Genomic DNA, 288358 nt, shown 5'->3' with positions numbered 1-288358 from the left:
TTCCTAAATAACGGGAATTAATTTTGTTAAATAACTTTAATCTGTTGATAGAATGCAGTTTGATAGAATATTTATCCTAAAATCAACTGAATCAAAATTTGAAATTGTAGATATTTTGGCGTTGGTAATAAAGACAAGGGAATCTATACGAGAAACTTAAAATGAAAAAGTGAAAAACTGTAATCTATATGAGACAAAATTTATCAAAAAAGGGAAATTTTAATGATACTTTGCTTTCAATTGTATACAATAATAATGGTAATAGGTAATAGTAACAACAATAGTAGATATGAAATTATGTATACGTGGTCTTAACAGTTTTCTATAACTAAATGAGCCCTGGACTTAAAGTAGCATTGGACAAGAATTTATTATATGGTTAAGAGATTTAATGATTGTTTGATTATTGTTTATTTCATATTATCTTCCTAAAAGAAAGAATTAGTCTGTTTTTCTATTTTGTAAAAAAACATTAAGGTGTATGAATACAATTAGTAAATTTCCTGAAAGTGTTTATTAATATATTATCATCATTTTTTCATTGTTCTTTCATTCTCTTAAATAAATTCATTATATATATATATATTTATATATTAAACTGCTATTATAACAAATAATTTATGTGGTAAAATTTTATAAAGTTCTCAGAAAAACAAGGAAACATAAAAAGAGAAATTATTTTATTGTTACAATAATTATGTATATATATTCTTCAATCCACTATTCGTATTATTTAATGTTGTTTTCTTTCTTAAAAAAATACAAGATTCAGTTCTCTTCTGTTACTATTTTTTCTCATTTTTAGTAAAAAAGTTTACTATTTATTGAAAACAAAGAAAATCTTCGTGGAAGACTGTTACGGGTAGTCGCACTATTTCTAATTGTATAAATAAATAATAATTAAATAGTTTTTACATTTACTCTTCTTTCATAATAATATTTTTACTACTTACTTTGGCAGAGATCCTTATTACTTCTAAAAGGATGATTTTAAGAACTAAAATCTTAAAATGAAAAAATTTATTTCATTTCAAATGAAATAATAAATATGTAAATAAACTTAATCTGTAAACCTGATATAATAAATTGTAAAATTTTAAAATTCTGATCATGTTTTTAATTAATTTATTATTAAATAATCTGTAATGAAATAAGAAACTCAACGGAGATTATAAAATGAGAGGTAATTAATAATAAACATAAAATTAATTATTAATAATAATAAATTATTAAATAATGTTTAGTTAATTCCTTTATTTATTTTAATTTTAATAAATATAAATTTATAAAACAAATGGTTTATAATAGTCGTATATGTGTATTTAGTACACTGTAAGAAATCAAAGAAAGCATTTAAATTAATAAAAAAAAACATTCTATCAACGTATATTAACATCTTTTTTGCTTTCTATTGTACTCGTATTTGACATTGATTTATTATTTGTTTTTCTCTCTCTTTCTCCCTCTGTATATATATATATATACCCTAAAATAATTTACCCTAAAATTTAAAAAAATGACCGTATGTTTCCAATTTCTTTGAATTGTTAACTTTTAAAATAATAAATGTACAAAAGATAGTAAAGCAAGCCCCCTATTAAAAAAAAATCTTTACATATAAAAATGTGAAACATTATCCCGTATAATCCAAAAAAAATTACAACTACACTTGATAAAAGAGACTTATTAAATAAACTTATTTAATTTTTTTTTTCATTAAACAAAATAGCAAAAAGTGATCCGCACGAGAGATTAAAATGGTTTCCACCTAAATAGAAATAAATTCTTAAAAGAACAAAGTTTACACCAGTAGTTAAAAAAAAATTAATTCCTCTATTTCAGTAACATTACCAATTTAAATTCCCAATCTTGTTTGAATTTGTCCATAACCGCATTTAATTAATCATAGCATGACACATGATAGTTACAGAGGAGGCAGATTAGAGTGTCATTAGAAAAAAACGATCTGATGTGGACAACACATGACTTACTTGTACGCCTATTAAATTTCATTTATACATTTTAAATTGAGTACATAAAATTTTATTTCATTAAAAACTTCTGCTATTTTTTTATTTATTATTTTTGTTGTCGTTATTATTGAATTATTATTCATCGTAAAACACTTTTACAATGAGAGGTTAATAATTATTAATAATTAAATATATCTAAATTTAAAAAAATGGAGATGAAGTCTGATTCTAAACGATTGCCTTCCTCTAAGATCCAAATATTTTATTAATTAATTTTTTTTTTTGGCTATAACTCTGGGCTGATGAAAATAAGTAGCACTTATGAATATCGTTGTAAAGCTCTGAATGAGGGCTTATTACTGCAGTTAAGAAAAAGTCCAAAATATTTTTGGGTTTTAGGCTTTTTTGAACACTTCTGGTTCAGTCGATTGCAATCAAAAGGTGAGGTGCACAACTAGATATCACAACAGTCCTAAATCCAAAATTTCAACATCCTACGGCTAATCGTTTTTGAGTTATGCGAGATAAATACGTAAGTACATACGTACATACATACATATGTACAGACGTCACCCCGAAACTAGTCGAAATGGATTCAGGGATGATCAAAATGGATATTTCGTCGAAATCTGGAAACCAAAATGATTTGCGATCACAATACTTCATTTACTTCGTACGAGGAAGTATGCTTTAGCGTAAAAATTCTAAAGTTAGAGAAAATTTCTATCTTTTCATGGTGATTAATTGGATATTCCGTCAAAGATTTTATTTTATTTTTTTTGGGTACAGTAAAGTGGCTAGCTTGGACACTCAAACTGGTTGCAGTCCTACACCTGTGCGCTTCACTACAGTCATAACTATCCGTATTTACAATGTATACAAAGCATTCACAATATAAATGTATAAAGAAAGACATAACAATTTCTGTTAAACTTCAAAAGTTGAAGTTTAAACTTCAAAGATCTTACTGAGTTCTTATTAAGCTTCCACTTAAAATTAAATGAAAATTATGTTATTGAATCTTTATATGGAAGGGCTATTTTTCAAAACCCAAAATGTAGATTATGCCAAAGATTTTTAAAATTTACTCCTAGTAAACTACTCCTGTAAAATTACTGCAGCATTGAAATAAACATTTTAAGTACCTCTATCCTCCGTTAAGGATCTTCATAAAGGTTTTTTTTGTTTTTTTTTTACGTCGGAAGTAGGAAACTTTGCTTAAACCAAACGCTCACTAGCCCGCGTACATACTGGGTGTGTGGGGTTCACCGCCTACCGTAATGGGACACACTAAAAAACCGGTCCCTCACGCAACGTGGTACTGGAACTGACGTAAAGGCTCAACCTCAGCACCGTGTGCGTCACAGTTACACCTCACATTCGTACAAATATTTACACATCTCATTCATACCATATTTACAACTCATTATATACATTACACACGTGGATTCTTCTTAACCCCGCACAGCTATGACGACCTCAGACGGCAGGAACGCGTCCCACGGAAGCCATTGGTGACGACAATGCTGAGACACCCCCACCACCCACCCCGGAAGGCTGGCGCCCTGCGCCGCCCTCAACCGACATCCTCGTTGTCCTCTTCATGTTCTTCCACCAGTAGCTTCTGGTGGAGCACTCTTCTAAACCACTGAGCTCACATGGTCCAACCCTCACCGAACGAGAGCATCAATTGCACGACTCTCTTCGGCAAGTCCAAACCGTCATATGGCAATTCCTCCTTTCATCTGGGACTCATGAAAAAGTTGTGCTTCACCGTGTCCATTTCTTCGCAATACTGACATTGAGCCGTACGCCTCCTTTCAATCCTGCAGTGATAGACCTCAAACGACCCGTGACCAGTTAGCCACTGAGTCTTCCAAACGTCCACCTGCCCATTTAATCTATTGACCCACACAGTTACCTTTGGGATCATAATATAGCTCCAATATCCTTCTTTTCCATTCCTCCACCTATCCTGCCATTCAGTAAACATGCGGCTCCACGCCTCCTCTTTGCCTTCTGTGGTTTTGTCTCTTCTTTCCTTGGCCACGAGGTCCAACGGTGGCATTTCCGCCACCACTAATGAAGCATCCAGGAAGACTGTCCTGTTTAGTTGGGGGCCACCCTGATTGCCAACTTCCTATATACGCTGTTCTGCCTTCGGGCATTTCTACCTATCCTGAAGGACTCCCGCTATACGGGCGACGCGTACAATTTTGCCGATACTACCGTAGACGCTAACATTCTGCGTTTAGATGCCCTAGGATCTCCGACATTGGCCATCAGCCTCATCAGTGTCGAGGACATTCCCTCCGCCTTCATAGCCACCTGCTGCACGTGGAAGAGGAAGCCCCTCGACCTGTGGTGCCACACTCCCAGGTATTTGATCCCATCCTTCGGGGGAATCCTCTTTCCATCTACTTTGATAGAAAATGGGGGTATAAACCGTCTCCCTGTCATCATTACGATTTCTGTCTTTTTGGCTGCCAGTTATAGTCCCTCATATAGGTTTTCTGGCTAAAATTGAATGATTAGTTCCGTTTCCTCATTAAATATAAATCTAAAATATCACACTGGCAACTACAATATCGTGTATTAAATATGTTGAATTTTTTCTTTTTTTTTTTAAAAAAAAGTAGTAAAATATAAGCCATACTATCTTTAAAATGTTATTTATAAGAAGACTATTGTTAAAACTATTATTTCTTACAGTTCGGGATTTACTCAATGCCTAAAATATTTCTTTATGAATACGCAGAAAAGGATGTTATATTTGTTATGTCGGTTACATACTATTCAAAGGCAATAGAAGTCATTAAATTACATTCCTTTAACTGAACAATAAATGTGGGGCACAACAATCGTTTGACTTCTTTCTCTTTATTATTGTCTAAAATTGAGAAAAATTCAAAACTATAGTTTTGAATTAACTCACGGTTAGCCAACTTAACCGAATCTCTACTATTAATCACCCTACTCACCATATATGTGCAGTGTTTTCACACATATAAAATCCTGCAATAGATTAGCCAATATTAATACGTTCTTTTCAGCTGAGAAATTTCACCTAATAAGTCAGTGTAATAAAATATCTAGTTGAGTTTAGTCCATAAAAATTTACAGACAATATTCTGCATATTAAATAAATCCTTAACTCACCAAGGATAGACATATTACACTGATATACAAAAAACATCATAAAACTTGTCAATTTGTTTAAAAAAGAAAATGTAACTGTATTACTTTCAATACTACAATTACAATATACAAGATCTTACAACAATAGACCAACTGGTAAACGCAGCATTTCAGGATCATACAAATAAAACTGTAGTGAGTACATTCGATATTACATAGGACAGACAGGATGCATATACAACTACAGGTATGAAGAATGGAATCAATGTTTGAAAGAACACCACGTGGAAACAGAAAATAAAAACAAAAAAATATTAATCTCACACCGGAGATTTTATACGTAATACTAAAAGCCATAGTCTCAGCATACTTGAATTTTATGAAATTACATAAGCAATAAATTCCACAGAAACATATTAAACAAAGAAATATAGTACAGATAAAAATGATATATAATTGTAACATATAGAATACTAATGAGCAGATTTCCTAGTTCACTTAAAGACGAGGGTCATTAATAATATTTTGCTACCTCAAGTCTGTTGAAAAAGAATCTGTTTTGTAGATTATAGTTCAGAAAAGAAACATCTTCTAGAAGAACAGTTTAATATATTTTGAAACCGACAAATTTTTTTTTTTATTAATCATGTATCTTCATACTAATCACTTAGTTAAAATAAAAATGTTTAAATCTGCAAAAATAATATTTAGTACGTGAAGTTACTATAACTATTAATATTTACAATAAATATTTATTTATTATAAGAATACATAACGTGTTTTGAAATAAAATATCGACATTAATTTTTAATTTTCATGGGACAAAATCACTTCTAAAAATGGCAAATTAATTCTCAAAAATAATACAGAAGAGTGAGTGCTAAGTAAAATACTTTCTCGTTATTATCTTTTATTTATTGAATCGAATATAAAATTGAATATCTGCTTACAGAGTACATTGAAATTTATGTCACTTTCAACCCTATAAGTGACACCTTGACTTCATTTGTTACGGAGACTGACTGTATAAGGGACCGTGAATTAAAGATTGAAAATGACAAAATAGTGCTGCTCATTGACAACTGTTTCGCTCACCCACACGTTGAAAATCTTTCGTATATAAAGTTAGTGTTCTTACCACCAAAAACAACAGCAGTCTTACAGCCCTTAGATCAAGGCCTGATCAATTCGGTAAAAGTTGACTACAAAAAACACCTAATTTTACAAATGTTACAGGATTTATATCAAAGAAAGGAAACACAAATAACTATTCTGGATGCTATAATTATGTTAGGAAGATAACGGAATGAGGTTTTTCCGCTGACTGTAAAAAATTGCTTTCGACATGCAGGATTTTTACCACAGACTGGTGAAGTTACTGTTGTTACATGCGAAGAAGAATCTTTAGCGGAATTGGGAAGTAGTCTGCAAAACCAATCGTTATCAAATGTATTGCTTGAAAGATTTAGAAACGCATGAAACTGTAACAAATGATGTACTGGCTTCAGTACTAGCAGAAATAGACGGGGACGTAGGTAGTAACAACGATGACATCAACCCGCCAAATCTTCCAGAAGTTTTAGCGGCAATGAAAACCGTTTGCCAGTTTCTCAGTTTTGCAGAAATTGTTAGTGAAGAAACGAAGAGTGTTTATTTTGATTTAGAAAAGAACTTCAAAAACTGTATACAACACGAAATTTTCGAAACAAAGCAAAATAACCGAATTTTTGCAGAAAAAGTAACTTTTACAATTTTTTTCGATCTTCTTTTACTCTACCGCATTTGTATTTATATTACTCATTTTTTTTTTTTAAATTTTGTTTCGGAAATAAATTATTATTATTTTACTGTATTACAATACCCGTGTAGATGGCTTATTATAGTAGTACCACTAAGGTAACTAAACATCGGTCTTTGTGACTATCGGTTATATGACCTAAAATCGTCGGTTCCTTGGAGGTCACTATAAACGATATTTTCTGTATTTCATTTTACATTCTCGCCTTAATTTTGACAAACTGGCGGATTTCAATAATTCTTTTTTCATTTGGTGGAGGAAGTACCTTCTGGTCCCCCAGTTGTAATTTTTTTCTAAATAATTTAAGTGAAGAAAGAAATTTTGTTATCATAATTTCTTGTGTTAAATTGTTATAATTTATTATTATACATTTTCTGATATTATTATAATTCTAAGCATTTAAGCAAAGAAATTCAAGAAAGAGTTTGTTGAAAAAACTTACGGTACGTTAGAATATATTACTGCATTCTGAAATGTCTAAGCCCACGCCCTGTAGTATTAACTTTGTTATTAATCTATATTATTTTAATATTTTTAAAGACACAGATTTCTCTCCTTTTCAGTTCTAGCAAACGGCTTGTTTTCGTACAGGAAAATTTCTTGTAGTCTTATGTACATTAAAAAAAATTAAAACGTATAAAATTAATAATGAAATAATTTTAAAATACATAAAGGTATATTCAAGTTGACCTTAAAAAACAAAAAAAAAGGATACATAATTTTTTTTAAATCTCGGTTTTATGTCATTTAATTTGGTGCTGACCTCTGAATCGATAATTAAAGAATAATCGAAAAAGTATTATTTTTTTCAATTTTAGGCCGTTTATCTTTTTTATTAAAAAAAATTATTAAATATTCTATGTATTTCTAATTTACAACCATTATATTTTATTTGGGTAAAGATCTGTATAATTAAAGAAAAAGATTTAGAAGTTGTTGGGTCACTTTATTACTATAAATAACATTACTTCAAGGACTAATGCTAATGTAAGATTATTAATTCATGGAACACTAACCCGCATCACAACGATGTGATTTCCTCTTGTTTTTATTGTTGTCTAGTTTTTTCAATACAAACACTTTTTTACTGGAACGTAGTATGTTTATTGTAACCGAGATTAAAATTTTAGTTACGTCTTCATTTAAAATGTTTAATTACAAATATAATATTTTTTTTTATTGTATTTATTTACTTAATATAAAGAACGTATTTGACCAGAAAAAAATCGCAGAAAAACAAAACAAAAATTATTAACTTTTTTCGAAAATATTTTATTTTAAAATTGAACTGGTGATTCGACATTATCGAGTAAACGGTTTTATAATTACTCATTCATTATCCATTTAGAGAAACAAGATATTCCAAAAAAATATTTTTTAGAAAACATTTTTCAAAATATAAGTGAAAAATATTTCTTAAATTTAATTTATAAGGAACTATTTACGTTTGCTCGCTTGTATAATATATAACATCAGAGCAAATGTAAAAAAATCAAACCTATCTGAATTTTTGAAGCGAAGCTTCTAAATGCAGGCTTCGAGATTGCGAGTCAACTGATAAAAAACGAGCGTCACGCGCTAGCTGATAACACAGTTCATTCAAGAATCGTGTTCAACGCACCGTCGTGTGCGTATTGCAGTGTGTCCACGCACCGACGCACTCGTTTTAAATAGTGCGAGGAAACACACTTTGTGTCCAAAAATCAATCGCTAATTTCGGTTTTCAGGTTCTATCGTAAAGTGCCTAACGCGGCCATGTGTACTATAGGTATTGTAAAGTTATGCCCCAAGTGATCTGAAGCTGCACTCACGTAACCATATTACGATGAAGAATAGCAGGTAGGTATAGTGCGTACCGGCCCCCGTGGGGCTAGTGGTATCGATTCAGCCTTTCATCCGGAGGTCCCGGGTTCGAATCCCAGTCAGGTATGGCATTTTCACACACGCTACAAATCATTCATCTCATCCTTTGAAGTAGTACCTAACGGTGGTCCCGGAAGTTAAAAGCAGAAAAAGAAAGAAAAGTATAGTGCGTACGATGAATATAAAAGCGTGCATGCACGAGGCAGACAGTCGCTGTGCAGGGCATTGTACTTCTCTTTTCTTGTAACATTAGGTTCATTCATAAACCGAGTATTCTGCTGCAATACATTGTGTTTAACTATTTTCATAAGTAGAAATATTTCTTTCCAAAATTAAAAGTTATTATCATTTTGTTTAATTTCAGACAACAATTTCTCTAAAAATATTTAGCGTACTTATAAATATTTATTACTGTGTAGTGTACAAATAATAGGATGTTTTTGATTGTGAAGGAAGAGATAGAATGTTTAATAAAAATTAACGATTGCAGAAAAGAAAATTCTTCGATTGTATATGGAAGAATCGTTTGCTTTAACCTCCCATTCGACAAAAAAATCGTGGTCGGATGATAGTGGTGCAGGAGTAAAAGTGCCGATTAATAAGGGTGACCCGTTAATCAGAATCAGCGCACAGGAGGAGAAATAGGGTTCATTCCAAACGCGATTTTAATCTAGAAAACGAGTTCAAAAGGCGATGACTGTGATAGTCATCGCCTTTTGAACTCTTCAACAAGAATTTCATGAAGGGGGCATCTGAAAAATTAATTTCTGGTCTTTCCCTGCAGTCATTGATTATTATCGATAAATGCTCCGTACCATCAGTCACTTTTAGAGAAGTAATTCAAAGGAGAGGAAATGTGGCAAGATTAATTGATTAAAAAAGTACACTATTATGTTTGTTTAATAAAGCAATTTTAAAACCACAATTATATGACATAATTAAAAAATAATTCGAAAATAAAGTACCAGTTGATGAATTATTAACAACCACATAGGTATCAGATTCTGTGACTTCCACTTTACCATCTCGATTTAAATCCGATCCAGATGGTATGGTTGGCTGTGAAAAGATATGTTGATAATAATAACAAAACATTTTTGTGCCGTATATTAAACAGTTAACTGAGGAAAAAATGAATGAAATGAATAAGAATGATTGGAAACCACATTGCGAACACGTAAACAAAGATGAAACTGAGTATAAGAAAATAGAACCGCTAATCGACGAAATGACAGACAAATTTATCATACATCTAGACAGTGGTAGTGAAAGTGACTATGAAGAAAGAAAAGATGGTGAACTTGCGCAAAAACTTGACATTTAATGCAAATTTAAATTAAGTGTTAATAATAATAATAATAATAAAACAATCAACAATGAAAACAGTACAAAAAAAATTTTTAATTCTAAATAACAAAAAATTGTAAATTTTGTACAAAAAAAATTATACAATTATAATTGTGTTTAATTTAGTGTACGGATACAATATAAATTCAAGCACTAGTTAACCTTTTTTTTTTAGTTTAAAATTACACCTAAAGTAAAATTTTTGTTTTTGCAATCATTATTTATTGAAATATTAATACTAATTACGTAATATTGGATTACAACTAATAAAATATGTAAACGGTAATAAATTAAAATTGTATAAATAAAAGTACAACGCTTTTAATATTGTTGTCCTATTAGATGTGTGTAAATGTTTTCAGGTTCGATAGTAATGCCGGCCTCCGTGGCGCGAGTGGTAGCGTCTTGGCCTTTCACCTTGAGGTCCTGGGTTCGAATCCCGATCAGGCATGGCATGTTTCACATACGCTACAAAACATTCATCTCATCCTCTGCGGAATGAATTGCTTGACTGCGGACCCGGAGGTAATCCAAAAAAAAGAAGTTTTCGATAGTAATGCAATCTCGACCTTCTATAACACAAGCTTTTATTTTCATTGTACGCACTATAGGTAGGTAGGAAGGTATGTAGCAGTTGGTAGGACTGTAAAACAGGGAATTATCGAAATATACCAAGAAAGGTGAGAACATGATTCTTGTTGGTAGACCGCTTGATATAATTCTGGGTTTTTAGTTGAGCTAACGATAATTTTTATATTTTTTGTTTTAATGTATATTTTTCACTTATAAATTCATTTTACTTGAGAGTACTTTTTTCGCATACTGTTTTGGACAGGGTTTTTAGTTAATGAATACACGTGTCATCCAAAGCACTAAAAAATAGTCATTATAATTATTATAGTAAAATATAACGACTATTATTATACGAGGGCTGTCCAGAAAATAAATTATGTTTTGAAAGAAAAAAAAGAAATTTTATTATATATATTTGAAAGCGACAATCTTAAACTATCTTTCTACATAGTCGCCATTTAAATTGAGGCTCTTATCATAACAATACACAGCTTTTCAATTCCTTTTCTGTAGAAATCTGCCGCCTTAGATTTTTGGCATCCATCTTGCACAAAACATTTGATAACCAAGCTTCTCCGATACAGTTTCATGCAGTTAACTTCGTGGAATTTGGGGAAAATGAAGCGAGAGTACCATAATCGTAATTTTCGATTTTCACGAATTTTATCGTTGATTTTCATTGTCAGTTCATCAGTCACAAGCTAGGTCGACCACTGCGGTACTCATCATGAACATTGGTGCGGCCATTTTTAAATTGAATGTACCACTGCCTCACTCAACCTTCGCTCATATTCCATCCGTACACCTTACAGTTTCCTATGAATTAAGATTTTTTGCCAGTAAAAACCTAATCAATGAACGCACCTCACAACTCGCAGGATTTTTTTTATTGAAGCGCACATTTCAATTATTCACAACGAACAAAGAAGAAAAATCACAGTCCACACGCTACGACAGGTTGATGTGTACTGAGTTTAGAAACGTTTTGACGCCAAGATGGCGGCTCTATCCCCACCCATCTCCATGCTAGGCGCAACCGTAAGTTACTTTCTGGACCGTCCTCGTATTATTATTTCTCTTTCTGCTAAGATATCGATCTAGATGTTTTGTCGAGATAAATGCGTTTCTGAATATAATTTCTCATATAATTTGTGTTACTGTTATAACGTGGTTCATGCCAACGACTAATTATAGTATTGGTAAGTTTTTCATCTGCAGTGAAAAACTTGTCAAGCGTGTTTGGCAAGTCTTGAAGTATAAGTTACTTCCTCTATAATTTGTTTCTTGTAGGATAAAAGTATCGATCGATTTCGAGATTAAAATGAATGCAATGAGTGTATGACGTCTATATATTGTAATATTAATAGTATTTATTTACTATTGTGTGTACGCATAAAGCTACTGAAATTGTAGTTGTGATATAAGATAGGTGAAGTAAAACTAACTAACATAAAGTAACTAGATAGGTAATAGTGAAAACTAAAAACGATCCAAGTTCAGCTAGGGCAGCTTCTATACATGAGCTTTATGAACCGATCATCTTAGATTTATTTAGATTTTCAGAGAAATAAATCTACACATATATACCTAACACTATATTTCATCAATGTATATAACTTTATTAATTTTCTAACGTTTAGAAATCGCTTCTTATATTCCACTTCATTATCACTAAAGCCTTGTCACTTACTGTCTGTTCATATCATGAGAATTTTATCGAGCTTAACATCTAGACTATTATATTCAGATTCATATTTTGAAATTATTTGCAACTACCATCTTCTTGTGTTCAGACTCGCTATTATTACTATTACAGTACACTAGTATTATTACTCCGAATGAAAAACCTTTCTAGACTGATATATTAAGATTGAAACAGATATCTAGTGGTGAACTCGTCAACGCAAATTAGCTGATTTCGATGTCCAGAGTTCTAATCCAGGTTCAAATCCTAGTAAAAGCATTTATTTTTATACGGATTTGAAACTAGGTCGTGGATACCGGTGTTCTTAGCTGGTTGGATTTCAATGAACCACACATCTCAGGAATGGTCTACCTGAGACTGTACAAGACTACACTTCACTTTCACTCATACACATCATCCTCATCCATCCTCTGAAGTTATTCTTCCGGAGGCTAAACAATAAAAGAGAGACTAATATACTGAAAACTATTCAATTTATATGTAGTTATTGTGCTTTTATATGTAAAAAGGCCTCAATTTAACTAAATACAGTCGTCTAATCTATATCTTAATTCCATTTTTTTATACATAAAATTGAAATCTATTATAACATATCTCTGGCCAACTTTAGTTAAAATATTTTAAACATAAAATACAAGACAACATAATAAATAACTAGCAACATTATAAAACGTAATAAAATTTCATACCTAAACTTTTCACAAAATTCTATAATTGTTGAAACAAATTTTCGTAATTATTTTAACGGTATATCATTTATAAACTTTTATTTTTAGAGAATTTAGATTATTTAAATATATGTAATACTGAAAAATATAGTGCAACATATTTCTTTTGTAAATTTCCTATCTTTCTTCATCCTTTTAAAATCCAACTTTCTGAATTAACGTATTTATGTTTCATTTACATTTTTTTTTACAAGGATTAGATTACATATTTATTATTAAAAGTTTACTTCATAGAGTTTTTAAAAATCTTATTTTTTATGCAATAAATAATTTTCCGAAGTTTATCATAACAATGATTTTATTATTTTAAGTATAATGGGGAAGTATATTTAATTACGTTTATCGTATTTTTATCTGTCTTATTAGTTCTTATTTATTTTAATAAACTAACACAAATATCTGAAATAATAAATTTATCAGCCTCCATCACTGATGCTTTAAAATTTTACACCTCATAACATTTATTTTATGATATTATCAAGTCTGTAGAAGAAAATTACGTTTTGATATAATGAGAGGCTGGAATATAATATTGGGAAAATAAGAAAAGGATAGTTGAAAAAGTTTAGGTTTGATTACAAAATAAAACAGAATTCAGAAATTTGCCCTAAGAATATAAACTTAGGCTCATTTTAGCATTATAGGGACTTACTCATAACCATTTTGGTGTTTATAAACATAGAAAATATTGTAACAAGAGCGGTATAGCAGGCCTGAGTAAGTGATTTCTACCAGTTATTATGAAAATAATAGAATGTATAATAATTGCAGGAATCAAATGGACAAAAAAGAGACCCTTTTTGTAAAGAATAGGTCCAATTTACAATTGTCTTTTGTTAAACTGCCTACTAACACACAATGAACACCTGTTGTGCGGTGAGAAGAGATCAGATTTAGAATTCATGGGAACAAAAGCCTCGGTCGAATGTTTTACTTCGATTTGGATCCGGTCCGGCAGGTAAAGAGGCTAGCAGTATAAATAGTCAGGGTAAGACCAGTTAAAAATGAGTTATTTTAGAACTAGTCTGCGGGATGCCACGGCGTCGATCCCGCAAGGGTAGTTTTGCGAGGAGTTCAGGGAGGAGAGGCTGCGAGTTGTGTGGGTTCGGTGGAGTTCTGTGATCCAGTCCAGCAAGGTGTTACGGCGTTGGTCCAGCGAGGAGAGTCACAGGTGTGAGTCTCGCTCACAGTGTGAGACGAAAGTGCGAGACGTTAGTTCAGTGAGGAGAGTCTTAAATCCAGTTCAACAGGAGTAAGATGATGCCACGAGTAATTCCAGTAAACAAGAAATACTATCGGTGAGTTACAGTAAAACTATAAGTGTATAAATGAAAGAAATAATGCAATAAACTTCATTCATAAAGTGTTATAGTAAATAGCAAAGGTATTTGCGAGTGAACACTATAAAATTGTTTGTTAATTAAGACTAGTGGTTAAAAAGTGTTAAGACTAGTTAGTGGTTTCTTTTGTTAGTGGGTCTGAATTCTAGTTTTATATTTATCTACCTTGAATAAATTCGAAAGATTATTTATTTTGAACTTTGTCTTGTGTGTAATCTGTATTTATTATTTATGATTGACATTTATCACTATTTGATGTGTAATATTAAGATTGTTATTCTTTGTTGATTACGTTATATATTATGCTCTGTTTTTACATCATGTTTACTGTTTTGATTATGTTATGTATTATGTTATTTATTAATTGTTTAATTTGTTATTGACATGTAATATTATTATCGTTTACTACTATTATCCTGATTATTGTTGTGGTTGTAATTACTATATTAATATTTGTGTTCATTAATTGTTTTATTATTTTCACTTATCATTATTGTATTTATCACCATTTTTATTATTATTAATTTGTCTGATTATAATTATGAACATTCTAACCAATAAACTATAATTATATAAACATCCTAAATTGTCAACCTCTCAATATCCAGATCGAGCCGCGAAACAAGCGACAATATTTATGAGGGAGACTAGCAGGTACAATTTGGTACAAGGTAGGTTTTAAAATGGTTAGGTAGGGATTTTATAACCAAATATTTGGAACCTTTTCCAGGAACATATTTTGATCACAATCTTGTTGTGATGAAATATAGGTTGGTATTTAAGAAACCAATAAAAAAATTGGGAACAAGAAGGTATGATAAAAGATATGAAGTTAACATAAAAACGCCATACAAAAGCAGGTAACTTGAGAATGAGTGGATAATTTAGAAAATCTAGTTTTATCTAACTAGATCAAGAGAAATAATTTTAATTTAAAAGCGACAATCTAAAAGATTTGTAAAAAAATTAAAATTAACGAAAATTAATTTTACAATTAATAAAATTAAAATTATTGAATGGATGAGTGTAGAAAGGAAAAAAAAGTGTAATGATGGTGACAGCAGAAAACAATTAAAGTTTTCTAAAAATAAAGTTTACAAAGTGCAAAACAGGAGGAAATTTGATTCTAGAATGGGCTTTAGATGATAAAAAAGCGCCAAATGGCAAAGAAGAACAATAAATAAAAGAGTAAGTATAATTTTATACCCGAAGATGTAAGCTGCAGGAGGTATGATGGTGAGGCTAAGAGATTGGTACACAATATTCAATATATACATATATATTGGTATTCAATATATTAATTGAATAATGATTATATAATTACAATTTATTAATTTAGGAACATAAATAAAACAAGACAATTCAATAATAAAAACAATAGTAATAATAATAATAATAATAATAACTTTAATAATAAATGTCAGTAATAAACAAATATTAATCGTAGTAATCACAATAAAAACTAAAATAATAATATAATAAATGTCAATAATATTAAACAGTGATTACATGCAAAACAGAATTTAAAAGTAATTGTCAGGATTTACTTACAGGTAGAAAAAAAGGAAAGTAGAATTCAGTCCTGTTGACAAAATAGCATAACCGCTACTCTTAACACTTTTAACCACTAGTCTTGTACGAGGGTTATTTTTTTTTCAAGGTCCTATCGGTCACGAAATTAAAACCACAGTGAAAATAAAACATTTTTTATTTGTAACAAGTACTTACATAGTTATGCTATTTCTCTACATAGTCGCCACTCCGATTTTGTTTTCGCCCAAACGGGCGAATTTATTTCGGATAACGCCCAAACGCTTGGGCGTTATCATAGCCCGGTAGTTATTATTAAAAGGGTAATATAACTTCAAAATAATAAGCTATACAAGGAGTAAACGTAATATTAATCACATAATAAAAATTTACTAAAACAAGCCAAGAAGGCAAAAAAAAACCCAAAACTAATATCACAGACAAAGTTGATAAAATATGAAAGATAAAATAATAGAATAAAGAAAGTATAAAAACTTACCTAACTCTGTGTTGTGCAAAAATTCCCACCCCAGATAGTAAAATTAAACACATAGAACTAAAAAATCAAATCGAAAATAAAGGTTAAAATTATTAAAAAAACTCTTCTTACAGAAAAACATATATAAGTATATTAAATCCTTTGCAGTAACCCAGTACTATGCAAAAAGAGAAACATTCGCTCCAAAACCCTGCCATCATTGCCCAAGACATCACGAATGCTGCTGGGTATATTAAACTGACGACGCAACGCCGCATAACATACGCAGTCCACGAAAATGTGGTGCACTCCGATTTAGACACTTGTCGTAGCGTGGTGCAAACTTTCCAATACCCTCGTCATAGAACGGAGCCGCCTGTGTTTTCAGCCATGTTTCTACGCTGGTCTGCAGCTCGATATCTGTGCCAAAATGTTGTTCTCCTAGCCAGCGTTTCATGTGAGCAAAGAGGTGAAACTCGGATGGAGCCAAGTCCGGGCTGTATGGTAGGTAAACACTTCCCAACGAAAACGCTGCAGGAGCTTCTTTATTACAGCTGCAGTGTACGGCCGAGCATTGTCATGGAGAAAGACAATGCTGATGACAACATTCTTCTCCGCTTATTCTGAATTGCCCTTCGTAGACATTGAAGAGTCACGCAGTATGAGGCTGCAGTGATGCTCGTGCCACGTTCCATGAATTCCACCAAGAGAACTCCATTCCGGTCCCAGAACACAGTAGCCATACACTTTCTGTTGGAGAAGGTTCACTTGAACTTCTTTGGTTTACTGGGAGAATGAGAATGCATCCACTGTTTGGATTGTTCTTTTTTTTCTTCAGTTTTGAAGTGGACCCATGTCTCGTCCCCTGTGACAATTTTGTTCAAAAAATCTTCTCCTTCATTGTGGTAGCGCTGGAGAAAAGTTAGGCTGGCGTCCATTCTCATTGTTTTGTGATGGTCGGACAGCATCTTGGGAACCCATCTCGCACACAGTTTGCGGTACTGATGTCTCTCACTCACAATGGTGTAGAGAGCTGACCTTGAAATTTCAGGAAACGAATCACTTAATACAGAAATTGTGAACCGACGATTTTCTCGAATTGCCTCATCCACTCGCTCAACGAGATCATCGGTTGACACTCGCTTCCTTCCCTGACCGCATCATGAACATCTGTACGTCCTGCTTTAAAGTTCCTGCACCTTTATCGCACTTTGCTGTCACTCATTGAAGTTTCACCGTACACATTACTTATTCGTCGATGAATTTCAGCTGCATTACACCCCTTAGCCTGAAGAAATCGAATTACCACAGGCACTTCACACTTAGCGGGAGATGCTATTGTTGTAGACATGTTTACGTGCTAGCTGCGTGTTCAGAATTAAACGAAGTGACGCGGCGTGATTGAAGGCCATACTAGAGACGCTGCGCAACACATATGCACAAAGATTCATCTGATTTTTGCGCGGGTTTTTATTTCGCGACCGATCGGACCTTGAAAAAAAATAACCCTCATATTAACAACAATAGTAAAATAGATAAGACAAGTATAAAGTTGTTTCACTGCAAATACCTTTGCTGCTCACAAATAAAACTACCATAAAAACTTATGAATGAAATTTAATACATTATCTCTTTCACATATGTAGTTTTACAATATGGTCTTACAGTAACTTACTGAACCATTTCTTGTTTTCGTGTACTGGAATTATTTGTAACGTCACTTTGACCGTGTCGAACTTAATTCACACTAAAAATTCCCTTCTTCACTGACTTCCTCGCAAAATACTCTCGCTGACTGCTATCAAAATGTCTCGCTTAGACTGATTCACAGAACTCATTACAAATGGTCTTCCCTGGAGTATTTATACTCCTATTTTCTTTACCTGCCGGACTAGATTCCAGGTGAGTGTGAGAACGATCGGCCAAGCCCTTTCGTTCCCATGCATTCCCAACCTGGGTCTGGTAACTCTTCTCACGGATGAACATTTGTTTAGGTGTGTCAGTGGACAGTATTACAAAAGACGATTATTAAACGGACCTTTACCTTTACTAAAAGGGTTCCTTTTAGCTCCTCTTCTGGACTCTTCCCATTATTATATTTTCTACTACTTTCTTCTTAATCGGTAGAAATCCGTTACTCAGGTCCATTATATCGATCTTGTTACAAAATGACAATAGGGAAGAACAGAAGAATGGAAATGCAAGGAATTAATGAAGAAGAAATAAATACCATTTTTGGAAAGGTCGGTAGATGGAACATGTAGAAAAATAAGAGAAACGTTTAAAGAAATAAACCCAAAATATGTTAGTATCATACGAATAGATGAAAAACCAGTGATATGTGTATAAGAAAGAGCTAAAATTTAGCACAGATATGTAGAGACTGAATAGAGAAAAAGTTATTAGATGAAGATTTGGAAGGAAATAGATGTTGATGTATTTAAAAAAATTTTATTTTGAGATCAAAGTCTGCCATATATCTGAATGACTTAAACGGCATTAGAGGCAGTAGAAGTAGATGACATACCATTAAAATTAATGTATCTTTTAGGAAAATCAGAACTATTCAGTCCTGGTTCAATTTATACGTAGATATTAGAGTTGAGGAAAGTATAACATATTTTAGAAAAAAGCAAAACGGTTATCGCATCAAAGAAAAGATAAAAAGATAGCCGTGAGGCCACTTCACTTGTTTTACAACCTCATACACCGGAAACACTTACTACAATCATTTAAATTTAAATGGCAGGAATTTAATGATGTAAAATGGAATTTTTTTTTTTTTTAATTTTACAGAAAGTTGGACTGAATTAAAGAAAAAGAACCAGGTAGTAATGGTAAGGATAAAAGTAAAGTTAACTATTTAGAAAAGAGTAAGACAAGGTCCAATAGTTTTCAACTTATTTGTAGAAGAAGCAATGCAGAGGTCGATGAAGAAGAAAAAATAAAAATTTTGTTTCGTCGACGAGATTGTTCCTTTAGTAGAATCCAAAATTGGATCAGAAAAAATTCTGAAGGGAACGGATATATTACGCAGAGAGGTTGCAATTTGAATATAGACAAGAGTACATTAAAAATATGCAAAATTGTATATTACCGAGTGAGAAAATCGTAATCCAAAATTTTCCAATTTGCCAAATATAGAATATTTAAATGTAAAATTTCAACAGATGGACAAAATAATATAGAGATCAAAAGAAAATTGGCACGAGAAATGAGGGCTTTCATACAAGAAAACCTGGCATTGTGAAGTATTTTCAAGGTAATAGAAGTAAAATATTATCTGGTATTTTCAAGTCTGATATTATCAAACGTAGTTCTGATGATTAAAAATGTATATAATTTTAAAACTATTTATGTGGAGTATGGCAAAATTGTTTTATTTTAAAACATGCACAAAAGAGAATTTTTAAATATTTATCTAAATAATTAATTTTTTCTGGGTTTAATGATCGGATAGATTTTTTTTTATCTTAAAAATGTCTTCTCTGTTTTTGAAATAGTCTCGAAATAAGTCTGTTACATTTTGAACAAGAAAAAAATACAGTTATAGTAATAAAAATTACGCGCATTTTTACTTCCTTGTACGAAGTAAAGAAAGTATTGTGATTGCGAAAAATTTCGGTTTTAAAATTTCATCGGGCCATTTTGTCCATTCCAGAATCCATTTTAACTAGTTTCAGAGTGACGTCTGTACGTACGTACGTACGAGTATGTATGTATGTACGTATAACTAAAAAATAACTCAAAAAATAACAACTCAAAAATGATTAGCAGTAGGATGTTGAAATTTTGGATTTAGGTCTGTTGCAACATCTAGTTGTATACCTCCCCTTTTGATTGCAATCTACTGAACCAAAAGTGTCCAGAAAACCCAAAATACAAAATAATTTGGATTTTGTACTGTTTCTTAAATTCACTAATAAGCTCTCATTGAGAGCTTTTCAGCGATATATCATAAGTGGTATTATTTTCATTGGTTCCAGAGTTATAGCTAAATTAAATTTTAATTAATGAAAAACTTGGACCTACAAGTGGAAGGCGCATTGATTCGAATCAGACTTCTTCTTTTCATTTTTTAAACTTTTTTTAAATTTATTTTTTTAACTTTTTTTTAAATTTTAATATATTGATTTAATATTTATTAACCCGTGATTGTAAAAAAAAATTACAATAAATAATAATAATAATAACAATAATAAAAGAAAAAAATCAGAAATTATTAGTGAAGTAAAATTTTATGTACTTTTAAAAATGTATATATGTAATTTACTAGGCATTATTACATATGTGTATATGTAATAGAGTTGGTGAAACATCTTATTATTTAATATTAATTGAAAATTATAATTTAGTCGTATTATTTTTGGATTTTCTAGTTTAATTTCAGTTTAATTTTATCTACATTAAATTTAACTACAGAGTGACTGAAAAATAGACCCTCATAAGAACATCTATATACACTGACACATACATGCCCGAACTTTAATAAATTGCAAAAAAATTAGTGTCTTTTGGTTTATTCGCTCTTGTTTGTTATAATTCTTCTGATGTTAATCTGTGTATACGTTCTCTAGTTTTCAAATTTTCTCTCTCTTTATGTTGATCATCCACTCTTTATCTTTCTATTCTTTCTTTGGTTATAATATTTTCTTCCTATTTATATTTTTCATCTCTTAATGTTTTATTCTTTCTTTGGTTTTAACATTGTCTTCCTCTTTATATATATCATCTCTTAATTTTTTTTACTCTTCCCTTGTTCTTAACATTTTCTTCCTCTTCATATTCATCTTCTTTTCGTTTTTTGAGATATATTTCTCCTTGTTATCTTTCTTTTTCCTGTATAATTGTTTCTTTTTCATTTTGATTATTCACCAAATAATCCAAAATTAAAAATTGAATATTTTACATCGTAAAATCAACATTTGTAACCAGTATACAGGAGTTTACTAAACGAAAAAGTTTAATTATTATTAATTTTTATTTATACGACACCAGAAATCTGAAACTTTTGTTAATCTGCAACTCACAAAGATACTAATAATACTGATCTAGTATGATCGAGTAATAAAGGGACTTTTACTCGATCCTAATATTTCATGTAAGATTGTTGAATTAATAATTGTATAAATATTTGATGTTAATAAAAACTAATATTTTAGCAATTGTGTAACTGTCCACTTTATTAAAGAATTGAGGGATCATATCTCACTTTCATATGAAATAACTTTAAATGAAGTGCAGAAAAAAATGTGTGTATGTAATTTAATAGGCGTACGAGGAAGTCATGTAATGTCCACATCATATTTTTAAAAAAAAAAAAGCAGTGTGGTTTGATTTCGTTACGAACGAAATCAATTTGATTGTTTTAGGATAATTAACAAAAAATAAGAAACCCAATCATCCATCAGTTAAGAGACACAGAAATTTTATACTACGCGCAAAATAAATTGTTTATTATTATTAATGAGAATGTAATTCGCAAGATTAGCCATCTGATACATGTACGTATCTTTTGGAAGTAGAATACATCAACTTTTCTCATAGTTGACCTTAGTTATAACAATCTAGTAATAATTAATAAATTTATTTGTGTGAACTACTAATCATGGTTTAATATTAACATTTATCTACTACTGAGGAAGTGTTTATAGTTAAAGATTTCATTTTATTATATATATATATATATATATATAGAGAGAGAGAGAGAGAGAGAGTGAGAGAGAGGGAGAGGTTCTTTTAATAATCTATGGAAATTAAATCTGATTAATGATTAAAAAGTAACATTCCGTCATTTAATTTATGTTTAAAAATACAGTTGTACTTATTTATTATTTTTTTTAAATTTTTTATAATATTATAATTACGAACAAGTTCAATTATTACAAGCTATTTATTAATGACCTATAATTTTTTATAGATGATAAATGATATCTTTTTAAAAACAAAACGACCGCCGAATAATCTTGGTTTAGTTTAGGTTTTTTTATTCATAAAAAATAACTTTTTTAAGTAGCATCTTGTTTATAAATTACAATAATTATTAAGAACATTTAATGATCACAAATACAGAGGTTACATAATTTAAATTGGCTATTTAAGCACTGGTTAACCTTATTAGGAATGTTGCTTTAAAATCTCTTTTTCATAAGTTTTACGTTTAAAGATTTCAACTTAACGTTGCGATAGGCTACTAAATATTATATATAGAATTTATTGATATGATTGTTGTATAGTATCATTATTTCCTTCCTCGTTGTATTATATTAAAATTCAAGATAATTGATTCGTTTGGGTTATTATATATGACGTTTAAAAAAATAGATTGAAAATTACAAACGGTGATTGTTAACTGATTCATTTTATAATTTATAACTATAACTAATAATTATTAACAAATTATTATCTTTAATGAAGAGGTAAAGGTAAAAATTAGGCGGTAAATTCCCTTTGACCAATCAAAATAATTAACATAATTACCACAATTTATTGATTTGATCGATAAAAAATATTATAATGAATAATAATAAAATATAGTAAAACTTACATTTTATCTATAATTTCGCGAGTAACATCTTTACAACAAAAAGGTCTTCTTTAAAGATATAATCTTTTCTAAAAGTTTAAAACATTATATAGTTCAATGAAAATTATTTATCTTGCTATATAACTTAATTATTATATTTTCTCAGCTGTTATTGTATAAGGATCAGTCAAAAGATATCACCAAAATTATTATTATTTATATATATATATACACATTTTTTTTTGTAAGTTGTTTTGATACATCCAGAGTTCAAAAGTAATAAAATCTGACTAGAACATTTGTTTAATTCAATTTTTATTTATTTATACAGCAATAAATATGTATAATTTATTTCTGTTACTATTAAAAGTAACTAAGTGATCGGAAATAAAATTTAAGAATAAATCCTAAAATATTTTTTTTTGCCTTTAATAGAAGTATATGTTTTTAATAATAAAAAAAAAAATAGTTTTAATTTTCTTATATAAATATACCGGGTGGCTGAAAAGTAACTTTCATCTCTCTATATGATTATGTCACTATATAATCATGTGATAGCTTATTATAAAGGTCTTGGCGAGAAAAGCAAAACAGTATGAAAAAAATTAAATTCTGAGTATTTACTCAAAAATGGCGACCACAGATGTCATTATGTTAATTAAAATTAGGAAAAATTAATTAATAAAATTTTTCAAATATTTCTTTTAATTAAACTTACTATCGTGAATTAAAAATAATAAAATTACTAAATTTTTAACAATAAAATTGTATTTTTTAAGAAACTTTTAATAGAGTAATTTTTATTTTGTAAGTTGGCTGTGTCAACGCTTATCAACAATTTTCTTTTTACTTTTTTTTTTGGTTCCGGAACCACCGTTAAGTATTTGCTTCAGGGGATGAGATGAACTGACAATTTTTTAGTGTATGAAAATGCCATGGCTGACCGGATTTCGAAACCTAGACCTCCTGATGATCAGCAATTAAACAAACGTAAGTGACACAAAACAAAGGAAAATTAAATTAAGATAAAGTAACATTAATGAAGGGTCATAAGTGTTATTTTTAAATTAAGTTTTGTGTTTTTTATTAGTAATCTTAAAAAAGTTTAAGTGAGAAAACTGACAAGAAAAAAGTCATCTCTCAAATGACCTCTCATTTTTTTTTCAAATAAATTATGAGCACGAGAAGCCATAAATACTTGATCCATGTTTTTTCATTATAAGCACAAGTTCATCTTGTGCTGATAAGGAAAAGAGATGGAGGAACCCCATTTACGGGCGCATAGGCAGTATTGGGCTCGCTACTAACAGTTTCCGCAAGGTGTTAGTAAGTGCGTATGTATACCTGCGCACTACCGACTAAACCTCCACCTGTGGCTCCCACCCTTCCTGGAATAACTTAAGGAAGCACACACACACACACACACACACACAGTTATACCAGTCATGTAGAGAACAAGGAAAACAAGAATCACACACATCACGCCACAAGCACACCACAACAGTTATAACAGACCAACAAACACGCATCATACACATCAAACACAAGTTTATCTAGGAGTTTGTAGAAAATTCCCAGTCGGTAGCACCGTCACTTCACCAGTTATATCGTGTTATCTCTTAGATCTTGGAGCGTATTATTAAGCGCTTTAAAACCATCTTTATGAGCCATTGTAATCTCATCTTATACGATTAGTTTACAGACTCGAAGAACTTGAGCTATATTAGTTAGTTTGAAATATAGCATAGCGCTGTTACAACACGTGTGAGATTGAAAGGCAGCTTGAACGCCACGTGAACTGTCTTACGTTCCTTTAATAATGTCTCAGCTACACCTGAGGATGCAGTGGTAATCACAACGATACCTTGATTACTTCTTTTTTATGCCAGAAGTAAATTGATCAGAAATTTTTTCCAGACCCCAGAAGCGTGCAGTTTTAGAATGAATACTCTTCAGGATCTTACGATAAATAGAGAGAGTTGTTTTTCGATTAAAGGTGCTTCATCTGTAGATGAAGCACCTATTGTTCACCTATTGTTCACCTAATCAACTGCTTGAGCACAGCTTTCTCGTTGCCTACTAAACTGACGGGTAATATCCTCAGATAAAATCTTTATTCTTTTGCCAGAGACTTGCTGCATCATCAGAATGACAAAAAACCGATATTACTGTGAAAAGATCATGAACTTGGTGTAAAGATATACTCAAGTCAGCTTTCTCCAAAGTAAAGTCCCACTGCTTATCATCCTCGAGTAAACCATATAAAATCAAATCAACAAAATAGTATGAAAAAGCACAAAACAGCCTTACATGCGGTTTTGAAAGTAGGATGCAGAAAGTATATTCAACTGCTTTTAAACCAGAAAAGGATTTGTTTCTCGAACACATGAAGAAGAAGCCAAACTATTTGGCAGAAGATATGCCGGTTTTCAAAGTGCAGGCGAAATGTACCACTTGATCCCGATCAAGTGGTACATTGTGTCCCAATATCTTCGTCATCTGAAAACAAATATTTTACTTTCGAGTACGATCTATAAAGTGTACGTGCTCAGAATGGTGACCCATGAATAAAACATAAAGAGGTTTCGGTAGCGGTTCAAGAAGTGGAAGTTGTACCTTGCATAATATTTACCAGGTGTCTCATCTTTTCATTTGAGTGCATTGCAGTACTGAAATTTGTCATCAACTTGTTGGTCCTTAATCTATATTAGAATTGCGAACCATTCCTGAGCGAGTTTTGTTCTTCTGCGGACGTAAGCGTTGTTCTGATCAAACTCCAAGGTGATTTTGTTTATGCTGAGTCTGATTTTCTGTGTAAATCTCGGGATTTGATTGCTGATATTTGGTTACAGCAATACAATGAGGATCAGGATTGTTTTACACAAATTTCTTTGATGGATTTTTGGGTTGCTTTCTTCTCGTTGAATCAGTATATCTTGTAGCGTTTTCTAGCTGGAGTGTTGATAAAGGAGGACAAGATGAATGTTTAGACTCAGATGATGGGGAGATTCATATTCGAACAAAAGATATTCTCACAGGCTAAATGTTATTATCGAAAGTAGTATAGAGTCTTTGCGATAGACCTCAAAATGGAAAAAATCGCCCAGCCGCATTTAGTTCACAAAATCTATTTTAAGTCGAATGTCGGTATATGGCAGCAAAGTACTCAACGGAGTTGGAATAATTGTTTTCCTTATGATTTTCTCCCATAACAAACTATTTCTCCTAATTAGCCATAACATATGACACAATCACTTCACGCAATTCGGTTGCTAACAGTTGAGTATAGTACACAAGATAAAAAAGTCATCGAAAATGAAATGCATCTATCATCTCCCACAATGGATACCATGATTTGAGGCATCTTTTTTCCATTAAAATTTAAATGCTGAAAAGGTTATTTTATATTACTGAAAAGGGAAAACAGAAAGGGAAGGAAATGGAAATGAGAAAAATAAAGACAAAATGTGGCTAAATGAAAGATGTATAGTTAAGTAATTACTAGGTATCGGTATGTCAGTATATGTGTACAATGTATATGCGTGTATGCGTGCGAATAGGTAGGCTTATAAAGTTATGTTAATATTACCGATAAAGTACGCGTGTATATGTGTATACACATATACGTATACGTGAAAACATGTTTTTGTATGTGTGGTATTAAAATTGACAGCCTCACTTAAGGAACTGATCGATAAACGTGCTATCAACTCGGAGGTATTTAATGAAATGATCAATAGAGAAAGACTGTATTGAAAAATCATGTGCGCCGAAGGATGGGGATGGATTTAGAGCAGTTCCCTAAACTATAATCACAATGTTACCAAATATCATAGGTTGATTTAATAGCGGAAGCATCAAATGACAAATATGTAAATACAAGTTATATTTTTATCCCTTAAAAAGACGAAAATGCAAAAAACCCGTGAATGATTTTAAAATATTTATCTTGTTATCACATATATGCCTAATTTAATATCGGCGGGCGATAACGGTAACAACGATGTGAGCAAGTGCACAGTATACGGACGCGCTCATAAAAGCATCACTCCTACCGCGCACTTCTCCTACCATAGTGGCTAGTGGCGCTGCAGCCCCACCACTCTCAGGCTCCTATAAAATAGCGTGCACGAGAGTGAATTGACAATTGATCGTGGACCACCACCTGGAGAAGACCAAGAAGAAGGAAGAAGACAGAAGTTCCCTGGCCGGCTCAACGTGGGACCTCCCGGCGGATGCCAACATCCCCGCCGGAGCAGCAGGCCTGGCCAGCCCGCCGAGGGAGACGCTGGAAGCGGACGCTACCTTCCCGCTCCAGAACTAGCTAGCTGGGCTTTAATCGTCCTGGCCGGCGGACTCAGCCGCAGAAGCCGGCCCAGCGTGGGTTCACTCGGGGAGAATCGTCTCGGCCGCACCGGCGAAGGACGACCGACGCCGACCCGACTCTATGGGGCTCTGGGGGCCACCACTGCCACGCTGTAGTGGGGACCCAACTATTGCTGAGGGAAAGCCCGGTCGGACTTCAATGGACGAGCTGCAACTCCTCGACCTCGCCGGAGACCAGCTTCCGGACCCAACAGCTCTTCTCAGAGCTAACGCAAAAAACGGCTCTTTTCAGGGTTTGTGGTAAGTGCTTTGTGCCGTTGAATCCATTCGGCGACAATCTGAAGAGCATTTTCAAGCCCAAATCCAGTTTATCTTGTTTAGTGCAGCCGGAAATATGGAAAATTTGCAATCATTGTTCGGTAATTTTTATCTTTCAAGGTCGAATTTAAAAAATATCTAGAAACTTGTTTTTAAATATTCATATGAAGATTACGCACACCAAAAATCAAGTTGTTTGTTACTGAAAAATTAAAATAAAATAGTAAAATTTAATATTACCTATTTTATTCTTTTAAACTTAGTGCTGTTTCACCGTAAGAGGAATGTGTATTCTAGAAAAAATGCGATTAACTTGCATCTTTATAAAACTATGAAAACGACTAGCTAAAAATTACTACAACTAAAAAATTTCAAATAGGACCAATGATCTCTTGATATATCATTTTAAAGTGCTCGATGAGACGAAACAAATTATACAATTAAAACTAAATTGTGATCTCATAAGCCCTTTTTTCTTACCATCAAGGCTCATGGAGAGCAATTCTTGAATGTTTTGTAAACAAATCTGATGGAATTCTTGGAAGATATTCCACTTGCAGACAGAGTGCAGATGTCGGTTTTCAATGATGGCGAATCTTCTCACTGCTGTTGTGATTTGATGATATTTAAATCACATATTTAGTAAGCAATGAATTGGACGAAAGGGACCAGTAAAATAGCCACCTCGATCTCCCGATCTCACGCCAGCATACTTTTTCCTTTGAGGTTTGATGAAGTCGCCACTCGTATTGGCACACAAGAAAAATTGAAACATCGTAAAATAGAAGCTGTAGCTACTATTAGGAATAATAATGATGTTAGATGTGCAACAGCAGTAGAGCTGAACTATGCATTGAAAAGAATGGCGGTCACATTGAGCAACTGCTTTGAAGAAATGTTTGCAGCTTTATCAAATAACCATTTTGATAATTAATAACTGTTTGGAAAAAAACGAAAAAGTATGTGATCTTATTTTTTTTAAATTTATATTTTATTCATTTTTTTTTTTTTGTTATTGATAACTTTTCTATTTGTTTTCATTTACATTATGTTGTTCAAAAATTGATGAAAGTTGTTCTGTTTTAAATCGTATTACTTTTCTGATCCAGTTTATGTTTTATTTCTAATTAAACTTCTCAGATTTTTGTTTAATTTTAATAATCGTTATTTACATAAATTTTCTCAGAACTATATTCTCTAAAAAGTTACTGAGAAATTTTTATTTGTTTATGGTCAGATTAACAAAGTTATTTATGCAAAACCTAAAAAAGTATATTTTCCGACAAAACTTTTTTTGTGTTTTACCCATCTTTTCTTAAAATATAAGTAAGATAGAGGTCTGGTACCACTTTTATTCAATTTCTTAGATCAAAAGCCATAAGAAAAATTTATTTTTCAATTTGTACCCCAAGAATTTTAGTACAGTTTAATTTCACAGAGGGAGCAGCAGGGCTGAATGTTTCGCGAGCCGAAACCGTTTTATATGAATTGAATGTTTATATGAATAAATTTCTTATTTTTGGATATAGAATCATTTTCCGAGAGATTACCGTGCAATTTAGAATCACTCTGTACATAAGAATAGAAATTGAAGAAAGGGAAGCTCTGATATAGAAAGAATGGATGAAGTGTGTTGCATTTTAACATGTACTTATTCAAAGCATTACAGTAACTGTAGGAAAAGTAGTAATTAAATTAAGCGGAATAACTAACTATCCACGGATAAAAAAATGATGTAACTGATGACCTTTTTTGTCAGAAACCAAAAATGAATTAGAAAAATTCTGGATGTTATGTATATGTTGCTAGGAGAGGTATAGGAGAATAATGTCAAATTAAATAGTAAGAAAGAGCACAGTACAACAGAAATATAGCTTATTTTTTTTTATTTAATAAAATGAAAAAGGATGAACAAAAGTGGGCATACATTAAAAAATAGACTGATTCGTGAAAAAAGAGCTTTCTTAACAAAAAGAAGTCTGCTAAAATCCAATATACACCTAATTATTATAAAGAAATGCTTAAAAATATTAGCGTGAAACGCTCTAGAGTGAAATAGTAGAGTGTATGATGCTTTACGGTAAAACAAGAGAAATACTAAAAAAAAAATTAATACAGAAAATAATAAGTCTTTAAATACAAGTTTGAAAAGGTTAATTCATAATTAATAATGAAGAATCGATAAAATTTGAAATGAAGACATCCAAAGACGAATTAGTAGGAGAGGAGAGAAGTTTGCAAAATAATCTTATAAAGAAGCGGACTAAGTTGGTGGTCCACAAAGACAGGTTAAGTTGATTTGTTGATAGAAGAACTGTTGAAAGTAAAAGCTTGACAAACTTGTCACAGGAAGACTAAAATTGGAATATTTGAATTAGATAATTGTGGATGTTGATTATACTAAAAATGTTGAGGTTAAAAGATAGCGCAGACGAGAAATAAATGGAGAATAACATTAAACGAGAAAAGAGATTCTGTTAAATAATAATTCAAACAAAAAAAAAAAAATTCTGGGAAGGCTTACAGCTGAACTACTAGAGCGAGTTCCTATAGAAGTAAAAAAAAAACCGAATCATCTGAATTTTTATTTAGTGAAAAATTTGAATGTAAAAAGCCGGATCGAATTGAAATCAAGGTCCTATTTTGAAGTGTGTTAAAAATTGAAGAAATATTTTCGTTTCTTGAACAAAACTTATTTATTTATAAGAAATATAAGATTTTTCTACATTTTTTCGCGTTACAGGATTAAATATTTATTTTTGTTATCAACTACATGACTAAGTCATTACAAAAATGACCTTAATTCTTTAATAAAATATTATTTAATATGAAGAAGTTAATTTAAAATCATTTTTCCGCGTACTTTTATCTATAATTTAGCCGATCTATTTAAATGTACAATTTGTGAATTTTGTGCAAAAAAATTCTTATTCATCATGCTAATTACATTAACAGTTAAAAACACAAACGCAGTAGACGATTAACATAAATTATCTTACTTTTTTCTTTAAATTTTATCTGTCATTTTGTCTCTTTAAATCCACATGTCCACATGTTTATTAACTTGCCCTATATTTGTTTTCTGTCATTTAAGAGTTTTGAGCGAATTCCATGTTAAAATATGATTATTAAAATATTTGTTTATTTGTTCAATAACTTTATTTTTAATTAATTATCTTACCTTACCTGTTTTTTGTTTTATCTATTATCTTGTTGCAGGTAGCAAAGAATTATTTTGGAATCAGACCATAGATATAAATATTAAAGATTAAAAAAAAGAAAAACATGTCGGTTTATATTCAAATAAATTAGTTTTTTATTAGTATAGATTTTCTGTATATTTTGACATTAAATTTCTGGTTTTATGCATTTTATTTAAATACCTTAGTTTGTTAAATACTAACATGGAATGAAGTTCAAAGTTTTTGAAAGGGATCAGTGACCGAGTTTTTTCTACTTGTGCTTAAAAAAACCAATTAGATTGTTGCATACTTCAATAGCCCACTATCTATTGCTATTAAAAATCTACCTTTTTATCACAAATTAAAAATATTTTTTCCTTACCTTTTTATATTTTGAAGTAGAAAAAAAGAAGCATCAGGTAATTATTTTCTTAACTTTTTCAGGAATAGAAAAGAAATAAAATCAAACCTTTCTTAACTGATTATTCGAAGATTAATTTTACGATTATAAATGTTTTATAAGAAATATATATATTTTAAACTATTAAAATTTTTTAAATAAACAAAAAATTGGTACAAATTCGATCCTGACTCAAGACATTACCAAAATACATCAAACAACCAATATTTTAGGTAAATATTTTAAAAAAAAATTAAATTTTCCTCTTCACACACTGGCAGCTCTAGAAAAATTTAATAAAAATGTTTGAAGAGGGTTGAAGAGGACTGACAGATCTTTTTGTTTGTTGTGAAAAAAAAACCACTGAAAAGTAAAATATATACACTTACTCAGTTCTTTAAATTTATTTTTAAATTAAGCAATTCAATAAAAAAGTTTTATAACTTATAATTTAAGATTTTCAAAACTCTTAATTTGCATCTTAAGAATTAAGGTTACATCATAAGGTTTAAGAAGTTTACATCTTAAAAAGACAGAAATGTGTAATAATATTTTTTTAATATATCTTTTTACTACTTTTATAACTAGCTTTTTCAAAATAATTGAACTGAACTTAATGATTAATACTCTTTGTATATCAAAATGACGTCTGGTTATTTATATATCATTACATTTAAACCATCCAGTAATAAATAATGTAGAGAGTTACAAACTAAAAATAGCTTCTCAAATTAATTAAACATGAAATATTTTGTTTATCATTACAGTTACCTGGAAGAAACTTGCCATGACCATCAGGGAAAATTTCTGTGTATAAAAAGGCAGTTATCAATATCTATACGTTTGATTGTAAATAAGACTTGAAAATACTTTTAAAAAATCCTATTTTTTAAAATCGGTTAAAATATAAAGAATTCTTAGTGTTTAAGAAAAAATTCAATATTTCTATATAGTCTTAAGGATTGGAAACTGTTCCAACACTGGAAACAAAATTCAGGTTGGTAGATTGAAATTATCAAAGAAATCTAATGGGTAGCATATTTTAAGATTAGGAATGATTTTATAATTTGAGAAAAAATCGTTGTTTCGGATTTGAGCGTTATTTCCGACTATATATATTTTTTGATAAGCTAAAACCGATGCTGAAATAAAATTTGGGTTAATTCTCTCTCCTTTCATGATGTAGCTTCCAGTAAATGTCTCTACGCCCCCTCATTGGGTATTTCAAAACTTAATAAAATTCAATTCCTTACAAAACCTACCATAACAAATCTTATGATCGAAGGTAAACCGTTCCTAAAAAGAATATTAGGCTAGGCCTAACCCACCCACCGGGTTGAACGCGTCTTCTCAAATCAGCTGATTTGGAAGTCGAGAGTTCCAGCGTTCAAGTCCTAGTAAAGCCAGATATTTTTACACGAATTTGAATACTAGATCGTGGATACCGGTGTTCTTTGGTGGTTGGGTTTCAATTAACCACACATCTCAGGAATGGTCGAACTGAGAGTGTACAAGACTACACTTCATTTACACTCATACATATCATCCTCATTCATCCTCTGAAGAATTATCTTAACGGTAGTTATCGGAGGCTAAACAGGAAAAAAGAAAAAGGCTAGGCAACCCAACCTAATCTAATTTGGTAAAATATATATATTTCACAAATATATATAAATATATAATATAATGTATATAATAATAATTATATATATATATATTTATATTATATATAAATAAGTAATGGTAAAAATATATATTTCAGAAAACAATAAATAATTTAAATATTTAAACGTAAGTTCTAATGTTTGTTAAATTCAATAAACGTAATAGTTTAGGTGACAACATGAGTCACAAGTCTTCCGAAAATAGCATAGCTCTTTTGAAGAATAATAAACTTATAAAAAGATTATTATTAAACTTACTAAAAGTTTAGGCCAAACTTACAAAAAAACGGAAGTCCCGCTGCCTTAATCCTGAATTGAATATTTTATAATATATCATCATGTGAAACACACCAACATTGTGATATTCATTCTTACAATTTACTTATTCACACTGTTTTCTATAGAAACTGGCTGAACAGATAACATTACTAAACTCAGAGTAACTGTGATATCAGTTGTGTAAAAGATAATATGCATGAACTTGTAACAGAATGGGTTAATAGAAAAATAAAAATAATGATTTGCCTCTTATTGTTGGGAATAAGTGTTACGTAAACGATTTTAACTTAGCGTTAGCTAATTATCAATTAGCATTAATTATCAATTTTTTATAAAATAAAAATTTGTTTTATAGTAGTAGGCGGTAGTTGGTTCGGCCGTCAAATCCAAGATGGCGGATCCTCAGTGTTGCCAACGTTTGAAATATTTGTTAAGTATATTTTTACTTATTTATAATATAAATAAGTATGTAATATAATAAGTATATAAAAATAATGACCGAAGGTAAATCGTTCCTAAAACGAATATTAGGCTAAGCCTTTTTCTCTTTTTCCTGTTTAGACTCTGAGAATTACCGTTCAGGTATTACTTCAGAGGATGATATGTATGAGTGTAAATGAAGTGTAGTCTTGTACAGTCTCAGTTTGACCATTCCTGAGATGTGCTGTTAATTGAAACCCAACTACCAAAGAACACCGGTATCCACGATCTAGTATTCAAAACACCCAACGTAATTTAATTTGGTAAAATATTTATTTCAGAAAACGATAAATAACTTAAATATTTAAACCTAAGCTGTAATGTTTTTTTTAAATTCCATAACTGAAGAACAACGTTACTCTCAAATTGTTTAATGTTTATTAAATTCCTAATTTTTTTAAACATAATTAATGTGTAAACAATTTGGTTGGCACCACTGCGACGGAAAATGGTATCTCCCACAGTGCAATGGGAAATTTCAAGATGGCGGATATGGTGTACGCGGTAGTTGGTTCGACCGTCAGTGTAATATGTAGTGTATGGATATTGTTATCGTTCAGTGCAACCAACCGCCCTACGGTGAATTGATTTCCTCGTCGAAGTAAATTAACATTTCAGTTTGGCAGCAGCGTGAAAAATAAATAAACGAAATGGCAGCAGCGCGAAATATGAGTTAGTTAATAAACAAACAGTTGAATAAAGATAGGGGGGGGGTGAGAGGGAGAGAGAGAGAGTAATAGAGTGAATGAGAGAGGAATTTATATAAAAAAAGAAGTCACCCGTATTAAAATATTGCCAAATAAGCAGTGATATGGGGTTCTGCTTCTGAGAGGTGACATACTGATTCACTTGCTATAGTGATGCCATCGGTCGCTATAACTCTTCGAGTTGCATAATATTAGCTTAGTAGTGGATGTCATAGGCTTTCGCGTCGGTATCGGTCGTCAGACGGTAGAGGCTTGGTACAGGCTGCCAGGTTATCCGCCGTATAATAAAAGCAATACCGTTAACGCATTGGTAATACTAACAAGCAAGTAGTAGAACGTAAAAGTCAAACTTTTTATAACGATAGCGACTGCTAAAGATATCTGTCAGTTATTTAATGGTAAAACACAACAGTCTTATAGAACTGAACAAGCAATGTGGTATGTTGAACCTACGAAAAGTTAACACTAAATATGGGCCGGTGTTGGTAGCAACCTTATCGGATAATCAAAAGAAATTCGACTGCTTCTTGCCAAAACAATACGGTACTCTGTTTACCGACCCCAAGTTGGAAAAAATACAGGATTTAAAACTAAAACTGTTAAATAAAGGAATGCTAGTAGGAAGACATATAGTTGAATAGTTGGAGCAAATGAATTGAATGTACTCGTAATATATGTAATTTATTGTACTTGTATGAAAGTAAATAAATATTTATAACCAAAATAATTCATATCTTATTTATTTAAGTTTTTCTATTTCAAATTATTTAGAAATATTTCAGAGCTTTTGCCAGACATGCAGGAGAAGAACGGGTAGCCGTCATTGCGTTATGGTAAGTAAAAATTTGGTGCGGTCCTGATGTGAAGTTTGCAGAGGGAATAAAAATACCTATAAAAAAAGCCCTAAACTAATTCTTGAAATAGAAAACCAAATTAAAGTGATGTAGATAATTACGGATCAAATACGTGATAGATTATTCTTATATTTTTTATCTCATAATCGTCTATTTTAAAAATAAAAAAAAAAATATCAATAATACGGAGTGTGGTATTTTTGTGTTACGGTCAGCTCGTGTGATCAGTTAAACGTACCTTTGCCGATTAACATTGTTTCTAGCGTTTTAAAATGTACAATTCCTCATCGGTGAAGGCATTAATGTATTTAATTGGGAGGAATAAATCAAATTGCCCCTCGGCTTCACCTTCTACAATGGCTAACGGAGAACTTTTGTGTCGAGTATTAGCTACTTTCATTTGTAAGATTAAGTACGGCTTGTCAGCAATCATTTCATTCTGTTTTTTCATTTGGTAAACGTGTTTTTTTTCTTCTTTGACTTAGCGATATCACCAAAACCAACAGAAAAATCTCTCTTTAGATCGTCCATAATAACGTATACAATTTACGTTATATCGGGTGTAGCTGGTCGAAGAAAGCTTGCGGAGGGAGGTGAACTCCCTACAGGATGCTTGAGCTGTGGGGTCATCAACACAAGATGAAATTAACCCGAAAAAGACCACGATGATGCTCCTCAAAGGCTGTTTGGCAATGAGTCGGCGAATCCGTTTTTCGATGGCAGGCCTGCGATAAAGTATGTTGAGGTTCAAAATTACCTCAGGGTGTTTTTTGATGAAAACTGCAATTTAAGAAGTACCTTCAATATGTCGCGTAGAAGGCCTGCAATGCCTTCTTTGGTATTCGACGTGTAGTCAATCATGATTGGGATCTTAATTTTAAGACCATGAGCATTTTGTATAAAGGTGTGTGCGAGCTATTATGCTGTACTCGGTGCCTGTTTGGGCGGATAGGCTAAAATATAAAAAAAATATCGGGACATATTATTAAGGGCTCAAGAAGGTGGCGGAGGGTGTGTTCCCCTACATGGATCAGGATGTAGCATGGGAGACCACACTAGCGCGACAACTTACGTTACAGGGAGAATAGCGAGGGAAACCATACCAGTACGACATCTGATCCTATTTACCGTGATGCACCTTACCAGTCAATGGCGCGTACTTCACAACGGTTTCGTTGATCAATACTCAATACGCTGTAGTATTTGCAGGTATAGCACCATTAATTTCAGTAGTGATCTTTAAATCGATAGGACTCGTTTTTCACGATTCTTTCTAGTGAGAGTTGACTGCTCTCACTAGAAAGAAAGGATGTATCTTTATACGTAGTTGACTACTACGTATAAAGATACATCCTTTCTTAACTCTCCATTAGTGCACGCCGGGTCCCTTTCTTCTCGACCGTAATACAATTCGTGAAGATATGTAAACATTCCGTACATCTTACTGGTGTCACCTTTCAAGTCATCGTACGGGTAGTAAACTGAGTTGAGATAGACTTTCAGGTTGTTTAACTTTTCTAAGAGTCGGATTTCGACAAGTCAATTCGTTTTTCCTATCTGTTTGTAAAGTCAGTATTACGTATCTCAGTTTTTTCTCTTGTAAAGTGGTAAGCACTGTCTACACATTGGTATTGCTTTGTGTATCATCCGGCCGCTCGTGTGTATCCCAAGTGTGGAAACCGATTCATCAGTTTCTTGTTCAACTCCAGTAGCTTGTCCAAGGCGGCAGCTTCTCTTAGCCCTGACCCCAAGTAAGGATTTTCCATGTGACTTTTGTGATCGATAATGTGACTGCATGATTCGCTTCGGTACAAACTATCGCATTCGCATCGTTGTTGGCTCTTATCAGTACCAACTCCTGTTTCACTCTAGTTATGATTAGTTGAAATCCTCAGTGAAACCCATGAACATTTGCAGCGGTACATAGAGACTGAACTTTCCGTTTTCCTCTAGATATGTAATATCATTTTCGAATACCGATCCGGTGATTTTGATTGCTTTTCTGTGACAGTTTCTTAACGACAGCGTGTTCTTTATGATGCTGGTCATGCCTAAATTCTTAACCCTCGTAATTTCTATCCCGTTCAATTCGTAACGGAACTCGCTGAAGAGGAATGAGATCGTAAGGCTTACTTAGCTTTAGTGGCTTTCCTGTTGTCCGTGAGTATTCGTTAGTACCCCTTCAACATACAGATAACTTTCATCAGATAATGTGCATACATCGAACTTATTCATAAGGATTCTGATTTCATCACCATGATTGAAAGTAACAGAAGCGTACAGGGAATGGGTAGATACTGCAAAATTATCCATTGTTCAAAATATATAACTGAAACCTACTCGATTCCTACAATAGTCTATTCATGTTGCCTGCTATGGTTATTATTTTTCACCCTCTCCACGTTTATTACTTTAACACCAAACAATTGCAAGAATTAGATATTCTTCTCGCTTAATCGCCACCACTTAGCGTTAACGATACCATTTTTCTTCACGGTGTTACTATCAAAAATCAACATCTTCCTGGTATGGAAACGGAAATAAAATTTCTAATAGAGTATTAAAACAGTATCACGCACCCGCTATATATATGTGTATATATACATACTTGTTTAAATTTTTTTGTAATTTTAATTTTTTATTCATTACCAAAAATGTTCGATTTTATATATTATATTATATTTTATATATACTTGAATTTTAAACATATTCATTGAAGGTTTTGGAGCGATGCTTTTGCTTATTATGTTGCTATGTTGCTATGTTAAAAAGATGATGTCAGAATTAGATAATAGAACTCCTGTTCTTATCACTAATAATCATAATTCATCATCGCGTACGAAACGATTGTGTTTCGTACCTCCTGGCATCGTCTTCATCACTGAATAAGTGAAAAGCAAGTGCTCGAAACAGGCATGCACCATCTCCTTTGGTAGGTTTAACCGTTTGGGTTATTAACGTGTCGTTGACAGTTATCTTTTCAAATGACATGTTTATTCACTTTTTGAAACACTACACTAACCTGTTGACTCACAAAAATCATATCACTTCTTTTTTCTTAAATGTTTATAAACGATCGGTAGGAAGAAGCAATACTAACAAATAAGAGCCAGCAGAAATAAACAATAAACTGCAACATTAATAATAAATTTAAATTAAATTATTAATAAATTTTACTACCGTAATCCAATCATTCAATATCGATTGATCTTAAAACACAAATATTTTCGACACAAATAAATCGATACTGCAAATACTACCGATTATTCATTTGAACCCTTAAAATCAAAATTTCGCAAAATCCTTTCTTAGTGCACGTCCACTTAAAGGTACGAAGGTACCCTGAAAATTTCAAGTCTCTACCTATAGTAGATTTGGCTGTACGTTTATTATGAGTCAATCAGTAGGGACGTTCTCTTTTATATATAGATATATCTTTATATTTGAGATACATATATCTGTTGCTTTGATATATTTCACGTATGTATATACAAGTTGAGAACACCTGTTTAATCATGTAATATGTTCTTTTTTTCACCTACGTTCATGCTCTGACTTGCTTATCTTGCTTCAGGTTACCATAATTAAAAAAGATTATGTATTTTTTGGTTTTTTTAATTCAATTTTTAACAACCGTAAAGACAGGAATGGTGAACCCTTATTTTTCTATTGAAAAATAAAATATCTATCATTTTCATTTGCATATTTTTAAAATTTCCTTTTTTCAGCAAATCTTTGCATTTAGCAAGTAAAATAATTAGTAAAAATTATTAATTTATAGTTAGAATCGGTAAAATAAAAAATATCATTAGAAATCTATTTTTTAAACGCGTATTTCATTTTTTACCATTTTCAGTAATTATTAAAAAAATATACAGTATAATAATACAGGAACACTCAATAATTGAATTGTTGCCTCAGCCAAACTATTAGAGATAAATAGTAATATGTCCATTTCTATTGGTGGAGAAGCGGTGAGTGATGGATCTTCATCATTCAGCGGATGTTATTGACAGTAACGCGCTTACTCCGTTTTGGTCTATGCTAGACGGCTTTAAATTTTTATTCTATTGAATTTTATTATGGAATAGATAATACTTCTAAAGATGTAAGTGTAATATTCATTTTAGTTGTCAAAAAAAATTGTGAAAAATAATTTAATAATAAATATTATCATTGTGTTTATATTAAAATAATCTAAATATACAGTCATAATATGAGATTCCACCGTAATATGTTCCACTTAAGAGTAAACTGAGCGGTTTATAATTTAATTATTTTCAAATGTCTTGCAATTTGTGTATGGAAAAAAGGGGTTTCTTTCGGAAGCTAGAAACTGCTCTAGTGGTATTTTAGTTTACGGAGGAATATGTTGTTGCGTATATCAGACAAATTATTGCATCAATTAAATGAAAAACGTTAATGTTCTTTTCCTAACAGAACAGAACATATAGATCAGATGAATTCTCCCTTTGTCATTCTCCATTTGGTTTATTACTATCCTTTCGTACGGTTAGTATTAATCTCTATTTTCATTTATGTCCAGGTAAACTTTGAATTCCTTACAGCTCCCATTTCTGTTTGAATTATCTATAATTTTTGCTCTTTTCGGGTTTCTTCTTTGACAAAATGCTTTATGGTTAATGCTAGTTTTCTTTACTCCGTTTAACACTGTTTAATCTTTTGTTGAAGTAGTACCTAAGTACTGTACTGTTTTACTCGTTCAGTGCTTTTTTCTTTTATATTGGTATTCACTCACTTATTGTCTCCTACCTTAATTTATTGTTTTTTCTTCGTATAAAACATTTTATGTTCATTAAGTTTTAATTTTAAATCAATTTTCATGTTATGATTACTAAACTTTGTGTTGAAAACATGAAAATTTTTGTAAAAATATATTTAATAAAGAGAATACAATATTTAGCAGTACAACTGAATAAATGTAAGTAAACTTCCAATTTGTTTTTATACGGCCTTCATAAGATTTATCTTTTTACAAACGGAAGATTACTCACCAAACTTTTTACAGTAATTTCAGTATTCTATTCATACTAATTTTGAGAGTAGATACGTATAATTCCATTCCATAAAATTTTACTAAAATCTAAGCAAAGAATTGTTTAATCAAAGCAATTTTAAAGTGAAATTTAACCTAAATAAATCTCACTTTAGTACAGAATTACATTTTTGTTTATAAACTTGAAGCTATTTCCAAAAAAAATCCTCAGTACGTTTTTTCACGTTAGCTGATTACCTATAGTTATGCCTAAATTTAATGAAACGATATTAATTCCATTAAGTCTATTGTTTAAAGTTATTTTTACCCCAAGTTATGTCTACATCTAATGAAATGATGCTAATTCCATTAAGTCAATTGTTTAAAGTTATTTTAATGTTATTTAAATTAAAATGGATATATATTTTATTTACGTTAAATTTTATACCATTATTTCTGAAATAATTTACCAAATATTTAAGCGATTTAAGTTTAAGTTTAATTTAAGTTTTTGCTTTAAGTTTAATTTATTAATACTAAAAAAAATAAATCTAAAATAGATGGTCTTCTACATAACAGATAGTTTTCAATCTGTTTGACGTAAGTAGTATAGAGATGAGAGTTCTTGGACAATCTTGACCTTGGCCCCCGGGTCAAGGTCAGAGGTCAAAGATCAGGTCGAAGGTCAAAGGTCGGGTCAAAGGCCAAAGGTCGAGTCAAAGATAAAAGGTGGTCAGGTCAAAGGCCAAAGTTCAAAGGTCAGGACCAAAGTTCAAGGTAAAAGTTCAAGACCTGCAGTTTATTCGGCTGTGGTGGGGGAGCGCTGGATTGGTATATATAGAGCGCGTTTTCCTATCGATAGCATACTTCGACTACTACTAATACTACTACTACTACTACTACTACTACTACTACTATTACTACTACTACTACTACTATTACTACTACTACTACTACTACTACTACTACTACTACTACTACTACTATTACTACTACTACTATTACTACTACTACTACTACTACTACTACTACTACTACTACTACTACTACTACTACTACTACTACTGATAAGGTGAGTCGAATTTTTTAACATAGAGTGCGGATACCTAGCGGTGTTAACGAAGCACTTGTGTAGCTATTAATCAGAGTGCGGATACCTGGCGGTGTTAACGAAGCGCTCGTTTAGCTTTAAATCAGAGTGCTGATACCTGGCGGTGTTAACGAAGCACTCATACGTAAAAAGGTGGTGACGTTTTAATTTGTTAAATTCTGTCGAATAGGCATGTTGAGGGTAGTGCGGGAATGAAGTGATAATAAGGAGAATCTTCCACCTAATACGCAACTAGACAGCGCTAGTGATTTGCGAGATGTGGAGAGTATTCAGTCTGCTGAGACAGTGATTTACCCCCGCAGGAGACATATACAGACATGCACTCGCATACCAGTTAATGTGCGAGATAGAAGGATGTTACCTATTCGTATTTAGATAAAGTCTTATTTTATACCAAAATTGATAACGAAATTTTTTTATTTCTATTTTCATTCATTTTTTCTTTTTGCAGATGCAGGCAGAAACAGTAAAAATGGTATATGACCCACACATTATACCTCTAAGTAGTTTAAACGTTGGAAAAGAATATCATTTTCATAAAGTAACGGTGGATGTTTCGCAGTTTGGATGTAAACAGCTGGTTCTCTGCATAGACGATTGTAAAGAATACCTACCAAAGCGATATTATGATAGAGTGAATGATGAAATAATAAAAGACATGAATAATAGTGGTATAATGAACTACAAAGGAGCAGTAGACATTTCTGGGTGGAAGACGAAACATGTAGTTAAGTTTAAGTAAAAATGTAAAAAGAAATTGTTGAAATAATGAGTACTTCATACTAGTTTTTGTAAAATAATTTATGTAACACTTTAATTGTATCATTAAACAAATATTTTATCATTCTAATTTAAACTGTTAGTTTTATTATATTTTTTTCTGTTTGCAACCGAATGAATAAACGTCAATTGATAGCTTTTTAACCTTAATTATTTTATTTATCTGACTAAGCGGAAACTAGATTTATGTAAGTGAACAAATAAATTAGCGTCTTCTTAACCTCTATTATTTTATTTAATGATTATTTAAATTACATTTACGTCAATTGATGACTTTCAACCTTAATTATTTTACTTATTTGACTAAGCGAACAAACAAATTAGCGCCTTTGACTTTATGTAGCCAATTAATTTTATCAGAATTGAGAATACGTAGCGCCTTTTTAACCTCTATTGTTTTATTTATCATACTAGTTTACTAAAATAATATTTACATCATTCGATGGTCTCTGAACCTTTATTGTTCTTAATTAAAAGGACATGATTATTTTAACTGCATTTACGTCAGTTGATGACTTTTTAAGCTTAATTATGTTATTTATCTGACTAAGCGAACAAATAAAAGTCGCTGTGATAACGCAATTAATTAGTTTTATCGGAATTGAGAAAATACGTAGCGCCTTTTTAACCTCTATTGTTTTATTTATCATACTGGTTAACTAAAATAATATTTACACCATACGATAGCCTTTGAACCTCTATTGTTCTTAATTAAAAGGAAATGATTATTTTAACTGCATTTACGTCAATTGCTGACTTTTTAACCTTAATTATTTTTATTATCTGACTAAGCGGACAAATAAAAGTCGCTGTGATAACGCAATTAATTAGTTTTAGCGCCCTTTTTTAACCTCTATTGTTTTATTTATCATACTGGTTATCTAAAATAATATTTACATCATTCGATAGCCTTTGACCCTTTATTGTTCTTAATTAAAAGAACACGATATATTAACTGCATTTACGTCAAGTGTATTTCTCTGCTAAAATTATTCTATTGTTTTATTTATCATTCGTTTATAACTACCATATTTGGACTTATATATTAAGTTAATTGTTTTAAGTTTAACTGATAACTGTTTTCATATAAATAAGAGCAAAATCCTCATCAAATTCATAATACTTTCTACAACTGAAGAGGAATCATATTTACTACAATAGTTTGTTTATTTTCATCGAGCTACTTGCTTTGTTTAAATTGTAAGTAAATTTTTTATTTTTATAAATATTTTCCTTTAATTAATTATTAGTTAAATTTATTTCAGAAAAACTAATTTTTAATTCTATTTTTCCTTCTATAAATTCAAAATTTAAATATCTCTTCAATTTTTTATTTTATACATAAATAAAATACTCTGATTGAAGAAATATTTATTATTTACATGTCATCTACAGATCTATTCGATCAGTTTTATTTTACTTATAGAAAAATAGTTAGGATATGTACGTTGATAAAAAATAAAAAATCAATAGAGGAATATATATTTATTTATATAAAATCATTACAAATTTAACATAATCTTAATTTACATTTTCTATTTCTATTTTTCCTTATATAAATTCATATTTTAAGTCTAATGGAAGAAATATTTATTATTTACAAATCGTCTATAGATCTATTTGACATATTCTACTTATAGAAAAATAGTTTAGATTATATGTATGATAGTAAAATAAAAATTAGTAGAAAGATACATTATTGGTCTGATATTCTCAGCAGTACTAATACATTTAAAAAACACTTAACTAAACTATCATCAGATATGCTATTTGCTAGATATAAACATAGTCCAATGCAATTTGCTAAATATAAACAGTTCTATTCAAAACTATTATCTTATAGGTAGAGTATTTATACTATATTTGAAAGATGTTCTTTTTCTCATATCGATAACTAATTTTATTTTTTGTTTTTCAGAAAAAATGCAGAACAATAACAACTATGGCAATATTCGAGCGATGGAGGAGTGGCTGCTAATGGCTGAGATGGCCTTAGCTCAGTTGCGGCAGAGGCTGGATGAGGAGAAGAGAAGAAGGGCGGCGCCTCTGCCGTCAACATCAACATCATCGACCCCGCCATCTCATCCATTCGAAAGAGCAGCCAATAGGATGTCGCCACGACCAACCCCCAACAACATCTAGGGTAAGGACAACAAGGTCGCCGCGGCAGTCAACCCCAACAACATCTGGGGTAAGGACGATGGGAACGACGCCTTATTTATCATCAACGACGTCGTACTCATTGCTGCTGCAATAGCTAAAACAGCAACAGCTACAACAACAACTCCGGTAATCGTATTAAGTCCTACGACCGCCGCGCAGGTGCGAACGCAGGCGTCAGAAACAACAGCAACGGCGCCTGCGGCAACTGAACAAATAACTCCTGCGACATCCTCATCTTCAACCTCCTCCATCGCCCTAAAACATCTACAGACACGCAGACGCCTCCGCATTGGATTGAACCATTGATGAAGTGAGCGAGAAATTTAAAATAATTGAAAAAAATTTGCTAATCTCACTCGATATATGGGAAAGATTAGCAATCGACAAAAAATAATGGCAAAATGTTCTAGTTGCGCACATGCTTGTAACCTACTATCGGTCGAAAGAGTGGGTGAGCTCAACCCGGAGCCGACTGAGGGGAGGTCTCTACCAATGTTGGTAGACGCGGCACAGGATGCGGACGGCTCAACAGAGCCAGCATGTGCCGCGTTACCGCAGCCGACTGAGGCGAAGTCTCTACAAATGTTGGTAGACGCGGCACAGGATGTGGACGGCTCAACAGAGCCAGCATGTGCCGCGTTACCGCAGGTGGGGGTTAGCGTCGACCCCACCCAGCGAGACGAGCAGCAACTGCGGCGAGCTACCTCCAGTAGCAACTTCAGCTTCGAGGTAGTACCACCCCCCTCCCTCAGGCTTTCTGAGTCTACGCAGGAGGAGGAGGAGAATGATAATCCGCCTCTCTCCGCCAGGCTTTCTGAGCCTATGCCGGAGGAGAATGATAATCCGCCTCTCTCCGCCGGGCTTTCTGAGCTAATGCCGGAGGAGGACTTTGACGCTATTTTAAGACATATGTTATAAGCGGGGACGACTGCGTGTTTATATATCTATATATTTTTTTTTATTTTTATATATTTGGTTTTATTTTTATTTATATATTAATATATATTTTATGTTTAATTTAAATAAATTTTTTTATTTGAAAATTTTATTTTATTTTACTACAATCCTTTCACTTAACATTATTTTCTATATAAAAGTATCAGTACTATTGTATTTAATGAGATAGAAAATAAACAAATATGGTAAGAAAACAAAACACAGTGCTCTATTAATCTATATACTGGAATATAAGCTAATGAATTTAGTGCTTGAATACAATATCATTTTCTATATAAAATTAAGAGTACTATTAGAAAACATAGTGCTCTATTAATTAAATATACACTGGAATATAAGCTACTGAATTCAGTGCTTATCCTCTCAATTTTTTCATTTTAAAAGAAACGCAACACCGTGCTCTATTAAATAAATTTTAATAAAACAATACAAACTAACCTAGTAAATATGCATTGGAATATAAGCTGAAGAATTTTTATTACTATTCTTTCACTTAACTAAATTATTTTCTATATAAACAAATCTCTATAATCTAGTAAATATGCGTCGGAATATAAGCTGGTGAATTTAGCACCTGAATGCAGCATTCCTTTCATAATGTTCGATGTGTAATTTATGAGGCGATGAAAATGATCACAGACCATGAACTACATCTAATAGTATTATCCGATAATTTATTATCACAATTAAACCGCTAAGTATAATTTAATATTAGGAATATCATCAACGTACCTTAATGACAGAGTTGAAAATAAGCCGATAAACAAGAAGAGAGTTAATGTTTCATATCACGTCTTGCAGAAAAAGAAAAAATGGTATTAATGCACATAGTAATTTTGAATGAGAGTTCGAATTTACAGAATTAAACTTCCGATCATAAATAACATTATCGCAAACTATACTATTTACCGTTCTTGTTCTTTCCCGACTTCCCTAGACCCCGCATTTGTAATTTGTTTCAAAGATGGTCAGCTGGGATATTCCTAACGAAATCTAAATTTAACGATTATAATATTTCTTCTTCTTTCCTATTTTATTATTCTCATTTATTATACTCATCAATCATCGGCTTTTCATACGTTAGCTCGATTAAGATGTTGTATTTTATAGAACCATAGCATTCAACCGACTTAGACAGCAACGTGAACGATATCGAACAGGTCAAATTTTAAGGAAAGCAGAGCGGATATCTTAGTCTTTCTTGTTTATTATCCTCCAGGACCATTACATTAGGTATTGCTTCAGAGGACGATATGAATTGTCACACGTACGAAAGATACTGATAGTTTTTCTATGTAGTGAAAACAAATGTTAATGAGATATGTAAGAAAGATAAGAAATGTTCCTGAAATACTTCAACACATCTGACTACCTAACAACACACTACTTGGCATTTATCGAATAATAAAATAGGAAAGAAAAAAGAAGTATTGCATTCACAAATTCTGATTTCGGTGAGGATATCCCATTTTGATCATCTCTGAATCAAATTAAAAAATGTGAAGTCTAGGATTAAAGTCAGGAAAAAACAAGAACTGTAAAATAATGTAGTTATTTACAATAATCTTATTTATGATCAGAGGATTAATTCTGAAAATTCGAATTCACATCCAAAATTACTATGTACATTAATGGCCATTTTTACTTTTTCTTTATAGGGTGATATAAAAATTAACTCTCTTCATATTTATCGGTTGATTTTCAACCTCGTTAATGATCGTTAATTTTCAACCCCATTAAGGTATGTTAATGATGTTGCTAAAGTAGTGTCACAACAAAATTATCACGCTAAAACAATTAGCCCTGATAGTTCTTATCAGATGTATTTCGCGAGCTGCGTCTAATTTCTTCTTTGCCAACCGTAGTTCGTATGCTCACTCTTTTCTCACTAACTAGTCTGATCGAGGAATTCATCTAGCAAATTACGTAACGCAATCTGTTGATTGATCGTTGCATCTGTTGAAGTTACTATACCTACCAAAGGAATACTGATAATGTTAGATGTGTTCGAGGGAATTGAAACTGAAGAAGTAGTAACTGCAGTACTATTCCTCTCCTCCTGTCGAGTTGGAGCAGCGTTGTTTGTAGAAGTATTCGTAAGATTATCCATACTTCTCCTCTCCTCTATTCGAATGGGAGTAGTAGTAGTATTAATTACAGGTTAATACTTACGGTTGCTGTACTATTTTTCTATTAGTGTCTATATTATAGTATAGTACTATAGACACTATTAGTGTCTATATTACGTGTAGGATGCCTTCCATTATTAATTATATCTCTATATTGTGGGGGGGAAGTATCATTCTGAATATTAATGCTACTTCTATTTCCATCAACTTCGTAGTGAAAACGTGAAACTGATGCAGAGGCAGTGTTCGATATATCACAAATGGATGATGTATTTGAAACATTTACCCCTACATATTTTTCGCCAGCTGGAATCTCGCACCGTTTTCTTCACTTATTCTTCATCAATCTTAAGTATAAATCCGAAGATAAATCATCATCACTTTCAGCACTAATTAGATCTGTAGTCAGCACTCGCTTTTTTGAAACTGAAATCTGTTTGTTCTGTTTTATCACTTTATTCTTCTCCGTTATTAAGTATAAATCCGAAGATAAATTATCCTCATCACTTCCGCCGCTGGTTAAATCTATAGTTGTCACTGGCATTTCAGACCGTATATCTTTCCTCAATCCATCTAAAGCATCCTGCGCTTTATCGATCGCATGTGCGATTCTATTTAATTTCCCCAATATTGCCATTCTGGACAGCATCTTCATTCACTAAACTAATTATTTTCGAATAGTCTACTATGAAGTTTTTTAAAATTACTACATTCATCTTCAAAAATCGACTACATTCATATACTTCCTGCTGAAGAGATATTCAATATTTCCATTATTATTTCTATGGTTCTTTATATAAATCACACCATCTTATTTAACTGAATCAGTGCTTGGAGTAATAGACGATGAAATAGATTCATCCGTAATTTCAATTAATGGAGGGGTAGGTCCTGGAATAAATTCCACATCAGAATTTATACTTTCCCCACATTCGAATTCTAACTACTTTCTATAGTTACGTTCAAACTCTTCAATTAGTTTTTCACAATTCAACAGTTCTCTGCTTATCCACTCGCTATTTTCATATCCCACACCTTCCCACTTTATTAGGTAATACGTGATACCGTAATGAGTCTTTCTATCGAGAATTCCTTCAATCTCAACTTCATCAAAGCTTTCTGCCGTTAGAGTCAATTCTAGGAAGCTTTCACTCATTAAAAATAGTTGTAAAAACGTTCGCAATCTGTAACAAAAATAAAATATATTAAAATAATGAATTTATAATTTTACATAAGACAGACACCTCCCTCACCATTTTGCACCAATTGGTGACGGCCTTGGGAACCGTTACGTATTAATATGCAGTGGTTTAAGGTGTTTGAGTTTATGTAAGTGTGCGTGTAATATGTTTTTGTTAAATATGAATGTATGTGATAGATGTTGTGATTTAAGTGCGTATATGGTATGTTGTACATAATCATAATAACACAATAGTATGATAGAATATAGTATGGAAAATAGTTGTAGATGTCGGACATCATTCCCTACATCTATGGTCATCGATGGAGTATTTTAATTGCGAGAGTTTAGTATCTACTACCCTTATGCGGCAACAACAATTAACAGCGATGAAATATGTATACACTTCCATGCTTCGGAGAAAATATGCAGTCCATCACATCGTCATAATTTTCCAATCTATACCCTACCCACTAGTCAATTTATAATATTACATGTTCTCATACAGTCTTTTAAGCTCTAGCGGCATATCACAATTTCTATATGCCATTGTATTCCTTCGAGCCACTCTCTTATCGTCATAGTTGCATAGCGCTAGTTTATTGGTGATGATTGTATCAACAGTATGCTTATTTGAACGAAATAACACCTTATCCTTATACAGCAGTACATCAGGCTCTTCAAAACAACGCTTGTAATCATCGAAAGTAGCATTTTTCTTCACAATATTCTTTTTAACGCCTGTCGCTTTCTTCTTCACTACATCATCACCAGTTTTAAATGAGTACATTTTCGCCCGTAACCCTATAAACTCTTTTATTGGAACGCCATTACATTCATCTTTATATTTGCCAAGCACCTTTTTGTTAACTAGTGAAAAGCAGGGGTGATTGGTTGGATAATCGGAAGTATCAAACCAACATTTAATTTAGGGTCGTCTATTATGTCTTTATAAAAATCGGACGTTCTAATGTCAGAAAAAACTATCAGTATCCATATATAACAAACCTATATTATTACTATACTTACACCTCATTATGTCATAGTGAAAATTATACATTAAAGTTTAGCTTAACTCTAGAACTGCTAACCCGTTATATATAGCCTTATCTAACTTTAGATTTGTTTTCTGCATCTGAACCGCACACAAATTTTGAAATGTAGGTTTCGCGATAAGCTTAATCAACCTTTTTTCTGATGAAACCAATTCTAGATTAATACGTTTACGTACGTTCTCCATGGATTTTCGAAAGACAGCATTATTCATTAGCTTGAAGAAATCCTTCTCAAAATTGTTTTTCGCAGCCTATCTATTACCAGTATTTAGCTGAATGTACGACTTCCTCCAGGGCTTCTGAGAGAATTGGAGCACTCTATGAACCTTAGTTATAATTAAACCATGTTCAACTGCCTGTTTCAAGTTGATGTAATAACATACATATCTCTTCTTTGGCAGCAAATTAGTCAGAATTTTAAGCTGATTGGAACCTGGCGATTTTCCATTTTCGGCAAAAAATGGTATATCATTATGTTGTTCGTCAAGCTGATCTGGATACTCTATATCTACTTCTAAAATGTATCCCACATCAGAATCATCTGCCATATCCAGAATGAAATCGGTCGTTGTTGCCGACTTCTTTTCAGACATCCATTCGAAGTCTTTATACGGCAGATTTCTACTCATAGCCCAACCGTAGAGGTTATTTGCATCAATATAATCAGATAATTAATAATCGAGTTGGAATCGTAACCATCTACATACGGATTATTCGCTATGGCATGTTTTTTCACACAAGTTTTTATTCTGCCTCGTATAATCTTCTCTAGAAACATGTACATATCATAGTCAATAATAAGATCAAGCTCAACTTCAGTCTTCAATAACATGGCATCGAATGCGAATCCTGGAGCTGTATAGTAGTGAGCGTAATCTAATCCATACTCCCTAATACATAGACTTCTAAAACTTTCAAATACATCGGCTAACAGAAGCACATCACATCTTAGATAAAGATCGCTGTATTCGCCTAAATTCTTGATATTAAAGTGATCCCACATCTTTCTCGCTCTTTCATACTCATCATTAGATATGTGCTCTCCAGTCAATTTTCTGTAAAACTTTTCTTTAGATGGTAAAGCTGTTTCATCGAGAATATGCCATCCTGTAGTATATTCATAGGGATATATCCCCTTCTTCATCACAAAGAGAAGATTATCATCGCTGAAGAATTTGCGTACATGTTTAAATAAATCGGATGGTAGGTTCTTTACTAGGTTGTCCAAACTTTCAGCCATAAATCGAAATGAGTCCAAAAATCGTACAGATAAGTACTTCGTAACATATTTACTGAATGTGATATATTTTTCTGTAGTATTAGCTACTACATTTATTCTATTTTCATAATAGCCTAATTCCTTCACTATAAAATGGAAATAATAAATAGAACCATTATGAAGGAAAATTGGAATAGATTTCTGATTCGACCGCTTAACGTTACTTTTTCGATATAGAGCAGCTCGATACCTACCAGTTAAATGGCAGTGGTCTCTACCAGGACTATCCGAAAATGGTTCTAAACATAACTCACAGCATGATTTCGATTCAAAAGATTTTCTATTATCTTCATTAAATGACATTTTTATATTAGCTTGTAGCAGCTCGTCTATCGGTTGAAGGATGTATTTGAGAGTATTAATGAAATGTTTTGCAGCATCTTTACCTCTGTACGGCAGCGGTTCAGACGGAATACCTCTTCTAACTACTTCTGGTAAAGAGTCATGGGTTATGCAATATAGGCAATAACTCATTGGTATATGTTTTTCCAAAATCAATGTGAAAGGGGATGTCCCAATAGAGGATAGCAAACATTCAAAGTCGGCATAAGCTACCATCGGCACGGGCAATTTATGATGATGATTTTTAAATTACAATGTAGGCGTTCGGCCATCTTTTGTGGGATTAGGCAAAATTATGCTGCAGGGATTATTGTTTCTACACAACTCTAGATGCTCACTCAACTTTGATTAATCATTATAGAATGTGAAACATTTTCTACAGATGTTTATTTTCCCATTATGCTTTGTGAGCTGATATCTAATCAATCTTTCAAAGTTTTCTATATAGCAATAATGGAATTTTCCTTCAGAGTGAAGAAGAAGAAGGTCAAAATGTACCTTTTTCTCACTTTCGCAAACTATTAAAGGTTCTATTGTTCCTTTACTACTATGCTCGTACAGATTGATTGTTATATTATTCCCTCTAGCGAATCTTTTTATCTGATGTATGGTGGTGGGGAAATCTACCAGACTAGTCGAACTTATTAATAAGGTTGAAATAGTGCGCATTTACTCGTTCCCTATGCGGTCCATCGATATATCTACATAGAATAGCCTATTTGAAGCAGAAATCATCTTCATTTTTAGGATTTATTATCGCATGTTTAATGGAAATAGAGTGAGGTAGAGGGATGAATGATGAAGATCTTAGCGGAACATAGCGGTTTATTCTCACAAGCAAACCGTCTATGCTGTGTAGAGCTCATCCGCTACCTTTACTAACGAATGTTTCTTCTTCATATAAAATGTTTTTAATAGATAGATCAACGGAGTCCTCGCTCAAAATTCGTAAATTCTTCGTCTTAAATGTAATATCTCTATACTGAAATATTATCTCTTTATAATATGTGCACTCTAATAACAAATTGAATTTAATTGGACCTACACGATTGAAAGCCTCTAATAAAAGCTCATGCAGTTTAACTTTTTGCGCATTTAAGAAAGTTGGAATATCTACAGCCATATTATTTTTATAATAAAATGTTAATAGGTTGCAGGCGAATACGTACTCTATTTGCTATAAAACTGGCTTATAGCATCGATATATGACAGTCTCGCTTTTTTTGTATCAAATTCCATCTGAAATCAACAATGAAATTATTTTATATTAGATAAAATTTTCCGTTTTTAAAATCTTAATAATGCTTCACTTCTGAATCTGTAATAGATTTCCTCTTCGAATCTTATTAAGCCGATTTCATAATGATATGAAGAAGTGATAACATAGAGGTCATGTTAGCATGCTAACGTGCAGGCTTTCTAAAAAGCCTGTAAAAGAGCCTGAAAATGCCTGAAGAAGCGTGCAGGCTAACCTGTACGCTTTCAAAGGCGTGCTGGTTAGCGTGCACGCTTTTTTATTGGGCTTTTTTTGCATGTATTTGCAACAGCTTCTTTACCAATCATCCCAATCGCTTTCTTCATCCTCCTCTCCGGCAGGGATGCGTATAATACCACGTCGCAGCCCATCGAAATTGGTTGTGAGGAATGGAGCATGCGTCATCATCTCCATGATCTGCTCGTAATACCCCGCTTGCAGATAGGGACCAAGAGGCTCCTCAACATTAATTCCACCCGCTGCAAGCCCTATAACGCGCTCTACTATTATCGGTTCACCAAATCCGTCATTATCACACGGATGGAGCCCATGCGGTGACCGTAGTTCTTCATCAATTACAAAAACCGTATGGAAGCACTTATCCTCTAATCGAAGATTTCTGCTCGAGTTTCGAGAGCTTGCGCGCCCGATGAGAGTCTGTAAGGTGATATATTCGTTATTGCACAAATTCTTCGGAATGCATAACCCAGGCAACACGAGGAATGCGCGTACGAGATTTGGGCGGACCATTTGCATAGTATTATGCAGTTTTCACCATCCGCATGAGCGATTGGTTGACGAAGGTTTAGGAGGGGTGCTGGTTCGGGTGTGGGTGTGAACGAAAAGAGCAATGCAGCTCCTTCAGACGAGCTGGTAGAGGGGACCGCCTCGACGAGGACATGGTGCAACCCTAGCTACCGTTCGAACGATGTTCGGAGCGGAGTTTCCGGCTACACCCTGCGCCTGCCCTCTTCCCACTCTCGCATTAGCATCAATGTCAGTGGAGATTTGGGTTTCTTTACGCTTACATTCACATCTACCAATGTAGAAATTCTAATTTAGATGGAAGCGTCCGTAAGCAGGCTTTGAACTTTGCGGACTTGAGGGGGTTTGTTATCATCTTCATCAAAATTTATCATTATGCATCGTTTGCCTTTTTTTTACTGCCATTGCGGCCATCTGAAAAAACACATAGTCCATTTTAGATTTTATGATTTGCACTACATCAATACTTCATCTAAAAAACTAAGAGTTCGATTCATTAAAACCGCCAGACATCCGCGCATAGATTAAAAGCTACACGAGCGCTTCGTTAACACCGTTAGGTATCCGCACTCTGATTAAAAACTACATGAGCGCTTCGTTAACACAGCCGGGTATCCGCACTCTGATTAAAAGCTACACGAGCGCTTCGGTAACATCGCTAGGTATCCGCACTATATGTTAAAAAATTCGACTCACTTATCAGTAGTAGTAGTAGTAGTAATAGTGGCTGTTACCACTATTACTACTATTTGCTACTACCGTAGTAATAGCATATAGCAATAGCAGTTGTAGTAATAGCAATAGCAGTTTTGGCTCACTTTGTCGAAGTATGCTGTCGATAGGCAAAGGCGCTCTATATATACCAATCCAGCGCTCCCCCACCACAGCCGAATAAACTGCAGGTCTTGAACTTTGGTCCTGACCTGACCTTTGACCTTTGGCTTTTGACTTGTCATTTGACCGTTGACATGACCTTTTGCCTTTGACATGACCTTTGACTCGACTTTTGGCTTTTGGACTGACCTTTGACATGTCCTTTGACCTTGATCCTCGCCCTCGACCTTGACCCGGAGGTCCAAGGTCAAGGTTGTCCCAGAACTCTCATATCTATACTAATGACGGATTTATACAAGTACGATAAAAAGTTTGGCCGGTGTTGATTGGTGAGGAACTCATCTGTTTACTAATTGAATCTTTTCATTATCTTTGTTTCCTTTTACCTCAGTAGTACTCTACCTTTTTGGTGTGTGGTTCAGTATGGTTGGGAGTACAAAACACCTTAAATTTTCCGTTATAACTGAGTTTTCTAATACTAATTGAAAAGTAACAGGAGTAGTAAAAAAAAAAAAAACAGCGCCATCTGTTGGACGTACAAGCAACATACGATTCCATTTCAATGTTTCCGATATCTGTGTCCGCTATAGACTAAAAAACTATTGGACCGATTTACGCGCGGGGTAAAAGGGAGAAAGGGAAAAATTGTAAAAGGGAAATAGGGAAAAATTGTAAAAGGAAAACTCAAAAAAGTAAAAGGGAAGAAGGGGAAAATGGAAAAAAGAAAAACAACAGGAGAATGGGGGAAAGGAAAAAGGGAAAACGGAGAAAAGGAAATGAAAAAGGGAATGAGGAAGGGGAAAGGGAAAAATAAATGGGAAAGAAATGGAAGGGGAAGAGAGAAAAGGAATATGGTAAAAATTAAAATGCTGATAGGGGGAAAAGGAAAGGGGAAATGGTAAAAGGGAGAAAGGGAAAGGTTAAATTTTGTGAAGTTTCGTAATGTTCATTTTGTTAATGTTTTATCACTTTTTCAATTGTGTCCATTTAATATATATATATATATATATATATATATATATATATATATATTAGTATACAGATATTCTGAATTGCCAGATCTGCCAGTTTATTAAAAATTATTAACTTATCATTGTAAAGATATTTTCACGATGAATAATAATCCAATTCAACCAAAAAAAAAAAGTAATAATATCAGAAGTTTTTAATGAAATAGAATTTTATGTCCTTTTTGTTTAAAAAAAAAAAATATGTGAATGTAATTTAATAGGCGTACAAGGAAGTCATATGTTGTTTCACATCAGATTTTTGTAAATTTAATTTTTCATATTAAAGTAAGTTCATGCTATTCAGAAAAAAAAATTAGTAAGTTATTTTCAGCAAAAAAAAAACCAGTAACTTCAAAAAACTTTGAATCTTAACAATATAATTTCTCTTTTTCAGTATATTCTCGCTTTCGGTGATAATAATTTTATATTATTTGAAATCACTTACATCATAGATATAAAGCAAAACAACTAACAAACTCCTCCCAATTATGATACCTAACATCACGCGTCCTATGATGCGGGATTTATTAATTTAAGATACGTCTGACAGGGAACACTCTCATCCAGAAAATTTTTATTTCAAAATAATTTGTCTCTTTAATTTTTATAGAATAAAAATATGAAAATAAGAGTGATTATATTTTTTGTGTGTGTATTGTCTTCTTTACATAAATGAGTTTCCAGTTCTTATAGAGGGAAGATGGAGAATGATGTGGTTTACTGAATGATTAATACCATCATACTAATAATTACCATCATATGCTTATCCAAATTAATATTGTTCATCAATTCATTAACAAAAAATTTATCCAATTAACGTCAATTTCATGTATATTAAAAATTAAAGTGTTCTTCCACGTCATTTAAAATTAAAATGGTTTTATAAAATAAATTTTCTTAAAGAAAACTTATTTCTGAATTAAACATGATAATGAAATCGATGTTTGAGACTGCAGTGCCTTTATATAATACATAATTTAGACATCTAATTTATTAAATTATAATCAAGTTTGTTAAAATTAAAGTAAATTTGTATACGTAAGAAATTCAAGATGATATTTTAAATCATATTAAATCCTGTAATAAAAAAAAAAAAAAAATCAAAAACTACTGATAATGAATTTTTAGAGAATTTTGTTATAGAATATATAGTTTGTTTAAACAATCCAACAATTTGGAGGTGTGCAGGAGTTACAAAAAAAACAAAACAAAAATCACATTTTGAGTCGTCACAACATAAAAATATTCATTTATAGTAATATTCTGTATGATGCAAAAACAAATTACTTATTTATTTCAGTTAAAATTATGAAAAAAAAGTTTTATATGTTCATTTTTAATTTAAAAAAATAAAAATAATTTTTTGATCTCATATAATACAACTTTCATTCTTAAGGACTTTTTTTCCTGTTTAGCCTCCGGGAATCACCGTCAGGTATTACTTCAGAGGATGATATATAATATATGTAAATGAAGTGTAGTCTTTTACAGTCTCAGGTCGACCAATTTTGAGATGTGTGATTAATTGAAACCCTACCACCAAAGAGCGTCGGTATCCACGATCTAGTATTCAAATCCGTGTAAAAGTAACTTACTTTACTAATAGGCTTGGCATAACCATTAACTGTCGTATATGATAACAATAGTGAAATTTACAGTTAGTGATATTGGATAAATTCTTTTCATACCATTCGGCAATTAAAACTGTCGAATAAATATATTTATAACGTCAATAAGAATTTTATAAATATTAAAAAAATCATCAGAATGATTCTGTGGATTCGAGCTTCTTTTTAATTTACATTATATTATACAGAGTCTTGAGAGTTGAACATCTTTTCCAGTTCTTCAAGTTCTTTGTCAGAAACTACTGACACCACTTAACAGTAGAGACTTTTTTTAGCCCCAATACTATACGGTTTATTATTCTGAGAGATTTTTATATTTATTTCTTTTGATAACGGTAATATAAAAAATAAATGGTAATTAATAATTACTCAAACATAGTATATTTTTTAAAAGGTTTTTCTAACAGAGCAGTTACTCAGAAAAATAAAAGCATTTTTTTATTGTATAGTGGTGTATTAATTTTCTTTTGAATGCGTAATAAAATTTAAAAAAACCGTAGTTTTATAAGAAAAAAATTACGTTTAGAATAAAATTTTAAAAAAAATCACTAAAAATTTGTGTAATTATTTGTACTTAATACAAAGTATAAATTTGAAGATATTAGTTCTATATTGTAACCCATTTACCATTAGATTATGAACTTTGACGAATTTTATGGTTTCTTTCGAAAACAAGATTTTATGTAATTACACGTAAGAATATATACTTAATACCACTTTAATTCAGAAATTTTATATAATACCATTTTTTTCTTTATTTATAAAATTAAAGGAGTAGTGAAGTGCTTTATACTTGATGCTACCGTTTTATAAGTTAAATAATTTTACATAAAATTACATATTACCCTCTAATAATATTGTAATACCGATACAAAACGATATAATGATTATAGTAATTTAAAACTGGTATTTTAATCTTAAATGTGTGGAAAGAAAGATTTTTTTTCTTTATTGTAGATGAACTCTTTTAACAATTTTCATAACGATTCTTTAAAAATAAAATGAAGGATGAGAATTATCTCATGTAGGTATATTATATATACCTACACGACCCAGATACAAACACACACACACACACGCACGTACGCATACGCGCGCGCACACACACGCACCCACACACACACACGCATTCGTATATATATATATAAATATATCTCGGAGAAAAGTCACGTATCGGTATAATAAATCGTTTAATTTTACTTTAAAATGCATCAATATATCGATGTTAATATATATATTTCTCATACTCTGTATAAAAAAAGAAGAAACAAAAACAAAGAATTTGTCTGTAGTATGTTAAGATTAGATACAAATTTTTGTGCTTAGACATTATTGGACATTTTATGTGTATAACATTTATAATTTATCTTCTTTGAGAGATATAAAAGTCTTCTTTGTTTTCTGTTTAGCAACTCTTTAGTTTTCTCTTTTTTTTGCTGTTTCGCTATTACTTTTGTGGATAAATAAAGATGATAGGCAATGTATGAATGTAAATTCATACATGCCGATCTCCTTGGAGGAATGGTAGCGTCTCGGACTTTCATCCGGAGGTCCCGGGTTCGAATCCCGGTCAGTAATAGCATTTATCATACGCTACAAAATCCCATTTCCATATGTGTAGTCTTGTACAGTCTCTGGTCTACCACTCCTGAGAAGTGTGTTTAATTGAAACCCAACCATCAAAGAACACCGGTAACCACGATCTAGTATTCAAATCCGTATAAAAGTAACTGACTTTACTAATAAGTGTGATTAGGCTTGGCATATATACAAATTTCTACTTTTTTAATTTTTTTCGAGAAAAGTAGTTAAAAGAAGTTACGGTATTGGGCATTGGCTGTTAGATACCGAGAGGGAAAAATTTCTTAGAATGTTAACATCGTAGAGATTTTATAAGTTCCATGTGTGTCAGTACATTCTGTTCGGTGATTTAATAAGATATACAATGCAGCGAGAACTGTACCATATAAAAAGAATCCCTTTTGGCACGCCGGAAGACGGAGGTAGATTTCACCGGTGATAAGTAGGGAATTTCCACCATAAGTTAAGGAAAACTTCAATTTACTTAATGCGACAATGGTTACACGTGAAAAAAGTTTCACATGTTTAGCATACGGCAAGCCCCAGCTTCTTACAATTCCAGCGATGTTCGTCAACCCTTGTCGTGAAGGTTAGTCGCATCAAAAATTGTTTCAGACAAAAGTTTTTAGACAATGGTTAGAGGAGTAAAGACCACTAAAACCGATTCGATACTGTGCGTATTAAGGGAGGTATGAGTTTTCCCCTCTGAACCAATGGTTGGTGATGTCAAAAAACTTTACTTAGGTACGTTTTAGGCCCTTATCCAAAGAATAGTAATAACTTTAAACGAATTCGATATTTTATTAATGAGAAAGTTTTAACGTTATTTTATTTTTCGAAACCACACCCATTTCCACCGCATGGTCCGATTTTGGCCGTTAATGAACTCAACCGGGATTTTTGGACGAGTTATTTTTAAGGACAATTTGAAAGTGATTGCCGCAAAATTACGGCAGTTATCGTCCACAAGAAAGTGAAATATATATACAGAATGAGTCAAAGAAACGGGAAGTTTAAAAAATTAAATAACGTTAATGAAAAATTTTTTTTAGAAAATGAATTTTATTTTATGTAATTGTACAAATGTTGCCATTTTAGGATACATACATTTTAGTTTATTTTTTAAAGATGACATCTTGCAAGTGACCTCTTCTACGTAAACACTCACGAAGTCTCTTCGTTAAATTGTTCATAGTTTGACGTAACATCTCAACTGGAATTTCCCCAATTGCTTCTCGGATCTTTGCCTTCAGTTCTTCCGTTGTAGCAGGTCTACTGTGGAACACTTTGCTTTTAAGGTGACCCCACAAAAAGTAATCGCAACCTGAGAGATCAGGTGATCTGGGAGGCCATCTAATGTCACCATTTCGTGAAATGACACGTTGTCCAAACAATCGGCGTACAGCTGCCATCGATATTCGTGCAGTATGTGACGTTGCTCCGTCTTGTTGAAACCAGGCTGAGTTAAGAATCGGTGGAAATCTCTTTTGTTGTTCCACAACATAGGTTTCAAGCATGGCTACGTAACGAGCCGACGTCACTGTAATCGCAAGACTGTTGTCATTCTCAAAAAAATAAGGGCCTATAACACCGTAAGATGACATAGCACACCACACGGTCACTTTCTGGCTGTGCAACGGACGCTGGTGTAGCTGCGTAGGATTTTCTTGTGCCCAGTATCTCGAAATTTTGCTTGTTAACAAATCCACTGAGGTGGAAATGCGCTTCGTCTGACATCCACAGTTCGTGAACAAACTCTTCGTTATCATTTATCTTCTAAAGCATTACATTACAGAATTGTGCTCGCACAACTGCATCGTTCGGTTTCAGTTTCTGGACGATCTGCAACTTGTATGGATGGTATTGCAAGTCCTTCACTAACACTCTTCGAATACTTGAACTATGCAATTGTAAAGATGATGAGAGACGACGGATTGACCAATGTGGACGTCGTGTGAAAGGATCTTGTAAAGCTTGAACATTCTGTGGTGTACGGACGATTCGCTCACAGCCTGGAGGTTTCTTTTTTATTGCCGAACCAGTTTCCTCAAAATTAGATATCCATGCTTTAATTATATGTGCTGATGGAACACGGTCGTGTCGTCCCAGATTAAAATGACGGCGAAATTCTCTACGCGCTCCCTCCACACTGTCATTGTTTTTTTAAAACGCTTTGATAGCAAATGCACGTTGCGCACCACTCTAAGGATCCATGACAACTACATGGCAGGTTAGGTTAGAGAGGCTGGCGCCACTTATCAAGTGGTACCAATCGCCCACTGCTACCAACACGACTTTCAAAATTTTCCGTTTCTTTGAATCACTCTGTATATATAAATGTAGATATAAACTTTTGAGCTGACGGTGGTTTCGTGGTCGGGGGATGTGAAACGTAAAGATATGTCCAAATTTTCCGCAAGTTGAATCATGGAACCCATTCCAATAGGTAGGTTTCTTATGAAATCTATTTAATACAGATGTACATGTGAGTTATGGTCAATTTCTTTTTGTTAGGCGGTTTAAGCTGAAAACTGAAAAGGATGGTTCTCTATGTATTTGGATAAAAAATTCAACATCTTTATGAAAATTAGTCGTTCAGCTAATTTTTTGCAGCTATTAAGTGGATGGGAATTGGCAGATTAAAATCAGCAGTAATGGCCCAGATGTTAGTTACAGATACGGGTTTGTCAATAAGCAGTCTCTTATCAAGACGGCAGTATCATCAAGCTGTCGTTTGAAATAATTCTGTCAAAACACCACACGTTTCCTTTGGCGAAGCTGTTTCAGTATGGTAAATATTGTCATTAAATAAGCATTGTCGATGGCATATGATCAATGTGACCTTGAAGTCGAGTAAGGAGAATGTCCCACTGGTGATGAATACAGAACCTTGCGTCTGATCTTCGAAAGACTTTTTTAAAAAAATTACGAAATGATGAGATAGCTTTTTCAGTACTTGATGCAGGGGACTATTTGATATGGCCTAAGCAAACTAAAATTTAAAGCGTAATAAGTTTTGAATACTGCGCGGTGAAGATAATGGAGAAAGCTCTAAGTTTTTTAAAGAAATATATTGTTGGATCAATTAACGAACGTGGGTCGTGAAGAGATGCCTGTTCGAAGAGGCACCTTCAACCATAGAAATCATAGTAGTGGGTATTTATTGTGTCCGGAAGGCATTATTATGATTGGTTATATGTTTAGAGAAGAATATACGAATGTAAAATGATATTGCGAAACCATAAATGCTATGAAATATATAGTTATACGGTTCCGTTGACGTGACTCGCTTACTAAATGGGAGTGTATGTTCCAAGCTACACAGGTTCTCATGTTGCTCAAAATAAGGTGCAAAATTGAAAAGGTTACCATGGAAGGTATTTTACCATCCTCCATATATTCTCAATCTGCTGCCAACTACTTTTCATTTTCTGAAATTAAAGTAGTTTTGAGCATGCAAACCTTTCATAAAATCCACGAAACTATCACCGACTGGTTCACGAAAGGTACAAGGAGAATTCTTTAACGAGCTATCATCAAGCTAGTCTCCAGATCTCAAAAATCCTTGGGTTGCAACAGAAATTATATTGAAAAATAGTTCCAATCATCTTCTATTATTTATTTAAAGGAATTTATATTACAGTTAGCTGTAATCATTTTATGACAAAAAGATTTTTACTTATTCGATTACCATAGTATTATCATTTGAGGTTTCATAATATTTATCATTATAATATTTATCATTATATTTATATTATCAACGTTTCATAATACAGTATTTTAAATAAAAAACTTAACATAGATAGGATTAAATTTTATGGTTCTTTATTTTTTCTTTTGAAAGGAAATAAATATATATGATCTTAAGTTGGGTAACTATACGTAATTTTGAAGTTTATGCCGAGGGTGAACGAAATTAAATAAATGCTGGGAATGTTAAACAAATTTTTACCTGTGAATTTGTTTTTATTTCAGCAAAATTATGACGAATAAATCGTTATTTATTGTGTTAATTCTTATGAAAGATAAGCTCTGTGTTTAATTAAATTGTTTGATATCTTCTCAAGGTAGATTAAAAATAAATTTTTTTTGTACTCAATAATCTTATTATATTTATTTATCTCAAATTTTATGAATTGTTTAAAACCTTCCAACCAGTCTTTTATAGAACCTCGGCGTATGTACTTCTTAATACTGTTATAAACTCTAATGAAAATTAAAACAAAAAAATTTTTTATAATCATTCATGCGCGCTAAAATTATTTGCAAAATATTTTTATTTCCTTAAAATGTTTGCTTCCTCTATTTCATTTATTTTTTACTTCTAACATTTTATATGTCAACAAACTTGTCAAGAAGGTTAATCTTATAATCTCTTTCATTTAGTTTATTAGAAAAATATGATATCGATGTATTTAAAATATTTTATTGTAAATGTAAAATTACATTCCCTCTTTTTGACCACATGTTGGGTGTTAAAGGAAGAGAAGTAGCTGTAAAACAGAGATAAAATAAGATGTAACAAGTGATGTAGGCTATTATATTTTTTTAAATAAAAATTGTTTAAATGAATATTAAATAGTATTAGTTCATCGTGGACTGATTACTCGTATATACACCAGACCATCTTATTTTGTGGAATGACATATAGTGTTATAATAACTAAAAAAAGGGGCTTAAAATTCAGAAAAGTCGGTAATTATTAGATATAGCCAAATTCAAGACATTAGAATTTATCATGTAACGAACTTATCTCTCAATATATATTTAATTTTTTTATTTTATCTACTCGTATTTATTATTTTCACACACAATTACATATGTTATTTTTAATAATAATAATAATAATAATAATAATAATAATAATAATAATAATAATAATAATAATAATAATAATAATAATAACATTATTCACATCCACAGAATTCATATCCAGAGTCCGTATTCATAGAATTCTTTTCCTTCCCTTCTTTTTCACACAGCCTCGGGGCAACTGAAACCTCCGTTAAGCAGTACATCAGCTGCCCCATGATGCCGTGGCAGTACTCTCTATTTTTGTTAGCTTATGATCTTCAAAGGTCCAAAATCATATGTGTAACTACATATTTCAATGTAAAATTTTGTGCTCTTTTCATTGCTGGGGTCAAAAATAGGCCATTCCATTTGAAGAAATCGTGTTAACCTTGAAATAAGGTCAAGATCAAATCCAAAATCACCATGAGGTATCCCTCTCCAATCTGAGTAACTTTTGTTTAGTTAATTTTCTTGTATTGTGCGTAGTTATTGCGAGTAAAGGTAGGTAGTAAGTAGTACGAGAAAATTGCCACTCTTCATAGCAGATTCTTTTTTTATGTTTTATACTGTTCCAAAATGGCATCCTTTGAGGTGTTTTTTAAATTCGGGAAAATGAAAAAGTTTCTGGAACTCAAGTCAAGTGAATAAAGGGGTTGAGGAACTACAGGAATGTTTTTTTTTTTTTTGCCAAAAACTCATTAATTGAGAGTGCAGTGTGACAAGGTGCTTTGTCATGGTACAGGATCCAGTTGTCTTTGATGACTGGTCTCACGCGGGCAACTCTTTTTCGCAGTCGTTCAAGAATTTCTCGGTAAAAATATCGATTTGTCCTGTACGCAAAATCTCCTTATGAACAATACTACATTACTATCGAAGAAACAAATTAGCATGGTTTTGATTTGCTAATTTTTGCTTTTTTTGGGACGTGATGAGTTTAAAGTGTGCCAGTGCTTGCTCTGGCGTTTTGTTTCTTGGTCATACTCAAATATCAAAGATTCATCACCAGTAATAACATTTTTTAGAAAATCAGGATCAGTTTCAATTCGCTTTAGAATATCGCGGCCCACTCTGTTGTTTTTCTGTTCAACAATGAGGTTTTTTGGGACCAATTTAGCAAAATATTTTTTCATATCCAATTGGTTTGTCAAAATTTGATGGACTATGGTTCGGTTCAAATTCAATTGTTCTGCAATCATTATAACAATTAATCCGCCGATCGTACTGTATCAAGTCTCTGATTCGCTCAAAATTATCGTCAGTTTTTAACGTTAACGGTCTTTCAGAGCGTGGGTCGTTTGCAACTGATTCCCGGCTATCTGAAAATGCTTTAAATCACCTAAAAACTTGAGCTCGCAACAGAGCGTCATCTCCATACGCCCTTTTCAATTTTGCAAAAGGTTCAATAGCATTCTGACCGAGTTTAACACAAAACTTGATTGCAAAACTTTGCTCAAAATTAGTATCACTCATTTTTGAAACGCACAACAAAAACTCGTTTCACGAAAATTTGTTTATGTCTCACGTGGCAACAATAGACTAAAAATATTAATACTAATATAAATCAGCTGTTCATATAACCATATGTTTACTAGTAACTTTACAGTGTTGCCACTTTTGCTGCCATAAAAACTAGTCTCATTACTTTATTTACAGACCTCGTATATACGTATAAAATATACATATACATATTACGCGGTAGTGTATTATCTAGTGGATGTATTTTCTGCTAGTCTGTTATCAGTTTATTGGGTGTTTATTATTGTGTTTGATTTATTATCATTCGTTAAGGTAAAGTTTAAGGTAAATTGTGGTAAAGTTCAAGTTAAGGTAAATTGTATAAAAAACTTCAATAATAAAAATTTATTTTAGCTCTAAACAGCTCATATTAAGATTTATATATATATATATATATATATATCTTAAACATATAATCAAACAATAAAATATGTAAATATAAAATGGATTGTTTTGGTTTCGAATTTAAGCTAAATTTACTCATATTGTCAGACAGCTCTTCATTTGTAAACGTCTGTTTCAATAACTTGTTTCGAAATTAATTGCCCATTATTGTTGAAAACTACTTCATGGAATATGTCAATATCTTGATAATATTGATTTTGGTAGAAGTCGTTGATTTTTTGGTGACTAAAACACAAATTTGTAAGTGCAATAATCATTCAGAAACAAGATGAAGAAGTATGATCAACAGGAAGAAGAAAGGAGAATCTTCAGAAGAAGGAAAATAAAATATTTTTGATATCGCGTTTATGCTGAAAGAAGTGATTTGAGGTTGAAAGAGAGTGGAAAAAATCTTGGCAATCTTTAAAATTTGGAAATAATGTAATATCAAAAAATAAAGTAATAATATATGAAAATACAAAAATTCTTAGCCAGTTATCGGATAAAATTAAATAAATAATGGATGAAAACAATTTGCTCAAGCTTAAAATAAAATGTCTAAGAATAAATTTTATGATAATGGAATAATACAGAAGATCAAATTCTGTTGAAATTCATGGTACACTCCATAGTACAAATAATGACAATATTATCATTATCAGTAGGGTCGGGGAAGCAATTAGATTTTAAGATAGGCGATGAGGGATTGATGTTTGTTATAGATTGGCTCCCAAAGCTGTTTTTCAATTGAAACATCCTTATATATTTAGTCACAGAATACTGTAATTATTAAGTTTGTATGAAGTTTACAAAGAAGAAATTAAACACAAGCGGATGGAGAGTACATCAACGCAAGAGACACGGAATTTTCGCTTATCCAAATGTGAGCCTTACTGCTATGAGAAGAAGGTTATTTGTAAAAATTAAGAAAATTGTAAGAGAAAATGGCTACAAGTATCTGTGGGTATGAAAAGGAATAATATTAATAGGAAAGGATTGTGTTAATTACGATTAAGGGTGTAATTAAGATTAGAAATCAAAATGATTTGAATAAATTGTAATAAATTGATAAGAAAGTTTATAATTATTTAATTTTTTTGCCTTATTATTATTATTATTATTATTAATCTTAGTGTTTAATTTAATTTTTTTGTTACAATGTTGGATAAGCATAATGATATAATACAGTTCTTAGCAGTGATATATATACATATTTAATATATCAAAATATATTAGTTTACGGTCAAATTTTTATCAATTAAATTTTTTTTTTTAATTCACTGAACAAGTTTCCAAACATCATTATTTTACCAGAGATATGAATTTATCAAGAAGGAACGAGTTTTTATTCAATAGATAATTATGACTTCTTTTTTAGATGTAATAATGGAGGTAGAGCTGGTCGAATAGCAATTTATACTGATAAGAAGTATAATGCCCCATCATTTCATATTGGGTCAGAAAAATAGATATGTGTTATAACTTGTTTTTACCATTAATAGTAAAGTAATAATATCTATTTTAGCCATATATAGATTTAATTTTGTTTTTAAAGATAATTTTGTTGGTTAATTACAGTGTATTTTAGATAATTTGAGAGATTTGAAATTTAATTTTAGTCGGCGATATTAATTTATGTATGGGCCTACATTGAAGTAAATAGCAGTAAAATATTTAGAAATTTTATCTTTTAATATATTCAGACAATTAATAAAGTGAATAGAGATAATCTCAAAGACGTGTCGTCCTATCTTATACTCATCACGTTTTTTTTTTTTTTTAGAAACAAAGATAAAACTCAGTGGTCTACTGAATTTTTTGATAATATAACTGGTTACAGGTTAATAAGAGATTTCGAATTTCCACCATGTAATTTTTTTTTTCGCTTCAGTAACAACATAAATAATAATAATAATAATAATAATAATAATAATAATAATAATAATAATAATAATAATAATAATAATAATAATAATAATAATAATAATAATAATAATAATAATAATAATAATAATAATAATAATAATAATAATAATAATAATGATGATGATGATGATGATGATGATGATGATGATGATGATGATGATGATGATGATGATGATGATGACCGTGTTAATCTTAGAAGGAAGATTGATTTAAAAAAATTGCAGGAATTTTATAAAAAAGAACAGTGGAATTGAATTTATTTGGAACCTAATTTTTCACTTTTTTTATAAAATAGTTTAAACGAGTAATATATTAGATCATCGTCGGACAAATCTAACATATTTTTTAAATTGAGTAATGATTTCGGATGGATACTGCTGCTCAATGGAAAATTATTAATAATAGGTTAAAATTAAGAGTAACTTAAATTTCATTCAAAGTATTCTTCTGAAAATAATGATGCTTGTTGTCAGAACCTTTGGATATAGCTAATAAAATTAACGTAATTAATAATAAGTTTAAAACAAATTTTACTGCATTCAGACCTCGTGTGGATGGCTACGACAAATTTTTTCCGACTATAATCATTTACATTCTTTATTTTTTATCTCGCTAATGAATTCTGACGTAAGTCGTTATATTGATCTAACAAACATAAAAAAGTCATCTGGAGATGAAAAAATTAATACGAAAGTGTTACAAAATCAATGAAAAAACTATTATTGATAATTATCGTCAGATTTAATTTTTGATAGTTTTCTTAACAATTACTGAAAAATATATTAAATCAAGACTGAATATATTAAATCAGTAAATTTTTAACTGTTTTTTTTCTCAAAATCAATGTGGTTTTAGGAGGGTAAGGTGTATTATTAAAATTTACATTTGTCTGAAACATTCTTAATGAAAGAGGAATGGGAGTTATATTACTTATTAATGTAACTAAAACATTTGATAATGTTGAACACAAAATTTTATTGAATCTATTAAACAAGATGGGTAAAAGAGATATTCCTTATACATATGATGTTTTTAGTACACTGTTTTAGGATGTTAGTACAAAGTTTAACGCAGGGTTTACGATTCAGGGAAATGGGAAATTTTGAAAATTGAATATTCTTATCAAAAAGTTATATTAAATAAATCTATTTAAATAGAAATAACATATCATTTATGAACACATACACAAAATTTATTTTTTAAAGATCTCATCTTGTACGTGAGCTCTAAAGATGTGATCTTTAAAGAATTGTGTTCTCTACGTACACAATTCTGCAGTCTCGTAGTTAGACGCTGCATGGTTCGACGCAGGATTTTAACAGGAATCTCAGCAATTGATAATCGAATTTCGGTTTTTAGTTCTTCTGTTGTAGCAGATCGACTATTACACTCTTTCCTTACAGGATGACCTTACAAGAAGAAATCGCACACCAACAAATGAGAAGACCGGGGAAACCATGGAATGCCACCGTTTCGAAATTATACGATTTGCAAACAATTGGTGTATATTAGCCATCAATATTCGTACCGTGTGTGATGTTTATCCATCTTATTGAAACAAAGAATTGTCAATAATTTATGGAAGTATTTGTGGTTTTTTTCAACAAAGTTTTTCAACATGGTGACGTAACGATCTGATGTCACTCCAGTCGTGATATCATCCTCGTTTTCAAAAAAGTATGGGAATATTATACCATACGATGATTGCACATCACGTAACCTGTTGCTGAATAGCATGCGCTGATATAGCAGTGTAAAATTCTCTTGTGCCCAAAAACTAAAATTATGTTTATCAATAAATCCGTCAAGATGGAAATGGGCTTTTTCCGACATCCATAGTATGTTAACGAAGTCATTTTCCATGTTAATCCTTACTACCATTCGTTTCCAGAAATGATGGCACATTATGTGATCATTTGGTTGCAGTTCCTTGAAGATCTTCAACTTGTACGGATGGTAAAGTAAGTCTTGTAACAAATATTAAAATATTCAAAAGTTCAAATATTTGAACTTTTTTCTGTGTTTAGCCTGCTGGAATCACCGTCAGGTATTACTTCAGAGGATGAATGAGGATGATATGTATGAATGTAAGAGAAATAAGGTCTGTACAGTCTTAGGTCGACCATTTCTGAGATGTATGATTAATTGAAACCCAACCACCTAAGAACATCGGTATCCAATCTAGTATTCAAATCCGTATAAAAGTAACTGACTTTACTAGGATTTGAACGTTGGAACTCTCGACTTCCAAATCAGCTGATTTGGGAAGATGCACTCACCACTAGAACAACCCGATGGGTTCAAATACTTGAACTATATGACTATAAAGACACGCATGACTACGAACTGAACGGTTGGGTTCTTATGATAGCAGCTTGAACAATATCGATATTGTCTGGCGTACGAACGGTCTGCATCCCGGGAGGTTATTTTTAATTGCTGAACCTATTTCTCGAAATTACGACCCATGTGCTAATTTCATATGCTGACAGTACATGATCGTGGCGTCCTAAATTATAATGGCGGCGAAAGTCACTACGCGCAGACTGCATGCTGTAATGATTTTATAAAAATCTTTGATGGCAAAAGTACATTGCACACCACACCACTCTAAGTATCCATGATAAATAAATGGGAAGTTGAGTGAGCTGGCTTTTGTAAGATATTAAGCGCTGACACTCGCCTTGGAGACCAACACAAATTTTAAAATTTCCCTTTTCCCAGAATCACTATTTATAAGTGAGGTGAACAAACTTTCGAGTAGATTATATTATCAATGACGTAGATGTACTGACAATAGTATTGAATTTTGAAACAATTTTATATTGATAGAACTGTTAGAAAAAAAAAAAATTTGGGGTTGTTAAAATTAAAACCCAAACTGAGTAGACATTAATTATTTAAAACTAAATTGCTTAAGGGCTTAACAAAGTTATGTTTCTACATTTGTCTAGCTCTTCAAAAAGATCAGACATGCTCTTTTTGAAATAGAGCGCTATCTGTTGGAAGTAAAAGTAACACAAGCTATATTAAATATTTACGATTCCAGTTTAATGTTTCCGATATGTGTATCCGCTCTAGACTAAAAAAACTACTGGACCGATTTACGCGCGGGGTAACAGAGAGAAAGGGAAAAATCGAAAAAGGTAGAAGAGGGGAAAATAGAAAAAAGGGAAAACGGGAAAAGGGATTAGAAAGTGGAAAGGAAAATATAAAAAAGGAAATGGTGAAGGGGGAAGGGGAAGAGGGAAGGGAAATAAGTGAAAAAGAAATGGGGAAGAAAAGGAAAGGGGGATACGGCAAGAAGGGGGAAATAGGTGACAGGAAAAGGGGAAATTAGGGAAAGGATATATGATAAAAATTAAAACGGGGAGAAGGAAAATGGGAAAAGTAAAACGGGGAAAAGAGGAAAAAGGAAAGGGGGAAGGGTAAAAGAGTTAAAAGGGAAAGGTTAAATTTTGTGAAGTTTCGTAATGTTCATTTTGTTAATTGTTTTATCAAACTTTCAGTTGTGTTCATTTAATCTATACAGATATACTCAAATCTAGCAATACTGATGCTTTGACAGGTCTGTTAGAAATAAATAAATAAGTGATTTCTAATACATCTTTATCTTGTGATTATTACTTATAAATCAACATCCACTGGATGCATCTTCAATTTGTAGAGAATTATTCGCAATTTTTTCTGATGTTTTTTAATTAATTTTTTTAAAATGATAGTATTCTTAGCTATCGGTTTTTCCTTTCAGGTACTTAAAATTCCATAAATTTTAAATAGTTATACTGATTATTTAAATTTTTATGTAACACGTATATACATTTTTTGTTTATTCACTAGCATTAAATCTTTATTTTTCATTAACTTTTTATTATTTTAAACAATAGTAACTGTAAAGTAAAATTTTCTGTACATGTAACTCTATAAAATAAAAAAATAATTATATATAAACATGCCAAAGAAGCAGTTATGGTTTATCTTTGATAATAATTGAAAATTTTTTTTGACATTTATTTATTGCAATACTTTTTGAATAAAATTTTTATTAATTACAAAATATAAATTGATAATAAAATTTAATTTAAATCATGTTAGCAAAACTAAAAATAATTTGTCAAAATTAGGAAAAAAACTATTGGCCTGCTATATTACACCGTGTGTCATAACCAAAGAATTATTTATCCCTAAGGTGTACTTTGCAATCTGTTGAACTAGTGAACAATAAGCAACCCCCCCGCCCCTCAGCCTGTGAGATGGCATGATATGTATCACGTTAAATGAGATGTAATCATGTATAAACACAGGCCGACCATTTCTGTCCCATCCATTTCATCTGTATAAGAAATAACTATACAGATGTACCTACATTTCTTATTTCTTCATGTTTTTTTATTTAACATAATTCTTCCTCTGTTCGTCACATTTTCTCATTTCTCTACTCTGACATAACAATTTTCTAACATAACTTTACTTCAGTTGTCATGTTAGATAATGAATTTACAATAAAACCACAAAAGAAACTAAATGAAAAACCTATTAAGTTTTGGGGATTAAACATGAATTCGGTAATCCATTTCAGTTGTTTCAAATTATTATTTCGCTATTTATATGGTTTTTTTTTTTTTTTTTTTAGCTTCTAAGGCAATAAACTCAAATAGTTTGATATCATAAAGTATTAATTTTTATCTTGAATAGTAGTAATTATTTTCAGATGGCTATCCGAATTGCCTTTTATTGCTTAGGATAGATGTACGCCATTTTGATTTTATATTACAACGTGTATAAATCAGAGGCAGAAGTTCACAAAATTTTATTTACCATTCACCTTCAAATGATAAAATGGATCATCCTTATCAAAAGTAAACCTTATAATAGTCAAATATAAACTGTAATTCCTACGTTAAGTCGTTCAAAGATCACTCCACAAAACATAGCACCATAAATATAAAAACATATCTAATTTCACGAAAATTTACGCTGAAAATCCATTTATGTTGTAACATACGGTCGACGTTTTTCTTCTATTAAATAAAGATTTATAGATTTCCACAACAAAATTTTCAGTACCATTTTTTTCTCAGCACCGCGAATAACTATTTGGAAAACGACGACAGTTATCGTCAACTTCCGATATTTGAAATTCTCAAAATTTGTTATAATTTAACTGTTCCTCTAATCTATGGCCAGAAACGGTAAACGTTAATTATATGGCCTATTATTTTACCTTATACCTTTATGAATGGTACAAATACTTCAGCACCACAACATTTTTTATTTGAAAATCAGCAAAGTTTTTACGCATATATTATTTCAGTTTGGTACAGACTTTCAATGCAATTATTATTTATTTAATAACCCCGGCGGTTATTGACAGTGGTACTGTTGTGGTTAAGGCGGTTGGGCGCTCTTACACCGACTTGCTTAAGACAGTTAAGGAGACAGCGACGGAGGAAGTGGGTAATGTGCTGCCGCTGAAACAGGGGCCTGCTGAAGATTTGCGTATTTGAGTTGAGGGCGCTGATAAGGTGGTTGCGTTGAAGACAGTTCTTCAGGATAAGACCAAAGATTTACATGTCGACATGAAGACAAGGAGTGGTCGCAGGTCAGTGGTTCACCTGCGGGATATTGAATGTACCACGACTGAGGTGGAGATTGATGGAGCAATACGTAGGGTGGTTGGTGAGACAGCTGATTTTCTAGTGTCATCGGTTCATCCGGCTTATGGAGCGACACAGAATATCACTATTGTGACTACGTGTGGTATTGCGAGAAAGCTGATTGGACACCGGGTTAGGGTAGGCTGGTTGAATTGTCAGGAATCTAGGGATCATGATGATAGGCGTTACCGTTGTTGGGGCCGGAGCCATATGTCCGCGGCTTGTCGCGGGATTGATCACTTGGCGTTGTGTTACAATTGCGGACGTCCTGGTCATCAGCGGGCCAATTGTGGGAACCCGCGGGTATGCGTTATTTGTGGGAAAGTGGATCATCGGACAGATGAGTGCTGCTCGCGGGTGAGTTCGAGGATGTACTGCTTGAGGATCTGTGAGGCCAACTGCACTGGCGAAGGCTGGTGCATTTGGTTTGCGGAGGGCCTTACATGCTATTTAGGGCTAACGTTCCTGTTCATCAGGGACGCTTCCTGCACAGGCGGGTGGATTAGCCCAAGTTTTCTAACATTCTTGCGGCCAGGCTGCGAGTTTTTACACGCAGACTGGACGAGGTCCCATTAGATGACCTGGCAGAGAATTTCTCTTCTGCGGTAGTTGAAGCCGGTGAACACTCTATTCCTAGAAATAAGGGTCGAGAGAGAGTAGCTGGATGATGGACTGGGGAATTGACTGCGATGAAGGGGACTGTGGGCCTGCTCAGGAGAGCCGCACAGCGTGCGGATGGTCCTGATCGGCGTGCAGTCTTGATTGCGGATTATCGTCGGAAAAGGACCGAGTATTTTCATAAGATTAGGTCTTCTAAACGTAATTCCTGGCGGTTTTTGTGCAACAGCATGGGAATAAAAACCCGTGGGGTGTTTTTTATCGTGTAATTGGTCATAAGCGGAAAAAATACATTCTTCTGTTGGCTCTCTCAATCCAGGATGGTGTTGTCATAGATAAAGATCATGTCCTCACTCACCTGATGGACGCTCTACTTCGATACCTAGGTTGGTGAGACCTCCTATCGTCAACGTGTCTGAAGGGAAGTTGTAGGTTTTTGCTTTGAGATTATGTCTTCAGAAATTTCTAAGCTGGAAGTCCGTCAAGTAATTTGTAGCCTGGCTAGGAATAAAGCCCCCGGATATGATGGTACCACGGTGGAGCTCCTTGTTTGCACATTGCCTGTGATTGTTGGTCCTCTGACTAGCGTTTTCAATAAATTGCTATTTGCTGGGCACTTCCTAGCGTGTTGGAAACGTGGTGTGTTGAAATTGCTCTTCAAAGGTGGCGACAAGGATCCCACTGTAAGTTTCTCTTACCGTCCTCTGACGCTGTTACCTGTAGTAGGTAAGGTTTTTGAGAAGGTCTTGTACCTACGTATTAACCGTAGGTTAACTTCTAACCATATGCTGATTGATATGGTTTCCGCCCTGGCAAGAGCACAGAGAACGCGCTTCTTAGGGTCATGGATTTGGCTTCAGCCAGCTAGTGCAAGTATGTACTCGGTGTCTTTTTGGACATATGGGACTTTCAATAACTTGTGGTGACCCTCTGCCTTGTTTCAAATTGCACGCTAAATGAGATTGGAACTCTCTCGAGCTACTTCAGCGACAGGACTGTCGTCCTTCGTGACGGCAGTTCGGAGGTAGGAAAGACACTAAAGGTTGTCCACAGGGCAGTGTTCTAAGTCCACTCGTCTGGGTCGTTGACTTCGATTCTCTCATGCGATTGCGGATGCCCAGTGGCTGTCGCATCGTGGCTTACGCAGACGATGGGCTTCTGCTGGTTGAGGGCAACTCACGTGCCGAGATTAAGCTGAGAGCGACGCAGGCATGTAAGGTGTTAAGGTTGTAGAGTCTTCAATATAAGATGGTTTTCAGTGCGGAGAAAACCACTATGATGTTCTTGAAGGGTCGTCTAGCTGCAACCCGTCATCCGCGAGTTGTGATGGACGGCCTTCCGGTTAAGTATGTTACCGTTCAGAAGTATGTCAGTGTTATCCTTGATGGGAGGCTTTTCTTTAAGGAACACCTCCATTTTGTTGCGAAGAAGGCCATCGATGCTTTCTTCGGTGTCCGTAGAGTCATTCATCCCGATTGTGGGTTGAACTATCGTATCATGCGTATTCTTTACAAAGGTGTCTGTGAGGCCATAATGTTGTATGCTGCGCCCGTCTGGGCTCATCGTTTACAGTTTCAATGTTATAGAGATATTCTTTTACGAGCCAGGTGTCTTCTACTGTTAGCTGTTGTCGGTGGCTACAGAACTGTCTCGCGAGAGGCAGTCACTGTGATCGCTGGCATAAAACGCTTTGACTTCTCGGCTACAAAACGTAGCTAGCGGTATATTTCCAAAAAGGGAGGCCTTCTAACGTCAGGGCGTATGCGAGAAATTCAAGACCAAGGTTTTGACTCTTGGCAAGCTAGGTGGAACGATTCTTCTACAGGTCGATACATGCATGGTATATTTCCAAATGTTAGGGAGTTGTGAGCGATTAGCTGGGTTTCCCCCAATCGGCGTATTACTCGATTTCTTTCGGGACATGGTGCTTTCGGGGATAGTTTGGCTAGGTTTAGGTTAGTTGAGTCCGGCTTGTGTCCGGACTGTAGGGTCGATGACATGGTGGACCATGCCCTGTATTTCTATCCCCGGTACGAAGCTGAGTGTACCAGAGTTATTAGGGAACTTGAGAGAGTAAACTCCTTCTTTGATCTGCGGGTTAACTGGAGGACTCGCAGAGATTGGACAATTGTTGCTGGCTTCCTTGGATTCCTCGCCCTGCGCAGGACGGCTGAAGGGATCTAGTAGAGTAGGAACCCGGGTGACTAGGGTCTGCCTGGGCAGTTTGACTGGCCGAAGGTAGGCGCTTAGGCAGCGAGCCACGGTTAGTTAGAATTGAGGTGATTAAATAATAAGCTGCCGATTAAATAATATAGGCGATTGCACTGCCGATGGGCATGGATGCCAAGCAGCTGTGAGTTGTAGCGGCGTTTTAACGAGGGCAGATTAGAATGAGCCGACGACACTGTCGGCCGGATGGCAACTGCACTGCCGATGGGCATAGAACACCATGCAGTCGTGAGGTGTAGCGGCATCTAGACGATGGTTTAAGATGTGAATGTCACGTGGGACTCTGCGATGGAGCCGAGTGGGAGTAGAAGGTCTGTCCGCCTCTCCTTAGTGGACCAGACCGGTGTCCATAATTTAATTTTAACCTAAGTCTGTGGTTTGAACTAAGTTGAGTTCACTAAGGGAACTAAGACTAAATTTCGTTGTTGCCAACAAGATGTTTGGTGGTATATTTGTGTTTATTTTGCCTCGAATTACGAGATAGGCTCATAATAAGTAAAACTAGGTGCGGGGTTCGCGCTTCCGCGAGCTCGGTTAGCTAGTTCTGAGGAAAACAATGTAGGACATTCAAGATGTCCGGACGAGGCCTACAGCGAAGGCAATAAGCTGAGTTATTAAATCTTCGATGCAAATGTTTACCGAGGCATTTAAATCGGTGGCATCCCAACAAGGCCAGGCTTATTACTATGAGATGTAAAAGATTAGAGGGCTATAGACGACTCCCGTTAAAGCCCTACAGGGCAACGAATTGGGGGGGGGGGGCGTGGTGTGGCTATCGGAACGTCACTAGACGGATGTCTTCCCCTACGGGGTTGGGATGTTCTCATTGCATGCACTGGAAAATTGCATGTTCGGCGTCGTCGATCATTCCACAGTATGGACAGGTATCCGACTTAGCTCTCTTAAATCTTTTCAGATACGCCTTAAAACAGCCATTCTTGGTGATTGGGTAGTTGAATGTTATTAAGTGTAACAGATGGGGAGGTGTTTGTTCGGAAATTGAACGTAAAGTGTGTAATTTTGTTTTCATTAGGTTCTATACGCCACAACTGCTGTCATGATTCATTATTGTTCAACTATTCTTAAGGTGCTGTAACGTGGTGTCTGGTGTCACTACAATTATTTGTACTGCAATGTCAATAGCAAAAGCAGCTGTGTTGTTTGGAGAAACAGGTATATAGGAGGTTTATGTAGAGTAAACGGTAGGAAATATATCACTTCTTTCAGGAATGCTTGCATTTATGGAAAATAGTTGAGATGATTCAATCTGGAATTTTATCTTAAAATTTCTATATCTTAAGAAAGAACTGAAAGTGATAAAATACAGATGAGATAGTTTGATTTGAATGAATACCAAAGTGCTAAACGTTTTAAAAAGCTTGATTAATGTCAAGAAAAGCAGTGGAGAGAATTCCTTTTCTTTTAAAGCCGTTTGAAAATTAAAAACAACTTTACGAGTCTGTTCGATTGTAATATTACCTGCTTAAAAGCCAAAGTATAGTCGTTTCTCTAAAAAGATTTTTAATAATTTAAGCAGGAATTACTTGAATACTTTTGAAAATACACGTTGCAAGCAAATCGGTCAAAGAAATGCAACATCATTAAGTGGTTTACCTGGTTTGGGAATTACAATAAATTCTGTTATTTTCCATAGATCCGGTAAGTATTATATTCTGAGAATAGCGTCAAAATTCAAAGCAATTTGAATAAATGCTTTTGTAGTAATTATTCCAATATACTTTCAGTAATTAAGTCCCAACCCGGGCATTTTTTAAGATTTAAGCTTTTATTAATGGCTTCTGAAATTTCGTCAATAGAAAAAGGTTTTAACGGAGAAAGTATATGAAATGGAAACGAAAGAAACTCAAAGATCTCATCATCATTATATTTTATTATAAGGAAATGGAGAAAAAACATTTGAAAAGTGAAGTGAAAATCCTTCGGGTTTTTCTTTTTGACTTCTTGTCCAATTACCATTTGAAAGTCTGAAGGGTGGAATAGTGCGTCAAGTTCATTTCTTCCGTGTTAGAGGCCTCACAGATAAAGGTTAATGTTGTCATTTGAAGACAGTTATTCCAAATATTCTTGCAATGATTCATTGTTAAAACTTTTCAGCATTCTTTTTAGATTACTAGCAGCATTGTTTTAGTTTCTTTTATATCAGAGACTTCATGATATCTGACGTACTGTCTTTAGCCACTGTTTTGCAGTAATTGAAATTTTAATGTTCACTGGAATATACATTACTGTATTAGACAAAAATTTCTTGGGTGTTGAAAAGGGTATTGTTGCTGCATCTTGTATGGCCCTGATAGATAGTTTAAAAATTGTTGATATCAGTTTCATTTTTCAGTTGGTATTAAAAGTGATTTTATCATCTAAAATTTGGCTGAAGTAATGAAATGCTATTGAAAATCGAAGTAATTGATTAAATAAATGGTGAGTGGTCTGATGAAAGATCCTAACTGGATTTGATGTCGGTATATGCGTCTGAACCGCCTTTTTTAATAAGAAATCTAATACATCTGGGAGTTTTTCTTTTGTCAGTGGGCTAGTAGGCTGATTCATCCGAAGAAATATTGGAGAAATTCTGTTCGTCCACAAGTTTTAATAAATAGCATGTGTCCTCTTGGGTTACTTAGATGAGACTTTCCGCATTATTAATTAAACTTTTTATGTTAAAAATCAGCTCGTACATAAAACCTCCAAGTTAGTGAAGATATTTTTAAAATCACTCTGTTAGTCTGTATCTAGGAGGAAAGTAGGCCACCGATATTTGTGAAGGACCAAAACAGAACAACAAAAACAACTGTTGTTTCTTGGATATGATACACTGGAAATTGGTGATGAGAAATAGAATGGTTTTTTATTAGTGCTGAACCTCCTTCAGCTCGATAATTGGGAGAATTTTTCTAATACGTGGCTTATCTCACCATCATAACTTTTATATGTCTAAATTTTGTAACACAATAAATCTTGTAACTTCTTGGATATGCTGAGCCAGCCCGTTAGCATTCTACAAAGCTATTACTAGATTTCAAACCATAACCCTGATTTAGTTAACAGAGATAATGATTTATACATAAGTCTTCAGTTAGTTTTCCTTGGTTTTGTAACTGTTATAATATGAATCGTTAAAATTGCGGATATAATGATTATTAGAATTGTATCGGTTGATAATTTTCTTTATCATGGGGGGGGGGGGACTTTATAATGGGGAAGATGAACTCGAATTCTATTTTGAATTAGAAAAAAAAGAATCTCAAAACAATCTCAAAAAAAGAAAGTTATCTCAGAATTTGAGATAACTAATATATTTGCATATATTAGATATTATTTAAATGTCACGGGTTCCTTTGAGAAATATCGGATATTTTTGTAGAAACCTTGAACTGGTGTTGAATTTCATTATTCTGAGAAAAATTTGGTTTGGGTCTACTTTTAGGAAATTTCATTACATACAGATCTTCTTTGTAGTTGGCCTAGTGAGTCCCATTATCAGGCCAACATCTTGTGGAAGTGGCTCTCACTTCACAGGATGCATTTTGTTGGTCATATTCTTCTTTGGATAGTCGGTAGTCGATGGTTTCATCTCTCGCAGACGTAGCCGCGAAAAGACACTTAATGTTGGGAAAGGAGGTAAGTTACCTACTGACACAATATCAATGGACTTTCTTACTTCTTTTTTTTTTGTTATTGATGTTGTTGAGAAATACCATTACGTATCCTCCACGAGGTGGGGGAGTGTCGGAGTTACTTCATTGCTTACTGTCGGACTTACTTTTTTACTTCATTAGGATTTCAATCTCCTCATGGTGAGAACGGCGTTCAATGAACCTCATTGAACGCAAACATTCAATGAATAATATTGACCTTACCAGAAGCATTGCTTCTGGGTGCTAATAACCAGTCTTCGTTGTGTGACCCCCAGAAAGAAACTCAAAAAAAGGGACGCTTTCTCATCATTGTCTTCAATAATCAATAGCATGTTATCAAAGAAAGCCAGGCGCCGTAAAATGAAAATAATATGGCTGAGTTTGGTTACCTTAATTAATCGATAAAAGTTTTCAAAATGATAAAGTACAGAAAACATTATTATTATTAATTCTCGCATGACCCTGAAAAGTAGTTAATTAACATCGTAAGAATAAAATTATCACAAGGAACAAATTACATTAAATTTTTCATGTTAATATCAATCAGATCAATGACGGAAAGAAATTAGAATCGTGCTAAATATTTAAAAAAATTTCATAATTAATTGGCTGTTATGATAAAATTCTATTGATAATAAATAAAATAAATTTATTGTGTACGGTTAAAAATTACTTTATTTATAGAAATAAAATTTTCTTAAAAACTAAAACTTATCTGGTAATGTGGATGTAACTGCTCTACACAATATTCAAATATTAATTTGTGAAATTCAAAGATTAGTCATATTACTCCAACAGCTGAGACAGTACAAGCCGTTTACTGAATTCTCATGTTGTGTTACGTTCAGCTCCCTTGCCTTTGCGTGAGAGTTAAAATACAGTACACTAGCAGCAGCTGTTGGCAGCGGGGCGCGTGGCTAATAATAAAACTCTGCAAAGGGAGGGTTTTCTTCTCTCAGCTGTCCCCTACGCTATATCGTACGTAATTCTAGTTATAACCAGTGGTGAGCAATATCGGCTGTGTACAGCACTAGTTTCTATGTAGCTATTCTTATTACTTCACTAAAAATTTTAGTAGTCGATTCACACTCATTCAAAAAGGTAACATTTTTTTATTAAGAATTAAACTAAATTATTCTAATTAGAAAAATATGACCTTATGGTTAAACTACTGTTTTTCCGGTTAGAAATGTTATTACCGATCCATTTAATCACTATTATTATGCTGAATAACAAATCTTTTACTTTAAGATACATCTTTTTTCCTATTTTATAGTAGTAAAAATACACTACTTATTGTATTGATAGTGCCGATGTTTTCTAGGTGGGTGTCAGATTTAATTATAAAACGACTCAATACAGGATATTGTTCTCTTAAATATCTGTTTGGAGGTACTATACATCTCCATCAGTGAAGTAGCAGTTTAGAAATGATGTGGCTTCTTTTTGAAATTGTCGAAAGCTTTCAATGATTATTGATTGATTTATTTCGCCGTTCTATACTTTTTGTCATTAGTTTGTGTTCTTTTTATCTTTCACGTAACGTGTCATTTGTGTGTGCAGTTAACCTATAAGACATTCTATTGTAATAAATTCATTATTTTTGTTGACTGAATTGCATTCTACGTAGGAATTACAACAAAATTTATTTATACAGTATTTTTAATCAAATTATAATGACAATTATATACAGAAATAAAATAATAAATTTAATGTCAGTGAGTAGAAATTGAAAAGGAAAATTTTAGTTAAACATTTAATAATTCAGATACTCAGCTGATCTGATTAATATTTTTTTTTACCGGTGCAATTACTAAACTTGAACAGATTACGGCATAACTCTATTGTTATTATTATTGTTGTTGTTGGTTTTATTATTATTGAGAGAGCAATATGACTTAAACCGTCAACGAATTACAGTGTCCGATTTTATGTATTTATGAAGTAATATTTTGACTAACTCAAGTTCAGTTAGAGAAATCAATACATTCCCTACAAATTAAATTTAAATAAAAATGAATTTTAATTTGTATTTTATTAATCAAAATTGACTGATATTGTACAGAGATGTCAGTTGTTTCACAATTAATGTTAATAGAAAAGTGATGAAATTATTCTTACCGAATTTAATGTAATGTAAAATTCAACTAAAATATTGTTTTACTAGAAGATGTATTTTGTAACAATCACACTGCCGTAAAATATTATTATATTTAATAAAAACTATTTTTAAATTAATCTGATAAAAGTATTACCAAAAACTTGACAGCTTATCAATTCTATTCAATTAAACGACTTCCTTTCTCATATAACTTTGATAACAATACTATGTCAAATAAAATATGTATTTAATAAAATGTAAATGAGGACACACAATAATTTAATATATTTCCCCTTTTTCCTTACAGTTCTGAAGTAAATTTTCTAAAAACAAAAAGAATACATAAATTTTTTCCTAGAAAATATTTTAAATGGTTTAACAATGTATTTTAAATCAAGAGAATGTTAAATTTTACATTGAAATTTTTCGTGAAGTTATATTAAGTATCACCGAAAAGCAAGGTTTTATTGAAGATAGATGTAAAATTTCGCGAGTGAAATTTGAAAGATAGTGTGATTTCTTCTTTTGGATTTTTAATTCATAAAAATTGTCAGTACGTTCTGTTCGGTGATTTAATAAGATATACAATGCAGCGAGAACTGTACCATATAAAAAGAATCCCTTTTGGCACGCCGGAAGACGGAGGTAGATTTCACCGGTGATAAGTAGGGGATTTCCACCATAAGTTAAGGAAAACTTCAATTTACTCAAAACAACAATGGTTGCATGTGAAAAAAATTCACATGTTTAGCATACGACAAGCCCCATCTTCTTACAATTCCAGTAATATTTTGGTCATCCCTTGCCGTAAGGGTTGATCATATGAAAAATTGTTTCAGACAAAGGACTAACGATCATTTTAAACCGATTCGATACTGTTCCTATTAAGGAAGGTATGACTTTTTTTTTATCTTCGAAACCCTATTTTTTCCACCCCCAAGACGAAAGGTTGGTGACAACAAAAAACTTTACTCACTTAAGTTTTAGACTCTTATCCAAAGAATAATAGGAACTTTAAAAAAATTCGATATTTTACTTAATAAAAACGTTATAGCAATATTTTGTTTATTCGAAAAACCCTCCCCATTTCCACCTCATGGTCCGATTTGGCCCGTTAACGAATTCGACTGAGATTTTGAGTCGTTTTATTTTATTTATCAATTTGAAAGTGACTGGCGCATTAGGCAGTGTTCGTGTCGAAAGTGTAATGTAAATGTACCTAATTAATGTAAATATAATTTAACAGTACATTTATATTGTTTTAAAATTTCAAACGGCCATCGCTTCCTTAAACTTGCTAAATTGGTTGTAACCTATTCATTTGGCGTTCATTTTTTAAACTATTTTAGCGAAGGAAAATTTAAGTAAATAATTATTTTAGGAACTTCGATGAAATTGAACAATTTACCTTATATTTTTTTCCGTTTAGCTTCCGGAACCACCGTAAGGTATTACTTCAGAAGATGATATGTATGATTATAATTGAAGTGTGTAGTCTTGTACAGTTTCAGAACCACCGTTCCTGAAATGTGTGGTTAATCCAACCACCGAAGAACACCGGTATCCACGATCTAGTATTCAAATCCATATACAATTAACTGCCTTTATTAGGATTTGAATCTTGGAACTCTCGATTTCGAAACCAGCTGATTTGCGATGACGAGTTCACAACTAGACCTACTCAGTGGGTTAAACAAATTCAACCGTGTAATCTTATAATTGATCTAATAAAGCCATTGGCATTATTCTAAGAAATATTAATATTTTTTCCTATTTTTATTCACGGGATGTGGTTAACCATTAATTTTGAACCATGATACAGTGCAATCTCAATAATCCGGCCGTTCATTATTTTCTCATAATGTAACACTCCCACCCCACTATAAGCTATAAACATTTCCTATTACGTGTATGTAATCTTTACATTTGCTTTAGTGTCCTTGAGGAGGGTATCCTTAAGAGATACCTTGTTATTTAATAATTAAAACCGTTGTGGCTATCAAACCCATTTTTCAAAATTCATGATTTTACAGTTACGAATGCTGATTTTAAAGATTACAAATTTGATTTTGTTGGATAAGTTTCAAGGCCAATACGAAATTTGATAGAAAGTTTCATCTTGTCAGTAAGACCCTGCATATCAGTGTTTACTGCCGAAGAAATATGATCCTAACGAACGGAAGACGACAAAAAAAAAACACAATGTTTACAGATGACGAACTTGTTACTGATATGTAAAATTTTAAGATTTATGAAGAAACTAATATCGAACCAACGAAATGCCAATCATTCTAAGAGTTTAAGTCTCAGTGTTGTCAGTGTTCTGACAACACTGACTTGACTTTAGAATTTGTTAATCCTAAACATGTGTGTTGAATAAGCTTAAGAATCGAAAATAGAAACCGAAGAACATATACAGAAAAAAAAAGTGATATGAACACTACATGACATCCTTGTACGCCTATTAAATTACATAGACACAATTTTTTTAAAATGAAAAGTACATAAAATTTTATTTCATTAATAACTTCTGATACTTTTTTATTTTTTTGTTATTATTGAATAATTTATCGTGAAAATCTCTTTACAATCAGAGTTTAAAATTATTAATAAATCAATATACTTTAATTAAAAAAAAAAGTTAAGAAAAGAAGGAGATGAAGTTGAATTTGAACCGATGTGCCTTCCCCATGTAAGGTCAAAAGACCTTAAAAGGTGAAGGCACAACTATTTTGACCTTCCGTCTACTTAGGGGGAACTGCTTCAACCATCCTAATTTTTTTAAATTTCTATTTGACTATAACTCTGGAACCAATGAAAATAAGTACCACTTATGATATATTGTTGAAAAGCTCTCAATGAGGGCTTATTGTTGCAGTTAACAAAAAGTTCAAAATCCCGATTTTTCGGATTTTGGGCTGTTTTGGGCACTTTTGGTCCAGTCGATTGCAATTAAACGGGAGGTGCACAACTAGATTTTTAAAACAGTCCTAAATCCAAAATTTTAACATCCTATGGCTAATCGTTTTTGAGTTATGCAAGATAACTCATGTTATTACATTATTTCATGTTATTTTATTTTCTGTACGTCACGCCGAAACTAGAAAAAATGGATTCAGGAATAATAAAAATGAATATTTCCGTTAAAATCTGAAAATCGAAATATTTGGCGAACACAATACTTCCTTTACTTCGTTCAAGGAAGTAAAAACTGCAAGGAAAAGATTTTTCGGAAAATAATTGTAGAGAAATAAAATAACGTTATAAATTGTTTTATTCGGTTTTACATAGAAAGACTTTTCAGGTAAAAATATTTTGAACGAGTATTATTTTTGTTATAATATATAAAAACTTTTCTCAGCAAAAAATTATTTTTTCAAAAAGAAATTATTTTTGAAAACTTATTGAGCAGATTTCATTTAATAATTAATTTTCTTAATAAAATATCAATTAATCAAGAGCCCTAATTTTCCCCACCAATTAGGCATTAGCATATTAATGAAAAGTCGAGCAAAATGGCTAATTAAAATTTATTTAGATAATTTAGTATAGCTAGTCAGTAATTAATGTTATTTTAAATGAATGATATTTTGTTTTCAAGGCCAACTTAATTCGTATTAAAGTGGTAATAAAAAAAAAAAAAAATGTGGTTGTGATTCTATTACTTGTTTGTTTCTTTGTGGTCGCATTATTTTAACTGTACATTAGCCAGCTGTTAATAAATAAAAAAAATAGTAAACAATCTTAAATGTCTGTGTGCGAATTGTTTTAGTCATTTTTAATATATTATCTTTTAAAATTAATTTTATGTAATATGAACCTTATATTACAAATGTTCGGTTGAGTAAAAAAAAGTAACAAATGCTGTTTCAGGTTGTTTTTACTTTTAATTATAAGCACTTAATATTTGAAAAATCAACTGTGATCTTTAAATCCTTGGTAGCTCATATATTTTCTACCTTATTAATTTTTTTTTTAATGTAAATTTGTTAGGTACCGTAATCATAATCGTTGTAATAATGAGTCAAAGTCACTCCTAAAAATCGGTTAGTCATCCCGAAAAATAAAAAAAAATGCTTTTTTCAGAAAGTAAAATATGAAGCGATTTTCCTTCAGCGCATTTGTGAAGTTTCACGTGATAATTTAGCTGTGATATGTAATGTTCAAAGGAAACTTTCACTCTTTTCACCACACTGGTATTAGATGTGCCATAAACATCTTCACTTTCAGAAAACGCAACTGTGACTGCTGCTACTTATATCTCACATGATTTGTTTCGATCATAATAATAAAAAAGCATATATTGTAAAATAAAAAAATAAAAAAAATAATAAAAACATATATTGTAAAATAAAGAATTAATATATCCCTTTCTGTTGTTAAACAATAGATTTTATTCATTCCATCAGATAATTAGGGAGTTTTTCGTTTGTACCTTTATTTTTTATTGTAATGAGTTTTGCAAAAAATATCCCTTTTTCCGTATTTTCAAAACTTTTCATGATTTTTAACCGTTCATAATAACTAGTTATGTTAATACCAGTTATTTAATATTACTACTAACTACATTACCACTAGTTATTTAATATGGTATCTTATATATATATATATATATATATATATATATATATATATATATATATATGAGAAAAGTAATGAGACTGACTTTTTACTTACCAAAGTTCTAATTTTTTTCAAACAACAATATTATCCCCTTCAAAGTAGTACCCTTGGGCAGCTATACACCGTCGGAGTTGTTGTTCCCACTCCTGGTAGCAGCACTAGAAGGCTTCAACCGGTAGGGGTTTTAACAGGTCGGTCACAGCCTTTTGAATGTTCTCCAGAGTTCCAAAATCACGTCCTTTTAAGACATATTTCAATTTCGGCTAAAGGAAAAGTCACAAGGACTCAAATCAGGTGAATAGCGGGGTTGAGGAACTGTAGGAATGTGTTTTGAGGTCAAAAACTCAGTGATGGAAATGGCCGTGTGACAGGGGGCATTGTCATGATGAAGCATCCAAATGTATACAATGTCTCTCACGCGAATCACTCTTTTTCAAAGCCTTTCAAGGACACCTTTATAAAACAGTTGGTTGACAGTTTTTCCTGGAGGAACAAATTCTTTATGCACGATACCCCTACTGTCAAAAAAGCAAACCTGCATGGTTTTGATCTTTAATTTGCTAATACGACATGTTTTTGGTCAAGGAGATGACGGAGTGTGCTACTCTTTGCTTTGCTGCTTTGTTTCAGGATCGTACTCAAATATCCAGGATTCATCACTTGTGATCACACGATTGAAGAATTCTGGATCATTTTCAATCCTCTCAAGAAGATCAACGCAAACGTTTTTCTTCGATTTCCCTTCTGTTCTGTTGTGAGGTTTTTCGGCACCAATTTCGCACAAACCTTTCGCATGCCCAAATCGTCTGTCAAAATTTGATGTACGGTTACCGTGTTTAAATTTAACTGTTCATTCATCATCCTTATTGTTAAATGACGGTTTGATCTCACAAAACTCCTCATACGCTCAACGTTTTCGTCAGATTTAGAAGTTGAAGGTCTCTTTCAGCGAGGTTGATCTTCAACATGTTGTCGGCCTTCCAAAAATGATTTGTGCCAGCGGAAAACTTGTGCTCTTGATAAGCAATGATAAACAAATTTCAAAGATCACACTCGCGGATTTCCCAAGTTTAACACAAAACTTGATTGTACAACGTTGCTCTAAATTGCAATGCTCCATTTTCGTAACACACAACAATAACAGAACTTGCTTCATAGAGCTTCATACATATACATATAAATATATATATATATATATATATATATATGTATATATACTTTCTTTTGGACACGACAACAGCCGCAATTTTGCCCCAATCACTTTCAAATTGATATAAAAAAATATAACGACCTAAAATCTCGGACGAGTTCGTCAATGGGAAAAATCGGAGCATGGCGGTGTTGGTGGGGGGGGGGGGGCTTTTTCGGAAAAAATATATCGCTATAACTTTCTTAATAAGTAAAATATCGAATTCGTTTAATGTTTTTACTATTAAACGATTTTTGCTATTAAACGATAAGAGGCTAAAATTTATGTAAGTAAAGTTTTTTGATATCACCAACTATTGGCTCAGGGGTGGAAAAAATGAGGTTTCGAAGACAAAAAAAAATCATACCGCCCTTTATAGGGACAGCTCGAATCGGTTTAATGTGGTTGTTAGTCTTATAAACATTACCTAAAAATTTTGTCTGAAACAAGTTTTGGTATGACCAAACTTACGGAAAGGGATGACGAAAATGTTGCTGGAATTATAAGAAGATGGGGCTTGTCGTATGCTAAACATGTGAAACGTTTTTCACATGCAACTATTGTCGTTTGGGTAAATTTGAAGTTTTTCTTAACTTTAAGGTGGAAAAATGTTTTATTCCCTAGTTAGCACGGGTGAAATCTACCTCCGTCTCTCGGCGTGCCGAATTTTATTTTTTTGTAATAGAAAATCATTTAGTTTTATTTTACATAAATTGGATGAAAGTTCTGTAAAATGATGAGGTTTTATTATAAAAAAAATTAAAATCTTAATAAAAAATAATGTAATTAACTTAAAAACCAAAGCAACTCTAAATACTAAAAAAATAATATTTTTTCAATTCTTTAAATTTTTTATTTTTTTGATTATGTCCCTAATTGCATCGGTTTAACAGCCATACTACTAACTGTTAATTTGACGCCGACTTCAGAATCGAAATATAAAAAAATATTTAAAGTTTTTATTATTTTTTGAATCAATTTTATTCATTTAATTTTTACAAAGTTAATTTCCCAATGTTTACTACCTTGTCCGAAGTAAAGGAAGTATTGATCGCGAAAAAATTCGATTTTCAGATTTCAACCGAAATATCCATTTTGACCATCCCTGAATTTATTTTGACTTGTTTTGGCGTGACTTCTGTACGTACGTATGTATCTCGCATAACTCAAAACCGATTAGCCGTAGAATGATGAAATTTTTGATTTAGGACTGTTGTAACATCTAGTGGTGTACCTTCCGTTTTGATTGCAATCAACTGAACCAAAAGTGCCCCAAAAAAGAGCTTTTCAATGATATATCATAAGAGGCACTTATTTTCATTGGTTCCAGCGTTATAGCCAAATAAAATTTTAATTAAAGAAATATTTGGATCGTACAAGGGGAATGCACATCGGTGTGACTCCAGTTCATTTCCTTTCTTTCAACAATTTTTTTTTTTTTTAATTTAACTATATTGACTTATTAATAATTATTAATTATTAATCTCTGATTGTAAAAAAAAAACAAAAAAAAACATTGTAATACATAATAATTCAATAACAATAAAAAAAAGAAATGAAAAAAATCAGAAGTTATTAGTGGAATAAAATTTTATGTACTTTTAAAAGCGCGTGTATGTAATTTAATAGGTGTAAAAGGAAGTCATGTGGTGTCCGCATCAGATGTTTTATTCTATTTTACATTTTTATAGGCCTAAAAAAAATTCAGCCCATGTCAAAAATAAAACTATTTTGTATGAAAAGTGAATAATTTGCATTATTGTTATAATAATAATTGGCTTGTGCAGGGAAAGTTACATTCTGAGACGGAGGGGTTTATAGCAACGAGAAATTATAAGAGATTTATTCTTAAAGAAAATATCAACAACAAATGTAGGCTATGTATGCAACACAATGAAACAATCGACCATATAATCACTGGTTGTCCGATTCTAGCTCCGATGGAGTACACTAGGAGGCACAACAACGTGGCAAAAATTGTGCAATCTGTCAATAGTTCAATAGATACAAGTTAGAGTTTTAAAAAGGGTCCTACTGTACTTATGAGCCAGCCTTCTTTTTGGTGAACAACAACGCAAAAATTTTCTGGAACCAGGGAATTGTAACAGCAAAACCTATCGACTGTAATAAGCCAGATAAAGTAGTAGTTGATAAAATTGAAAAAGTAACTTACCTAATAGACGTAGCAATCCAATCAAGTGACAGCATATACACTAAACGCAATGAGAAGCTGCAGAAATATACAGATCTTGCTTTTGAAATTAAAGAAAAGTGGAATCAAAAAGAAGTTTATATAATCCCGATAATTGTATCTGCGGAGGGAATAATACCATCTATTTTGCGCAACTTGAAAAACTGAAGATTAGCGCGTGGAAGACCCACGCGCTAATGCAAAGGAGCGTGATAATTGACACCTGCCATGTTGCCCGGAAGGCAAGCCTAATCTCGTTGGTATAAATTACTCCGAGTTTAAGGAATGTCACGGGCAAAAGTAAAAGCTGTGAAAGTGTGGGATAATAATAATAAATAATGATGATAATATTAACAATAATAATAAAATAAGCAAAGACATGCAGAAAAAACACTATAAAAGTCTACCTAGTATCGAGCTTGAGCTAAGGTTCTTTGAAACTGGCATATGCAATAATTGTTTTTTAAAGTTTACCGACAAATTTTCTTGAATTTAGAATTTTCACTAGAAAACAGTCTGATTCTCAACATTAAATTAGTGTATTAAAATATGTATTGTCAGTAATTTTGACAAAAAAGTTATCTCCAAATAATCTGCATAGGCAATTTTTCTATTTAAATTATCTGGTAAAAACTTATTACAGGATCTCCAAATGAACTTCCTGTACAATCTAAAATAAGATTGTTCGAAATCGGTTCATTTGATGAATAAGTAAAAGAGAAAGATGTTTAAGTAGTAACTGAGCATGTCTTCTTTTAATTGAAATTGGCTAAAAACGTAGTGTAGTATGGTTAAAATATTTAAGTATAACATAAATTTTTACGGAAAGAGTATTGTCATTATTTTTTACCCGAAAATGTGATCAAGCAACGCAATTATTGTACTATATTGATATTTCAATTAAATATTTAATTTCCTTGAATTAATGAGGATTGTTGGAATATACAAAAAGATAAATTTTATAAAATTCGTATAGATACTTGGAAATAAGTACGCACCTGCATGTGGTATTACTCATAAATTTGTATATGAATGAATAAAACAAATGACTAATCTTATAGTTGGCGGATGATCGCCTGAAGTGAAAAACTGGATGGTAATAACAGTTCTGTTATTTACTTCCTTCAAGGTTGAATACATTTACATACAAAGACACTTGGTGATAGGGTGACTTCATAAAAAAGACAAAATAATCTTAAGTATTTACGTTCTTTAACAGGAAGTTAATCACTTTTGATTTTATTTCCTTTTTTTTATAACCCTCCTTTAAAATAATTCTGCGCTACATGTAATATATACGTAGTCAAAAATATATTGATTCGTATAAGATTTATAAAAAAATATCAATTCTTTACTCTTATTAATCATGCAGTATTTTAATATTCATTTGTTATTTAATTATATTATATACATGTGTGATTAAATAATATCAATTTAAATAACGCCTAACAACAATTATTATTAAAATGTTTAGCGTTAATATATTTATGTAATGATTTCATAAACTGTTCTATTACAAGTAATATTTCAATCACAAATATCTGCGGATTTTCTATACACCTTTACAACTTTTACAAAGCAATATAATCGGACTTAGGTATTCATATGAAGTAGTAAGTTATAAAATAATTATAATCTAACCAAAAAGAAAATAAGAAAAACGATTATGTTTATAAACGATTTCATAAGAAGAAAAAAATTCAAACCGATCCTTATGTTAAACAAAAAATCATTTCAAGGACCAATCTTCATATAATTTTAGTATTTGAAGTTAATATTAAAATTTATTGGGTATTAAAATAAATAAAAATTTGACGAGAAAAATCTCATTTCAATAGATATTAAAAAATTTTTTTTATTAAATTTGTAAAAAATATATATATTTTTACTAGTCATTGTTTTTTTTTTTTTATAGCAATTATTTTAGGAAATATCAGGGAAAACCATTTGCGCCATTTAGCGTAATCGAAGATCTAAAGAGTCCGAATAAATATAGCCAAATTTACCAAAGCTGGTAAATTCTGTTGATCTCTATAACAGATTAGTAAAGTATTCGTGTTTCACCGAGAAATAAAATTTTCATATGACATTTGTGTAACATGCGTCAAACTTATGTAGTGAACCAAATTAAAAATAAAATCATAACAAATCTGAGAGAGCAGCAGGTATATAATCATTATATTTTCTTTTAATCAGTATTTTTTTTCTACGGGCGTATAAAATAACTTCCTGATATTAACTTTCTACATGAAAAAAATGGTTATTTATTTGAAATGACAGTTTTCAAAAATGTTTTAATTTTGGTTATCTGAAAATGTTGGAGTTCCTAATTCGAGTGGTAACACGAGTAATCCTTTGGCAATAATTTTTTTTTTTGGCCAGATTCTCTGATATAAATATTAATAAAGATGATTAAATAAATGAAATAGTAGATGAAAAATGTCGGGCAGTTTCCGGAGTTAAAATCTGGGACCAGCTGATTAAGAAGTCAGCATGGTAAAAATTGTATCAAATGTAACCATTCGGTGTCTTATTTTGAAGTTTAAAAAAAAATCTGATGTGGACATCACATGACTTCCTTGTATGCCCATTAAACATTTTTTTTACAATCAGAGGTTAACAATTATTAATAAATCAATATATTTAAATTAAAAAAAAGCTTTGCCTTTCACTCGGAAGGTTCTGGGTTTTGTCTTTCTGTTATAAATTATTTTTTTACCTTATACAAGTCGTTAGAATTTATAGATATTTCCGTGTCATATTATTTTATGTTTTCTTTGTTTTCCGTAATTATTTTAATGCCATGGAAAGGAAAATTGTACAGTTTTTTAACAGTTTTTGAGAATGTGATTTTCAAATATCTATCAACTGAAAAAGGATGTAAATAAATATTTTAATTTTGTTGTGTTCAGTCATTTCTACTTATTCTTTGAGTCGACTTTTAACGTATTAGGTAGATTTCGTAAGAAAACTACCTATAATAATGGATACCATGATTCGACTTCCGGAAAATTTCGATATATCTTCAAGTTTCACATGCCCAGATCCTAAAACCACCGTCAATTAATAAAATTATACATATATATGTAATATAATATAAAATAATAAAGTTACACACATTATATATATATATATATATATATATATATATATATATATGTGTATTTCACTTTCTTGTGGACACGATAACTGCCATAATTTTGCGCCAATCACTTTCAAATTGATACATAAAATATAACGACCTAAAATCTCGGTCGAGTTCGTTAACGGGAAAAATCGGAGCATGGGGGTGAAAATGGGGGGGCATTTTCGAAAAAAAACAAAACGCTATAACTTTCTTGTCGTATGGGGGCTTGTCGTATGTTAAACTTGTGAAACTTTTTTCACATGCAACCATTGTCATATTGAGTAAATTTGAAGTTTTTCTTAACTTTAAGGTGGAAATCTTTTTATCCCCTACTTTCCTAATTTTTTCTTAAGGTACAGTAACGAAAATATGAGTACCATCTTTATTGTTGTACAGCTTAGTTTACTTTCATAAATTCATTTTTCCACTACTTCAATGATCTAATGGTCATTGAATAATTAAATGAGCACTTGCCTGATAATTCAGGTAAATGTTTTCTCCATTTTTAAACAAAAAGATAACATGTTTCATAATTATGATGTACGTGTTCATTACCGGAACGGAACGGAACGCAAAGGTGGCGGGAGTATTTCAAATTCTCCCTTCGAATCGCAGAGCCTGGACAGTGTCCCTTGCTGGTGTATGATTCTATAATCGGACGTGTTTCAAGGGTTTATTTTAATGTCGGTTATAAGTTTTAAGTTTTGTTTTATTTATGGACGGATTTGTGCCATATCCGTTTTGGACCAGCGTTCTCAAACCCATTACTGGGTCCGACCGCGGGAGGCTTTTAAAACCTGTGCTCCTTACATAATTCCCCTGTTCATTACCGTGTGTGTTTCTTATCCTATAATCTCTTTTAATGGTAGTATTGTATAGCGGTTAAACAAGCTGATAATTTATTGAAAATCTTTGAAGAAAAATTTTAATTATTTTTTTCTTATTCTTCAGTAAGAATTATGTTCAGTATCATTATGTGTTCACTAAGATAAATAAAATAGTTTAGGTTACAACTATGAAAGTTCTTTTATCTTGACGTATTTTGTACAGGAAGTTTACGATGATATGGGATTATTGTTCTTTCTCTTGTATATATAAAAAAAAGGATATCCGTTAGGCCTGCTTAGTAACGTGATAAATAAAATTTAATTATCATTTTGTTGTGGTAAGAAGTGTTCCTGTTAGTTTATTTTCCAAAATAAACAAGTCATATAAAATGTATATTATTTTTTATTTTATTTATTATTTATAAATTAAAGTTTACTGCATTTATTAGCTACGCATTTCGCACGCTCCACACATTCATCTTATATTTCGTGAGTAGAGATTTTTTATTTAACAGTTTTATTTTATTTTTTATTAGATTAAACAAAAATACAATACAACCAGTTATTTTGTTTATGTATAATTCTTATATTGTAAACATTTTCTTATTTCATGATGTAGTTAAGATAGGCTTAAAAAACGATTTTTTTTGTAACAAAAAATATAATAAAGTTATATTACGATGTTAAATAAACGGAGATGATGTTCTCTGCCATTAAAAATTAATGTTTCCTGAAATATTATAAGCATAAATTATAAAATTATTAGCCACATGTAATTAACAGTTAATCGTTTTTCGAAAGTGGAAAAATTCGAACGTAGTCAGAGCAAGATTTTATTTCTAATATGTTATTCAATAAAAACTGTTACACTAGAATAATCAGATATAATTTCTCCTTGAAAAAGAACTACGTATTTTTATGTTAGATTAACATACTTGTCTTTCGTGCAGAAAGTAAACAATTCGAGGCACAATGAATTACATTTTAATGGTAATGACTACATTAGAACCGTTTCTCGGCCAACATTTTATTGCTCAAATTTAATTACGAACATGTACTGGAATACTGGTAATTCTACTATTCCTAACGTAAGGAGCTGTTTCAGAAATTAAAAGATTCCCGAAATCATTATCATACTAATTGTTCAAATCAATTTTACTTAATTACAAATTTTATTGTAAGGACGTTTTGACGTTTTACAGTGAATCAACCGATTTTGTTAACACCATCAAAATGAAGTGATGAATATATATTATATGTATTATCTCTGATGTTACTTACAACATTATTGAAAAGTAAATTATAACTCGTAAATTTATACATAGTTTTTTTTTTTTTTAATTTTAAACAAGGCCTCCGATTATATTCCGTTTGATTTTTTAAGGGATATATATTTTACAAAAAAGTTTCAATTAACCCCAATTAACTACGAAAACAACATTTTTGTAGAAGATATTTTAAAATTTATGAATGACGTGCAGTTAGACTCCCCTGCTTTTTTATTTAAGCAAAAAAAAAAAATTTTTATTTTGATTTATTCTTTAAGGTTTCATTCTTTGAAAAAAGTTCTTGATAAAAATTAAAACGAAAAAATTTATTGAAAAATTGTTTGATATCTACACCGTGAGGGGATTAATTTCTTTGTGATGAAAAATATTTTGCTTTACTTTATATAAATTCATTTTACCAGAATTCGCATTGACTGTCCTTTTCGGATTAAATCTTGAAATCAATTTTTCATCTAAAATTCCCATTATCCAATTTATTTGAAATTTTAAAAATCAGGGGTAGTTCATTTCCGGTGACATATTGGTAATAATTTATTACTGGCATCAGTAATAAATATTAGAATAAATTTTAATATTGAATTCGCAGGAGAAATAAAATATATTTACTTTACTGTGCGTGTATGTTTATTATAACATAAGATATTAGGTGCTAAAATAATTGGTAAAATATATCAACTAAATTACCGGCTTCCGTGGCGCGAGAGTAGAGTCTCGGCCTTATATCCGGAGGTCCTGGGTTCGAATCCCGGTCAGGCATGGCATTTTTCTTAAGCTACATTTCCATATCTCACGCACAAGCTTCAAGCTTATGTGGCGATATAATCAAGAAAAAAAAAATTACTATAAATCGAATTTTTTTATAAACTGAAGTATGAAATAAAAATTTGTAAAAAAATTGTTCAATGAAGACACAGAATGAATCTGGTAAAACATGAAATGAAATATCTCCATAGGCATAGTTTCAAGTTCTTTGTCTTTCGTCTGCAGGACTTTAATTGTTTGGAGATTTGCCAAGGTTGCGCATGCTAACTTGCTAACTGTGATCAAATGCACAATTGAAATTAACTAACACTAAAGCAGGAAGAATAGGAATAGATTCAATAGGACGTCAAAATAATTTCAAATTGAGAACCTTACGTTCATAGAATTTCGTAATGATTCCGCGATGAATAAATATTGTTTATTAAAATAAGAAATTTATGATAACATTTTTTTAGCTGGAAGATCGATTATCACTTATGTTGTTGGGTTTGGGTTTGTATAACCTCAAAATTTTACTCGAAAGATTCTAGATTCGAATCTCGGTGAGAGTAGACATTTTTCACTAACTGCAAATTTCATGTATTTTATTTTATTTGTTTAGAATCCTTAAGAATTTTTATAGTGAATTGTAAATATATATATAATAACAATAAACTGAAATAAGTACTTACAGCTATTCAAAATATTATTATTTTTTTTAAATTAATATTTTGTTGTATTTAAAATTATTTTGACTAAAAAATCTTTTAACTAAGAACTTATTAGATATTTTAAATCTCGTTTATTAGGGTATATCTTGAAGATTTCTTAATCATTGCTCTGGTAAGTTGATCTTAGTTTTATATCAGTGATTCATAATGAGCGATTTGTTGAAATAACTATGCTTGGAAAAGAAATGATATTAGTTAGATATTTGGTAGCAGAACAATCATGAATCTTCGCTGAAGTAATAATAAAAAGTTTATATGAGATCCTTCAATCAATTTAGAAAAAAGTTTGTAACCGCTTTCTTTTGTATTTTAAACATGAAACTACTGTTAACTGAGCTACCTCAAAACTTTTCCAATATGTCAAATAAATAAAAAGCGTGATACGTTTTTATTCTAAGTCCTTACATATGAAACTTTGTGACAATCCTTACTAAAAATAAAGTCTTGAGGTAACATTTTTAGGAAAATTTAATGTTTTAATAAAAATAAGGTGTAACAGATTGATATACAAATATAATATATATATATATATATATTTTTTTTTTTTTTCAAATGGTATACATATATATAATAAAATCTTCTTTTTCAGCTCTTTCATCTGATAAGCTTTTCATGAGTTTATGTTGATATTAAGTCTAAAAGAATAACGTTTAGTGTTTGCCATTTTTGTTTTTCAAATTATTTCATCTGATATCAATTGAGAATAGACATTTAAAAATAAGTCATTGAATATCTATTTAAAAAAATCGGGTCAGCTGTTCTAAATTTAGATGCAACACAAGTGCGTATCCAACGTATAAACTTAATTTCCTTGCACGTTAGTTTACTTTTGCATTCAAGTTAAAGTCAATGAAAAAGTTTACGCTGAAGGTCACTGGTATAGTCCATAGTGAATATATTTATGTTTATTAGAAGGATAAATTCCGCCTAATTATTTTTCAATAATTCCTCTCACTCTTTCGTTCTCTATACCTCCTTATATACTCTTCACATAGCAACAGCAAATTTGTAGGAAACCTGATGAAAACTTTTTCATGTTTTTTGTTAATTTCCCCAAGTTTCATTAAATGTAAAAAAGATGTTTTCCTTCTTTTTGTGAACTCAAATGAAGTCGGATGTACAAATTGTTTATAAATATGCGATGAAAATATATAAATTACATTTTACTTGAACCTTGTAATGTACAATTGCATCATGCGTAATAAATTTCTTCAAATACACATTTAATTGTATTTAAATTCATTGACTAAATAACAAGCTGGTAATTTGGTAATATATTGGAAGATATCGAGAGAGTAAAAATCATAACATTTATCACAGAGAATAACAATTGGCAAGGTGTGTCAGTCGATCATGAATTTAATTTATGTATAGTACTAGGCTATACGTGTATGCAAATCAGTCAGCTGACGTTGTAGTTCACGACAGATGTCTCTTATTAATATAACTGTTGGAGTGGTGGAAGGCAACAGACTTCCGTCAGCTGTCGTTTGGTGACTCGACCCCCTCATCGATCGCTAACCCCTCCTTTACTACGCAGCGTCTCGCTTTTTGTTAACCAGCTGTACCGAGAGTTGTTTTTATATATATATATATATTTGTCTCACTCACGCACTCTCTCTCTCTCTCTCTCTCTCTCTCTCTCTCTCTCTCTCTCTGTGTGTGTGTGTGTGTGTGTGTGTGTGTGTGTGTGTGTGTGTGTGTGTGTGTGTGTGTGTGTGTGTCTGTGTGTAAGCGCGCGCGTGATTGCGTGATGAATGACTGAATATATATTTAATTCAAATTTGTGGCTTGATACGCAATACAAAAAAAAAAAAATGTGGTAGTCGCGGGACTGGCCAACAGAAGTGGAAACTTCAAACAATCATTACCGATCATTGGTTAATAATACTTTATTCTATTATTGATTTCAACGTATTTGATTATTTATTTTAAATGACATAATGGAGTACTTATTAAATATATTTATAATAAGCTGCACACGAATATTCTTCTGTGATAAATTGAAAATCGGTGTTTGATTTAACTACATTTAATAAAAAAGAATTGAATGGGTTGTGCCATTTTTCGCTTCGTTGACGCTTTAGAAATACTCTTGGTCGAATAATAGCTCTGATGATATTAACATATTCTTCATCTGTTTGTATACCATTTTTCATAAAAATTACTCATATCAATATAATCTAAATTCTCTAAATTGTTTAGAAATATTGTATATTTTTTCTTATAATGTGAAAATCCATCCTCAGTATTATTCATTGGTGTTAAAATCATTGTTTTTTAGACGGCATAAAAGGAGCATCAAATCTTCATTTTTGTTTTGTTTGTAATTTTTTTATAATACATGAAAGGACGTTTATGGGATTGCAATTTAATATTACCAGATGATTCTGATTCTGAAATGGATATTAAAGAATTTATAAGTTCTATAGCCTTGTTAGAGTCCTCATTAATTGCATCTTTAGGAGCGTTATCAAGCCATGCTAAAATGGGAGCATGAGGGATTCCTCTATGTTCGAATTCAATTCTTTTAAAATAGTGAATTACTAATGTACTGTAATGCATGTATTTAGAATTTTAGAATGTAGAATATACATAGTGCTGGTCTTGGTTAGTTCTCTTAAAATGCAACAGATGGCGTTGATTGATATGGAATTATTTGAATAGAGTTAAAAATTATTAAGCAGGTATTTATTTAATTAAAATAAGTTATTAATGCTAAAAATAAATATTTTATCAATTCAAATTAATTTTTAATTGTTAAAAATTATTTCATGTCTAAATTAGCTAAAACCAACAATTTAAAAAAAAAAACCTGTATTAAACTCTTTTAAAGTACGCGGTCACACATCAGCGCCATCTGCAGTATTTTGTGAGAACTAACCCATTTATAATTTATATATCTCTAACGTCTCGTGACGATTTTTGATTACGAGTCAGCTCTTTTTTACCCATGCAAAAGTCTATCCCAAAATCTCCGCACAACGCGCCTAAAGAAGTTTTCACTTCAAAAATGGTAAATATAGCCTTTATTTTATGTAAATAATATATCACCTACAAAATAAAACAATTTCCTTGCAGATTAAATTAGTGTAGTCTACATTTTATTAATAATAATAATAATAATAATAATAAAATACTTATGTATAGATATTAAAATTAACAAAACGGAAAAAGACTGCGGATAAACCAATGTCTACCTTATAACATTTGGGGAGGTAATAAGATATTTGATAGTTAAAATTATTACGTATTTTATATTAAGTGTTAGTACGTTGAGTTCAATATACTCTTCAATTATAATTCTAAAAAGGTTCATGGTAAATTAATTTAAAATATTTAATTTGTAAAACAAATCTATTTCAAGATATGTAAATTATCGTTTCTTTAATATCAAAATAAAATCATTACAATAATAATTTTGGTGTCTTTTCCATTACGGTTTGGTTTTATTGAGTCAGTGATTCATGAATAATACATGGCATCTAACAATTTAAAGACCTGTCTTTTGTGATTTTGATGGTTATGCTTTCTTCAATGAATTGCTTACATTGAATTGAAGATTACTATACTTTCACGGGTGATTCAGAAAGGACTCCACAACTTTAAAAGTATACAAAGATTTATTTATTTATTTAGATAACCTACAGATCCGGTTGCGGTCTCATTTCATACAAAAACAACATGAAGTTTGTCACGCAACATTCACTTTGACTGTATGTAGCTTCCATTTGTAATGCGGCTTATATCCCACCTGAAGTTGATTTCATTTCAGCCTGTAGCCAGCGATACTCTGCAGTTGTGGCAGAGTCGATGAAAAAATTCTAAGTTTTAGCTCAACAATATCAGCAGGCAAAGGTAGTACATAAATCCGATCATTATTGAAACCCACAAGAAAAGATCTATCGGAATGAAATCTGGGGAGCGAGGTGGTCATGTAATTGGACCTTCCACCAATCCACGACCAATCTGAGTTTCAAGAAAATCTCAGACTTTTAGGTGGTAGTGAGGTAGTGCCCCATCGTGCTGATGGTAATGGCGTCCGTCTTGATCATTATTTTTTAACTGATGAAGTAGAAAGTTTTGGAACATGTCCAGATAAATGATATAATTTACGATTACCTTTTGGAAGAAGAACGGGCTGTACAGTCTTTGTTTCCTTATGGAACAAAAAACATTGACCTTAGGACTATCACGAATGTGCTGCAAATTTTCATGAGGGTTTTCGCTACCCCATATTTGGCAGTTATCGGTGTTCACCTTATTACTTATGTGAAATATTCCATTGTCTAAAAACTGTCTTCATTTCTCTTTATTTGCAGCTAAAATTTTCATTTCCTGATAGCTTCTATTTTATCTTAGATCATTTATAAATTTTAGGGCGTAATCGTTTTTTTGTCTAATATCTTATAAATATAATATCACTATTAATTCGAGCTTATAGTTGGATAACTAACGCATGATGGTGGTTGGTGTTTGCATGATGGTGGATCTTGTTACATCTAGGAATCTTGTTACATAATTATAACTTGATATAAGCTAAGATTACAACTAGTGGGTCTATACATATATACATACACACAAGGGACATCTCTAAAGTAAAGACCGCTGGGAAATTTATCTCCTTAAGGTTGGCGAACCTGTGTCGTTCATGGCCACGCTAGTAATGTACACACTACATTGTTGTCTGTAAGTCGTCGCGTTGTAGTATCTTTGATTACATGTGAGTTATTGCGTAGTAGAAGGAGTAGGAAAATCGATGTTGTCGCCAACTGTGAAATACGTGGTGCCATACATTTTTTAAACCATCAGAACTTTACGCCGGCTGAAATTCATGATAATGTAATGAATTAAAGTAACTTCCGAAAATGGTGTGATAGGTTTAACAGAATTAATGTGCACGATGAAGAACTTCGGGGAGGCCCTCGATAATCTCCGAGGACTTGTTGAAACGCGTTGATGATGAAATCAGAAAAGATCGTCGCTCAACGATTTCCGATAGACCCTTCTTTTTCCTGATATCTCAAGAGCTGTTATCGGTCGCATCGTTCATGACCATTTAGGCTTTAGAAAAGTTTGTGCACGTCGGATGCTGCACATCTTAACGGAACGTCACAAAAAAATCCAAATGGGATCTCCTTTCGAATTTTTAAAGCGCTACACAGAAAAAGGTGATGAGTTCCTTAATTCGATTGTTACCGGCAATGAAATATGGATTTCATATACACGCCAGACAGTAAACGTCAGTTAAGTGAATGGCATCATCCTCAATCACCAACCAGACCAAAAAAGGTCGAGCCACAGCCATTTGGACGCAAACTGATGACCGCAGTCTTTTGGGATCGGTTTGGCATACTGGTGATTGATTTCATGCCACGTGGAACGATACAAATGCAGAAGCCTTCTGCCACACCTACGTAAGTTACGGCGCGCCATTCCAAATCGGTGATGTGGGCGGCTGACCGATGGCGTCGTCCTGTTGCACAATAATGCACGTCCACATGTTACGGGTCCCACACGTGATTTACTGAGAATATTTGGATTGGAAATTTATGATCTCCCACCATATAGTCCGGACTTAGCTGCCTCTGATTACCATTTGTTTGGGAAATTGAAAGACTTGTTGAGTAGTAAGCAATTCGCGGGTGACGATGAACTTAAAAATGCTGTTAATCAGTGGCTAAATGGACTGGCGGCAGAACAATACGACATGGGTTTATTGCTACGATAAATGTCTTATTTCATATGGCGAGTATATAGAGAATTAGTATAAGGTATTTAGTTTAAGTGATAATATTTATAAAGTTTTCAGAATAAATCTTTTTACAGTGAAACGGTCTTTATTTTAGAGATAACCTCTCGTATAATATTTGAAACTGATATATCTATATTTATATATATATTTTGTTTTAATTATTTAATACTTTCGAAACATAATAACTTAATCATATATTTTATTTTTATTTTCACCGAAGTAAACAAGTAACAGTAAAGTACAAAATTATTTTATAATTTGTTCGCCCATATGTGAGTTTGGAGGTACTACTTACTAAAATTACATAAAATTAAGTAAAGTGGATGTCCGACTACAACAACAGTCTTTAAACTGAATAATAACGTAATTTTATATTTTTGGATACTTTAGTATTTGAGTATATATCACTGAAGAGATAATAAATGCTAGTTGATTAAATAACTTTCATAATAAACTCTAAGCTTGTTAAGAAGGGAGATAAACTTGAATTTAAGTATAGTTTATTTCTTATCCGTTTTTTTTTTCAAACTTTCTACAGTAATTTATATGAAGAGCCATTACTAATATTGAACCATCATTTTTGAAAATATGCATTATAAAGTCCTTATATATTTCAATCCCAGATACGATACAGATCTAAGGTTTAAGTTATAAAAATAATTGGTGCACAGACATTTCTTCCAATACCCTTAAATACATTAAGTAAATGACATATTAACGTACTCTATTATACTCTATTAGATAAACACGTTTAGCGTATTTCATGTATCAGCTCTACGGGATTGATCTATAAAACTAAGCTTTTAACAATAATCTAAAAAATTTACAGATCACTCAAAATTTAAACCGAAAATCAATATTTGAAGCTACAGGAACTTTCCCGATTGCCCACAGATTTTATTTAATCACTGTTTCTTATTTACGAAAACTTTACACTGCAGTACTCTGATATACTAGTGAAAAACATAAACAAATTCCAGGTTCTCGTACAATTATTACTAAATATAACGCTTTGAACTCAAATGACCTAAAACAAGATGTTACGCTTTTACGAAGAGATACTTGGGATCAAAACTGTACAGTATAAGCCCATATATAATATAGGATATAGGACGGATACTGCTTTGCTGTATGAGATTGAGGTAGACCTTAAGAATAGGTTTGATGTACGTTTGCAGTATATCACGCTTGAGAAATTTCCGGATAGTACAAATACCATATCTAATCACTCTTTATTAAAAATAAAGACCAATAACATTGGCAAAACATTTTATTAATCATATAATAATAAAAATGCAAAGGAGCGTGATGATTGATACCTACCATGTTGCCTGGAAGGCAATAGTCAACAATAGCAAGCCTAATCTCGTTGGTATAAATTACTCCGAGTTTAAGCAATGTCACCGGCAAAAGTAAACGCTGTGGAAGTTTGAGGTAATAATAATAATAATAATAATAATAATAATAATAATAATAATAATAATAATAATAATAATAATAATAATAATAATAATAATGTCCTGAGGTAGATAATCCCCACGTCCGGAACACAACATCTATGTTCCACGTCCAGGGCGGCAACAGCTGTACCTTTGTACATCACATATAGCTGGCTAACGGGGTTCCGAGTAAATTCCTCGGTTATGCATTGTTAAGTTTGACCTGGTTCCAACTTCAGGTCACTAAACGGACTGGATTTTTGGCTACCTGCAGGAAATGAAATAACAAACGATTTTGGAAATGGATTCATACCATTCTTAGAGCTGGCGATGTGGCGGCCAGGGTCAATGTTATTGCAGGTGTAACGGAGACCCTTCCGTTGTCCACATGCCCCCTGCGATGGCAAGCATGTAGCAATGGTGCCCATGTATGTCGGTGCATGGGAGCTCTGAAAGCTTCGGTGAGTAGGAGCCTGGAGTCAGTGCAGAGATTGCGCATCCGCTCTCTGCCAGGACATATGCCGGTTCCACCGGAGTACCGGATAGGACCTCCAAGGTTAGTAGCCCTGGAGTGGGGGTGTACCCCGGCGGCTAGCCTTGCTACAGAAGGGATCCACTGTTCATGAACATTGAACATTCAAACGTGGCAGAGGGTGCACGTAAACACCCTCGTATAGAAACCTCCGATTCGCCGCAAGCGAAGAGGAAAAAAAGTAAAGAATCTGATAGGATAATGAAAGATGCTGATAGGATCAGTAAAGAATTAAAGAAAAGTCTATTTGGCTATAGCGCACCAAAGCCAAGATTTTTAATTATTACAAGGGAGAATGGAAACTTTCAAAAAGTTAGTCCATTCCTTATCGCAAGAGAAGTTACAAATTGTGCTGGTGGTCCTGTCCAGGATATTCGTAAAACTTTTAATGGATTGCATGTCGAAACCATCAACGACATGCAAAGCCAGAAAGTTTTGGCGTTGAAGAAGATCGGTGAATTTGCAGTCTCTGTCCAACCGCATAGCACACTGAACTCATCCAGAGGAGTTGTTGTTTGTCGCGATCTTCTTAATTGTACAGAAGAAGAAATTGTACAAGAAATGTCAAGTCAGGGAGTAACTCAATGTCGCAGACTTACTATGAGAAGAAATGGTGAGATTCTTCCTTCGGCCTCGCATGTTTTGACATTTAATAGGCCGAATCTTCCTGAAAAGGTACGAGCTGGCATCCATCGGCTTGATGTACGAGCCTTCATCCCGCAGCCGATGAGATGTTTTAAGTGTCAACGATTCGGACACACAGCAGCAAGATGTGAAGCGCAGGAAATATGTATATGTGGAGAGAAAACACATGAGGGTTACCCATGTAAAGACCCTCCAACCTGCGTTAACTGTAAAGGGCATCACAATTGTCGTTCAAGAAACTGCCCTACATATAAATTAGAAACAGCAATTCAGGAAGTTAAAACGCTTCAGAAGGTAAGCTATCCTGAAGCAAAGAAGATTGTTAATAAGCGTACACCACGACCATCGACTTCTTATGCAGAAGCAGCGGCTGCCCCTTCCACATCTAAAATTAACGTGGAGCAGTTGCTTAACACGATGGCACCAAGTCTTGCGACGATGATTGAAAGAATCATTGATTCAAAGATTGAGTCGACTCATCAGAGAAAACAAAGTAAAGATGAGAAGGCTCATTCCCGGACTGACGCCGTTGACATGAGAGACACACCAGCGCCGTTTAAAAAACCAGCTAAATCTGCGATTGTAAAATCACCAACTTGTGTAAGAATTAAAAATCTTGATTTATCTGACAAAGAGAAACAGATCGCTCCGTCGTGTAGTCACAAATCCCAAGAAATTGTGACAAGAAAACCTGAATCTGCGGAAACAGAGGTGCAAGTTATTATAGAAAAAGCACCAGGCGCAGATGAAATAAAACCTGTACCAATAGAGCCTCCCAAAGCGCAAAGACCAGCTTCGGTGAGAGCATCTATTTCAGCCGGACCCAGTACTGCAGTAGACATAGAGTCCGGCTCATCCGCCGCGGAGACATCATCGCACATTAATTTAGATTCTTTAGCAAAGATGCTAACAGTGCCGGCGAAAGTCTCATCAACTGACGTCAGCCGAAGAACGTCACTGGCATCCGAAATAGAGGAAGACGATGCCATGTCTGAGGCCTCAGAGACGCTGTCATCAGAGGTTGAGGCCGTCAGAAGAATGGAGAAACGTAAAAAAGGTTGGCCGAAAGGAAAGCCTAGAAAGTAATTTTATTGGATCAGAAGTTATAAGAAAAGTAAAATTTTGATCATTTTTTGACACATGAAAATGTGAAATTTTGAACCCTTTTTTTAATTTTTTTTTGAAGTGGGATGGGGCTAATGACCAAAGTAGTCGATGCCCCTAAAAACCTCAAAAAAAAAAAAAAAAAAAAAAAAAAAAAAAATAATAATAATAATAAACCTCAAAAACACCATGTACAAATCATAAAAAATATAACATTGTTGATGAGGGATAACATAACGCAGACTCCATCTTTCCGTACTACAAGTTTTTACTCTTTGAGGGAGGAGTAACATTTCAGAAACGAAAAAAAGAAGAAAAAAGTAATTTTAATTACTTTATAAATAATCATTATCTGAAGTTTATATTATTTAAATAAGTTTATTTTTAAGTTTTGAAATTGATTTTTGAAAGTATTTAAAGAAGAATTAAAAAATATTATTTTATTTTAAGCTGGTTTTATTTAATTAATGTAATATTTTCCTATTATTCAGTTCAGTCAAATTGTTTGTATTTACTCATATAAAAAAATGTTCTCCCGCTTCTTTCACTATTCATTCTCTTTACTGTACGGAATAAATGTATATCATATATGTGCGTGTTAAAATGTAATATATTATTTTTAGTATTTACGCATGTACACAGATCGGAGAGCAGACAAACAAAGACCATTTGTAAAAGGTGTTATTAATTCATTCAGACGTATTGGATAGATAGAAAATCTGGGCCAGGTAGAAGCCACAAACTATTGTTGCTACAGGCAATTTTTACAGAAACAAAGATCAGTGCAGTCTTGGAATCACGAATGCCCTTAAGGATTTTCATATCATATGGTAAATTAACATGTTACTAAACAAATAGACAGTGTGAGCACTCGTGTGCGCTTGTTTTTTTAATCTTAACTAGTTATGGATATGTATATATAAATACACACACACACACACACACACACACACACACACACACACACACACACACACACACACACACACACACACACACACACACACACACACACACACATACACAATGATTCCCATAATTCCCATATCTGGCGTCTTATTTTTTCCTTTAATTATAGAGTTACAGTTTAAAAGATTTTCAATCAGTGATATTTTTTTGTTTATATAATTCCTCTTTTCTTATTAGTAAATCAATATTTTTGTACAATATTGTTTTAATAATTAGTTTTTTATATTAACAGTGAATGAAATAGTTTTATCTATTTGTATAATTGTAAATAAATTTATGTCTGCTTTTGTAACTTGTTCGCTTAAAACAATGGAACTAATATTCCGATTTAAATTATATTTTAACACTGTATCTGTTAAAATTTCTGGATGGTTTTAGGATAAATTTAACAAGATAGCTTTATTATTAAGGCTTAAAAACAAATAGTGTGTCATATTTTACAGCATCATTTTCCATTCAGAAATATTTGAGTCGCTGACTAAATCATCTTCTCATAACATATAACAACTATATGGTCCACGCATGTTAAATAAGAAAGTAACTTCAATTCAATTTTGTATTGCATTTATAAAATGGTTTTTATAGTATCACAGATTTAATAGAAAATTTTATTGATTCTAATTTTTCATGGGCCGGTGAGTAACGTAATTTTTGTAGCTTGTTTATGTACTGTACATAATGGTTGAGTAAGTATTTGTAATATTAAAACTGTTTCAGATGAACACTTCAAACACTTAGGAGAATTTACGGGTCAGTTATCTTGCCTTTAGACAACAATGTCCCCTTCAGTGCAGCGAAGGGGGAATTTTAAGGGATAATACTTAAACTTTTTAAGTATTATCTCGCCCATCATATGGGAAATAATTTTAAGACACTCACCAACTAATACTTGAAAAACTGCTCAGAGCTATCCTAATTCAAAATGGTCCCGGGACAAATTTTAGATCTTCCAAGTATTCAAAACACGATTAAATGTTCATTCGTTTAAAGATATGATGGAGTCGGATGCTTTGGTTTTACTTTTCCTTAGGATTGAGAAAAAATTAACTGTAAGGCTACTTTTGGTTTTACTAAAACTAATTGGGACTTACTCCATGCCTCATTTGAATCTGTTGTGAAGATAAAACATACATTGGTTCAAATAGTTTTAAAGTTACCAATAAAAGGTAAACTTAATCATTTTTATTAAGTTCAAGTAAAAGATAAAAAAATAAATAAATAAAATTAGTTTTTGAAACAAAAAAAAAATAAATAGCAGTTAAAATAATTTTCAAAACAGTCAATTTTTAGCATATTTCAATTAAAAATCTTCTCGGGATTTAATGTTATATTGTTCAAATAATTCTCTTTTCATTATTTGACTAGTACCATCCAGCATAAAAGGAAGAAACTGAATTGTTCAGTCCTTCCAGTATTACACTGTGCACTGTTTCCCGTATTCTGTTTTGTAAATCAACTGTATCTTTAGATTTTTTGTAAAAATTATTGAAGTATTCATTGTCTTCTAAAACACTTATTGAATAATACTTTTTTGCCTCAAACTTACCTCAGGATGCAATTACCACAAAAGAAACAAAACAAATTATTAGATTAAATTAAAACCAGTCTTCCTTTGAAGAAAGTTAATTAAATTTATTAACCAGGGTAGTTTTATCAACAACAAAAAACAAACGAAAAAAGCATTTTTTAAAAAAATTCTCTTTGAAATTTTTGTTTTTAATTAAACGGGTATTCCTCACTTCGTTCCTAAAAACCGTATTTATAATAATTTAAGCTACATTCAGCTACAGTTATAGCTTCAGCAGATGACTTTAGTTAAACTGTTTAAGCGATTAAAATGAAATAAAATAGAGATCTAAATAACTTTGATAGCGAATTTTTTGAATTGTTGGGATCTTTTCCCATTCCAGCAAACGGTTTCTCATTTGCTCACTTCAGATTTACGAGTAATCTAGAAAACAGAAAAAAACAAAGAAAAAGGATTGTGCAAATGAAAATTGTAAGAAATTTCAAACAATCTTCAATGAAATATTTCTTTCAATTTTTGCTAAAGGTTCTGTTCTAAAAATCTTGTATATATTATATATATCATACATATATGTATGAGTATGTATTTGTATGATATATGTATACATATTTGTAAAGGTTTGTTCAAATTCGCTACAATTTTGCGAAAGAAGGATATTCAATTGCTTTAAAAATTGTAATCAAAATACCCCAAATTTATCGTCATACTAATAATAAAAAAATCCCTTTCGGCATGGCAGAAGGCGGAGGTAGATTTCACCGGTGCTAAGTAGGTGATAAAAAAATTTCCACCTTAAAGTTAAGAAAAGCTTCAAATATACTCAATACGACAATGATTGCATTTAAACAAAAGTTTAACTTATTTAGCGTACTACAAGTTCAATTTTCTTACAATTCCAGCAACATTTTGGTCATCCCTTGCCGTAAGGATTGGTCATATCGAAAATATTACGCCAAAAGTTTTTGGTAATATTTAGAGGACTAAAGACCAATTTAAACCGATTCGATACTGTTCCTATTAAGGGAGGTATGATTCTTTTTTGTCTTCGAAACCCCATTTTTCCACCCCCGCTGGGCATTGGCCCAGGGGGATGGAAAAAATTTTGATAACAACAACTATTGGGTTGTTGATATCAACATTTTTTATTTGTTGATATCAAAAAAGTTTACTTAGATAAGTTTTAGGTCCTTATCCAAAGAATAGTAGGAACTTTAAACGAATCAATATCTTACTTAATAAGAAAGTTATAGCAATATTTTTTTTTGAAAAAGCCCCCCATTTCCATTTTCATGGTCCGATTTTGGCCTTTAACGAACTCGACCGAGATTTTGGGACGAGTTATTTTTAAGGAATAATTTGAAAGTGACTGGCGCAAAATTACGGGAGTTATCGCGTCCACAAGAAATATATATATATATAAATGTATATATAAAATTTTGAACTGACGATGGTTTTAAGGTGTGGGGGATGTAAATGCGAAGATGTGAAACGCCTTCCGAAATTTTCCGGAAGTCGAAACAGGTACCCATTACAATAGGTAGCTTTCTTAAGAAATGTAGCTAAAAGAGCTTTCCGAAATAGTCGAATTTAGTGCAGGAACTGCAGTAAATTGAAAAAAAAACAGTCTGTTATTCGCTCTCAGATACAAAGAAACACTACTGCTAGCAAACCCTTTTGCTCTAATTTCTGTTTCAATCGTAAAATGAGGTTATAATGAAATTTTTGGAAAATATTACTGGTTATTTTGCTGGTTTGTTATATTTTTAGATCTCACATATTTTTAAAAATAGGTCATGTAACTGTACCTCCAACAGTTTCAGAGAAATATTTTTTTAAAAGAAATCTTTAGTCGAAGATCACACAGTTTTGGCGCAAAAAGAAAAGAGTAAATGAAAATGCTTTTAGAAATTAGTAAGGAATTTAAGTATGAAAAAAATTAAGTAAATTCAACTGAAACGAAAAATAAAATTGAAGAAATTTGCCTTTTATTTAAAATAAAACAAACCAAAACGTGGAAATCGATGCGAAATTAAGGGTTTATCGGTTGTCGGTAGAATAAATTATTTAATTCACCTTCAGTAAATTTATTTCAATTTATATTTCTTTTTTCGGGAAAGAAGATTTTTATCTTTAGTATAGAGTTTAATCTCTGTAAAAACGAAAAAAAAAAGCGAAACTTAATAACAAACTCAACCTTTCTTAACCTTAATAACCTTTCTTATGAGTGTAATTTCATATACGTCACTGAAATTTTACCTTTTATTTTATTTTTTATTATTATTCCCTATTTATTTTCTCAGTTAATTTAATTTAGAGCTATGTACTCTAACAAGACATTAGTAATCATTCGAAAAAAATGTATGTAATACATATATATATATATATATATATATATATATAAATAAATAAATTATATTATATTACCTGCATCCACATTAAATATTGTATACTTGTTTAGTTACTTATTTCTTTTCTTTCAAAAGTGTTTAATTTCAGGTACGGAAGATATTATACTTGCATATCAGCTTCAAGTTTCCATTTTAGTAAGATTTTTGATCAAATTGAACTGTTATTAAATATTATGGATTCACTTTATTAGGAAAATGCATTTAAGTTTTTATTTCTTATTTTAATCTTTTTTTTCTTTTTACATAAGGGTATCATTTAACGTATAATTTTCTTCTTTTTTTATTTTTTTGTTTTTAATAAGCAAAGTGGTTACCTGAAATTTTTATTATTTGATCGAAGGGAAATATCTACGATTTATACTTATAAGGTAAATTTTATGATTATAAATGATGTACATCACTTAGCTATATTTTATTTCTTCTCTTTCAACAACATAAATTACCTATCTGTAACACAACATTTTTTTTTGTTGTAATATTAAGTAACCAGAATTTAAGCGATCTAGGTACAATAAAAATAAATAAGTATACAAGAAACAGCATTATTTTTATTTAAATTTTTTTACGATTACATTATCACACTCAATTTTATACGTAAAAAATTTTTATTTTTATTTTTAATATTATTAGAGCCCTTCAAAAAAAAATTAAAAGAAAAATATTTTAATATTCTACTATAAACGTAGTTCAGCGTATTAAAAATAGTAGATTTTGTTAATTTACTACATAACCCTAAGATTAAAGGCGCATTTGACATAAGTCTATAGTTACTGTCGATTTCGGCATAGGCATTCAAACGTTAACATACATCCTGTGCCAGACTTAATAAGAAAAATGAGGAGTGAAGTATTTTCCAGTTGCTTTCACAATTTGAATTTGCTGTTTTATATTAACTGCCAGAAACAATCCGAAAAACCGGACGGTATTTCTAACGGTAGAAAATATACTGTAATACTAATGTACTCGTATTGTGTTGAGTTCAATATTCTCTTGAGATATTCTTTGGGAAGATTTTTCGGCAGATAAAGTTAAAAAAAAAAATAAAAAAAGAAACATTTAATTTAAAATACAATAATATTTTGATAATAAAATTATTCATAATAAACATTATATTTCCTTGAATACTAAAATAAAATTGTTGCAATAAATTAAGGAATCCTTGCCGGTATAATAGATGGTTCTTATTGTGTTCTCTTCTACGTACGATAAAGGTGGAACACTATGTTGAAGATGAAACTTAACATAAGTGTCTTTATCTTTACTAGATGATCAGTTTTTGATGTTGAAGAGTAAGAAGTAATCCGGGGTCCTTCCCGTGATGTACTGGTTTCACTCAATTAAAGCCAAGAAAAGCTGGAAGAGTACAGAAAATGTAAACATCAGTATCTAAGTGATTCTGTATATGAAACTGATCGCTTACAAAATTTACATATTTACATGTTTACTGCGAAGGCAGGGCTGTTATTTTGATTTACAATGTAATAACTCTTCATTAAAAAGTAATAATAATAATAGACTAACAACTTCTTTCAAGAAAATATAATTAAATTTTACTCATTAACTTCGACTATATTTCTTCTAAATAATCGCATATAAACATATTACCGATATCGACTCGTATTTTGTTAACTAATGTACAAGTAAATTATAATACTCACACTCCGGTAGACTTTCTGTAAAGAGAGGACTGTCGTTATAGAGAGTTACATCTTAATTCTAACAAATTACTACATCGAGAAGAATTATCCTTACTAGACTTTTGAAATTTCCCTATAGCTACGTATTTACGACCTTAATTTAATCCAGATACAACAATTAATTACTGTATTTTATTTTTTATTTAAACTCATACGTTTTATTTCATTTTTATTTAACAATGGCCATTTGAGTTTAACATTACTGCTTGTTAAAGTTATTCAAATAATGCATTACATTAAATTGACAAGGTACCCTCGTATAATGGCATATAATTTTTCAATACACTAACTTTTAATTAACGGATATATCTTTTACAAGCCATTTTTTATTGTTTCTATTATTATACTAACTATAATACAATATATTCCTGTTTTTATCTTTTTTTATAATTAACATTCATTTAATAATCAAGAAGTTCCTTAGAACTTCGCAAGTAAGAGTCCGCAGAACCGGACGGCACGGCGAAGTCAACGAAGTATGCTTACAATTCTAAACATGACCTAACATAAAAGTAAAATGAAAATGGCGAAAAAAATAAAAAAATATTTTTGTTAATAAATATATTATTATATATAATAATATTTAGTTATTAAATATTTTAGTTCAATTAGATTTGTAACAAAGAATACTTTCAAAAAATACCTGTAATTTTGTTGCATAACATTTCTTCCATTTGATGAACCGTGGGACTCGAATATGACACTTTTTCCTCAAAAAGATGGATTTACGAATCGCGCCGCTAGGTAGCAGTACTTAACCCGCCGGGTTGGTATAGTGGCGAACGTGTTTTCCCAAATCAGCTGATTTGGAAGTCAAGAGTTCCAGCGTTCAAGCCCTAATAAAGGCAATTACTTTTATTCCGATTTGAATACTAGATCGGGGATACCGGTGTTCTTTGGTGATTGGGTTTCAATTAACCACATATCTCAGAAATGGACGTACTGAAACTGTACAAGACTACACTGCATTTACACTCATACATATCATCCTCATCCATCCTCTGAAGTAATACCTGAACGATAATTCCCAGAGGCCAAATAGGAAAAAGAAAGAAAAGGTAACAGTACTTGATTATCACTAAGTAGCGTAAAAAAACTTGATAATGTACTTGAAATTGTAAAATTTAAAAGAAAATATACTACAGCTTGTTTTAATAGTAAATGCTTTTATGTAAGTGAAAGTACTGAAGATAAAACAATTTTTTTAGCTTTAGTATAACTTCCTTCGGTTAACTCTCCTTTTTTGATAAATAATAAATTTAAGAAAAATTTGTTACACAAAGCGTTTTAAAACATATAACTCACCGGTTTGGTCTAGTAGTAAATTCATCGTCTTAAATCATATGATTTCGAAGTCCAGAGTTCTCAAGTTCATATCCTATCTAATAGGTGCAGATTTTATTCAGATTTGTATACTAAATCGTAGATACCGGTATTCTTTGGTGGTTGGGTTTCAATTAACCACACCTCTCAGGAATGGTCGGTCTGAGTTTACACATTACCGGTACAATTACTTTACAAATCTTTAAGTCTTTAATTGTTGACGCGACTAAATATAAAAAAAATTATTTATATATATATATATATATATATATATATAATATATATATATATATATATATATATATATATATACACACACCTATATTTTAGGTTTTTTTTTTTTGAAAATTGATGGTACTTTTATACGGATGATAAGTTCTTTGTATTACTTAATTATCTGAAAATATTAAAGTTTATGATAATTTTCTAGCTCCTAGAGCATTACGTACTTATTTTAATTCTGTTTATCATAGAGATTAGCTCTTTAATCAACATTATTACTCAATACCAACATCAATACCTGTTGATATCTCCTTATAAATGAAAACAATGAAGTAATAGAATGTATTTACGCTGAATAAAAAGTAATATATATTACTAGATATTATATAAGTTTAATGTCTGTTCTTCTGTGTTCTTTTGCGAGGCCTATGCAATTTAATCTGCCCTCAAAGTTATCGAAACCCGTAGTGATCACAACTTCCTAGTAATTACCGACTCTATGAGTGTACTTGAGAGCTTGAGCTGCAGACGTTCTGAATCCATCGTCCAGATTATTCATGATATCCTTTCAAGGATAAATAAGACTATGGTACTGGTACGGGTCCCTGGCCATTGTATCATCCTCGGGAACGAACGGACCGATGAGGCTGCCAAGAGAGCTGCAATAAATGGCATCCGAGTACAATCGACATGAGACTTCATGAGATCAGTCCGAGTAAAACTGCGGGCTCAGTGGAATAGGTTTTGGCTGCTGAGTCCTCCCACGGCATTACATAACATCCAGGAGAATGTCGAGAAACATCTTTCCCCGAGCAACAGAAGAGACCAAGTAATCTTAACTCGGCTAAGGATTGGACACACTAAAATTTACCCACGCTCATCTATTTGGCTCTCCTCAGAAGATCTGTGAGGCTATCAAGGTCAAATGATCCGTGCACCATCTGCTTTTGATTGTCCAACCTTTGGAACCATCCGGAAAAATTTAGACCTGGCTTCTGTTATGAAATTTCTTTTAAACTGGAAAGAAGGAACATATGTTGCGGTTTCTCTCCTACAGTGGAATGAAGAATACGATTTAGTGATGATTTTTGTCTGATTTATGCATTTTAGTTTTTTATTGTTGTCTATGTTTATTCTTTATTGTTCCTGCTTTTCTATTGTTTTATGTATTACTATATAATAGTGTTACTTTAGTCGCTTAAAACTGTAATTGTTGATGCGACTTTAAAAAAATAAAAAAATAAATATATATATATATATAAATAATATATTAGTTGAAATTTAAATTAGTTGTTTGTAGATGAATTAATGAAAATATTTAAACAAATTAATATATTCCTATAAACTGAAGATTACAAGTTAATATTACTGTTCTACTACGCTATCCACTTTTACTATTAATAAAATAAGTGACTTTGATACATCGTTAATGATTAAAAATTAAACAAATAAAGGTATATTATTTTTTATTCTCTCTAAACTGTGTTTTATTTTAATAGATCCTATTGTAATCTAACTCTAAAATCATTTATAATATTACATGATGATCATTTCAATAAAGTACATTAGTGATGTTATATATATATATATATATATATTAAAGATGAAATCCTGTTTTATCTGTTCGGTTTGAACTTTTTATTTTCTACTAGTAAATAAAAAGTAAAATAAATATATTATAACGTTTTGAGTTTACTTGTATATTAGTATTATTATTTTTTTTAATTTAAGACTGGTTTTAATTTATAATATCTGACAACATAACGGGCTAAAAACTTATTTAACTACTTGTTATTCAAACTTGTGATTTTTATCACTATGTTTTTTCTATGTATTTGTGCATCCTGTCATTCTACTTGTGCTCGGTCACAATTAAGTTAAACAATGTTTCTACAAAAATATTGTTACTAATAAAAGAAAGCCTATTTTTATACTTATTTTAGAAACGAAAAATTCTCAAATCGATTCGTAATTTTTTTTTTTTGTATGTTCATACTTGTTTTATATTACTGCAACGATGAGATGCACAGCGGTATCGAGAAGGAAGTTAGTGAGTTCTTAAACAGCCCTATTTCTTTGTGTTTCTCTTTGAGGCCTTTCTCGAAGGTGGAGATAACACAAAAGATTAAGAGGATGGGATGCTTACGGAAGGTTCCAGGGTTTGACTACATTACGCATAAGATGATATCTTCACTACCGTTTGGGGTGTTTCTTACATACAGGACCTCTTTAATGTAATCCTTAGGACAACTCACTAACCTTCGGAATGGAAGGTGTCGCAAATAACGATTATCTTGAAACCTGGGAAGCCTTCGTATAGGCCTATAAGCCTGCTATCGTTTTTATCCAAGAAGTTGATACTTACTGCGCAAATTGAGAAGTTGTTCTGCGTAAATTGTGGCCAGTGTTGAAAGTAAAGGAGTGATACCCGATCATCAATTCGGCTTTAGGAATGGTCACGCGACTGTGGAATAAGCCAATAGAATTACTGGTGTTATCGTCAGGTGTCTTGAAGAGAAAGAGTATTGTTTGGCAGCCTTTTTTACATAGAGCAGGCATTTGACAACGTATGGATATCAAATTGAAATCGTGCCTACCACAACCGTACATTTTAGTTCTACGCAGCTATCTAGGTGATCGCTTCTCGTGCGTTAATTACAATCAAGAGATGTCAGCGTTTTTCGATAACAACTCGGGGGTTCCGCAGGGCTCAGTCCTCGGGCCGGTTCTGTTGCTGATCTACACTTCTGACCTGCCTATTCCAGCCAATGTCACGGTTGTGCCGTACGTGGATGACACGGCAATCTTGGTGGTCGACGATAACCCGACTACTCGGAGAAATTGCAATCTCCAATGGATGCCATCAGAGTTTGGTTGCTTACATAGAGGATAAAGGTTACTCTGGCGAAGTCCAGTCACGTGATCTTTACAATCAGGAAGGAAAATTGTCCTGCGGCTCAGTTAAACGGTGTCAGGATACCTCAAGTGCGATTCGGTACCTTTTCCGGTGGGATTTTACCTTGATCGCCGTTTGACGTGGAGGAATTATATTATGGAGAAGAGGAAATTGGTTGAAATTAAGCTTAAGAAGATGTACTGGGTGTTGGGTAAGAGATCACAACTTTCTTTTTCCAACAACGTTCTGCTCGACAAGGCTTTTTGAAACAGATATGGATGTACGGAATTGAACTCTGGGAAACGGCCAGTAACAACAACGTGGAGGTCATTCAACGGTTTCAGAACAAACTTCTACGGAACATAAACCCTGCGCCGTGGTTCGCTAGGAATGCTAAGATCCACGATTACATAGGCATTCCATACTTTTGAGAGGAAGTTAGATGTCTAGTTTTAAGGTATTTGTTCAGGTTGGATAAGCATATTAATCATCTCGCTTTGAATCTGCTAGACAAGAGCATGGACGTTAAGAGACTAGAAAGGCTCCATGTGCTTGATCTTCTTGATGGCCTACTTTGATGATCCGGTTTGGCGGCTTAGTGATCAGGTTTATTGCTTCTTGGCTGTTTAAAAGTTACTGCTTCATTTACTGTTCTATTTAAAGTCGTTATTTATTTTTTTGTTTTATTGTTAATGTTGACCGGACATTTGAATGGACATTAAAAGGCACTATCAAATGTTATTTATGTTATACTATTGTTTGTTACTTATGTTATGCTATAGGTTTTGTATCACTTGGGGATTATGATTGGTAGTCCTCTTTCACGTCATGGTCAGTCATACGACTTGCATATAGCTTCATTGTCAGAAAAAAAATGTATACTTAGACATACAAAGTCTTTGTTATTTAATAAAGTATACAAAGTATATTGGCTGATCTGCCAAATATCTTTTCACAGTCTTTTTCTAAAATTCACCCATACCGAATAAATCAGAAAAAACTGCCTTGGGATGATAAAGAGCAACCACTGTACGAAATTACAAAAGTTAAATTTACAATTATCTTTTTTAAAATTTCATTACTTGATTATTTTCTGCTAAAATGCATCCTCAGTATGTAAACCATAAAAATAGTTATGTCCATAAGATGGTGGAATTCCCGACCACACTTAAATTGAAAAATAAAAAAAATTCCAGGGAGGTTGATGCAAACTTTATGTTCTTCATTGAATTTTTTTATTAAAATGCTTATTGAGGCGTAGATATTAAAGATAGTTTTACCAAAACAGGAGGAAATTTTAAACTTGAAGGGTGAAAGTTTTTTCTTTCATCATTTTGTTCTCATCAACGAATGAAAGCAAAAGAAAATTACTTTTCATCAACAGGGGAGATCAGCTGTTACACATTTTAACTATGAAATAGGTAACATAGCTAAGATTTCAAATGCGTGACTTTTAAGAATTGTGATTAAAAGTTCATTCTGAAAATATAAAACAAATTATGTTTTCTAGTGAAATCCTGTACAACGCAGCAGGTTTTCTTTAGGAACTAAGGGCTAGAATAATTTATTTTAATTTACTAATTTCAGAGAAAATGTTTAAAAATATATAGAAATTAATTAAGCATATAAATGTAGTTTTAATCTGCAATAGAATTTGCAAAATGATAAATCATTACTGATAAATTACTCGTATTACAGATTATGTGACAATGATGTGTAATATAATTAGTAGTTTTAACAGTAGTTAAGCTTAAGTACGAACGGGGTTAAATAAAAGTATAATAAAAGTTTATTAGTTGTAAAATAATTGAGTGATTGGATTGTGTTTTGATAAGTTTTAAGATAGATAAGAACAAGATAGGCATATCCGAGGAGTCTTGGAAGATGTAGCCATTAATTTTGATGTAGATTAGGACCAGCGGGATTAAACACACGTCTTGTTCGTACGTTAGTTATCGAGTTTAAAGTCCAATTAATAGTTTTATTGTAGTTTATATACTGTTGTTTAAGCAATGTAGAAGAAATGAATAAGTATAATAAAATAAATGTTTTCAAAGTTCGGTGTTAGTTTTCTCTATGCATTAATAGTCTATTATGATGTGAAAATAACAGCCACCTAAAAAAACTTTAATTGCCTTCGCCGTTGACGTTCGACTACTGTAAGCCATTCTTAAGCTTAAATACTCCACCAATTATATGTTGATTGTTTTTTTTTTTCCTTCAGTCATTTGACTGGTTTGATGCAGCTCTCCAAGATTCCTATCTAGTGCTAGTCGTTTCATTTCAGTATACCCTCTACATCCTACATCCCCAACAATTTGTTTTACATACTCCAAACGTGGCCTGCCTACACAATTTTTCCCTTCTACCTGTCCTTCCAATATTAAAGCGACTATTCCAGGATGCCTTAGTATGTGGACTATAAGTCTGTCTCTTCTTTTAACTATATTTTTCCAAATGCTTCTTTCTTCATCTATTTGCCGCAATACCTCTTCATTTGTCACTTTATCCACCCATCTGATTTTTAACATTCTCCTATAGCACCACATTTCAAAAGCTTCTATTCTTTTCTTCTCAGATACTCCGATTGTCCAAGTTTCACTTCCATATAAAGCGACACTCCAAACATACACTTTCAAAAATCTTTTCCTGACATTTAAATTAATTTTTGATGTAAACAAATTATATTTCTTACTGAAGGCTCGTTTAGCTTGTATTCAGCATTTTATATCGCTCCTGCTTCGTCCATCTTTAGTAATTTTACTTCCCAAATAACAAAATTCTTCTACCTCCATAATCTTTTCTCCTCCTATTTTCACATTCAGCGGTCCATCTTTGTTATTTCTACTACATTTCATTACTTTTGTTTTGTTCTTGTTTATTTTTATGCGATAGTTCTTGCGTAGGACTTCATCTATGCCGTTCATTGTTTCTTCTAAATCCTTTTAACTCTCGGCTAGAATTACTATATCATCAGCAAATCGTAGAATCTTTATCTTTTCACCTTGTACTGTTACTCCGAATCTAAATTGTTCTTTAACATCATTAACTGCTAGTTCCATGTAAAGATTAAAAAGTAACGGAGATAGGGAACATCCTTGTCGGACTCCCTTTCTTATTAGGGCTTCTTTCTTATGTTCTTCAATTGTTATTGTTGCTGTTTGGTTCCTGTACATGTTAGCAATTGTTCTTCTATCTCTGTATTTGAACCCTAATTTTTTTAAAATGCTGAACATTTTACTCCAGTCTACGTTATCGAAAGCCTTTTCTAGGTCTATAAACGCCAAGTATGTTGGTTTGTTTTTCTTTAATCTTCCTTCTACTATTAATCTGAGGCCTAAAATTGCTTCCCTTGTCCCTATACTTTTCCTGAAACCAAATTGGTCTTCTCCTAACACTTCTTCCACTCTCCTCTCAATTCTTCTGTATAAAATTCTAGTTAAGATTTTTGATGCATGACTAGTTAAACTAATTGTTCTGTATTCTTCACATTTATCTGCCCCTGCTTTCTTTGGTATCATAACTATAACACTTTTTTTGAAGTCTGATGGAAATTCCCCATTTTCATAAATATTACACACCAGTTTGTATAATCTATCAATCGCTTACTCACCTGCACTGCGCAGTAATTCTACAGGTATTCCGTCTATTCCAGGAGCCTTTCTTCCATTTAAATCTTTTAATGCTCTCTTAAATTCAGCATAATGCTCTCTTGATTGTTATAATAATAAAATATAATAATCGTCTAATAATCTCGATCTTCAACATCTATAACCGATTACTGGGCAAAAGGTTATATAAGTTGTGTCCAACAGCAAAAAACTCACCATTCCAGAAAAAAAATAAAAAATAAATAAATATAATATTATTCATATCTTCTTCATGCCTTCTATCATTAATTAAACGTAACCACCTCATCCAAAAGAGAACAACAGAGTATCTAGAAAGAACAACCTTCAATTTGATGGCCACAACTGTGAATTGACTTCATCCAGAAGAGGATGACCCAATATATTTAATTTTAATTATTGGATTTAATTTTAATTACAATATTTACTGTGAATATTTTTAAATATATTAATTTGAAGAATTTAAATTTAATTAGAAATTCATACATCAGTAATAATAAGTTTTCCCTAAAATAATGGTCATTTGATGGATGACAATAAAATTTTATTGTAGAGTGTATAAAATGGCATACCTGAACGAAATTTCAATTTGGAACCTCCAGATGGAAGGCAGAGACTATATCAGGAGTCTTTAGAGTCTTTAGGATGACGACGTGTAAAATATATTTATAAATATATAGTATTTAAATATTGTATAGTATAGTATATTGTATAGTATTTATTTTATAATATTGTATAGTATTTTAATATTGTATAGTATTTAAATATTTATATTTATATAGTATAAAATAAAATATTCTTAAATTTTAAGTAATAAATCTTTAATATAATACCATAATCTTTTTCCAAAATCAATAGCTCATGAAACCAGTGAACGTAAAACTTTAACGTAGAATAAATATGAACAAAAATGTTTAATAAGACATTTAAAAAAAACTCTTCTATGTAATAAAAATATAAGTCTACGAACTAATCTAGCTGATTCGAAAAACCGTAGGAGTTTTCTCGAATATTATTATTGATCAGTAACAGGAAATTCTAATTGGTTATTACGATTCACTACTATAAATGATATGTAACCCTGTATGACAATATTATATATATTACATACACAATATATATATAATATGACTATAAAGTGTAACTTCCAGCCTCCGCGGCGCGAGTGGTAGCGTCTCGGCCTTTCATGTGGAGGTTCCAGATTCGAATCCCGGTCAGGCATGGTATTTTCACACGCTACAGAAAGTGTCATTCATCTCATCCTCTAAAGTAATACCTAACGGTGGTTCCGGAGGTTAAAAGTAGTGACATAATGTGTAAATAAAGTACAACAATATTAATTCAAGTTTTTATAATATAATAAAAAAATAAAAAAGTATGTATAAATATTTCTGCTGTAAATTAATTTGATATATATATATATAAATAAAACGCGCGCGCAAGTGTAAGTATGTAAATATTTATAAATAATTAAAACATTAGTATTTACTAATTTGAATTATTTCAATCTTTATATATACGTTCAATTCTTAAAAAAAAATACAATATTAATTTTGTAAAAGTTGAAATAAAATTCTTATCAAAAATGTTCATACATTATTTAAAAGAGTAGTGGTGATTTATATATATATATATATATATATATATATATATATATGCAAAAAGAAAATTCTTTATTATATTTACTTCATTTGTTTAACACAGAAATTTATTTCAAAATAACATTTTAAAACTGTATACGTACAATAAAATGAAGTTATTTTATACAAAATACTGTAATACGTATGTAAAATATTTATAAATTGCTTCTGATGTCTTGACATAAAAATAAATAAAATATACTTTATATCAAACCTAAAATTCCAACAAGTTAAACATTGTATAAGAAGATATTTTGTTTTATTAAATAATATAAAATATCAGAAAAAAAACTGATATTTAAAATCAAATCTCTGTTCTTAAGAAAAAAACAAGCACTACAAATTTAATTACTCATTTTATGAGTAAAAAGAAATATATACATATTTAAAAATATAAAAAATAAATAACTAATTAAAATACTTTTTAAAATTTAATCCTTTTAAAGCTTCCTGTACGATCTATCGAACGGGTTTTTTATATAAAAAAAGAAAACACATCAGTACTCTTTCTACAGTAAGATATTCCTTTCATTTGGTAGTTCGCCGTTCAATTATAATGAAGGAAAGCCTTCTTGTTTTTGATTATTCACTTCTCATCTTTTTTTTTTTAGACAGCATTCCTAACCTCTCTTTAAAGTGGTCTTAATCTCTTTTAAAAGATGGCTCTCCCTTCTTTTCTTTTTAATATTGTACTACTATATCCACAGCTAAATGAATTTATTGCTGCTCAATGTCAAATTCTGTTGATCTTAATTTTCTTAACTTAAAATTAAAGTAATTCAGGCTGTATTTATATATATATATATAAAATATATATATATAAATATATATATTTATATATATATATAAAATATATATATATAAATATATATATACATATATATATAAATAAATTTGTAATGGTTCTGTTACATAAAGAGCCTTCTATATATAAAGAGCTTTATCCTTAGCGATAACACTGATTGTATAATGCCTTTTAATATAAACTATTGACTGAAAAATATAGTTCATTTATAAAATAAATATCAGAGGATAAATAAAAAGTACAAGAAAAAACTAGATTTTACTATAAATTCCATTTTAAATGCGTACAAGTACTTTCATCTATTTTCGACGGATGATATTAGATAAAAAATAAAATATGAGAAGAAAATCGATAAACAAAAATATGTATATATATTAGTAGTAATAAAAAAAAATTACTTTGCCTTTTATAGGAAAATTTACCTACAGTGTTACATGCAGTACTCCTAGAAAATTCTTTATCTCTCCTTACAAAGCAAATTATCTCGACTTTACATCAATAAACGACTGATTATTATTTACTGTCGATGTAATCACTGTACGCAATGATTTAAGTAATAAACCACAAAATGTATTAATTTTTTTGAAAATGTCGTTATAACTACAAAATTATTTCTTATTAAAATCCATTTGCATCTCTTTAATAATATTAATATTTTATTACCTTTTTTTTTTAGGGTTATTATCCCTTCCCTACTTTAACTACGACCCCCGTCTTCTGTCTTCGTCTTCTTTAATAAGGAGAATTTCCCCCGCGAACTTCTTAAACCAGTCCCAATTTTCCTGACTATACACCATCCAATTAATTAAATTGTCAGGGGTCAGTCTATTAGTTAAAATTTCCCTTCTATTATCAGCCCATCTGGGACATGCGAGGATGGTGTGTTCTACATTGTCGATCTCCTGACAATAAACGCATAGTGGGGTGGCCCTCTTCCCAATTCTGAATAAATATTGACCAAAACAACCCATGGCCTGTCAATAGTTGTGTGCTATAGAAGTTCACGTCACCCAGTCTCTTACCAACCCATGTATTTACGTTGGGGATTAGCCTTCTCGTCCACCGAAGCTATAGAGGCAGTCAGGGGACGGCGCTTTCCCTATATCATGGAGATAAATACGGAAGTACTTGTGACCCGTTAAAAACTGGGTCACATAGTACTCCACCTCTCCATTTCGCCGCTCCGTCCTCGGTCTGGCTAGAGGGATAACCCTTGCCGTCCATCCACCCTTGATCTGGTGGTCCCTGGTCTCTTGTCATGCGAGATACGTGCGAGTCCGTTCCTCCTTGGCGATGGTCTCCTGGTCTGCCCGTTGCCTCCTGTAGGCCGTCTGGGGCTCCCTTGCCAAAAGAGCATTGTGTATGACGCCGACGATTATCAATACGGCAGGCTCGGAAACAGTCCGATACGCGGAAGCGACTCGTAAGGCCGCTTTGCGTTGCACCTGCGCGAGCCGCTTCCGGCTTCTTTCGAATCTTAATGCCTGGACGTGCACTTCCGTCCTGTACAATTTAGGCCAGCAGACAATTGCCGTCTGTTGGTCTTTGACGAAATAATATTTTTTTACTGTTATATATAATTTCGACTTTTGACAAAATAAAAAAAAAAAACAAAAAAAAAAACAAATAACTTATGAAATGATTATTGAACTAAACTACAAAAACAAATTTATTCTTAAAAATCATTTACAGAAATTTTAATGAAAATCTAAAACTAGGTGGTCATTTCGATTGTAAAATAATTTTGATTTTGGACTTTTCATTAACTGCAGTAATAAGCCCTCATTGAGAGCTTTTCATCGATATATCATAAGTGGTACGTATTTTCATTATTTCCAGAGTTATAGCCACATGAAATTTTAATTGATGAGATATTTGGGATTAGGCACATTTGTTCGAATCAGACTTCTTCTCCTTTTAACTTTTTATAATTTATTTTTTTAACTTTTCTTTTCAATTTAAATATATTGATTGTTAATAACTATTAATCCGTGATTGTAAAAAAAATTACAATAAATAATTATTCAATGAGAACAAAAAAAATAAATAATAAATAAATGTGAAATAAATGAATAAAATACGAAAAAAAAGTTAAAGGTTATTAGTGAAATAAAATTTTATGTACTTTTAAAAACGTGTATATGTAATTTAATAGGCATTGTTATATATGTGTACATGTAATAGATTTGATGAAATATCTGATTATATAATATTATTGAAAATTATAATTTAGTCGTATTATTTTTGTTTTTTCTAGTTTAATTTCTGTTTGATTATTTTGGAATTTATTTTTAATTTTATCTACATTAAAGTGAACTACAGAGTGACTGAAAAATAGACCCACCCAAGAACAACATATACACTGAGCTAGCAAGACCTACCTTTAATAAATTGCAAAAAATTCTTATCTTTAGGTCATTCCTCTGATATTCTCGGACAATATTCTCCCTAAGTTGGAGTTGATCACCATTTCGTTTATTTATTTTTTGCTGTCAATCATTTAATCGCTCTTTGGTTTGATATAATTCTTCTGTCTTAATTTGTGTACACGTTCTCTTGTTTTCAAATTTTCTCTTTCTTTATATTCATCATCATCTCTTAATCTTTTTATTTTTTCTTTAGTTTTAACATTTTCTTCCTGTTTATGTGTATATGTAATTAAATAGGCGTAAAAGGAAGTCATGTGATGTCTACATCAGATTAAAAATAAATATTTAATTCATATTTATTTATAACACAATTTTGTTGGTTTTAATTCTGTCATATTTTTAATTTAATTTTAAAATAGCTATTTCCAACTAAAATGCTATTACTTGGTAAATGTTACGTAAGTAGAAAACCGATCGTTAAAAAAGCATCTAAATTAAGCAAAAACAAAGAAAACAGAGAAAAGTTAATTTATTTAATAGTAGTATCTTATATTTTTAATTTTTTTGTGCATTTAAAACGGGAATAAAAATCTATTGAAGTCTGAAAGTATTGAAAGAGTATTTTTCTTCAATTTCTTCTAAATGATAATAATTAATCCAGTAGCACGGATTAACATAAAAGTTATTGAGAAGTTACTTAAGACTCGATTTTGTTATTTTTAGTTAAAAACAAATTATTAAACTTCAAACATACTGGAAAAAATATATCGTAGTTAAAATAACGTCGTCCATTTCCCCCCTTAGTTTTCCTACCTAAATAAGAAACAGCTTCAATTTTTGATATTATGTTTTTTTATCCTACCATTTAATAATGGTAGGCTTTTAATCATTACATTTACTAATTTTTAACGAAGTACGACAATTTTAAATAATTTTTCAACCGTTATACATGAAAAAATAAAATTTAGAAAATATTCTACCTGAAAACTATCTATTTTTAGGGCCAACATACCCAATTCCCTGGAATCCATTGGGGACAACTCAAAAATTTTAAATGGAAAGTGATAAATCAATTTAATGAGAATCGTAAAACAAGTATTTTGGTGTGAAAGACTTTAGGCCTCAACAATTATCTCAACTTATAGAGTTCATTTAATAATTTTCATCGCCAGTTTCCAAAATGGCTTACATAAAATTATGATCTCGTAACAAAAAGAGATTTTTAAGGTAATAGCATTTGCTAAATTCAATTTTTTTCAGAATTTCAGTGTTGAACAGTTATTTATGATTTACTGGAGATTACTTTTGAAAAAGCTATTAAGAAAAGACATGGTTGCCAACATTACATTGCAACATTAGTTGTTTTTGCTGTAGCTGAGGTCTTTTATGTCAATATTTTTGTTTTTCATAGCCCTTTGAAATTGTATGTCACAATCTTAACCTTTCCATTTAAAATGATGGAGATTTGAGGTGTGGTGGTTTCATATCAAAAAACCATATCATCTCGGGGTAGAAGAATCTGCTAAATTTTTTTTTTCTATGTTTAATGGTTGAAAATTTATTTAAGAGTTGTCATACTTTATAAACAATGAATGTTACCTAATTGTAATAATTTAAAATATTGTACGTTTTAAATAATAACATATCAAAATTTACGAAAAATTGCATTTTTATGCCATTTGCGTGGTAGTATCAGTAAAATGATGATAAAAATTTTTCAAATAACCAACTTAACAAGTAAGTTATATATAAATAATAAATATTTAAGTGAATTTGTTAAATTTTAACTTTAATATTTTAAATGTACCATTATAAAAATAGTCTATTTATTGATTTTTTAATATAAAATGATTTTCTTAACTATTCCTGTTTTTTATTTAATTTATTTATTTTAATATTTTCTTGAAATTTTCAATTTGTAATTGTATATTTTATTAATTAAATATTTAATCGTATTTCATAAATCTGTTTTATTGTTTTCCTGCCTTCTTATAATTTTGATATCTTTTTATACAATTTAACTCTATAGGGTGTTTCAATTTAATCATCGTAGGCGATTTCCTCGTAAACTATACACAATATAAAGAAATTACATTAACAAAAGTTACTCATGTTGAAAAGGGACACCTCATGGTGACCTTGCAATTGACCTAGACCTTACTTTAAGGTTACCACGATTTTTCAAATGAAATTACCTACTTTTGATCCCACCAATGAAAAGAATAGATAATTTTACGTTGGAATCTGTGGTCACACATATGACCTTGGACATTTTTTTAAGATCATACGGCCATATATTTGGTTTCGGAGATCACATGAAGTATCCGATTAGCACAATTTGGTGATTTAAGAGTGTACCAGACAGCAATCCTCTTCTCAGAACTTACAAACAACTGTAAATATCTGCAAAAAAAATCCTGAATCCAGAATTTACTATCAACCCACCGGGTTGGTCTAGTGGTGAACGCGTCTTCCCAAATCAGCTGATTTGGAAGTCGAGAGTTCTAGCGTCCTAGTAAAGCCAGATATTTTTACACGGATTTGAATTCTATAACGTGGATACCGGTTTTCTTTGGTGGTTTTTAAAATTTTTTTTTTTATTCCATCCCCTAGGACCGGACCCGCCGCAGAAGCACACTCGGTCCTAGGGGTGCCACTGCCTCTAACCTTCCGGGCGACCATGCTGAAGCCGGCTATGCCGTCCCCGGCACGGGGTACCACCCGGTCAGCCGGGACTAGTCTTCTCACTTGCCTGCCTCAAATCAGGGGTCCCCCAAGGAGGCTCCCTAACTGGGTCTCGGTCTTTATTTGCCTGCCTCAAATCAGAGGTACACCACACGGAACCTCCGATCAGGACTCGGTCTTTTCACTACTCACCCCAGGAGTGCGACACCTCAGCATCGCACTCCTCATGAACGGGGCTATTCAGCCACATCCTACACTACCCCACTAGGTAACATCTTCTTCCTCTTCAACTCCCTCTATCGCCTTCCTTTTCAGAATGTTGCCCACCATCTTACCAATTAGGCTAAAGTTTCTGGGGCTATGCAACATTGCCTCTATCACATTATCTGGTGTTATGGCACCAACAATAGCCAGCACTTCCCTCCTAGCCTCCTCCCATCTAAAACAGTTAAACACTGTGTGTTCAACCGTGTAGCATAACCCAAAATACCTACAATCTGGCGATCTCTTCCTCTTCCTATCATAGAGGAACTTATTAAAACAGCAATGGCCAGTCAAGAATTGTAACAATTCATAGTTGACCTCACCATGTTTTCTGACCAGCCGTGGCTTTATCTGCGGCATTAGCCTCCTCGTCCAGTTACCCACCTGACTCCTTGACCACCTTTGCTGTCACTTATCCAACATTATTCCTTTCGCCTGACTCTTCGGTTGCCCTTCTGCTCTTTCTACCATTTCATCCGCTACAACATCCCACGGTGGCATCCCAGTTATCACCAACGCTGCCTCGGTCGAGACTGTACGATACGCCCTAACTGCCCCAATAGCCAAGGGCTTCTGAAGGCATAACAATTGGTTCCAGGCCTTCTTCTTCTTCAATGCGCGTTTCCATGCCGGAACCGCATACATGCCGACGGACCGAGCCACTGATGGCAATAGCCTCCTTTTCGCCTCACTCGGTCCGCCAATCCTGCTCATTAGCCTGCACACCGTAGCCATTGTTTGTTTGCTTTTCTGTACAGCCTCGACCACATGAGGCTGAAAAGATCTCTTATATCAAGCCAGGTTCCAAGGTACTTTGCTTTGGCTACCGGCACAATCTCCACATCTCCTACTACCCTACTACTAAAGTTATTGAAGCCAACCGCTTCCTTCCTCCTATAACCACAAGTTGCGTCTTCGCTAAGGCCAAATGAAGACTTCTCTCCTCCAACCAGTCATGTACCATCCGCATGGCTTCATTGCCCTTCCTCACCAATTCATCCTCCGTTCTAGCCGATATAACCAGAGATAAATCATCGGCAAAACCGGTCGGGTACACGCTCTCTGGATAATCCAAGCGGAGCACCGCATCATAGGCTACATTCCACAATGTTGGCCCCAAAACTGAACCCTGGGGTACTCCGGCCTGCATCTCAATCTGAATCTGGCCCTCCTCAGGACAGCCCACCACCACTCGTCCTCTTAAATAATCTTGAATAAGACGTCGCAAGTATGGGCCGACTTCTCTTAAGTTCACTCAGGATCCACCCGAATGGTAGTGAGTTAAACGCATTACTTACGTCCAACAAAACCACCTCCGGGATGGGCCTAGTTCTCCACGTCCCAGACGCAGCTTCATCAACGATCTTCATGATTCTATTTATCGCCGCCGTAGTTGTATATCCCTTCCTAAATCCAAATTGGTTCGGGCTAAAACCCTCTCCTCGCTCAATCTATTCTAAAAGCCTCATGACAATCATCCGCTCAGCAAGCTTCCCCATACAACTGAGGAGGCACAGTGGTCTATAACCACTCGGGTCATTCACTTTCCTTTCTGCGTTTTTCAACAATGCAACTTTTGCAGTCTTCAAATCTCGCGGAAAGTCGCTAAGCTTCCTTCAGAACCGACCAACATCTAGCCGTCCTCGCAAATCCCGGAGAAACAAAGGACACGTCTATAAAGGACATTCCATTTACCGGGGCTAGGGTTGGTAACTCACCATCATTGAGACAAATGAGTCCCAAACCCGCCATCACCTCTTTTAAAAGTAGTCCCCGTCTATCTGTAACACCATCGCCACACGCAGCATTCTTGGCATTGAAGTCACCACATATAAATACATCCTTACACACAGCATTTCTCAGCCTACTCAATTCGTCCAAAGTTTCTTCAAAGACGCCAAGCTCAACATTTGGGGACCCATATACACTGCAAACTAGAATGTCTGCAGTCTCTAGCCATACGTGCCCCAAACCAGCACCATGTCGTACAATTGGAATATTACTATTGAAACTACATACAGCCGTACTGTAAGTAGCATCATGCAGCCAACTCTCATCCTGCATCTTCCTAACATTAGGCTCCGACACTACCACTAGATCCACAACCCTCTTCCTCACAATTTCCATTATGACATCGTGAGAGGCTAAACTCTTGTTCATGTTTACTTGTAGTAATCTAACCATTTTGCTTGGCACATTGTACTCCTCCGATTCTGTGCCCAATTTCACCACACATCAAACACGCAGGCTTCTTCTTACACTCCCAGGCCTTATGCCCAACATCCCCACAATTGAAATATAACCCTGACCTATCAGAACCGACACATCTGGCAGCTATATGCCCTCCCTCATGGCAACGAAAACATCCACCTCATAATCTCTCATTGTCAACCGGCACAACACCCATCCAATCTGAATTATACCTTTACGCACCAGCCTTTCCGCCTCCATCTTCGGTAACACGACAGTTGCATTCCTCGTATCACCGTAAGCCATTCTAAGGGACACAATCTTCAGGTCCACGTCCTTATTCTCCATTCCGATCCTCACAGCCGACAATATATATCTCTCAGTAACGTCTAGCTCAAGATTCTTAATGACCATAGACGCCAGTTTACCTCTCATTCCTCTCGTAACGTTCACCCCAGCCAACTTCTCTTTCATCACTTGTTGCGCCACGTTAACCTTGTCCACCGGCCCTCTTACTCCTACATGCAAGGCCTCACCACCTCCCTTTTTAATTGAGAACACTTCACCCAATTCTTCCTTACTAACCGCCTTCTTAACTTTTTTCAACAAGTCCGAATAAGAGGTACCCTCCTCCTTTAAAACTATTATACTAGAACCCTCACCTCTGATCTTCTGCTCACCCTTGAGATCCATCACACGTGACTTATCCTCCACCATAAAAAACACGTTCTTCTCATTTCGTCTCCTGGCCACATATTCCAAAATCTTTTTACAAAGTCAGCCAGTACTGTTACTTACAGCCCCGTATAGAACATTTAATTTAAGCTCAGTGATCTTCTTTATCGCCCGATATAGGTCTTCAGCCACCAATCTTTCACCCACAGATGTATCTACGGCAATTGTATAGCAGGCCTCCAACTTTTCTTCCTCAAGCTCACCCAATAACACCTCCGTCTGGCCCTTTTCCACCACTACTTGTCCTCGCTTCAATTTACTACTTCTCAGCAATCTTCTCAGCGACATAGTACGCTCTAAAATCCTCCTCCCATACTCCGTTTTAGAGTCTTTGGCAAGATCATATACAACAATAATGTCCTCATTCGACACACCAAAAACCGATTCTTTTCTCTCCTCGCACTTCTCAAAAAACGTGGCAGGCCATCTCTTAATCACTAAATCAGGAATCTCCTCTTCTAGTACTCACTTCTCCACCTGGCGAAGCAGCTTCCTACTCGCAATCTGCGCAGTCTGGGTAGCCGCATCCACTCCACCACAACTTATAGAACCTCCACACGAGTAGCCAGAATATCTCAACTCAATTCTCCTTTTCATTAGCTCAGTAAGCCAGAGAGAGCACTCTTTAATATCCAATTTCGTGTTGGCATTGGCAGCCACTAATTTTGCCAACTTCTTAATCTGGACTTCGATCTCTTCTAGCAGCCGTTCACACGAACACGCCTCACCAGATGCTACCTCTCCATCATCAGTCTCATCCCTACGTCTCTTTATCAGCCTATCCAATGACCCAGTTCTTTTAGGCGACTTAATTAATACTCTAGTTGCCTCGGGCTTCATCACAAAAAAGGGTCCTCCTTCTTCCTCGCGTGGTACAACCTTCTTTTGCTCTCTAACCGGCGACCTTGCAGGCTCTTTCTCGGTCTGAAGCCCTGTTTCTCTTCCATGCTCTCAGCACTAGCAAAAACAGAAAAAGTCCGTAACTCTCCACAAAAAATTATTTAAAAAATTTTTTAAATTCCGACTTCACAAACGTGTTTAGGACTCAATTCCGCATAAATTGAATGCCCACACGTTACTTCTGAGATGGATGGTCAGAAGGCGAGGGGGTCACGGGGGTCTCCGAAAATATATTCACCCAAATCCGAGGTCGGATTTTTGGGGTTTGCGGAGGGGGTAGGGGGTCCTGGGGGGTCAAGATTCGAGAAGATACTGAAGGATTTGCGTGTGGATCGAAGGATTCAGATGATTAATGATCAAGCACTTTGTATGGCGATTAAACAAACGGGACAAAAACAACTTTAAACAAACAGTAGAATAAATAAAACTAAATAAATATATAAATAATAGCTTGATAAACTAAGTTACAGCAGTCTATCTTATCAAGAGATAACAAGAACTGAAATTAATTAAATTAATTCCAGTATCAAAAGTTTATCAATTTGAGGAATAATAAACAATATTATCCACAATCGATGACAGTTACAATTGTCTATGCCATCTACTAGAGATAGGCTACACCCAAATTGAAAAAAAAACTCAAGGTACACCATTACTAACTCACACTAATCACTGCGACCAGCAGTCAACTATGTACCTTATTGCCAATAGCAATAAGGCCACTCAGATAAAAAATTCAATAAAAAGGTCAGTCCGCAACCAAAAATCACCAAATTATATTATATTATATTAATTATATTATATTAAAACACTTCCAAAAATTTTGCACCGTGGATTCCCAATTCCAAAAATCAGATATCAAAACCGTTGATCGGAAAAAACAGTATAAGACAGAGCGCACAACAATAAAAAACAGAGCGCCCAACCACAACAAAAACCTCCACTCGACTCTTTGGTGGTTGGGTTTCAATTAACCACACATCTCAGGAATGGTCGAACTGAGAATGTACAAGACTACACTTCATTTACACTCATACATATCATCCTCATTCATCCTCTGAAGTATTATCTAGTTACCGGAGGCTAAACAATAAAAATAAAAAAAAAGCTATCACTGATGGTTATCCATATGATGTTCAAAAACGTTCCAAGGTCAAATGTGTTACCATACATTCGAATGAAAAATATTTTACTTTTTTCATTGGTGGGGTCGAGAATAGGTCATTATATTAAAGAAAAATCATTTTAACCTTGAAATTAGATCAAGGTCAAATCCGAGGTCACCATGAGGTGTCCCAATCTAATCTGAATAACTTTTTTTAGGTGTTATTTTGTTGTACATAGTTTACGAGAAAATTGCCTGGAACGATTAAAATGAAACACTCTGTATATAATTTTATATAATAAATATTCAATCATAAAAGAAATGGATATAATAGTATTACAAAATATTAGGCTCATTTTACTTCTCCTATAATAAGAAAATTTTCTTTATTTATATTAGTTTTATAATTTAAAAAAAAAGAAGATATTTTGGAGATTTATTTTATATAAAAAAAAAAAATTGTTTTTGTGTTTTACGTTCCAGTACATTATTTTCTTTATTCGCAACGAATCTTTAACGAATGAAAATGAATCTGATAGCAGAATGGTATTCTCATTTATGAGATAGATAATATTTAAAAAGCCTTTTTCATTTTAAGGGATTTTCTATACTTAATAGAATTCATATATTTCAAAAAACTCATATATATATATATATATATATATATATATATATATATATATATATATATATATATTGTGTTTCACCTCTGGGTCCACCGTTAGGTATTATGCTTCAGAGAATGAGATGAATGATTTGTAGTGTGTATGAAAATATCATGGCCTGAACGGATTCAAACCCGGGACCTCCGGATGAAAGGCTGAGACGCTACCACTCGCACCATGGAGGCCAATATATATATATATATATATATATATATATATATATGTTTGTTAAGAGTATAATATACGAGTAATGAATCGCCAACTTGCCCTACACTCCTTTTAGTATAAAGGTTGTTTGACATATAGGCCAAGGTTAGAAATAACTCACCTAAATATGTATGAGGTTACATTTAGTATTAGATTTATTAACAGATAACATTTTAACATGTATAGTCTAGGTATAATAATATAAAAATTTACAGTTTTTAAATTTTATAAACCTATACGAAATTTAATACTTCGTGAAGAAACGATTAGATTTATGTAAAGGTTATTATTATACAATTTTGATAATTATCGGTGCAAGAAAAGAAGTAATAATTCATATAAAACTGACAGCATATTCATATGATTTAAAATTTATATGCGTTTCTTAATGACACATTCCATCTGTTTGGCTTAATAAATAAGAATTATGTGTAGGGGCTTATATACTTCTCCGTCAAATTTAGGATTGATGCAAAATTGTACAGATAAATATTTATTTATTCGGTCCACGTTTTATTTAATTTAATCTAAATTAAAGATATTTCATTATCGTTGATGCCGATTTATTAATACGTGCACACAAACACTCATACTTGTACATACAGCTGACTCACGTATTAAATATATAATTCAATACAGTAAATATATTTTTTTAATTTATTGTTTTCGAATTACAAAACACAAATAATATTTTAATAATTTACTCGACTACGCCTGGAGAAGCGTTATATCTATGGGCGGCATATTTTTGTTTGTGTTTCTAGAATTCCAAAACAGCTAAAATGATTTTCATAGAAATTATTTCAAACGATTTCACTTAACTGTACTTTAGTATATCTCAGCTGAGATGGTTTCTGATGAAATTAATTTATGCGCAAGCAAGAAGGAAGTGTCTCTACACATAACGAAGCCACGAATTATGCTCCATCATGTCTCTAGTCAGTAACCAGATTAAAGGAGTAAATTCTTACAGGAATCAAACTAATTAACTATTTTTAAAGAAACTACTTTTTGGGTAGATTTCATAAGAAAGCTACCTATTGTAATGGATACCATGATTCGACTCCCAGAAAATGTCGACATACCTTTGCGTTTCATATCCCCCAAAACCACCGTCAGTTCAAAACTTTATATATACATTTATATATATATTTCAGTTTCTTGTGGATACGATAACTGCCGTAATTTTGCGTCACACTTTCAAATTGATACATAAAATATCGACCAAAAATCTCGGTCGAGTTCGTTAATGGGCATAATCAGACCATGAGAGTGAAAATGTTTTCGAAAAAACAAAATATCGCTATAACTTTCTTATTAAGTAAAATATCGAACTCGTTTAAAGTTCCTATAATTCTTTGGATAAATGCCTAAAACTTATTTACGTGAAGTTTTTTGATATCACCAACCACTGGCCCAGGAGGTGGAAAAAATAGGGTTTTGAAGGGAAAAAAATCATACCTCATTTAAGAGGCACAGTATAGAATCGGTTTAAAGTGGTCGTTAGTCTTCTAAATATTATTTAATACCTTTGTCTGAAACAATTTTTTGTATGACCAACCCTTACGGCAAGGAATGACCAAAATGTTGCTGGAATTGTAAGAAGATGGGGCTTGTCGTACGCTAAACATGTGAAACTTTTTTCACATGCAATCATTGTCGTATTGAGTAAATTTTAAGTTTTTCTTAACTTTAAGGTGGAGGAAATCGTTTTTATCCCTACTTACCACTGATGAAATCTCCCTCCGCCTTCCGGCGTGCCGAAAGAGATATTTTTACGTATTTTATAAAAGGTTTAATAATTATAAAGGTTTTATCGACAACCTGACGTGTAAAATCGCATCAGATGTCTATAGTGACAAAATTACAATTAATCTGTAATTAATATTATATTTAATATTATTAATTAATATTTATTATATTAAATTTAATTCATTTATAATAAATATTTTTGAACTAGAATAAAATACAAGTAGCTGAAAAAATACAACTGGATCAAGATCAATGTTACTGGTTATTTCTTTCATTAAAATGCAAAATGTAGAAACTGTTACACGAAAATTATCCTCCCACGAAACGGGACATGTAGTCGTCCCTTTCGCGTAATTCTAAATTAAAAATTTTTTTTTGCTGTCTTATGTTCTAAAATTATTATTTTTTTATTATTATGAATTTCTAAGTTTTTGTTTTTGTTTTTATTGTTAACAAACAAAAAAAACTTAAAACATCATTTATGTTACACAGTTGTTTGCAAATAAGTCATATAGATTTAAAATTTGTTTTTGTTTATTAAATATTTTTTGTAAAAAAATTTGTCAAATTAAGAAAGTAACTTACTTTGGCCTGCTTCATATATTTTTTTTCAAATGAATTAACTTCATTTGAAAGAAAATGATGTCAAGAATAAAAAAAAAAAATGTTGCCAGTTCTCAGTTAGCCGCAACCTCCAAGTTGCCAGGTGTAAACAGGTATATTATTGTTGATTATATACGCTCATCGTGTTTTTAAAAAATATGATATACTCAATTGAAGTTTAATTTTTTCTGTACACGATAGTCGCGCTGCGTTCTTGTTTACAACATGAAGCAGCGGATGCATTCCTTATTTCTCGTTTACACTCATCCAGACTGAAAGTAATTAGTTCAAATAATGGCAACCACTACTTGCCATTTTATGACAGACAACTATTTGTTGTCGTGTACAGAAAATATTAAACTTCAATTTAGTATATAATTTTTTTGATAAACACGATGAGCGTAAATAACTAACAAGAACATACCTGTTTACACCTGGCAACTTGGAGGTTGGGGCTGACTGAGAATTGGCAATAATTTTTTTTTACATTTTTCACACCATTTTCTTTCAAATGAAATTTAATTCACTTAAAAAAAAGTTACAATTCGTTAAAATAAATTAATTATAATATATTTAATTAAAAGTAAATGCGGCTAATTTTTGCTAGTCACCAGGCATTAATGTATTAAATTATTATTAATCATTCATTTAAATCGAGTTTCATTAAAAAAACAGATACTGCAGAAATCAGCTACCAGACCTTGTACTATTAATTGTACTTAAAATAAATCTGACGCGGACATACATAACTTCCTTGTACGCCTATTAAATTACATTAATTTTTTTTAAATGAAAAGTTCATAAAATTTTATTTCATTAATAGCTTCTGATATTTTTTCAATTTTTTAAAATTTTTATTGAATTATTTATTGTAAATTTTTTTTACAATCAGAGGTTAATAATTATTAATAAATCAATATATGTAAATTTAAAAAAAAAGTTAAAAAAATGGTGATGAAGTCGAATTCGAACCGATGTGCTTTCCTCTTGTAAGAGCCAAATATTTCATTAATTAAAATTCTATTTGGCTATACCAATATTTATTTGGCTATATCTCTGAAACGAATTTATTTTACATTTTAATAATTTATTTGCAACGTTAAAATATTTTTCTTATTACTGCAGTAAGAAAAAGTACAAAATGCCATTTTGTTTTTGGGTTTTGGGCTGTTCGATTGTATTCAGAAGGGTAGGTGTTCAACTAGATATTACAACAGTTCTAAATCCAAATTTCAACATCCTACGGCTAATCGTATTTGAGTTATGTGAGATACATATATACGTACGTGTAGAGTCACGCCGAAAATAGTCAAAACAGAACTTCGTGATACACTCTGTGTAACCTTTCTTCACATTCTTCTGACGTAGCAAAAGTACACTGACTGCCACTCTGCGTCGAAGTCTTTCGTACGCATTAGCAATTATTTGAATTTTCGTTATTTTCAAACAACATATTTTTTATGAAAATAGATGTTTTTACGAAATTTTTCGTTATAAAGCATTGTCATCGACAACAAGCATGTGTGCACACGTGTAGCCTTCTATCTCATTTGGAAGTAGGTTAAATATTGCTGACAAAATTCTAACCATCCCGACGTGCGACACAATCACAGATCAAGTTAAATAAAAGCGTGTAATAAATACCATCAAGAAACAATTTTCAATTTTAAAATAAAAATTTCTAAAATTAAAATATTTCTGCTCAGGAATTCGTTCAAACGAATATTATTTTTACTATAAAGAATACACAATAAAAAAATAATTAAGTTTGTATTGAATCATAATCGCTAATAACTTGTACATGCTATTATAATACAGTAATCTTTTTTGTATAGTCTAATTTAAATATAACATGTAACTTGCAGTATATTGGGTGGTGATCGGGATAGTCATCCTGAGGTTTAGTAACAAATGTACATACACAAACCTACGTTCACAATCATCAGACTTGAAACGGTATTATATTGAATCTACCTAATAGAACCAGCATATCAATTTTATAACTTATAACTAATATTGAATTATACTCACTTTACAGACAAAATATAATACAGACAAATATAATATAAACAGTTACGTAAATTTTTTAAATTCATATATTATTTTATATTTTCTTAATAAAACTTTAATGATTATTTATTTATTTGTGTATGTTATTACTTGTACTTATAAGTATTGTTTCTATGTATTAATATTTAACCTTTGTAGGAAGATATTTATGTTACGATAAATCGCAATAATTAAACATTTTAATAATTGCGTTTGCCTATCCTTAATCAGTGTGTTTGTGCAAACAATTAATATACTGGATTGCAAAACCATTAATAACCTATGAGAGATTTATTATAATGAAGTTTAATGTAAAAAAAAAAAAAACAATAAATTAAAAAAAGAATAGCAGACGATAGACCCTAGAATAAAGTATGATAAATCTTTATTAAAAGTCATGCATATAAAATAAAATCTGATGTGCACACCACATAACTTCCTTGTACGCCTATTAAATTAAATATACACTTTTTTTTTTAATGAAAAGTGCATAAAATTTTATTTCATTTATAACTTCTGTTATTTCTTCATAATTTTTTTTTATTGTTATTATTGATCGTAACAAATTTTTCAATCAGAGGTTAATAATTTACACTGGGAAACAAAAAAGAATTTTTTTTTGTCTCGGGAAGAAAAATATGTGATTCTGATAGTACTTTTTCTCCTGAATTCAAATATAGGTTTTTCCCCACCACGCAAGGTATCTGACAGACAGGCATTTATAATTTCAAAAATTTTAATTCTTTCTGCATTCTTAACTATACAATATTCAAACATTTGACTCATCTAGAAAGTAAGAAATGACGATTTTTTGCTATATTTCACCTGTGGAGCTTACTCCTTGGTGGTTCAACAATAATCGGCGAGCATATTTAAATTCCATTTGCCTTGATACCTCTTTTCCATAGCTGAAATCCTGATGAAAGTGTTCTCCTTGCTCTCGCTCACTGCGCCAAGATTTTCCGGGAGGTAATCTAGGTGTGAGTGCAGGAAGAGTACTTTTAAGGATGTATTACCACCAAAATTTTTATAAGATGTTATAAGGTCGTTGTCAATATCACGGTAATTTTCCGCTTTTCATTTTCATAAAAAACTCTAAGAAATATTTTTGAATGCTTGACAAGCTGCTTTCTCTAGTGGATCCAGTAGTTCCTCAAACTTTTCATCATGCACTAGTGATCATATTTGTGGACTCACAGATATTCTTTCTTTAATTTTTGCATCACTAATTTTAGGAAACTTCTGTTTTAAGTACATGAAACCTCCTGGTTTCATAGCCATGGACAATGCTCCTGTATTACCTTGACGAAATTCTTCATTAATCTTAGTTTGATATGTAACAGAGGTAGATACACATTTTTAGGATTACAAAATGGGTCATGTTTCACATTTTTCTGTTCAGGAATGAGTGATTCGCGTTTAGGCTATTCTTCTCTAACGAAATAGTTTTTTCTGTCCCTACTACCCCATTCACGCAAAAATCAGTACTTTATGTAACCAAGCTGCAGACCAAGAATTAGTGCATTTACCTACAAATCAACACAAATATTCCATTCATATACTGTATATTGAAGCTTTACCAATATAAATTTAAAGTTTTCATATGTTTCTATTATACTAGCTAAGTGAGCCACAGGATGGGAATTTATTGCCATTATGCAGAAGCACAGCTTTTAAACTAACTTTAGAAGAATCAATGAACAAGCGCCATTCTGTTGGGTTATGTTCATTACAAAGTGTCTCTATAAGAGAAGAAATGTCATTTCAAAACACTAAGCCATTTTCTTCAGAAAAAATTCAGAATGACGATTACAATAAGTATATATCTTCGTATTCTTTTGAAGAAGATGCCATCCTTTTAGCCAGGAAGCAAACATATTTAACTGTTTTTTGGATAACTTTAAATCTTGTATAAGATTTTCCTGAGTCGGTAAATGAGACTGACCAGTTCTCCAGAATCTGTTTCTTTTTTTCTTTGCTTCTATCAGACTCTGAACAGACTTCATCAAATTTCACATGTTCTGGAGGCTTTGGTATGGGCAATTCTTCGTAATGTGGAACTGGAGTGATAAAACTAAAACACTGTGAAACAGTCAGAAAAGTGGTCTTTGGATTCCCTCCAAATCATAGGGATAGCAAATGGCATGTGGCGTGTACCATTTTTCCATGCAATAAGACGCCTAGAAAACGATAAACAAGAGATGTGTGGAGCCCTGGTCCTTCTTTGGTCCCCGACTTTACACCCAAAATAAACTTCATAACACCTTTTTTACTAATGGAGTAAGGTTTCACCTTTGGGACTTGAGTGTCACTTCACCACACACATAACAAAAATTGTTAGAATGATTTAAACAAACTCTAGGCATTTTATAACTAACGACTAATTAAAAGAAATAAAGTTGTAAAATATGTAATTCACAATAATTCAAACACACAAAGCACTCACAATGACGTGTTTATTGGTTCACTGCTACCTCACAACTAACATCGTTCTGATTAATGTATGCTACATTAGATCACGTTTGTATATGTCTATACACGTCTGAATCTGTACAACAGTAGCAACGCTACCCTTTGAGTTAGCTCATTTGGTTCCACCATATTTAAAAGCTGTAGGAGCGTTTACTTGACAGTGGACAGATGTATGAAAAAACGTTTTAAAATATTTAACAAAATTATAATAACAAAAACCTGTGGATGATGGAGAAATTCCGAATACATATTTAGAAACAAGATAAAAAACTGCATTAAGTACACCTACTGGTACTCGTGAGACAAAAATCATGTTAATCAGAGTTATTAATAAATTAATATATTTCAATTAAAAAAACAAAAAGTTAAAAGAGATGAAGTCGGATTTGAACCGATGGGCCTTTCTTTTCTAGGGTCCAAATACTTCATTAATTAAAATTTCATTTGGTTATAACTCTGAAATCAATGAAAATAAGTACCACTTATATAACATTGAAAATCTCTCAATGAGGATTTATTACTGCAGTTAAGAAAAAGTCCAAAATCCAAATTTCTTTTGGATTTTGAGCTTTTTTGGACACTTTTGGTTTAGTTGATTGCAATCAAAAGGGGAGGTGCACAACTAGATGTTACAACAGTCCTAAATCCAAAATTTCAACATTCTACAGCTAATCGTTTTTGAGTTATGCGAGATCCATACGTACGTACAGACATCACGCCGAAACTAGTCAAACTGGATTCAAGGATGGTCAAAATGAATATTTCTGTTGAAATCTAAAAACTGAGATTTTTCGCGATCATATACTTTCTTTACTTCGAACAAGGAAGTAAAAATAGAGATTGATTTAAATAAACTGCTGATCGGAATCATACTAAAACATTTGTGAAAATTTAAAATAAATTCTAATCGAATCACTGGAAATCTTTTTGTTGAAATAGCTTAAACCAATAACCGTGTAAATATAAAATAAATTTCAGATAAATTTAAAACCGTATTATATGTTAAATTAAGCAGCTTGTTCTGCTAGTTGTACAATATTACTGCATTTTTCAAAACAAATAATTAAAAAATGATTCACAATGTCATGTAACAAAGTAATACTGATAAACAAATGAAATCAGAAGAATCAGAATTAAACTGCAGTACATCAATATTACATTTTACGGAGTGAAAAATCAAAAAAAGTCATAATACATCTACAGACTGAGGACATGAATATTCAGTTTCCCACAGAAAATAAGAAATTTATCTGTTGCTTTACACCATAGGTCCCAGTCTTAATTTTGATTGTGATGTGAGTAAAAAAAAAAATTAAACTATTTCTTATTTGTTTCAGAAAGTAATGATATTCATTTTACATCCAATATCTGTGGTGAATGTATGAAAGTGTTTATTCACTGAAGGAAGCCATAGAAAAGAACTTCTTCCTTAATTTTTAGTAAATATGGTATGGGTGCTAGTTATTCTTAGGAATAGCTCTACTACTTTTTGACGGAATTATTCAACATATAAACAAGAACAAATGGTATCCTTGAATAAAATTTGGCAAAAAAGCACCTAAATTATAAATCATAAGCCCGTTTATACTCTCCCGATTCTCATATAACCAAAAATTATAAAAATTATTTTTCTATTGGTCTAAAAATTACCCGATAAAAACTTTGAGTTCTCAACATTTTGAGATCCATTTATGCTGAACTTTAGTATTAAAAACTTTGTGTTTGCTTACCATTTCACCATTTTTATCTTGGTTAAAAATAACTACCAAATTTAATTACCATCATGCATTTGTGTGTGGTAGGTTTATATTGAGTGGATTGATTTTAATATTAAAAAAAAATCCCTTTCGGCACGCCGAAGGCGGAGGTAGATTTCACCGGTGCTAAATAGGGGATAAAGAATATTTCCACCATAAAACTTAAGAAAAACTTCAAATTTACTCATTAAGACAATAGTTGCATGTGAAAAAATGTTTCACATGTTTAGAATGCAAGTCCCATCTTCTTACAATTCTAGCAACACTTTGGTCATCCCTTGCCGTAAGTGTTGATCATATCAAAAGTTGTTTCAGACAAAGGTTTTAGGTAATGTTTAGACGACTAACGACCACTTTAAACCAATTCGATACTGTGCCTATTAAGGGAGGAGTGATTTTTCTTCTCTTCAAAACGCCATTTTTTTCCATCCTCTGGGTCAATGGTTGGTGATATCTAAAAACTTTACTGAGATAGGTTTTAGGCCATTATCCAAAGAATAGCAGGAACTTTAATCGAATTCGATATTTTACTTAATACCAAAGTTATAGCGATATATTTTTTTTCGAGAAAGCCCCCATTTCCACGTTCATGGTCCGATTTTATCCATTAAGGAACTCGACCGAGATTTTGAGTCGTTATAATTTACGTAGCAATTTGAAAGTGACTGTCGCAAAATTACGGCAGTTATCGTGTCCACAAGAAAGTGATATATATATATATAAAATAATAACTAAATTATTCTTTGGTTAGACATATATAAAAAATTAAATAAATTAGAAAATTAACCAAATTAATAGAAAACTTACTAATGCAATTCATTAGGTCAACAACCAAACAAACAAAATATCAAAAGCAGAAATCTCGACGTTTTCGTCCAAGATGTAGGACTTTATCAAGACAAACCACAAAATGACAAAAAACAACACCAGCAAACACCTATAAACCCCCCACCACCTAATCTAAATAAAAAACAAAAACCCCACTACTAAAAATGTTATCATTTTCATAGATACTCCCACCACCACTCCAATAATAACATTAAGTTACACCCCCCCCCAAAAAAAAAACATCCTAAATTAATAAACCTAAACTACACAAAAAAACTAAAACCAACAAATAACCAATAATACACAACCCATTTTATCTATTAATTTAAAACACATAACCATATATAATACTTGAAATCAGATATTCCCGTTCTATTATTTATAGAATGTATATCCTTTTTAATGTGGTAATGATAATATGGAGATAATCATCTCCAATATATTTCTTTTTACGATCGTATTATACCTACTATGAGCGACCATCAGTTTATTTTTAAAAACTTTTTGAATATTTTTAGACAAATCAGGAACATATGGAAGCGCCAAATACTTTTTTCATATTAGCTTTTTTTATAAGAAAACGTATTGTAAAGCCTTTTTTTTTTCTTTTTTTTTCTCTACTCCCCTGGGCCGGACCAACTTGATGGTATTACGCCACCCAGGAGAGTGTCCGTTACTCTAATAGGCCCTCCCCGCCTACCGGCTATATACCGGCATGGCAGGTCAGGCCTACCGGTGGCTCTTTTGAGATTTTTCATTCTCTATTATGTCCTCTATGGAACCACATCATACCTACAAGTCGTGATGTGACCCCCGGATCTTTCATAATACTCTCTTGTCCCTACAGCACACCCCAAGGAGTCCTCAGCGGATCATTGAAACCAGCACACCTAAGCATGCTGGCTCTCACCGCTGAGGCTGTCCACCCAACCTAACATACTAGAAACCCATACTTCTTTCATCTTCATTCTTCTGTTTTAGTACTGTCTTTATATAATCAGCGACCTTCCTCCAGTTCTCTTTACTGCTGAGCATGAAATCCATGGTTTCCTTCGGCGTTTTTCCATGAATACCCGCGTCGTGTCTTAGTCTTATCCATTTATTACATACTAAAAACGTATGCTCAGAATCATCGTCCTGTTCGCAGTACATACACGTGAGTTCATTCCTTCTTCCCACCTTATGGAGATAACCATTGAAACACCCATGTCCCGTCAGGAACTGGGTGATCCAATAGTCAGTTTCTCCATGCCGCCTGTTTTATATTGTAAAGCCTATGAATTCTAAACTTCACAATTTTATCAATAAAACTTTGGGGTAGTTATTTTCCAAAAGCAACTCTCTAACTTTTTTAATTATTATCGGTCTTTTTTTAGGATCCGTGAAACACAAAGCTGTATCTACCAAGCCAACCATTATAGCCGTTTTATGAGTAATCGGGTGGGCAGAAAAATAATTCAAATACCTCAGAAGCCGTTGGCTTATTACACCAAACAATATTAATTATATCATCACAATGCCTTACAGTCATATCCAAAAAATTTAGTTCATTATTTTTTCCTTTTCTATTGTAAATTAAATGGATTTATTAAATTATTAAACTCATCTAAAACATTCAATTTTGTCTTCAGGCAAACACAAAAAAATATCATCAACAAATATTTTATAAATTGGAATTAATATTTAATTTCCCTATTTAATATTTAATATTTAAAATATTTAATTTTCTTCAAACTGAAAATACATATTAGAAATACAAAATTCAATAATCTCCAATAAATCATGTTTAATAATTTTAGTGTATCGCCTGATGTCTTCCCAACACTCATATATCACAACCTTAACTAATTCAACGGGAATACTGGTATACAAAGAAACAACATTGAAAGACACCAATCAACAACTATCTGTAACATTTTGTTCCACAATAAACCTATGATAACTCCACGAGGTTTTCTGCTTTTGTTATTTTGTTTGTTTGGTTGTTGACCTAATGAATTGCATTAGAAAGTTTTCTATTAATTTGGATAATTTTCTAACTTATATATATATATATATATATATATACATATATATATATATGTGTATATAAACTTTTGAATTGACGGTGGTTTTGGGGGTTTGGGGGATGTAAAACACGAAGATATGTCGAAATTTTCCGGAAGTCGAATCATGGTACCCATTACAATAGGTAACTTTCTTATGAAATCTACCTAAAAAAAAAAAACAAAAAACAAAACACAATCAGTTACTTGGGGAGATATAGAGTGTACTGTAGCTGAAGGTATAAGATTTCAGAAGGGCCTGGAATTCATGAGAATTCTATTATGTTTCTTTAACCTATCAAAAATCATAATACCAAGTAATGAAATGTTTAATTTAAAAAAATATTTCGTTGACCTCCTCCCTCAAAGTATTAAAAGTCTTCCATAATTTTCTCCAACTTTTTATCGGTTTGATCTATTGTTTTGAAATTGTATAATTTTATTTTTTTGGGGTATTACATAATGAAAAAAAAAATTAACATTTGTCAAATAGGTTAGAAATACATCTTACACTGTTTAAAAATTAAATTTACGTAAGAGTAATCAAAAATATATTTTATGGCTTGCTTTTAATTTTTTTAACTAGACTTGTTATATTTTAAGACCAGTGAAGAAAAATTTAAAACAGATTTTAGTTTATTAATTCTGTTTCACCTAAACTTACAACGGGTTTAACGATTTTTTTTAATAAAATGAGAAGTAAATAAATGAATAAGAAAATTCGTAATATCGTGCGTGTATTTGGTGCTGCAATTAAATAAGGTTGTAGGCGACCAGACATGAGACATAAGACAGATCTGTGAACGGCAGATATTCTGTGAATAACACCTGGCACACATGCGCACTCATGAGTTACCCGCTAAAATGCACACTTCTACAACTAGAAGTGTACGATATTTCAATATTATTTTTTACCGAATACGTAGCTTAATTTATTTCTTTCACTGATGAGTTACGCGTACACAATTTTAATATTTTATTTTTTCTACTATCGTGTACCAAAATTTCGTATTTTTACATTATACCGGCAGCTGCTATTATAATTGCCTTAGATTGTGAAAGTGAGAAAATACTCTTTTAAAAATTTATTATAAGAAAGACAGAGAATTTGTCTTGAATTTTAAAAAAGAATTAAACAAATTAACAATAAATTCGGATGATATTAAAAATTACAGGATATCTGACAATGTTTTGAATATTCTAGGTGAGTCATAAGCAGAATAAACTAGATAGTTTATGCAGAAAGCTCTTCTGGCTTCAGAACACCTTTTCTCAACATTGAAAACATCAGCGACATGCATTTTCTACGAAAACCTTAAATTTACTTCAGTAATTTCCCATCAGGATCTTGGATAAATTATTGTAGAATCACGTTGGATTATATTTGGGAATCAAAACACCAACTTATGGAAGTAGGTAAATTAAAAACAAATAATACTGTACATGATGTTATTTATTAAAAACTTATTTCAGTATGTTTAAAAATTTTCTGTACTTTTTTTATTTTTTAATTTTTTTAATGTAAAAACATTTTTATTTCATTCAAACGTAAAAATATAATTTTGAACTTTATTACTGTGAAAATCCATAGAATATTTTGTACAGGCAGAATTTACTGCATTAGTTGAGGTAGATGGTACCTTTCTTGATCTAAAATATCTGATTAAAGGAATAATTATTTCTGGTAAATGGAAATATCAGTTACTTTATTTTGAAAATCTTTTAGTAGTAGTTGATTTATTAAATTTTCGAACTCTGTATTACCGTGAAGCTCTTCATATAGGAAAAACCGTTCAGAGGAGGTTATTATTTGCCGTTTGCGAATAAGACACTAGACTCACTCATGGACATCTTATGACTCAGACCGATGCACCTGTTTGTATTCCCTGCGACTGCTAACACTACATCCTGAGAACTGCACTACATCCTTGAGTGCACCACATCCTTGAGAACTGTGTCTGTTATGTGGCATTGCGTCGGAAATTTAAATCGGGGCTAACATCTGAAATACTTTAGGGTACAATATGGCATTGTTTTCAAACGTCTTATTATTTCTGAAGGCCATGCGACTGTATTCGAATATTTTATAATTATTATAATGTGTTTTTGGTGATATAGAATTTCACTATTTTGATTGTGATACTGTACGTTTTGATTGTTACTCGTAATTTTATTTGATCTATATTAATACTGTTTAGTTTATATGTTCGTGATACTTACGTTTATTGTTGAACTATTTTGTTTAATGTGGAAGTATTGCTTCCAGGCGCTTATAACGATTCTTCATTGTGAGCCCCCCAGAAAAAAAAATCGAATTAATGTCTACATCTCATTTTTTATTTATTTTTCTTAAGTCTGAAGCAATTAAGTCACGAATTGCATAAGACTCGTCATTTTATTTTTATAGTATTGTAAAAGCTTTGGCAACAATTGGATTATTGTTAGTATTATTATTCTTTTTTTCGTACTAAATTCAGTATTTGTGTGATCCCTGATCGTATCATAAATATTTATTTCATTGAGTAAAGTCAGTGATTCATTTTCATTTATAATAATTCCTTCCATTTTTTATTTGTCAACAACATTTTTGGGGAAAAAATAAAAATAAATGAAATCGAATAAATCACCGTAGTTCTGGGATAACACCATGTATTTCATTAATTATATAATGTATTTGTATACTGCACTTCTTGCATGGAGAGCTACATCTATTTTTTTTTTTTTTTTTTAAATAATGACTATATTATATAGACAATTAACTAATAAAAAATTTGGTCTAAAATGTTTTCGTTATAAGCAACGTATTTAGAATCTTGTAACATCATTTCAAATATTGAAGGTAGTTTTTAATCGAGAAGGTAGGCTTTTTTCTCAGAATGTTAATTATAGTTAATGTATAGATATATTATCGGTGAGTAATAGCTCATTTTTACAGTCTTGCAAAACCAAACATTTTGGTGTAAATATTTTTAAATAAATTTTTACTATTTCAAAAAACCACAAATATTCTCTTTTAAATTTATAATTATTTTTACTATGACCGATAATATAAAAAGAAACTAACGTGATATTTCGATTTAATATAAAATATTACGTAATATGATCAATTCTTCAAACATTTTACTAATACACCCCACCTAAAATTCCAGGAATACTTGTAAGTTTATCTAACTGTATTTTACAGATAATGAATGTATTATATGGCAGTTAACCTTAATTAATTAATATTATATATATTTTCAATTGTAGTTCTCGAGCTGTTAAGAAAAATAATTAATGTTCTCTAGATGGGCAAATATAGCCATTTGAAATAGAGTATTTTTTTCTATTACAAATGTATAGGTCTTTACAGCCACGCCCTACTAACTCTTGTAAAAACTAATTATGAATTTATTTAAGTCGATGTAGAAATTAATGAGAAAATATCAGATTTGAAAAAAACCACCTTTTTTTTTAAAGAATCAAATACATAATAAATATATGATAGTTTTAATTTCAGATGAAGCGTTTTATTTGTATAAACACTTAGTTTTTCAAACTGGTTTAAAAAGATAGACAAGCATCGGAAAATATCTTTTGGTATTTTGGAGTCTCGCTTCGGATTTATGCAATAAATCCTATTGATATTTCTGCAACAAGCACTGATTTCATTGGATTACCTATTTGTGTTATCATAATTTTTTTTTTAGCGTAACAAACAAAAGGTTTTTACACTCCTTCTGCTAATGATTAATGTAAATGAGTGCAAAATGGTATTCGAAGTGAAATTCGCAATTTGATAGCTTATGCAGACTATTATTACCATTGCCTTTTCTTAGCTAAAGGTATGAAGAACGAAGATGCTGAAACACGTAGAAAAAAATAGTTGCAGTACCTTTACAGTGTTAGAGAAATTTCATGCAAGAAAATATCTACATTACGTACATTATTTTTTTCTTGTTTTGTATTTGTATTTGTATTTGTGAAGTGTAATCCCGCTATAACGCGGTTATCGGGGAACTTAAGTGATAACCGCATTATAGGCTAACCGCGTTATTTCGAGAAGTAAATTTTAAAAAACAAAGAGGATCAATTAAAAAAATAGGCAAAAAATGAAGCAATAATGGTTTAATAGAAAAAGCTAATACAGTATAATGTGTACTTACATAAAAACAAGTTAAGTATGAAAGATACGATATTTTTTCTTTGTAAATTATTTTTTTAAATAAGAAGTTATTGTTCTTTGTTTCGCGGTTGTACGTTTCTTCTTTATAATATATGACTTTACTTACACTTTGTAAATGCAATAAATGACGATCATCACTTTCATTTTTTTGCTGCATTCACGTTATTACACTACTTAAATTTTCCAGAATGTCTTTTATTGAGGGTGTAGACCTCTCCATAACAGTGACCTCTGCAACGCCTTCCCCTTCTTCCTTCCACAAATTATCGTTAGGTTGTAGAACGGAGTTTACAATTTCTTCGTCGGTCATGTAATGGGCAACGAGTGTTTGATTGTCTTCTTGAACTCACTCATTGAGGTCACTTTCAGACAGTTTTTGCCCCGTTAAATTTGACAATTCCAGTGCGTGTTTGTCAGTAAAAAATATGAAAATTTCCTATTTCAATGTCTTCTGTATTACACTGTGACAATGCCGACCAACAATTTTTAATTATAATAGAATTTACGTTACTCAGATATGTTCCAGCGCTGTTTACCACACTTTTTAATGACACAATTTTAAGAAATTCTGTTACTTGTAATTTTGAATTAATGATAGCGATCAGTAGTTCTCGTCGGTAATGAACGTTAAATGCCCGAATTACTCCTTGGTCTAATGGTTGGATCAAAGTTGTGGTGTTCCTGGGTAAAAAAATTGCGATTATTTTCCCAAGTTTAAATTTCAGCAAGTCAGTAGGCGAATGAGCAAGGCAATTGTCAAGAAGTAATAAAACTCTTTCTTCCAATTTTCGAACTCGTAAATAATTTTTAATACAAGGCACAAATGAACAAATGAAGAAAATGAGTCATGTGCAGTATATCATAAGAATTTCTCCTATTACTGTATTAGAATCATAGTTTAGTTTTATTGAATCATGTTTTTGGGAATTTCAAGACTTTAAAATTGGTCGTAACTAATTGATAGATGTTATATTAGTAGCGTATTTTTGACAATTTCAAAGGATTTGTTGTGGGTTTTACACCGATATCAAAGTGGTGGAGTGACTAGTATTTCTTCATCCTATTTTTTTTTTCAGATATTCAGATATTTTTTGGGGTTCAGGGCTATAATCTGCGTTATATCCATATCCGCGGTATATCGAGCCGCGTTATAGCGGGGCTGTACTATAATTTATAGTCTTTAAATTGTGTTTTATCATATAGAAATTACACACATTGTATAATAAGTTATATAACAAACTACAATTTAAAGAAAACTGCTGTAGAACATGATGTAATATTTCTTCTTGATATATATATATATATATATATATATATATATATATATATATATATACAGCGAGATATTTGCCAGAAGTTGATGTTAACAACAAAAGAAATTGTATATAAAAACTGAGTTCGTTCGGTCTCCGGTAATCGTTGGTGTCAGGGTAACATTACTATACCAGTTTGTTTTCTGTGGATATTTTCGATATTCGAGGCGGATACGGTAAAATTAATAAATTATTTTTTGAAAGACATACTTTTGTACACAAATTTTTCTCAAATAGGAATTAGAAGTGATGTGAAAAAAATGGATTCTGACAGAGACAAATAAAAAAACAAAGCATAAAAAAACGTACATCTAACGTAGTTGAAGATAAGGACAAAAGGTAATTTGGATATAATTTTTCTAATCTGAAGTAAGCCGCACCCAAAATTTCGGTCGCATTTTTGGCAGTAAAATTTCCAAATATGCAGCTGTGACTTGTCTTTGGCTGATGCACTAGGAAAAATCCAAGTAATTAAATGATGTCCGCCTGTGTGGCGCAAGTGGTAGCGTCTCGGTCTTTCTTCCGGAGGTCCCAGGTTCGAATCCCGGTCAGGCATTGGCATTTTCACACCCGCTACAAATCATTCATCTCATCCTCTGATGCAATACCTCACAGTGGACACAGAGGCTAAAAAAAATAAATAAAGAAAGAAAAGAAGTTAAATGCTACTAGCATCATTCAAACATATATTTCAGCACTGATATCACGACATTATGTAAATATATCTTTAATTACAATTTATAAGATCACTAGCTCCATCCGCTATGCTTCGCTGTGGCACATTGTGGTTGCATGGATGAGAAATGAGAAACAAAACAAAGCATACGTTTCATAGAAGTTTAATTTTGCAATACTTGTGGATATTCAATATTTTTTTGTTTTTCCACTGTCTGCATAGATATAAAGGCTATCTGGTTTGCCGATTCGGGAACACGCAACATACAGTTGCCCATGTGAGAAGCAATCCGCATCTAAATCTAAACCACACAATTCTAAAGATTGACCTTGAGCTTTATTGATTGTGATTGCAAATGCCAATCGAATTGGGAATTGCAATCTTTTAAATTAAAATGGTGTATCGGTCGGGATTATGGGTATTCGAGGAATGAGGACATCTTCACCTTTGAAAGGCCCCGTTAAAATCGTTGCTTACACTGCGTTATTCATCAATTTCTTAACTGCAAGTCGTGTGCCGTTGCAGAGTTTTGGCTGATTAATATTCCGCAACAGGATAATTGTCATTTTTTGATCGAACCGTTGCTAAAATCAATCTAATGAGGAATGTTTTCCCAGTTCCTCCTGGCGCATCCAAGAAGAAGATCCCCCCAACTCCCGTCATTTATCATTTGCATTATGCGATCATAAATGCATTTCTGTTCACGCGTTAATTTGGGAATGTATGACTGGACATATGACTAAAGATCATTAATGTTGTAACTCTGTTCACGGCGTAAATCCACATCAAATGAAGCAATCGCAGCTCGTGTGCGATTGAATTAGTCAATTGGCATTCCCAATTGACTAAGAACTTTATTTGCAATAGCTAAGCACTTGTCTTCAATATTTATCAATGCTTCGTTGTAAATGCCTTCTGTAAATTCCATGGTCATATTGGTATTTTCTAGGCTTACTCTATGCAAAATATCCTCAGCCATATGCGATCGATATTTTTCCCATAACTCTGTGGGAGATGAAGGGAAGCAAGCGGTCAATATCATTGCGAATTTCAATAATGCGCGAATTTGGTTTGGATGTGCAGTGTTGCACGCGTCATTAATACATATATCCCACTGTTGGTCGTTTTCTAATAAATTCAGAGCTTGGTGAAAGGCGCAGCTTAATCACGACAAGATCACACAAAAGTACCTCGATTAAAGTGAATATTTAATTCAGATTGTATAATAATCTGAATCAGATGCAAGTGGATACGTTTTTTTTTTTTGTTAATAAACAATGTAATTGGGAACAGGTATTGTTTTACATATGATTGCGGTTGTCGTTAGCTAGTTTGGCGAGTGTTCCCCTCGCTTCCGGTAGATGACGCGGTCACTGGTACACAGCTGACCGTTAAAAAAACTGTTTTCTCGCGGTCGCGGGTATGTGACTGATGCGAAAAATAGATAAAAACTATCTTTGATGCGGGTTATATATCGTGCTAAAATTTGAGCTCAATCAGTGCAGAACATTTTGAGTTTTTGAAGCGTACACAAACGAACTTAACATTTATATTTATAAAGATTTGTGGGCTGCGAAAAAAAGCCCTTAAGTCGTGCGAAAAAACACATCATTTTAAATGCTTACAAAAGCAGAGTAATGCTTACAAATTACAGAATAATCAAACGGCGTTGATTTCAGATGTTGATAAACTGCTCACGTAAGTAGAAGTTGTGCTGCTTCAGTGTACAACGTGATTCTCGAGTATGAATCTACTAATGAATTACGGTCTCCAAAGAAAACAAAACCCCGCAGGTCAATTGAGAAAAAGGTGAGATTTTGATAAAAATGCGATTCGTAAAAAAAATTACACGAATTTGAATTATTTAGAAATAGTTTAGCGGTGTATTATGTCCTTTGGAAGAGAATTCGGTTATTGTCTTCGACAACGCTTCTTATCATTAAACGAAAAGAATTCCAGTTGTGTTATAGAAAAACAATGATATCAAAATGTGGCTTAGTTCAAAAGGAATAATTTTTGAAAAGGTTTAAGATAATGTTCAATCACTGCCAAAAGTTTCGCGTATTAAAAGTAATTAAACAAAAAAAAACAAAACAAAAAAAAGAATACTTAGTTGTGTGGTTTCAGTGTTACTATTTGTGAATTTTGTTCTTTGCTTTTACATAGCAAAAAAACGCTAAATGACCAAAAAACGATTGTTTGGTCATATATATGTAAAAAAATAACCTAACAAAGGATTTTTTGGTCATTATGTAGGGATATTATTTTCTGTGTATTTGGTTATTTCGATTTTTTTTGTTTGCATAGTCTTAAGTCTATCTATCGCTACAAATCATTCATCTCATCCTCTGAAGTAATGCTTAACTGTGGACTCGGAGGTTAAACAAAATAAATAAAAAAAAAGTCTATCTGGGCTGTAAGAAAGTTGGATGTTTTAATTTATTTACTGTAAGTCTGGTGGTGGTGGTGGTGGTTCTTGGTGGCTTTTCTTTTTTTTTTTGGTTTTTTTTTTAATAAAATACAGATGTTTTAGCTGTTAAACATAATTCAAAGAAATTTGTTACTAAATCAGTTGTGATTTTGTTTACATTGGCAACGGCCATACGGGCTCTTTGTGATTGGTCGTTGTGTTTGACAGCGGCCATCTTGCTTTGATCTGATTGGTTTTCCTTTGTTTACATTTCTATCTGATTTATGAGCCGCTTATTTATTAAAAAACTTACAAATTAAAAATAGATAGGTAGATTTATTAAAAATAGATGGAAACAATCTTTGATGCGGGTTATATATCGTGCTAATTTTTTTTATCGTGTTTTTTAAAAAAATAAAATACAGATGTCTTAGCTGTTAAATATAATTAAAAGAAATTTGGTCGTTGTGTTTGACAGCGGCCATCTTGCATTGATCTGACTGATTGTCCTTTGCTTACATTTCTAAATTAAAAATATACAAATTAAAAATAGATAGATAGATTTATTAAAAACAGATGAAAACAATCTTTGATGCGGGTTATATATCGTGCTAAAATTTGAGCTCAATCGGTGCAGAACATTTTGAGTTTATTTTTATATATATAGATTTATGTAAACTTACTTATAATTTGTAATGACTAATTATTTTTACCATTTGCATGATATAATATATGAATTCACTCAAAATATTTCTCTTAATCTCATTGAAACCAATATGCACTTAACTTAAAAGAAGTGCATCTGTTAAACCAATCTAGAAGATTGGGTAACCAATCTCAGCAAGAAACTGGATCAGTATGCTTGAGTCGGAAACTGTTTTATAAACTTGACATTATATCTCAAGTTTATTTGCTTCGGTAACCTGATAGTCGAGGAATATCACAAAATTTTCAGGAATTAATGACAATGAGCATTTATGTAATTCATGAAGTAGATAAACTCCAAACATGCTGACATGGAAGATATTTAAATGGACTCAACCTTTTAGTTGGATATGCTAATGAAGGATCAGTTCACCCGCTTGGTGAAATAAAACTATTCAGAAAAATTCAAAAGAGGTGCTGATGGACAGGATGATTGAAACAAAGTTATAAAGAAAAAAATATTAACAACGTTTGGAATATAAAAATAACATTTCTAACCTGTAAAGCATGTGATATAGTAAAGAAGATAAAGAAGTCTCGGAGAACAGAAACGACTGTGAAAGAGGCTATAAGCTGGAAAATTAATAAATGGCTGATAGATTCAAATCATAAACAGCGTTAGAGAAGAATAGAATTTTAATAAATCAAAATACTAACTATTTACCTATAAATCCCAGCATCGGACGTTTGATTCATTTAATTTTTTTCAATACATTTATGAAACAAATTCTGATCGTGTTTATTTTTCGAATTACAAAATCTTTGCCAATATTTGAAAACACAGTCTTATTAAATTAAGAAGTTTATTGTATGCTTCAGTTGATTTTTTATAATTTTATTATAATTGTCTGGATATTTAGTTTTCTGGATGCAAATTTGAGTTTTGTAGAGCTCAATAAATTAAAATTGTAATTCATTAGACATTAACTTTTTCAGCCTTTCCTATATAGTATCAACTACAGTTAACAATACCTGTTACGTTTATGTTAACATTTACCAAGTGTAACTCAAGTATAATTATGGTTATGAACAGTACGGTATGACTCACTTCGCTCCAACGATTGAAGTAATTTACGTCCACCGTACCGAATAGATGAGTGTACATGTCAGGATCAGCATTCATAAATACGCGCGCGCGCATGCTTGTGCGAGAGGGAAATATCATTCACTACCATATTGACTTACCAGGGAAACTAGGATTAAAATAATTTCCTGCAATTTTTTTCATTGTCTGGACATATTTTTGCCAATCGGAATATGAAGTCTACCGAATTGAATATATTATTCATGATTTTCAATCTGTTTACGGAAGGGATTAGTGGCTAAAATACTATTCCATACAGAAAAAACAAACATTTGGTATACTACCCATTGTGCTTTAAGTGGTTTTCATGATCACTGTTATAGAAAAAAGGTAGAAACTGAAAAGAGAAAATGGATTTATTCGGAATAAGAAATTAAAGGAAATTTTAGTAAGATCCCTATCGATATACGAGATTCGGCTAGTATGTAAAATTTATTACTGATAAATTTTACACACTAGCGTGATACACGGAGACAAAAGGTACTATCGAGTTGGGAGTGGCAGCACATAATAGCTAAAATACCCCTATACAAACCTGCGATAATGCATTGAAATCTGTTTACCGGCTTGTTTTCAGTAACATGTAAAATGGAGTCGAATACGGCCAATAACCGTCAATACGGCAGTTGAGTACGACGAATCAACTAGTTACGCATCGCTATTCAGTTAGGCATACCTAAAGAACGAGTAGGCTACATTATCGAGAAATTGGGTTGTCGTAAAATCTGTACACGATGGGTATCGCGCAAACTCTCTGATGGCTCTCCGCAAGCTGAAGTTTGAGCCTATTCCGCATCCGCCATACTCGTCTGATTTGGCTCTGTGCGACTTCTACTTCTTCCCTCATCTCAAGAGAGATTTCATTAACCACCGACGATGAGGTGAAGGAAGCTGTGGCCACTTGGATCCGAGAAAGACAGCCAGAATTTTCTGTGACCGAATGCAACTTGTCACTCGTTAGGAAAAGAGTATCAATGTAAACGGGGATTATATTGAAAAATAAATACTGTTTTTTCTAGTTAGGATATTGTACTTTCATTAATTTTTTATTTTATTCTCTTTTTGTTCCCATGCTACGCATATATGTGCAAAGTTTATCAGTCGAGCCTTGTATCTATATTACAGTTTATTAAGAAAGTAACTTTTACATTCTACATATCACCTAAAAATAATTACTTTAAAGCAATATTTTTTAAATCAAAAAATTTTGAACGTTTCTTTACATAATTTTCCATCCATTATGATAAAAACTCTTTACTTTTCAGGAGTAATCCCTTCTAAGGATAGTTGAAAATATGTACTGTATTTCATAGTTCTTGAATTAATGTTTCTATATGATTCATGTGATACTTGATGTTAAAATGGTTTATTATGAGTTGGGTCTAAAACTAAGTTACATCATGATGTCATTTGTTGGGAGTAGATACAGAAGCTGAAATGATCGGCTGCTGGTAGGCTAATAGACAGCCGCTCCGCCCTTCTTGACAGCCTAGTTAAATATACTGACAAGTTACCTACACCAATTTGTTATTAAATGAATTTCCAGTTAACTAATTCTAACCACCGTAACTAAATCTTCTATTCATTCTGTCATAGATTTTAATTATTAAAACCAACATTATTCCATTTTATTGTAATAGAATCGTGTTTCTTTTTTAAAATTAATAAAATATCCATCTATTAATTTTTTTAATTTAGAAGACTGACAGTTTGTTTAAAATATTACTAAAAATACTTTCAGAATATTTTAAAAAAAAATTATTGAAACAAGTTAACCCAATATTTCATATCATGTTTCCTCGGTCATCATGCAAGAACTTTTAAATCGATTTTAACAAAAGTTATAGGATTAAACCTGTGTTAATTGGAGTCTTTTCTGTTTTTCCCATCTTTTGTGCTGCCAAAACATTTAATTTTTATTTAACATAATAATAATTGTAATTTGAATAATTTTTATTTTATTTAATAATTTACATTAAACGTAGTTACACTTACATTTATTAAGGTTAATTAAAATTTTGCTAGTCTCCTGGAGGAAATAATTTTTTTTTAATGCTTAAATAATTTAAAAATAAAGATACGTAACAAAATATTTATTGAATAAATCACAATGGAAAAGAAACTCAGAATGCTTAAGAATTATTTAAAAATTAAAATCTAATATTAGATGCACATTACAGTTTAAAAAAAAATCATAATTAATAGATGCAGCGTAATAATATTATTAGCAAAATTGTATCTAATAATTAATTAATATAAACTAAAAACTATTTATTTAATGAGCTTAAAATGAAATAGTCAATAAATATAAATATAAAGGAAAAATTAAATAAATACGAATAATTAAAAATGTATTTACGAAACACAATTAAAAAATTTCTGGTATTGCTTTTACGACCTCGTAGGATCCCTTTAGTTCATTTTCTGGGCCAGTCCATTTTGTAATCGATTCTTCTTATTTCCGAATCCTGTGAGTTGTTGTATACTTGCTTCTTTCCTTTTTGCACACATCTTTTTGAGGCGTTCTGATCTTTGGCGCCTGTCCTCGTCTGAATACACCCTGTTGAATTTCTTTTTGATTTTAGATTGTTATCATATTAGTTTTAATTAGTTTTAGTTAGTTCTTCTTTGGAGATTCTCAACTCTTCCGTATCTTTTCGGACTTCCTTTATCCATTTCGGCTTTATTGTTCTTTCCCAGTATAAGTTAATTATTTGGTTTGCAAATCTGGTGTTTTCTGCTCTAAGTAGGTGCCCCAAGAATGTAAAACTTTTTCCTTAAGAAATTAGTTAGCGAGGTTATTACTTTATATACTCCTTCATTTGGGATTATCCTCCATTGTCCTTCTACTACGTTTTTCTTGTTTATGCATTTTCTGACTATCTTCCTTTCTATCTTTTCGATCCTTTCTACTTCTCCAAGTTTGTATGGTACGGAGAGAGTCTCGCTAGCGTATTGTATTTCTGGAAGTATTACTGTTTGCTAATGTCTGATTTATTTTTTTGTCGATAGGCATTTTTTATCGTATATGTTTTGGGTAGTTATTAATGATTTTTTAAGTTTCTCAATTCTTTCTTGCCATTTTATTTTCTCATTGATGTTACGTGTTATAGTATCTCCTTGGTATTTAAATTTTCTCACTAGTTCCACTTTGTTTACGTTTACGTTTACATGATTAATGCCTAGTGGATCCCTGACCATAATTTTAGTTTTTTCGTATGATATTTTCAAACCTATCTTTTCAGCAAGTTGTTCTAGTGTTTCTATTTGGGTACTAGCTTCTTTTATGTTGTTTGAGAGAAGGGCTAGATCGTCTGCGAAACCCAGTCGGTTTACTTTAATTTTTGTTCCAGTGTTTATTCTTTCCGGATTTAATTTTCTCCATTCTCTAATTATATATTCTAGCGCGCAGTTATATAATAATGGGAATAATCCACTTTGGTATTTATTAAATGAAAAAAAACTTTTCAAATCTCTAAAATTTTTAATTGTTGAAGTCGGCTCAAATTAAAAATATCTAGGAAACCTTATTAACTGTTAAATTTATTTATTTTCATTGAAAATATGTAATAATAATAATAATAATACATAGCCGGGTCCTGCGCCTTTATTATGTACTGCTGCTGTACCACAGGAGACCAGAGCGGCTATACTGGTCTCCTGTGGTAGAGCAGCAGTACATAATAAAGGCGCAGGACCCGGCTATGTATGGGTGGAAATGGCAAACGTGGTGATGTTTAGTGTATATTTGTCGCCTAACTCTGACTTTTTAGTTTATGAGAGAATGGTCGATGATTTGGTGGAGGAAATTGCCAGGTCGAAAATCGTCGTGGTGGGTGGAGATTAGAATGTTAAGGTTCGGAGTTGGGGATCAGCCATCGATAATCGAAGAGGCAGACTTTTTGAGAACGCTATGGCTTCAGTGGACCTTCAGTGCGTCAATCGAAGGGGCGAAATGTCGTTCGAGAGAGGAGGAGTGGGGATTTCTGTCCCAGATCTGACATTTGTGAACATGAGAGGCTTGCAGAGGTTGTTGGGATGAGGTTGGGGGGAGGAGACCCTCAGTGACCACAGGCTAATAACTTTTGAAATTGGCGATATTATCCAGGAAGAACGGGCAGGCACCAGGAGCGTGAGGTTTCATACAGGCAGTGTCGCGCAGTTCAGGGCGGCTATTGAATTTGAACTTGGCTGTAGCGAAGACACGGATTTGAATGAGCTGACAGACACAGTTTACAGAGTGGGAGTGGAAACGGGTGTAATTAAGGAAGTGACTGCAGGGCGTGCCGGGGTATATTGGTAGACTCCCGAACTCGCCGAATTGAGAAGAAGATGTGTGGTGAGTAGGCGCTGCCTCAAGCGAACGCAGAGGCGGGGTGAGAACATCGAAGAGGAGCTCGGAAGATTACGGCTTGCTAGACGGAACTTTCGTGGAGCAATTGCTGCGTCCAAAAAATGCAAGTGGCAGCAATTGGGTGATGCTGTGCAAATTGATCCGTGGGGTGATGCCTATCGTATCGTCACAAAAAAGTTTGAAAGACGGCTGCCACTCCTCACCGACGATGAGCTGAGGAAAGGCGTTGATGAACTGTTTCCGAAAGGAGTGAACTTTCAACGGGAGGAAATTGTGATGGAATCAATGGTTCCATTCTCGCTGCAAGACCTGAGTGAGGCGACTAAGTTGATTAAAGGCGGCAAGGGTCCTGGGCCGGATGGAATCCCCCCGGAGGTCGTAAAAATTGTGGCTGAGACGGTGCCTGGTGTGGTATTGCGTGCAATGAATATGATATTGGAGATGGAATGGATACCTGAACGGTGGAGAGGTGCAAGGTTATTGATGCTAAGGAAGACTGCTGGTCCTACGGGGGCACAGGTTTCGTTTCGACCACTTTGTTTATTGAATTGCTTTGCAAAGTTGTTTGAAAGACTTGTTCTTCGAAGACTTAACGACGGCGTAGAGGTGGCAGGGGGACTTCATGAGGACCAATTTGGTTTCCGGCCTGGACGCTCAGCGATTGATGCGATCGGTCGAGTGATGAATATTATTCGATCAGCTACGCAGGGCACACGGAGGACGAGAGAGATAGGTGTGGTCATGCTGTTAGATATACGCAATGCGATTAATGAGCTGTCATGGAAAGTTATATTTCGTGAACTAGAAGTAAGACGAATTCCGGCATACCTGCGAAGGGTGTTGCACGAATATTTCAAGGACAGATTCGTGGTGGGCAGGTCGGAAGGTGGTGAAACGAAATTTCCGGTGGAGAGGGGTGTCCCTCAGGGTTCGGTGTTGGGTCCGGCCTTGTGGAGCATTGCTTTCGATAATGTTCTAAGGCAGCGCTATCCGGCGGGCGTCACCCCGGTGGCGTTTGCTGATGATTTGGCACTTGTAATTGTACGCAAAACGGAAGAAGAACTGATGGTGGCCGTTGAAGAAGCGGCTGATGTGGTTAGGAGGTGGCTAATCACTCATGGTCTGCGGGTCGCTGAAGACAAAGTGAAAGTGGTTGTTATGGCTGGAAGACGCAGCCTGCATCCATTGCGTTTTAGAGTGGGACACACGATGGTCCATCCTAGTCTAGCCGCGAATAATTTAGGTGTGTGGCTGGACAAAAACCGATCCTTTACTATACATGTTGAGGAGGCGGCGAGAAAGGGCGAAAATATGGTGAAGGCGCTGAGCAACATGATGAAAAATAAGAACGGTCCTCAGACTGTTAAGAGGAAACTGTTGGCCAGTGTGTACTCTTCTGTGGTGTTATATGGAGTTCCTGTATGACTGGGAGCGTTGTCGAGGGCAAGAAACGTGAGGCGTTTGGTTATGCAACAATGTAGGCTGAACATACGTGTCATCGCAGGGTATCGAACGATCACCGCCGAGGTGGCTTCGGTTATAGCTGGAGTACCGCCCATAGACTTACAAGCGCAAATGAGAGCTGCAATAGTGAATGGAGGGGATAGAAAGGAGGCAATTGACGGTCTCTACATGGCTTGGTGTGACAGATGGCGAGATTCAGACAAAGGAGGGTGGACCTATGGGCTCATACGAGACGTTGGGAACTGGGTGGAGCGGAAGCATGGTAATACAAGCTACGAATTCACCCAGTTCCTGTCTGGACATGGATGTTTTCGAGACTACCTGTACAGGATGGGCAGATGCCATACAAGTCGCTGTCACGATTGCGGCGGACTGGATACAGCAGAGCATGTAGTATTTTTTTGCCCTAGATGGCGCAACTTCCGCGTAGTGCTCGAGGGTCATGGTGTGGAGGGGGCCAACAATATAATCGAGGTAATGCTCAGCAATAGCAACAAGTGGGAGTGTGTCTCGACTACGATCGCATCAATGATACGAGAGAAGGCCAATGAAGAGAGGCGACGACAGGATGAGTTGATGCAAATTTATGGAGACTTGGAGTTCGATGATTGGTGATCAAGGGAGGCCAGCTTCTGGGAGTGGGCGGCGGGGGCTCCTTGGAGTCGTCGCTCGTCGATCGCCCCCTGGGGACGCCTTCCGGTCACACGGATTCGGATAGTAGAGTGCCTGGGTGATCATGCAGGGGCTGTACATACCATATGGCTTAGATCCGGCCCCAGCATGGTAGAAGGGCAGGTTTTTTAGCGGGTGAGAGCCCCGCACTGCCGTCAGTGCGGGCCTGACGGCGGCTGGCAGAGCTTTTTCCTCCGCTACGGAAAGAAAAAAAAAAAAATAATAATAATAATAACAACACAGTAAAAATAAAATAAGCCTCTAAAATTACCCAGTTCCTGTGGGGCAAAAATTAATATCTGTAATCTGAATAATCAGTAAAATTCGAAAAATATTAAATTTTCTGTTACACATTCAAAAATTTACTCTTACACAATTATAGTAAAACACATAGAAACATAATGAAATATATCCAGAATTAACGTACCGACACTCCAATTTGTAAACAAGTTACTTATTTTCTAATGAAGCGATGTCGAGCGAGTCTAACAGCTCTTGAGTCAGACTTTTCCTTTATAAACAGTTTTCCTTCTTCGATCCAAACATATGTTAGCTTGTTTTTTTTTTTTAAGTTCCTTGGCTCTACTTAGGGTGATTTTGTTCAGTTGCGTGAGATGTTCATTGATATAAATAGTTCCTTGAGGAAGCCGTGCATCCAAATCAGAAGATTTAAGAGATCGGTTTTCTTTTGCGGCAGCCAACTATTTCTTCTTTGTATATCTGTGGACAACTTTGCATATAATAGGCTTAATTTTACCTTAAATTGTAGGTATCCTATGGGTTTTCGATACTTCTTTGCTGGTGAACGGTCTGTTTATTGCCTTGGCCACGTTCTCTAAAACTTTATAGACGTCTTAGTTTTGCGTTTCCGAAATCCCATTAATTTCTTGGTTGCCGATTAACGAGTACTGTTGTAATTCCATTATATCACTTTGGTATTTAATTCTTAGAAATGAACATTCCTTTTTTAATGTTTCATTCTCAGTTTTAAGTTGATCCAGGGACGTCTTGATTTTCTCAGCTGTTCTACTCAGAGTTATTTTTTCATTAAATTCATTAAATCTGTTGTTGATAAGTTTCATTATACTTTCTTTTACTGAGTATACAGTATCTTCTAGATTTCTTATTCGTCTCAAACTTTCAACACGGAACCTTTCACGCATATAAGTATTGGCAAAATTGAGAAATTTCATCTTTATAAAAACAATAAATAATGCAGAGAAACGATGTGTACAGTGCTGTTGAGTGTACGTTAAAGCTTTCTAGAATTCAGTGATTTTTATTATACACCCACAGATCTTACACATTTTGATTGGATGTTTGGTAAATACATTTTGAATAACCGAATTCATCGTACATACTATACAGTAATATAATATTAAGGATAATGATGATGAAAGAAAATGACTTGAAAATTACCTGTATATTCAAATCATCTATACATAACGTAAATTTTTCTTTTGAAAAGTATTTTATTTAGGTTAACTGGGAGTGGGGAAATTCATGAGGTCAATTAAAAAAATTCTCTGTATAAGATAAAAAAGAATCATTAGAGTCGGTCGATAAAAAAGAAATAAAATTAAAAAAAAAGTATTAAATCTTGAACGTTCATAAAAAGAGAATCGAATCGAGAACCTCATCCATCTTTTTTACGCTGGTTAAAAATTTATGTAATATCGCTTTACACAAAGACCAGTCAACAGGGCTTTTTATCATGACAAAATTGCTATTCGGAAACCGATTGCGGGATATATTGAGGTACTTATCTTAGATGAAAACGTGTATTTTTTAATCTAGCAGCTATATGTAACAATTGTTTAAACAATGTTTTTGTGCAAAAAAAATATTTTTTTTCGCATTTTGCATATAAAATGAAAACAGTAATAGTAATGACAATACATTCAATAAAAAATTTGTAGAACATTGTAAAACCTATAAAATAGGACTTATGCGTTTTGATCGATGCATTTCCTTCCGAGAAAATCCGGTAAAAATGGTTATTTTTGCGAAAATTCCAACTCTGTTGTTTTTCCGTTTGAAGCATCGACTTTTGGGGAAAATTTAATTATTGTATTTTAAAATATGCGTGCTGAAGCTGGATTCTATCGGATGCATTCTTTGTGCACAATAAACATTCAACATTTTTCATGCCTTTTCTTGAGCACTCATTCTATCTCATACGATCGCTTAAATGAAAATTCAAATACGGATTCGGAAAACAAACAAGCAAAACAACAATTCATTAAATTACTTCTATTCGTTTAAATGCCGTTGAGTTAGTTTAAAATGCACCCATACCTCGAGAGTTACATGCAACAAGCCCAGCGAGGCAGTGGAAGTGTTTTTGAAAATTAATTTTATCCGAAGCTTCCCCTTAAGTATGAGAGACATCAAAATGGAAAACAAAATTTTTCGGAATTTCAAATTTGTTTTTCAATAAAAAAGGAATTATTTTATCATAAGGATACAAACTGAGCTTAAAACGATTGAATTGGATAAACAAAAATAAAATGCATAACTAACTTTGACGTAACAGAGAACGTTACATATTTCATTCTCAAAAACTTTTTTCAGAAAATAACTCAATAAAATAAAATGTAGTTAAATTAAAATGATGAATATTGATAATTTTACATTAACTTAACTAATCTTTGTAAAATTAGTTGTGCGCGTATATGTGTGTTAATATTTTATTGTTAAAAATATATTGTTAAATAAGTTTTTAACTTTGTAGTATATGAAATTATCTTAATTTATTTTACTTCCTTGTACGAAGTAAATGAAGTATTGTGATCGCGAAAAATTTCAGTTTTCAGATTTCAAAAGAAATATCCATTTTGACCATCCCTGAATGTATTTTGACTAGTTTCGGCGTGACGTCTGTACATACGTACGTATCTCACATACTCAAAAACGATTAATTGTAGGATGTTGAAATTTTGGATTTAGGACTGTTGTTAATCTAGTTGTTCACCTCCCCTTTTGATTGCAATCGGCTGAACCTAAATTATCTAAAACAGCTCAAAATAAAAATTTTAAAAAACTGATTTTGGACTTTTTATTAACTGAATTAATAAGCCCACATTCAGAGCTTTTCAGCGATTTATCATAAGTGGTACTTATTTTCATTGGTTCCAGAGTTATAGCCAATGGAATTTTAATTAATGAAATATTTGGATCTTATATTGGAAAGGCACATCGGTTCAAATCTGATTTCACATATTTTCTTTTTAACTTTGTTTTTTAATTTAAATATATTGATTTATTAACCTCTGATTGTAAAAAGATTTTTAAAATAAATAAATAATAATAATAATAAAATTAAAACTATCAAAAGTTATTAATGAAATAACATTTTATGTACATTGCATTTAAAAAACGTGTATATGTAATTTAATAAGCGTGCAAGTAAGTCATGTGGTGTCCACATCAGATTTGGTGAAACATTTGATTATTGGTTTTTGTTTTCACTTTGTCGATGATTACATCAAAATAATTTTAAAAAAAAAAAAACAGTATTAGATAGATATAAGTCATACATTTATTTAAGGAGTAATAAATGGAGTTATACATTATCCTAATATTTCAGGTAAGATTGTTGAATTAATAACTGTATAAATATTTAATGTCAATAACTAATATTTTAGCAATTGTGTAACTGTTCACTTTATTAAAGAATTGGAGGATTGCATTTCACTTTAAAATGAAATAAGTTTAAATGAAGCACACCAAAAAATGTGTATATGTAACTTAATAGGCGTACAAGTAAGTTACGTGGTGCCCATATCAGATTTTTATTTTATAATGTTAAGAGAAATGTGTCTGGCCCAAATTTTTGTTTATATTTTCTGTTTTTATGAACAGTATTTTAACCTGTTAAAGGTCATCTACTATAAATTAAAATAATTTACTTGCAAGTTAATTTCCACTCCGGTGGTGTGCAAGATACTGTACGCGAATGAAAGAGGACAGATGTTTATTTTTTATTAATGTTTGATTTTTAAAGCTTACTTGGAATCGACCATAAAAATGCATATTAAAGTAGGTGAATTAAGGTTTTCTGAGGTAGTCTACAGTTTGTGTATTTAATTCCATTTTTAATGAATAGAAACTTGTTTGCAATTCCAAAGTGTGACCACCTGGTTAAAATAAGTTTGTATTTGAGTGTCTGTATGTGTTGTGTGCGTGTGTGTGTGAGAGAGAGAGGGTGCATGCGAGATAAAAGAATGGCTATTTAAATTGGAATCTTTTAATATATATATATATATATATGTTATATATTGGTTATATAAATGGGAGGGACAAGCGATAGGATAAGGTATATAATTCATTGTTGGGTTAAATTCATGGTTGTGGGTGCTCACAAGTAGTTTATAGTCAGTCCAGTCCTGTTTCTTGTTTCTTTTACTGTTAAAGCCGCAATCGTCAAATGCATTTTTAATGTCTTCATTACTGCTCAATTCAAAACCGGCCGAGTTTAACTTGGGCTTACGTTATAAATGGATGCGGAACCTGCCGAGACTAACTCTCTCCCTCGACCATTCGTATTATAAAAAGAAGCAGGTTTCATTTTAATTTCTACGAGCTGTTATTATGAGATACAAGGACAGAAGTATAAAAAAGAAAAAAAAAGATTTATATTTCACCTTTCGGGCTAAATAGGACTGATTGAATAAATGAAACATATTATATAGTGTTCTGATTATTAACGTCTAAACTTTAAACATAGTTTTTTTTTCATAATTAAACCTACATGGAATTAACCCAAAAACAATATTTCTAAAATGTAAATATTATTTACTTTAAATTTGTTAATTAAAAAAGTAATATATATAATATTATAATTCTTTTGACTAATCACAACCACAACAGATTATACTTTTTTTTGTTTGATAACGATACCAAATTTTTTTAAAAATATTTTCTTTGAAAGCTCACATCATCAAAATCTCTGTCAAACAGAAATTATAGTTGAATAGTTAAATCTAAAAATTGCGCGTTCGGTATGTGTATGGAACTAATATTGGTATTTTAAAAATTAGTAAAGCAAATAATATTTGTTTCCCAAAAATATACCATGTTTTTATGACGGGATAATATAAATAAATATTATTATTTATTAGTTGTTTGCACTGCTAAAGTTGTATACAGCACTGGATAGTTTTATCACAAGATACATAAAAAGGGTCTTCAAATTAGTAATAAAAGAACTGGAGTTGTCAGTTAGAATCTTCAGGAAAAAAGAATAAAGATGTAAAATGTGAATCTCAGCGGAAACTAATATTCCGTAATTTTTCACGTTTAATCCTTAAGTCTATTCTCCCGGTTATTATATAAATAAAAGATATCTGAATTATTCAGTATTTTTAGGAATTTGATTTTCCCGTATTTAAAACTACTATTTATTTGATTTATTATTCTGTAGTGCATATTTTTATTTTTGATAATTGTTTGTCATTTTATATTGAATACTTTCTGAAATAAAATCATGAATTTTGGTATAGAAAATTGTATATTAATTGGGTATGTGGGTATTACTATTAAATTAAAATAATAATAAAATTATATTTCAGAAAAGTAGTGTTCACGAAAAAATAAAACTTTTTTGTGTGAGGGATTCCTCTGGGGTTCCCCATCAGAGGCGTGGTGTCAAGACCGGAGTCCCAGTGAGGGGAACCTTGGGTAACCTCATTAGAGGCATGGTGACCTGGGGGGGGAACCTTAGTTCCTGCCAAAGAAGTTTGAGGTTATGGTATCCCATTTAGCTGTGTAGAAGCTTAGTTGCGGAACCGTCTCTGGGGGGGGGGGAGGAACAAAGTAGAACGAACGATAAAAACTGATCAGATCGAAGATTTCAATAGCTTTAAACCTTCTTCGGAGTACACGGACCATTTTGCAAAAACCGCTCATAAATCAGTCCAGTAGTTTTTTAGTTTATAGCGGACACATATACGATCATTGCCATTTATATAAATAGATATACTCCCAATGGTAGCTCAAATAGTCAAAACCGGTTGAATTTCCTTTACAATATTTTGTTGATAAAAGGTCGTTATTTATTATTAATAATATTTTTACAGAGTAGCTTAGTAAGTGTTTCATTTACTATGATTTTTTACCAGTTTTTAAAATTAATGAAAATAATTAATTTTTTTTATTTTCTTTAAATTATAGCGATGGTAATAATTTTCAACCTAAATCAGTATAAGAGGAAGAATAGAAACTCATTTATAAGTTCAGCGTTTTGAAATTAAAACAACATCATTGTCAGCATTTTTTCTCCTCCGCTAACTGTAATAACATAACAGTAATATAAATCCTGCAGTTTTGTATCTTTACTGATGCCATTAATTCTCAATTGTTTTTCATAAAAGATTTAACGGTTTAATTACATTTATTGTAAGTAAACTCGTTTTTATGGTAGGTATATATATTATCATAAAATTTTTATAATTCTAGCGATCATTAATGTTTTGTTGTATTAAATAACATTAAGTTAAATTTTATAATGTTAAATATTTAAAAACATAAGATTTGAATCAACCAGGAACAGATTAACATAATGTGCAGAGATTTTGATGCTTTTTTTATGTGATTATTTTTTTGAAATTACAAAATTTATAACATCATTATTACTAAATTAAGTTAAATCACGACTAACATGTAAAATATTTAATATAAATAATTTCCGCTTTAACTTTATATTACAAAAACAGTTAAGTTTCAGCCAATAGTTATCATTTTTTTACGGTTATTAAACTTTTATTTGAATTAAATACTACATCCATAATTGTCGTTTATGTTAATATATGAAGTAATATTGCATACGAATTTGGAATTTATTATAATAATAATAAGAGTAGTATAAGTTTGTAAAAATGAAATATATTTTATAATTTTAAAACGGTACTGATAATTTTAATTTTATACGAGGTTAATTTGTTATGTAAATAAACGACAGGTGTTTTGAACAAAATAAAGGAAATCTGCAGGTCATAATTGAGACATTGTATTTTAAATAAGAAACTAGGCTAGGGTTATTATATCCTCAATCTTCATTTATTATTATTATTTTACGCAAATTAATTAATTTTTCTTTAATTTTAAACAATAAAAACGAAAACATTAATATTAAAATTTAATCATTATTACAATGAATATATTTATAATCACGTCTAATAGATGTGTGTTTTACTACTTATTAAGGCATGATTGATTTACTTTTTTTCATCTTATTATTACTTCGTAGTAAAACAAATATTTGCTTTAGAAAATAAAGGTGTGCCTATTAAGCAGGTGGTTTTAAAAATTAATTAATTTTTTTATTTACACCTTTAGAAAAAGCATTTCTTTAAACCGGCAGTTTATTTGATAACATTTAACTCTAACTTAAAGTAATTCTAAGTTCTGAAAATTACATAGTTTCTTGAAGGTAACCAATCGATTCATACATTACTCAAACCAAATTTTTACAATTGAACCAAAATTTTTTTATAATTGAATTTTGTGTCCTTCCAAAATTTTAGGAGATGAAGGTTCTATCATTCGGGCATATCCGTCTGAGGTGATAGTAACAGCGTTCCCTTCTTATCCCCAAAGAGAAATATATCAATTATTCCAAAGGATACTATTGCATACTATTCGGTGAATTGCGCAGTGTTTTTATTACGGTTATTTGCTATGCAATCCGGAGGTCTTGTTTATTCATCAATGGAAATGTGGTTCGTCATTTATTAATGTATTACGAATAACGACTTCATTAATGTTAAAAAAATTCAAATTTTAGCGGCAAAAGTCATATGATTTACTGGATCAGAGCTATTTAATGCCAGCACTACTTAAAATTTATACAGATACAAGTGTAAATCCTTATAAAGAATCCTTTGAACGCTGGTAATCGATAAACCAATTGAATCTCAATGACAATGGCGAAACTGTTCTGGGTCTCATAGTATCACTGGTTTTATGGCGTGTACGTTTTTGTCGTGTATATGCATTACTTTATTCACAAGAAGGCTTCATATTTGACGCAATTTCTTCAAAATTCTGCACCCAGACTTTAATTGCACAGGTTCAGCTACCGCATTTCATTGGATGATTATTGAAGCGGCTTCGAAATAATTGTGCAATTTTAAGATTATCACTATTTTTCTAGAATATTTTATCGGAAGTTATCGATGTCCTTTAATCGAACGCTTTCTGATTGAACCTTTTCACTGTTGAAAAAGGAATCTATTATCACCGAATATATCCAAATGTTACCGGAAAAAACGATGTTTATAATGTTTGCTTCAGTGACTCACAAGTTTTATTTTTTCATTTTTTCTTATTATTATTATTATCACACGCTAAATAAAAATAAAACAATGCCTTAAGAAAACTACAAGCCAAATTTAAAAAAAGTAATTTAATCAGAGGTTTATATATACATTAATGAAATGAGAGGAATGGTTAATAAAGAAAGGGGAAGAGTAAAAAGATTTTTTTAAAAATGTAATTAAACTTAAATAAATGTGAGGTGAATTAAAAAAAAAAATTCTTTTCGGCACGCTGGCAGGCGTAGGTATATTTCACCAGCGAAAAATAGTGGTAGGCGAACTCGTATTTTTTTGCTTGTGTTGCTTGTTTGAGCTTGTGTCAAACATTACTCTCCATATTTACGGACACTACGTTTTCTCATTAGACTACAAGCTAATGCTAAATTTATCAAGACTTCCTTATGATTCCTGTGTCTATTAAGAGAGCTATTAAATTTTTTTGTCCTTGAAACCACATTTATTCTACCCCTTGGCCCTTATCCAAAGAACAGTAGGAACTTTAAACGAATTCAATATTTTACTTAATAAGAAAGTTATAGCGATATTTTGTTTTTTCGAAAAAGCCACCCCCTTTCCACCACCATAGTCCGATTTTGCTCATTAACGAACTCGGCCGAGACTTTTGGTTGTTATATTTATTTATCAATTTGAAAGTGATTGGCGCAAAATTACGGCAGTTATCTTGTCCACAAGAAAGTGAAAAAAATAAATAAATATATATATATATATATATATATATATATAAATATATATATATTTATAATATTTTGGGCTGACGATGGTTTTGGGGTCTGGGTGATGTGAAACCCGAAGATATGTCGAAACACACATCTACAGAAACAATAGGTAGCTTTCTTATGAAATCTACCTAAAACTGCACTAACTGCGAAAACAATAATAGTATTTATTATACAAATATGGGTGTATGTGCTTCTGTTTTATTTAATTTTTTTTGGAAGTTAGTGGCAAATTAAAACCAAACAACAATCTTCCTCTTTGTTTATAAGATGCTACGGCTAACTGTAAAAAAAAATGAATTTATATTTCAATAGTTACGACTAATTGCAATAGCTACATATCCAAATATTACTGTAAAAAAAATAGAATATTAATTAACTTAAAAAAATATTTAATTAATTATTCTAGTCATAATATACCATACAATATAAAGGGATAAAGATTTGTACAGTTAACATAAATAAACTACAGTCTCTCACTCTCTCTCTCTCTCTCTCTCTCTCTCTCTCTCTCTCTCTCTATATATATATATATATATATATATATATTATATTATATTTATAAAAGAATATGTCGTGAATGATTCTTAATAATCACTCAATAAAATTTGCTAAAGATAAATTTATGAAAATTTTTATACGCGTTATTCTTATGTGTAAGTGAACATTAAGAAAGGATTTTTTGGAATTCTGAGTTTAAAGGAATAAGAATTTCTTTTTTTAGAATTTCTCGGTAATAATTGAAGATAATAGCTTGATTTTTAGTGTGTGTTATCTTCATGTGCATATCTAAAAACCATTTTCTGTCGATTTAAGACTTTTTCGAAATTTGACCTTAAATGTAAAAAAAATTTGAACAACGATTACAAATTTTTTCCATTTCTGACTATACTAAACGAGATATTCATTAGATTTGGGCTTGAAAATACTCTTCAGATAAATATCTAAAAAATAATTTTCGGGTTTTTTGAATTTAGATTTTTTAAGTAGTGCAATGGTATACGGTGCCGCGGCTCAACTAACACAACCACTGCCATTGTTACCGTATGTGCGACTCGACTGACTGCACCTACCTTGTGTTACTTGATTAAATTACAAAATAAAAAAAAACATTTACAGGAACGGGAAACGCAAGTAACCGTATAGCGCGGGAAAAGCCGCGACGGGGTTGTTGGTATATCATCATAATTCATTTATAAAAATAGGATTTTAATCCAACCTTACGATTAAAACATTTTTGGCAGTTGATGGTTTACATTTAGCGTCGGATTCAAGAAGTCGATATTTTAAAAATTGAGGTTTAAAATTTACTACTTATTTTTGAAGTCGGTTTTTAAAATATTGTACATTGTTAATTCGTTTAAAATGTGTAATAATTCTATTTAAATGTAGTTAACCCTAAAATCCCTACTTGGAGAAAAAAGATCCATTTCAGAGAATCAGAAAAAACAATCTCTGATTCTTGCTAACGAACAAAAATCATAGAAGCAATATAAAGAGTTTAATGATGAGAATGAGTTAAAATTGAATGCAATAAGAGCGTATATTATTCTTTTTAACATAAGTTTAAACGTTCATTTTTCAAATTTATTTATTTATTTAAATATAGTTAGGTTAATTTACCAACCAATTTTCTACAAATGAAAATGATTTGAGTATCAAATTTTTATAAGATTATATATTTACGTTATTTTTTATTTTTTTATTTTTAAATGAAATATCATAGCACTACTGTAGCGTAATAATGAAAAAACAAATGAAAAATCTTAAAATGTTCAGATCGTCTTCTTACATCACATTATTTTTTGTTTCTTAAATTTTTATTTAAATTAGCTGGAAGAAAATTACTATTGTACATCCGGTAGACTTTTTCTATAAAACAGATAAAAAAATAATACTCTTTATAAAAATAAATGATTGAAATAGAGCACAGAATACAGAACTGAACACCTGGTCAGTGGAACGATAAACGTTCATACCGATAGAATAAGGAAGTAGAAAAGAAGAAGAGGTTGAAATAGAAACAACCTTACGATTAACTTATTATGGGAATTAACTTATTTCCCGTAGCGTGGGGTAACGAACAAAAAAAAAAAATCATTGAACTCAGTGTATTTGGTGAGATATAAAGCTTAAATATCCTTAAAAGAATTTATAAATAATTCTTTTTTTTTTAAATTGGTTAAAATTTTATGGGAAAATAAACAAAGGGATTTTAAAAGATATTCAAATAATACTGATAATTTTTCTTACTTGATATGAAAAAAATTATCCTATTTAATTTGTACTGAAATTAAAAAATTTAGTTTATCAACAAAACTGAAATTTACGTAAATTAAAATAATTTTACGTCTAAATCGTCCGACATAATTGATTGTGGAGATTTTGTGCAGTGCCAATATTAATCTCACTGCATTTTCAATGTTTTAAGAATTTTTTTCGGAAAAACCAGACGTCACTGACTGATGGCTATAAAGATTCTATTATTCAATCGCATGGTTTTTGTTTTTTACTTTCTTGTACAAAGTAAACAAAGTATTGGGATTGCGAAAAATTTGCATTTTCAAAAATATGCATTTTGACCAACCCTGAATCCATTTTGACTAGTTCGGCGTGACATATGTACGTATACATCTCGCATAACCCAAAAACGGTTAGCCGTAGGATGTTAAAATTTTGGATTTTGAACTGTTGTAACACCTGGTTGTGTACCTCCCATTTTGATTGTAATTGACTGGACCAAAAATGTCCAAAGAGACCAAAATCCAAAAACTTTTGATTTTGAACTTTTTCTTAACTGCAGTAATAATACCTCATTGAGAGGTTTTGTATCATAAGTAGTACTTATTTACATTGGTTCCAGAGTTAAAGCCAAATAAAATTCTAATTAATGAAATATTTGGATCTTACAAGAGTAAGGAGGCACATCAGTTCGAATTCGACTTCATCTTCTTTTCTTAACTTTATTTTTTAATTTAAATATATTGGTTTTATTAATAATTATTAACCTCTAATTGTAAAAAAAATATTTAACAATAAATAATTATTCAATAATATCAATCAAAAAAAAATATCAGAAATTAAAAATGAAAAAAAATTTTTGTTTACTTTATACTTTCTTTGCTCTTTGCAGACGGACTAAATATTTAAGTATTTCTGTCACGTCCAACTTTTTCAGGAATTGGGTTTTCGTATGATGCCAGAAAAACGAGTCAGTGGAATAAAAATTCAAATTCGTAAAAATATAATTATAAAAATATTGTCTTGAAAGAAATTACATTCTGTTCTATAATTATTTGTATACTTTATTATTTTTGCGATCAGTTCTGAGAGTTGGGCCGCCTCGTAGGCGGCCTGGGGAGTGAATGCTCTTAGTATATTATAAATCAATTTTTTATATTATTTATTTATAGCTTGATTACCCCAAGAATGGAATACATGCAATTTTATGCTGATGCAGTCCTCCAATCTAATCCAATTATTTTCATGAAAAGGTTTTGCATAAATTTAAGAATAATAAATTGAATTCATTATTTCATTTTATAGTACATTCAGTCCAAAAATCCGTATGAATTTAAATAAAAAATTTGTGTTTACTTCCATTGATTTAAAATTTATGATATAATGAAATGACAAGGCAATCTCATCTTTAAAGTTTATTCTACGTTTCATCTTCTTTTTTATAATTATTTTAAAAATTTTTCTTGGAAAAAAGAAGAGAGGGGCTAATTTTATATTTAATAACTATTATTATTATTTTTTTTTTTGTATAAAATATGATATTTTTTATATTACATATTTGTTCGATTATTAATGAAAAAAGGAAAATGTTTAAAAAAAGGGTCGTATGTCGACTCCTTGTATAAGTTATAAGCGAATCGAATGGTAGACTTGTTTACGGCGATTATAAAGGCACCATTAGCAATGGGTCAGGTTTTTTTGTGGGGATCAGAATGTTAATTTTATTCATTTCAATTCTCACTCGGCTAATGAGATGACAGTTTCGGTGTTAGTCGCTACTGATCAGATCACACATTTATTTTTTGTTGTTAGAACATCTGACCTTTGCGCTCTACCTTAACCTGAACCGCAATATGTATTGAAAGGTTTTATAAACCTACCTACCGACGTTTTTATCGTTTATAAATCTTAATTACTAATAATCAGTTCTGTAGTTCATTGTTATGACGATCTAGAATAACATCATGTTTTTGATGTTGCACTTTTATGTAAACCTATTTACATTCACATATATTTATTTGTACTCGTTAATCCAGTATAAGGCTTTAACGTCTATGTGTAGTATTAGAAATTGTTAAAAAACAATCTATTCCAGTTTTAACAGGGTTTTCAGTAATTTTAATTATAAAAATTGTTATTTTAATTTTAAATCGATTGTTAATAACAATCGACTTAAAATCCCGTAATAAAAATATCAAATTTAACACCTTTCAATTATTCTTTAAATTTTTACATTTAGAAGTCTGGGTAAAATTAAAAGAAAGGACAAACCAATAATATCAGCCTAATAATCTTTAATTTCGCGCCGGCTGCAAAACGCAAATTTTAAAAAAAAATTAATTTTTATTGAATTTTATAGAAGAATTTAAAAATAGAATTTGTTATTTCTTGGTTTGGAAAAAAATAGTTAATTTTTTTTATTATGATGGTTCATGAAGTGAAAAACAGCACTTGGTTTTGTTTTTATCGATTTTATAATGAAAATAAATACTAAAGAGTCTATTCCGGCACTCTAATTTTTTGATTACAAAAAAAATAGATCCGTCTAAAAACATTTGTAGATTTAAAGAAAGTGTAAGAAAATATAAAAATAAATAACATTTTTTAAGCAACTTTTCAAAGAAAGAAATATGGTACGCATGATGGAAGTAGGGGGTGAAAATAATTTTTTTTACGTTTTAAGTTATGAGAAGTACAAAGATATTATACTGTTAAATTCGGGTTTTCTTATATATTTATACTTATATGGCTATGTATAAAATTTTGTGGTTGGAAAATTTCCAAAACTACTATATCAATTTCGTTAAAATTTAGATAAGCTCTAGTTGTTTATGTATAACAACTTGACAAATTTTTGTCTAAAAAATTTGAGAGGGGCGAGTTTTAAGCGTGTTTTTCGTTATAATGATCAAGTTGGAACCTTGCCGTTTCTTTATCTGCGGTATCTATTGTTAACAATATTAAATCAAATTTAAAAAAATCTTATCTGGACACCAGATGACATCCATGTACGATTATTAAATTGCATACACACATTTTTTTCATAATGAAAAGTACATAAAATTTTATTTCACTAATAACTTCTGATTTTTTCATATTTTTTTTATTGTTATTAGTGAATTATTATTTATTGTAAAATGTTTTTTACAATCAGAAGTTAATAATTATTAATAAATCAATATACTTAAATTAAAAAAAAGTTAAAAAAAAGAAGTAGATGAAGTCAGATTCGAACCGATGTGCAGATCCAAATATTTCAATAATTAAACTCTTTTTTGGCTGTAACTTTGGAACCAGTGAAAAGACGTACCACTTATGATATATCGTTGAAAAGCTTCCAACAAGGGCTTTATACTGCTGTTAAGAAAACGTCCATAAAATAATTTTCTTTTGGATTTTGGGTTTTTTGGACATTTTTTTTTCGGTCGATTGCAGTCAAAAGTAGAAGTGCACAACTAGATGTCATAACAGTCCTAAATACGAAATTTCAACATCCTAGTTATGCTAGATACGTACGTACGTACGTACAAACATCACGCCGAAACTAGTCAAAATGGATTCAGTGATGATCAAAATGGATATTTCAGTTGAAATCTGAAAACCGAAATTTTTCGCGACCACAATACTTCCTTTACTTGGTACGTGGAAGTAAAAATAATGATTTATAATTCGATGGTGAAGTTATTCTCTTGGTAGAAATTAAAGATGAGTTTAAAAGAAGTGCCTGTAAATCTGTTCCTAGGAGAGAAATACGGTTTGAAATAAGATAAGATTAAAAAAGCATTCCTTCTAGAAGCAAGTAGTGATTTCACGAAAAAAGTCTTTTAGGTATCTAATGTAGGTCTAAGTATTAGTTAGAAATTCTTAAAAATATTTGTATCAAGTGTTACTCTTTAAGGTAGTTAAATAGAACAAAAGGAGAAACAAATAGAAAAATAACAGAGAATCATGGCGTTTCAGTAGGACATTAAAAAATTAGGTAAAATTCTGAATAATGGGTTCTTAAGATAAATAATAGAGAAGAGAGAAATTTGTGGAAGAATCTTGTAAAGAGATGTATTTGATCGGTGAGCCATTTAGGTACATTTAATTTGGTGATAGAAGCATATGTTTTTACAAGGTAAAAACTGTAAAAAAAGACAAAGATTGGAATATGTAGAACAGATGATTACTGTTGTAGAATGTAGTAATTATGTTAAAGTTAAAGGATTAGAGCAAACAGAAAGAGACGAATAGAGAACACTGTCAAACCAAGACTAATTGTCAAAATAAATTTTTTTGTAGAATCTGTTGAAGTAGTTTACAAAAATGAATTAATTCAAGAAAAAATTAGTTATAATTTTAGTAGTACATTTGAACTTCTTAAGAGCAACGTGATCCTTATAGCAAGGCGTCCTTTGATGTAGTACGCAACTCTATGCTTTGCGTAACTAACCAGAGATAACGTTTTGAATAGTGTTTTAAGTTGCGCTGATTTTTTAATATTTTACAAAAATAATGTTTTGCATGTATTTTTTATTGTATAAAATTTAGGAATTGTGAAGAATCATATGTTTCTATAATAATCGCTTGTAATTATGTTGTAGTAGTGGTTATTATAGAAACATTACGGTGTGTGTTTTACTTAATGAAGTGAATAGGTGTTACAGATTTATTTTTATTATTTGTTGTGTTGTTTTCATTTAAGGTTTTGTCATAAATTCAATCATTTAAATTTTTAATACAGTGTTTCAATAAAGTTACTTTCTTTAAAAATGCCCAAGTTAGGAGAAAAAAGATCAGTAGTTCAAAGTCAGGCGAGGGCCTGTTTTCACTGTTTACAATTTCTTTTTACAAAACAATGCCGGAACCGAAAGAGTAAAGAAAACTGAGGATATGAACATGTAAAACTGCTATGATTATGTATGAGTCAAATAAGAAAGGAGATTATCACAAACCGATGGATTCCATAAAGTACACAAATAGTTATGGGAGAAGTGTATTCCCCAACTTGCCATCTCGGTCGATCTGACTTAAATGCTATTGAAATGACTTGGAGTCAAGTGAAAGGGCAAGTAGCTAAAAGAAATACTACTTTTAACATATCGGACGTTAGCTGAAGAGGACTTTCATAAAGTATCCGGTGCTGAGTGGAGCAATGCCTGTGAATATGTTGTCAACGTTGAAAAAGATACATTGAAGATAAACATTTATATGATGTGTACATCGACAATTTTTTGATAAATGTGAATTCAGAATCGAATACGAGTTCTTTCGAATTTACCGACAGCGACTTCGAAATTTCCGAAATGCAGCAATAAAATGAGTAGAAAAATAACTATTTTAAGTACTTTAAAACAATAATATTAACTGGGATACTAAACTAGTTTTAATTAAATAGCAACGTATATATTTTTGCTTATGAATATCATCTATATTAAACTGACAATGTTTTTAGTCAGTCTAGTACTGTGCCAAATGTTTACTGAATGCTAGTAGTTTTCTGTGCCAGCTTATGTGCCGATAGTTTTAAATAATTTTTAAAAACAAATTACTTAGTTAAACATTTTTAAAATTTTTCGTAATTATGATACTGAAATGAAGTTTTGTTAATATGAAAATAAAACGTTCTCCGATCTAAGAGTATATTAATTTATATCTCGTGTACTTATTGAAGTTTCTGATATCAGAAACTGGTATGACCAACCCTTACGGCAAGGGATGACCAGAATATTGCTGAAATTGTAAAAAGATAGGCTTGTCTTATGCTAAACACGTCAAACCTTTTTCACATGCAACCTTTGTCGTATTGAGTAAATTTAAAGTTTTTCTTAACATTAAGGTGGAAATCTTTTTTATCCCCTACTTAGCACTGGTGAAATACCCTCCGCCTTCCGGCGTGCCGAAAGGGATTTTTTTTTAATTTCTAGAATACATTTCTTAATTACATTCGTTTCCGTCTAAATAAAGTTATACACGTACTATATAAGACAATTTTTTTGCCATTTAAAACCTTTTTTACACGACTGCCCCAAAAGGAGTGTAATGTATTTAGGGTGTATGTATGTTTGTTCCACCGCATTAGTTCAATGGTTGAACCGATTTAGATGTATGACCGCGTGTTGGAATCTTTACGTTACCGGGAGTGTCATAGGCTATATAAATGAATATATATATATGTAAACGTTTAAATAAATTTAACAAATTTGAAAATTATACTGTATACAAATACTATCTACAAAATTGTGACCCGCACGCACTTTATTATCCTGTATTAAAGATCGATGTTTTCTTTTGGCAGTCGTGTTTTTTAATTTTTAATATTTACCTCTTGATTTTTATTGTCTATTTTATATTTATTGGTTATATAATGTTATGAATATATTAGAATTAAATTTATTCGATTAAGAAATAAACAGTTTTACTAAATTCTTCATTTAAAAAAACAAGTTATTTTATCTTTTATTTCTTTTTTTCTGTGCAGAAATAAATTTCATTTTTAATTTTATGTAAAAAAAAATTGTTTGAATGTTATTGAACTTCAAATGAGATGTCCAGTTTTCTACTAAGATCACATTATCGTACAATATAACTTTTTTTCTTTTTATAGAAGACGTAACATTTAAGTTTTTTATTTCATCAAATTTTTGACATAATAATTTATTGTTTATTTAAATCTTAATGAAATTTATATGCACGTAGAGAATATAATAACGAAATTTTAAATGGAATTTTTTGTTATTACAAAAGCCGACAATAATGTCACTAGTATGACATGTATATCGTACTGATAAACCTGTAACGTCATTTTTATGTCATTTAATAATAAACGAAGACGTTAAAAAAAGATTTAATAACTGGAAGAGATAGTTGTGTTAAATTTTGAACTGAACTTTTCTTAGCGGACTCGTTATTGCTTCTTTAAAATTTATTCATAGCCTTCAACAAATTGAAAAATATCAGAAGCTATTTTCATTTTATTTATTTAATTTTGTAGTAATATGTATATACATATTTATATATTCGACGCACCAAAAGCTTGACCAGATCATAAAATCTGTCCCTGGCCAGAAGCGACGTGTATTTGTCATAAGTTTTTGTTTATTTTTCAGTGGTATTTATAGACTAGAATATAAATTTTGATTCTAAAAAAAATAATTCGTAAATTTTAACAAGCGATGACAAAATAAATGTCGAAAATAATACACGATTCATGACGGTAATTAAATGAGGTACTCTACTATTCTTTGCGATTCTTTTTTGTATGTGTTTCCTCCACTTCCGCTACTTTATATTTATTTCATTTTCGACAAAAAAAAATTCTAACAGTTACAGTAGTACATAAACAGAACTCGACGTAGCACGTACCTTTATAATTTCTGTCTGTCGTTGATAACTTAAAAAGGCAACTTTATTACAGGATTGTATTAATTTATTTATTTTTACTCTCATTTTTTTATTTTATAACTTTATATGTTTGTTTCTTTTTCTTTAAGAATTAATGAAGAAATTTTCGTTAAACTTTTTTTAAAAGGATATTAAAACTTGCAAAAAATTTTACCTGGGGATTTTAAACAACTCAATAAAGTACTCATTGTTAACAGTTTAGTTATAGAACTAATGAAAGGTACGAAAAACCATTTATTACTTAAAAAAATTACTATTATATTTGGAAACATAAATAAACTGCGTTTTTAATAAATTTTAATTAAAAAAAGAACTCAACGTTTTGCTTTCATAAATTTTACTTTAGATACCATTCCTTATTTCAAGAATTTATATACTTGTAAAAAAAAATTAAGCTTTTGCAAACAGGCATAAAAAAAATTCTCTTATAGAAATCAAAAAAATTTGAGACCATTGAGACCATTTAAGAATATTCTTTAATATAAGTAATTTTATAAACATTTGCCACAAAAAATTAATTTATTTTTAAACAAATTATTAACCCTTTTTCAGATCCCTTGAATGAATTCTTTTCTTCATGTAGGACAAATTTAGTACAAGATATCTTTTATATAAAGCCGAAGATTGTCTATTTCTTTGTTCTCGAATCACGTGAGAACTAGCCAACCGATTGCTTTCAGATTTGCAGTATACATTCATGTTATCCTAGAAAAAGTTTGGGTTAAGATCTTAGATCGAGGCCCTAGCTTCGTTGGAGGTGAAGTTGTAAATTAAAGATATTCATTAAAGAAAAATCTTATGTAGACACCACATAACTTCCTTGTACGCCTATTAAATTAAAACACATTTTTTGAAAATTAAAAGTACATAAAATTTTATTTCATTAATAACTTCTAACATTTTTTCATTTTTTTTTCTCTGTTGTTATTGAATTATTATTTATTGTAAAACTTTTTTCTAATCAGAGCTTAATAATTATTAATAAATCAATATATATCAATTGAAAAAAGTTAAAAGAAAAAAAGGAGAAGAAGTCGGATTTGAACCGATGTGCTTTTCTTTTGTAAGATCGAAATATTTCATTAATTAAAATTTTATTTGGCTATAACTCTAGAACCTATGAAAATAAGTACAACTAATGATATATCGTTGAAAATCTCTCAAAGAGAGCTTATTGCTGCAATTAAAAAAAAGTGAAAATTAATTTTTTTAGATTTTGGGTTTTTTGGGCATTTTTGGTCAGTGGATTGCAATCAAAAGGCGAGATACACAACTAGATGTTACAACAGTCCTAAATCCAAAATTTCAACAATCTACGGCTAATTGTTGTTGAATTATGCGAGATACATACGTATGTATGTACGTACAGACGTCATCGAAAATAGTCAAAATGAATTCAGGGATGATCAAAATGGATATTTTGTTGAAATCTGAAAACCGAAATTTTTCGCGATTACAATACTTCCTATGAATACTTTAATTGTTATTTTGTTCTGACAACCATGAGTATAGCAAACACTGCGGGATCCAGGGGGCTTTACAGTTGGCTAGACAGTAATGGCGAGCGAAGCGAGCTTCGGGGTTGCAGGAGCCCTCACAACTCAATAAAAGTTTGTTGTGTATACATTTTAAAATTTTTATGTAAACATGAAAATGTCCGTGTATGTGTTTACTTACTGGTACCGACATATGCTTAAGACTGGAAAAACTGAAGCTATCAGAATAGTTGTTTTATTGCTGTATTTATTAAATATTGATTAGATTTTCAATAACGTATTTTTTTAATTATTTCAACCGCACTACAATGAAAATCAGATGGGGTGGAGTTGAGTAGAAACTAAGTAAAAAAATGTTGGATAAAAATAAAAAATACAGTGGTTTGCTTATTGTTTATGGATAAAAATAAATCCGTTTAAGTACAGAGAAAACACTCACAAATTATTATTTTTTTATTAATTTATGGGACTCAATCAGAAGATAACGCTCGATATCACATGTTTCAGTTAATTATTATCGAATTGTAATTTATCAGATGGATTGGCTGTAGGTTAGGCATATGTGAATTTGAAGAAACAATGATATTAAAATTGTGTTTGTATTTGAGAGTATAAAGTATACTTGTATGTACTTCAAAACCAATATTTTAAATTATATTTATGACAGTGTGAAGTTAAGTAGCCGTCTAAACTGTAATTACGCGTTAACAATTTAATTTTCTGTAAATTAAAACCTTCATTGAACTACTTTAAACCATCACGATGTTTTTCATGCAACCAAATAAATAATTGAGAGTTTCATCCATTCATCTTCAACTTAATGGAACCATATCGCAGTGGAAAACAGATCACATACTGAAATCTATCTTTCAAGAAAATAATATTTTGTTGGAAAATTTCTATTTTCCAAGAAAATTTCTTCAAGTTTTGACTAATTAATTTTATATTTTTATCTGCAGTTTACTAGAAGACAACCACCGCACTTACCTTAGTATGAACTTCTTGTGGGTGTGTGTGTGATTGTAAAAATTTATTCTTAATATTTAGATAAAAAAAATACTTTGTTTAAGTAATCTTTAAATATGTTTATTATCTAAACATTAGTTATTTATACGACAAACTCTCACCAAAATCTAAGATCACAATTACATCTAACCAAATTTATCAACATACAAGTATTAATAAAGCATAATGATAAATTTTTAAATAAAATAATTAACTTATAACCAAATAATTATAAACGCTTTACAAAACAAATTATTAGTAATCTTAACGATCTAGAAGATGTTTTTTTTTATATGTATAGATATTTTATGTTAATACGGATATAAAATTTAGATTACTCGTACGTCCAGATAAATTTAACTATAGAGTAAGTTTTTTAAAAGGTTCTAAATGAGTTGAATAGTGATCTCTAAATCAAAAGTATATATTTTTTTCTTTTGCGGTATCTTAAAATATCGGTTTTGTTGTATTGTGTTACAGATACATTTACCAGTAATTAAGTTTAAATGGTGGCCTGGATATGTTTTTGATTTTTACTTATAAAAATCAGTCAATAACTTCTAGGTACCAACAATTTATCTTAAAGTTGTATATTTTATTAAAAAGTTTTCGTTTTTAAGTGAACAATATTTATTCTTCCCGTCCTCTTCCGCATTATTGTACTCTCATCTCCTACTATACCTTCTTCAACACTCTCTATCCATCTTTTCATTGGTCTCTTCCTGCATATTTCACAATTCACATTCAACTTCTTTCGTTTTTCATTCTCTTCACACTTCCAAACCATCTGAATCTGGCTCTCTCCCTTTGACAAAACCTACTCTGTACTTTTGAAAGCCGTTACTTTACATTTCTCATACGCTGCTTCTTACGTGGTGAATGGCTTTTTATCAATGGTGTTTAACAGAAAATGAGTGGGAGTTGGTCAAACAAGTTTTGGAATGTTAGTAGTAAAGGAATTAAACTATGTAAAAAGGCAACTGGAATGATAGTATATACATACGAGGGTAAGTCAATTATTATCCGCAATGTATTTATACATTTTATTGCAATACAAATAGGAAACTTACATGTACATCATTTTTAACCATAGTCCCCTTGCACTTCAACGCACTTGGTCTATCGTTGCACAAGCTTCCTGATGCCCTCATAAAAGAAGGTTTTCGGTTGAGCTGCGAGCCAGGAATGCGCCGCTTCTTTCACCGTTTCGTCCGAGGTAAATCGAAGGCCCCTTAATGCCTCTTTGAGTGGACCAATTAAAGGGTAGTCAGAAGGGGCAAGATCAGGACTAGATCAGTACTTCAAAGTTGAGTTTCTGGAGCGTTACAGCAGTGCGGGCAGCAGTATGTGGACGGGCATTGTCATGCAACAACACAACACCTTTTGACAGCAGTCCTCGGCGTTTGATTCGAATTGCAGGCTTCAGCATGGCAGTAAGCATCTCACTGTAACGCGCACTGTTTATTGTCGTGCCACTTTCCTCATAATATTCCAGTACTGGGCCTTGTGAGTCCCAAAAAACCGTAAGCATCAATTTTTCTACGGATGGTTGGTCTTGAACTTTTTTTGCAGGGCGAGTTTGGATAGCCGTACTCTGCCATAATCTGCCGTTTACTCTCCGTCTCGTAATGATGGATCCATATTTCGTCACCAGTGATGATTCTGTCTAAGAAAATGTCCCATTCGTTACCATAGCGATCCAAATATTTTGGCAGATGCCCAAGCGCATTTGTTTATGCAACTGTGAGAGTTTTTTGGGACCCATCCTGCACAGACTTTATGAAACCAAAGTCTGTTGTAGATGATTTCGTAGGCAGAACCGTGACTAATTTGCAGAAGATGTGCTACTTCATCAATAGTTACTCATCTGTCTAAGAAAACCATGTCACGTGGACGCTCAATGTTTTCTTCATTTGTGGCGGTAAACGGTCGTCCGGATCCTTTTTCGTGAGTAACACTTGTGGGGCCGTTTTTGAATTTTTCAATCCATTCGTAAACACTCCGTTATGGCAACACACTGTTCCCGTACTGTACCGTAAGTCTTCGATGAATTTCGGCCCCTGATACAACTTCCGACCACAAAAACGGATCACTGAACGTTGCTCTTCTTTGGTGCCAACAGAAAGCGGAGCAGCTACGGTTGACGGCAAGGTAGGGATAATGGAACTAACTCAGCAGCATCAAACCTGCACAGACATAACAACTAAACCACGCATGCGTCATCTACGCAACACGACAGTAGTACCAACATAAACAAAAATATAACTAAACTGTGGATAATAATTGACTTACCCTCGTGTATATATATATATATATATATATATATATATATATTTAATTTGCTTGCTTCCAAAAAATCTTATTTCTGTAGATTGTAATTTACTTTTCTCTCTTTTTTAAATTAATTGTAGATATCTATACCGTATTTTAGAATTAACATAATGTTTACCTTAAGAAAGATATCTTTATATTTCCTTACGAGATAATAGTCCTTTTAAACCCTAATAAAAATATTGTTTACTCTTTACTCTCTACCAATCTTACTATTATTTGATTAAGCTGATTAATCGAATATTTTAATCTTTCATGCACCTCATTAACATCTGCATTTTTTTTAAATGAAGTTGAAAGATAAATAAAGGAGACAATAATGAGAAGGATCTAAGGAATGAACATGGATGAACGAATCTTATCTGTCGGACATAAAATTACATTTTTTTCAATAATTACCTAAGAATTAATTATCTTTTTTTTGCCATATCATTGTGTTTAAACAAAAACTTGTTATCTCGATTAGAATATTTTTTGCTTGTGATCACGCATTGATGGCAAAATCGATTTTTATTAAAGTTGAAGGATGAATTTATTATAAACCGGATTAAAATTTTCGCTTTGTCTGTTATTTTTTAATTTAAAATATTTATCTGAAGGCTTTTTTTTTTAAAAAAAAAACGTGTTTTAGACATATACTAGCAAAAAAATATACTTTATAAGAAATTAAACAGTGAAAAATTTATCTCTAAAATATTTACTACATCTAATCTCAGAACTTTTTAAACTTTAAATGGGACGGAGAGGTTTGACCTTCCTTCAACCGAAAAGTAGTTTGCAATTTACTCGTAGAGGATGTGAAATACAAAATATCTTAAGGATTAAAAAATAGTATCTGTAAAAAACCTTCTGGGAAATAATTTTTGGGAATTTCACACAGGAATATTTTTTTTCTTTTTTTTAAGAATAAATTGTTATGGTAAACAAAATACAGTAAAATATTTTAAGGTGAAATGAATAGAATAAAATAAAATTTGGAACAATCTATGAAAAATATTTTTAAAGTTTCGTTTGATTGTAACATTTCTTGAAATAGATAAGAAATAACCATTCAGAATATCTAATAATTCAGGCTATATGTGATATTTTAAAATTAGAATTATGAAAATTCTGTTATTTATAATTACTTATTGTTTATTTTGTACACGCTCTCTAGTTTTCAAATTTTTACTCTCTGTATTCATCATGCTCTCTTCAACTTTTTCTGCTTTCCTTTGTGTTAACGTTTTCTTCCCTCTTTATATTTATTATCTTCTCTTAATGTTTTTATTCTTTCTTTGGTTTTAAAATTTTCTTTCTCTTTATATTTATCACCTTATCTTAACTTTTTTACACTTCCCTAGTTCTTAACATTTTGTTCCCCTTCATATTCATTATCTTGTCGTTTTTAGAGATATATTTTTTCATATTATCTTTTTTTTCCTGCACGGTTATTTGTTTTTTATTTTTGGTTATTTAACAAATAATCCAATAATAAAAACTGATTATTTTACACCGTTAGGTCGAAATTATCATTTGTAATCAGTGTACAGGCGTTCACTAAACTGAATAGTTTAATTATTATTAACTTTTATTTACACGATGCACCAAAAATCTAAAACTTTTGTTAATAGCAAACTCACGAAGATACGAATAATACTGATCTAGTGATATGAGTAATAAAAGGTAATAAAAGTGAATAAAATAGTAATGAGTAAAAAAATAAAAGTAATAATTACTCTATCCTAATATTTCATGTAAGATTGTTGAATTAATAATTGTATAAATATTTGATGTAAATAAAAACTAATATTTCAGCAAATTGTAACTGTCCACTTTATTAAACATTGAAGGATTGTATCTCACTTTCAAATGAAATTAGTTTAAATGAAGTGCATCAAAAAATGTGTATATGTAATTTATTAGGCGTACATGGAAGTCATGTGATGTCTACATCAGCTTTTTTACACTTGTTATTTTATTCGGGATAATATCACTTTTTTCCTAGATTTGTTTTTTGACTTATTAATTTACATATTTAATAACACGATACATTTTTCTTTAAAAATAACTAAGTTATGAATCTTTTTTTGAGTTTTTGAAGAACTTTTTTTTGATGTTTTTATACTAAGAATATATGCTTGTTTATAGCCTATCAATAATATTAAACATCGAAACTTATAAATTTGTTGATATTAAAATATTACTTTGGAAAATATTAAATCATCCTCAAAAGTATTTACGTGACTTCAATAAGACATAAAAAGTGAAAAATAAAGAAATAATGAGAAAACTTAACGAAAGTAGAAACTTACTTAGAATAATTCAAAATAGGAAAACTAATTACCTCACGCATAATATGAGAAGAAAGTTATTGATTGAACAGTAATCTAAGGATCATAGAAGGTGCAAAAAAATAAATGCTGGATAGGAATAAAAGCAGTAGATGGTTAGGACGTATCAGAATCTTAAAATTAAAGTAAAAGAAGAATCTAGCGAATGTGGTACAAGGGACCTGCCTCAAGGCAGATACAGATGGCATACATAATTAAATTAATTGGTTTTTAGAAGCAATATAGATAATAAAGATTAAAATTAATGCTATTCTACTAGAAATGATTGTTTGTTTGGTACCTAACACTCTTCTAAAATCGCACTTAAATTAATTAATATATCAGCTTAGGAAAACATGGTTGCAAAATTATAAAATGCATATTTTTAAAATTAGAGATATGAAAATTCTCTGTTTATTATTACTTATTGTTTATTGTTTTTTTAACCAAACTAGTGTACAAAATTTTACCCTCAATTGCGAGATTAAATTTGAAACTGAAACTGTAAAAAAGTTATAAAATATCGGGGAAAAAGTTTTTTACTGAATATATAGAAATCCTTTTTTCGACAGTAGGCCGACTTGTTTCTTGAAAATAGAACGTAAAATGATAATATGGCACGGGTATAATAGTTGTCATCGGTACTATTATGTCGTAAAACCTTTATCGTCTAACTATTTTCTGACGTCACTACTACTTGTTTTATCTAGTAACAGGGTCATAAATATCTTCATACAAGTACATATTATAAATATTGTAATTCTTTTTACGTAATACAATATTATAAGTAAAACATCTTAAAAATTGAAGTATGTGCAATTTATGAATTCCAGATTGTAATGGACTATTTCTGTCTTCAGATAAGTTGCTCATATTTAGATAATAATTATAACTCCACAAATTGTAGAATGAGAATTGTAGATGAAAATAAAAACTTTCATAGATTTATTAACATAACTGTTAAAACTTTTAATGTTATTAGTTAATTAGAAAAAATAAAATACGAATTAACTTATTGATATTATATATATATATATATATATATATATATATATATATACTTCGTACTAACTTAGTATTCGGTTTCCTGCCCCAATAAAACTTTCCAAATAAGTACAAGGCAATAGGAGTTATAAATTTTATCTACTTCTTCTAACATAAATTTTATATCTTAGTTTAATTGTTCATAGCAACTAATGATAATTACCAATTAATATTAAAAAAAAAAAACATAAATGTTTTATATAAAGAAATATAATTAATACCGGTTTTTGCAACGATAACAACTTCTTGTCTCAGTATATTTTTGAAAGATTAGTATTTGTGTAATACGTTTTTACTTCATTATACGAAGTAAAGGAAGTATTGTGATCGCGAAATATTTCGGTTTTCAGATTTCAACGGAAATATCCATTTTGACCATCTCTGATTCCATTTCGACTAGTTTCGGCGTGACCTCTGTACGTAAGTATGTATGTATCACGCATAATTCTAAAACGACTAGCCGAAGAATGTTGAAATTTTTATCCTCTTTTGATTGTAATCGACTGCCAAAAGTTTCCATAGAAAGCCCAAAATCCTAAAAAGTTTTAATTTTGGACTTTTTTTAACTGTCCTTTTTTTAAGTCCTCATTGATAGATTTTCAACGATATATGATAAGTGGTACTTATTTTCATTGGTTCCAGAGTAATAACCAAATAAAATTTTAATTAATGAAATATTTGGATCTTACAAGGGAAGGCATGTCGGTTCAAATCAGACTTCAACTCCTTTTCTTATTTCTAAATTTATTTTTTTAAACTTTTTTATTAATTTAATTATATTGATTTAACAATTTTTAACCAGTGATTATAAAAAAAAATACAATAAATGATAGTTCAGTGGTAATAATAAAAAAAAAATATGAAAAAATATCAGAAATTATTAGTGAAGTAAAATTTAGTGGACTTTTAAAAATGTATATATGTAATTTAATAGGCATTATTACATATGTGTATATGTAATAGATTTGGTGAAACATCTGATTATTTAATATTAATTGAAAATTACAATTTAAAATCTTATTATTTTTGTATTTTCTACTTTAATTTCTGTTTGATTATTCTGGAATTTCTGTTTAATTTTATATATATTTAAGTTAACTACAGAGTGACTGAAAAATAGACCCTCATAAGAACAACATATACACTGAGGCAAACATGCTCGATTTTAAATAAATTGCAAAAAATTCTTATTTTTTAGTTCATTACTCTTCTGATACTATCGGACAATAATCTCCCATGTTGGAATTGATCATCACTTCGTTTATTTGTTTTTTGTTGCCAATCATTCATCGTTCTTTGGATTAATATAATTCTTCTGGTCTTAATTTGTGTACACGCTCTCTAGTTTTCAAATTTTATCCCTCTATATTCATCATGCTCTCTTCATATTTTTCTGCTTTCCTTGGTGTAAACGTTTTCTTCCACTTTATATTTATCATCTTCTCTTAAAGTTTTACTCATTCTTTGGGTTTAACATTTTCTTTTTCTTTATATTTATCATCTTAATTTAACTTTTTTACTCTTCCCTTGTTCTTAAAATTTCCTACCCTTCATCTTCTTCGTCTTATTGTCATTTTTTGAGATATATATTTTTCCATGTTATCTTTTTTTTCCTGCACGCTTATTTGTTTTTCATTTTTGGTTATTTACCAAATAATCCAATAATAAAAACTGATTATTTTACACCGTTAGGTCAAAATTAACATTTGTGACCAGTATACAGGAGTTCACTAAACTGAATAGTTTAATTATTATTAACTTTTATTTATACGACACACCAGAAATCTAAAAGTTTTGTTAATCAGCAACTCACGAAGATACGAATAATACTGATCTAGTAATACGAGTAATAGAGGGACTTTCTGACCTAATATTTCATGTAAGATTGTTGAATTAATAATTGTATAAATATTTTATGTAAATAAAAACTAATATTTCAGCAATTGTGTAACTGTCCACTTTATTAAACATTGAAGATTGTATCTCACTTTCAAATAAAATTAGTTTAAATGAAGTGCATCAAAAAATGTGTATATGTAATTTATTAGGCGTAGATGGAAGTCATATGGTGTCTACATCAGATTTTTTTACACTTGTTATTTTATTCGGGATAATATCACTTTTTTCCTAGATTTGTTTTTTGACTTATTAATTTACATATTTAATAACACGATACATTTTCTTTAAAAAATAACTAAGTTATGAATCTTTTTTTGAGTTTTTGAAGAAATATTTTTTGATGTTTTTATACTAAGAATATATGCTTGTTTATAGCCTATCAATAATATTAAACATCGAAACTTATAAATTTGTTGACATTAAAATATTACTTTGGAAAATATTAAATCATTCTCAACAGTATTTACGTGACTTCAATAAGACATAAAAAGTGAAAAATAAAGAAATAAGAGGAAACCTAACGAAAATAGAAACATAATTAGAATAATTCAAAATAGGAAAACTAATTACCTCACGCATAACATGAGAAGAAAGTTATTGATTGAACAGTAATCTAAGGATCATAGAAGGTACAAAAAAATAAATGCTGGATAGGAATAAAAGCAGTAGATGGTTAGGACTTATCAGAATCTTAAAATTAAAGTAAAAAAAGAATCTAGCAAGGGACCGCCTCAAGGCAGATACAGATGGCATAAATAATTAAATTAATTGGTTTTTAGAAGCAATATGGATAATAAAGATTAAAATTCATGCTATTCTACTAGAAATATTGTTTGTTTGGTACCTAACACTCTTCTAAAATCGCACTTAAATTAATTAATATATCAGCTTAGGAAAACATGTTTGTAAAATTATAAAATGCATAGTTTTTCCATTGGTTTGACGCTATTACAAAGTATTTTTCGTATCAAAAATAATGAGAAATACTATTTTTCGGTTACTAACTAGTATTTTGTTAAATTATTTTTCAACTCTATCAACGTTTAATTTTGCATAAAAATTTGGTACAAGAATTTTCTAACATTTTTACTTCCTTGAACGAAGTAAAGGAATTATTGTGATCGCGAAAAATTTCTCTTTTCAGATTTCAACGGAAATATCCATTTCGACCATCCCTGAATCCATTTTGACTAGTTTCGGCGTGACATTTGTACATACGTATGTATCTTGCATAACTCAAATACGATTAGCCGTGAAATGTGAAATTTTGGATTTAGGACTGCTGTTACATCTAGTTGTGCTCCTCTTCTTTTGATTGCAATCGACTAGACCAAAAGTATCCAAATAAGCCCAAAATCCAAAAAAACGTTTGGATTTTGTTTTTTTTCTTAACTGCAGTAATAAGTCCTCAATGAGAGCTTTTAAACGATGATTCACAGGTAGTACTAATTTTCATTGGTTCCAGAATTATAGAAATGACATTTTAATCAATAAAATATTTGAGTCTTACAAAGGGAAGGCAAACATCGGTTTGAATTCGACTTCATTTCCTCTTTTTTTAAACTTTTTTTTTAATTTATATATATTGATTTATTAATAATTATTAACCTCTGATTGTAAAAAGATTGTACAATAAATAATAACTGAATAATAACAATAAAAAAATATATATGAAAAAAATCAGAAGTTATTAGTGAAATAGAGTTTTATGTACTTTTCAATTTATTTCAAAAATTTTTACAGGGGTTAATAATTATTAATAAATCAATATATATAAATTAAAAATTAAAAATAATAAAAATATATGTATATGCAGTCGAATTCAAACCGATGGTTACGGATGTGACACGTTCTCAATTACACCACAAACTACTTAAAGGACGTGAAACAAAATTAATATATAAACTAACATGAAATTCTGATACTGACACCACAAAAAATGTGTCGCAATTTGGTGTCCACCACAATGCAATTGTATAACTGTCCTCTTTATTAAACAATTGAAGCATCGTATCTCACTTTCAAATGAAATAAGTTTAAATGAAGTGCAGCAAAAAATGTGTATATGTAATTTAATGGGCGTTCAAGTAAGTTATGTGGTGTCTACATCAGATTTTTAAATAAATTCAGTTCAACTATAAAAGTGTATAATTTGAATTTAAAGACGTTTCTTTTAGTTACGTTGGTTTGGTGTCGTTTATTTTATTCTTCTCTTTTCATAACTACCGATACTATCTATTTAGTTAAAATATATCACGTATAAAACATTTGGAAAGGTTTTTTATCGGAGGAGGGAAACTTAACAGTGTTATTTTTATTTTTGGAAAAAAAACGTAATATTTTTTAAAACTTGAATAAATTTTTTTAAGTACTTAATTTTTTTTATAATACATAACAGTACCCAGGTGATGCAGCACACATCTATCTAGTTATTAAAATAATGTAATAATACATAAGTAAAATTGATTTGGTTGATTCCTTAAAAAAAATTATTTGTTCTCCATTCAAGCAACGTTAGTTTCCCTTAGAATGATAACTAATAAAATATAAAAACATTTTTTCTTTATATTTTTGCTTCAGATTAGTTAATAAAATTAGTATAAGCAATAAGTGGTACGTGGAACGTAAGGAGATTGGATCTCAGCAAACGTTTCTTCATTTAAATTTGAAAGCAATAGTTTTCATGGTAAAATAAATTATTAATTACACTATTTGTAAACCACCTTATTAATAAATGTTCAAAAACCAGATTCAAATTTAACATGTGCGATCATATAAATAGGGAGAAATTAATTTTAAATATTTAAGGGTCTCCGTGTAGGTTAATGTGGTAGAAAATTTGATTTAAATCCGTCTCGTAAATATACTTTTTGCATTTGATGATAAGAATTTTGAAGTATTTATTTCAGTTACTATGGAGCTATCTGTGTAGTGAACAACGCTACACTTACAGAAGGAAACTCTTACTAATGGTAGCGATACAAAAACTATGTATGAGCTAAAGTACGCGCGCGTACGCACACACCCAACACACACACACGCACAGACACATGCACATACGCGCGCGCACACACACGCAAAGAGAGAGAGAGAGAGATAAAGAGTGAGAGAGTTTCAATTTATTCGTCCCAGGCGATTTTCTCGTAAAATACACACAATACAAAAAAATGCATTATGAAGGTACTCAGATTGGAGGGGGACATCTCATGGTGACCTTGAACTTGGCCGTTATTTCAAGGTTAACACGATTTTTTTTCAAATGGAATGACCTATTTTGAATGACCACCGATGAAAATAACAGAAACTTTTACATTGAGATACGTGGTCACAATGTAATAAAGGATATTTTTTCAAGGTGTTTTATTTTAATCGCTCCGGGCGATTTTCTCATAAACTACGCATAATGAAAAAAATTACCTTAACAAAAGTTACTCAGTCGAAGAGAGACACTTCATAGTGACCTTTGATTTGACCTTGACCTTATTTAAAGGTTAACACTATTTTTCAAATGGAATAACCATTTTTTGACTCCACCAATGAAGGAAGTAGAAAATTTTGCATTAAAATATGTGGTCATACATATAAGCTTGGACCTTTTTTGAAGGTCATACGGCTAACCATCGAGATAGTGTTATACTATAGTGTAAAATCATTTTTATGCTCTTTCCCATCGTCTGCGAGATAAATGGCCTGGAATAAACATATTTCAGGAATATTGTATGACCTTCTAAAACGTTTAACTCGTATACCATTATCTTCGTATAATACTTCACAGTATACGGAAATTCTAACTGATTTTTTAAGGCATGGACTATTAGTGGGTGAATAATTTCATCCAGAAACTGCAAATACTTTTCACTGTCAAATCCCATCGATAAATAGTGGAGCAATTATGTTATCACCGGTCACATATTTTTCAGGATGCTGCGTATTTCCAACATTGTAAACATGAGTATTTACAAAAAGAAATTGTATCACGTAATTTTATACTTATTTTTGTTGGACTGAAATTTAAAAAAAAATACTACTCCAAATGCTTTTTTCGCACCTACCGAGCGAAGGGTGGGTGGATTTTAATTTTGTTTTCACCAAAATTCATTTTTTTTTCGGGTTTTCAAATAATGTAATTAAATGTTAACATTGCCATTTAAGATTTTTACTTGTGGTAAGTGTAGCAGAGAGGGAGGGTTACTTAACCTAACCTAACACTCGCTAATCTCGCTCCATTAATTAACATTATTTATACAGATTATAAACAATTTATTAATCACAAAAGTGATATTTAAACCAAATACAATAATTTTATTACACTACTTCTTCAGCACAGAAATAAATAAATGTAATAAAAAAATATTTTAATTGACTGACTTCTCCCTGTTAACACAGATAGACCTAATGTCTATCTGTGTTAACACGTCAATAATAAACATTATTATTGATATGTTTATTATTGTATTGATATATAAATAATAACAAGTTTTGTGTAGAGTGATCAGCACGTTTGTCAGTCTTTAACCATATACATCTTCTGGCTGGATTGGTGGCGCTCTTTCTCTGCGTATGTCCGCCAGGTAGCGCAGCGGGCTGAGAGAAGTGATGGGAGTCTGAGCAGAATACTTGGCAATGTCGGAGGCCCCAGATCCTGCAAGCGTAGGATATACTCTCACGTCTTGTCCTCTATCTTATTGCATGGAGTTCCAGTATGGTGCAAGGCCTTAAATGCAGCGAGAAATCGGCGCCTGTTAGAGAGTATGCAGAGGCGGATGGCGTTAAGGATCTACGCTGCGTACAGGACCGTCTCTGCTAAAGCAGCCTTCCTTGTTGCTGGGACGCCACCTGTTGTGTTGCTAGCGCAGATGAGATGTGAAATATACGCAGGAACAGACACTCAGGCTGCATATGAAGTTTTATTGGAAAAGTGGCAGACACGGTGGAGCACCGATACGACGGGTACTTGGACTCGACGATTGACTCCGGAAGTGGGCTTTTGGATCACGAGGAGGTTTGGTGAGCTCAACTACAAACTCATGCAGTTTTTGACAGGCTATGACTGCTTCCGGCAGTACTTCTTTCGCTGCAGAAGAGCAGAAGACAGGTTTTGTCCATACTGCGGGGAGCTGGATGATGCAGAGTATGTGGTGTTCCACTGCCATAGATTGGAGAACTTGCGGAGGAACTATACTCAGTTCGGTCTCTTGACGCCTGAGAACATAATTTCCAGAATGCTAGGGAATGAGCGGACATGAAAGTCCGCGCCACAAGTCTTCCGCCTTGTGGGCAAAATTATTCGTCGTAAGGCGTTTAGGGACATAGGTTGGTGGAACGCTCGTACGCGTAGCCGGCGACAGTCTGCACCTGCGGGTTGTTGTTCATTCAGTGATGAGGCGGGCGGGACTCCTTAAGGTCTGCGCTTTCCTGGCCCTTCTGCTGGCCCATTACTGTGTCCCGTGATGAGAGCAGCATGTTCTGGGTAATGACTTCATGGTGGGTACCGGGGCATGTTGTTTTTTAGGGGGAGGTTTTTTAGTGAGTTCCCGATTAGTGAGTTTTTGGCGGGAAACCTCATACACCCAGTAATACAGGCTGGTGGGCGTCTGATAGCAGATATTTCCTCCTCCCGCGGAAAAAAAACAAACTACGTACACCTGAGAACTGCATTAAAAAATAGTAATAAAATATAAATAACTTTCTTTTTCGTTTCCACAAAATAAGTTACTTTGTAGTTTCCTATATTAAATAAAATATTATAATATGATAAAAAAAGGAAAGAAGAAGGAGAAGAAGAAGAAATATTATTTATTTCTTAACTTTTTAATAATTTTCTTTGTAAAGGTAATTAAAAATTTTATGTATGGTTATAAAGATTTCATACTACTTATTGCATAACTGTTTTGTATTTTCATTAAATGTTGTTGTTAATTTGTCGAGAGTTGTGAAGATTTATTATAAAAATAAACTTGCGATACAGGTAGTATATATTTTTAAAGTTTCAATGTTGTTTAAAATTATACTAATTTATATTTTATTTTTACGAGTATAATAGTTTCAGAAAATAACTCTTTAAGTTGGTTTTATATATATATATATATTTTTTTTTGTTTTTAATACTTTTGAGTAAAAAGAAAACCAGTTTGAAAAAATCCAGCGTAACCTTATTCATAGAAATAAATATAATTAGTGTCTACCAAATATTAAAATTAGATAGAAGATGGTAAATTATTAAAATTAAAAAAAAAACAATTAAATAATGATTGATAAAACTCCCAATTTAAAAATAAATGCTTAAAGTAAAAAATAACATAATATTTATTTTATGATGATAATGAATTTAAATAAAAACAGATTTTTAAGTATCACAATTACAGATTAGAATTGAACAGCTGGTATGAAGATAATAATTTTTAGGGAAAGAATAATATTAGAAAAAGTTTTCAAAATTTAAAAAAATTTCTTTATAAATTTTAGTCATACTTTAATCAAATTATTTTCATACATCGCATGAGTTTAATTAATAGGTTAATTTGGGTTTCAAAAGATAACATCATTTCTAATATATTTATAAAATATCAAATAAATTTTCAAACAAATATTTATTAAACGAAGTACCGAAATAGTGAATATTTTATTAGTTTCTTAATTAAATTATTAATTAAGGGGCTGTGTCTCAACATACTGCCCGCCAAAAATCATACATATATATATATATATATATATATATACACGAGGTCTGTGAGAAAAGTAACGAGTCTAACTTTTTACTTACCAAAGTTTCTATTTTTTTCAAACAAAAATATTATCCCCTTCAAAGTAGTCCCCTTGGGCAGCTATACACCGGCGGAGTCGTTGTTTCCACTCCTGGTAGTAGCGCTGAAAGGCTTCAACTGGTAGGGCTTTAAACTGGTCGGCCACAGTCTTTTGATTGTTCTCCAGAGTTCCAAAATGACGTTCCAAAATACATGTTTCAATTTCGGAAAAAGGAAAAAGTTATAAGGACTCAATCAGGTGAACAGGGGGGTTGAGGAACCGTAGGAATGCGTTAAGAGGTCAAAAGTTCCCTGATGGAAATGGCCGTGTGACACGGGGCATTGTCATAATGAAGCGTCCACTTGTCTGCAATATCTGGTCTCAATAGAATCGCTCTTTTCCTGGGCCTTTCAAGGACACCTTTGTAAAACACATGATTGACAGTTTGTCCTGAAGAAAAAATTCTTTACACACGATACCCCTACTGTCAAAAAGCAAATCAGCACGGTTTTGATCTTTGATTTGCCCATTGGACATTTTTTCGGTCGAGGAGATGACGGAGTGTGCCACTCTTCGCTTTGCCGTTTTGTTTCAGGATGTACTCAAATATCCAGGATTCATCACCTGTGATCACGCGATTGAAGAATTCTTGGTCATTGTCGATCCTCTCAAGAAGATCAACGCACACGTTTCTTCGATTGTCCTTCGTTCCGTTCTGAGGTTTTTCGGCACCAATTTTGCACAAATCTTTCGCATGTCCAAATCGTGTGTCATAATTTCATGTATGGTGAAAGTGTTTAAATTTAATTGTTCACTCATCATCCTTATTGTTAACGACGGTCTGATCTCACAAGAACCCTCACACGCTCAACGTTTTCGTCAGATTTTGAAGTTGAAGGTATGAAAAGTTGAACCTTGAGCGAGGTTGATCTTCACCGTGTTCTCGGCCTTCAAAAAATGATTTGTGCCAGCGGAAAACTTGTGCTCTTGATAAGCAATGTTCCCCATAGTCCTGTTTCAACTTTTCAAAGGTCAAACTCGCGGATTCCTCAAGTTTAACACAAAACTTGATCGTACAATGTTGCCCTAAATTCCAATGCTCCATTTTCGTAACACAATTATAAACACAACTTCACTGATGGCGCTGTCAAAAATAATGTGTTGGCTGAACGGAGTTGAAACTCGTACTGAGCATGTGGAAGGTATGAACAAACCGGTCTAGCAGAGACCGGTAGACACAGCGGTCTACGATCTCATTACTTTTCTCACAGACCTCGGATATATACAGTGTAACGAAATGTTAAATTCGAAACCACACAAACTCCCGTACCAAGTTTTTTATGTCAAACGGCTATCGGATTTGTCATCTGCGACCCCTAAAACCCTGTATAGCCGTTTTTTAAGATTTTGAAATTTTTTACACCCGCACCCTTAATTTACTTCCGTATGGGGGGGGGATATTTGCAAAAGTAATGGTGGAATATTAAATTGTCACCCGACCTTAGTAACTGTGCAAAATTTCATCAATAGGCAATGTCAGGAATTATGTTAAATTAGGGATGCCCTTGACCTGTATTCGAACCTGGGATCTCCGGATAAAAGGGCGAGAAGCTACCACTTCACCACGGAAATCGGCAATGTTTTCTTAGAAGTCATTAAAAATCTGTTAATATTTGTTTGTTGTTAAAAAATCATCAACGTAGATATAAAAAGTAGTAAATATAAATATTACTATTAATAAAAATACAAAACATTAACAAATATGATTTAAAAAAATATCTTTGTGATTGATCCAAGCTAAAGAAAAAGTATAGTGTATCACTTTATCATTTGAAGTAAAGGAATAAGTGGGGTTATAAACAATTCCACGAGCCATTCTGCAATAGTTTGTTTCAGCTACAATACACAACCAGTATGTACAATAAATTTGTAAGTCTCTACACCCAGATATACGGGTAGAGTAATACAAGGCCTGCGTTTACAAGACTTTCTTTTGAGGTTTACCTAATTTTACGAATGGTTTGTCTTCTACTGTTTGTTTGTCAAAGAATATATACGTAATATATGGCTGGTTGTAAAAAAAAGAATTTTTTTGTAAGTTATTTATTTTTCTGTTTATTTCTTTTTCATTTTAGTTTGTTTCTCTTTTAAATTCTATCAGTTCGATACAAACAGTATATGAAACTGTAAAATGCGATTTCTATTTGTTATACAATGCATTGTAATTGGTCGAGCGGTTAAAAAAGATAAACAGTAAAATGTGATCTAAGATCGGGTAAGATTGTGACAAATAAAAGAAGTAATCTTGCAGAGATGAGATAATTATGTTAAGAATGGAAATATTAGGTCTGTCAACAGTGAAAATCATACGAACAAACATTCTGGTTCTAGGGACTTATCCGCTTAACGGCCTCAGGCGAGTCGGTCCATTACACTTAATACTAGGCTTATGTTATGTACTCCTTTGAGGGCACCGATTACATTACGGCCTTTAGATCATTTCAACCGTAATTCTGTGAAAAATCTACCACAAATATATAGTATAAACTATTTTTACTTTATATACTGTTTTATCTATCTTCTTTAAAGGTTAATAATATTTTTACGACCAAAGTGTATTTTTAAATATACTGTATGTGTACATACACTATAATAATAATCTATATAGATTATATAGAGTCGTTCTCCAATATTTATGTAATACCTTTCTAATATAAATACAAAAACAAAATTCTTATAAATATAGATCGGAAATCTTCTTTTTATCAGATTGACCATTTTGTAATTTTTTTTTCTTTTAATAGAGTTTTATATCTACTGAATGATTTGAGCTATTTTAATGAAATTTGGTATAACCTTTTATTAAAAAAAGGAAAATCAAGATCTTACTTTTTCAATTCACGTTAGCTAAGAAGTGGTGCTATGTTAGGAAGTAATTGTTTGAGATAAAATTTTTAACTTTTCATTGTAAAAAAAAAAAAAAAATCCGTATATTTTACAAATTGAAATTCAAACGGTTGACTTATGATATGGAAATTGAAGGGGGATTCTTGCTTAAATTACAAAATAATTACATGACAACTTTTTTACCTTCCCCACTACTTGATGATATTAGTCAATATCTCTAATAGTTATACCTATAACTATAGTTAGTCTATAGTTAGTAATACCTTTCAAATAGTTTATATTATTTTTTTTTAAATGCTTTTATTTACAGTGTCGCATCAACAATAACAGTCATTAGCGACTTAAGTATCATGTAATGTTACATAAAACAACAAATATCATGAACAATAAAAATAAACAATAAAGAATAAACATAGACAAGTAACAACAACAAATACAAAGTAAACTACATAAATCAGAAAAAAAATCACTAAATCTTATTCTTCATTCCACTGTAGGATAGGCCGCAACAGACGTTTTATACTTGCTTTCTGGTTTAATAGAAATTTCAAATCTGAACTCGGCTCTAAGTTTTATCGGGTGGTTCCAAAGATTGGGCACTCAAAGAGCAGATGATGCACGGACCATTTGACCTCTCAAGCCTCACAGATCTTCTGAGGAGAGTCAAATAGATGTTATGTCTTCCTCTCAATCAAAAACATTAATTTTCAATTAGCTGTTTTAAAATTAAAACTAATATTACTTCCTTGTACGAAGTAAAGGAAGTATTGTGATCTCGGAAAATTTCGGTTTTCAGATTTCAACGGATATATCCATTTTGATGATCTCTGAATCCATTTTACAAGTTTCAGCGTGACGTCTGTACGTATGTATCTCGCAAACTCAAAAACGATTAGCCACAGGATGTTGAAATTTTAGACTTAGGACTGTTGGAATATCTAGTTGTGCACCTCTCCTTTTGACTGAAATCGCCAAAATTCCAAAGAAATTTGAATTTTTTGAAAAATTTGATTTTTCTTAACTGCAGTAGTAAGCCCTCATTGAGAGCTTTTCAACAATGTATCATAAGTGGTACTTATTTTCACTGGGTCCAGAGTTATAGCAGAATAAAATTTTAATTAATGAAATATTTGAATTTTATAAGGGAAGGTTATAGGTTCGAATCCCACTTCATCTCCTTTTTCTTTTTTTTAACTTTTTTTAAATTTTAAATACATTGATTTATTAATAATTATTAACCTCTGGTAGTAAAAAATTTTTTAAAATAAATAATAATTCAATAATAACAATAAAAAAAATATATATGAAAAAATATCAGAAGTTATTAATGAAGTAACATTTTATGTACTTTTCATTTTAAAAAAAATGTGTACATTTAATAGGCGTACAAGGAAGTTATGTGGTGTCCACATCAGATATTTTTTTGAAAATTTTCCAGCTCATACTATTGTAATTAATTTTAAAGAGTTTATTATTAATTCTGATGTTTGAAGTATGAAAAATCTATACACAAGTAGCCGACAGGCATTTCATAACAGTAAAGCAAATGGTTTTGCCTCAGAAGAGGCTCGCCTTCATCATTAAGCTTATCCAGTTTACCAATAAAATCATCAAAAAAATCCATCATCGGTAAGCTAGACTGGTACCTTTAAATCATTGCCGAATGATTATGATAGAATCTGGTTTTATCCACAACTGTATTAGAGAAACAGGTTTTGATTTGTATTCCGCTGTATCACCTTCAACTTGTTAGCGGTTTTTTTTACTTCAAACGCTGTTGGAAATTATGAAAAAACATTTTTTTTTAATGAAAATTGATTGTATCACATTAAAAACGATACACTACTACGTACATTAATTTTTATTTGCCCTCAGTTCAAAATTTTAAAATGTAAAAAAATGAAATATTTTTGATTTCTTAATATTTTACAAAAAGATTTAGTTTATTTTAAAATGTTTAGTGTCATTTTTATTAAAAATATACAAAAAAAAATCATAGGTAACACAAAAAAAAAATCATCTTAAGAAAAAATCCCTCCACATGAAAAATGAGAACCAAACCTTAGAAATCTTAATAGAAATAAGAAATTTAACACTGAGAAATCATGTAAAGACGCTACAAACGATGGTAAACTAACCCTTTTAGGAATGCGAGTATCTACTACTAATTTTTTATTTTTCTAGTTTTTTTACTCAAAAACACTTTAAATATTAAATATTGATTGAAATACGTCATCAATATCCATTATTTGGTTAAAGATTCATTTAATAATTTCCTTCCATTAAATTAGCTGGCAGTATCTTACTAACAGACCATAGAAGAAATTCCTATAGAAAATTCAAACAAGCAAAAGCATTATTGAAATTAAAGCAGTTACCAACGTGTAAGACGACAATTTAGAAAAAAAAAACTCGTGTCAAATATGATAAAATTAACATATTCATTAATTTCTTTATTACTTTTTTAGGCTTTAAATTTATGATTATGATTTCAATATACTGGTAAACCCCTTTACGTGTCTTTATTTGTTGATGATTTCGTGGTAAAATGACTGGATTCACATTTTCTCCGAAGAAAACGAAATTAATCAGCTTTTCACGCTTGAGCGAAGATATTGGCCCTGAAGTGTTTTTACATGGTGAACCAGTTGAAGCATGCACACGGGCAAAATTTTTGGGACTGTGGTTTGACCAAAGATAACGTGGGTAACATATTTAAAGGAGCTGAAGTTAAAATGTTAAAAAATATTTGACATGGTGAGTTTTATCTAATACACGGTGGGGAGCTGATCGAATATGCATGTTGTGGTTTTACCGAGTTCTACTTCCTTCCCGCTTGGATTACGGCTGTGTGGCCTAGTCGTCCTCTCGATCTACTGCTCTTAGAATACTAGATTCAGTCCATCATTTATTCATCCGTCTTGTTACAGTGCTTTTCACTCAAGCCCTGTGGTAAGTATGCTGGTAGAAAGTGGTGAGGAATCCATTTCTAATAAACTGAATCAAATGATTTGCGCTTACGTAGCTCGTGTTAAAGGAAATCATCCAACGTTTGATGCGGTGTTCTCTAACCAAAATCTGTTTCGGTACCAAGAACAGCAGAGATCTACTTCTCCACTAAGCATCAGAGCTCACCGCGTTTTCTTAGCTCTAAATATACAGTTATCTCCACTACTTAATGTTGCTCCATATTGTTACCCTCTTGGCAGCTTTCTCTCGTTAATTACTGCTTTGATCTTTGTCAATATAATAAAAGAACACAAATCCAGTTTTCGTACAAAACGAATTTCATAATATTAGAAATAGCATGAATCCTGATGTCGCAGTATACAATAATGGCTCTAGAAACTGTTAATTCGGTTGGTTGTGGTTTTATGGTTGGCCTTCCCAGTATCACTAGTATTTTCATCGCAGAACTGAATGCCATTAATTAAGGCCTTACATATGGTTAGCTCAAAAATTTCGAGATGTTCTTGTTTTTCTCAGATTCGATGAGTGCCTTACAGGCAATTAGTGACGAATAGATCCAGATACCTTGTTTGTGAGATTTAGTGTGTTATTTTGCAAATGACTAGTCGTACTATAATAGTGAGCTTCTGCTGGATCACCAGCCATATAGAAATTTCAGGCAATGAGCGCACAGACAGTACAGCAAAAGAGGCTTGTCTTGACCCTTATTTTACCAGGTGCGTTTTTTAACGATCTTGTCTGTTTCCTGAAAACGGTAGTTCATGATGTGTGGAATAATGAATAGGATGCTACCACAAACAATAAACCTCACCTAATTAAAATTACATGTAGAAATAACCGTCGAGAGGAGGTTATCTGCTGTTTTTCGAATAGGACACGTGAGGCTCACTCATCGATACCTGATGACTCAAACAGATGCACCAATTTGTGCTAGCTGCGACTGCCGACTGATAGTGCACCACATCCTTGTGGATTTTATCTGTTATGCGGCATTTCGTAGCAAGTTTAAACTAAGGGCTAACATGCAAACCATTCTGGGGGATTGTGAAGTGTTGTGATATTTTCTGTTTTACGATTTCTTAGGGTCGTCCGTTTGTATTCAGATATATAGTGATAGATGTTAATGTTTTTATTTTGATCTTGACATACGCTACAGGTGTTTTCATTTTAAGATGTATATTTTAATTGTCTTTTAAGATTTTGAGTGTTTTTAAATAATTTTTAATTCTGAATTTTTAATATTTAGTTTTTAAAACACATACATCGTGTCCGGGTGAAGATAACGCCGAAGAGATTTTTGCTCCGAAATCCCCCCAAAAAAAAATTGTTGTATCTAGTGGTGAGTGAAAATTGATCAAATCATTTTTGGGACATTTTTAACTATAGTCCAGAGGTTCACTACTATCCTAAAACAATGTTTTATTTTTTTTATGTTTTAAATTCAACATACTGTACCTTCCGTATACTGATGTGACGGGATATGTCTAATGGGGTGAATAATTTAGCAATAATCTTTCAAGCGAATTTTTACACTTGTCAAAGTATTTATAAATACTTTGTTTAAAGTACAGCCAATAAAGTTTATTGGCTGTACTTTCCTTTCCCTACTCTTATACTAACACGCATCATATTAGAAGTATATAATATTATTTAAAAGTAGTACATAGTATTTTTTTTTTAAATTTTATATATATATATATTTAATATAAAAAGATGACAAAGTTGTAATACTTTCCTGGTATTATTGTTTATTTATTCTTATGTAGTGGAAAAAATCTTATGTGGAGCCACATGACTTCCTTGTACGCCTATTAAATTTCATGTACACATTTTTTTTAATGTGGTATTTTAAATTGTTTTTTAAACTGGTATTTTTTCTCTTTTTTTGTTATTATTGAATTGATTCATCATTCACAATGGGAGATTAATAATTATTAATAAAATAATAAATTTTAAATTTAAAAAAAAAATGAGATGAAGTCTGATTCAAACCGATGAGCCTTCAAATAAGATCTCCAAATATTACATTAATTACAATTTTATTTGGCTATAACTCTGGAACTAATGAAAATAAGTACCACTTATGATTATATATCGTTGAAAAGCTCTCAATGAGGGTTTATTACTGCAATTAAGAAAAAGCCCAAGCTCTAAATTGTTTTTGGATTTTGGGCTTTTTTGGACACTTTTGGTTCAGTCGATTGTAACAAGAAAGTAAAAAGTACCATTGATTTTTGTTATCAGGTGGGGGTAATTTTTATGAAGAAATTTTTTTGTAAAACTATCATTATATGTTTAAAAAAACTGTTTGTAATCTGAAAAAAAATCTCATTTTTTTCAAAATAAAAACCTTCGAATAAAATCTTTTGTTTTTTCTACGTTATAAGTAGAGATCACATTTCAGCCCTTATCGGAGAATTAGAATAACTGACTGATGACGAATTAATCACCACAGAAGTTTGCGAAGCTTATGCCAGGAAATATGAAAATGGAAATTTGTAGTGTGAAATTTGTGTGCCATGCCTGATCTGGGTTCGAACTGGGAGTCTCCGGATGAAAAGCCGAGGAGTTACCCCTCTCCACCACGGAGATCAGCAATAGTTATAAAATTTTTAAATATAGGGGTTATATATATATATATTTTTTTTTACACTTTTGTATTATTAAAAAATAATTTTAATCTTTAATATTTTATTACAAGTGTTTTTTCAAATTAAAGCTTTATTTATTATAGTAAAAATTTAGATGCTCCAGAATGTGATTCTTACTAGGAAAAACCGGCAGGAACTTCAAAAAAATAATTGGTACTAAGGTTAATAAACTTCACCTCTAATAATAGTTTATAAGATTTTCTAAATTGTTACTGTTCTGCAAGATCGGTTTTACTTAAAATTAGCTACTTTCTTTAATAATTCATTTTTATGTAGACATTCCAAAAGGTAATTAAAATTTTTTTTAAATTTAGAAAATTTTAAAAATTTAGATTTTTATGCTTTTAGCCGGCATTGTTTTGCGAAGAGTTTTTAAGTCTACAATTCCCACATTAAATTAAAGTTTTTGGGTGGGAAGAATACGGTAAATTTTGAAACGAATTAAATTTGCCAACCCTGACCAGGATTTTATATTTTCCGTATGAAACATTGAGATATTATTATTCCATCACACAGTTGGGAAATTTTAAAAGTAATTAAATTTTTTATTTTTCATTTGTGATAATTGTCTTCAAAGTAATAATAATTTTCAACGTTATCAAAATGAGGAAAGTTAGTTTTCTTTTTCGCCTAATATAAAAAGCCAGAAAGTATTGCAAAACGTTTGTCAGCTTCTAATAGTTTAATTATACTTATGGATACTACCTTCTTATAGAACTTAATATACATATTTGTTATTGTATTGAGTAAATCGATTTCTTATCTTATTAACGACCTTTTATACCTTATTTAATTTATCTATTAATTCTTTTCTTTTTTTGGGAAGGGGAGATCATATATAAATTAAGACTTTTTTAATAATAATAATAATAATAATAATAATAATAATAATAATAATAATAATAATAATAATAATAATAATAATAATCTGTATCAGAATATATTATTTTAAATTTACCCAATATAATATATTTTTTCTAATTTATTGCTTTACAGGTATATAAAGGAGCATAAAGGATGTGTCCTTCAGCATCAACAGCAACTGCAGTGGTACAGCAGGAGGTTCCATTAGCCGGTTTTAAAGCTCGTGTACGTATAATGCTTAGAAAATTACTACTGGAAGAAGGATTGCATCCAGGTCATCCATTGGTCGCCGGATATACCACTTTATTGGATAAAGGTACCGCGCATGCAGAACTTACACAAACCATGTCGCAACACAGCGGTACAATGTCTGAATCGGAAGTACGTGATCTACGCATAGCTTGCTTCAAAGGGACTGATCTCATTTATTCTGTAGCTTGTAAACCAGCTACTTCAATCGATGATACGTAGTAATATCAATTTATTTTTGTCCTTTTAAGATGCAATAGATAAACTCAAGAAAATAATATGTATTTTCGCTAAATTATTATTAGTAACGTTTATACTATAAAAACTAATTATACTTAAGATATAAATTTTATTAAAAATGTACTGTCTAGTAAAATAATTGCTTATTAATTGTGGATGTACAGCGCCAAAAGAGAGCAGCTTCAGCCATACTACGTAGTACCCATCATTTTCAAAACATCTCAGGTTTACGCATTCCAGGGAAATTTTTTACTTACTTGACTATACATAAACTAGCAAATTTGATACAAAGGTTCATCATGATTTTGCTTTCGTAATAAATGTTTCAGATGTTTATGAATTCGTGATGAAATAATTAAGTTAAAACAATTTTCTTTTGGAAGGTTATTTTCTTGGTTATTACAAACTGTGAAAGGTACGAGTAAGTTTTTTAAATGGTTATGATTTTCAATTTCTTTCTACAACTAGGTTATACTGATTAGGTGAGAAATAATTTGAATGTAACGTAGTAGTAATTAAATTATGAAAATTATATTTTAGTTTGTAATTAATGTATCTTATAAACATAACAAGATTTGATTTGATAAATAAAACAAATCATTCGCATGTTTTTCTGGTTAAATATTTTAATCGAATAAACAATTTGAGAATTCTAAATACCGTAATAAATGTCATGAAAAAATATCCCCCACCCTTTTAGTTGATGAGCAAGATATTTCTAGGCTTAAGACGTCGTTCAGGAGAAGCTTTAAAAAAATCCATAATTCATAAAAATCTTATATGATATAACTGAAAGACCGTTCTATTTATTAATTTCGTAATTAGGTAGATTTCATAAGAAAGCTCCCTAATTACCTATTGTATAGAGTACAATGATTTCACATACCTTCGCGTTTCACTTCCCCCAGACACCACAGTGACTCCAAAAGTTTATAAACTTTTCTATTAAGTAAAATATCAAATTCGTTTAAAGTTCCTACTATTCTTTGGATAAGGGCCTAAAACTTACCTTGGTAAAGTTTTTTGATATCGCCAACCACAAACCCGGGGTGGAAAAAATGGGGTTTCGAAGATAAAAAATCATACCTCCCTTAATAGGCACCGTATCGAATTTGTTTGTGTTAATTATTCCTGTAAACATTACGTAAAAACTTTGTCTGAAAAAACTTTTGCAAGGGATGACCAAAATAATAATATAAAAAAAAAATACCCGTAAAAACAAAATATCGCTATAACTTTCTTACTATTTTTTTTACTATTACTACCATTCTTTGGATAAGGGCCAAGGGGTAGAAAAATAAGGTTTCATGGACAACAAATATCATAATTCCCTTAGTAGGCACAGGAATCATAAGGAAGTCTTTATAAATTTAGCAATAGCTTGCAGTCTAATTAGAAAACGTAGTGTCCGTAAAACATTGAAAGCAATGTTTGATAAGAGCTTGTACAATCAAGAGTTCGCCTACCACTATTTTGCCCCCCTTGAAATCTACCTCCGCATTCTGGAGTGACTAATTTTTTATTTGATATATAATTCATATTTGATTTTAGAAGCGATGTATGTATCGTATAATAATGTCTGAATAATAATGTCTATGTATCTATGTTTATATAAAGTAAGGGAAAATGATAAGAATCATTGAAATTTTTGGCTATCCTTTTTTTGCCTATATTATTCAGAATAACAATGATCTTATTTTTTCTTTTTTTTTACTGGACATTTTGTAAAAAGTTTAAAATTATTTTTTGTTCACATGTTTATTAATTTTATAATAAATATATTTTTAAATATAACATTTAAAAAAAAATTATTAACTGCACTATTTTTTGAGAGGATCGGGGGTGTGGGAGTGGGTAGTGATTCGAAAAGAATTATAAATAAAGTACATCAACACAGTTCTAATTTATGTAACACAACTACAGATGTAAACATAAAAAATTCAAAATATATGTTAAGATAATATTTTAAATTCATATAAAGTATTAATTACAAAATTATACTTGTAAATAACCAAAGCCATTTAAAAACACACATAAATAAATTCTTGATTAAAATATTTAACAGTTTCACCCGTTCTTTTTAACGTTTAGAGTAAAATATTTTTATAACACATGACTAATGATTACAAAAAAATAAACATGCAAACATTTTTTATACTGATATCACTATGTTTATGCCATCATATTTGTGAACATAAGTAACATAATTCATTATCAACATGTTACATACCCTTTATAATCAATAAATTATAGTCCATATTACATAACGAAGAATACGAATATATACCAAATTACTTTATCACACCATGTAACCATGCCAACCCAGTAATAAACAGTATGTATTCCAATTCAGTTTAACATTTGCCTAAAAAAATAATCAGCAGTTACCAGTCATCTGATTGATAAAAACAAAGATTTTAATAAGCCTTGATTTTCAAAATGATTACAACTCAAAAACTGTACATACTACCATGTTCTTTCATCAGTTTTTTGACTGAACACATTAGTTTATTAAATTTACATGTAAAATGCTTAATTTTTCGTTTTATGGTTCATAATGCCCTGATCATAACAAAGAAAAGAAACACGTTTTTATTTCGTATCATGTGACAAACCGAGCGGTTTATGACTTCCTTAGTTGCTATTATCGCTCGATAAAATATTTTCCTTTCAATGTAACACGTGAGAAAGAAATAATTTCTCTGTCATGTATAAAGTTATCCTCGGAATTTTGAAGCCTGCGGAAATTATTTTACGGTCAGTCGTTTCTCCACGCATTGCCGGTTGTCCTATTCTTGTTTTGCCTCATGTTATTCAGCACTGTAAATAAGCACCAAAATTTCCATTTGCATATACAGAAAAATTTAAATAACACTAGATTCAGTTTTTGTGACGTATAAAACAGTCATTTTCTCAATATTTGACTTTATTGCAAAACAATCAAAATCCAAAGAATTGGGCATTAAAAAAGTTGTAAAGAAAATCATCGTATTGAAGACATACTTGGTTGTTAAGGCACCCTAGTTTTTATTTATCTTATAAGCACATGAAAATTTTAAAAAGGTTATTTTTATTATATTTAAATTTTATTGAAGTACACAGATAATCTTTTATAATTTTAAATTATTTGCATTTTCTTAATTTTTTATGTATCTTTGTTTAGGTTGACATTAGTAATATTTCAAAATATTAATACAGAAATATAAAGCCTAATAAGTTAACATTTAAAAGCGTGTGTGTTAAACGGGATTAGATTTTCTGAAAATAGTAAAAGAAAAGTTATTCTCTAATTGTATACTTATTATAAAAAAGGAGGCGCGACAACAATTGTATTTTATTAATACAGCATTCAATGAGATTACATTTAAGAGGTTAATTGGTTTATTTGCCGAAGTAAGCGAAACGTTAGAAGAGCTACCTAAAATTGCAATTTACCAACAAAAAACGAGAAATTATAAAAATTAATCTTGAAGCCCTTTGTTTAAACTTATTTTAAGTTATTAGTAAAATTAAGTTGCATTAATGTTTTTTTTAAAACAACATAATTGTCAGCTTGAATCGAGACGCATAACTTGTCTTCATCAGAACTATTGTGTGATTTTACATTCAAATGAATCATAAAATCAATATCTAATAAAACAAATAATACTTTCTGTTGTAAAGTTTTTTAGCTTTAAAAAGTTATTAACATGTTTTTATGATATTAAACATTATTTAACATTTATTAGTATATAAAAAAGTGTGTGTGTGTGTGTGTGTGTGTGTGTGTGTGTGTGTGTGAGCGCGCGCTTGTTAAAAGCATCTGAATTTATATATTTTCATTTCTGCAAATTTTTTTGAGCAATTTATTTTTTTACAATCGGTCGGCAAAAGGATTGCGGCAGTAAGTAAATTTTTTGGTTAAGAGTAACGTCTCAGGATACCATCTAAAGATAGCCCACTTCAAATTCAATATTAATAATTTGAATTACCTCTCATGACACAAACGAAACAATTAGAACAAAAACAAAGATAACAACAAATAAAGTGAGATAAAAATAGATAAATAAATAAATCAAAAACATTAGTCATAAATATTAAAGCAGATAAAGTCAGATAAAAACAGTAGTGACGAAACAATATTGACACCAGTCAACCACCACCTTCAGCATACGTCAAATTCCATTACAGATTCTTATTATACGGTCATACACTGCAATAATAATACATGCCCTCATAGATCAGCAGGTCTAGAACACCTAGCCTTCTCAATTCTTACTTGCTCACCATTGTAAACTAGATACAGCGCCAGATGATTCACATGCTTGTCCAGCTTAGATATGTATTCTCTTTGATGTGCAGACACGTAGCACCTCAAAAAAAGAGATGAGTGCATAGGGAACCTCATTGTTCCTAGCAAACCATGAAACCTCTAATACCATCCTGGGCACCTTGTTTTTAAAACCACGTTGGATGACGTCAACGTTTCTATTATCAAATACCAAATCGTATCGACTATTTAAAGTTTATCGAGGAAAACAATAAAATTTATCGATAAAAACAATATTAGTTCTGGAAGTTTTTTCCTTTTAGAAGAAACAACTACATCTATTATTGTTTTGTTAACAACCTGTTCCCTAAGAACATTGAATAGATGTGATGAATGTTCATAACTATCTTCGATGAGAAAAGCCCAACAGCAATTAAATTTCATACTCAATGTTTTCTTAGAAGTCGTGAATTTCAAATAAGGTCAGAAGGTCGTAAAATAAGGTCAAGTACCTGTTGTCTGAGAGGTTAAGTGCCAGAAAAGGGTAGATGGGTAGAAGTCTGAATGATATATTGAAGCAAAATTTGAGATCTCTTCTAAGACTTAAGGTTTGTTGCGGTCTGCCTCTTTAATGTTATTTGTAATGTATCAAGGTGAACCTGTGATTTGGATTGAAAACCTTATATTTATGTTCCATTTTGATGGTGGATTTAACAGAGTACCATAGATCCAGATTGGTTGAGGATAGTTTTATAAATTATTAACTTGATGTTCAGAGATAATTAAATTTTTTATTTAGAATGTAATACATTTGAGAAAAATGAGTATTCAGTTATTTATTTTTATCTAAATGACAAAAAAGTCAGGTATATCTCGAGCTATTTTAAAATTTGCTTATGATAGATAAATTTCATTAAGTCTAATAGGTGGGCAGATTCTGTCAAGCATAAACTAAGCTCCGGGAGGGTGCCATTACCTTAAACCACACGGACAATAACCCTGGGTCCGGCTATGACCCAGGGTTATTTCCAAGGCCCTACCCTGACAGCCGGGACTCGATGTTTTCTTGCCATGACACAAATAAAGAGACATCCGAAGGGGTTTCCTTACCGGTCTTTTCTCCCCACGCCTCAATTAAGAATGGGGGTATCCTCACCGGGACTACGGTCTTAATTTGCCGCCAGCGGCTCCTGAAGGGTCCCCACCCAATTGAAAGTGAGACGCCGGAGTATCCCACCCATCCCCCGGACTGTCCCAGACTGGAACCGCGTGGTGTCCAGGTACAGAAGCAGCCAATCCTCACGCCATATGGGTAATTTTGCAACACCAGCCTCCAGGGACGTGTCCATACACACTACAGAAAGGACATCTGGCCTACAGGCGACAGTCCTTCCTGACGTAGCCAGCCTCCCCGCAATTAAAACAGTGGCCAGTACGGTCCGAGCAACTACACGCTTTCGCTGTTCTCCAGGGTTAAAGGGACCCGACCATCTGCCAACAACTTGTCGGCGAAGTTGGGTGACACAGCCGTCGTCACCACTTGTATCGCTCCATAGGCTGGCCGCATGGACAATACGTTGAGAGTAACCACCTTCCCCGGTACCCGACGAAAGTCTTTTAGAAATTCCTCTTGAGTCGTGACATCCACTACCAGGATTTGTCGACTTCCTCTTTCCACCAACGCCGTAATGACGCCCTCAAAAGTCTCTGAAATTTCTCAACTTGAGTTTTTCGGCTGCGACCCCTTCGGTCCGCACCCGGGTATGGAGGTCCTTTCCCTGGTACCGAGGGGAACCCAGTCTCTTCCGGCGACACACTGCTCTTGAGCTGGCAGAGAAGGTCAGCATAGGACCTCCCCTTCGCCTTCACCACGATCATGGTCGTGGGTAGTCCCGCCGGCCTGCTTGCTGCTTGCTGGCGCACCAATTAATCTGCCGACGCACCGTCACTGAGGTGAACCAGGAACTTCCCAGCACACCTCCTGGTTGTCAATTCCACTAAATAAATACCGACCGGCTTGTCCAGCGGGGGCCTGCAGAATCAAACTTACGTTCCACCGCTTCAGGGATGGTCTTCATAAGATTGTGGATCAGCCCATCCTTTCCTTTAGACGAATCGATGACTAGAACGTAACTGGTTTGCTCAACACTAATAGACTCACCGGATAAATCGGCTGTCCCCGACTTTATGGCAAGCACCTGTTCTGTGCTTGAAGTCTACCTTCACTTGCTAGGTGCTCGACCCAAGACACCCAAATCAAGACGCATGAGTAGCGGGGGTGACCAACATCTATTTCTCAGTACAATACCCATGCCTGAGGAACGTCATCTTTCCCATCGATGTCAGTCAGCAGCTCTTTACAGCGGAATACATTTTTTGGCCAACTCCGGTGAACCAACTGCACCAAGTCCTCTAGAGATACCCCGTCTTCAAGATCTTGTTGGAGATAACCACGCCCGATCTTCTATAGAGTAGTCCGATCAGAGCCCACAGGCAACGTCTGTATCGCTACGTCTCCTGCTGAACCTCCATCCCGCCACTAGAGAGTCATCGACCATCCCGGTCCTCCACCACAAATATCTCATGGCCTTGTTTTGCCGTTTAGAAAAGTCCTGTCAGGCAACGCGAAGCCTGTTGATACGTTACACTAAATCAATCATTACCCTGGAACAATCCTAAGACGTCACGCTTGAAGAGACAAGCTGCGCCAAGTCACCAATATAACAATATAATCAATATGACAGTAACCCTACCAGTTCAAAGATAAACTGCTTCCTAATGCTAAACCCCACTAGGTCCGCTTCTGCAACCTCGTCCTCAACCGCCTCTTTCATCTCCATCGCTACTCCTGCAGATGTCAGCGATTCCTCACTGTCGGCCCGTAACTTCTTCCTGTTGCTTTCCATGGGGGAGAGCCGCAGCCGCCGCTTCTCCACCGGTTTCTTCGCCTGCCAGTTCTCGTTCCTATGTTCACTAGACAACAGTGGTGGAAAACGGACTGGTCACTCTCGTTTCCCTCGGAAACCTCTTCCCGAGGCGTACGAGTTGACCCCTTCCTAGGTGGACCCTTCTTCCCGGTTGGAGCGGAAAACCCCTTGTCTGCGGGTGGGGCCGTAACCCTTGACCCTATTGGATCGGGTCAAAAAAAAGAGACACAAAGGCATGAGTGAAAGGCACACAAATTCATCAATTATATTTCAACTGAACAAATACAAAAACACAAAATAAACAAGTCAAAATATAAACAAAGCCTTAGCAACGGGGATAATACTGAATAACATCTGTAGGTGTTAACTAAATAAATTCCAGTAAATATATAACAATTAACGAACAAAAACAATTAAAAAACACATTTAAACAACGAAAAACAAATTAATTAAACAACAACGAAAACAATAACAAGTTGGAGCTTCGGTGTGAGAGGATGTAGGCATCCTCTCGCACCTCTGCTCTATTCCGCTCCTGAAAGCGGAACAGAGCAGAGGGAGGTAGGGTATCTTTTCATTAGAAGCTTATTAAATTTGTGAATTTGTTTCTTGATCTTAGTAAATCAAGAGACTTAAAATAAAATTGAATTGCAGGACGAAATTTTCGTGATTGAGATCAATAATTTTGTTGGTATAAGAATGTAATTTGTGGTGATTAAAAGAATCAATAAAGTAACGTTCTCGGTGCATAATCTAATTGAAGTTAGATGTGACAGACAACAGCTTTGTGTGAAATCTTCCGTGTTAGCGGAAGGTACGGGAATCACGCTTCCACGAATCTGTTAATTTGATGTTGATTGTTGTGAGAGTTATGGTAGGTGGTCATAGTTAGAAAAAGCCATATGAAGTCTATAGTAAGTTATATAAATACACTAAGCGAAATGTCTGTCAAAGAATTCACATCAGTGGCATTCTGACAGAAGCGAAACTGACGACTATGAGTGTTATCAGGTTTAGAGGGTCTAAAAGACGACCTCCGGTAAAGCCCAGCAGGGCTAGGAACGGAGGAGATGGTGTGGCGACTGGGATTTTCATAAGGCGGTTGTCTTCCCCTATGAGGGTTAGTACAGTAATACTGAAATCAGCAAAATCTGTTGTCACAGTGTTCAAAAAATAGGTTATAATGGGAGTTGTGTAGAGAGTAGGATAGGAGATCTCCTTGAGGAACGTACCCGTCTCTGGAAAATAGTTGATAAATAGTAATTAACTTTTATAAACAATAAATATTTTAAACGAAAATCATTACTTTCGTTTAATTTGAAGTAATATTCATTCAATTTTTTTTTTCTTTTGGAGAGGAAAATTTATTCCATAATAATCCCATTCGAAAGATATCAATTTTTATAAAGTTTTGTTACTGTGAAGATTATACCCCATCGTCATCAATGAGGTATGAATTAGTTATTAATTGTGATTGAGCGTAATATATTTATTGTTATCTTGTTACCTTTTTATCAATTGTTACCTTTTATTTATGAATGTAACTAATCTCTTTTGTGGCTCACTTTTGGTTTAGAATATAACTAAAATTGTCATAAGTAATCTTGAAGTCCTCCTTTATCGAATAAAAACAGTGTATGAATTGTATTTTTTTTAACGGGTACTTGTTTCTCTTGGAATTGAGACTGTTCCATTTTCATTAGTGATTATATTCAGCTCGTTTAAAGCACATGACATACACAACCAATAAAATTTAAATTTATAATATTTTAAAATATTACCATAATTAAAGCAGAATTTATTTTAAGTGAGATGAATTTAAACTAGTTCCATTGTAATGTGTTTTTATTGTCATTGTTCTTTTGTTTGCTGATTGTATTGATTGGTCATGATGTACTGATCTTTTTTTTCTTTTAGAAGTTTTTGCTTTGATTTATTACTAGTATATTATAAAATAAATACTTCTAACATAAAAACAATCATGTAAAGTAAAAATTTGAAGTGCTCTCTTGTTGTTTGATAAAAAAAATAATCTTTTTCACAAATATTTTGATTTATACAGAAAATACAATTTAAAAGCAACAAAATAAATTCAAATCTACTTTTTTGTAGCCCATTAAATAAAGTAGCTTAACAAATAAGTACTTAAAACTGATTTAAACATGTAAGTACAAATGTAAATTCCTTTCCAACATTTTCCTTTTTAAATATTTGTAAATAAAAGAGAAAAAAATATATGAAACCAACTAATAAAGTTAATGATCTACACAAACATTCGTAATAAAAAAAAAAAAATAATAATTCAACTAAGTTACTGAAAATAGACAGCAAAAATTTTAAGGCGATCGTAAACAAACTAAGAAGAAAAAAAAACATAAATTTATGCGCTTAGCAAAATGAAAAAAATTACTGAAAGCATTTATTCCTGCAGTAAAGCAGGTTTACTCACTGCTTTAAATTGAGATTTAAAATCTCGGAAAAAATTAACGTTCTTAACTTACATGATTATATTCGACGTACTGTTTGTTTATCGAATATTTTTATACGTATAAAAGATGTTATTTTCTTTTTATAAAAAAAAGAAGTACAGTAGTCGTAAAATGTTATATATTTATCTAGTGTTACATTTACAAATACGATTCATTACCATACTTTCTTTAAGAAAATGAATACGTTAAAAAAACAGGTATTTTGACAACTTTTTTAGCATAACCCCACTTTACAACTCGTGTGGATTACTCTTAATGAAAATAAAAAAAATATATGCCAATTTAATAACGTAATACTGTTATGATAAGGTTATTGTTACTAAGTTATAAAACTTAAACTGTAATAAATATAATAATTTAAATATTTTATTATTCACCTTTTGTACGAAGTAAAGGAAATATTGTGATACGGAAATATCCTTTTGACCACCCCTGAATCCATTTTGATTAGTTTCGGCGTGACGTCTGTACGTACGTACGTATGTATCTCGCATAACAAAAAAACTATTAGTGGTAGATGTTAAAATTTTGTATTTAGGACTTTTATAGCATCTAGTTGAGGAACCACCCCTTATAATTTGCAATCAACTGAACCAAAAGTGACCAAAAAACCCCAAAATCCAAAACAATCTGGATTTTGGACAACTTCTTAACTGCAGTAATAAGCCCTCATTGAGAGCTTTTCAATAATATGATAAGTGGCCTTTATTTTCATTGGTTCCAGTTATAGCCAAATAAACTTTAATTAACAAAATATTTGGATCTTAGGGGAAGGCACATCGGACTTCATCTACTTTTTTATTTTAACTTTTTTTAATTTAATTATATTGATTTATTAATAATTATTATCTACGGATTATAAAAAAAATCTTTACGATGGATAATAATTTAATAAAAAAATAAAAAATAAAAAATTTCAATGAAATAAAATTTTATATACTTTTCATTAAAAAAAATGTGTAAATGTAATTTAATAGGCGAACAAGGAAGTCATGTGTTGTTCACATCAGTTTTTTTTATAAAGATCATACGTTTGTTTTTTGTTAATATTTCATAAATTCTAACCCTGACTGAAATAGGTGTTTCATAAAAATAGTGATTGATAATTGGAAAACTAGTTCCAGAAGCGCCAAAATTAGGCAAAGAGAATAAAAATAGGATAATTTTTCGTGGGTAATAAGAGATAATTTTGGATTTTTTTTAAAGTTAAAAAGCATCCTAAGAAATGTACTACTTTAGTTTTTACTTTTTCATTTGTTTGAAAACAAATTTTAAGCAATGATATTAAATTGTATAAGTTAATAGAAAGATGATTAAGGAATAAAATAATATCAAACTCGATTTGTTTGAAATTGTTTATTATTGGAAAATAATATATCGTGTGTCAAAGATGTACTAACATTTAAAATAACTGCAAGTTTACCATACTTGCTGTTATTTTAAATGCTGTGAGTTTTTAAAAATATAAATCCTAAAAACTTATTCTAGATCTTCTCAATAATCTGAATGTAATTATCAAACAAGAAATGTATATTAACTTTGAAATCTTTGAAGAATTTTCAATTTCACATAACACTCTGCCATTTGAATCATTTAAAGTTTGTTGAACTTGCCAATTAATGTTTAAATGTGTCGTAATAGATTGTTATTGGATACTATATTTTAAATTCTATTTTTAATATTTACATGCAATTGCTTTCATAATTTTTTCTGTATTTCGAGTAGTTTATTATTTTACTTAAACTCTCCCTTGGTTCAGCAATTAAAAGTTGATCTATATAGTTCCACTTTGAAAATATATTACACAGTGTTTACACAGAACGAATTACAGTCATTCTGTTACATTATTATTATAATACATTCGAATTATTTGCTGCATGAAAGATTCATTAGTACTCAAGTGGAACAAGCAAATCGAACGAAGGTAAAGTAATAGAAGTAAAAGAATTTTTTTTTTAGACCGGTGCCATCTTGCGCACAGAATGAGAATGTTTTTTTGATTTTAAAAATATAAGAACTCGTTTTCCCCACAGTAAAAGTAAATAAATTGATTTATACTATAATAGGAAGGTTGGGGAGCAACTAAGGGAAAATATTCTTTCGCATTATATTATTATACTCCGTTAATTTTAATTTAATACATAACTCTAACGCAAGATAGTGTCCGTATTATTGTAGCTCATTGTTGAATTATGGAGTCTTATAATCGTTTAGGAGTTTTAATACAGTATATTTTGTTCCATACTTATTCACGTAATTATTTCCTTGTACCAATTATAGATAAAAATAAAACTTAAAAACACTGAAAAATATTAATTAAAGAAAGGAAAATTCTTTATTGAATCAAGTGAATATCAAAATACTATGTCCACATTATAATATTTGGTATTTAGATAGCAAATTTTATTCACATCAGATTTTTTATAAGATATTTCAACTGATTTTGAATTTAGCTGATACTTTTTAAGATCTGATGCTAACGTATATATCTATATGTGAAGTAAGGTGATCCCCCTTTTTCTAAGGTTGCCGATTCCAAAATATTTTTCAATTTCAAACAATTTTTTTTCTTCCAAATGAGTTCCTTCAAAAATTTCCGTCTTAACTTTTGCCCATTTTGAACAGGCGTTCTTGCCTTATATTTTCTATTTTATCTTAAAGCTCATTGTTTTAAAGAAGTGTTCTGCATCCAACTTACATTCTAATTTCTCGTTTTTATTTTTAATTTTTTTAAAGACGTGTTACGGGTTAAAATTTTTCATTCGATTGTATTGGATTTTTTAAAAAAGTACATATTTTAATAGTATGTGATAATACACACAATTATACAGTTACGCTAAAAGCTGTTTGAACCTGACTCTGTAAAATGGTGCAAAACTAACTTTCTAATTTTGACTGTAACCTTCTGATTTTTGATTTCTTAATGGATACCTCTGAATATACGAAAATTTCTTCCAGCTTTTCTTTATTTCCAGAGTAACAGATTAATAACAGTGTATGAATCATTTCTTTATTTACATCAGAAACAGAAATAATTTTTTAAATATTTTTAACCACTGAAACCTTATAAATAAAGCTGAATGATTGTTGCAAAAATATATATGAGAATATCTTTGACGATTGGAAAAGTAGAATGTAGTTGGATTGCGGTGACTACTTACTTTTAACGCGTTACGGAACTCTGCTTCATCTTCAGAAAATCACTCAGGGGAGGTCATCACATCAAGATAAAATGAAAAAAGAAAAAAAAAACAGTATAGAAGCTGTACGTGAACGACGGTGTTCTCACACCGAGTTTTTTACATAGTGTTGTTGATTGCGTTATAACTTTGTGTGTATACGTTTGTTTGTTTTTCGTTTTTCATTTTGATGATCTCCAGTGAATGATTTTCTGAAGATTAAGAGTTCCATTTGTTGATATGAATTTTAAACATGACTCGTAGATCTAAATTTTTAAGAATTCTCGTTGATTAGGTACAAGGCTTCAAATTATCTCTACCTTTTACCTAGTATTCAATTATGGTATAAATTATAAAATGGGCTACCCGTAGAAAAGTTAATGTTATAATAGCTATTAATATGTAATATTTAATTTAGTTTAAATGTAGAAATTTAATTTTATTTAAACTGACTGTACTTTAGCTATTATAATAAATATTTCAGATAAAAACTTACCAATTAATTAGTTTGCAAAAATATCTTTTTTACCTGTATTTTAGTACAATAATGCAATATTTTGATGTCAATTCTTTATATTATTTTTTATGAAGCTAGAAAATAGTATTAATTAGTTAATTAAATTTTAGATAGATTTTATTTATATTTATGTGTATACTTTTATGAAAATGTATATTAATTAATTTAGAGAGAATATTGAACTATGAAGTGTGTTTTGTGATTTATTATTATTATTATTATTATTATTATTATTATAAGATTAAATAATTATTAGAAAAAAATAGTTATTGAATAATCTTCTAGTCACCTTTACAAATAAAATACCAAAGCAGAGAGGAATTAGTGCATTAAAGATCAATTAATTAGAAATAGTTCTCATTTATATAATAATATGTAGATTTATAAAATTGTTAATACATTTATTACTTATTTTTATGAATTATATACGTTAATGTGAACTTTCTGTGCGGTAACTACTTAACTTTTAACGCGTTACGGAACTCTGCTTCATCTTCAGAAAATCACTCAGGGGAGGTCATCACATAAAGATAAAATGTAAAACGAAAAAAAAACAGTATAGAAGCTCTAGGTGAACGACGGTGTTCTCACACCGAGTTTGTACATTGTGTTTTTGATTGCGTTAAAACTTTGTGTGTATACGTTTGTTTGTTTTTCGTTTTTCATTTTGATGATCTCCAGTGAATGATTTTCTGAAGATTAAGAGTTCTAAAACGCGTTAAAAATAAGTGGATACAAATAGAAAATTTACATAGGCCGATATAATTTATTAAATTGTGACTTTGAGACATTAGGATAAATTTAATTTATTATTACTTATGTGAAGGTATATTTTGGTCCAACGTTTTTTAACAGTTTAGATGACAAGCCATCATTTTCTGATCATTTATTATGGAATTTAAGATTAAGAAGTTACAAAAAAAATTTAAAATGTAAAATTTATTAATCTCGCTTTTGTTTATTTTTAATAACAACCTTGTCAAAAAACTGCTTTAATGATGATAACGAGTCATTGGAAGCGATAAGGGTTAGATCAAAAAATACCTGTCTTAGGTAATTCTTTACAATATTATATTTAGTGATTGTTTATATTGTAGCGATTTACTTATAAAAACTGTAACAGATTTAAAATCTGGTTGAAAATGTATTACTTAATTGAATTATTCCTGAATCTTCCTTCAATAACTGCATATTCTGTAACTGAACTGCAATTGGGGGACTTCTTACTTAGCAGAATTATTCTTCTAAATACCTTAAGATCTGATTTTTCTAGAAAAAAATTTCTCTATTTCACTTTATTTACGTTTTCAGAGATATCAAATTAAATAAATTATATATTAATATAATATATACAATAGTGTTTGAACAAATTAAAAAAATTATATATTAATAAAATTTCTTTAATTTCCCTTTGTGTTATAGTCCACCTGGCATATTGACTTTGCGTTTCTGTGTGTAAGGTCAACAGATGAAGCCATTTAAGTTTAAATGAGCCCAGCCATATCACTTAAATTAAATGTTTTGTTCATTGGTTGAGTCGTCTGGTTGTCATTTGTTATAGGCTTGTAATTAACTAGATGTTCTGCCTCTGTGCAACAAGAATGCAGCACAACTGCATACACATTGTCGGTTTGGAAACAAGGAAGCAGTTGTAACAGGTCCTGACAAAATCTAAGCCGGTATCGGAAAGGTTTATGGCTTGAGGTAAAAAAAAAAACAAATTATTTAATTGTTTTATTCTCCAGACAAGCTTGAAGCTACTGCGGGAGAGGAGAGTAAGAAATTGGGCTTACAAAAATTCCAAACGTGACTGGGATTCTGTCCCTAGACTTTTCGAAGGAACTGCTTAGATGGTATCATCTTTCCACAGAAGTAGACGAGTTTATTAATTTATATTTAAAACAAAATATATATAATAAAAATAAAAAAAAACAAAAACAAAAAAGAAACAGTACTTTCAGGAGTGAACCCCGTGATATTCATAAAAATATTTGTGCCATTTAATTAGTAACATTTCATCAACAAATTTGATGAAAGTAGTTTATTTTTTAATTATAAATTTTGAGTGTGTGTGTGTGTTTTGATGTACAAACATAATGTAAAAACTGGCAATAAATAAAAAAATTATTTATCTGTTTTAAACTTAATGGTTTTATTTATTTTTCTTAGATATCATTATTTCCTCTTGACTGATAATTTATGATTTCAAAACATGCTATAAGAAACATTATCTTAAAAGCATAATCTCGATAAAATTACATATCATGGATTATTAAAAAATTTATGATAATGCAACAGGACAACTATAACAGACCAGAGCAACGGATTTTTTGTCAACTAAGAAGAAAAAAATAGAAAGTAATAATGAAAAGAAGAATCTAGAAGGAAATAAAAGCGATTCTTTTTTCAGAGTAACGGGTCCGTTTAACAATTTTTTGCATATAATACAAACATTGGCATCTCTAAAAGGTATTTTCGACCAGAAGGATTACCAGACCGGAATAAAACTTTATAGAAAAATATAAAAGCTCGGACAATAAAAATTATTACGCTTCAAAAATTAAATAAATGAACCGGATACTGGTTCTGCAGGCCAGGGAATATAAATACTAACCCACTGGGTTGGTCTAGTGAAGAATGTGACTTTGCAAATCAGCTGATTTGGAAGTCGAGAAGTTCAGCGTTCAAGCCCTAATAAAGTCAGTTATTTTTACACGGATTTGGTATTAGATCGTGGATACCGGTGTTCTTTGGTGGTTGGGTTTCAATTAACCACACATCTCAGAAACGATCAAAAACTACACCTCACTTACTCATATACTCGTATATCATCGTCATTCATCCTCTGACAACGAGCGGAGAGTACGCCACGAGCATTCCAGTGTGGTCAGTGGATGAGTACAAAAAATTGTTAGGTGAGTTATTGGTAAACAGTAGTGAAAGTGACAGTATTGTATTCATTCATAAAGTGTAAGGAAGTATTTTTATAAACAGCACAAGTAATAATACTTGGAAAAATTGAATTATATGAACTTTAGACTTTTTAGTGTTATCTTGTTGTTAATAACAATTTTAGGTTCTACCAGTCATTACTACATTTCTAGTAAATTGGATTGTATTCTGATTTTTATAATTTAACTTTCATTAAAAAAATCTTTTTCTTTTTATTTTAATTACTATTTTGTATGTTATATACATTTTTTATACACATTATTTTTATTAATTATTTTGTTTATGTCTTAGGTTATGTACGAGGCTCGGCTGATAAATTTTGCACATATTTGCGTAGCATGGGAAAGAAAGTATATTGGAATGAAATAAAAAAATTAATGAAAATAACAGTATCCTAACTACAAAAAGAGGTATTTATTTTTCAATATAATCCCCGTTTACATTGATACTTTTCTTTAACGTGTGACAAGTTTTTGCATTCAGTCACTGAAAATTCTGGCGGTCTTTCTCGGATCCAAGTGGCCACAGCTTCCTTCACCTCATCATCGGTGGTGTAATGATTACCTTTGAGATCCCTGTAGAGATGAAGGAAAAGGTGGAAGTCATACGAGCTAAATCTGTAGTATGGCAGATGCGGAATAGGCTCAAATTTAACTTTGCAGAGAGCCATCAGAGAGTTTGCGCGGTACCCATCGTGCACAGATTTTAGGTAACCCAATTGCTCGATAATATGGCCTACTCGTTTTGTAGATATTCTTAACTGAATAGCGATGCGTTGCTGGGTGATTTGCTGCTCACTGAAGCAAACGATGAAAAATATTCGTAGGATTCTCATTTTCTGCTGTTAAAAATTCCATCACTGAGCGCTGTTTTAACCGTGTAGACATATTCGCCGTACTCTACTCCATTTTACCTGCTACTGAAAACAAACGTGTAAATGGATTTCAACGCAGGTTTGTAGAAGGGGACTTTAGCTATCATGTGCTGCTGCCACGCCTAACTCGAACTCGAAGACTATTTTGTCTTCGTGTAGCACGCTAATGTGTTAGCAACATTTATTAGCCGATTCTATAAAAGAGATTTTTACGTTTGTTAGTCTCTCAATACCCTGATGGAACCGCGAACTCGCGGCAATAGTATTGAAGTCACACGGTAAATCAACTGGTACGATGGTATACTTTTGCTTAGCTGGTTAATTTGTTTCTTTGTACATTAAATAAAATGTTTAACTTTTTGTACTAAGGAATTTGTTTATTATAATCATTAACTTATAAATAATTGTAAGATTTATAAATAAGCCTTCATAGATGAATTAGTATACTTGTTTGTTGCCTGAATTTCTGTTATAGGCCTGCTACTTATATATGTACGGATTCTTCCCTATATCCAAAAATTCCATCTAAAAAAGATAAAATAAGGATGGAATATTAAGTGAAAGTGAACAACCAAGACCCGCTGCCATTATTTAGAACGTATAATCTCAGCTCGACTCATCCCAGGAAATTCGCATTTTAAGTGTTCAATTTACAATTAAATTCAATTCACAAAATTAACCAGAAACGTTGCAGGAATGCAACTAGGGTACCAAATAAGTTATTTTCAATTTAAACTCATCAAAGGTCTAAAATTGATAAGGTTTTTGGTCGCAAATCTACTAATTCTTTTTATTAACCTGCAGATTAATTTTTGAAGTATGATTGTAATAATGCTTGTGGTATGTGACACACTGGTATACTTCACCCATCCACGTCCCCTTTCGTACACCAACAAAAAGAAATTTAGATTTTGATGGTTAGAATCTATATTAATATGAAATAAGAGTAAACAACAAAGACTCGCTCAGTTAAAATAGAAAGGGATAGAGGGTGTGTACTGAAATTAATATAATTGCAATTCCATCCATCCGAAAAATATTTTATAATAATAGATTGTGCGTACGAATGTATCAGGGAAAGTATATATTTCATATTATATATAAACGAATCAAAATATTTGTTAAAGCATTTCGTTCCGCACAAATTTGTTTGGGAACATGATTTATCAGAATATGCTATCTTGTACATCACCACTAATAAATGTATCCTGATTATTCTGAATGGCGTCAAGATATCTAAATTAACTAATTAGAAAACAAACCTGTTTTTTTTTTCCATTGAAAATAATCAGGATAAATTTATTAGTGATGATATAGAAATTTTAGTTGCTTAGTAACCGATAAATAAATAATGACATGTCATGTGGATATTTTATAACTAAGCAGGGTACCGGACTTCGTGGCACGAGTTGTAGTGTCTCGGCATTTCATCCGGAGGTCCCGGGTTCGAATCACGGTATTTTCACAAATCATTCATCTCATCTTCTGAAGCAATAAGTAACTGAGATCCTGAAGGTTAAGGAAAGGAAAATTTCGGAGCTTTGAGTTTGTTATTATGAAATTATTTAAGTCGATTTTTCAAATCGATTTTTCTGAGTTTGATTTACTCTCACATTTTTAATTTCCCACACATTTTTTTACTTGTTTTAACATTTGGCGACCGTGATGGGACATTGTGAGTCTATGAGAAATTTTATCTTAATTGAATTGAAAATGGAAGTGGTTAGAAAATCAAGGAAAATTCAAAGAATTGTTTATAAAGACTAAATAATTTTAATGCGCTATCTGAAAATGTTAATTCTTTATATCAAGAAAAGGTTAACGCTCTACAGCTTTTGGAAGACAGGATAACTGAACTAGAACAGTTAACCTAAAGTGTTTTAATATTTTATTGGAATCTGATGCATCAGAAGAAGACGTTGTAAGTGAAATGTAAACGCATGACGTATACAAATTAAAATTTTTGACGACAAAATCTAGATTGATTGTTCCTGAAAACGGAAATAAAAGTCAAGGAGAAAATGTAGGAACAAATGTTCCAATAATTCAGTCTGGAATTTCTAAGATCGATTTTTTAAATAGTTTTTCAGGTTTAATGGCAGCGTTGGCTCATGGCTACATTTTTGAATTAAAATTTCTGAATTATGGAGCCTAGATACTTTAGGTATTAAAGATCCAATAACAAAGTCAAATCAACTTGAAAATGAGGAAAACGTGGAATTAAATTTTTTAAAAACTGTTCCTTTGAACGAAAAGGGTCGTTATGCAGTTGATTTACTATGGGTCGAAGATCATGTTTCATTATCAAACAATTATGATTTAGCTAAGAATATGTTAGGTATTGTAAAGAAGATTTATAAAGATAATCTTTACGATGAATATGAAAAGTCTTTAAAGAAATGCATGAGGAAGAAATTATGAATGCGTACCGAAAAATGAATTAGATTTCAAATGTCATTATTTGCCTCATCACCATGTTGTTAAAATGGAAAGTACTACTAAAGTCAGTCCAGTTTTTGATGCGTCTACTAGTGAAAAGGGTTATCCCTCGTTGAATCTATGACTTGAAAAAGGTCCAAATTTAATTGGATTAATTTCTACAGTTCTAGGGAAAATGATATTGCTATCATTGCTGATATTCGAATGCCATTTTTATAGATTTGGATCTTTTGTGGAATTCCCTCCCAGCCCCTCAAAAAAAAAAAACACTTGATTTTTTAACCAATGTCCCAAAAATCGATGTATTTTTAATATCCAATAAGAATTAGATGGGAATAGTCTATGCGAGTTTAAAAATAGCACGAAATAACTCAAAATAGCAGGAAATATTGATATTAACAATAGCCAGGTTGGAGAAAAAACCCAATAACCTGATATTACACTAACAAGGTCTTTTATACCGGTCATTTTTAACATATTAAAAATATAAGTATTATTGCTAATAATTATAATCAACCAAACTTAACCTACGCTCGCTTCGCTCGCTGACCTCGACTAATTAACAGTAATGTTTTTATTATTTAAATTATAAATAATTGCAATAATTACTGAATTTATTATTTAAATATTCCAAACGTTACTATTAAGTCAGATTAGCGAGCGAAGCGAGCGTAGTTTAAGTTTCTGATTAGAAGAATTGTAATGTAAGAGGTTATATCTAGTTATGAATATTTTTTGCTATTTTCAGTTACCTTCAGGTGAATAACTTGCAAACTTTGTGGGGGAGAGAGAAATAAAACTACCAATTTTGATTTATTACTTTGAAACATGCATATTTCTACCTAATTCTTAATGGATATTAAAAATACATAGATTTTTGCCGATTGGTTGAAAATTAAGGGCTTTTTTGGAGGGGAATTCCGAACAAGATACTACGATTTTTATGGTACGTTTTTCGACATAAAAGTGTTGTTTTTGGTCTAAAATGTAGACCATTTTTGTTAGCAGCAGTTTTAGAATATCATTTTTCAAGTTATTTATTAAAAACTCCATATAATTTTATAATTTTACAAGCTGCTGGTTGGAAAAAAAACTCTTACAAAATTTACAAAGTTCGTTTTATGTAGATAACTGCACTAGAAGTATTCATTCTTTATCATAATTAGAACCTTTTATAGCAGAAGCTAAACAAATTATGGCTACAGATAGTTTGATTTAAGAGGGTAGGAATATACTTTAGATTCTTCTAAAAAAGAAAATACTCTTGTGTTAGGATAGATACAATTTTAATTAATCCTGCCTTGATTGAAAATATTTACCCAAAAATTATAACTTAGAGATTCTTTCTGTAGCACATAAGGTTTTTGATCTTATTTGTTTTACATGCCCAATAAATAACTTTTTTACTTAAGTTATCATTGAAAAATCTTTGGAAACTTAAAACTGATTTGGATGCACCAGTGAATGAAGAAAATATTAAATTTAGAAATTTGTATAATATTACTTAAAGGATATCGAGATTCCTAGAAAATTTGGTTATGGTAATTATTTTTCGCACACTTTCTGCGATGTAAATAAATTAGGTTACGTGTTGAAATGAATTTTAGGTCCTAAAACTAGAGTAGCTCCAGAAAAATCATCAATATGATGTTTCGAGATTTTAGCAGCTTTTATTGGTAGTCAAATAACTAATAAAATTATAGTAGTTTTGAATTATCAAGACATACCAGTTTTCTATTGGTTAAATGCAATCACTGTATTAGCTTGGATAAATCTTTATATACAGTGGGGGAATTTTGTATAGAATCGTGTACTTGAAATTCGAAAATTAATATCTTCAGGGATATAGAAATATGTACCAGGAGAATTAAATCCATCTGACCTTCCAATCTAGTGGTTGCAACTCGAAAGATGATTTAATTCTAAATGGTGGGAGGGTCCTGAATAGTGAAAATGAATAGCCAATTTATAATTATTGTATTGATGAATATGAGGCAAATGAGTTGCAAAGATCGCTCAAATTTCTATGATTAGTACAAATAATAAAGTAGATTTTAACATTGCAGAAAAGAATTCTTCTTATAGTAAATTGATTAGATTTTGCACAATAATGACAAGGTTTAAAAATTTCAAATTAAATATTGAAGATTGTAAGAGTAATTGGTTAACGTATAAATAAATTCATGAAACAGAATTAAAATACTTGAAATATTTGCTTGAAATTTTTTTATCTAAAAATGATCCTAATTTATCTACTGTTAAAACTTTTAAAGATAATGATCAATTATTAAGTTTAAAAACTAAAATTGTAGTAATAGATGTTAGATTTACTTTTTATGTCCAATTATTTTAGACTGTAAACATGTAACTGTAACTTTATTATTTCGTGAAATTCACGAAAATATGTGCCATGCAAGGGTTGAAATTGAAAATGTGTTAGTTACGTGAAAAAGTTTGGAACATTTCTGTGAAAAAAATTGTTAAATTTGTAATTATTAAACGCGTAGTATGTAAAAGATTCAATGCAAAAAGTGTAGAAGCAGATCCTACCCCACCCTACATTACCCCTCATTAGCAGATCCACCCCACCCTTATTTTCATGGAGTAAAACATGCGTCTGCTGTTAATGATACTGGAATTGATTTTGCTGAACCAGTATTTTTGTAGAGGGGAAAAGGGTTGGATATGTTTATTCACCTGTGAAATATATCGTACGTTTCATTTAGAATTAATAACTTCACTGTCAACTGATGAGTTTTGGGATGCCTTCGTCGGTTTATATAAATACCTGGTAGACCAAAAATTATATGTAGCAATAATGGCACAAATTTTGTAGGTGGTAACAATGCTTTTGGAAAATTGAACTGGGTTATGATATCCAAACACAGTTATGTTAAACGAATTGACTGGAATTTTAATCCACCTTCTGCTGCGTGGTGGGAGGATGGTGGGAGCGGATGATAAGAATACTTTAAAGATTTACTTAGAAAAACTCTAGGAAGATCATGTGTAACTTGAGGAAATGACCACTATATTATGTGATGTAGAATACCTTTTATACTCAGGATCGCAGAACATAGAAGTGAGTACGAGGCACAGTGGAAGACTGTGGAAGATTCGTGAGGACGGTCATGAGAAAGCTCCGATTATATGAGGAGTCCCGTAGAGGAGAATGGCGCCGGAGGGCGCGGGGGCGGACAGGTCCTCGGCTGAGTGCTTAGGGGACCCTCCGTACGTGTTGGGGTTGCCTGGGTACGATGAGACCGGAGACACTCTGCTCGTGCGTCTGATGGTGGCTACTGGTAAGTGGTGTGACTATTTAAGTTTTCTGTCTTGATGGCTGTGTGAGTGTGTAACGCGTGGGTGTGTAACGCGTGGGTGTTGTGGATGTTAGTAGCGTGTCCTGAATTCTGCAGGTTCTTATGTGTTGTTGTTGTCGGCGTATGTATTTGACGTGCTGTACGTGTTGCTTCCAGTAGAGTTGTTTGTGTGGTGTGTGACATTGTTGGATTGTTATGACTGTGTGTGTGGGAGGTTTCCCCTTCTTCTGATGAAATGTTTTTACAAGCAGTTTCAGGAAGGGGGAGCCAGGGGTGGAGGTTTATTCGGTAGTGCGCAGGTATACATACGCCCTTGGTTATAACTGGCGAAACCTGTTAGCGAGCCCGACACTGATTAGGCGCCCGTAAATGGGGTTCCTCCACCTCTTTGAGACCTATCAGGTTTTTACATGATCTCAAAGAATTGCACACTACTGATATACTTAATCAAATTGATTTAATTAAACAAAATGAACGAAGACAACATATTATGGACTATTTAAGAAAAAGATTTAGAAAAAAATATCTAAGCCAATTAGTACTAAAAAGAAACACAAAAGAAAATAGAGAATTGCATGTAGGCGACATTGTTCTAATCGGTAAACGCTGTGAAAGAGTTGATTGGTCGTTGGCTGGAATTGAACTTATTAATGGTCGAGATGGAACAAATCGAATAGGTAGCTATTTTAAAAACTAAAAATGTAAAACTAAAGTAAGCTATTCAAAATATTTTTCCGCTAGAAATCCACGAAAATGATAATATTGATTTACGAGAAAAAGCAAGCGAAATCAAAGTTAAGAAAAGAGAAAAATGAAATTGATATTATTAAATTAAATAAACCTTGTAAAACAAGTTGATCATACTTGTTAATAATCGTGTTGAAAATAATATCGAAAATTCAGTAAAAACTCGCAATGGTCGAGTAGTTAAGAAACCAATGTTTTATTATTGAATTTTGTATTTTTAAGTATTTTTACATTCAAATTTTTTTTTATATAATTTTATATTATTATACTATAATTTATTAAGCCGAATTTAACGATAAAAATCGAGAGTTACCCTTACAAAATAATAAGTGCAATGTAACATCACGGACTAGTTTTATGAAAAAAGGAAAAATATGTATGAAGTGAATGATATGACTATAAAAAAAAAAAAAAAAAAAATGGGCCGTGAAATTCAATTTGTTTGTTCTAGAAAGGAAATAAATTTTAATAATAAATCCATAACATAACAATCAGTAATTCATAAACATATATATATAAAGAAATAATCTAACAAAACGCAATGACATCCAAAAAAATTACAATGAAATTGTAAACCATACGGTTAGAGTCTCGCATTTCTCCGGTATCATTTCTTCCGGTCAAAAAACAAAAATTTCTGTAATATAAATAAAACTGTTTCTAACAAAATGTATTGATATCAAATAGGTAAAATACTACATTTCTATTATCCAAATTTGTTATTAATTTATAATTTTGTTTTTTCAAAAAATACATTTTATATATGTGTAATAGACAATAGGTATGCAATAATAGGTAATGAAAATGTTTAAGCATTGTATATAATAAGCGAAAAAAAAAGAAAAATTTGTTACAAGATTTACCGGCCCGATTTAATTTATATGTAATATTATCACATTTACAGAAATAATACAATTCTTATGATTATTTGTTGTTTAATAAATGAAATCGGGCCGGTAAGAGTTTTGTAACAAATTTTTCTATTTTTCCTTATTACATGGAACGCTTAAAATTTTTTTATTTTCTATTATTGTATATATATTGTATATTATATATATTTAAAATGTATTTTTTGTTAAACAAAATTCTAAATTAATAACAGTTTTTGGTAATACAAAATATTTAAGATTTAAGATGAAGATTAAAGATTTAATAATATGTTAGTTGCTTAGTAACCGATAAATAAATAATGACATATACCATTATCGATGTTTTACAATTAAGTAAGTAGACAAATAATTTCGTAGCTTTGAGTTTGTTATTGTATAATTCAACTTTGTGAATTTTATAATAAAGTTCTAAATATTTATTTACATTGTTTTTTTTTGAGTTTGATTTATAATCACATTTTTAATTTCTCACACATTTTTTTACCTATTTTAACAACATAGATTGTGCTTATGAGGAAAAGTATGTATACTTATTAATATTATATATAAACGAATAAAAATGTTTATCAAGATAAAGCTACGTCTGGTTTACCGCGTTAGTAGTAAAACAAATTATTCTCTAAATATACGTGTAAATAAATACACTATTCATGTAGTGTAATTTGTAAACATTAATTTTTTACAGACGTTTCTTAATGTTGTTCTCAATCAATAAATAATTTTTTAATGTACTGTAAGGCATACAATCTGAATATATTACGACATAATAATAATAATAAATAAAATAACGTTGTTAATTATAAATAAACTTTAAAAAAAAAATCACTTAATTTCCTAAATAAATATAACAATTCCAAATTTATAAATTTATTATTTATTATGAATTCACTATATTGAATCATACTGTTATTCTCCGTAACGTTATAATCTATTTTCAATGTTACACATAACATTGAAAAGTTTGGTAACACAGACTAATGCTTAGAACACTCTTTGTCAGTTCAGTCAACCTGATTGTATAAAATTGAAGTGAAATGTTGGTAGTGCTAGCAGAATCCAAGAGCTCTGAACTTCTGGAAAGGAATACAATATGACTGTATAATATTATGGCATGGCATTCATTAGCTGTATTTTTGTATAAGTTACGTTTTATTATTAACCGTCTTTGTAGTTATAGTAGCATCTTCTAAATTACTGAAATTCACTCCTAAGTTTGTCATTAATCAACAACTAATTTTTCTAGAACGATTAGTAATAATAATAATAATAATAACTGAATTATAAGTTAATGATAACTGCATAACTGAGTTATGCAGTCGTAAAACTCCGTTCCCTTCTCACACCATCATCGAGAAGTAAAAATCCATATTACAAATTGTAAACATCCGAGATTCCCTGTAATCAGATGAAATCCATTTACGAGCGTATTATTCTTTTGATTAAAGGATGATCAAACTCAGACTTCTCGTTTTACGTTTAAATTATAAATATTTTTAACCTTTCAGGGTTAGGCAGAAGATCCTGTTATGGTACCAAAGTCTCCATGGCCTCCATCTACTATCCCTTTCTGTAGTTTTGAAATCAAAGTTTATTTGTCTAGTGGGATTTTATAAAGATGTTGTTGGGACTAGATTGTCAGTCATTTTAGTAAGCTAATAGGTTTTGCTACACATTATTAACTTGAAAACACTTTGGTTACCAGAGCTCAAGGAAACCTCTATAAAAGAACTGGAATTTCGTCAGTTATTATGAAAAATAAGAAAAATAATTTTATATTTACTAACTTCTTATATATTTTAACCAGTTTTTCCAGTTTGCTTCCAGATTTGAGTGTGCGTGAATAGGCAAATGCAATTACTACTACCAGCTTGTCAGACCTGCAGCTGCAAATGTAAGTGTAAATGTACCGGCAAACATGTAGTCCTGAACAGACTCAGGAGACGACCACTCCTAAGACGTGTGGTTAATTGAAAACCAACCACCAAAGAACACCGGTTTCTACAGTCTAGTACTCAGTGTATAAATGTTTGATAGATAACACTAAGTTGATGCAGTTCCACCTACAAATCTAATAGTTCATATGGTTATTTAGTCGAACTCATATTTTGTACCTAATCGCTGTACTTCTCGAACATACAGTAAACCCAGATATTCGTGTATTTCACTGTTTCTTACATACGAATCAAGGCGCCTCCGTAATGCTCCGCAGTAATTTGTTTCCGAATTTTTGTATAACCTGAACGTTGCTACAGTTTGCTGTACTATAAAACTGGATCCCATACGTCCAAATCGATTTTAGGGTCGTCGTATACCACAGATGTATGTTGGAAAGTAAAAGTTGTCAACTCTTGCTCAATAACCAGTACATTTGCTTAAACTTAATATCCAGTTACTTTCTCTTTTCTCTTACATGAACCTTTCACGTCAGACGAAGACAAAGATGAAGGTAGCATACACGCATGTGGTATGAGAACGCCATCGAAATGCACCCGTGAGGATTCTCCTTTCTTCATTTGAATATCACATGACTTGACTTCGCTTGATTAACCCTTAATCTTCCATTTTGACATCCATCCGTTGATTTGGTCCAATTGAGATTGTATTTTACTTGAACCTAAAGTTGGGGTCAACATCGACAGCCAGGGTAGCCGTGTCATCGGCAAATGAAGCGACAGTGATGTAGTTCGTTGTTAAAAGTCCGCAGTTAGGGTAGAATATAAAACAGGTTCTAAAAGGATTTTTTTTTAATTTGTGAATGGCTTAATTACAAAACTTTTTAAAAATAATGACATATACTTTAATATATATATATATATATATATATATATATACATATAAGCTTATGTATACGTATACTGTATTGTATTGATAATTGAAATTTAATTTGATTAATGGACTGTAGAATAAACACTGAATTGAACATAACTTTATTAACAAAAATGATACTAACACTTTTAACAAAAGAATATTGATACATAATAGTTGGCGACTTGGCCATGTTGTGTCAATTGCTCTCTTAGTGCACTAACAATTAATGAATAAAATTAGGAAGAAAAAGATTATGTAAAAGAAAGAAAAACTAATAATATAACATATGTAAAAAAGAAGTAAAACTAATATTTTGTATCACATGATTTATTTTGTACAAGACAGTAGCGCTACTTGAATAGTTCGATCTTATGCAAGCGACGCAACATATACACTGGAAAATATTAAAAACCAAACGGATCGAATTGAAAACAACATTTTTTATTGAAGTTATAAAAAATGTTTGGAAGAAAAAGATTTAATCAAGCCTATCTTAATTTGATTGTAGACAAGAAAAACAACTGTAAATAAGAGATAAATATTAAAAATTATAAAAACACGACTGCCAAAGAAACACTGCTGACAAAAATTCCTTTTTAATATAAGATAATTACTCGTACTAATACAGGATAATTAAAGGGCGTGCGGGTGACAATTTTGTATATGTATAATTATTTTTCAATTGTTTTAAATTTATTTAAACGTGTATATCACGGAGTTCGTTAGAAATTCGTCGGTAAGAGGCGACGAAGTCAACGAACTACGTTTCATGACCTAACCTAACAGTGAAATGAAAATGGGGAAAAATTAAAATAAGCGGGGAAAAATTATATATTAGTTCAATTAGATTTTTAATAAAGAATACTTTCTAAAACTACCTGGAGTTTTGTTAGACAACGTTTTTTTCCATTTGATGAACCGTGGGACTCGAATATGTCATTTTATTCTTTTTTTTTTAATGTACCTTTAGGAATCGCGCCGCTAGATAGCAGAACATGATAGTACTAGGTAGCTTACAAACACTTGATAGTGTACTTGAAACAATAAAATTTAAAAGAAAATATAATACAGCTTGTTTTAATACTAAATTCTCTTATGTAAATGAAAGTACTGAAGATGAAACAATTATTTTAATTCCCATTACATCTTTAAAAGAAAATAAAAGTATTAGTTTACAAAAGATTATACTAGTAAGTAAAGAGCGTATAACGTCTTCAAGAAACGCCCTACCCTAAAAAATCTTATTGCCTTTAAAAAATACAGGGGGTATGCAAAACGTCTCATGATTGACTCGAAGAAACGATCCTGGCAGCAATACGTGTCATCCATCGACAGAACCACTACTGCGTCAGATGTTTGGAGGAAAGTGAAGGCGATTTGTGGGCGTAAAAATTTTGCGCCCATAACTAGCCTTCAAGATGAAGATGGAATTAAGGACACTCCAAACGAAATCGCAGAGCTATTATCCAATCACTTTGAGAAAGCCAGCAAAACGGCCAATTACGAGGAAGGTTTTCGGACCAAAAAAGAAGAACTAGAAGGTCTACTAAATTTTAGAACTGAGTATAATTACTCATATAATGTACCATTTAAAATGGAAGAATTCACGACAGCGTTGGAAAAAGCAGGTAACACAGCTGCTGGTGCAGATGAAATTCATTATAATATGATCAGGCAGCTGAATATCACTGCAAAACGCAGATTATTAGAACTTTATAATCAAATATGGCGAGATGGAATGTACCCGCAGCAGTGGAAAAAAGCTCATGTTGTTCCAGTACCAAAGAAAAATAAAAATTTAACAGATCCCAATAGCTACCGTCCTATTTCCTTGACGTGTGCTATGAGAAAAATACTGGAAAAAATGATTAATAATCGACTCGTCTGGGTTTTAGAAAAAGAAAACCTGATATCACCATATCAAGCAGGTTTTCGACAGTACCATTCCACCACCGATCAAATGATCAGCTTAGAGGACGTTATATATAACAGCTTTATTACAAGGAAACATTGTGTCGGAGTCTTCTTTGATCTTCAGAAGGCTTTCGATATGACCTGGCGTCATGGTATAATGCTCCAGATACCTGAATGGGGCATTCGTGGAAATCTACCAGTCTTACTGAGCAACTATATGAATGACCGTACTTTCCAAGTACGAGTCAATAGCGAATATTCATCTGTAAGAAATTTGGAAAATGGCATACCACAAGGTTCGCTGTTGAGCGGTACCTTGTTTACCATTGCCATTATTAAATTGATATTAGCCATTCCAGTAGAAATCAGCAAAAGCGTCTATGTTGATGATTTGGCAATTGTGTATGCCAGCAACAAGACTGCTATGGTGAGGTACAAATTGCAACGAGCGATCAGTGCTCTAAATGAAGTTGCAAGGAATAACGGATTCCAATTCTCACCAGAAAAAACGTGCTGTGTACACTTTTGTAGGAAGAGAATTCCTCATCAAAGTCCTGCGTTGTCAATTGATGATAATCCAATACAATATAAAGGCAACGTAAGATATTTAGGACTAGTATTGGATAAATTCCTTATATGGGGATTACATATACAGGACTTGAGTGACAGATGCAAAAGAGCCGTAAACATTATAAAATGTTTATCGAACATAAATTGGGGCTCAGACAAAGAGACATTATTGAGATTGCATAAAGCATTGGTTCAATCTAAACTAGACTACGGATGTATCGTATATTCATCCGCTAGAAAGTCGCACTTAAGAAAGTTAGACGTAGTTCATAATAGCGGAATAAGATATGCAACAGGCGCTTTCCGCACAAGTCCGGCGGCTAGTCTGATGTCTGAAGCCGGAATAATGCCACTACATTATAATATAGTGGCATTTTTTTTTACTAAGATACGCAGTAAATATATAGGCTTATCCTGCCCATATAAATAATAAACTTTTCAACAACCATCCTATGGTTGCATTGTACGAACGTCGTGCTACCTATTCCAGACCAGCTGGAATTAGGTACCACGAATTAAGAAGTAAATACGAAATTGCTATACCAGAAACACTAGCAATTAGTGTTATAGAGAAATACCGCCATGGCTCTTGCCAGCGGTGAATACTAGGTTGGTCTCTCTCAAGGAGAAATAAAAAAGAAACCAGCAGTGATCTCCAACGGGAATTTTGGCAACCGTCAGTAGATACGAAGAACATATTAGAATTAATACTGACGGTTCTAAAACCGAACATGGTGTTGGATGCTCGATATATGTAAATGAAGAAGCCCACTTTTGGAGACTGCCAGATGTGGCCAGTGTCTACACGGCAGAACTCACTGCAATTCAGCAAGCTCTTCCCTACACTGAACACTATTGCGAAGAGAGAGTGCTAATATGTTCCGATTCTTTAAGTGCACTTGTCGCAATTCGGAACAAGAACATTAAGGATGTCCTAATTGCAAACATCCTGTCCATTTTATACGTTCTAAATCAACGAGGACAGCGATGCGTATTTGTATGGACTCCGGGGCATGCTGGTATTACAGGTAATGAAATCGCAGGCGAATCTGCCAGCAAGGCAACAGTCTGCAATGATTTGGATGCATTTCCTGTAAGAGTGGCAGATGTTAAAAACCGTCTAACAAACATAGTAAAAAACAAGTGGAATGCTGAATGGAGGAGTTTAAATAGAAAATTAAACTCAGTAAAAACTTCTCCTTATAAATGGAAAAGCGACTTTAAGTTTACTCGCCGTGAACAAGTAGCGGTGACCAGACTTAGAATCGGTCACACGCGATTAACAAATTCATATTTGTTAACCGGCGAAGTGAGACCAATGTCTGGTGTTTGTAATAAAACACTGACAATCAAGCATCTAATAGAAGAGTGTACCATATATGAGGACCTCAGAAAGAGGTTCCGCCTTAGAAATAATATTACTGCTGATCTGGATAATGGAAATGAAGAAAATATAGATGCATTTTTATACGCCAGTGGACTTCTTAAAAGTCTATAAAATGAAAGTTTAAAGCTGTGAAAAAAGAATCTCTAAGCGGTAGTTTTATATATATATATAAGGGAGTCTCGAAGCGTGGCACGTATAGTGACGGGAGGTAGCCCTCTTGCCTAGGCCATTTTGGCTCACCTGCATTCAAGAGCAGTGAGTCGGGGTGTGTCCGATGATGGCATGGGGGACCCTCAAGGGTGGATTGAGGGCGCGAGGCTATGGGTGTGCGCGGTGCATGCCTATAGCCTGTTTATAAGAAAGATTCAACTAACACGGCACCCTGGCGCGACTGATATACTGCTCAACGGCGGTTCTGGTCGTCCCGAGGGTGCTCAAACAAACTATAAACGAGACTCGTAGAAGAAAGAAAGAAGGATGTGGTATTGATGGGTTGAATTTTTAATTTCATGGTCTTTTGAGAACCTTATCTCAAATTTTAATATCGGGGCCCTTTACACCCCGTAAGTGTTGTGTGTTGTATTTGTCTTTTTTGTCTTAATGTTTTGCGTAGTTTGTGTTTTTAAATAAAATGTAAGGGCCCTTTACACCCTTACATATGACGATCCAGATGGTGATAGTAATTACTTTTAAAGAATGTGACGATGGCTAATGACCTTAGCAGTCGATACCCGTAAAAATTCAGATAAAAAAAAAAAGTTTTATTAAAAAAGTAATAAATAAAACAAAAAATAAATTTGATTGTTAAAACCGAATTTAACAATAAAAATCGATATTTACACTTACAAAGTAATCTTCGATTTGTGAAGGTCATTATACTAGTTTTTTTAAAAAAGAAAAAAATATGGTACGAAGTGAATGATATGACTAAACAAAAAAAATTCGCCGTGAAATTCAATTTCTTTGTTCTAGAAAAGCAATAAATTTTAATAATAAATCCATAAGATAACAATCAGTAATTCATAAAAAATTAAAGAATAATCTAACAAAACGCAGTGATATTCAAAAAAAATTACAATAAAATTATAAACCGTACGGTAAGTCCTGCAGATATCATTTTTTCCGCTCAAAAAACAAAAATTTCTGTAATATAGATAGAACTGTTTTTAACAAAATGTGTTGATATCAAAAAAGGTAAGACACTACATTTCTGTTACCTTTATTTATTTATTTTTTTGTTTAACCTCCGGGTCCGCAGTTAAGTATTTTTTTCCGCAGAGGATGAGATGGATGGTTTTTAGCGTGTGTGAAAAATCCCATGCCTGACCGGGATTAGAACCCAGGACCTCCGGATGAAAGGCCGTGACGCTACCACTCGCGCCACGGAGACCGGCTATAATCAAAATCTGTTATTAATTTAGAATTTTGTTTAAAAACAAATACATTTTAATATATATATATATATATATATATATATATATATATATATAATATACAATAGATATACAATAATAGAAAATAAAAAGATTTTTAAGCGTTTCATGTAATAAGTAAAATATAGAAAAATTTGTTACAAAACTCTTACCGATATCGATTTCATTTATTAAACAACGAATAATCATAAGAATTGTATTATTACTGTAAATTTGATATGTATTTCATGAAAAATGACAGGCCGGTAAGAGTTTTGAAATAGATTTTTCTTTTTTTTTGCTTGTTATGTGGAACGCTTAATCATTGTTTATTATCTATTATTATATATCTCTATTACATATGTTTACCATGTATTTTTTAAAAATAAAATTCTAAATTAATAACAGATTTTGATAATAGAAATTAGTCTTACCTTTTTTGATATCAGTATCGTTTTGTTAAAAACAGTTTTTTTATATTACAGAAATTTTTGTTTTTTGAGCGGAAGAAATGATATCTGCGAGACTCTTATCGTATGGTTTACAATTTCATTGCAATTTTTTTTGGATACATACATACATATTTATATAGCATATAACAATCCCAGTAAGTAAGGATTCCAACGCAGGATCATATCGCTAAATCGGTTCAGACGTTGAGTTGCTACGTTGGAACTAACATACATACATACATACATACACACCCTAAATACATTACACTCCTTTAGGGCAGTCGAGTAAAAAATTAGTATAATTCGGATAGAACATTTTCATTTATATAAAAAATTACTATAATTTTCAAAATATTCGTGAGAATAAATAATATCCGAATAACAAAAAAAAAATTCCTTTAAGTTTTTAGAAATAAAGATTGAAAATACATCTGTCTTTGAGTATTCCATTCGTCACCATATTCTGTATTCTATTAAAACAATCCACATCTCATTTCGATTTATCGGAAGACAATACTTCTTTGTTTATAAAAAACTTAGCAGAAACATGTTTTGAAAAGTTTTTGAATCTGCCTCCTTTTTAGAAAGCAAGTGTCCGTTTAACTAACACAATTTATATGCTATACACGTTAGCACTTCAGCAAAACTGATAGGGCAACCTCACTGGACAACTGTTGTCTTTATTTAGTTACCTTAGGTACTGGAGTAATCTTACTTTGTAAAAACGAAGGTAACCATGAATGTTATAATAGTGGTTGAGTTTATGTTATAACAGTATGTTTTTATTGTATTTATGTTAGCAGTGAAAATATTCCATTTTTTCTTTTTTTCTTTTGAAATACTTTTCTTAGATTATTAATCGTAGGATCAGATCAAAAAGGTTTCTCAGTAGTGATTTATTTATAATTTTAAATATAATCTCAATGCCGTTTATAAATAAAAATTGTTAAATATTATACAATGTTATGGATTAGGTTCAGCATAATATAATATATTGTTTGAAAAGACGTTTGCGTAGATTTACATAAAAAAAAATATTTTTAAACAGAATATATTTAAAAATATGCTGAATAATAGGAAAAATATTAACTTAACACTAAAAATAAAATAATTATAGTAATTTATAATGTGTTGTCCTTTTCAGAAAGAATGAATTGCTTATATTTATTTGAAAATTATTAATGTGTTTTATTCGATGATATGACTTTATTTGGATAAAGATGATCACTGGACGAGTGTGCAAAATTTACAACTAATTGGTTACTATATGTGGTTTAGCAAATGCAATTTCAATGATACCAGCAATATATGATTTTCATATAGTCAGCTATTTAAATATTTACTATAATAACTCTTTATTAAAAAATAAACTGTTTTCCAAGATAGTACTTTGTACTTAATAACACCCACACCTTAGTTTGGCATACTGTCGTTAAAAATGATTTTAATAATATTCGTACATTAAATGTAAGTGACAAACCTTAATGACAATTAATTTTTTAGTACATATAACTTTTTCAATTTGTCTTTACTTAATACAGTATACAAAGTGTATCTAAAAGAATGACTCGATTTCAAAAACATATTTTATAATAAACATGTGTTCCAATTATAAGACAAATTATGTACGATTTCTACGTATATATTTATATATGTACATAGTATTAATATATTATTAAAAATCAGGATTACTCACCGTAATTGAGTGTCATCAATACAGGTGACGTCGCAAGTTCGATTCAGAATTCAGTAAATTTTTGTACAATTAAAAATTTAACACTGTCTTTTAAGAATGAATAATAATGGATAGTGATTCACTTTGTATCTCCCTCTCCCAAATTTTTCTATATAAATGTAATGTTATTATTACTTGGAATTTATTTACAGGAAAGTTAAGGAGAATTTTGTGGTACATAAATTAAAATTGAATAATGTGTTAAATAAAGATGTACACCTATTTATACGAAAAAAGGGTCAATAGGTGGATGGAATATATTGAAGAGTTAAACGGAGGAAATGAATTAGAAACTGGTGTTACAGAGGAAGAAGAGGATGAAAAGAGAGATACAATACTGAGATGCTGAAATTAACAGAACATTAAAAGATCTGAATGGTAGAAAGGTTCCTGGGATAGATAGGATACCTGCAGAATAACTGCGCAATGCACGTGAAGAAGCGATAGATAGATTATACAAACTGGTGCGTAATATTTACGAAAATGGGGAAGTTTCTTCAGTCTTCAAAAAGAGTTATTGTCATGATACCAAAGAAAACAGGAGCAATAATACAATTAACACATTCACCTTTAAATATATCCTGGTAATGGCGTTACATCTACTTCAGATATTATCATTAAATGTTTTCAGTTTCAGTTATATTTAGTGAAAAAATTACTTCGGGCTGAATGCTTTCCAGAAAAAATTTACACAATATTGTTCTTATTGGTTTTGACTGATTGTCCACGTCGTTATTTAAAAGCTCTATTGTACTTGACGTATTTTACAACACATTATAATAAAACAGATATTCATAAGAATTCTTCCTTCTCTGAAGTAATGCTTTGTTGAAGTTTCGTGGAATAAGGATGGTGGGGTGGAGCTTTAGTCGGTATGCCCAGACACACATAGCCTATGTAACAAGTCCGACACGCTCTTCACAAGTGTCCGTAAGGGGATTCCTCCACATCAGTAAAAAAGCCTTTTGTAAAGGATGAGTAGACATAGATTAGGTTGTTATTCCAAGAATTGTAAACCTACTGATTATAGAGATGTTAGTCAATTCAAAAAGTTGGTTTCGGAGTGATCTTGCCTAATTCGTGAGTGATGGTTGAAATCGCATGAAGTTGTGATGTTATATTCATTGTTATAATATTTTTTTCTTCTTCAATCATTTGACTGGTTTGATGCAGCTCTCCAAGATTCCCTTTCTAGAGCTAGTTGTTTCATTTCAGTATACCCTCTACATCCTACATCCCTAACAATTTGTTTTACATGTTCCAAATGTTGCCTGCCTGCACAATTTTTTCCTTCTACCTGACCCTCCAATATTAAAGCGACTATTCCCGGATGTCTACATGTGGTGCTTATGTGGTCTATACGTCTGTCTCTTCTTTTAACTGTATTTTTCCAAATGCTTCTTTCTTCATCAATTTGCCGCAACATCACCATTTGTCATTTTATCCACTCATCTGATTTTTAACATTCTCCTACAGCAGCACATTTCAATAGCTTCCAATCCTTTCTTCTCAGGTACTCCGATCGTCCAAGTTTCACTTCCACATAAAGCTACGCTTCAAACAAATACTTTCAAAAATGGTATCCTGAGATTTAAATTAATTTTTGATGTAAGCAAATTATATTTCTGACAGAAGGCTCGTTTCGCCTGTGCTATTCAGCATTTTACATCGCTCCTGCTTCGTCCATCTTTAGTAATTCTACTTCCCAAATAACAAAATTCTCCTGCCTTATAATCTTTTCTCTTCCTATTTTTACATTCAGTGATCCATCTTCGTTATTTCTACTACATTTCATTACCTTCGTTTTGTTCTTGTTTATTTTCATGCAGTATAGTTCTTGCGTAGGACTTCATCCATGCCGTTCAGTGTTTTTTCTAAATCTTTTTTTACTCTCAGCTAGTATTACTATATCATCAGCAAATCGTAGCACCTTTATCCTTTCATCCTGTACTGTTGCTCCGGATCTAAATAGTTATTTAACATCATTAACTGCTAGTTCTGTGTAAAGATTAAAACGTAGCGGGGATAGGGAACATCCTTTTCGGACTCCTTTTTTTATTTTGGCTTCTTTCTTACGTTCTTCGGTTATTATTGTTGCTGTTTGGTTCCTGTAAATGTTAGCAATTTTTCTTCTATCAGTGTATTTGAGCCCTTTTATAATTCTGAACATTTTATTCATCTACGTTATCGAATGCCTTTTTCAAGTCTATAAATGCCAAATATGTTGGTTTTCTTTAATCTTCTTCCTTCTACTATTAATCTGAGTGCTAAAATTCCTTCCCTTGTCGCTATAGTTTTCCTGAAACTAAATTGGTCTTCTCCTAACACTTCTTCCTCCTCACAATGTTTCTGTACAGAATTCTAGTTAAGATTTTTAATGCATGACTAGTTAAGCAATTGTTCTGTATTCACATTTATCTGCTCTTGCTTTCTTTGATATCATGACTATAACACTCCTTTTGAAATCTGACGGAACTTTCCCTTTTACGTAAATATTCTACACCAGTTGTATAATCTATCTATCGCTTCCTCAGCTGCACTGTGCAGTAATTCTATAGGTATTCCGTCTATTCCAGGAGCCTTTCTGCCATTCAAATCTTTTAATGCTCTCTTAAATTCAGATCTCATTATTCTTTCTTCCCTTTCATCCTCCTCTTCCTCTTCTTCCTCTATAATACCATTTTCTAATTCATTTCCTCCATATAAATCTTCAATATATTCCACCCACCTGCTGATCTTTCCTTTTGTATTACATATATCGGTGTACCATGTTTGTTTAACACATTATTAGATATTTATTTATGTACCATAAAATTTTCCATAACTCTCCTGTATGCTCCATCTATTTTACCAATGTTCATATCTCTTTCCACTTCTAAACACTTTTCTTTAATCCACTCTTCTTTCGCTAGTTTGCACTTCTTGTTTATAGTATTTCGTAGTTATCGATAGTTCCTTTTTCTTTCTTCATCACTAGCATTCTTATATTTTCTACGTTCATCCAGCAGCTGCAATATATCGTCTGAAATCCAAGGTTTTCTACCAGTTCTCTTTGTTCTGCCTACGTTCAATTCTGCTGATTTAAGAATTTCCTTTTTAACATTCTCCCATTCTTCTTCTGCATTTTCTACCTATCTTTTTTACTCAGAACTCTTGCGTTGTCCTCCTCCAAAATCTTCTTTGCCTCCTCTTCCTCAAGCTTCTCTAAATTCCACCGATCATCTGACACCTTTTCTTCAGGATTTTAAATCCCAATCTAAACTTCATTATCACTAAATTATGATCGCTATCAATGTCTGCTCCAGTGTAAGCTTAGTAGTCGTCAAGTTGATTTCTAAATTTTTGCTTAACTATAATGTAATCTATCTCATGTACAGTATCACATGGCTTTTTCATGTGTATATTCTTCTATTATGATTTTTAAACTGGGTGTTAGCAATTACTAAATTATACTTTGTGTAAAACTCTATAATTCGGTCCCCTCTTTTATTATTTTTGCCCTACCCGTATTCACCCAGAATATTTCCTTTCTGCTTTTTCCAGTGCTTGAATTCCAATCTCCAACTATTATTAAATTTTCATCCCCTTTTATGTGTTTAATTGCTTCATAAATTTCTTCGTACACACACTCTACCTCATCATCATTATGGGCACTAGTAGGCATATAGACGTTAACAATCGTTGTCGGCTTAGGTTTTGATTTAGTGCTTATTATAATGATTCTGTCGTTATGCATTTTGAAATACTCTACTCTTCCCTATCTTCTTGTTCATTACGATACCTACTCTTGCTTGCCCTTTATTTGAAGCTGTGTTTATTATTCTATAACCACCGGACCAAAAGTCGTTTTCCTCTTCCCACCGAACATCGTTAATTCCTACTACATCTATATTTAATCTATGCATTTCCCTCTTTAAATTTTCTAACCTATCAACCTCTTTTGTAGACTTTTAACATTCTACACTCCTCTGACTCGTAGAATGTTATTTTTTAATTTTCTGGTGACCCCTTCCGTAGTAGTCCCACCCGAAGATCCGAACGGGAGACTAGTTTACCTTCGGAATATTTTACCAAGGAAGGCGCCTCCATCTTTGTTATATGAAAATGCAGACAGTTATATTTTCTTGGAAAAAAGCAACTATAGTTTTCCATTGCTTTCAGCTTCGCAGTACTCAGAATATTGAGTGATGTTGATGGCCGTAGGTCAGGAGGACTTCCTCCTGACCTACGGCCTTAAGAACTACTGAAAGAGTTGCTGCCCTCTTTCAGGGATCACTCCTTAGTCTGGCTCTCATCAGATACCTCTCCTATATGGTTCCACCTGCGGTCCAGCTACTCTGTATCACTGAGCACTCAAGTCCTCTCACCATTGGAAAGGTCTCATGATTCATAGAGGGAGCCTGAGTTTAATATAAAAAGGTTGATTTTTTAATATAAAAAGCATATATTATTAAATAATATATCATTTAATATAATAAGATACTATTGAATAATACATTCTTATTTCAATTGAGATGGGACTGTGGTTGTTTTCTAAAATTCCTAATGTGATGCATTTATTGTATAAGTTTTTTATTCTCTGTATTATTTGAAGAGTTTTATTTGCACATTATACTATTTGTTTTTTATTCTGCTTTGAAATACATTAATGATCATAGTGAAATTATTTGTGATGTTATTTTAATTATTAAACGTTTTATTACATCTGAAACAAAGTTTGATTGAAGTAGGTAATTAGATAAAGAAATGCATATATGTTAAGTGCCATAAACTCAATGGTTGTAGACATCATAGTATCGAATAACCAGTCATTGCCACGTGTGAATGGATGAAAAACCCTCTAGAAATAAGTCAAGCCCTTTTCAATAAAAACTACTTCCCACGCCAGAATTTCTATAGAAAGAGATGAGTGAAGTGGTTTTCCATTGCCTTCTATACTAAGCCATATATACGATTGCATATTAGTTTGCTGATGGTATTCAGCCTAAATAATACCTTCACTTTCTTAACCTCAAGGATCTGGCTATGTAGTAAACACCATTGTTCTCAGAACAAAGAAAATAATTTTTGTGCTTTTTATAGCTACAAAAGTGGTTCTTGAAATGCATTACAATAATGAAAATACTAGGATATATAGTGTACTGCAAGAAATGACTAAATCTTTGTTGTGAAACCAGTTATATACAATGATTCAACTCAGCAATGGCAAAATTAAGAGTTACGAAATATTTTTTTAAAAAAAGTTGCAGCTGTATTTATACATCGAGGCTTTTTCAGTTTAGGTGTGATGAAATTAAACAAAAGAATGTTAACCCTACCTCATAACTTGCAATCAATCAAAATTTTAACAAAAACAATAAAACTGATTTAATATGAAAATAAAATTAATCACATACTCTAAGAGAAAATCCATCAAAGAAAATAAGGAACTTCTGTCCGCTTTCAGGACCAATAAAATGCGATTTAATTCTGAAAAGACGTCGAGAGATTGCCGCAAAAAGGGAATGAAACAACCAGAATTTTTTATTTTTGTTTCTAAATGAATTTTGTGTTATTGTAACTTTTTTATTCATTTTCATATTTTTTATTGTATTTAACTATTTTTATAATTTAATTAATGTTTTCCTAATACAAATACTTAATAATCTAGTTATACTTAATAATCAAGTCAATTTGAAATGATTTTTTTAAATTCTCGTTTATTCGGAAACGGAGTACACATTATTCGGCCTGGTGTGATTAAGCGACTTTATATTGTATAAAATATATAGTGACAACAATACCTCATTTAATGTGGACTAGGTTAGAAAATAGCCTTTATTGAATACAACTGGAACTGCCTCAAATTCAATATATCCTAACATGGATTAATAACTCAATTTTGATCTCGGAATCTATTGTGACGCAACAAACAGAATCTTCTTATGTTTTAATTATACCAGTACCATAAATTATCGTTAAAAGTTACATATTTTAAGAATATGATATTCATATTATAGAAACATCTTTTAAGTTTCTGGATATGAAATTTCTCCAGAATTTGGTAGAAACTGGGTGGTTGTATGACATGATATTGTGGTTTCACTATAATAAACAAACTTCCAAACTTTTACTGCTATGGGTTACACAAAACAGCGAGTGTATAGTATTGGATCGGTCACACTTGATGTTCATCGTGTGTGGCAAGAACTGGATGATCGGTTAAATGTCTGCAGGGCGACATGCAGAAGCTGCATCAAAGTCTATTACATATGTTAAAAAAAGAACTTGGTGAATTGTTCTTTAATTAAGCTCATATTAGGAAAGTTCGCTGTATATTATTATATAGTTAATTCTTAAGACCCTACCAAGACTTAATGGAGAAATTTCAATAATTTTCTTGTTGGCTGAGTGCAGTTATCACTCAAAGGGTATTTAGTGATAATACTCAAGGAAATTTTGGGAACGATTCCTAGCTGTTTAGAAGAGATTTGACGGTAAGTATTTCCAACTATGTTAATACGTAATCCTACTCACCTGTGAAACTCATTTTACTATCAATATTAAAATTAAAAAAAAAAAAATCCTATTTAGTTTCTAGGAACGCGCTAATAAAGTATAAAACTATTCTTCCCAAATAAAATTAAAAATGGAACTGATTGCTAATTGTAGTTGAATGTTTACTCCATTATTTTCTAAATAACGAAAAAATGATTTATTTCTCTTATCGTTTTGTTTTCCAAATTTTATATGATCAATTAACGGGATTTAAAATGTCTTAAATTCCACAAATTAAGATTTTTATTTCCCTGGGCGCACAACGAAGTGTCATCAGCGCCTCGACACAATATTTCTGTAATAAATATTAAAAATTAAGTTAAAAACTAAAACCCAGTAATATAAAAACACAGCGTAAATGGAAAACGCCTATGATGTAGCTAAAAGCGAAATAAAACTACAATGAAATATTACGTTAATAATTTAAATTAAAACAATAAAATTACCATCTGCCATACGCCAAATGGCATAAATAGCATAAACATACTGTTGTAAAAATCAAATATTTGAATACAAGCGGACCCCATTAAAAAATTGTAAAACATATGATAACATTGTCTATTGTTGCCTAAGATATTTCGAAAGTTATCTCCTAGTTTAAACAAACATCTTAAAACGTCTAACTTCTTCGCTTCATCTAAATATAATAACTACATATATGCATAGTTATCATTTATGAGTTTCCTTTATAGAAAATTAAAAATCTACTTCTCAAATAATATTTTTTTTATAAAAAGTTTTATACGGGAGGATCATTTTTTAATGTAACTTGAGGATGAAAAAAAAAAGGACTAAACGTGAGGTATAGGGAACTACTTTGGCTGCTTCAGAGAAACTCAAGCCTCACGTTATCCAACAAGGTATTAATTTACAAGGCTATCCTGCAACCAATCTGGACGTACGGTATGGAGTTGTGGTGAACAGCAAGTACTAGTAACATAGAAATTATTCCCGCTTCCAAAATAAAGTAACGAGGGCAATTGCAGAGGCACCATAGTTCAAGCGGAATGATGAGAATCACGAATACCTAGAGCTTCCGTCGGTTCATGAGGTTGCGCGGCAGCGCAGTGTTAAATACCAGCAACGACTTGAAAATCAAGTCACCTTGCAATTAATCTAGTCGATAACAGCAAGGACGTCTGAAGGTTGAAATGTGTCCATGTACTCGATTTAGGGACTACTGAATGATAGTTTGAATTTTGCCATCGTCAAATCTAATGTTATTGTCTTTATTTTTCTTCGTTTTTCTTTTTTTTCTTTATTGTTAATATTTGGTTTCTGTGGACTATGAGGTGTTGACATAAATATTTTTTATATTTCAGATTGAATGTTTCATATTGGACTTTGAGATTACTTGTAACTATTTTTATGATTCACTATTTTGGGAGTTCATTAAGAACCCCTTATCATGTGCTTCTTATCAAGCGATTTACTTATGGCTTCACTAGGGAAGCCGATTGTAAATAAAATGGTTGTTGGCAAAAAAAAAAATTTATATAATGGGATTTTTATATGAATGGAAATGCCATTAGTAATTAATTAAATCTTCTAATTCTGATTAGCTAGAAATCTTAAACTTTTCATTCATATTCCTAATAAATATTTAGAAAAAACAAATAAAAATTGTTTTGATTAATTGCCCTTAAGAAGAAAAAATTAACTAAAAAAAATTGAAAAGGAGTACCGAAGTACCTCCGCTGCATAACTGACTAGAAGGTCTTGTGCCAGCATTACATGGTTCAGGTTCACCTGCAGTATCCCCATCGACGGGTTGGAGCGTGTCCAGTCCTCCTCTGTCTTCTACTACATCTCTCCGTATTAACCTCTCCATGGCATGCTGCCGCTCCGGTACGGTGTGCCCCTAAGTCACATCTGACGCATTTTGCAGTATTCCTGCACTCCGCAGCGCGGTGCCCTTCACTACCACAGTTGAAGCACGCAGCCGACCTATCAGCACCTTTGCAGTTTCTGGCTGTATGACCAAAATCCAAACATCGATATCACTTCATAGGTAGATCTAAAACATCTACTCTGCATAACACGAGGATTATCTTGACCCTTCTTCTCTGCACCAGTGATGAGACAATCGGCGCAGGAAGTCGACACGTCGGCACTGTAGTTTCTCCGAATCCAGGTCTGACGATCACTTTGAGATCTTCAGGCATTTCCTGACCACAGGCCTCAGACAGCCCTTGTTTGCTTAATAAAATCGTTCATTTGCGCCATGGGTATCCCGTTATCCAGGGCATCCATGATTGGGCAGCCAGTAGCGATCCACGTCTGAGTGGTTGTCTCCAAAGTCTGTTTCTTTAACGTACGATCAGGAGCGCTGTTAACCAATCTTCGCAGCTCCTTGACCACGGCACTAATGTCCATCTCCAGTTCTTTTATCTTTTTTTCTGATTTTTGTAATTTTTGCGGAGTGCCTTGGCCAGACGCTCCAATTTACTGACCAAGTCCTCCGTCTCTGTGGGCGTCTTCTCCTCCTCCTCCTCCGTGGAGGATTGTCTCGCCTTCAATCTTTTAGCTCCCCTCCTGATATCCGTAGTTGGTCTAGGGGGAAGCCCCTCAGGCAGTACTTCTGCCAAATGCGTTCCAGCAGTATTCTGCACAAGGGGTACCTCCATGACTGCTGCACGCGAAGTCGACGGCTCCGGATTGGCCTCAATCATGCCTTCCGATGATTCCTCCATATCAGTAGTCGGGCAAGGAAAAACTCCACTCGTTCCGTAGCACTTACATAGCCTACTATATATAGCTCCTAGCACTTAAAAAAAAAAAAAAAAAAAAAAAAAAAAAAAAAAAATAGAGGGAAAAGTTACCTCAGGTACTGATGTTATCCATTATCGTTAATAATATTCATATTAATTATATTACCGCTCATTGATATGTTACCTATTATCGGCTGGAGAAAACCGAATAATCATGTACAGCAAAGATACGTTCCACTATAATACTTATTGCCTGTGACAATAAGGTGGAAACGACAAAAAAAAATTCCGTCCGTTAACCAAAAATCATTAAAATTTCAAAACACATCCAGTAAACACTCACCTAACAATATGTATTGTCCATCTGCAAGAAAAATATGGAAAAAATCAGTCAAAAATACTATAATCGCTGAGCAGCACAACACGTCCATAGTGTACGAGTACACTTACTCAACTTTCTACAGTACACTTGAAAACGTGATGCTAGATTAAGGGTAGGATTTATAGTTCCTGTATGTATTTTGCATTTTATTATTATAGGTAACTTCAGGTAAATCAGAATAAGTTCACGACGTCTCTTTTAACTTAATATGTTTTAACTTATTGGGCTAAAACAGGTTAAGTAAGGATTCCCTAGTTCCTGTGGGTTTTTGTAATACATTGAATAGCAAGTAAATATTTGATAAATATTGTAATTAGAATATTTTTGGAAAAATTATTTCGGTTTCTTTGAAGAGGCCGTTTCATATTTTCAGTTTATATCCCGAAAGTGGTAGAAATATATACAGTAGTATATTAGTATACTACCTAATGTATACCTACTAATGTATATCAACTAATGTATATCCTACTAATGTGTAGTATACCTACTAATGTATATCATTAGTAGGTACATTTAACTTAATATTGCAAGGTGCTAAATCAATCAAGGTGCTAAATCATAGAAGTAAATGGGAAAGTCCTTATTGAAACAATGACCACTAGTTTTTCATTTTTTTGAATATTTAACAAGTTGCTATAGATACTCCTTTCTTCTGGAAATTATATAAAGAATCTCCTTGAGGAAGTGATAGCTTCTTCGTGTTTAATTTGGAAGGTTCTATGTTAGAATCATATTCAGATCGTACAATAATTTATCATATTCTCAAGCACAAACCTTCAGCTTATGTAATAAATTAGTAAAAAGAAAACCTTTTATCAGCTGTAATAGGCTAAAATGAAAGATTATAACCTTGTAATTTTCTACTTGCGAAGAACGGGTAATTGCAGTAGTAAAATTGTAATCTGGAAATATCACTCTTTTGCTTCTCATATTATTTCTGAAATTTCTACATTTATGATGTTTAGAATTTTCATGAGGTTAAGAGAATAAAAAAAACAATCTATTTTCTACTGATGAGCTCTCCTGATAGTAGGTTCTTTTGCATCTTTTTTCTATGCTATGAACATTGATGTTCAAGGACACTTTAAATTAATATTTTAATTTTTATTAACATTATTTTAAACATGTAGTTTTTTTATAAAAAAAAAGACAGCATATATTAAGACAACATTAATCCGAAAAATTTTAACAAGTCTTGCAATATATCTTTTATTTTTAAATTATTTATTATTTTTTTTTTTTAGCAAGATGATCCACCTAGTTTTTGGCAGAAAAATATTTGTGTTTTATTTACTGAAAATGAATTCTAATAAATAATTCAAGAAATAAAAATGAAGTAAATTTGACCCTTGTAAAAACTCTTTGTAAAACTTTTATTTGTATTGTGACTGGCATGTTCAACAAAAATTAAAAAAAAAAAAAAAACACTAGTCAAATGAATAAGAATTAAAGCAAAAAAGTACTAATAGTTATGTTCAATGTGTTCCTATGATTTTTCATTACTAAATAGTTCCCCTAAGGATAATAAAACAAAAATGGTAATTATAGACATGCTGAGGAATTCAGGTAGTTGTAACATGCTCATACGCTAAAAGGTCTTTTATTAATATAATTGGGGTTATTACTTCAGTCTATAAAATTGTTTGCGAAATTATGATTTAATTTTTAAATAAAATAATAATCATGCTTACATGATAGAAAAGGAAGGAATATTCAATTAAATAGCTGTCTCAAACAAAAATACGATAAATATAATATTGTAATGTAATAAAATTCCCCTAAGTTTACCTGTAAGACAGCTTTGATTATTTGCTCCGTAAAAGCGACTACATGAATTACTTTAGACCAATTAATTGCATTAAAAGATAATTTATCAGACTTTAAGAAATAGCAAATTATAAATAAAAAATGTATCAAGAAGGAAGGAGATCCCGTTTTAAGACACGAGTGTGATAATATGCCAATCAACAAATAAAACGTTTTCGGGGTTATGAAATTACTAAACGAATGACTAATTAATCTTAATCTAAGACTAATTAATCTTGATTAATCAAGATTAATTAGTCCTCAAGACTATTAATCTTGAATATGAATATGAATCAATAGTCAAGACTATTTTCCGACGAATTCTTAAAGTTTAATTTTGGTTAAAAAAATTCTTTTGTTATTTCAATATTATACAGAAAGTTTTGTAAAAAAAAAGAAAAGTGTTTTTAATCATTCATTTTTACTTCTTTGTACAAGAAAGTATTGTAATCACGAAAAATTTCGGTTATCAGATTTCAACGGAAATATCCATTTTGACCATCACTGAATCCATTTTGACTAGTTTCGAAGTGACTTCTTTACGCACGTACGTTCGTATGTATGTATCTCGCATAACTCAAAAATGATTAGTCATAGAGTGTTGAAATTATGGATTTAGGACTGTTATATAATCTTGTTGTGCGCCTCCCCTTTTGATTGCAATTGACTAGACCAAAAGTGTCCAAAAAAACCAAAATTCAAACAGATTTTGATTTTGGACTTTTTCTTAACTGCAGTAATAAGTCTTCATTGAGAGCTTTTCAACGATATATCATCATTAGAGCTTCTTATTTTCATTGGTTCCAGAGTTATAGCCAAATAAAATTTTAATTAATGAAATATTTTGATCTTACAACGGAAAGGCACATCGGTTCGAATCCGACTTCATTTCCTTTTTTTTTTAACTCTTTTTTTTAAATTTAAATGTATTGATTTATTAATAATTATTAACTTCTGGTTGTAAAAACGTTTTAAAATAAATAATAATTCAATAATAACAATAAAAAAAACAATCAGAAATTATTTGTGAAATAAAATTTTATGTATTTTTCAAAATATGTAATTTAATAGGCGTGAAAGGAAGTTATGTAGGGTCTTCAACAGATTTTTACTTTTTCCTATTTTAAAAGAAAAGTATTTTAAAAGAAAACACTTTTCCGTATTAATAGAAGCAAAAAAGTATTATGGAAACTCTCATTAAAAAACGGAATATAACTAGACTCAAGAAAAACAATGTGGATGTGCTTAACTACAAAAATACAGTACATTAAAAACAAAAAAAATAGGTATATTTGTATTTTTTTAAATTATATTTTTAAAGTAAAATGTTGAATATTAGAAACATAATTATTACAGTAACATTGAAATTTAAATTGATGAATAAACGTCCAATAACTGGGCTCATGTAACAACCGAATTATATAACATCACACTGTTATGGTACTATTACTATAAACAAAAATATTTTGTCTCTTCCTACCACCCCTTCCCACCGCGCGACTGTGATTTTTCTCTTGTTTTATTTCCTACAAAAAATCAAATAATCCTGTTAGTCTAATACAATTACAGATCAACGCTTTTCTAGTGGAAGATCAGTTAATGATGGTGGAAGGGGAAAGCTGTGTTGAACTAATATAGGGCGCTGCATTAATGTTTACTTATTTATTCCTTGTGCGTACGTTGCAACCTGTTCAAATAGTGAACAATAAACAACCCTCGCATGGCTCAATGAGATGAGGATGATTTGTATGTCATGTAAATGAGGTGGTTTTATACAAACTCAGGCCGACTATTTCTGAGATGTGCGATTAATTGAACCATCAAAGTACACATCCACTGCCTAGAATTCAAATCCGTATAAAAATAACTAATTATTTTTACTAGGCTTTTAACGTCAGAACCTTCGACTTCGAAAATCAGCTTCATTAATCTAATATACTTTTATTGAAATGCATAGATACTCCTTTCCACTCTTATGTGTGGCTGTTCAACTTGGTTGTTACATAGGTCTGGCTGCTGTAGAATTATGTTTGTAATTACTGCACTTGTTGTAAACCAGTATCAACCTTTAAATGTTTTATTATTCTTAGCACTAAAGAACGCTGTTGCTAAGATGTTTTAACCTGGTATGAAAGCATTATTGTAGAACGTGTAGTCATAAAGTTACGTGATTGTCTACATAGAAGTATTTTTTTTCGTTTACGATTACACTTAATGATTATTCTTGAGTTTTCTTCGTAATTGGTTAATTCTGTTGTAGTTATAAATTTTTCATTTGATCAAGTATTTAATTTTTTTTTTTTTATTATATCTGTAAAAAAAAAATATTGACTGTGTAAGAAACATAACTTCAACCTACTCGTAAATTTCTTAAAAGTTAAAATAATGATATATTTAAAGATTATCGTATTTATTTAACAAGCTTTTAAAATTAAATTGGTATGGTTTTAAAATATGTCCGAAAATATTGTTTAGCTTACAATGTTCCATTTGCCAACACAATTATTGTTTTAATAATAATATAAGTATTGATAATCCGCAAAAACGTTTTAAGAAATCAGAAAAAATAGGTTTGTTATAAAAATTCATACAACATAGATTTATATATAGCGTGTCCCAAGAATAGGTGTACGCTTTTAATTTAGTATCGCTCTCACACTTCCCTACCGATTCTATTGAAACTTTACAGATCTTTTAATGAAAATTTTAAAAGTTTTCTCTGATAATTTCAACCTTCTAGGATTTATAGATACAAAATGGCGGTATTAAAATAAAAATATAAATTTCAGATAAACCATATTTTTACTTCCTTATACGAAGTATAATTTCGATCGCAAAAAATTGCGGAAGTATTGCGATCGCAAAAAATTAGGTTTTCAGATTCAACGGAAATATCCCTTTTGACTATCCCTGAATCTACTTTGACTAGTTTCGGCGTGACGTCTGTACGTAGGTATGTATCTCGCATAACTCAAAAACGATTAGCCGTAGGATGTTGAAATTTGGGGTTTAGGACTTTTCTAACATCTAGTTGTCCACCTTTCCTTTTGATTGCAATCGACTGAACTAAAAATGTTCAAAAAAGCCCAAAATCCAAAAAAATTGAATATTGGACTTTTTCTTAACTGCAGTAATAAGCCCTCATTGAGAGAATTTCAATGATATTCATAAGTGGTACTAATTTTCATTAGTTCCAGAGTTATAGCCAAATGGAATTTTAATTGATAAAATATTTGGATCGTATAAGGGGAAGGCACATCTGTTCGAATCAGACTTCATCTCCTTTTTTTTTAACTTTTTTTCTTTAATTTAAATATATTGATTTATTAATATTTATTAACCTAAATTGTAAAAAAAGTTTTAAAATAAATAATAATTCAATAATAACAATAAAAAAATATGAAAAAAACCAGAAGTTATTAATGAAATAAAATATTATGTACTTTTCATTTAAAAAAGTATGTGTATGTAATTTAATAGGCGTACAAGTAAGTTATATGGTGTCCAGATCAGATTTGGTGAAACATCTGATTATTCGTTTTTTTTTATGGGTACATTACAATAATTTAAAATGAAAACATAGTGTTAGATAGATATAAGAAAGACTTACATTTATTTAACAGTAATAAAGGAACTTTTACTCTATTCCAATATTTCAGGTAAGATTGTTGAATTAATAATTTTATAAATATTAGATGTCAATAAAAACTGATATTTTAGCAATTTTGAAACTGTTCACTTTTTTTATTAGATAGATATAAGAAAGACTTACATTTATTTAAACAGTAATAAAGGAACTTTTGCTCTGTTCTAATATTTAAGGTAAGATTGTTGAATTAATTATTTCATAAGTATTAGATGCCAATAAAAATAATATTTTAGCAGTTGTGCAACTGTCAACTTTTAAAGAATTGAAGGATCTTATCTAACTTTCAAATGAAATAAGTTTAAATGAAAAGCAGCAAAATTGTGTATACGTAATTTAATGGGCATACAAGGAAGTCATGTGGTGTTCGCAGCAGATATTTTATTTATTACAAAATAGCTGGTAAAACTGATTAAAAACAGATGATGTGTTGTTAAACACTTGTTAAAATTGAATAAAACAAGTTAATAATTTAGTCATATCCATGACTTAATTATGGCTTTAATTATTCTAGTTATAATTATCTGTTTTTAATCATACAAGCTATTTAATTTACTAATACCGAATTCCATCTTCATACCTGTAGTTGTTTCATTGATTAAGCGCAGAAGATCTCTCATTTGTGTTGGTGTGGCTACAGTTTTATATCATCCCTGAGTAGCAAGTGATTTATTTTGACATCGTTACGCTCCCTACTCTAGAAAGCTAAACCGTACTGGATGTCATGTACTAACTTGTATAGTAGGGTAGCAAAATTAGGGTTATAAAATAAATAAATAGAGTTATTAATATAATAGGGTAGTTTAGATAAGCATAGGCAGAACCACAAAGCACTTAACGAATCACCCTGGTAAATGTTTCTATTTATTTCAATTTTCTTGTCCGTATTTCTGTTGCTGCATTTGATTCCGTCTACCACAGGGAGTTAGTAGTACACCAATTCTTCGTGACTACTTGAAGAAAATGTTATAGGCATGGATTTTATAAATTTCCAGCACTCTTTAAAGCCAGCTGTGAAGAACGGAATCTAATGCCTACTTGCAGTCTACGTAGCACGTCTGTAAATTTCTGCGATTGCTATCTAACTGTACACCACATCCTTGAGAACTGTGTCTGTTTGCGGTATTCCGTCGGAAGTTTAAACTAGAGGCTAACATCCGAAATTTCATAGGCAACAATGTATCGATGTTATCGACTTTTTTCGACTTCTTACATTAATCTTGCATCTGGATTCATAAATGTAATTATTTATATATTTTTTCGTCTATTAATCTACTTCGTCTATTTATACCGTTTGACATACGCCTAATGGCATAACTAGACGAAAAATATAAAGGTAGGTATGAGAGTTTTGTTCTTTTAAGCTTAATTTTTAATTTTATATTTCACTGGGTTTTATTTCCTTTTTTATATATGCCACAGGCATTTTTCATCTATGCTATGTATTTATATTACTGTTTCTTTTTTTAGATTTTAAGTTAATTTTTAATATTATTTGTTTACTTTATAAATATACTGTCCGGACGCTGATGACGACACTTTGTTGTGCGCTCAGAAAAAAAAAGTAAATTTCTCTGCTTCATTGTGTCTTGTTTCATGATGAGCTGTTAACCACCAATTGTTCGTTAAATCCTTGGCTATTCCTTTGCATCCTTTCTGTCTAGCGGTAGGAAGGGGAAAACGAAAATCAGTTACAATAATTGGTAATTTCTTGTAGTTTATTATATTAAAATTTTTCTAGTTTTCACCTTGATTTATTTAAGTGGCTGATTAGAATCGAGATTATTTTAAATAAAGAGTATAACGTATATTTTTGTTAAAAAATTGTACATCGTTAACGTATTACTTATATCCATATTGTAATTGTTGTCCTGTATTTTTTATTTGTTATGATGTATTTCCATTAAATTAAAGATTTTTTTCACTAATTCTCTATGAGAAGAAATATTATTTATGAACAAGAAAGATATTAAAGAATATATATATAATTTTTTGGTTGGCTTTGTATAGAACTATATGTATGGAAAAGGTAGGCATAAAAACATATGGGTTGCAGGAAGTAGGAAACTAATGAATAAAATATAAACTTTGCTCTAAAATGTTTATTTATGTTTGATAGAACTGAGTTAATTGATATGAGTGTTGCAATATCATAGATATTTCTAAAACTCTAACAAAGCTATCTCTCTCTCTCTGTTTGTCTCTCTAGCTCAATCTCTCTCTTTCTATAACCAGCATGTTTAGTTCGCAGTTTTCAGGTAAAAATGTTATAAAAAACGGTTAATAATTCACTAACTATCTCAGGAAAAGTGAAAGTATTATAAGTTTATTAAAGGATTTTTTTTCAGGTACAAAAAATATACTAATTTTAGATCATCCTTACCTGCCGGGCTGGTCTAGTGATTAACTCTTCGTCACAAATCAGTTATTTAACAGCTGATTTTCGAATCAAAAGTTCTCAGGTTTAAATTCTAATGAAAGTTAGTTAATTTAATGCGGATTAAATACTAGAAATTGGATACCGGTATACTTTGGTGGTCATTACATGATTAAAACTCATCTACATATCATACAGATCTCATTAGGCTGCGGGCGTGGAGGGGATTGTTTATTATTCATTAGTTGAACGGATTGCAACGTACACATTAGGGAAATAAATAAATTTTAGATCTAGTGTTTACCATTATTTTTTAATTCAGTTTTTTATTTTTTTATAAATGTGTATATAAGTATTTTCCCTTTAAATATTTTTAAATTTTATAGTCAGCGTAATTTAATAATAGCCTATCGTAATGTGTGGTAATAATTTGTTTGTAATTAACTCTTATATTAATTCATATAATACTTTGGAAGTGTCCAGATTATCTAGAGTAGTACTATCTTGAGACCACCAACGATTCACCAACAACAATTGAGGTTAGTTACGCAGGTAGACATTTGTAACTCTTTCTGTCCCTTGAGATACAAAGGCAATAATAAACTTTTGGTATGAAGTTAACAACGGATATCTGTTCTCCATTGTTGTAGATTATTTATTTATCTGTAAGAATGTAATTAGATTCAATGATATAAATGCAATTCTAGACATAAAATGTAATCTAAAATGTAATCTAATTTAAACTAGTGTAATTATTATAAGAAATTTTTAATCGTCAAAGTTAGAAAGCGTAAACACATAGCTGGAATGTAGTTCTAGCTCAGGGTCTAAAGTAGTGTTGGCACAGTATTAATACAATGCAGAGGAAAGGACAGGGTGAACATAAATAATTAAGCGCATTTTAAGGGTTAATAAAACACAAACAATGAAATGTAGCGCTCGTAAATTTTTTTTTTAATAGTGTAGGTACTAGATTTACCGATGATGACCTTGAATGAACACGCCGGCGCGATGTAACGATTGGGGTGACCGTCAGTTGAGCAATGGTTACCATGCAGGAGAGAGCAATGTACGTACTATGGTTTCATGAAAGCGGATCTGTTATTACCGTCGTAAACGTTTTTGTTTAAAATATGCCAAGACTCTCCTAATAAAGACTCAGCTGTTAAATAGCACAAATCAGCTGTTTCTTAATAATAACCGATTTGTGACGAGGAGTTAACCACTAGACCAGCCCGGCAGGTAAGGATAATCTGACCCACCGGGTTGGTCTAGTGGTGAACGCGTCTTCCCAAATCAGCTGATTTGGAAGCCGAGAGTTCCAGCGTTCAAGTCCTAGTAAAGCCAGTTATTTTTACATGGATTTGAATGCTAGATCGTGGATACCGGTGTTCTTTCGTGGTTGGGTTTCAATTAACCACACATCTCAGGATTGGTCGAACTGAGAATGTACAAGACTACACTTCATTTACACTCATACATTTCATCTCCTCATTCATCCTCTGAAGTATTATCTAAACGGTAGTTACCGGAGGCTAAATAGGAAAAAGAAGAAGAAGGTAAGGATAATCTAAAATTAGTATTTTTTTTGTACCTGAGAAAAAAATCCTTAAGCACTGGTATCAGTAGTTTAAAAATACAGGAAATGTAGTAAACAACAAAGGTGCTAGCAGGCTTCCCATCCCCAAGGAAGTTGTAGATAGAGTAAAAGAACTTTTCAAAGAAGCTCGGGTAAATCGACTCGTCGTAGAGTTTAGAACCATAATCGTTAATTATGAAGGTTCTACACAAGTGTCTAAAATTTCAGGCGTACAAAATTCAGTTTTGCATGCAATTGTAGATGACGATAAGCCACACCGTTACAATTTTTCAAGGCAAGTCTTGATAAAATGAATGAAGAAAATGCATTTTTAGAAAAAATAATGTTCTCTCTAAAGCTACGTTCCATGTTTCTGTTCAAGTTAACCGCCATAATTGTCGGATTTAGATAGCAAGAACCCTCATGCCGTTCGAAAAATATAATGTGATAACCCGAAAATAGACTGCTTACGAATTAATCGGACTATTCTTTTTCGCCGATCCAACCGTTACTAGCGCTAGATATCTATACATGTTACAGGAACACAAATTGCAGTACCACAAATTAGAAATCGGTAACCCAACGTTTACTTTTAACAAAATAGTGCACCATCACACTGGGATTTACATGTTAGGGACTACCTACATGAACAATTTCCTCGACGTTGAATGATTCTCTGACCACTTCGATCTCCTGAGATTGTGGCACTCGATTTCTATCTTTGGAGGATTGCCTAAGACAGTGTGTACGTAACGAAGGTAGTCAACATCAATGAACTAAAAAGAAGAATCGAAGGTGTAATTAACCGAATAACTCCAGGTATTCTTCATTATATGTGGCGTGAAATTAAATGTCTAGACATTTTACGCGCCACAAAAGTGCTCACGGGGAACTTGTTTGAAGTTAATATGTGTTTTAAAAAATCCAGTTTGATATGCCCTATTCAACAATAAAAAATATGTAAGTGTATTGTTTTATAATTTTTTTATTAACATTTAAAATGCGCTGAATAATTTATGATCACTCTACATCGTGACTGGCATAGTAGGTAGCAAGAAGCTTGCCCCCGCCCAGCAATCCATTCCCACTCTTCGTGTCTATAAGTTTTCTAAACTTTGACAAGTAATATTTTACAATTTAATAGAAGACTGTGTAGCAACATGTTAACGGATGTAGTACTAGCAAGGATAAATCCATTAAATTACACGTCAGTAAACAGACTAGTTTGATAAAAATTAACACATCACTTTAAGACTGATGTTTCTAGTATAAATCAGGCTAAGATTATTTAAATAATATATTTTTGGTAATGAAGAATAAGCGCCATTATTTTCAAGTGCTCCTTATTATCCATATATATTACCTAGCTTAGTTTTTTCTATACAAAAAATATTAAAAAATCCTAATTGTACATATTTAGTTGTATAATAAAAAAAAAACCATCCTTTTTCGTAAATTTTAGGATCAAGTTTATTTGTTATAACAAGGTGCTTGTGTAGTTAATTTATTTATTAAGTTCATTTTCGAGTTAATACCTCAGTAGGTTTGCACTCCTTCAATTTTCATTATAACGCTTCTAATTTATAGTTTTTGAAACTTCCAAATTCTTTTTCATAAAACTAAGAGTTTATTGCATCTATATATACTTCTTTGTACGAAGTAAAGGAAGTATTGTGATGGCGAAAAATTTTGGTTTTCAGATTTCAACGGAAATATCCATTTTGACCATCCCCGAATACATTTTGATAAGTTTCGGCGTGACGTCTCCGTACCTCGCATAACTCAAAAACGATTAGCCGTAGGCTGTTGATATTTTGGGTTTAGGACTGTTATAATAACATCAAGTTGTGCACCTTCCCTTTTCACTGCAATCGACTAGACCAAAAGTGTCCAACAAAGTAAAAAAAAAAAAAAAAAATTTGATTTTGGACTATTTCTCAACTGCAGTATAAGCTCTCATTGACTGTTTTTCAACGATATGTCACAAATGTACTTATTTTCATTGGTCCAGAGTTATAGCCAAATAAAATTTTTAGATCTTACAAGGGAAAGGCACATTGGTTGAATCCGACTTCATGTACTTTTTATTTTAACTTTTTTTTTTAATTTAAATATATTGATTTATTAATAATAGTTAACCTCTGATTGTAAAAAAACGTTTTAGAATAAAAATTCAGTAACAATAAAAAATGAAAAAGTATCAGAAGTTATTAATGAAATAAAATTTTATGTACTCTTCAATTAAAAAAAAAAAAAATGTGTAATGTAATTTAATAGGTGTACAAGGAAGTAATGTGGTGTCCACATCAAAGTTTTACTTCCTTGTATGAAGTAATGGATGTGTTGTTATCGCGAAAAATTTCAGTTTTCAGATTTCAACTGAAATTTCCATTTAGACCATTTCTGAATGTATTTTGATTAGTTTCGGCGTGACGTCTGTACGTACGTAAAATTTTAATTTTAATCGGTTCGAATTTGATTTCATTTCCCTTTATTTTAACTTTCTTTTTTTAAATATATTGAAAATTATTAACCTCTGATTGAAAAAATCAAAAGTTATGAGTGAAATAAAGATTTATGTACTTTTCATTTAATTCAATTTTAATTTTAATTCAAAACTTTCTACAACTTTTTTGAAACAGAATTAATATATAAACTAATATAAAATGCTGATAGGGGCACCACAAAAAATGTGATGCTTGTGGCACCACAATGAAATTATGTATCTGTCCTCTTTGTTAAAGAATTGGAGGATTGTATCTGACTCTCAAATAAAATAAGTTTAATGTAGTGGAACAAAAAAATGTGTATATGTAATTTAATATAGACGTACAAGGAAATCATGTACTGTCCACATCAGATTTTTTAATATTACATTACTCAGAAGGCGTAATGTTGAAATAAATACGGAATAATAATTCTACAATGGATTACGAAATACAAAATTTAGAGAATTCTATAGTAATGTGTATAAGTTACGGCAGTACGTAATCAGTACGTATTTATAAGGTAATTTAAAAATTTTGGAATATTGTTACGTAAACTGTAAATATGGAATTCTAAAACAAGTCACTTTTCTGCCGATGTTGTGGGAGTAGATTATTACTCCCATGAATCGTCAGACAGAACAAGGAACTGTTAGTGCTTAAATAAGCTAATTTGACTGGGCCTAATCAATCTTATCGCAGAGAGGCTGTCACTATGACGATAAGTTATAATAATGAAAAGTTATAAAAATAATTTTTTTTACTCTCAGCGTTAAAATATGTGATTCGTTTGAGTCTCAACTATCTTCTCACGAGGCCGGACTGAGCACTGTGGCAAAAAGATGACCTCCGATTGCAACTCTTGGTTAGTGTAGCGACCAGACACGCTACGAGGAGGGATCTTCTCCCCTCGGGTGGGGGGGATCGATGGTCTCAACTATCTATCGCCTCTCCCTAGCGGACCAGATCGGAGTCCTTAACTTTAGCATAAATTTAACCTAAATCTGGGGTTTGAACTAAAGTTGAGTTCACTAAGGGAACTAGGACTAAATTGCGTTGTTGCGACCAACATGTTTGGTGGTATGTTGTGTTTATATTGATTCGAATTACGAGACATTCACGAAATTGGCTCATAATACGTAGAACCTTTTAGAAGTAGAGTTCGCTCTTCCGCGAGCTCGGAATACTCGATGTAAATGTCTACCGAAGCATTTGCATCGGTGGAATCCCAACGAGGCTAGGCTTATTACTATTTGATGTAAAAAGTTAGAGAGCGATAGACGACTCCCGTTAAAGCCCAACAGGGCAAGGTACGGGGGGGGGGCGACCGACCGGAACTTCTCTAGGCGGTTGTCTTCCCTGTCGGCGGGGGGGTCTCAACTATCTTACACGGATTTGAATACTAGATCGTGGATATCGGTGTTCTTTGGTGGTTGGGTTTCAATTAACCACACATCTCAGGAATGGTCGAACTGAGACTGTACAAGACTGCGCCTCATTTACACTCATACAAATGATCCTCATTCATCCTCTGAAGTATTATCTGAAAGGTAATTACGGAAGACTAAATTAGGAAAAAGAAAGAGTCCCAACTATCCCATTCCTCTCGGGAAGGCTAGCACTGTACATCTGCGCCCCCACCCCCTACCCAATGCATCTTGCTAGCCGTACGAGATTTAGTAAAAATTTAAGTATATAAATAATTTTTTTTTTTAAAGGGTCGGAAAATTGTTCTGTTAGTTAGGGGATGTTGGATTATTATCCAACCAGTACTGAAATTGATCCCATGCAAGGAATATTTACATATAATTTTTAATTAATTTACTTTTTTTTTAAATCTGTAAATAATTTCCATTATTAAATCACCACACTCAGAGCGACGTACTGCATAAGCTAAGAAACTACCTTTCTATTAAAAACATGGTGAGTGATTAACATAATTTTTAGAAATTTAATACAACTTGCTTGATTCGGAGACCCGCAGGCAGTTAGTCCATTTTTCAGGAGTAAACATAATGTAAGCTTGCAACATTCATGGAGGGTCAGGCCAGGATATATTAACTAGTTTACCAATAATAGAATGGTACCTTGGAACAGTTTCCAGAAGCTGTTAGTGTTAAAACCCTAACTGTTTCCTCCGGTCTCGATTATTAAACTTATCCACAGGAAAGCTAGAGCTTATCTTTCTCCGAGATTCCGACACAAGTTGTGGTAGCAATATTCCACAAATAAGTGTCTCACATTCATTTCAAAACCTTTTCTTGAAAGTAATTGCTTCATACAAATTTCAAAAGCATTCTGTATATAATACCATATTTAATAATATTCTATTCTGCGCCTTTCTGATTTTTATTGTCATTCCTCCGTTATCATAAATAGCTACTGTATTCTTCTTTTTTTATGTCCTAATTTTATTCCTTACATAATTCATTCTTTTTCATTTTATTATCTAAATACGGAGATTTCTTAGCACCTGATAATTAAATTATTTCCTAAAATTATATTTTCATCATTAATATTCTCTTTGTGGAAACTCATTATCTTTATTTTTATCTTAGAAATGTTCAAATTAAATTTCGTCTAATAAAAGTAGTTACTTTTATTCGGATTTGAATACTAAATCGTGAATACCGGTGTTCTTTGGTGTTGGGTTTCAATTAATCACACGTCTCAGGAGTATTCGACCTGAGTTTGTTTAAGACTACAAATTTACCGGTACAGTTACATTACACTGATAAGTTGCTAATGACTTGAATTTTTGATGCGACTATAAACAAAAGTATTAAAAAAAGAAAAAAATATTTGTCTATTTTTTTAATAAATTCAGACATTTAGAGTTTATTTTAAGAAAATTTTATTTTTAGAAAAAATAAGATATGAGTTTTAACATCTTACTTTTTTCTTTGGATTACTTTCAATTTGTCAATTAAAAAAAAATAAGTTTTTATTTTTTTAATTTTCAATACAGAAGCATTGTGCATTATTATTTCATTTCTTTCCATACTGGATTATGCCTTTCTTTGTATAATCTAAGAGAAGATACGTGATTTTTATTAGCATTTTAAATACCTTGTTTTCTAAATTTCAGTCTTATATTTCTAAAAAAAATAAATGAATTTATTCCACTTTACGCTGTTGAATGTAAAATCTACAAACGTAAATTGGGCATGTCTACTTTCTTTCCTTCTTTCCTCCAAGATATAGTGAAAATTAAAATTGTCTTCTTTCTTTAATTAGAAGTCTTTTTAAGATCCTGATTATTCTTCATCCTGTACTCCAGCCTCACTTACTATTCGTCTATAAATTACCTTAGTTAATTATTTTAGACGCATGACATATCAAACTGACGGTAAGGACCAATTATATGCTTCTGTTTCTTTATGGTTCCAATTATGTTTATTGGAATTTGCTAACACGTATGTAACATTTTTATTTTGCAAAAAATTTCAATCGCAAATTCAATTCTTTCATCCTAATAAGTAAACAGCACAATCAATTTCGTTTTTTAGGGTAAACTCAGAGAAAAAAAGAAGACCCGAAAAATTGCTGAGCTCACAATTAAATAAATAAATAATGAGGACTTATTCTTTTGTTCGGAAGGATTTTTTTTATTCATTTTATTTTAAGCTGGCTAAGTGATTAACTCGTCGCAAATCAGTTGTTTAATAGCTGATTTTCGGGGTCGAAGGTTCTGAGATTCAAATCCTAGTAAACAATATTTTCTTTTATACGTATTTGAATGATGGAAAGTGAATAGAATAATACTTTGGTGGTTTTTTTTTGTTTTCCATAGGGGGAAGCAAAAGCTGTACAAGCTGCCGCCAAGCTCGCTCTGACGGCAATGGGGGGCTCTCAACCACTAACCCCCCTTAAGTCACGCAGAGGACAGATCTAATCCACATAGTATGTATACAGCCTCTGCGCAATCAACTGGGCGCAGTAATTCTAATTCGACGACTCTTGTCACCGAATTAACCAGAGCGACGTCTTCAGGCGATCATCGGCGAATGACGACCCCGAGAAACCCCCGCTGCCCAACCTAAAACTAGTCGACCACAGCCGTCCGGACTCGGTCTCTCCTCCTCAGGTCAACTGCAGACTTCCAGCCTGTCTGCCCTTCTCTTCACTTGCCTTGGTGGTTGCGGTTCAGTTAACCAAACGTTTCAGGAAAGTCGGCCTGAATCTGTATGACTACACCTCATTTCCATGTTATATATATGATCCTCATCTCATTGGGTCGTGAGGAGGTTGCTTATTTTTCACTAGCTGAACAGATTGCAACTTACACATTAGGAAATAAAAGCAATCAACAAAAGCAAAACTGAAAACATAAACATAAAATATAAAAATAATTATATAATTAGAATTATAAAAATAATTAATTATTGATACTATACAAATAATAAAATCTTAAATATTAAAATTGATAAATTAAAGAACACTGAAATTACAAATTATAAAATATAAATTAATGTAATGTTCACTATAAAATACAAAATTATAAGTACTATAATATAACCGTTTAGCAAAATATACTAATCTAAATTTTTATCACAAAATATAGGTTAGGGAGCCCCATATATAATTAAAACAATTTAGTGTCACTATTATATATAAAAAATTAAATTATAACAAAAAAAAAAACAAAAAAAAAAAACAAATGAACATAGATTAATATGTGAACAACGTACCTCCCAGTTTTTATGCTTTAAAATATTTACATCCAAATTCCCATAAGAGAAGATACCCATCTTTTGACGACTCCGATCCCTACATCACCCCTCCGTTCCTGGCCACGATTGGTTTTACTAGAAGTCATCTTTTAGATTCTCCAATCCTGATAATACGTCACAATCAAACGATTAGTTTCTGTCAGGATGCCACCGATGCAAATGCCTCGACAGATATTTCCATCACTGTATTTACAAACTTACTATCGCCTACGATTGACTTCTTCCAACCACATCCACCTACCATAACCTACAACCCTCAATTATTAAATTAACAGATTCACGGAAGCGCGATCCCTGCGCCTTCCTCTATCACCAAAGGTTTCACACAAAAACTGTTCCTATATCTAACTTGCACTATGCACTGAGATGCTATTCGCATACCAACAAAACTAGTGTTGATTGCAACATTGACAATTCAATTTACTCAAAGCCCTCTTGATTTACTAAAAATCAAGAAAAAAAATCACAAATTTAATAAGCTTCTAATGAAAACATAACCTAGCTCTCTCTGCTTTACTCTGCTTTCGGGAGCGAGGTTAATGCCTACAGCCTCCCACACGGCAGCTTCATCACACTGTTGACTACACTTCCATTCTCATCCTAACGGCGAATATCTCAGCTAACCGGGTCGTAGGGCCAAAGCGCCTATCTTGGCGAAGTAAGTGCCCAGGCAGGCTCTAGCCACTCAGGTTACTACTCTTTCTATACATATATAACAGCATCAGACCCCTTCAGCTATCCTCCGCAGGGCTAAGAATCTAACGAAGCCAGACACTATGTTCGATTATCTTTTGGTTTTTCCAAATAAGTTGCAGATCAGAACCAGAATTGATCATCACAAGCTCTCTAGCTACTTTGGTACGTTCAGCTTCATCTAGGGCAGACATATAAGACATGGCGCATATCTTCAATGTCTCTACACTCCGGACACAAGCCTGAATTAATCAAACCAAATCTGGCCAACCTATCTCGAAAAGCACCATGTCCAGAAAGAAACTATATAGCTAAAAGTTCATCTAACTTCTCGCATCCTTCTCACGTTAGGAAACTACCATGCTTGTAACGGGGCGATTCAATTCAACTGACCTGTTGTAGATGGAAACCCTGGTCGTCTATTTCTTTTATGCGAATTGGCCTACCTTCTTAGCACCACAACGTAATTGGCACTCAGTCGCAAGGATAGAAATGAGCTTAATAGCAAAAATAATTAAGACCGCCTTTTGAGAGATAGACCTATAGGCACCAATCACAGATAACAATAGGAGATGCTGGACACTCAACAAAATATTCCTATTATATTTGTACCTCATTCGATGAGCTCAGACAGGTGCAGCATAGAGCATTACAGCTTTGCATACACCCGTTTATAGAATATGGATGATCTGCTGTACACATAAAGTAAGCAGAACAAGCCTTTTTGGCAGAATATTGATAGTGCTTCTTAAATCGTAGATTTTCATCAAGGATAACATCTAGAATCTTCTACATCGGGGCATACCTAATTCGATAACTTGCCTGTGTTAAACAAGGTCGTCAGTCGCCAGGTAACAGCTAGTCTGCCCTAGAGTAATATTATCGTTGTTTTTTCTGGGCTAAACCCCATCTTATGTTACAAACTCTATAACTGGAATAGACTGCAAGCCTGGACTGCTTAAATTCGATCTCCTTCCTCAAATTTCCTTTAGCCACCAAAAGTCAATCAACCATAAGCGATGGCGCGGCATCTAATGGTTAATCCTATCCGCATCAAAGAATCGAATTCAATAACCAAAACACTACCATGCGGACAACTTTTAGATAGTATTTTTTCTACTTTTGAGATGCTGTCTCGAAGAAAGCGTCTCGATTGCTGAATTATATAATTATATAACAGATTAATCTCATTCTGTGTATAATTACGCTTTTGAAGCTGAAAAGAGCAGAGAGCCACCACAAATTATTAAGAATCCCTGATATGACCAAAAAAATACCTAGGCATACTCAGACTCACTAGAAGAGTGAGTCTGAGAGAGAAAAACAGCAGCTTTCCTCGTATCATTTTCTGGACTTGCAGATGATACGAGATTTCATTAGTCACAACATCATCCAATCATTCAGTAGAATATTTAAATATCAGCTTTATTAGAAATAACACTCTGCTTGGACTCCACTACAATTGTAGTGGAGTCCAGAACATGCTACTGCCTAGAAGTGGAATGTTCTGACTAGAACATTTTCTTCTCCAGCCTAGACATTTATTATCATAAGAATTAACACAAAGACGGTTCACTGCTTTCTTTTTTTGCTTACTGACTATAATTCAAACTGCCAAGTTTGTACAAATTTAAGTGCAGATAGTCATGGACATGATTCTTTTGTGAATTTAGATGTTTTGATTGTGTTTAACTTAGAAAGGTTTGTTTTTTCAATAGAGAGGTTGAGTGTTCGAGAATGATGTGTAGAACAAATCTTTACAGTCTTTGACTGGTAGAAGGTACTCAATGAGTAATTTTATACCAACCTCTAATATACTACATGTATTGGACACACAATGCTAGTCCTGTGAAAGATTAATGACTAACATAGCATCCATGAAGCTTTGTAAGATTTTTTAAATATTCTAAATCAAAATTTATTTTACAGTAGAATGTGTGATAAATATATTTTGTATACGCAAATGTATTTACGTACAAGCCTCATCAGCAACCATAAATATTGAGTCTAAATGTCCCCATCTCTCACATTGGCTTGCCCTTCCTTCAATTTCTTTTCATCACCAGACCAATTTAATTTACTACATTTCGCTAATAACTCTCATCATAAGTATTATAAATAACATTTAAATTTTTTCTAATAAGTATATTTTTTGAACACATTTAAATCTTTACAACCTGTTCCCTCGGAACAATGAATACATGTGATGAATGTCTATAACTGACTTGAAAGAGAGAAAGCTCATCATCAGTTATTAACTTCTCTATATTCTGGGTAGTACCCTACAGTAGCTGCAAGTTTAGATAATGAAATTAATTTTTTGTAGCGTGTAAAAAATGCCAAATCTGAAAATAAATGCCATACGTCTGCGTTGTATTAATATCGTAACCTGGTAAGCCTTTTTTTTTAAAATTTATATTCAATAATTCCCTTTACTTTACAGATTTTTCTGGTGAAAAGGTACCTTAGCGATATTTACATACCTTAAAATAATTTCAAAACAGTATTTTCATCTTATTAATGAATATATTATAAAAATATATGGAATTTGTTAAAATAAAGGGAGAAAGGAATAAGTATAGGAAGAAGAAAAATTAAATGAATAACACGTGCAATTTTAGCTGATAGAAAACACACGCTTTAGAGATCACTTAAATATTAAGTCCCTTTTAACTACTGCTTCTTTATTAATTATTACATTTGGTTTCTTTATTTCATTAAAAAAAAGTTATTAAATTCTTAGCTTTATGTTGCAAATTATCATTTTTGTCAATAAGATTATGTTAACCTGCTAGTCAGAAAGCATGCATTTTGTCAATTACAGTATTTAATAAATTTTCTAAATAAAACATCTATTTAGTTAACAAGACTGTCTAAACGATTCATTTAGTGATATCTCCTATCGTCTGTAAATTTTAAAATGTTTTCTATATAAATAAAAATGTAAATGTTCGGTTGTTGAAAATTTTAAATCTCCCAAAGTTCTTCACAGATTGCTTTGAAATTTTGATACAATGGTGCTTTCAAACACGTGCTTGTTTTTATATACCTACCATTTATGTGACTAAAATATCATACCTTTGACAGGTAAAAACGTTTTTTTTTTAAAGCAACACACGCTGTACAAAATACTTTACGATTCCATTTCAGTGTTTCCGATATGTGTGTCCGCTATAGACTTCAAAACTACTAGATCGATTTACAAGGAAGGGAGGGGAAAGGAAGAAAGTGAAAAATCGGAAAAAGGAAAATCAAAAAAGATAAAAAGGGAAAATGGAAAAAATAAAAAAGAAAACGGGGAAACGGAATTGTAAAGGGGAAAACGGGGAAAAGGAATTAGAAAGGAGAAAAGAGGAAAAAATAAAAGGAGTGGAGAGGAAAGAGGAAGGGAAAGAGAAATGGGGAAATTAAAAGGAAAGCTGAAGAAAAGGTGAACTTGGAGAAAAGAAGAAACGGGGGAAAGTAAATATGGTAAAAATGAAATGGAGAAAAGGAAAATGGGAAAAGAGAAAAAGGAAAAGGGAGAAAGAGTAAAAGGGGAAAAGGGAGAGGTTAAATTTTGAGAAGTTCCGCAATGTTCATTTTGTTAATGTTTTATAAAACTTTCAATTATGTTCATTTAACCTATATACATATATATATATATGTGTATATATATATATATATATATATATATATATATATATATATATACTCAAAGCTAGCAATACCTAAGCCTTGCCGGGTCTGCTAGTTAAATATGTATATATAAATAATATATATTTAATACATTGTTGAGTCAAATTTAATTGGAAAGGTTTATTATTGTAAATATTATTAAGAACAAACGTAGTACTTAAAGATCATCTCAACTGGTGTTTTTTCCTAAAAACGTTCACCTAGGTTAGACTGAATTTTTAATCTTAACTTTAGTCAGAGTGAAAAAATTATCAGAAGAAATATTTTACAAATTATTTTTGAGATTTTACTGGAGACCATTGTAAAACAAACGGATATTTAATAGCCGAGTATAGAAAAATCTCTAAAAATTTCAATACATGGTTCTACCTAAGAAACTTTGTTCCAACCGTCCTTTTTTGTCATCACAATTTGATTTCCAGGTATATTTTAATCTTTCGTCATAATTACGATAGAATTTTCATCAGACTAATAATCGCAACCATTACGGTTTATAATCCTATTCTACTTGAAACATGCTTCTTCAGATCACTGAACAAAAAATTACAATCTGCCGCTACAACGAATAATAAATTCCTCAAATTGTCTTCCCTCTATAAAAATCATCTTGTATAAATTATTCTTGATCCATATAACTTAAACTTCCATTTCTTTATTATTTTTTGTAAACGTATCCTGAGTTTTAACAGCCTATCGAAAGGATTTCTAGTTAGTGTAAAGGCTTTTTACTAACGTCACAACAGGTTGTGTTTTTTTGTTATATGCAATTCGAGGCGCTTCTGATCATGAAGCATGATTACCATCCAGTACCTTCAAATACACACTGTCCTGCTTATAAAAGTATGGTAATGGAGGAGAGGAATTCACACGTAATCTTTCATGAATGTCAGCATTATTCTTATATTTCTTTCATCGACTCTGAAACATATAAACTAGTACATGTTCTGTTTACTTAACTGCCATTATTCTCAATGTAGATAAAAAAGTGAATTCGGTAACATTTGGTGCGAACGAACTGACGAATGATTAAATTGGTATCAGCTGTTTATTACTAATTGGAAATCCAAACTTTCCTTCTAACTACAAAATGTTACAGATATATATATCTACATGCAGGGAAGCTTACTAATAGCACATTGCATAAAAAAAATAATCATAACATTTATACTGTTTATAATTATATAATGCTAACCTAATCAGTGTTTACAATAGCTTTTAACAGGAAAACGTTTGAAAATCTTACAAAATCTTTACTAGAGAGGTTAGAGAGATTATTAGAGGTTTACTAGGTTTAGGTTAGTTAAACCTTGTTAGGTTAGGTTATTATCACTGGTAAAATTAGAGTTCTTAAATTAAAATTATCGTATTTAGTAAATAAATGCAGATAAAAATAAAAGGTAACTGCTGTAATGACACAATATGGTGAATTTATTTAATTTTTTTGAAGAAACAAGCGATGCCAGATTTAATAGTGTAAATGAGGATTAAAGTGGTTTTCGATTGCTGTCTTCACTGAGCCGAATAGAATACTTTATATCACCATGTTACGCCAACCGATATGTTTTCTATATTAAGCCCTGTACTTTCATTCTTTTTACGGAGTGAAATGTTTCTCTGTTTATAGTTGATATTGTTTATTAGGTATCATTAACTTCAGAAACAGCAACTACGACTGGATCCTCATAAGCTATCCGTATTGTACTTGTCACATCCATAAGAAAAACATATAAAAAGCTCCAAATGAATTTATAACGTTCTTACCTCCTTGTACGAAGTAAAGGAAGTACTGTAATCGCGAAAAATTTCGGGTTTCAGATTTCAACGGAAATATCTATTTTGAATAGTTTCGGTGTGATATTTGTACGTATGTATGTATCTCACATAACTCAAAAACCATTAGCTGTAGAATTTGAAATGTTGGATTCAGGACTGTTGTAACATCTAGTTGTGCACATCCTCTTCGATTGCAATCGACTTGACCAGAAATGTGCAAAAAAGCCCTAAATCAAAAAAAAAAAAAAAATTGGGTTCTGCATTTTTCATTAAGCCCTCATTGAGAGCTTTTCAACTATATATCATAAAAGACACAATGGGAAGACACATTGGTTCGAATCCTTCTTCATTTCTTTTATTTTTTTTAAATTTAAATGTATTGAATTAAATATTAATTTAAATATTTATTAAAAATAATTTAAAAAATATTTTGCAATAAGTAATAATTCAATAATAACAATAAAAATGTATGAAAAAAATCAGACGTTATTAATGAAATAAAATTTTATGTAATTTAGTTTGTGCTTGCTGTGTCTTTGTTTATTGTTCTTGTTCCTTTATTTATTTTTATTATTTATGATCATGTAGTTTTATTTTAGTCGCTAATGACTGTAATTCTTGATGCGACTATAAATTAAAGCATTAAAAAAATTATGTACTTTTGATTTTTAAAAAATGTGTAAATGTAATTTAATAGGCATGTAAGAAAGTCATGTTGTGTCCACATCAGATTTTTTAAAACATTTTCTCAACATTATCACAAGATAATACAGTTAATATGTATATATATACTAAAATACTGCATGTATAAATTTAATGTTTTTATATTAAAAATATAGTAGTGCTTTTTTTACTTACAGTCATAATAAAAAGTGCAATCCACGATTGTTACATTGCCAAGTATTTGATTAAATTTAATTCTCACATCAAGCAGTGTTCTATAAAACAATGGTTTTCCAAGTTTATCCCGGTTATATTTTTCAAAAAAAATATGCAATTACAGGCACAAACACAAAAACAAATCATGGAACTGAGCAGTTGCTCAGTTCACTTCATCCTCCATTCTCTGTTTTTTTTATATTTATCAAAATATTGAATGGTACGCAAGATATAGTTTCATTTGTAGACTCCCTCACGTAATATATTCACAACTTTTTCCTTAAGCTTTCAACTTGAATATATTATTAAACTGTTTGATCCATAAGTACTGCTCATAAAATTGGTTAGTTTATTTTTTCAACTAAAGTAAATAAATGTAAATACCTAAAATTAGTTAGTCATTTCTTTATAAATATAAGTAATAGTAGTTGGTGAACAAGCACCGATACAAACTACTATTTTTTAGGAAAGTAACCTATATCCGATAAGCACGTATCACAAATAACATTAAATTGTAACTATTAGATAGAAAACAGATTTTCTACGTGGATTCAGAAGCAGCCTCTCCACGGTTACTTAAAAATTGGGTTTCAGGGATAGGTCTGTAAATCCTGGCACAAATATCATGGTGTTAAAAAATTCTGAAATACACGCGCAGAATTCAGAATTGAGAATGGGATCAATGCTAAGAAGCTGGGGTTAGTTATGAAGAAAGATGATGTACATCCGAGGAACCACAGTACTAGACAAACAACCTAACTCAGAGGAAAGTTCAAATATCCTTTCAAGGAATAGGTGCTCATTTTTTCTACTACCCCTTATGAAATTATACCCTGATAGAACAGCATATTAAGAGACCCAATGTCAAGTCAGTTATCAGAGCACCAAACAATTTCAACTAAGATTGCAGTGTTCCTTAAGTGACGCATAAGAGGCAATTTAAATTTCTTAAAGGGTTGCAAATAAGTATTGACCATCTATTGATACATCATTAATTATAATATGTGGAATCTTACGATGAAATCATGCTTAATTGAAAATAACCACAAATAAGACGAAAAAGCAATTAAATTTCTCATAAATCATTTTAATGACACAGAAAAAAAAAATATATATATATTTTGCACGTCAACAAAACCAACTAAAATAAATTTAATTTTCTGAATAATTTAAAAGCTTTCACAAATAAATTTACATTTTTTTTTTGAAAATTATAATTCCTGAATGATTGATTGTGTACAAAATAGTAAATGGTAAAACTTATTTATATTTAAAAAAAAGAGATTTTGACGTTTTAATGTTAAGTTATTCATTCATTTTACGGTTGAAGTCCGATTATGTTTTGTTAATAAATGTTATTCTTCAAATGCAACACAAAAGGATAAGACAAATACATTATTATTAGTAACTTCATATCATTACATTATAAATTTAAATTTGAAACTTAAAAAACCCTATTTTACATTTACAGTCTGTTTATGTTTGTCACATCTTATTTTAATTTCCCTCCATTGGCAGTTAAACTTGTAAAATCCTGATCGATCTCTATTCTTTTTAAATCTTTTGTGAATTTTAATTATTTCCGGTCTCTTTCTTTAAATTTTCTGCTTATCCTTTTACCACTGTTTTAATCAATTCTACTTCTCTTATGATATATCCTTTAATTATTCAGGTTAAAATATATTCTTAGTTTCACTCCGCAGGTTACTAGATCGCTCATTTCACTCAGTCCATTTAATATCCCTCTTTCATAATGAACATGTTTTATTTACATACACAAATACGCTTCAGATTTAATAATTGTACTAAAAAAAGAAAATCACAGCTAATAGTCAGTTATTTTTATTTGTTATCATATTATGAAGTTCATAAAATTTACGATACTATGTAATATTATAGTAACATAAATTCTAATATATATCAAGATATTTTACATTGTCCACCAAATACGTATAATAAAATAATAATTAAAGTCGTGTATGTGCGCACATCAAGCAAAATCTATTGGACAGATTTTAATAGAACTTTTCATGTTTATACCTTAGAGACTTGGTCATTATGTCTGATTAGGATTATAACGATATTCCTAATAGGGGTTAAGGTATTAAAGGTATTTATTAAAGGAAAATCATTAATCCTTTTACTTCATTATATTTCTGTTATGATGGTAAAAGATCTCCGAGTAACAGATCTATATATTTTAAATATTTTATTAAATGATTATTATTAAATTATGATTATTATTGATTGTAATTATTTAATTTTTATGGGTTTTGGTTGTTTATTTCGGCTGTCGATATTGAATTCCTAAAAAAAAACAGTTAATTTATTTCAGAATTAACTGAATTTATTTTTGAAGTGAAAACATCTTTAGGCGCGTTGTGTCAGAATTTTTTTATCTCTACGTTTTCGTAAACGTAATTTTGTTAATTCTTTTTTCGTGTTTTTTTTTTCATCAGACATTTCTGATTACGTAGAATTGTTCTTTTGCCTTTCTCTATATCGCAGAACACGCAGTCTTGTTAATTCATTAGTATTTTCATTTTTTTGAGAAAATGTTCTGTCATGCCTTTCTTCATACTGCTGGTTACGTAATCTTAATAATTTTGAATGTTCATTTTTAGCCATTACTTCGTCACTATTTTTTTAATCATTTTCTTCATTATTACTGTCATGTTTTCCTTTTTTGAATATTTTATAAGTCAAATTTTCATTTTGCTTTCATCGTCAATACCTCTTTTGCGGCTGTTTATTGAACTATAACTTCTATCTTCATTTTCCTCCATAACTGATACTAATAAAATATTTTTTTTAAATTATTATAAAACTCGGTCAGAATATGTATTCTATAACCTATTATAATATTTTACATGCGCAATTTTACGTGAATTAAATGTAAAAAGGAAATTTTTATTATGCATTAATTTGTTAAATTTAAAAGTACGCGGAGTATAAAAGAAAAAGTTTGAATCTGCTGAATTTTAGAATGTATAATATACATAGTGATGGTGTTGTTTAGTTCTCTTAAAATGCAAGAGATGGTATTGATGTGAGATTATTTGAATCGAGTTAAAAATTATTGAGCAGGTATTTATTTAATTAAAATAAATTATTCCTGGTAAAAATAAATATTTTATCAATTCAAACTAATTTTTAATTGTTAAAAATTATTTCATGTCTAAATTAGTTAAAACCAATATTTTTTTGATAAACCTATATTAAACTATTTTAAAGTACGCGGTCACACATCAGCGCCATCTGTTGTATTTTGTGAAAACTAACCCATTTATATATGCTTAGCGTCTTGCGTTACGTTACAGATTTTGATTACGAGTCAGCGATTTTTTTTCCCATGTTCCCATGTAATTCGTATGTACAAAAAATTCTGACACAACGCGCCTAAAGTTTTCACTTCAAAAAATATGTCTTCAAGAAGGTTAACGAACACAGCCGGGTCAGCTGGCGGAGTCCCCTGCCTAGATCGGAAGGGCGAGCGATGCAAGCGGCTTGCATATTATATAATATAATACATATAATTATTTAAAAAAATAAATAAAAAAGGTTATAGGTGTTAGTTATTGAAATGTGTAATAACTGTTGATTTTTTATTAATTACATATTTTATTTACAATTTATTATTTACAATTTATTTTTTGTCTTTAGTCATTTGACTGGTTTGATGCAGCTCTCCAAGATTCCCTATCTAGTGCTAGTTGTTTCATTTCGGTATACCCCTACATCCTACATCCCTAACAATTTGTTTTACATATTCCAAATGTTGCCTGCCTGGACAATTTTTTCCTTCTACTTGACCCTCTATTATTAAAGCGACTATTCCAAGATGCCTTAATATGTGGCCTAAGAAGAAGAAGAAGAAGAAGAGGAGAAAATTATAATTACAATGATGGATGGGAAGATATAATAGATATTCTTCAGGAAGCAGCATAGGAAGCTGAAGGAACTACATTACAAAAGAAGGTAAGAAAAGAATGGATCATAGAGGAAATGCTGGAAAAGATAGATAGAGAAGACGTAAAATACTTCTACAAATAAAGACAAAAAGTACAGATAAAGTACAAAAAGCTAAATAATAGCAAAGAAAATCTGACAAGGCAAAAAAGGTACTGAAATGAAAAAAATTGGAATGGAAAAAAGAAGTTAAATTTCATTTAGACTGTGAATTTAGTGTTGAAGGAGAGGAAAAGTAAAGGTAGCTTTCCAATAAAAACTAGAAATGGTAGTACAGTGAACAAACTAAAGAGGTTATGAAAAGATGGAAGAATTGTACAAGTAGGAGAACAAGCTGATTGAAGAACTGGAGTTGGTGGAAAATAATAGTAAAATGGATGATTCTAAAGTTAATAGCATATCTGTAAATAAAACATAGAAGTACTTAAAAGAGCTGAAAAATAGAAATGAGATTGGATGTGGTAAGATGCAAGAAAAAATGCTGAAAGATGGTAAAGAGAAGAAAGTTTTGATAAGTCTATTAAATAAAATACACAGAAAGAGAAAATAAGAAAAAGACTTTAAAGAAATTATAATAAAGAAAAACTAAAAAAAACAATACACAAGTGAAGATTACGGAGCATTCATTTTAATATCTCTTGTGGCCAAAATATTTAAGGAAGTTAAATGAAATTTAATGGATATTTTATCTAAATAAAAATAGAAAAGCAGACTGAATTTAGAAGTGAGATAGGAACAAGGGTGACGCAATAGAATTGCCTAAGGTGTTTGAAGAGAAAAATATGGAAAAAGAAAAAAGTGTACATGATGCTTATTGACTTGGAAAATACATTTGACCGAGTTACTTAGGACTGGCTGACGTTGAGAAAATATGGAATAAATTAGACAGAGAAAAGACTTGAACCTGAATCAAAAAGGAATAATAAGAACAAAAGATGAGAAGCATCAAGAGATTGAGCAAGGGAGAGGAGTCAAGGGCCATTGCTTGAGCCTTTTCTTTTTGTAAACTATGTTGTAGACTCTGGAATGACTCTACGTATGTGATGTGTCCATCTTTCAAAGTTTCTGAATTTCTCCAGGGTTTGAATAACAAAAATAAACTGTAATAGCATTTTTCAGGTTGAACATCCGCATTGTATTTATAATGATTTAAAAGACATAGATTTAAAGTACCATGAAAGACTAGTGGAAATTTAAAAGGCTTTTGAGCATATTGAGGAAACTATTAAAAATAAAGTAGAAGAGTGCAAAAAAGACATTTTGACATAGATTTAAAGTAGTAGGCACCTACTCTGTTTAACCTATATCTAGTGGAAACAATTGGAGAAATTATTATTAAACAGAATGGAATGAATGTAGGTGGAAGAAGACGGAATGTTAAATTTGCTGATGATATGGCATTTCAGACAGAGAGTAAGGAGAAAGTGTTAGTGTTCCTTGAAGATCTCGTGACCAAATGTGTAAAGAGCATGGAACGAGAATAAATAAAAAAACTGAGACTAAGAATATGGTAATAGAAGGAAATGGTAAAAAGATAAATATTAAATTGAACATTGAGGCGATAGACCCAATTAAGAAGTTGAGTTCAAGTATCATGGAAGCACAGTTTGAGGGCATGCATTGTTTTATAGAGATACGAAAATTAGTGTAGCAATATGGTGAAAAAAAATTTTAACAGTAGAGGAGAGTTACTGTGAATCGTTACTCAAAACACTAAGGTTGACTAGCAAACTGCTAAATATGTAGTATAGTAATTTGTTGTACTGAAACGTGGTTGGAATAAGGATGAAAGAAGATTAGAGGTCTTTGAAATTTGGTTATTGAGAATAATTGAAGGTCAAAGGTCTAATTGAAGGATATTGTAAGAAATGAGAACGTACTGCGACAGATCAGGGAAGGAACGCAAATCTTTAAACTTATAAGAAGAAGAAAGATGGATTAGCTAGAAAACTGGTTAAGAATAAAATATCTGTTGAGAACCGCAGTTTGAGAGAATGACAGACGGAAAGAAGAAAAGAGAAAAAAGGTACCAGATGATAGATTCAATTAAGGTCACTGGAAGATATGATAACACTGGGAGACTGGTACAGAATCGTGAAGCATAATGAAGTGAAACTTGAGAACATACCAGAAATGTTATGTAGGGACTTATCAGAAGGTAGAATCATAATTGATAGATTTTTATTACCATTAAAAAGAAATATCTTGTTCTGTTTTGAAATAAAAAAAATATTTTTGCTATCTTCTGTTTTATTTGGGTTCGAATCAAAGTCGAATTTCTAAAACTGGTGTTTTAGAAACTTTTTTGTGTGTTAATTTTACCCTTAAAGCAGAAATCATGACAACAACATATTTCGATTTCCGTTAACTCAAAAACAAAACGTTTCGGGAAATATGTTTTATAGATATGTTTTCGATTTTACAGTTATCCCAACTCAGTATAAAAAAAAGAAAATCAACATTTTATTAATTGGAAAAAAAAATTCAATTAAAATTGAAACCTATTATTATCGACTACAAAAGGAGATTCGTATCTTAATCTGTTATTTTCGCGGCATACATTTAATGTTATTGACACAATTAATTTTAAAATTTATATCCGTTATTTAGTTGCCATAAAGCTGTTCAGAGAATAATAAAAAACTTGCATGAAAATAAATAACAGGTTGTATAAATAAAAGAAAACCTAATTAAAGACATTTTTCTTTTATTTAACAAATTCTCGTTAGGCAAAGAATAAATTTATCGAACACAACCATTAGATTACGTAGTTAATGTTGTATTAAGATAGGGATACGATACTGCCCAGAACTAGTAAATCGATCAGAAACAAATCTTAACAATTGAATAAAGCCTTAGAAGGGAATGATCTAACGTTAGTCATTTACAGATCTCTTTCAGTCATTTACAGAACTGGTTCTGAGGCGCGAGTGGTAGCGTCTCGGCCTTACATCCGGAGGTCCCGGATTTAAATCCCGGTTAGGCATCGCATTTTCACAAGCTAAAAAATTACCATTTCATCTCATCCTCTGAAACTAATACTTAACGGGAGGTCCTGGAGGTTAAAAAAAGGAAAAAAAAAGAAAAGTCATTTAGAGTCAGGTGTTTTTTCATGACTGTAACATGAATTTTGGACCGAAATTACTTCGTTACTCCCTACCTAGTGGAGGAAAATTTTATTTTATTGCTTGATCCCTAATTTTTAAGAAAAATAGCAGCTATCATTTTGAAAGCAGAAAAATCTCATTAAAACTGGTTATCTACATAGTTACCCATCATAATAAGAACAACATCGTAATTATCATAACTATGACAACAAAATATAACACATTAACAGGATAATACTTATGGCCATATCTGTGTCAAGCACGCAAATACCAAAACATCTAGTCAAAATATTACCTTGCTCTATTAGGTAATCAACTATACAAATGGTTGAAGGTTTTTCTTAGGGAATTCTTAAACTGTTCTTTATCAGTTCCTTGCTACCTGAAAAAAAATCTTGTAACAAAAATCTTGAATTTCTTTTTTTTAAACAAAATATTCTCTAGATACGACGTATGGAGGAAAGCATTGCAATTGAAAACATCTTTACTTCTAAAATCTGTGTGGCTTTTTTTAAGGGAGACTATGCTTTTGGTATCTGTCTGATTACATTATTTTTTATACTTAGGCTATACAACATAACCGAACTGGAGCTAAAATGCTTGTCACGTGTAGATAGAGAGTGCAATATATAAAATGAGTACACAATATTACTTAAAAATTAGTTTAGCTTATTCTTTCAGGAAAACATAATTCGCAGCGATAAGAATAAAAGGAATTGTGGTTTGGTAGAAAGAATAATTGGTTATTCAAACAGACGTTTGTTAAGTCAAAACACTTGCGAAGCACGAGTAATCAGGTTATAACTAACTTAATTCCTACAGAAAAGTAAAAATATTCCTACAAATCATTATCAATTTTATAAACGTATTTCCCAGCAAAAGAACTAAGAATGAAAAGTATCCCAATATTCAATGTGTATACTACTAAAAAAAAGCGTATATTGTTCTTATTAAACAACTCGAAATGATTTAATTTTTGATTTAAAATGCATTTAGAAACCATTGATATTGATTTTACTTTAGTAAAGGTTTTATATATATATATATATATATATATATATATATATATATATATATATATGTAGGCCAGTATAATAACAATAGCCGTATTAACTGGAATTTTATTTGTTATTTTTTTATTCATTTCTTTACCGTATTTATATATAATAATTTTACTTTTATAACGTATAAAATGATGTCAATAACCAGTATTTTGCAAATGCACATTATAATGGTACATGTTTTGGTTCATACGTTATTCATAGGCTATTTTAGAATGTTTTTATACTACCTAAAAATAAAAATAAGACCTACATTCCGTATACTCATTTATTTTGAATGACTAATGGTGTTAATTAAATTCTTTTCGTAAAAAACACTTTTTTCACCATTTATAGCTTTCGTTGTTTTCATTCATAAACCTATATGTTTAAATGAGGTTATATCGGTAAATATCACTATATATTTATAATGTGCTTGACATGTTGATATATGCACTGGTGTGTTTGCTCAATAAAAAATATTAATGAGAAACAAGTGCACTACTTTTTCTAGTAAGCCTGTTATGGGATGCTTGTTTTCCTAATGATAGATATATTTTTTTAAGGAGGGATTTGAAACTTATAGCAATTCACCTACAATCAACGTAGTTTTGACACTTACATTCAAGTTTGGGTATAATTAAAAAAATCTTTTGCTCGTTCAAATGCAGTTTGTAGAATTTTGAAGAATATTCTCAGAATTTAAATGAAATTATTTTAGTCAACAGAAATATGTTCGAGGATTTACAAAAAAAGGTCGTTTTCATTTTTTAACTTATTACAAAGCAAGTTAGGCGAATATATAACGTAGAATATATAAATATAAATTCCTGCAGAGTTAAAATATTGAAATGAAAAGATCAAGTAGGAAAGTATGTTATTTGTTCTGTTAAACAAGTCTTGTCAGTGTAGTTCATTTTTTTTTACAATTTATCAATAAAATATCTTTCTTTTTTTTCATTAAATAACGTTCAACAACACTTGTATTATATTTTTAAATTTACATACTTTAATATTAAATTTAACATTAAAGCAATATTGTCATATATGCTATGTTTTGAAATCGTATAAACAACTGTATAAATTTTATGTAACATCTTTATGAACATTGAATCGTTTAAAAAAAGTATATAAAATACAAAATGGATATTAATATTTATTACGCGAAGAAACTTTAGATAATATAAAACAAGAGTGAACGAGTAATATGGTTATCATGTATGCAAACGCGCGCAGAGTGCAAATCAAACTATGAATAAATATTAACAAAATAAAATAATCTAAAAATACTATAGGTGTGGCGCAGCAAGATATAAATCGACAAGATAATGTGTGTCTCTGAATAATCGTAATAATGTCTTTCAATATTTACTTTATTACATTATATTAATTTAAAGGAATTCACATACAAAACATTTATTAAAAAAAAAAAAATTTATGTTTAAAAATGAATATTACAGTTTGGCTTCATTCCGGTTGAGATTGTATACTGCCAGTAACCATTTAGGTAAATATATATTTTTAAGCGATAAATATTTCGCCCCCCAAAAATGAATAGATAGATAAAAAATGTAATTTTTGAATACATTTTATCATATTTATTTATTATTATATTGCATTTTATATTTTATTATATTTATTAAATTTCTTGGTCAAATTTAAAAAAAAAAAATACCAATTTCTTTAAGTTTTTACTATGAAATCTGAGTAAATAATTCACGAAGCAAATTGATCCTCTAAACAAGGAAATGAAAAGCTTGGTTTAATAGTTAAAAGAAATTGTTTTTTTTTTAAACGTTATTGTAATTTTCTATGAATTTGCCTTTTTCTTAATTAAAAACGAAGAGAATGCTTTACTGTAAATAATTTTTATCCTAACAGAAAACGTATTTGTTATTCTGCTTAAGATTTAATATCTGTTTCTCCGTTAAAAATTACATTAATTCAATTTTTTTCTAAAAAAATGAGTAATGTGGGAAATATATTAGGAAATTTTATTATTAGTATGTATAGATTTCCGACCATATTTATTTTTACCAATAATTATAGTAGTATTTTATAGTAATCGTAAGCTTATTAAATTTTTTGTAGCTGAAAAAGTCTCGTGGCCAAAAAGGGTTGAAACCGTTTTAAAATTACAGTCTATAGCTCAATTACAAAAGAAAAAATCCCTTTCGGCACGTCAGAATGCGGAGGTAGATTTCACCGGTGCTAAGTGGGTGATGAAAAAGATTTCTACCTTAAAATTAAAAAAAAAACTTTAATTACTTAATACGACAATGGTTGCATGTAAAAACGTTTCACATATTTAGCATACGAGAAGCCCCATCTTCCTACAATTCCAGCAATATTTTGGTCATCCCTTGCCGTAAGGATTGGTCATATCAAAAATTATTACAGACAAAAGTTTTAGGTAATGTTTAAAGGACTAACGACCACTTTAAACCGATTCGATACTGTGCCTATTAAGGAAGTATGAAATTTTTGCCTTTAAAAACCCCATTTGTTCCATCCCCTGGGCCAGTGGTTGGTGATATCAAAAAACTTTACTTATATAAGTTTTAGGTTCTATTAAAAAAAAAATAGTAGGAACTTTAACGAATATGATATTTTACGTAATAAGAAAGTTATAACAATACTTTGTTTTTTTTTTTCGAAAAAGCCCCCCCCCCCATTTCTACTCCCATGATCCAATTTTGGCCGTTAATGAACTCCACCGAGATTTTGGGACGAGTTATTTTGAAGGGAAAATTTGAAAGTGATTGGCGCAAAATTACGGCATTTATCGTGTCCACAATAAAGTGAAATATATATATATATATAAAGTTTTGAGCTGACGGTGGTTTTGGGATCTAGGAGATGTGAAACGCGAACATATGTAGAAATTTTCCGGACGTGGAATCATGGTACCCATTGCAATAGGTAGCTTTCTATGATATCTACCTTAAAAAACTCATGCCCAGTTCTGCGTAAGACCGACTTTTCGTTTCCGACGATGCACTGATTTCATAGTACAATGCAATTCATACGTTTGATTAACCAGTAGACCTTACACACAAAACATCAAATTTAACTCATTCTCGACTGCACTGTCAGTTACTGCATGAGCGCGTATGGAAAATACACCATTACAATATCAACATAATCTCAAATTTGTTTGACCTTAAATTAAGCGTAACTCAAGAACGACTCAACCAATCTTCATCAATTTTTCACGTACACAATCAGATTTACTAATACAACTTATATAAATTTCAATGAAATTGATCTATTTTTTGAGATTTTCGAGCCACAAAATGTTTTACATAAAATAAGAAAAACTAATTTTAAGTAAATGGTATTTTAGATCCCTCAAACTTCAAAACGTAAGGGAAATCCATTTTCACCTCCCTCTCCCACCATGTAATACCTTACTTTTCTTCAAAAAAGTGATAAAATAACAGTAAAAATATCACATTATTTTCAATATCATTAAGCCTTTTAATGGCCCACCCCTAGGTACAAAGAATTTATAGGAAATTATTCAAATTTAGAAATATTTTAATTATTCTATTACTAATAATGAAGGGGACTAGAGACCAATGAAGGGAATCTGAATAGTTAATATTAATAAATATTTAGTTGACATTAATATGCAATGGTTTTTTTTTTGGTTGAAAAACAGCGTTTCAAATAAAATAATATTTTAATTTATAATAATTGAAAATACTTGTGGCCATAACATGACTGGGCTTTTTATCAGTTTATTTAGGTTTTATATATTTTGTAACTATTTTATCTTACTGTTTTATCTCAAAAATAGTAAGATATCTTCAATTCGATCTCCATGCCTATTTTTTGTTTATATATGTTTAAGTCTTATTATCAACTAAACGTTAATAAATTATTTTTTTATTTTTTGTTATTATCCTGAACATTTAAAAAAACAAATTTTTTTTAATGCTTTTATTTACAATCGCATCAACAATTACAGTCATTAGGGAATAAAGTAACACTACATGATCATAAATTAAAAAAATAAACTATAACGAACAGGAACAATAAAGAATAAACAAAGATAAGAAACAACAAACACAATCTAAATTACAAAATCAGATAGTGATGATTACATAAATCACCACTAAATTGCATTCTTCATTCCACTATAGGAGAAGAACCGCAACAGACGTTTTACATCTTCTTTCCGGTTTAGTAGAGATTTTATATCTAGGACTAAGTTTTTGATGGTTCCAAAGATTGGGATATCAAAGAGCAGGTAGTGCACGGACCATTTGACCTTGCACGCCTCACAGATCTGCTGAGGAGAGCCAAATAGATGAGCGTTGGGATCAAATAGGGATATTGGGATATCAAAGAGCAGGTAGTGCACGGACCATTTGACCTTGCACGCCTCACAGATCTGCTGAGGAGAGCCAAATAGATGAGCGTTGGTAAGCCTGATGTGTCCAATCTTTAGCCGAGTTAAGACGTCTTGTTGCTTGGAGAAAGATGTTTCTCGAGCACATTCTCCCGATGTTATGTAATTCGTGGGAGGACACAACAGCCAGACCTTACCACACTAAGCTCACAGTTTTACTCGGACAGATCTTATGAAGTCTCTCTCACATGTCAATTGTACTCGGAGTCCATTTATTGCTGCTCTCTTGACAGCCTCGTCGGCCCGTTCGTTCTCGAGGATTCCACAATGTCCAGGGACCCATACTAATACCATAGTCTTCTTTATCCTTAAAAGGATATCATGAATAATCTGGACGATGGATTCAGAACGACGCAG

The 288358-nt window shown here is 31.6% G+C and overlaps 2 protein-coding genes across 4 annotated transcripts; one reads left to right on the top strand and one right to left on the bottom strand.

Moving 5' to 3' along the window:
- Window positions 1-80046: 80046 nt before the first annotated feature.
- LOC142318175 (uncharacterized) lies at window positions 80047-209035 on the top strand. Of its 3 annotated transcripts, none has more exons than XM_075354722.1 (2): window positions 80047-80154; window positions 206971-209035. In XM_075354722.1, the coding sequence occupies exon 2, from the start codon at window positions 206992-206994 to the stop codon at window positions 207307-207309; it is 318 nt and encodes a 105-aa protein (XP_075210837.1). In that variant the 5' UTR covers window positions 80047-80154; window positions 206971-206991; the 3' UTR covers window positions 207310-209035. The 3 variants fall into 3 exon arrangements, with proteins under 3 accessions (XP_075210837.1, XP_075210840.1, XP_075210839.1); XM_075354725.1 differs by lacking the exon at window positions 80047-80154 and adding an exon at window positions 93465-93600; XM_075354724.1 differs by lacking the exon at window positions 80047-80154 and adding an exon at window positions 105998-106177.
- Window positions 126874-129966, bottom strand: LOC142317623 (uncharacterized). Its single transcript, XM_075354181.1, has 2 exons — window positions 129501-129966; window positions 126874-126902 (listed from the first exon to the last, which is right to left on the bottom strand). The coding sequence occupies exons 1-2, from the start codon at window positions 129964-129966 to the stop codon at window positions 126874-126876; spliced, it is 495 nt and encodes a 164-aa protein (XP_075210296.1).
- Window positions 209036-288358: the final 79323 nt, after the last annotated feature.

Source organism: Lycorma delicatula, chromosome 1, assembly GCF_047948215.1.
Source record: "Lycorma delicatula isolate Av1 chromosome 1, ASM4794821v1, whole genome shotgun sequence".
NCBI classification, from domain to species: Eukaryota; Metazoa; Arthropoda; class Insecta; order Hemiptera; family Fulgoridae; genus Lycorma; species Lycorma delicatula.
The sequence above is the reverse complement of the archived record's forward strand: the minus strand, read 5'-3'. Positions and strand labels throughout refer to the sequence as shown.

Excerpts from the sequence above, each read along its gene's own strand:
- LOC142317623 (XM_075354181.1), bottom strand. The coding sequence starts at position 129,966 with ATGGTTAGATTACTACAAGTAAACATGAACAAGAGTTTAGCCTCTCAC. Across the intron at positions 126,903-129,500 it reads ACTCATTTGTCTCAATGATG|TTTACGAGGAAATCGCCTAC; the intron begins GTGAGTTACCAA and ends TATTGTGTATAG.
- LOC142318175 (XM_075354722.1), top strand. The coding sequence starts at position 206,992 with ATGTGTCCTTCAGCATCAACAGCAACTGCAGTGGTACAGCAGGAGGTT.